The sequence below is a fragment of the Carettochelys insculpta genome, chromosome 2 (genome assembly GCF_033958435.1).
Source record: "Carettochelys insculpta isolate YL-2023 chromosome 2, ASM3395843v1, whole genome shotgun sequence".
Lineage (NCBI taxonomy): Eukaryota > Metazoa > Chordata > Testudines > Carettochelyidae > Carettochelys > Carettochelys insculpta.
Genome location: NC_134138.1, coordinates 85,765,113 through 86,053,470, shown reverse-complemented (window position 1 = coordinate 86,053,470; position 288,358 = coordinate 85,765,113). Strand labels below are relative to the sequence as shown.

General features: G+C 43.3%; 1 protein-coding gene across 2 annotated transcripts; it reads right to left on the bottom strand.

The window, feature by feature from the left end:
• Window positions 1-82,286: 82,286 nt before the first annotated feature.
• CDH2 (cadherin 2) lies at window positions 82,287-278,976 on the bottom strand. 2 transcript variants are annotated; one of them, XM_074987251.1, is made up of 16 exons: window positions 278,309-278,976; window positions 264,661-264,772; window positions 138,339-138,565; window positions 135,461-135,607; window positions 132,655-132,810; window positions 130,529-130,673; window positions 128,182-128,354; window positions 121,756-121,893; window positions 121,025-121,210; window positions 118,042-118,298; window positions 115,453-115,595; window positions 113,988-114,221; window positions 113,441-113,674; window positions 109,111-109,250; window positions 99,009-99,173; window positions 82,287-83,677 (listed from the first exon to the last, which is right to left on the bottom strand). In XM_074987251.1, exons 1-16 carry the CDS (start codon window positions 278,378-278,380, stop codon window positions 83,471-83,473), a joined length of 2,736 nt encoding a protein of 911 aa, XP_074843352.1. In that variant the 5' UTR covers window positions 278,381-278,976; the 3' UTR covers window positions 82,287-83,470. The 2 variants fall into 2 exon arrangements, with proteins under 2 accessions (XP_074843352.1, XP_074843353.1); XM_074987252.1 differs by lacking the exons at window positions 264,661-264,772; window positions 278,309-278,976 and adding an exon at window positions 258,270-258,836.
• Window positions 278,977-288,358: the final 9,382 nt, after the last annotated feature.

Here is a 288,358-nt window from a genome sequence, read left to right as displayed (position 1 = left end):
CTGGAGTAGAGAGACTGGACCCTGGGTCCCACACTGTATGCCCTCTCCAGTGGCCCACAGGCAGCCACTGGTGTATGCTGTCCCTCATTATTTATACAATGTGGAACAGCTTCAGTAGGTAACACTGAGGGAGCCTCACTGGAATATCCCAGAGCAAAGAGGCTGGAGCGCTTTCCTGAAAAGTGGGAGACCTAATCTCTTTTAATCTCTCCCCCCAGGTAAGGAGGTAGAATTTGGACCTGGGTTCTACACGTTTCAGATGGCTGCTTATATTTCTGGGCTAAGAGTTGAAAGATGAACATCACAGTTCCCCATGTTTCAGTGCTCTTGAGGGAACCCATTGCAGTGTGTTAACCCACTTTTGAACCACACTGTCTAACTGAGGTAAGCCCCTTGACCTCTCTGCCTCCTGGGAATAAACTTCAGGGCATTCAGTACTTCCGGTTCACACCATGAGCTCCCTTCAGCAAGTCCACCCAAACTGGACACTTGAAGGAGGCTTACATGCCCAAAGGGAGCAATGCAGCCCTGACAATCTGGAGTGACTCTCAGACAGTGTGGAAAAACAAAAAAGCTTTATGATTTGTCTGGACACAGTGTAGCAAGGCCTGAAGTCAGGGTAGAGAATAGAAAAATTACAGCAAAGTACATCTGGAGGCCCTCTCCTCTGGCACAGCCCCAATCCCAATCCAGCAGTGTGTGTCCTGCTTCCAGCAACCCACACTGTACTACTCTCCTGGCCCACCTCAGTCTTTGGCCTTCTTCCCTTGTGACAGGTGTCTTCTGGTCATTCCCCATAGTGATTTGTTCTCCCACTGGTCAACATTTTCTGGCTTCCTGGAGAGGCTGGGCCCCAGAGTCATCAGTTGCTGGGTTACAAAATGTCTGGGCCACTGTCTGGACCCCAGCAGCTAAGTATCAATCACACCTGGATCACCACAAACATTAAACAACTTTTTCCCCACCACCTAGTTAAACATGCAGTACTTAGGGCAGTGATGGGCAACCTACACTAGTGAGTGGGCTGCAAGAGTGGCCATTCTTCAGCTCATGGGGCTGAAAGCTTACTGTAGCCAAGACAGTCTCCTAGGACAGTAGTTTTGCAAACTGTGCTTGTGTACCTAGAGTTTGCAGGGGGCCCTGATTGAATGGGTGAAGCACTTGGGTCAGATGCAGAGGGAGCAAATGGCTTGTACACTCCCTGAGTGCAATCAGCATGCACCTCACTTCATGTGCCCTTGCCTTACATTTGTGCCACTTCCGTAACACTGGTAAAAAAAAACCTACGCAGACAGAAACCAGAGGAATCAGTGCATGGTCAACTGTAAATAAAACATCTTGTGACCCACACACAGAACACCGATGGGTTGCAAGCGGCCTGTGGGCCAAAGGCTGCCCACCAAGGGACAGGGAAAATGGGTTCACTCAGTACTCATATCAAATATTATGAACAAATTCCATCGTGTCTCAATGAGTACCTGCTTCTCAATTTTTAATGGGGTTAATCATGGTAGGTGAGGCACCACTATGCATGCCCACAAACAGAAACTTAAATGCCTAGGGAATATTTACTCTGAAAAATTTCAACATCAAGTGAGTTTAGGAGCATACAGGGCTCAGTGAATGTTTGGGGGCTTTTGGCATCTAAATCTGGGTTTGAGCACTTAAGTAGCCTTGTGAATCTCACCCTGTATACTGCATGATAGTCCCATCCTGTTCAAACTGCATATTTACACATGCAGCAGTGAAATAGTGGACAATTGCCTAACACAGTCATCTTGAGATCCAACTGCTCTACATAAGCAAAGCCTTTTGCACTAGCTAGGTTTATTTCACATCAGTTCACACGATTCCTGATTCCCATTTCTAAGCAGGAAGATTAAGTCATGTCTAAATATCTTGGGTCAAACTGCGTCTCAGATCGTATCACGTCATGCTGTCGACTTCCCTGGAATGGTACGAGGGTGAAGAAGATCTGACTCTGCCTCCTCTCCCTGACTCCCAGAGATTTTAATTGAGGAACTAATGAGGCTGAATTAAAGTTCCCTAATAAGAAACATGCCATTGAGGCAACATGCAGGTTTCACATAAAAGTAAAATGTATGTTTTGCTGTATGTGCAAATGAGAAACATTAAAGGTAGGGGCCCATTTATAAATGCAAGAGTAGATGCTGATATATCTGTATAGAATATGGTAGTTATTGGCAACAGATAACATGTGCTGTGTGGTGACACTATAATTAAGATTTTCTTAGCATTTGTGTTTCACGTGAGTCATAAAAACTTTCTCTGAACTGCGCTTGGCGGCCAGATCTCAGCATAGCACTCATTTTTGTTTGTTTGTTTTGTTTTCAATTTCAAAAGACTCCGCTCAGCCATTTTATAGCAGGGAAAAAAAAATCCAAGTTAGAATTTTCCAGACCCTTAGTTTCACTCTTATACAACTCATCTGAAGGCAACGTTGGTGCGCACAGATATGACAGATTGATAGCATTCACTTGGCATGAGGTGGCGTAGATCCACTCCATGCAGATGACAGGCAGTGAGCAAGTTTCCTTAGCCTGGCACTGCCAAAGCAGCTGCCTCAGGATCTGCAGCACTCCTCCCTTTCCATTTTGATCGTCTTCTGGGCTAGGTTTAGATTATTTTTCCCCACGCTCGAAACAGCAGCATTATTTTGAGTGCAGTATTCCACTTCTGCTACCCCTTGTCATAAGAGGGGTAATGGAACCTTCGAAACAGGCCCTGATTTTGAAATAATTTAAGCAATTGTGCAAATTGCATAAAATTATTTCGAGATACAAATGCAGTTTAAACATAGCCCTAAAGAGAGATCCCCTGCCAAACTGTGTAGCAGTTTTGTGACCTATAGATGTCCTCCAGGGATTAAGTTGAGGCCGACACATTTATATCCATTTGTTACCTGAATAGAACCGTGGTAATCACAGGTGAAAGACTAGTACCCCTCTAGGCCCGCAGCCTGCAAGCTAATCTATCAGAGTATATCTTAGAATATGTGTGCACCGCAAAGTTATTTTGAAATAACAGCCCTTATTTCAAAATAACTATCCCAGCATCTATACAACTCAACTGCTATTTTGAAATAATTTTGAAATAGTGGTTGGCTTATTTCAAAACAGGTAAAACTCATTCCATGCGGAATAGCTCCTATTTTGAAATAGTGGCTGTTAAGACAGGAAATAGAGCCGATTTCAAAATAAGCCACCATGCAGCTAATGGCTGTATTTTGAAATAGGCTCTATTGCATGTAGATGCTGTATTTCTAAACAGCTAAATGCCATTTCAAAATGCATTTAGGCCATGTCTACACTACTGCATAATTTCGAGGGAGCTTATTTCCAAGTCCAACTTTGAAGTAATGGACTTGGAAATTGCGCTTCCACAAATACACCATCACCACCTGCTATTTTGAAGTAGCGGCCCGCCACTTCAGAAGGAAGCATCTACACACCCATGGCCCCTATGTCAAAATAAGAGGCCAGGAAATGCTGTGAATGGAAGTCACATGGCTGACAAGTCCTTCTTGGTCCTGCAGCCGTGCTATCCTTTAAAGGGCACTTCTCAACACATACACACCCTGCACGTGCTCAGGGCTGCCAGGCTGCACACAACTCAGCACACCCTTTGCACAAAGCAGAGCCATTGCGGACACCCTTATGGATCCTCAGCAGCTCCCTGAGTGGGATTTCCTCCACACTGTGGCCCTCCTGCTGGCAGTGCTGGTGGTGGCCATCCTCCAGTAGCACCACAGTGCCATCCGCATAGGTCCCCCCAGGCAGGTCCTCTACCAGGGGCAGTGGTTGTGACCTACCCCGGTGATCTGGTGATGCTGGGGCTTTCCCTCCAGCACTGACTGGTGGGACCACCTCATGCTGAGGGACTGGGATGATGACCGGTGGCTGCGCAACTTCTGGATGACCAGGCAGACCTTCAAGGATCTCTGCCACTGGCTCACCCCAGCCCTCCAGCACCGGGACACTAGGATGTGGCCCACACTCCCCCTGCACAAGAGGATGGCTATGACCCTATGGAAGCTGGCCACCCCAGACAGCCACCACTCTGTCAGACATCAGTTTGGGGTGTGCAAATCCACCATTGGGGCAGTCCTGACCAAAGTAAGCCAGGCCAGGGCCGCACAATCACCGGGAGGGGCACATGGCAAGGGATGACCCTGCATGGAAACGGGGGGGGGGGCCCTGCACAGAGATGGGGAGGAAGATCCTGCATGGGAATGGGTACCACCCAGCCACGCACTCATGGATGCATCTGTCTTGCACCCCATGCAGGTCGTCCGGGCAATCAACAACCTTCTCCTCCACTGAGTGGTCGCCATCAGGGACCAGGACATTGCCCTCAACAGCTTCGCAGACCTGGGCTTCCCCAACTGTTTTGGCATGCTGGACGACATGCATATCACCATCCAGGCCCCAGAACAGAGCACCAGCACCTTTATAAACAGAAAGGCGTAACACTCTGCATTCTTCCAGGCCTTTTCGGCACCCAGGGCTGGTTCATGGACGTACGCGTGGGATGGTTGGGGAAGGCCCACGATGCCTGGGTGTTTCAGAACTTGTGGCTTGGCCTCTGAATGCAGGAGGGGACCTATCTCCCCCCACAGGAGCTCCCGGTAAGAGACATCACCGTTGTCTCCTGCACCATGGCCAATGCCGCATATCCCTTGCACCTGTGGATGCACCGACCTGTCCCAGGATGTTTTTAACACATGACTGAGCCACACCAGGAACACTGTCTCGCGGGCATTTGGGTGGCTTAAGGGGAGATTAAGAGTCTATATAGACACAAAGATCCATTTGGTATGAGTGAATCTTAGTGAGAGATTCTGCAAAAGTACTTAACTCTTCTCCCCAAACTGGAAATCCCAACCTGAAGATCCACTGCTTTCCACACACATCAGAAGAGTATGGAGCAAAATCTTCCCTCTGACCCTTCTTCTACAGTGCGCTATGCAACAGTTATCCCCACACCTGTCCCGCTAACCCAAGGGGTGGCTTCATTTCAGTTGCAGCGAACAGATCTGGATCTTGTGTACGTCAGGCCTTTGAATAAATGGCAGTGTTTCTTATTAGCTGCAGTAGCATAACCATAATCATTATGTTTCCAAAATTAGGTTCCACATTAATGTTTTCCTGTGGTGTCCTTTATATTAAATCAAAAAGGTTTAATCTGCAACTATAATTTTTCTTGCTTCTATGGGCTTCTTTTATAGCCTTAATGTTCTTTTAATAGGTGATATTTTAGGTATGCAAAACTGTGAGCGTATATTGTAAACCTTTAAAAAATGCATTCTGATTGGCAATGGGAAAAGATCGTTAAGTTCCAATGGCTGCTTGGGTTCCTTGGTCAGGTGCTGTTTCTGCATTCAGATTCCATGCTGCTTACCAAGCCTGCTAAGCCAAAGCCATAATTTTTATTTTTAGATTGCATTGGCTTCCGTGCAAACACTTTTTGCTGTGCCATAGAAATAATTACCATCCTATGCACCATTGTGCACACCTTCCATTCAAATCAAAGGTGATGTTTATTCAGGAATTCTTTCTAAAAAAGCACGATGCAAAGAGATTCATGCTTTCTGCCTAATCGTATCCCATGGAAACCTTCATTTTAATTACTCCTGCCATATTTTGAAGAGTTAATTTCCATTTCTGTGGTGCCTTATTAATAAGTTACTGGCTACTTACAAACACTCCAATGCTTTTAAGAACACAATTTGAGAAAATGCTTAATTATGCAGTGTTATGTATTGCAGGGCCCCTCTCTTTCATAGCTTGTAAAATGCTTGCTCGCTATCATGTAGCTTCACCAGTTTGCAAAGAATGTTTTCTCCCTTCTTGTTATTTAGGTCACATTGCAGGATTCAGATTTGCCCCTTACACAGTTACACTGTCTCGCTGCTCAGAAGCTACATGATTATTCAATGAAGTGTTGAATACTCAACACTGATTTTTTTTTGAGGTTAGTTTAGTATTTTTGCAAAGTGCCAGATTATCATTCCCAGAGACTAATAGATTTCAAGACTAGAAGGACCCACTATGACCAGCTGTTTTACCAGTAGTATAGGCCATAGAACTTCAACTTCCTTTAATGGAGAGAATTATTCTTCCGTATTGTGTAAGGATCAAGAAGTGACAAGGAACTGTCTTCCATGCCATTCTACTGATGAATCTCAAGGCTTTTTCAAAGAGGCAACATCTAGGTTATTTCCATATGGAAACAGTCCATGAAATCTATGCTGATCATGCCAAGTGAATACTGCAAGAAGAGTCTGGGAATAGCTATTTGGAGTTTTAATGAGTTTAGTTAGGACCACTTTTATGTAATCTTTCTGTGAGTATTGAAGTGAATGACTTGACTGGGAATGTGTGTATTGTACAACAACAGCAGAAAAGTCACAGAAGAGGAGTTTGATTTCATCACTGCAAACATTTGCAGTGTAAACCTGGTTCTAATCAGTATGATTCAGCTGGCTAGACCTTCATGGAATATACATATCCGAGCACAACAGGACACACACTTATGCTGTATAAACAACAGCAATAGTATCTGCTGGAATTGTTCTGCAATGTTTTGACTATCATACAAGTTCCACTGCATTGTGATTTGTTTACAGACAATTCACAAACAAGAAAAGATGCAATGATCTTAGACAAAAAACACAAATATCTTAATGAGTTAGCCTATGCACCCATTCAACGAAGCGAGGGGGAAAAAGACACTCCCTTACTACCAGATGTGGTTTACCTGCATCACGGGATCCAGAATAGCTGCCCAGAGGCCTGTCCCACACACATAGATGGGGAGTCAGTAGACAGACGCAGTTGGGAAGGGGCAGTTCTTAGAGTCCTGGCTCTGCCCTGCTCCCATAAATATGTCAGCAAGCACAACTAAGCTTTCAAAGCTGGACTAGTAAATGGCTGGCACAGTTTGTTTACATCTGCTTCACAGGGGAAATGAGGAAACTCTATGTTACAATTCAGTACTTCTGCTGCTCCTGCGGGTAGGACAATTACATGCTGCCCCTCATTAAAGTAGATGGGAAAGTCTAGTCTAGTGTAGCTCAGAGCAAGTAATCCAATATAAATTATTCACCCGACTCCATAACTGAAAAGTACCAGTTATTTCCCATTGTCCATTCTCTAAAAAGCTTTTGCATGCTGATTTGTAATTAGACTTTGTGCGGTGGCTTCCACTCCTGATTATCAGAGTGGTTTAAAAACATAAATGAGTTTAGCTTCACAACAAAAGGTGAGACAAGCAAAATCCCAATTTACAGGTGGGAAAATAGACGTACATGGATGTTAAGTGACTTGCCCAGTGACACATGGGAATTACACGTGATGACTGTATGTCTACTACTTACTTAAGTGTGAAGACAGATGAGAGGCTAGAGAAAGCGTAGTAGGGTTCAAGGCAGAAATACTACAATGCAGCAACCCTCTCCCTCTCACTCTCCTAATGAAAGAAAACTGTTGGTGATAATTTTTTTCAACACTAGAATAAAGTTCCTTTTTGAATAGCAGAAAAAGGCAACTTTTTGTGATTCTTAGCTATTGTCACAGGAGAGTGACAGAGCAGATTATGAAACATTACGCTGCTTATACCAGGTTTGTGACTTAACAAAAATACAATCCTTCCTCTCTCTATAGCTGTCAGGTGATGATAATTTCTGGCCATGACTGACAATGGTGGATTTGAACCAGTGGACTGTAGTGGGAAATGCTATGGTATATTCTAGTACTAAACCCTCTGAGTCATCCATTCCTCTCCAGGCTCACCTTTTTTGCATTTTTCCTTCATAACTGAATATTAGCTTAATTCCCCACAAAAGCTTCTTTTAGTAAAAGATCATAGTGAAAAATGACTAAATTCAAACCATCTTGGATAACCCATATAATTAGCCTCTGCCTCAATGTTTCACAAGTCCATCATTTTAACAATGAGTAACATCACAGTCAAAACAGAGGAGTTCAACTAGAAACCAAGTCAGCAAAAGAAAAAGGCTAATAAGAGGAGCTTTGAATGCACGTAGCCCATATGAATGCAAGATTATTTCAGAAACACAGCCGAGACCAGAAAAAAAAAAAACCTACAGAAATGGCTATGAAGAACAAGAGCCTAAGCTGGTAGCATAGCCATTTACAAAGAGCACCACCGCCAGGAATGATCAGTAGCCAACGTTGTTGGTTAAAATCAGGAGTGAGTAAGATAATAAATCCAAATCTGGATCACGTTAATATTTTAATAATGGGATGAATGAGCACAATTCACATCAGACCCCTCAAACGCTTCAAAAGTATGAGATGAGGAGGTCCTGGTCTAGTGGCTGAGGGACAATGCCATGACAGGACATGGTTTAAGTTGGGGAGATGACTTGACTGTTTGGTTAAAGAACTTGCTATTAGATGTAGCAGTTTTGAGCTAGGTGACTGTCTCAGCTGTGTTCTGGTGGAGGGGGGCGTCACATACAGTGTTCCCTGTAAGCTGAGCACTTGGGCAGCCTCTCAGAAGAGATTCACTTGTCACTCAGCTGATTAGCAGAGCACCGACAGCATCCACACCCAGCAGCACGTGTTTTGACTTGTGGAACACATCCCCATATGCCTTGGTGCACATACCAAATTTATTCCATGCATGACTGGTAAACATTAGAGGGACTCCGGTCACATACCATAGATGCCACCAAGTGGTCAGACAGTTCACTCTTCCTGGAACCTTCCAAGTGGCAGCTACTCTAGTCTCGTGGTGGTCTGCCCTTTCTGAGATTAATTTCTCCAGCCTGGTTCCATGTTTTAGATCCAGCCCTTTCTGGGTAAAGAGTACAGCAATGGGCAGCCTTCTGGGATAGGCAAGGGCCTTCAGGTCTTCCCTCAGGTTGGGTAAATGGGGGAAGCATACTTGTCGCCATAATACATGATATTGTACTTGAATTCAATTTTTTTTCCAAATGGAAAGGACCTGCTAGTCTGAGAGAGAGAGGGCTTGTACTCTAAATGGGGAAGTGTGAAGGGGTATACAAGTTCTTCACTGTCTGGAAGGGGTTAAACAGCAGCTCTGAAGTCAGGCTGCTGCACCTCCAAAACATGTCTGGCTTGGAGGAGCTGCTCAAAAGAGAGCAGCCTAGCTCAGGAGGAGAGCAGTGGAGGTGAACTGAGCTGTACTCTGAGAAGGAGCATTGCAGAAACTGCTGTGCCTTAGCTGTAGCAATTTTGCTAAACTAAAAGGAAAGAGGCCTGTGAGTCTCAGATGGTCTGAGATTTTGTCTTTGATTCCAAGTATTTTGTCTATTGGGAAAGAGGAGAATGGAATGCAGCAAAATAGCACTTTGGTGCTGCAGAACCTAGTGTCTTCCAATGGGCCATGGATTAAAATCCAGGAGAGAGAGTGGGCCAGGTTCCCCTACCAGGCCCTGTCATGGCATTGTCCCCCAGGCACCAGATTGAACCCGAGGACCTTCTCATCCCAACTACCAAAGACAGAAGCTGGCCCCCGATAGGGGAGGTGTCTAGGAGAAAGAAATTCTTGAGGACAGATAAGTCAAATGGCAATTTTATAGACTGGAATAATTGACTACTTTTCAACATAAAGCCTCCTCACTTTTAGAACAAAACACAGTTGAAGATCAAGCAGATTTTATTTACTCACTTGGGTTTCTTTGTTATGGGCTTTCCAAAGACAGCTCAGAACTCTATGGCCAACAGTCAGCGGGACACACTGCCTCGTGTATCTTAAAGATTTGTGCGAGGTCGCCTTTGATAACCAGAATTCACAACATTCAGCACACTCTAGCCACTGCAGTGAGAAGCTACTGTCTTTACAAAGAAAGAGAAGCTCTAGTTACTATTTCTTTTTCATGTCTTTTTCTTTCTTTATTTGTATCTCAAGGGTTACTTTTTCTTGGTCTTCCTGACACTTGCTCTTTCACCTGCTAGTTCCTCTCTCCTTGATTGTTCATCTTTTAAAGCAAAACATACAGCCCCGTTAGCACAAAAGCTATTTTTTGGAACTTTAGGGAAAGACTATTTTTCCCCTCAGGAGTTGCCCCATCTCCCAGTTTGAGGTTTTTCTGCACAGCCCTTGTCTGTTTTTTTCCCTTTCACCTCATCGAAGGCTTAGCTCTTCAAAGCAGAATTGGCTGTAAGCCCCTGCAGCAAGAAAGAAGAAGCATCGTACTATAGTTTTATTTTATTTACCTCTTACAGTTTTCATAGAGAATATTCCTTTACTATTACAGCAGATTTGTTGCCTGGACTTCAGACCAAACCTGTACATCACAAAAAATAATGGATTTTAACACATCAGATATCTTTGTAGTGAACTTTATGCCATCCTGTGTCTTTTCTCTTCTTTGTATGATCCTATATATTCTCTGTTACTGTTTCTGCAATGTTTTACAATGACAGGCATATAGATAGTATAGGTTCTTTGCAGCTGGAGCACCCATAGCAAGCTGTCTCACACAGGGAAGTCTGTTGCCTTTGTGGTATCTTAACATTATAGGATTCTCAGATGGGGAAAATTGAGATCACTCTGTTGATTTGTGAGTCAATGGCTCAATATCTGGATGGCGGTCTGTTTCAAGTGGAGTGCCACAAGGCTCGGTTCTGGGGCCGGTGTTATTCAACATCTTTATTAATGACCTGGATGAGGGACTGGACTGCACCCTCAGCAAGTCTGCGGATGACACAAAACTAGGAGGCGAGGTAGATTCGTTGGAGGGCAGAGAGAGAATCCAGAGGGACCTGGATAAATTGGAGGACTGGGCCAAAAGAAATCTGATGCAGTTCAAAAAGGAGAAGTGTAGAGTCCTGCACCTGGGGCAGAAGAATCCCAAACATTGTTACAGGCTGGGGACCAACTGGCTCAGCAGCAGTACGATGGAAAGGGACCTAGGGGTTATGGTGGATGAAAGGCTGGATATGAGTAAACAGTGTGCCCTTGTAGCCAAGAAGGCTAACGGCATACTAGGGTGCATTAAGAGGTGCATTTCGAGCAGATCTAGAGAAGTAGTTATTCCTCTTTATTCGGCACTGGTGAGGCCACATCTGGAATATTGTGTCCAGTTGTGGGCCCCCCAGGAAAAAAGGATGTGGATTTGCTGAAGCAGGTTCAGTGAAGGTCAACAAAAATGATTAAGGGTCTGGAGCACAAGACCTATGAGGATAGGCTGAGGGATTTGGGCTTGTTTAGTTTACAGAAGAGAAGACTTAGATGTGATTTAATAACAGCCTTCAACTTCCTGAAGGGGAGCTCTAAAAAGGAGGGAGAGAAACTGTTCTCAGTGGTGTCAGATGGCAGAACAAGGAGTAACGGTCAGAACTTGAAGAGGAAGAGGTGTAGGTTACATATTAGGAAACGCTACTTCACCAGGAGGGAATGCATTGCCTAGAGAGGTGGTGGATTCTCCATCCTTTGAGGTTTTTAAGTCCCGGCTGGACAAGGTCCTGGCTGGGATGACTTAGTGGGGGTTGATCCTGCTTGAAGCAGGAGGCTGGACTAGATGACCTGATGAGGTCCCTTCCAGCCCTGTGATTCTGTGAGGGGCCATTACTGGATGAGAGAGGTAACCTAGTGACAGATGATGTAAGTAAAGCTGAAGTACTCAATGTCTTTTTTGCCTCAGTCTTCACAGACAAGGACAGCTCCCATACTAAGGTGCTAGACAATGTCAAAAGTAATCAACATGGATTCACCAAGGTCAAGTCATGCCTGACCAACCTGATTAGCATCTATGATGAGGTAAAAGGCTCTGTGGACATGGGGAAGTCAGTGGATTTGATATACCTTGACTTCAGCAAAGCTTTTGATACAGTCTCTCACAATATTCTTGCCCTAAAGTTAAGGAAGTATGGATTGGATACATGGACTATAAGATGGATAGAAAGTTGGCTTGATGGTCAGGCCCAAAAGGTAGCAGTCAATTGCTCAATATGTGGATGATGGTTGGTTTCAAGTGGAGTGCCCCAAGGCTCGGTTCAGGGGCCAGTGTTTTTCAACGTCTTTATTAAAGACCTAGATGAGCAAAAGGATTGCACCCTCAATAAGTGTGCGGATAACACCAAAGTAGGGGCAGAGGCAGATATATTGGAGGGTAGAGATAGGATCCAGAGTGACCTGGAGAAATCGGAGGATTGGGCTGGATATGAGTAAACAGGGTGCCCTTGCAGCCAAGAAATCCAACAGCATATTGGGGTGCATTAGGAGGAGCATTTCAAGCAGATCTAGAGAGGTGGTTGTTCCGCTGTATTTTGCACTGGTGAGGCCACATCTGGAGTATTGCATCCAGTTTTGGGTCCCCCCATATAGAAAGGATGTGGATGTGCTGGAGCAGGTTCAGTGGAGGGCAACGAAAATGATTAGGGGGCTGGAGAACATGACCTATGAGGAGAGGCTGAGGGATTTCAGCTTATTTAGTTTGCAGAAGAAAAGACTGAGGGTGATGTAATAGCAGCTTTCAACTTCCTGGAGGGGAGCTCTAAAGAGGATGGAGAGAAACTGTTCTCAGTGGTGACAAATGGCAGAACAAGGATCAATGGTCTGAAGTTACAGAAGGAGAGAAGTAGGTTGGATATTACAGAAAACTACTTCACCAGGTGGGCTGAAGCCCTGGAATGCGTTGCTTAGGGAGGTGATGGAATCTCCATCTCTAGAGTTTTTTAAATCCTGGCTTGACAAGGTCCTGGCTGGGATGACTTAATTGGGGTTGATCCTGGTTGAAGCAGGGGACTGAACTTGATGACCTCTTGGTGTCCCTTCTAGCTCTGTGATTCTGTGATTCTATGATTTCAATGGAGCTAGGCTGCTTTACAGATTCTGTGACTCTGCCTTAGTGGCTTGGTCAATAGACAGGTGAAAAATATCACAACTGCCTTCCCTTCCCTAGAACTGAGCGTGCTAGCACTGAGGCTAGCACTGATGGAGTTCCACCCCATATGCTGCCTATCTGTTCTGTGTAGCCCACTGGTCATTACGTGCTGTGCAATCCCCTCTGTGTGTGATCCACAGAGCATATGATCTTCTGCAGTCCCCAGCTATGCTTAAATGGGTATGGGGTAACAAAGCTGTGCTTTCAATCCTGGGAGCAGTGCTATCATGTCTTGTCTAAGGCGCAATGGTGGGGTCACGTGAGGAAGGTTTCATTGTACTCACTTTGTCTATGGAGGTGACTTCAGTTCACAGGGATGTTGAGCTAATCCAAGCTTTAAATGTACCCTTCCAGTATGGAAAGGGCTAGCACATCACTTCCTCCCATTCCTCACATTTCCTGGCAGAGGAAATCCCCCAGATTTCTGGCTGCAGAGCCAGGACTTGTAGGATGTACGAGAATAAAGGAAGTCCTGCAATAGCTCAGTCCTGTGGTCACACAATTTTGAGGTACACTGCTGGAACTGAGCAGTTGCAGTGGGACTTAGCAAGTGGAGCTCTGACAACAGGACAAGCGTCCTTTCTGCTAGTTTCTTTCTCCACGTGAGGAAGGGACTCTTACGTGCAGATTACAGGGACTCTCAGAATGAGGAAGGGACACTGGCTGCAAGCTCCATGGCCCTCAAACCAAACCAAGATGGCCCAACATGATAATTCAATTCACTTTTAAATACAGGTGAATAATAATTGCTTCATGGTCCACAAGCATCGCATGAGGAGCAACTCTTAAGAAGGCAACGATTGACCTGCTGTGATGTGCACGGTGACCAGATGTCTTGATAAATTCAGGATCGCCCCAATGTTTAACCATTTGTCCTGCATCCTGACCAATGAATGACTAGGATGGGCAGAGGAAGCAAGTGGCAGGTAGGAGCATGAGAAGGTGATCCACAGGTTAGGGGGGAGAGAGGAGATGAGCCATAAGGGAGGAGGGGAAACACAGAGGGATGCCACAAGCCAGTGGCAGGTGGGAGATGAAGAAGGATTCAGTGTGGAGGCAGCTGAACTGGGAGGGAGCAAGGTCTGGGGCAGAGTGGGGCCTGGCCAGAGCAGGGTAGAGTATGGATGGGGCCAATGGCACCCCAAAGTGTCCCAATATTTCACTGTTATGATCAAGTCACCCTTTTAATGCATGATACTTGCTTAAGAATACGTTGAGGTCTGGTGTACAGTAGAGACCTGTATCAATATAACCACACCAGGTGGGGGATAGAGCATCTTTGTTAAAGTGCTAAAGCAGCATTTTAAAAAAGCCTTGAGTGGACCTGACCTGAGATACTGCTTGCGAAAGTGATGAAGTGAGAGTGAAGAGAGGGTCTGGCCTCCCGCCTTTTGTAACTAGTCACACCCATGGAAACTGAGTGCAAATCGGAATAGTAGCATTTTGTACTCGCTCTGCATTGGGAAAATGCCATGAGAACTGAATGAAGGGTTGTCATTCAATTTTCAGTGAAAAGTGCCAAATGTCTTAATTTTACAGAACATAGCGTATTGCCCCAGAGAAATGTAGTCATTTACAGAAAAATGCTTACATACACCTTGCTACCCTTCACACAAACCTATAAAGGACACTGAAAAAGCAAGTATGATTACACGACCACAGAATGCAGAAGGCCCTGACCCACCATCATATGAAAAGCTTTGACATTGTTAATACCTTGTGTATTAGGATCTTACCAGTAAAAGGTACATTAGGTATAAATTACTGCACAAAAGAAATTCCAGTCCATCTTTGGCAACATGACCTGTGACGTGTTTGGAAACAAGAAAAACAGTGTTGTTAATATTTTAAATCTTACCCCTACATCTTCTTTGATGCTCAGAACTTTTGTCTTAAACACTACATTCCAGCCACAATTTAAAGAGAATGCAAAACATTTCCAGGCTTTAAAATTTTACCATTAGTATTTAGAAGTCAGAAATAATGTATCAATCCTGCAACAGTAAAATATAATGGAAGGCCAGAAAGACGGATATTGAAATGCTATACCCCAAGTCTCTGAGCAACTTTTGGTACTTTCCTTCAGTAATCATAACCCATAACCTGACCTGAAAAAAAATGACTGACTGAAGTTGCAGCAAGATTTTTGTTTCTTCTGTCTTCAAACCAGTGTTACACCACGCCTGAGTAAATCCCAACAAAACATATGAAACAGAGAAGAGGCGAAATGAAAAAGGAGAGAGAAAGGAAAAGTCTTCTTAGTTTGTGCTCTTGACTTTTCCTTTTAGTTTCTTAGCAGTGTAATTTTGGCCATGATGATCCTGTTGGTCTCGAAGCTCTCTGCACTTCACAACAAGAGATGCAGCTGTTGTGCCATTTAGCATAAAGGCACCATTTGTATTATAGTCTGGATTTTTTTATACTGTGAGAATTCTAAAAGCCTATTCAACTGATGATTTATTAATGTTATTATTAAGATTTTTCTTAATCTTGTTAGGCATAGATTTTTTCTGGCCTGCATGGAAAGGCTAAGGTACCTGGAGCAATTGCTACTTTGTAGTCAATGCACAGATATTACCCATAAAACAAAGGTCATGATAGGAAGTTATTCATGCATAAGGGTGAAGTCCTGGGTTCACTGAATTGAAAACTGCCCCGACTTTATCTCAAGTTTCCAGTTATATAAATTGGAGTTAATTGCAGGTTTCAAAAGTAAGAACTGCAGTGTAATGGTGTGATTAGTGTACTTCTCTTATGAGGAGTGTCCATTTCAAATATTGTGGGTGCTGCTCCAGGAAGTAATTATTGACAGAGTTTTCATTTGATATGCAAAGTGTGGCTTGTATAAAGCCCATGTCCAGCTCCTGAATCTTCTGAAACTTTTCTGCACAAACAAGTGTGAGGGAAACATGGGAGGTGGTGGAAAAGCACCAAGGTTTAGCATAGGCAGCAAGGTCCTTTTTATAGTAGGGAGCAGTCAATAGGAACTTTGCCATGAACTTAATAAGGAGATGGGAATTGCTACATTTAGGCAGGGGAGGAGAAGAGGCTTTCCTATATGAGGGGGATTCCACCCAGTACCCTTCTGCTCCATTTGTCTGAACAGATTCCACTGTCTGGACCTTATATCTATTCTGCCACCCTGAGCTCCATGTTTCTGGAAGGGGTAGAGCCTTGAGCAGAAGGGGTGGCGCCAAAAGCTTATGAGAGCTGCGGAGAGGGGCCCAGTGCTGTGCTCCCAGGCAGCACTGGGCCCCTCCTCCAAGCCGTGAAAGCTGTGCAGAATGATGCTCTTGTGGAGTTTCAAAGGGACCTGGAGCCCCAGCTGCTGCTGGAGCTCTATGACCCTTTCAAATGCTGGGCTCCAGTGCAGTTGTCTTTCTAGGCTTCCCTGCATCAGCAGGCCTAGAGTACGGTGAAAGGTCTGAAGAGAGCGCTGTCATTTGAAACTCATCCAGCCCTGGCTCAAGGGGAATCTGATTTATGGCACAGCTTGAAGCACAGATGCAAAATGCAAACAATTACAATAGATTTTATACACTATCATTCTTACAGAACATCAGAGAACACTGCCCAGCAGGTTACAATCTATGCTCACAAACACAAACGTACTTGATTACTATGGGCCGTGCAGAAAACATCTGAACCTATGGTAGGGCAGGAGTGGAGAAGATGGGAAAACAGCCAAGTTTCAGGGACCTTGACTCCAATAGGGAAAACGGAGAAAGATCAAAGGAGCAAGAGTTAATTATTTTATTAGAAAAAGATGCATAGGCCAGGAAGAACAGATGTCTCTTGAGACGGGATATTGAAAGAGTCAATTAGTAACAGAAGACTGCTCCAGATGGTGGTGGGAATCTAGGAGAAGAACCTACCACCCCCTGTTGAGGGACAAGGTGGGTAAGGAGACAAAAGTCTGGTTAAAGGCAGAGAACACAGTCCTAGCCTAGACCTGAGGGTGAGGAGGTTGTTATCTACAGATTTAACTTGGTAAAATAAACAGTTTTGACTGACTCTAAGATTAAGTTTATGCGCTGAAATTCTCGAGCAGCCTTTTTCACACATCCCACAGATGCTTCTGTTTTCTCCTTCACTTTGCAATAAGGCCACAAGTGGATCCTGTGTCAGCACATTTGTGAAGCATGACCATAAGATAGTGCACTTTCAAGCAACCAATCAAATAATACATAGTTCCTCTTTGCCTTTTATTCTGTGGTACCTCCAACTAACCTCTATGAAAGAAGAATATATGGTTCTCTTTTTTGCATGTGTTAAACCATTGCAGTAGGAATGGGAGATGTAGCAGCTTGTGGAATCCCAGCAGTGAGTTCATGAATGATACATGAAATGAAATCTCCCCTGCCAGGTGCACAGAGGGAATATCAGACAGCGCTGTGAGATCACTACTGTGCTGGGTCATTTGATGTAATATTCACTTCAGATGCAGTCAGGAAAGACCACTGAGCCTAGATGTTTCAAAGTAAATGCATAAAAAGAAAAATGAAAAAAAAAATAAGTTGTTTTCATGGGGGGGAAGGGGTGGTTCCTCCTGCCTTACTGCAACCCCAGCTCCTCCTGTCTCTGGCTACAAAAGAGGCTGGGAGGAAAGAGCTCTTTCTCTGGCTCACAAGCCTCTCATTGCCCTTAAAAATGACTGTGTCTGTTATATCCTTTGAAAAGAAAATGATCAATTTTACAGCCTTTCCTCATCTAAAGTAGGGTTGAGGGTAAAGAGGAGGGAGTTAATGGGATAAGTATAATGGAAAGTGACCTTCTTACTAGGAAAATGGATACAATTATCTCTGAGAGTGCTGAGTGTTAGTAGAGGATCACAGGAACAGCAGAAGTGGTTTCCAAGGCGTGAGAAAGAAGCTGTCTTCTTCTCAATAACCTCCCTGGCCAGTTACTTCAGACCTAAAACTGAGGGCTTGTGGAGTAAGGGGTGCATAAGGATCACAGTAGTAACTCAGCCCACGTAATCCCACGTAGTACTTTCTTGGTGCCTGTACTTGCCGGTACTGAGTACCAGCACCTCGACATCCCTAGCCATGGGATTGGCAGAGTGGGACGGGCAGGGAGCCAGCTGAGTACCAGCTCCATTTTTTTATTTACAACCAAGGTACTGATCCCACATATCCCAACTAATAACCATCACTCATTGTTCTGAAGACAATAGGTGTCTTTCCGTTTATGTCATTGATTTCAATAGGCTTTGGATCAGATTCTCCCTGTAAAATGTCTTATTTTATGCTTGTTTGATACTAAAGACGTCCATATTCATGATCATCAAAAGCTTGTTTGCAAAAAACTCAGGTGTAGACTGGTAGTAGAATGCTGAACATTACACCGCTCCTGTATTCAAGCACAACCAACATCACTGGGCGTGAGGCTGGTAAGTTGGGTATAAATTGATACCTAACCATGGTGCAATATATTTTAGAAACGTGCATGTCTGTCTGTAAGGATTAGGTTGTGCCAGGATACAGGGACGTGCATGGAAAGGGATTGCGTCATATGAAACAGAAAGGGAGGGGTTTGATGGCAAGGGCAGTTATACTCAGTGTGACACCAGTGGGCAGCAAGCATGGGAACAGGAGAGGCAGCAAATACCCCAGTGAGAAGCTGCTAGCCAGCAGCACCTGCCATCCTAACTTGACTTGTGGAGAAGCTCCCAGCGGCCATCTGGCCCCAGTGCCCTGGGCTGCCCTCTGTTTCCTTCTGGGCTGGCCCCTGGGAGAAGCCAGCAGGCAGACTTTATGTCCTCCCATCCAAGAATGGAGCTGGCAGGCAGGGTGCATGGCTTCCTGCTGACCCTGGCTGGCCTTAGGGAGAAGCCAGCAGACAAGGTGTACATACTGCCTGGGGGGAGCCATTGACGAGGGTGAACACTCCTGTCCTCACCAGAGACAAACTGATGGGCAGGGTGCATGAACCTCACCACACCAGGCCACCCCCCAGGGAGAAGCTGACGGCCACCCATACCACCTGCCCTGAGCTCCCCACCCTTTCTCCTGTGCTCATTCTTCTCCCAGCCCCTACCCTGATTCTTGTGCCACCACCACCCTGCTCTGAGCCCCTCCCTACCCCAGCTCTGATCTCTGTACCCTCACACTCCATCCTGGGGGCCTCATCAACCCCCAACCCTGAATCCTGCACTTCTACACCCTGAGATGCCTGCCTCCCACACCCCCAACCCCCTGCCTGGAAGGACCCAAGCAATGCTATGTAAGTCTTGTAGTTGCCTGTAAGTTTTATATATGTCCTCTCTTAGTGCAGACTACCCTAATGTCCCATCACACTAACCAATAAACACCACACCCACAGGAGTCATTGACTAGCAATCTCCCTCTGTTCTGCTGTCTTCACCCAGCCTTGAGAGGCACGCCAGACTGCATCCCATCCAGCCCACTACACCATCAAACCAAATTTGCCACAGGTACTCTTTGTCCCCCCTGCACCACTTTCTGTGTGAGTTGCTTCAGCAATCTTCCTCTGCTCCTTGGGATTTGTATTTAGGAGTATGGGACCAGCAGGAGGTGGGGAAATGGAATGGTTGCTTAGTGGCCTGTAACTGAGCTATTTATCGCCCACCTCTGAGTGGAGGGAAGCATCTTGCCAGCACAACTGACTGACACACCTACTGGCAATCCCAAAGCACAGATGACTAAATGGGCACAGAGAATGAATCTCTTCTTACCCCGTGAAGGGTGAGAGTAGAATGGGGTGAAATCATTCAGTTTCTGACTTTGGATGAATCTGATGCTCAGATTAACCTCACCGGTGCTTTTTTGTATTGGTACTTGCCGGTACTGAGTACTGGCAGCTCGGCAGCCCCAGCACTGGGATTGGAGGTGATGAGGGCAGGGAGTGGACTGAGTACTGGCTCTATTTTTTAAAAAAATACAAAAAAGGCAGCGAACCTCACAATTTGTTAACGAAATCTGACATGCACAGATTCCCTGACATGCACAACTATTTCCAACCAGTCTATGCAAAATGTAGCTGTTTATGCCCCCTTGTTGTCTCTCATTGGCTACGTCTACACGTGCAGCCAACATCGAAATAGCTTATTTCGATGTTGCGACATCGAAATAGTCTATTTCGATGAATAACGTCTACACGTCCTCCAGGGCCGGCAACGTCGATGTTCAACTTCGACGTTGCTCAGCCCAACATCGAAATAGGCGCAGCGAGGGAACATCTACACGTCAAAGTAGCACACATCGAAATAGGGATGCCAGGCACAGCTGCAGACAGGGTCACAGGGCGGACTCAACAGCAAGCCGCTCCCTTAAAGGGCCCCTCCCAGACACAGTTGCACTAAACAACACAAGATACACAGAGCCAACAACTGGTTGCAGACCCTGTGCCTGCAGCATGGATCCCCAGCTGCCGCAGAAGCAGCCAGAAGCCCTGGGCTAAGGGCTGCTGCCCACGGTGACCATAGAGCCCCGCAGGGGCTGGAGAGAGAGCATCTCTCAACCCCCCAGCTGATGGCCACCATGGAGGACCCAGCAATTTCGACGTTGCGGGACGTGGATCGTCTACACGGTCCCTACTTCGACGTTGAACGTCGAAGTAGGGCGCTAGTCCTATCTCCTCATGAGGTTAGCAACTTCGACGTCTCGCCGCCTAACGTCGAAGTTAACTTCGAAATAGCGCCCGACGCGTGTAGACGCGACAGGCGCTATTTCGAAGTTGGTGCCGCTACTTCGAAGTAGCGTGCACGTGTAGACGCAGCTATTGTGTTATTACAGATGTGACCAGATCCCTCTCTCTCGAAGTCCCTCCACTGACTTCCCCAGCTCTACCAGTCCAGGTGCATACCTATTGTCCTCTAAGTATCTGCAAAACTGTATCTCCTCCTACCTATCTGCCCATGGACCACCACCCCCCAGTCCCCCACTATGTCTCCTACCTTCTTTTCTTCATTTTGCCAGCTTTGGGGCCCAATGTATTCAAGCCTTCTGCAACCTTGATGTATCCAGAGGATACTAGATCTGATCTTCAGGGTCTTTATTCCCTCTTTCCTCTCAGGACCCACTACTGCCACAATGCCTGTTAGAAATCAGCTGCTAAATAATTCCCAGGTGGAAGATAACAGGGAGTCCTGTGGCACCTTAGAGATTAAGAAATTAATTAGGTCATGAGTTTTTGTGGGGAAAACTTTTCAGCTGAAGAAGTGGTGTTACCCACAAAAGCTCAAGACCTAATAAATGTATTAGTCTCTTAGGTGCCAAGTGACTGCTTATTATTAGTGAAGCTACAGACTAACACAGCTACCCTGCTGAAACTTTTGAAGTAGAAGATCGTTGGGAGAGATAGTTGTATAGATAGATGAAAATGATAAACTATTGCTTGTATATGTTTTGTATCATATTCCCTTCCCCCACGTAGGCCTATTCTTCTATTTGCTCTTTAAATTGTAAGCTCTTTGGGGCAGGAGGCTGTTTCTTACTGTACCTCTGTAGAACATCCCAGACAATCTGGGCATTACAGCAAGGCAGATGCCCTTGATTTATAGCTGTGAGTGCCAGTCAAAATGGACTACATCAAGCACCAAGCCACGAGTGTCCCTCCATCCTGCCAGATGTACAGGACAAATCCTTCAGCTGCTGACAAAGGTGGTGTTACTTGCATCAGGGATGAAGAAAGGAAACAAGGCTGAGAACTTCACAAGGGAAAGACTAAAAGCACAGGAAAAGTCAACCCCAAGACAGCAAACAATGCATCCAAATGGAATGAGCCACATTATCATCAAATGTCTGTAGGTTCTGCCTGACAGTATCTAATACATCTGATATAAAGTAATAAACCACCAAGCTGTTTTCACCTGGAGTTGGCAGGAGTAATGGAGAAAGAAAAGGCTGAGCTCTGTATGGGGAAAAGACAAAGAGGGCAAGAGCAATTAACCTCTGACAGACAATATAATGTACTAGTCATCATCTGATTCATTAACTACAGGGCCTGGAGAAGGAATGTGCTCATACTTGTATGCAAATCTTTCAGGCTTCATTTACAAAATGTCACATGCTGTGCATTCCCTGGTAGCAATTGGCATTTCAGCTCTCGTGTTATTCTTGGACATGGTAACTGTAGCCTAAAGTTGACTGTGTAAAAAAGGTGACAAACAAAATGCTAAAAATGTTGAATAAAAAAAAAAACCCTAATGGTAGCCATACACAAGTATGGAAGAGCTCAATGGTTAAAAGGCTGGGTAACATGGCTGGAGTGCTCTTACGTGGTATACATTTGTGATCTTATAACTATTCACTAGCAAAAGTGACTGCATCTCTTCCCAGGACTAGTGGGACTCAGGGCTCTAGGAAACCTGGGTTCTGTTTCTGGCTCTGCCACTGGTCTGTTGGGTGACCTTGAGGAAATTTCTATACCTCTATTTACCCATCTTTGAAGTGAGATTAATGCTACTTACCTGCCTTGTAGAGCGCTTTGAGAATTATGGATGAAAAACACTGTTTAAAATGAAGGCATTTTTACTCCTCACATGAACATGAACTGTCATCAACTGCTATGCACAAATGTTTGTGTGATGTGGCTAAAGTCACACACTCCATGAATGTAATAAACGTACGAGGAGGAGGCTTTTGCTGCCATCAGTGCTCTAATGTATAGGCCTTGGTTTACTGGGATGCTTCCCAGGGTCCTCAGCTTTGTGAGGCATCTGGCAACCGCTTGCCTTTAAGGTGAGTAGACCTGATCTGTGCCTGCCGGGGTCACCTCCCCAGTTCCAGTGGCTACAGGCAACTCAAGAACTCCTCTCTAGGCTTAAGTAGGCCCTGCTCTCTTTCTGTCTCTGCAGGTTAGTGTTCTCAGATTCCAGTCCCAGTGACCTTTGAGTGGCACTTTGGAACATGCAGCCTCATACACACTGGATTCTCACAGATCCACTGCTTCCAATGAAGCAGCCCACCCCAGCTTACCAGTTTCTCCTCAGATCGCCGCTCCATGTGTAAAGTATCAGAGAAGCAGCCGTGTTAGTCTGTATCTTCGAGAACAACAAGAAGTCCTGTGGCACCTTATAGACTAACAGATATTTTGGAGCATAAGCTGTCGTGGGCAAAGACCTGCTTCATCAGTTGCATTGGGGGGGGTGTTCCAGAGGGGTATTTAAAGAGGGGGGTCCCAGTAAAAGGGAGGGCCAGAGCTGACAAGGTCTATTAAGCAAGGTGGAAATGGCCCATTATAGTAGCATGTATCAAAAGAGGAAAAAACAAGTCAGATCAGACAGGTGGATGTGTGCCCATTGTCAGAATCTAATGGGGAGATATTAACACCCGGGGCAGAGAAGCTGCTTTTGTAAGGGGTGAGCCACTTCCAGTCTCTGTTTAACTCTTGCTTGATGGAGTCAAATTTGCAAACAAATTGCAGTTCAGAGATTTCTCTCTCCATTTGATTTTTGAAATTTTTTTGTTTTCAGGCTGCTACTTTTAAATCTGTTACTGAGTGTCCAGGGAGATTGAAGTGCTCTCCCACAGGTTTCTGTACATTACTGTTCCTGATGTCTGATTTATGTCCATTTATTCTTTTACATACAGACTGTCCAGTATGGCCAATGTAAATTGTAGTGGGGCATTGCTGGCACATATTAAAAAAATAGAAAGATTATTGGAGATACACATCTCCTAGAACTGGAAGGGACCTTGGGAGGTCATCTAGTCCAGTTGCCTGCCCTCTTGGCAGGGCCAAGCACCATCCCTGATATCTATTTGCCCCAATCCCCCTAAATGGCTTCCTCAAGGATTGAGCTTGCAACCCTGGGTTTAAGCAATCTAATGGTCAAACCACTGAGCTATCCCCATCCCCATTTATATTAGTAGATGTGCCTGTAAAGGAGCCCCTGATGGTATGGTTGATATTAGGTCCTGTGATGATATCACTGGTGTAGCTCTGTGAGCAGAATTGGCAGTGAGGTTTGTTGCAGGGTTAAATAGACATGAATCAGACATCAGGAAGAGTGATGTACAGAGACCTGTGGGAGAGCACTTTAATTTCCTGGGACGCTCAGTAACAGATTTAAAAGTAGCAGTCCTAAAACAAAGAAATTTCATCAAATGGAGAGAGAAATCTCTGAGCTTCGCTTTATTTGCAAATTTGACGCCATCAAGCAAGGATTAAACAGAGACTGGGAGTGGCTCACCCCTTACAAAAGCAGCTTCTCTGCCCCGGGTGTTAATATCTCCCCATTAGACTCTGACAATGGGCTATATCCACCTGTCTGATCTGACTTATTTTTTTGTCTTTTGATACATACTCCTATAATGGGCCATTTCCACCTTGCTTAATAGACCTTGTCAGCTCTGGCCCTCCCGTTTACTGGGACCCTACTCTTTAACTACCCCTCTGGAACACCTCTCCCTCATGCATCTGATGAAGCGGGTCTTTGCCCACGACAGCTTATGCTCCAAAATATCTGTTAGTCTATAAGGTGCCACATGACTTTATGTTGTTCTCCCTGTGTAAGACACACCTCACTCAGATAGAATTATATTTAAAAACAGGTATAAGTTTATTTAAACAAGTATAGAGATCCAAGTGACAGCAAGTAGGTATATTTGGACAGAAATGGTTATATATAAAATAAAATTATAACATGCATTTTGGAATCTAAACTTAATTGGATACCTTCATGTCTTGTGGAGCAATGCTCACCCAATACCCTACCAGCGTTTTACAGCCAGACTCATCTGTGGCCCTCATAAGATCAATGTTCTGTTAACTTGCCTTCTCAGGATCTAGATGATACCACTACACCCTTAGATATACCGCAACAATGAACTGTTTTTACTCCTTATAAAAAATCCCTTCCTGCTGTTTATTTCTGCATGTCAATGTCCTCTCTCGAAGATTTTCCAATCTTTTGATTAGCATGTGGCTCAGAATGTGGATAAGCATCAAATGAGAGACATACAATGCCCACTACACACGACCAGCTCCAGGGATAAGCATCTTTTACTTTTTCATGGAAAGCAACCTGTCTCAGACTCTGACTGCTTATACTGACTGCTTGCCTTAAGAATATAATTTTCATTGCAGATTCTTAACACCTTAAATATTATCCTTACATACATACCACAGTGATTATGATGACTAGTCAGCTTCTGGCTCTCAGTCAAGATTTCACACTTTTCCAGTACTGGTGAATTATTTGGCATATATCTGATCTCTATAAAACTCTCTGTACCCACTGTGCCCTCTGTCCATTACCAACAAGGTGAGCTGCAATTACACACCTTATGATTTTTACAAGGCCTTTTTAAATCAAAGATCCAAACGATCTGCTTGTTGTGCTGCTAAAATGTTCCTGTTACTTTAACATTTTCCCAGTATGAGCATTTAGATGTCTGCTGTGAGTACAAGGCTGAAAATCAGGTGGATTGTAGAACGTGGCTAGAACCTGAACTATGGAGAGATTAACATCTGTTCACAATGATCCCAGTATAACTTCCTCATCCTAACTATTTACTGCGTGTTGATCATTTATTTAGCCTGCTGAACATTCTAGATAGGGGGTGTGTTTTTAAGAAAATGGCTGTGTCAATGAAGCACCCTGACAACAGCCTATTCATTTCTGCCAGCAGAAAGTGGCAGACTGAGTGAAGAGTAGCCTTGAGGTAAAGGTAACATCTTTCTAGTCAGTAGAAGGAGTAAGTTTCCAGCTGCTACTTAATTCTTCCCATTATCTCAGTCTATCCAGGTTTTTATCTTATTATATAATTGTTATTGTTGCTGTTGGCAACTGGATTATTAGATATTTGTTTTCCCAATGAAGCAACACAGCTTTTTCTTTTCTTTCTTGCACAATATATTTGTAGATATTTTATTCATACAAGGCTCAATCCTGCAAGGTGTTGAGCACTTTGGCTCTAATCCAGCAAAACACTTAAGTACAAAAAAGCAGTCCTGTAGCACTTTGAAGAATAACAAAACAATTTATTAGGTGATGAGCTTTTGTGGGACAGACCCACTTCTTCAGATCAGGAAATTCTGATAAAAGTAAACTGGCATAATGAGAATTTAACAGAAAGATAGAAAAACGTGAAATGAAAACTGATGAATCAGCTACATAGAACAGAAGGTGGGTGTAGAGGGGAAGAGGGGGAGAAAATTACACGCTGTAAGTATCTGTTAAGTTAAATGAGTTGCCTGAGGTCTCTATGAATATCAAAGATGGGGAAACTGTTTTTGTAATAGGATCAGAGGGGTAGGCATGTTAGTTTGGATCTGCAAAAGCAACGAGGGGTCCTGTGGCACCTTATAGACTAACAGAAATGTATGAGTTGGGGGCTGTAAGTGATGACAAGCGGTGTTCTATTATTAACTTTCTTGGGCCTATCTAGATGTATCCATATCCATCTGGATATCTGTGTGGCCTTGTCAGTCTGGTTTTTTCCTTACATGATACAGTGGTACTATGCAGTTAGAAAGTGCTGTTACAACCTACACTGGAACATGAGGCTACACACTCAGAGGCCCTGCATCACTGCCTCTGCAAAATCTTGATGATCAAATCTGAAGACAGATGCACCAAAATTAGTGTACTGGAAAAGGCAAAGACCACCAGTATTGAGGCAATGATCATCCATCAGCAACTCTGCTGGACTGGTCATGTTGCCTGGATGCCAGATCATCCCAAAACAAATCCTGTTCTCTCAGCTGAAAGAAGGGTACTGTAATGTAAGAGGCTAATGGAAATATTATAAGGACTTGCTGAAGGATAATGTAAAGTGCAATATTGACATTGACACCTGGGAGATATTCACCCAGCATAACTCAAAATGGAGAAGAGATGATGGTTCCCTGCATTCTGAACTTGCCCACCAACAGCTGAGGAGAGGAAGAGACACAGGAGGAAGGAGAGGCTGGCTTTCAGTCATGGTCAATGGCCTCCTGCTGTACCTGGGAACATCTGTCCTCACTGTAACAGAACTTGGAGTTCAAGGAAGGGCCTTATCAGCCACCTGAGGATCCACAGCTCCCTTGGAAGATGATCATAGTCAGCAATGAATGATCACCATCAAACCAACAGTTAATGTATGAGCAATCAGTGTGAAGGTGGTCCAGTATTTTCCCTTTAATTTGCATTATCTGTTTACACTGAATTTCCCATGCCAGTAATTTGCCTGCTGCCTAATTTTGTTTAGTACTCATGCTCAAAACTTTTCTGTTAGTTTATAAGGTGCCACAGGACCCTTAGTTGCTGTTACAGATCCAGACTAACACGGCTACCCCACCGGTACTAGAATACCTCCCTGTCTTCCCCATCCTAAGAGATGAAGTTATCAGAAGTCTGGAATGTACTTGTGGCCTTCTTGACAAAGTGCATTATGCTGAATGAATGTAGCAGGTACTAACAAGTTGTGTGGACTCTGCAGGCATGCACTAGAAATCCCCTATACTCATATTTACAGAGTCCCATTTCATACAGTGCTACAATAATGAGCATTAGGGAACTATTCATGCGTGCAAGCAAGGTCCACAATGGCCAGTTAGTGCACTACTTGCCAGTGCAGATTAGAATTTACACTGCACTAGTGCAGACTAACCAAGTGTATAGATAAGCTCTTTGTGGGACAGCTTCAAAAGAAGACCAGAAACAGCCTCAGCCACAATTCGGTCTATTGTTCCTCCCGCCCTTTTCCTGCTACAGTGGATAACCCACTCCGCTATGGTATCAAGAATTCCAAAAACTCCTGCAGAAGTTGGGAAAGAAGTAGCTTTTTGCTTTTTTTGTGCCCTGAAACATTAGCCAAAATGTTACCTCGACCGCAGCGTCCTGAGATGCAGCAACCAAACATATTTGTTTTTAAAAAAAAATGAAAATGCTGGTGCCCAAAAAATGTAGCAAGAGTAATTTGGTTTGAGCATGAAAGGAGTGTCTCCCAGGGACAGCCAGTAATCTCCAGACTGCCTCATGTACTGCCCTAATTTGTGACATCTGCATGCTGCTGAATACTTTGGCAAAGGATGTGAGATCCCACTTCCAGATTTAATTAACAAGAAGAGAATTTCCGGAACCATGAATGAAGATTGCAGAAAGCCTCATGATTGGAGTTAAATTATTCTTGCTAGATGTGAGATAAGTCAGAGCTGTTATTAAAGTGGGACATTCAAAGCCACTTCCAGAACTGTCAGTGATTGAGAAACAATCATGATGGGAACTGGAGCAATGTGACTACAGTTCACTATCTCCAAAACGATCCTCACAGTTACTTATCTCCAAAACTATCACAGAACAGCAACCATTGTTTGCCCCCAGCCATTCAGTGTCTTTTCAGACGGAAGATCATTCAAATATACAGGCTGGTGTACTTTGGGGATTTCATCAAATGTGTTAGAAGTACATGAGCACAGCCACTGCTCAATTTGCCATCTCGTTTACAAGTGGGTTTTGTTTTTATCAATTGCTAGTTTAGAAGCAAAATACTTGGGAGTCCAGCAGGGCACACCAGGTCAGAATCCGTTCCTTACTGTACACACAAAAGCTTTTTGTATCTGTGCCTTAGAATTATAGAACCATGGGGTTATAAGGGATCAGAAGGTACCTAGTCTAACCCCCTGCCAGGATGCAGAATTTCTTGTAATTTAAGCTATCCAAGACAGATGGTTATCCAGCCTCCTTTTGAAAAACTCCAGTCAAGGAACTTCCCCACCCTCCCTAAGCAATCTGTTCCATTGGACTCATGTTATGTAGTACGGTCTCAGAGTACTCGAACTCAGAGTATGTGACCCCGCTCTTACGCTGCTGACCCCAATTCTAACAGTAAACCCCGTACCATGATTTCTAGTTGCTCTTAGCTCGCTCCCCTGCCCTGATTCAACCCTCCTCAGCTCTTCACGGCCCCAGCTCAGCCTCCCCAGCTCCGCTCACCACCTGTTCATAGCTCCTGCTGACCCCCCAACCCTGCTTCTGGCTCTAGCTTACAACCCTAGGCATGACTCTGGCTCAACCTCCCAGTCTCCAGTTCAAACCCCCTGTCAGCTCACCACCCATGTGCAGCTCTGGCTCACCCTGCATGCCCACACCTGGCTCTGACTTACCACCACTCATGAATGGCTCCAGCTCACTCCCCACTCCAGTTTAAACCACCTGTGTGCAACTCTGGTTCAAGCCACCTGCACCACATGGCTCTGGTTCAACACCCCACCCCCAGTTCAACCCCCTGTGGCCTGGCTCACCACCTGATCAGGGCTCCGGCTCACCACCTGCACACAGCTCTGGCTCAACTCCACCCCTCACCCCTCTGCAGCCCTAACCCACCCCAGGCTTGGCACCACCCACAGCCCCAATACAACCCTCGGCTTAACCCTCCCCAACTGCCCCTCCCACCCCAGGACTTCCCTTTCTGCTGCTTCCCCGGCTGCAAAACAAGTGTTCTGCCAGGGAACAGGCCAGAGCTCCACTTACGCAAAATCTGGGTTTATGTGAGGGCACGGGGAACGGAGCCCTTGCATACCCTGAGACCTTACTGTATTTAAGACTGAAGGTAGCAGCCTAGAAGTAGATCTTGAGATGTGAATTGACAGAGAAGAAGGTAGCGTCTCAATAGATGAATTTGGAGAGGGCATTCAGTCCATAAAAGCTGGTGCAAAAGGAGTAGAGGCATTGATGGAATGGGTGGCTGGGGCTGGCAGGCACAGGCGGAGTTGTGAGAGAAGACAGCCATATAAGATTTATTTGAATTTAGCAGTAGGGGCAATGTGAGTTTCAAAGAGGCCAGTGAGGGAGATCTCGCAATATTCAAGAAAGGAGATAATAATGGGCTAGATGCGTGAATACTCAGTACTGAATCAATTAACATTGCTATTAGCCTAATAGTAGTCATGGTGTATTAAAGCTGCTGGATATAAAGCTGTCTCAGAGGGTAGCCATATTAGTCTGTAGTTTCAAGGAGAAAAAGCAGTCCTGTAGCACCTTAAAGACAAACAATTTTGTTAGGTCATGAGTTTCCTGGGTATGGGATGTGTTTTGGGAAAATGACAGTTGTGCCATGTTTTTATTCAGTTATGGGCTCACAGATTCAGATTTCTAATAAAACTCTTTCAACCCTCATGAGTTTGGAAGAAGAAAAAAATTGGAAACTTGTCCAGAAGAGTCTTCCATGAAATTGCCAGTTTCCTTGCTTCTGGGTGATCCATAAAGAAATACACCTTTTTGGTGTTTCCAATGCCAGAAGCACAACACATGTAATGAGGAGGCAAGCATCTTGTACTTTAGTATAACAATTTAAAATGGGTCCCTGCAAAAATGATCTATCTCAATGGAGCATTGTGTTTGAATTCTAATACACACTACTGCCTCTTCTGTTGAAGCCCTGAGTGATTAGCATTCTCATATTTTTTAAATCTATATGAACGGATTTCTATGTGGATGGGAATAATGTTATAGAAACAGACCAGAAACTGGAGGAGGAAAAAGAGACCTTAGTATATGAATGGAGAAAAATCACACATACTGAATATATGTAAGTTCCCCTTTTATTAGAGGTAGGATGCTGTTTAAGAAGTGGAAAACAAATGGTGGCAATGAATGGTGAGTTGTAAGCATGGAAATAGGTTGAATAGTGGGTATCCCACCCCTCACCCTCCATGTCTGTCTCTGAGTTGGAGGATTGGGTTGGGCCATGGCTCCCAGGCCTCCCACCTGTCCCCAGGAGGTGGGGCATGGCTCAATACCCAGTTCCTGGGCTCCAGACCCAGCCTGAGATCTAGGGGTGGAAGAAAGGATGCTGTGGCCAGGTTGCGATGCTGGTCCTGGGCCTGAGCCTGGGGATGGGGGTCAGGCCATGGCTCTTGTCTCTGGCCAAAGCAGTGAGTTGGGGAGAACCAAACAAGCAGCCGGTAGGGGGTGGTCAGGGCTGCAGCTTTTGTGCCTGGCTCTGGCCACGGTGGTAAGGGATGGTGAAGCACAGGACTCCAACTCTTTCTCCCTGCCTTGGCCTGAGAGGCGGGGGGGGCAGGGTCATGGCTAGGGCTCTTTCTCCTATCTGTGGCCAGAGTGGCAGGGGGGAGGGGAAGGCCGGGGCTCTTGTGACCAGTTCTGGAGAGACCAGTAGGTGTGGGGCCAAGACCAGGCTTCTTTTCCCAGTCCCAGTGCGACATGCCGGTGTGGCAGAGCTGGATTTCCTGGCTCCAGGATATCAGGGGAGTTCACTGTAGCAAATTTGCAGGGAGCAGCATGGGTCCCCTGTGGGGCGTGGGCTCTTACTCATCTGGAAACAGGAAGGGTCAAATGTCCTATTTCCATATAGCCACTGTGTTCCTGCACTGGCTGCTGCCAGGGATCATAGCTCTTTCCTAACAGGTGTAAGAGGAGTTCTTGAATAGATATAGCACTGACAGCCAGCCAGACACACTCTACAGTATACAGTAGGTGATAATCATAATTAGGAATGATAAAGGAATACAGCAGATACAAGGCAGCCAACTAAGGATGGTAGCGGATGGATGAAATTCATCTGCACAAGCAGTCAAGAGTTGATGGTAGGAAAATGCTGCAAAAGCCGGATAAAGCATTTCAATATATATCAGCACAGGAGACAAAAAGACTCCAGCCGAGAAAAGCTGCAAAGCTGCGCACATGCTGTGCAGGAGAACAGGATTAACATAATTTATTCCCTTCTGAAGTTAGAGGAGTGAACAAAATTAATGTGCCAATCAAAATATTAGAAGATTGTTGCACCCCTAAGTAAATACCCGTTTCAGCTCCGTGTGTTCAACACTTGCAAACAAAGAGCATATGAGATGCCTGATCATGCATTCACATAGCCCTCGTATTGGTGTGGGGCATCTTCTAGAGAAATAATTTGTAATAGCATTTAAAGTGGGTTTAAAAGCGACAAGGCAAGGCAGTGATAACATGGACAAGAGCAACTTTAATCTAGGAGAATGCATGGGTGCACCCAGGGCAAGAGATGCTGTGGGTACCGCACAATAACAAATGACAAACTGAGATAAAATCAAGCAGTAACTGTATGATATCAGATTAGAAAAGGGAACAAAACACAAATGCACATTTGTATCACAGACTGAAAATGTGCTTAGCTCAAAGTCCCAAACAGAGCTAGGAATTTGTGAGTTGCCAAGAAACCACGTAAGTGAAAATACTGAGGACGACTGGCTTCATATTTAAGGCAGTAGAGCGAGATACTAGAGATCAGTATTCAGTTCCTACTTCAGCCCCTGACTCCCCTGAGACCTATGACAAAATCAACGAGTTCTCATCTGCAAAACAGAGACAATTGTTCCTTTCCTCCACCCTTTGTCTGTAGTGTCTATTTGGACTACAAACTCTGCAGGCAGGACAGTGTCATTTACACTTTATTGGGGCCTCTGGGTGTTACTGAAATACAACTAACAAGTAGGGTTCTGGAGAAATGACAAAGGAGCTAAAATAGATACAAGGTAGCCAATTTGAAAACGTTATAGATTCAAAGTAGCATATTTGACTACCAGGGACAGCGAAATAGAGTCTCCCTTTTTATGTGATGGTAGTCAGAGTGAATTCACGATATTGTTAGCCTGACAGATGCTAATAACTGCCAACAGGTAAGCCTTAGATCCAAAGACAATCACAGGCATCATTAAAGGCAACAGATGTGCCAAACACTTTTAGGTTCAACAGGAGTAGAAGTCAAGCCTGTTCACGTCTTAAAGGCAGTTGCAGAAATGGTGTGAGCACCCTTGCCATTGCATGTCAGAACAAAGCTGTGAGGGCAAAAGAGGTGGTTTGGTGGCAGCTGCAGCATCAGAATGCTGTTTTACAGGCTATGTGCACTACAGGTGGGGAAGCTGGGAGATGGGATTGTGTGAGCATGATTCCGAAAGGGAACAGAGACACTGAATTACTTGAGCATAGAGTTTTGTAGACCGGCACACTTCAGCATTTCTGGTAACAGAGGGGTAGCCGTGTTAGTCTGTACTCCAACGAAACAAAGCAGCAGCAACGTAGCACTTTAAAGATGGAGTGGGTCTGTCCCACAAAAACTCATCACCAACTAAATCATTTTGTTAGTCTTTGAAGTGCTACGTTTCTGCTGCTTTGGCACTTCTAAACCAGGAAACTGCCTACTGTTTTTTTCTATTGTTTTCAGGGAAACAGGACTTTGTGAATTCTTTATGTAAATAAACAAGATTATACCTGGTCTTTATCATCAATTTCTTATCCTAGCCAAAAGGCCCTGCAAGGTCAGAAATCTTGGCTCACAGCTTGCAGCTGAGGGACAATATTATAGAGGAAAAATTTAAATGGACATAAGTGACTCATAAAACATAAGTCTAGAAAAACTGTACTCTGCCTCAAAGGAATAACACGCTGGTTTTGATCCTACAAATTATAGTGCGAGACACACTTAAGGCCAACCTGCAACCTTAGGGGCAAAAGCCTTGTATTCTACCGCATGAGCTAAAAGCCAGCTGGCTCTGTGCACAGCACAGTGTGCAAATTTTGGCACCTCAGTGCATCTGCAAGAAAAGCTATAGGCCGAGTGAGTGAGAATCCTCACTGTGAAATGGGGGAGAGGGTGGGAGGAGGACTTTTTGTGTCTTCCTCCTTATTCTCAGGGTGGCAGTAAAAAATCTGGTTGGAGTGGATGGAAAACGACCGTGTCAGAGAAGACCCCTGGAGGTTAAGTGAAGATCCTGCATGGCAGAGATGTGGAATACCAGATGAGTAAGTGCAAAATTGAAAGTGACGCTCAAGGTGGGATTGCAGAGGAATTTGATCCTACATTACAGGAAAGGCTTGCTGCATGGCCACTCAGGTACACCAGCTAAGTAGCAGAAATCAGACAGAAATCAAGCGTAGGTAGGTAATCATGTTGTTTGCAGGCTCACACTTGTGCTGTACAATAGGCAAGGCCTTACAGAATCAATGCCTCACTGAAAGCCTCTACAAACACAGACTTCTCTTAGGAATACACTTTCCTGTTTGTTGTACTCCAAAAAGGGTTAACAATGACATCCATAAAGCAGAGTCAATTCTCAATCAATCAGGTTAGGCTCCATTACCTTACTTTCTCTCTAGACTCACCTTGTGCAGCTCTCTACACCTGTGCAGTGTCACACCTGTGCTATGCAGTATCAAGTTCCCGGTCTAAAAGACTTTTTTTTAACTAAGGCTACAAGTGAACAAATAACCCTTTTCACATAGGTACATTACACACCTAGATAAAAGACCATGCAAATCTAGAATTAGCATAATTGTGAGTAGCAGCACAAAACAGTGACTAATGATGAACTTGATATACAAAATAATACCAAGTATTTCTTGGTGTGAACAACATTTGCAGGCAGTCAAACTAGTGACAAAGAGGAAATAGTTATTAAAAAGTGATTGCTACGCAGGTAAACAACCTTATTGTCACAGGAGAATCATGGAATGATAGGTATGAACTGTGCATGCTTCAAAATGTCAGTAATGAAAACAAAACATTACTTATTTCAAACTGGAAGAAACAGGAGATATTAAAAGAAAAGTTAGGCCTGAACCACGGTGTTTGCTTCCAAGTTTGAATGGCCCCACAGCTTGTGAGCGGTTGGAATGGAACTGAACTGGGACCCATCTGTATATTGAGGGCCATTGTCAAATCTAATATGGCCGTCCAAGTTCCCAAGTGCTGTACTCTCAACTTCTGGGACCGTTGTGGTTTCCTAGGCAGTGGCTGGACCCAACTGAACCTGGCCAGTTGAAAAGCAATCTTAGTGGGTTGCAGAAGGAACTGCGTTCAGTAACATGGAAAGGTCAGTTGTTACAACACAGCATTCTAAAGCAGAGGAAAGGAACCCTGAGTATGTCACTTGCTTGTTCCCACTGGCCAGCAAAGCCACACTTGATCCTTTGTAATAGAGATAGCCATGTTAGTTTGTATTCTATCAAAACAAAAAAGCAGTCATGTAGCACTTTAAAGACTAACAAAAGTGCTACATGACTGCTTTTTTGTTTTGATACACTTGATCCTGTACATCATCAAACTCAAGCTCATAGTGTTTGGACAGCAGGACTATGCGAGAAGTGTAACCTGGTCATTCACACGGCAGCCTGTATGTATCAAGGACAGGAGATACTTTTCCTGGTATGATCTGCCTCTTTCCTAGTGGGTCTCCATAAAAAAAAGCTTCAAGGCGTGTGAAGATTTAATCTCTGGATCTAAGTGGATAATACTTTGAGGATAGGAAACAGCTTTCAGAAGGGAAACAGGAGCCATTCCTCCCTGCCCCTCTACCCCCATACCAGCTCTAGCATAACCAGACCTTGTTCTACCTCAAGCAATTGTCTGTATCCCAACACAGCAGTGAATGAGTCCTGTCCACAAACCCCACTTGCAAACAGAAGGCAAATCCAGACAGTGCAAGTCACACTGCTGCTATGCGCATGCACTTGGCATACTGCGACTACATCAGTGTTGCTATAGTTTACTTTTTAAAAAATGTGCTTAGCTCATTTGCCTTATATATTATTTAGCCTCAAACTCCACGTCTTCCCTTCTCCCCACACAGCAGAAGAAGTGTATCACCTTGTGGGACACCACTTGCTGGTCTGAGAAAACCAATTACGGAGTTTCTTCTCAGATAACTATCTTTACATTGGTTGTTTAATTTCCTGGTTATTTCCCAGGGGACCCAGGCACCAGGTTCTAATGCCAAACAGCACAGTCCAGAATTATTTAGATATAACACATGACAGCTATGTCTACACGTGAACGCTACATCGAAGTAGCTTATTTCGATGTAGAGACATCGAAATAGGCTATTTCGATGAATAACATCTGCACATCCTTCAGGGCTGGCAACGTCGACGTTCAACATCGATGTTGTGCAGCACCACATCGAAATAGGCGCAGCGAGGGAATGTCTACACACCAAAGTAGCACACATCAAAATAAGGGTGCCAGGAACAGCTGCAGACAGGGTCACAGGGCAGATGAGCGCTTCCAGGGCAACAGCTAGCTGCTCCCTTAAAGGGCCCCTCCCAGACACACGCAGCCTGCACAGCACGCGGTCTGCAGAGCCATAGGCACACACACCTCGAGCAACGCAGTCATGGATCCCCAGCAGCAGCAGCCAGAGGTCCACACAGCCGCCCCTGTAGGAACAGTGCTTGCCCTGCTCAATGCCGTGCAGGAGGCAGCTGAGCACCTCCTTGCCACAGAGGAGGAGCTGCCTGCAGAGGAGGAGGATTCAGCCCCCAACCCAGCAGCACCCCGCTCCCACCCCCCGCCTCACACGCCGCCGGCTGTGGAGCTACCCCACCAGCACTGACTGGTGGGAGTGGCTGGTGCTCAGAGAGTGGGACAACGACCACTGGCTCCAGAACTTTCGGATGAGCCGGCAGACATTTCTGGAGCTATGCCAGTGGCTCACCCCCGCACTCAGGCACCAGGACACCACCATGCAGCGTGCCCTCAGCGTTGAGAAACAGGTCGGCATCGCTGTCTGGAAGCTGGCCACTCCAGACAGCTACCGATCCGTAGGGCAGCAGTTTGGCATGGTCAAGGCCACCTTTGGGGCTGTCCTCATGGAGGTAAGAGGACCCACGGGGTGAGGGGGAGGCAGCCCTGGCAGGGGAGGGGAGGGGAGGGGGGCCCTGGCGGGGGAGGGCCACACACACCCTGCACGCCCCTCATTGGTGCTCTCCCATGTGCTTCCCCTGCAGGTCGTCCGCGCCATCAACGCCCTGCTCCTCCACAGGCTCGTGAGGCTGGGGGACCTGGATGCCGCCATCGCGGACTTTGCCACCCTGGGCTTCCCCAGTTGCTTCAGGGCTCTGGATGGGACCCACATCCCCATCCGCACCCCGGAACACAGTGGAGGACGCTACATAAACAGGAAGGGCTACCACTCAGTGGTCCTCCAGGCCTTGGTGGACAGCCGGGGCCATTTCCAGGACATTTATGTGGGCTGGCCTGGCAGCACCCACGACGCCTGGGTATTCTGGAACTCAGGCCTGTGCCGCTGGCTGGAGGTGGGGACCTACATCCCCCAGTGGGAGATCCCTGTGGGGGACACCACCATGCCCCTCTGCGTCATCGCAGATGCGGCCTACCCCCTCCAGCCCTGGCTCATGCACCCGTACACGGGCCATCTGTCAGCCAGCCAGGAGCCCTTCAACCAGTGCCTGAACCACGTGCGCCAGGTGGTGGAGCGCACATTTGGCCGCCTCAAAGGGCGCTGGAGGTGTCTCCTCACCCGCCTTGATGCGGGCCCCACCAACATCCCCCAGATTGTGGGTGCGTGCAGCGCCCTACACAACCTGGTGGAGAGCAAGGGGGAGGCCTTCTTTCACGGCTGGGCTGTGGAGGCCAGCAGGGCCGATGTGCAGCCACCTGCTGCCCCCAGTCGCCAGGTGGACCCCGAAGGGACCCGGGTCCGGGAGGCCTGCAGGCCCAGTTCGATGAGGCCGCGGGGTGAACGCTGGCAGGCCCCCCACTGCACCCCCCCATCCTCCACAACACTCCCTGCCCCTACGCCCACACCACAGAGCACCCAAGAGCACCCCCCCACTTTTCTTGTAAAAATAAAAGCAGACAGTTGTTTGTCAACTCAAACATTTTCTTTACTACAACTCTTATACTATTATTATTATTATTATTATAAATATTCTGAACAAGACAAACTATGCACAGGGGAAATCAAACTGATAAATATATATACATTATAAAAATCGGGATAACATGAAAGGGGAAGACAAGGAAGGGGAGAACTATTTACATGGGGGGGTAAGGATCAGCAAAGTAATGGGTCACAAATACAAACTATTTACAAGAAAAGAACAATAAACTGGGGGGAATATATACAAAGGGCGAGGGGCGGGGGCAACATCCTGGGCCCCATGCCCCTACAGTCCAGCTCTGGGGCTGGGCGGCCGGGATCCCCGCCTCGGCCGCAGCCCTGGCCGGGGCTGGCTGGGGGCCAGGCAGACCGGAAGATACGGCCGGTGAGTGTCAGCTGGCCCCAGGTCCCCCTCGGCAGAATGGCCCTCGGTGGCGGGTGGCGGTGCGACGGTGGATGGCGCAGCGGCTGGAGCAGCGGGTGAAGCAGGCAGGGCGGGCGCTGCAGTGGCCGGCGCGGCCTGGGGGGCCAGGGAGTCCGCGATGCGGTTGAGGGTCTGCATGTAGGCCCCCCATGCCTCCTGGCGCCAGGCCAGCGCTCGCTCCTGGAGATGGAGGCGGCGTTCCTCCACCCGCAGCCGCTGCTAGGCGACCTCCAGCTGCCAACGGTGCAGTGCCAGCAGCTGGGCGTCCGTCGCCAGCGGCTGGTGGTGCTGTGTCTGCCGTCTTCCCCGCCATGGGGCCAGTCGTTGCTCTCCTGAGGGGCTGGCCTGGAGTGATGGCCCCAGAGGGCTTTCCGGGACCACTGACACCTCGCCGGTGCTCTCCAGTCCTTCCAATGGTGCAGCTGCGGAACACAGGAGGTGGGGAGGAAGAGTGGAGACAGCCGTTAGTGTGGGCCCCAAGCCGTGGCCCCTGTCCCCCCACCCCTCTGCTGCAGGTTCCCCATCCCCATTCCCGGGAGATGCTGCTGTGATGGGGTTCAGGGGTCCCCCTGCACTGCACCCCGTCCGCTGGCAGGAGTGACTCTCAACTCAGCAGGTACAACAGGAGGTTTATTAGGCAACAGATGCCCAGTTTCTCCCAGAAGCGACAGTACAGCAGTCAGAGACAGTCCTTCCAACCCGTCCTGGGGAGAAGACCCCGAGGGGTGCCCCTCTGGGGTGTAGCTTTCCCCCTCCTCAGGCTGGCTGCCTTCCAGCTCTCCCTTCCCCTAGCCTCTAACTGCCGCCCCCGATTCAAACCCAGCTGGGCTCTTCCCTCCTCTTTGTTCAGGGCAGAGGTGTAACCTGCCCAGTTGTAGCCCCAGGATCATCCTTAGCCACTGGGAGCTATTCAGCTTGTTTCTCATATCTAGCCTGAGTCTCGCATTTGCACTCCCCCCACTCCATCACATGCTGCTGCTGCTGCTGCTGGGTGTCCCACCCCCTCCCCCCAGGGGACCCTAGCGGTTCCGCTTCCCCCAGCCCTGGGGATGGGGCATGGCACTGTCGTGCTGGGTGGGTCAGGGGCTGATGCACTCCTGTGAGGGACATGCCACTGCTGTCCTTGGGGCCATGGTCATCTGGGCATGTGGAGGGCCCTGGCCATACATATTACCCCCGCCCCTCAACTCTGGCGGTGTGCACCGGGGGGGTACATACCTGACGGTCCACTCCCACGGTTGGGGGACACCCGGGGGGCGGACGCCCAGCTGGAGCTCCTCGAGGCCATGATGATGTGCAGCCCCCTGTCACTCGAGGAGGACTCCCCCTCCTCCTCCTCTGGTGCCCCGGGGGTGGGCTCCTGGGGGGGGCCCCGGGGTGCGGGGCTTGCCTCCGGGGCGGACTCCGCCTCCGGGGCCTGCTGGGGCTCCTCAGCCAAGGTATCAAGAGTGGCTGGAGGGGAGGAGGTGTGCTGGGGGCCCAGGATGTCCCTGAGCTCCCTGTAAAAGGGGCAAGTGATGGGAGTGGCCCCAGATCGGCCGGCCACATCCCAGGCCCGGGCATAACCCTGCTGCAGCTGCTTCACTTTACTCTGGACATGATCCGGAGTGTGGGCAGGGTGACCCCGGGCGGCCAGGCCCTCGGCCAGCCGAGTGAACGCATCCGTGTTCCGCCTCTTGCTCCCCGTTACCTGGAGCACCTCCTCCTCGCTCCAGAGCCCCAGCAGGTCCCGAAGCTCGGCCTCTGTCCAGGAGGGGCCCCGCTGCCACTTCCCCGCCTGGCTGCTGGGCTGTGAGCCCTGGCTGCCCTTGGGGGGGTCCCCTGGGGCGCTGGGGGGGCTGCTGGGCGGCCATCACATTGGGTGGGGGTGTGGGTGGCTGCGGAGGAGCGTGCAGGCTGGCCGCGTGTTACTGCTGCTGCCTGCACGCTCTCTCAGCTTCCTGCACAGGAAGGGAGGGGGCGGGGAGCTTTAAGGGGCCGCTCCATGCGGCCACCATTGAGCTCAGGGGCTGGAGAGAGCGTCTCTCAACCCCTCAGCTGATGGCCGCCATGGACGACCCCGCAATTTCGATGTTGCGGGATGCGCAACAACTACATGTTCCCTACTTCGACGTTAGCGGCTTCAACGTCTCACCGCCTAATGTCGATGTTAACTTTGAAATAGTGCCCAACACGTGTAGCCATGATGGGTGCTATTTCGAAGTTGGTGCTGCTACTTCGAAGTAGCGTGCACATGTAGACACGGCTTAGCTGAGGGGTAAGGTTTATTACACAGCTAAGGTATTTCTGCAACATAAACTTGGCATTCACTCTATCACCATGACTGGGCACTGATCGGAATTTGCAAAGTTCTTCCATCTTAACAGAGAGGTGGTCAGCACATGAAATCTCTTTTATTGTGTTTTGTTTTGTTTTTTTTAATGTGCATGAGAGACTACCCTAAACTAAAAAGGATGCTCAATCTAAATATACCGGTAGCAAATCTGCCAACCACTCCTCTGGAGAATCTGTATTAGCGTGCACACAAAATAGCATTTCAAACCATCATGTATTAAAGTTCTGACCATCTGTGCTACCAAATGGAAAAGATAAATTCAATGGGAATTAATATTTCTCACCTGCTAACCCTCAGTATGCTATTGCCGAAGCTAGTGCTGCCATGTGCTTTGCTGTAATTCTGAATAAATAGCAATCGGTAGCCCACTTGGTAATAAGAGCTGAAAAAAATGGTGTAAGGTAGACATACTCTATAGAAAAGAGTCCAGGATAATTTGCAGCAACCACTCAGGCATCAGTGCCAATCAAAATTGTCTGCCTGGTAGAAAAAAACACACAGCTGCTACCAATTGTATCAGGCCAAATTAGAAATAATGAGAGAGACAGAGACAGAATTCACATCCATTTTAAACTTCTCCCAGTCACTAATAGTGATGTCATTTTGTGTGTGCCTGGTCAGCACACTCCCCAATCAAGCATTCTTCAATTACATCTGGCTGCTCACTCACCCCTCTATTATAGAAACAAAAAAGCAGTCAAGTAGCACTTTAAAGACTAACAAAATAACTTATTAGGTGATGAGCTTTCATGGGGCAGACCCACTTTTTCAGATCCCAGATCTGTCCCACGAAAGCTCATTTCCTAATAAATTCTTTTGTTAATCTTTAAAGTGCCACTTGACTGCTTTTCTGTTTTGATAGAATACAGACTAACACGGCTATCTCTCTGTCTCTATTATAAAGTTACCACAAAAAAAACAGGTACAGGGTGCTTCCCTGACTCTAAACACATTCGGAATCTCTGGGAGAACTGGGCATTGGATAGATTCCTAAACCTAAGCATTCTCTTTAGGTGAGAAATCCAAGGGGTTGTCCTAGACAGATAAGTCAATAGAGAAAGTTTTGTAACAAATTGATAAATTAAACAGTTATAAGTCACCAGGAGCAGATGATATTCATCTGAGAGTTCTGAAGGAACTCAAATGTAAAAGTGTGGAACTACGGCAACTACCTGTTCCAAAGGTCCATCTGGCCCTGTCTTCCAACAATGACCAATGCCAGGCATCCCAGAGGGGATGAACAGAACAAGTAATCATCAAATGATCCATTCTCTGTTCATTTCCAGTTTCTGAAAAGGCTAGGGATACTTACTTCTGACGCTTAATTCTGCATCATATGGTGGTGAGACTTAGCTGGTATGAAGTGGAATGGGGCGGCAACATGGATTACACAGGGCTCTTTTCTGTGGAGAAACACAGCCATCAACAACTCAGTTTGGGTAGTCAATGGGAAACACTGCCTATTGGACAGGACAGACTGCGGGAAGAAATCAAAGGTAAATGATCGGTCATGATCTTGGAGGGGGCAGGGGATGAGACTGACGTGTATAAACAAGGAAGTCCTAAAGATGTGGGGAAGGAAGCAAGTGTTCAACCAAATATCAGATCATAAGATTGAACCATACATTTGATCCATTTATTAACTTTCCATCACAACTGTTCAAGTATTCCTGAGTGAGACAAATGGAAGACTTAATGTACTGGCTATTGTTCTCTATTATAGAGATCACAAGCATACCATGAATAAATGCGAGTATCTGACTTCTCCATGCACAGTGGTTCTATTTTTTACTTAAATATCATGTTGTAATTTTGCTTTTCCTCACTTTCATGGTTTAATATTTTCATCCACCTTGGAGAGAATGAATTAAAATCTGAAAAGCACTTTGAAAGTCTAAAATACCAAATATTAAGCACATAATTTTATTGTTGCCACTTTCCTCTTCCCTTGTATGTTTTGCTTCTTCCTTTTCCTAGATCCCAGGCACCATTTTGTCTAGGCTGTTGTGCCAATAAAGAATTACTGAAACAAAATGTCTGAAGAGCCATACGTTCAATCTACATAATAAATAAGAGCTATTTGCCAGGACGACAATTACCTGGCCCATTATAAGGACTCTTTTACATACTTTGCTTTATGTAACTCTTGACTCCCCCACTCCCCTCCTACCACCCCTCTGCTCTCTGATTTGCCCACCTTGATTACAATTTTTCTTATTTGTCAACCTTGATAACTATTTTTGGTTCTCTGTGCCTTTAATATTGAATCTGTTCTGGTATGGCTCTGGTCTGAAGAAGTGGGCCTGTCCCACAAAAGCTCATCACCTAATAAATTATTTTGTTAGTCTTTAAAGAACTGTTAGTTTTACTGAATGACACCTCAGTGTTTCACCAAAAATAAGGAGGAGCTAGCTAGTTAACTCTTTAGGACAGAAACTGTCATTTCATTTTATACTTGCACAGTGTAACATTTTATGGTTTCCCAGCCCTGACTGGTGCCTCTATTCACTGCCACAATACAAACCGGTTATAAGTCAGCCTTCATGATAAGCAGATATTTGTGGTACACTATAACGATAAAGTTCTCTCTTTATGAAGTTGGAAGAAACTTCTGAACTTGAGGCCAAGAGACAAAAGAAACAAACCTTAAACATCCACTGCAGACATCTCTGAACGTTGGACTGTCTTTATTCAGGGCAAGGTTTGCACTTTGCTAATGATTATGATATGATTAGTGCTTCATGTCTGCCCCAGCTATTCTTCCCATTACACATTCAGAGAACACACTGTGTGCTTGGGGAAAATTCGGGAGACAGAGTTAAATGCTAAGTTTTATTTAGCAGATGAAGGAGTGCTTGATAAAAACAGCTTTATCTTGAAAGGAATTCCAGAGGTTTTTTTTGAGCTTATCATGCTTCTTTTGTATTCAGTCTAAATGTCACACATCACCATCTATAGGTTGGCTATTGTCAGTGACCTTTACATTACCTTGAAAAAGCACGGACAGCTTTTTTTTTCTTCCAGCTTCTCAAAGAAAGACAGTGGGGAGGGCGGGAGGAAAGACATTGAACTCTTTCTCTCCTAGCTAACCTAATACTTCGTGGTTTTGACTAGCACACCTGGTCACTAGTAAGTGACATTAGGTTTAGCCTCACTAAATACTAATAGCCATAGAATACAAATGAGGCCATAAGCTGCCTAGAATGTGCTATCAAAATGGAGTCATATCATAATGGGTGTAAACAGAAATATGCACAACAAATTATTCCTTTTACCTCTAGGGACTGTGGACCCCCAAAGGAGGACACAAACAGGAGAGCTAAAGTGTTTTACAAAATAAAAGACCAGTTTACATCCGATTGAAGATTAAACAAGAGAAAATGTTGGGTAATTAAATGCTAATGATTCAAGCTGGGTGCTTATGTTTTGGCTTACTTGCCTAATAGCGTTAGCATTTAAATGGTCAGCTTTGAAGTTAACAAGCAGCCTATTAAAATGCATGGGGGGACTGCTCAGCTCTTTGGGTGCCATTGTTGCAGGCTGTCTGGCGGCAGACTCAACAAAACATCAGTGATGGGATTTACATAGGGGCTTTGCAACTGGAAAGGTTAGAAACTCTATTTTTAATGAAAGCTTATATTATTGAGAACACAGTATGTGGGAAAGGCCTAAATCTGTTTCTTCCAAACCCTGAGTTTCTATTATCTCAGCTGATTGCTTAAATGAAAGTTGTTTGGTTCCCAACCAATTGCTATGTATAGTGATCGTCCTACTGTAACCAACTCAAAGTTCCACTGTCTTGCTAAACTCACTTTTATGCTCTCTTGGAAGGGTTAATAGCAAATCCACTCCTGTCAGAGAACATTATAAAGGAGGTACAGAGGCGAAAATTACATCTCAAAATGAAAATTTGTCAAGGTGCTGCCACTATTGAAAGGCCAGAAATAATTAAGAGATAATTGTCAAGGGACTAGCACATTCTCCCAGGATAAAGGTCTCCTGCTGCTACAAGAATGCCAAGGCAAAGCCAAGGCATTTATGGAAAATAAACATCATGGTGAGGGCAAGACATTTTCCCCTCAAAGCACTGAATGTTGATCCTGTGACAATGTCTTATTATTTGAAATCACCGATGTAGAGTTAATCATTTTATCTAAGGGATGTTGGTGCACTGTGCCATTGCAGACCTTTGCAATAGGACTGCCTTACAGAAAAAGAAAAAAGCAGTCCAGTAGCACTTTAAAGACTAACAAAATAATTTATTAGGCGAGCTTTCGTGGGATAGACCCACTTCTTCAGACCATAGCCATACCAGAACAGACTCAATAGTTAAGGCACGGAGAACTAAAAATAGTTACCAAGATTGACAAATCAGAAAAATGTAATCAAGGTGGGCAAAACAGAAGAGAAGAGGGATGGGAGTGGGGGAGGAGAGTCAAGAGTCAGATCAAACAAAGTATAGTAACAGAGAAGGAGCCGTGCTAGTCTATATACTATCAAAACAAAAAGCAGTCGTAAGAGTCCATATAATGACCCGGGCAACTGGCCTCCCAGTTCAAACCACATGTTGATGTGTCTAATTTGAATATAAGAGAGAGCTCAGCGCTCACTCTTTGCAGTCCATTCTTAAAGTTCCTTTTCAGTAAAACACAGACTTTCATTTTAACAAAATGGCCCACTCCATTAAAGTGCTGGCTGACGGGCTTATGAGTTGAGAGCTTTCTGAGGCCTGTTTTGTTTTCATTCACGTTTGTCGAAGCGTGTTTAATGTTTGTCCTATATACAAAGTATGTGGGCATTGTTGGCACATGATGGCATACGTGATGTTAGCAGAGGAACATGAGAATGTGCCCGTGATTCTGTGAATAACCTGGTTAGGTCCAGTGATGGTATCTCCAGAACAGATATTGTGGACAAAGGTGGCAATGGGACTTGTTGCAAGGAAAAGCTCCAGGATTGGTATTATTGTGATATAGTCTGTGGCTGCTGGTGAGAATCCTCATAAGGTTGGGGGGTTGTCTGTAGGAGCTTCATCTGGTGGGATTGATATAGTACTTAAACTATACTTACCACGCCTGCCACTCCCAACATTCACCATACAGTGATGTCAAATAGATCTGGTTATTACCTATTGTAAGAGGAAGTACTGTGGTACCTTGGGCTTTGCTGGGTGATAACGTAGTAAATATTTATATTGTAGTTGCCACAACCATAGAGGCTTGATGCAGCTCTCATCAAAGTGTGTGGAAAGTTTTCTGTTGACTTTAATGGGAGTTGTTTCAGGCCCTACATTGTGGTTTAGATGGGGACGTGTAAACAATTGTTTTTAAATTGGGCTCATATCATATCTTGCTTCTTTATGATGCACAAAAAAGGTCAGAAGGGTTTTGGGTTTTTTATCTTATATCTGTTAGGTGTTACAAAACCAAAAAGCAGTCACGTAGCACTTTAAAGAGTATCAGAATAATTTGTAAGGTGACGAGCTTTCGTGGGGCAGACCCACTTCTTCAGATCTGGAGATAGCACTGAAAGTGAACTGGCACGAGAAATATATAACAAAGATAGAAAACAAAAACAAACAAACAAAAAAGAAATGAAAACTGACAAACCACCTGGGACCAGGGAAGGGGGAGAAGTGGGGAGAGGAGGGGAAAAAAATTACTTTTTGCAAGTGTCTATTAAGCTAAGTGACTTGTGTGAGGAGATAATAGATACTTGGAGTAAGTAATTTTCTTTCCCCTCCTCCACTCCCTTCACCATGACTCCTTCTGCCCTATTTAGCTGATTTGTCAGTTTTCACTTCTTTTTTGTTTGTTTGTTTGGTTTTGTTTTCTATCTTTCTTTTATATATTTGTCGTGCCAGTTCACTTTCAGCGTTATTTCTAGATCTGAAGAAGTGGGTCTGCCCCATGAAAGCTCATCACTTCAGGACTGCTTTTTTGTTTGTGAAGATACAGACTAACACGGATCCCTCTCTGTGACTATTAGGCGTTAGAAAGACAAGGTTCATGAAGTTATATTTTTATTGATCTTCAGCCACTTTGTCTAACATCCTGGACACAACATGGCTATTAACAGCACTGCACACATCTGTTGTGTATGCCAGCTCTGGCTACTCCTTGTTCTGCAGAAGGAATTAGTGAAAGTGTCACAAAATGACACGGGTCTCAGACCTTAACTGAAGGGCTGGAGGCTCTGAATCTTTAACAACGATTTGTTTTTTTCCAAACAATCAAAATGCTAAATCATAACCTGACTAAAATGCCCTCATGTGCAATATTGTTCTAGCAATATCAGACACAGGAAATGAGAATGACAAGAAGAATGAGGTAGTAATCCTTCTTTTTAAAGAAATTACCTCACTGACCTTGTTTCTGTAAATGATACCCTTCTCCATTGCTGAGCTTTCCTTGCTCATTGTTATGATGTCATTCTACCAAAAGTAGCACCTTCTAGCATAAGTCAGAGACAGAAGCAGAACCTATCCATTTGTTTCTGTCTCCAAGCTGTCACAATTTGCCATTAATTCAGATTATTAACTCTTCAGGGAAGGGACTCTCTTTACCACAGCTCATTGCTTCTGCAGCAATGTTATCACCTGCCTGCTTCAGTGTGGGTGCTTGGTGACTATGCAATAGGACTTCATCCTTGGCTCTCAGTCTTTCAAACAAAATTTTAATGTGATAACTTGAAAAGGTAAATTTTAAAAAATCAGGCAGTTCCTTTTAAATAACGAATCCAAGATACTGTGATGACACGGTCAAAGAAAGATGCAAAATATGATAATTGCATCAGGATTACATGGACAATAAAATACTGACAAGCGTTCACGAATGAATGCCTTATGACTTTTAATATTGTATTTTCAACCAACTAGACCATCACGAAAGTAAAGAAACATGACTTTCACTGTGGTTTGCTGTCTATTAAGGTGACATCAGAAGCACTATGATCAGGTTTATGATCTGATGGCCACCTTTCATATTTTAAATTATGCATCAAAAGTGATGGCACTCAAATAATTCTCCCTGTAGTCAAAACCTTTTCCAGCTGTCTACTTCAAACAAATTCTCTCTTTTTTTTCCCCTTCATGTCCATTCCCATTTTTATTGTCCACATATTACAAATCATACAAGCTTTTCATGCTAAAACATGCTATTACGTTCCTTGGGCAAAATATGTGTTGTTTTTTTAAGGTGAAAAGAAAGTCTAGAAAGGTTATTTGACAGCTGTATGCAGATTTTTTGGTATTGATGCATCTTTGTGCATCTGACAATATACGTAATTACTGCAAGTGTAATTGAGCTATGGCCTTGTCTATAGGGTCTTCATGTAGTCTCTTTGCCTGTGTTTTATTCTGTCTTATTATACCGGGTTTTTTGACCTTTGTACACTTCAGCTCTAAACAACTTGCTGCAATCATGTCAGCCATGTTTCTCAAGTGGTGCTACACTTCAGAATTTACCATAAATGGTAGAGCATTTGGGAGGTAGGGCCGCAACACATGGGGTCCAAAAAAGCATGCTGCAATCCAGCTGTGTCTGCTTTTATCTTAAGATAATGTGGCCATTTATAGCCTAGAACCTGATGACAATTGCCTGCCATATTATTATTTATTTACCTAAATGTAGCACCTAGCAGCCCTAGTAATGGACTAGGACTCCGTTTCGCTAGGTGCTGTAAAAACACAAAACAAAATGGTCCATCACCTTCCCATTTGCATTACCCCAGAGCAGCAGCTCCTTGTTTAGTAACTCATTTCTGAGGTGCTCCAAGCTCATGACTGTAGTTGTATTTTGGGAATTCCTTCTAACAGACAGACCACCTCTTTGCCACCTTCATGTTCCATTACCTACAGCCTTCGTCCAATGAGTGACAGGCATGCAGTGATGTACTTCCTAGTATGCTTTGGCTCCTCTGTATTTCAAGAAGAAAAATAGGAATGGTTGAGCAGTAATACCTGGCTCATGGCCAGTGCTTGTCTTCTGAGGGTCAACGTGTGCTTTAGATTGAAGAGAATTAGTAGTGCCCTTTTGTACAGGGAGGAAATCAAGACGCTGATTGGGTGTCTGAAAGCCCAACGTTGTTCATGGGTTTTGTCTGTGTTGCCAGTGCAATTCATCAATCTTTTACTCCTTACTCAGTCAATACTCACGGAACTCTGCTCCAACCAGGAGTGTAGAATTGGGCTCTGAATTGCCAGGTGAGTTGTCCTCTGTATTGCCTCCACGGTACTCCTGTTGCACACTACATACAAGAGGGATATGTTATTCTGTTACGGTGGCGTTTTATATTCACTTTGCACAGGTGCACATGACTGCAGAGAGGGCAAGGCAATGGACAATTAAGTATAGATCATATCTGTACAGACAAAGTGTCAGTATAAACATATAAAAACAGACCCAAATCCTAACCCAGATAGTCAAGCAGCACACTAGGGAGCACCTCACAGGAAAACAAAAAATCCTTTCTCCAGGACCAGAACAGCACAGAAGATGCCACCCAGGAAGTTAATCAAGTCCTCTGAGTAGTTAAAAGTCTGATTTTTAGGACAGCAGACAAGTATTTGCATGTGATTTTTACAAGCTGGATTACTCAAAGAAAACCCCACATTTCACAGGTTGCTTACAAAAGCCATGGAGAGAACAAAACAAGAGAACACTGACCACAAAAGAGAAAAGTGCAGTAGATTTTGATATATTTAAAGAAAAAAGTTAAAAAGAGAACTGTATCATGTAAGGCAGGCAAAGATATAAAGAGAACTGAATCTAGGTTGGAGCTGAGTCACATAAGTGACCAATCACAATGAGTTGCTCTGTTGGTTGTCTTTAAATAAAGGTCAGACAAAATTGTACTGAAAGCCACATGGGGATAATTTAAAGTGGTTATATAAGGCAGCAGGTTGCCTGGTAGAGGTGGTGTTTAGGGCAGATATCACAGTATTTTTAATAACATTTAATTTGTTCGTCAGTGTTTCGAGTGATCCTTCTTTGAAACATATACAAAGCTTTTTGCTGCTGTTCCTATTTTCTTTCATCTTTCAAGTACTGCTTACTCTGTTTCAATGGAACAGAAATCTTGTGCCTTGTGATTGTTTGCTTCCTTAGCGCTGCACCATGTGATTTCACAGGGGAGTATCCTGAGTTGTTGTGCGCTAGCTGCAGGGGCAATGACACAGAGCACAGCCAAAAGTGGGGATGGCTAGGCCACACTCTCAAAAAACCATCATCCAGCATGGTCCATCAAGTTCTAACATGGAACCTGCAAGGAAAACGCAAAAGAGGAAGACCTTGGACAACATGGAGAAGATCTATTGAGACTGAAGGACAACAACAGGGGTAGTCCTGGAGTCACCTGAAAGTTTTGTCCCAAGACAGAGTGAAGTGGAAGAGACTTGTAGATGACCTATTCTCCATCTGGAGTACAAGGGTTTAAAGAAAAGAAGAAAGCATATAGGGTCCATACCCTTAGCTCCAACTCTTCTGGGACAGGGAGCACAGAGGCTCCAGGCACCCACCAAGTCTAACTTCTTTAATTATCAATCAATCAATTAAAATATTTAAGGGCCTCTGATTCTGATATTGTGCTGATTTTGTAGATTGGTTTATTGGTAAGGATTCTTAAGTGTCTGGATATACAGTTTTCACAGGTGGCTGCTGATTTGGATATGAAAATACAGGTTTTGCATATGGTGGGCATGTAATGCAAGTCATGTCAGTGATGGTAAGTAGGCTTGGAAGGATTAGATTTTTATAGGTAAATGTTGATAAACATTGATTTCACTGCACACACACAAACCAGTTTTTTCCACTCATAGTTTACAGATAGAAAAAGTAAGAAAAATGTTGCTTAACAATTGAAGTTTGATTTAAGGATATTGAATTTTTAAATTTTGACATGTGGTGTTAGTATGTGTTTTAACAAAGTTTAAACATACTGAATCTCAGCATTTACTGTCACTAAAAATATTTCTGGCCTTCCTCATTGTTTGACTTCCCCATAATTTCTCTCAAATACGAAAATTTAAAAGAGATAAAATCTGTTTAACTTTTTACATTAGTCATCAAAATGATAAACAAAATGAATACTGTCAAGCCTATTTGTAAGATTTTTAGGTGGGGGGGGCTGATTTTGTGCAGCCTCCTGGGGGCCCATTGGGTTATTGATCCATTACTGGTGCTACCCAATAAACATTCAGAAATTTGTTATAGAGAACATATTCCATTGGGAGGTGATGGGTGAATGAGGAAGGAAGTTGAAGTTTGAAATTAGTGATGGAGTACTTTATGGATAAATCAAGTCCAACCTTAAGCACGTATGCAGATACTGCATCACAATATGGTGCAAACAAACATAAAAATAGCTTTAAGAAAGTAATTAATTTAGACCCTGCATCAAACCTATGCCTAGAGATGTTTGCCTCCATTATGATCTGCACATGGACTGCCTTTTCATGTGGACCTTCCAGAGACCAGCACAGAAAGATGCTGTACGTCCCATTGAAGTAGGAGAGCTATCATGTTTTGGGGACCAGCTTCTGATAAGATTCGAGTTTGCGTACAGCTTGGCTTCAGGTTTGGAAAAAGGAGCTCAGTATCGCAGCTAAAGATAAGGTGAACAGAGTGCATGTTGCAAGAAGTCATTCAGAGTGAAATGGGCAATAAACTCCTCTGCAACTATAGCATGAGCGAGAGTTAGGCTTTGGCTACACTATACAGCTTTTAGCAACATGGCTATGCCAATTTAGCAATTTCACTAAAAGGTGGACAATGTAAATGCTATTTGTCAGCACTTTTGTCAACATAATCCCACACACAAACACCCACACACGCACACCAGGGGCATCTGAGAACATTGCTGCTGACAAAGCACTGTTTACACTAGCAATTACCCCTGCAAAGCTTTTGTTGTGCAGGGTGCTCTGTGTGTGTGTGTGTGTGTGTGTGTGTGTGACAGAGAGACAGAGAGAAACACCTGTGAAAAACAAAAGCTTTGCTGCTCAGTTTCTAGTGCAAACAAAGCTTTAGCAGGTTTCAGATTGTTGTATGCATAACCCCTCTGCATGTATGGAAGCCATGATTTTTAGTGTTTAGCAGAGTTGTGCGTTTAAGCTCCCATTCTCATCTCTTCAACGTGTTATGCAAATTTCCTCTGAGGAGCAGATGCAGAGTGATCGCTTTGTGATAAGGGTTTGCTCACAGGTGGTAGGGTGCTTTTATCCTATTTTTCTGTATGAATTAATTCAAGACCATTGTGATTGTCCTAATTCACCTGCAGTTATTATTGGGGCACGGATGCACTGGATATGGTGCACCGCGACTGTAATAGGTATTAGGATCTATGGATCCGGAAAGGTGTGTTGTGGGATTTGGATCATTGTAGGAGTGGTGGTATGGTTGCAGGTTTTGCATCTGTTATTATGGCAGGGGCTGTTGTTGCTCTGAGTTATTATGCCCTTGTTTTATGAAGATTGTTTTCAGGCTGTATCCCACGTTTTCTTAACAAAATGTGTTCTGTGGTATCTGAAAATCTTGCTGTGGATAACAGATTTCTTGGTGCCTCCTGTATCTTTGTCATTTAGCGCAGGGCTCTATGGGCTTGTTATATCCTCGGTGTTTTTTTTTTTTTTTTTTGTTGGATTCCATTGCTGAGGCTGATTGTGCTGTCCAGAAAATCGTTGTTATTATGGAAGAATTCTAGAGAGTGTTTGATGGATGGGCAGTGATAGTTGAAGTTGCGATAGAAATTTATGAAGGAGTTTAGGTCATCTATACAGAGGATAAATATGTCATCGGGTATCTCAGGTAGAACATTGGTTTCATGGTGTGTTTATCTAGAATTTTTCCTTGAGGTGGCCTATGAAGAGTTTGGCATGTTGGGAAACCATCCTGGTATCCTTGACTGTTCCCCTGCTTGGGATGAAGTGATGGTGGTTGAATGTAAATTTGTTAAGGGTGAGGATGAACCTGATGGTTTTGGTGATGTTTATTTGAATGTCATCCATTCTTCCATATATATTTGAGACCAGCAAGAAAAAGAAGTCATGGGAGGGATCTTGGTTCAGAGGGAGGTGATATCCATGGTGACAATCAGGGCCATCCCGGGGGGACGGGGCCAGGGGCAACTCCCTCCCACCCCCTGCCCCAAACACAGGGCCCAGGAAACCCTGCTGTCCTTCAGACCCTACCCCTTTCCTGCTCCACCCCGACCCTGACTCCTGGCTTGGGATCACCTGGGGCAGGGTACAGGTGGCAGGACAGGTAGCCTGCCTCCCTGCCATCCCCCTACAGCCTTCCAGCTGTCCATGGTGTACTGGGGTTCAGTGGGCTTGGACGGTGGTGTGGAGCAGGCTTCCTCTTACACCACATGTGAGTGCAAGCGAGAGGGAGGGAAGCAACATCCTGCTGCTGTCACCACCTGCACCCTACTCCAGCTATTCCTCCCCACACTCCTGTCCATAGGATGGCTGGAGTGGCTGCCATGGGGCTCTGGTGGCAAGCATGAATTTCTGATAGAGTTTGCTGATGTTACAGAGTTTATGGAAGAAGCCAATTGTCTCTTGGAGAAAATTGGCTATTTTTGTGTGCATGGTGAGTGGTGTGAGGATGGTTTCTGTGACTGCTGGTCACCTTCAGCCCATGTGCTATAACCACCTGGTTTCCCTGTGGAAAAAGTCCCTAGTGTGGGTTTGTGGGGGAATGAGAGTCTGTGGAACTTAAATGCTTCTCTCTTTCACCAACTGCAGCTAGTCCAGTAAAAAAATTACCCAAACCCAGGGAACAGTCTGGCTACAGCAAAACTGCCACACCACAGAAGACCTACTGGGTTCCAATAACATAGTGCTAGGAAGGGTATCCAACCTTTTTTGCATCAGGAGCCACATCACAATTTTTTAGATAGTCCAGGGTCCAAAGACAAAATAGGCATGGGAAAGTAGAGCTGTAGTTCAGGATCAAAACTACTTTTTTAAGAAAAAGTTTAAAATTTATTTATTAGGTAATGAACTTTAGTGGGCAAGACTCACTTCTTCAGATTTTCAGACTGAAAATAAATGAATATATGTGTTATTCTTTAAGGTGCTACAGGACTGCTTGTTTTTTTGTGAAGATACACAGTAACATGGCTACCCCTGTGAACCTTGCTTAAGAAATGTCCCTTTCACAGAAAAAGGGCTTTAGTACTTAGTATATAAACCCTTCAGGGAACACTCTGCTCTTTGCTTCTACAGAGAAAGCAAAAGTTGTTCTTTGCCACTCACAAGCCGTGTCTACACGTGCACGCTACTTCGAAGTAGCGGCACTAACTTCGAAATAGCACCCGTCATGGCTACACGTGTTGGGCGCTATTTCGATGTTAACATCGACGTTAGGCGGCGAGACGTCGAAGCTGCTAACCCCATGAGGGGATGTGAATAGCGCCCTACTTCGAAGTTGAACATCGAAGTAGGGCACATGTAGCCAATCCGCGTCCTGCAACATCGAAATAGCGGGGTCCGCCATGACGGCCATCAGCTGAGGGGTTGAGAGACGCTCTCTCTCCAGCCCCCACGGGGCTCTATGGTCACCGTGTGCAGCAGCCCTTAGCCCAGGGCTTCTGGCTGCTGCTGCTGCAGCTGGGGATCCATGCTGCATGCACAGGGTCTGCAACCAGTTGTCGGCTCTGTGGATCTTGTGCTGTTTAGTGCAACTGTGTCTGGGAGGGGCCCTTTAAGGGAGCGGCTTGCTGTTGAGTCCACCCTGTGACCCTGTCTGCAGCTGTGCCTGGCACCCCTATTTCGATGTGTGCTACTGTGGCATGTAGACGTTCCCTCGCAGCGCCTATTTCGATGTGGTGCTGCGCAATGTCGATGTTGAATGTCGACGTTGCCAGCCCTGGAGGACGTGTAGACGTTATTCATCGAAATAACCTATTTCAATGTCGCTACATCAAAATAAGCTACTTCGATGTAGGCTTCACGTGTAGACGTAGCCACAGAGTGATATTTGATAGGTGCTCCTATTAACTGGAAAACATATTTTGCCTTCTGAAACCAGTTCTTTCTTTGCTTCTGGATTGTTTCTGTTCCCTAAGGAAGAGCACCAGTCAGCTGCAATTCAGTACCAGGCAATGGGTGATTTTGTTCCGCCTGACATGCATTTATCAGACCAACAATTATTTTTAAAATGAGGGTGGGAAATAGCAAGCCTGAAGAGGGGTCTTGATGAAATGGAAGATGTGTTTCCTCTTGTATTTGACACTCTTTGTGTCTGCCAGCAGGGTGCTTTACAGGCACAGACTGGAGTAAAAAGTACTTACATTGATATTTTATTCAGTGTAGATTATTTACTTCTTTTTTAGTATGCTTCATTATCCCTGTGCCTTTTCTGGTGTAATTTGCTTTTGGTCAGTGACTTTTAAAATAAGCAATCACTGTTTTTAAAATTTGCTCCAAAACATACTAATGTCATGTGTTGACTAGCTTTTAAATGGACCACAGACAGTGGCAAGAGAAGTTTGCTTCTGAACCAACGCTTGTTTTTTCCTGGTTAGGGCTTTGAAGTGCTCACTACTTTTTAAAGCTATTTGATCCTTTGGGTCCATTTAATCATTTTTACTGTTTCTTCTTACGCTATCGTCTTCTAGATTTTTGGTTTCTATGATCACTGGTCTCCTATTACACCTCCTGTACTGGCCCTCAACTTACAACTACATACAAAAGAAAACTGAGAGATGTATGTGCTATTAAAACTGGGCAAACAAGAAAAAAATTGAGATTCAGACGATCTTTGCATTCAGAAGTCATCTAATTTGGGTGATAAACAGATTGCAAAAATGTGCTATGGATTCAGATGCCAAGAATTTAGAAGCACATGAAGCACACCTTTAGAAATCTAATTTCACATGGTTAGAACTGCCCATATTGCTGGCGCCAAGTCAGAGCAGACCAAATCTGCAGTGTATAATCGCACACTAAACTCATTGGCCAGATGGTGCAACTCCTATGGGCTCAAATAATAGTGGTTTTACTGGTAATTCACACACAAGTAAGTGATCCCCAGGTGAGGCATGGATCCACAATCCAGCCCTAAGAGTTTAAATTCCCAACTTAAAACTACTTACACTAGAGTAATGCTGATTTCCGGCTGATTGTCCGTGTGGGAAGCAGGTGCCACACAGAAGACGAATGGCTCATATCCTTCCTGTGGCTGGGGAAGGGACAAGCTTTATAGGCTGTCTAGACCACAACTCTGTAGGGGCCCTCATTCATAACATGGATGCCCCTTGTGGGGTTGTTGGCAGCAAGGATTAAACATGGGATATTTAGATCTAAACTCATGACTAATGCTGGAGCTAAAAGACCCACTTCTCTAGCTAAGGCTGTGGCAGGCTCATCAATTGTTGGTTAGCCAAGCCCTACCTGCCCAGAAGGGGACAGAGCAGCACATCAAGCTGGGATGACCAAAAGCTACACGTTCAGCCAAAGCCAGCCTCTGAGCACAGAGAGCAAAGTAACCTGCAATGAGCAGTGAGAGCAGAAACATCCCAAGAGCAAGTAGTGAGGAGAAGAGACCGGAGATTTCTCACTCCCTTTTTGTTTTTTAGGGCACCTTTAACCTCAGTGAGGGGATCCTGGCAGCACTACCGGAGAAATGCTGAGAAATTATTCATGAACAAATGTTGCTGAGTTAACCTGAGATGTTATAACAGAAGTTCACAACACACGCATTGTGTGTTTCTCTCTTATTAAGGTTGTTTGGTTAAACACTTTGGGCTAGTCTCAGAGGCTATGTCTACACTAGCCCCAAACTTCGAAATGGCCATGCATTTCATATTCAGCACCTCATTAGCATGCGGGCAGCCACGGCACTTCGAAATTGACACAGCTTGTCCCAATGGGGCTCCTTTTCGAAAGGACCCCAGCTACTTCGAAGTCCCCTTATTCCTATGAGCAGATGGGAATAAGGAGACTTTGAAGTAGGTGGGGTCCTTTCGAAAAGGAGCCCCGTCGGAACGAGCCACGTGGCGGTGAGCTGCATCAATTTCGAAGTGCCGCGGCCGCCCGCATGCTAAAGAGGTGCTGAATATGCATTTCAGCGCTTCATTAGTAAACTTCGAAATGGCCATTTGCATGGCCATTTCGAAGTTTGGGGCTAGTGTAGACACAGCCAGAGAGTGTTAGTCCGTATCATCACAAAACAAAGAAAGGGCTCCTGCAGCATATTAAAGGCTAACAACATTATTTTGATTATTATATAAAATATTTATATTATATTTTATAATATGAAATATTTATATTTATATGTATATTCAGGCTAAATCCACAATTGGACCCTGACTCAGCAATATCTATTTTAATCATTTGTTACAACTCTAGATGATCCCTCTACCAAAAACTGGTGTTTTGTAACCAGGAGGGGGGCAACTGGTCCCAGTTCTCTCACCAGTTATATTAACCTACAGCCACACTACCATGGAAGATTGACCCACTCTGGGTCACTTTTCCACAATTTTGTTTCATGCAGGTATGAAATAGCGCTTTCCAGGGTCAAGGTGAACCCCAGAACTCCTCATGAGCAAGGAAGATTAATGAGATTGACAGGAGAAATCCTCCTGTCGACCTTCTTCCTTGTAGACAGCCATATCTGTCGACTATGTATACGTCGATTTTAGTTAAGCACTTGGCATAGCTAAAATTGCATATCAGTGGTCGACTGCTGTGTCTAGTATAGACATAGCCCTAGAGTAAAATAATACGTAAAGCCTCAGAAGTTATGGTTGTAGAAAAATAGCAAAGCCAGAATCTTAGTGTATGTCTACACTCGGAGTAGTGGGATAGTCCCCAGGTCAAGGACACACACACACACACACATATTCCTTAAGCCTGCGCTACTACAGATAGATGAAGACAAGGTAGCGTGAGTGGCAGAGGCCGAGTGGTCCCAAACACGTGTTTAGGATCTCAGATGGGGCTGTACTTGGAGGAGATGGTCTCTCCCAGAGCTCATGGTGCCACAGCTACCCTATTTTTAGGCTGTTTGCTGGATGAGAGCTAGTGCAAGTGTCTCCTCCAGCTGGGGCTCACACACCTCAGCTTGAAGCATAGACATACACAGAATCAGTCCTGCTGCACCTGCAGATATTGAGTGAATTGTGCAACAAATAAGGTGTGCTGGAGCTGCTGACATTAGATAGTTTGTGCAGTACACTTTAGTCATAACATCTTCTAACACTGGTATTTCCTGATCCTCCAATGATATTTTAGAATACAGCCACAAAATATTTCAAGCTGCCCTGCAATCCAAAAGTCCTCTGGCAGAGGAAGGACTTGAGTATTTTGTGAACCTTACCAAAAGTGTTATACCACATATGCATATGTTTTACAATGTATTTCAGCAAGATAAAAGAAAATTAATTCTAATTCATACCTGATAAGAAGGTGTCCTATTTTGTAGGTATCTGCAGAGGACTCTCTACAGCAGATAACATCTGTCTGGTTTCAACCCTTTTAATAAATACTGTCAAGATTTTACTTGGGCTTATAAGGGAAAATGTACTTGAGGGTTTGTTCAACCACACATAAACCATCCCCTTCAGTCACAACTCTTTAACAAACGAATTTCTTTCAGAGTTTCTGCAGGCCAGTGCTAAAATGAACGATAAATGGGGTGGCTTGTTCAGTCCAGCCCCATTGTGTAACCCATCCCAAATATCTCCTAGCAAGGGCCATCATATCTAGAGTACATTTCCTGAGAAGGGCTTTTCCCTTCTACTGTTATATTTATAGTTGAGCTGTAATTGGCCCTAGATGGTTCTCCTCTTGCCTCTTCTCTCCTCACCAAAAGATGTAGGGTCCATTATTATCACCACACTTTAGACTTTGTCTTCTTGTGCAAAATGCATGAAATACAAGGTTCTGAAAGAAGTATATGATGGACATGGCAGAGTTTCTATCTGTAAATTCTGTTTCTCTGGCATTTTGTGGCCTTCCTAAGGCATCAAAAGAACGACAAAATATCAGGTTATGGTAAAAGATTGCTGGTCCACTGCACTTAGTTTCCCCAGCTGAAGTTTCAGACAGAGTCAGAAATAAGTATTTCATGAGAATATTTTATAGGGATTATGTAAGACAGCAGACAAAAGCTCTCACTACTGCAGCGATAATGGAAGTATCCACCAAATTAGTATTATCGGCATTTTCAGGGACTGTTATTCTCAGTTGGGAAACCAGAACAGACATCAGGAAAATGATATTTTCTGCAACCTGCTAACGCTAGTCTGGAACTCAGCAAGAGAGAAGTGTGTGAGTGAGACTATAACTGAACAGAGGGTGTATCCAGCACTCCCTGGCCAAAAACCTTGAGCACTGAGGTGAAGACACTAGAGATATTTGTTGCTTTCCATGATCCTTGGAGAAGCTCCTGTGTAGTACACGGCTCTGACTGGATATGGGAAAGGTGAAAAGAGCAGCCACTGCTCATTCCTCTTCTCTACAAGCTTTCAGGAAGTAAAGGAGCAACCAGAAATCATCTGTGGACGAAGTAGATGTGCAGTGAAATTACAGCCTCTGGGAGTCTGTGCCACCACACTGACTGAAGAACAACAAAAAGTCCTGTGGCACCTTATAGACTAACAGATAAGGTGCCACAGGACTTTTTGTTGTTCTCGAAGCTGCAGACTAACACGGCTGCCTTTCTCACACTGATTGAGGTACTTTTGTCCTCTGGCTTCCTGGGTGTGTAGTTCCACTGAACCTGTGTAGGCAGGGACATCTTTAGCTCCCACTGCCTCTTCCTACTGTAGAGAGGACACCACAGGAAAGTTAGAACTGACACAAGCACATTTTCTTTCCTGATGAATCTACACAGCATAGGTGGGTGTTGGCAGAGGGGCAGTGGGAGGAGAGCATGAGGGTCTATGAGTGTCCACCCTGATACAAATACTAGCCAGTCCCACCCCTCCCTCTCTATTCAGGATTACTAACTGCTGGAGGGGTAAAAGGAGATGAAGGAAGAGCGTTGGTATCAAAAACATAAAAAAGAGAGATCATCTTTGAATGCTACATTTTTCCTAAAAGGTTCAGCTATTGTTTAACAATAAGAAAATCAGGCACAAAGAGCTATTTATCTATCTGTACATGTGCATACTCACGCAAGCACACCCAAGAGCAAATCCTCAGCTAGTGTAAATCTGTGTGGCTTCAGTGGAGTTGCACAGATTTACAGCAGGTGAATACACGTACATAACATTTTGAAATGTAATGTCCCAATTAAATGGAAACCAAATTGATTCACTCTCATCTCCAAAGCAGACCAAACCTACATTCATTATGTGATTCTATACATAGGCAGTAACGTGTACTAGTTAGGGCAAGAATTTACTGTGGCTACAGTGTAGAACTGGACTGGAACATATCTGAGGTTGGAGAACATGACTGTCATGCCTTTGGCCAGATGACCCACTTCAGGGTTGGGCCATTAGCAGTGAGACAGGATTCTCTGACAAGTATTTTGGAACCAAAAGGAACAAAAGATAAAGGTTTATCTGGAACTTGTTTTCCATTCTCTCCTTCCCACACTTTCTCTCAGCTACTGAATTATTCCCTCTTGTAAAACCTTCCTTTTCCTTTAACTTATGATGATTGACTCTCCCTGTAAACTGTTTCGTGACATACTCTGTATGAAAGATGCCATATAAAAATAAATTGCATTGTATTCCATCCAAGCATCATTTGACTTAAAATTACATTCAAGACTTTTTTTTTCCCTTTGCCATTTTTAGGACTCACTGGCAAGCCAAATCAGTTTGATTTGCTATCATAAAGGCTAAATAAAAGGGCAGGGAACTCATTGCCATTTCAATAAAATTCATGTCATTTAAAGATGCAGTTTTCTTTCTTACCCACATGTTTGCATGGGCTGCCATTCGGACTGCTTGTTTGTTTGCATAATATGCTGTCTGCAGAAAGTGTTTCATTTCTAGTTGTGGGATCAATTTATTCTTCTTTTTGATAGACTCGATTGCTGGGAAAAGAAGCCTTTCGTTACATTATTGAAGACAGTGAACAAATGCACTCTTTTGCTGGTATAGAGAGACTATTTCCATCCTTGTAGTAAATCTCAGGACACCCAATTAAAGCAAACATACAGCATGCATATAGTCAGCCTGTTAAATTTGCCAAAGACAAGCTGTCATATCGTAAGTCAATGTACTTTATAGTAACAGTGTAAGACAGTGACAAAACCTCTGATTATCTGATTAGGTTGCAAAAAATAGAGTTCTTTACTCAAACTGAATTTTTCATTGCATGCATTATGTACATCATTGGCTGGCATGTACTGTTCACTAATTATAATAAAGAAAAAAGGAAAAAACATCACACTGTTGAATATTGGTTTTCGACTGTTAATTTTCCCCCAATTAACAGGAACATTTTTGTTATGTACTTCAGAACACTAAAACAGTACAGAACGATTTTCAGGGACAGACACATAAGCTGTGTCTACACTGAGCCCTAGTTTGATGCAAGTAAGCAATCTGGAAAATGCAAAATGACAGCTCATATTCAAGTCACTAATGTGTATATTCATAAGGCTGGTTTGCATTTCACAGAAGAACTCACGCAGTGTACATGTGGTTCTGCTGGCCACATCTACAAGGCTTAGGTTCTGCCACAAAATGCAAATTAGTCTCATGAATATGCACATTAGTTGTGCAAGTATGCAAATGGTCCACCACTTGTATTTTCCAGACTGCTTACTTGCATCAAACTGTCGGCACTAGGGCTCAGTGTAGACACAGCCATAAAGGATAGGTCTTTCATCTGTCTTGGTCTGATCTTGCACTGACTGAAAGAAAAATTAAGTATGTATATGGATAACAAGGATAGCTAGAACAACAAGAAGTCCTGTGGTACCTTATAGACTAACAGATATTTTGGAGCATAAGCTTTCATGGGCAAAGACCCACTTTGTCAGATACATAACTCATGCATCTGACAAAGTGGGTCTTTACCCATGAAAGCTTATGCTCCAAAATATCTGTTAGTTTATAAGGTACCACAGGACTTCTTGTTGTTCTCGAAGATACAGACTAACACGGCTACCTCTCTGATACTTGTCACTATGCGAGGATAGCTAGATTGACAGTAGTAAAACTCAACCATGAAGGGCTTTGGAAGTGATTAGGCTGCAGGTCATAAGCCAACTTCACAATAAACTTTATTCCACACTGCCTGCTATTGGGGTTACTTGCACCTTCCTTTCAAGTGGCATAGGTCAATATTACAGACATCATAAAGGACTATGGACATCTGCTCTGATTCAGTATGACAATTCTATGTTCCAGGCTTCCAAATGAGATGAGAAATGGCAAACCATTAAAAAGCAGGCTTTAACAAAAACTTAGAGAACTGGTGAGAAAGCTTCCCTGGGAAGAAATTCGAGGGTAGAAAGGAGTTCAGGAGAGTTAGCAGTTTCTCACTGCGACAATACTAAACACACAAGTGCAAACTCTCCTGATATATAGAACAGATGGGAAGAATGCTAAAGGGCCAATATAACTCCATCAAGAGCTTTTCAAAAGACCTGAAAGTCAGAAAAGGGTCCCACTAAAAGTGGAATCATGGGCAAAATGTGAAGGAAGAGTACAAAGGAATAGCACAGTCAAGTAGAGATATAATCAGAAAGGCAAAGGCACAAAATGAGTCGTACCTAGCCAGAGACATAAAAGGCATGAAGAACAGGCTCCTCAGGAATTGAAAAAGATGAAGGAAATTGTAGGTCATTGAAACATGGCAGTTTAGGTCCTGGATTTTTGCATCACAGAAACCAACTCAGACCTGTATCTAGAAGCCCTTTATTTGAGTTCCTGTCATCAACACCTACATGGAGCAATGCACAGTGCTATTTATAATCTCTCCTGACTTTTCAGCCCTCTCCTCAGGGCCTGAAGGGAGCATTGGTCTCCTTTCTGGGATACCATCCTGTCAGCCCCATTGCTTCTCCAGGAATTGAACCTGGGGGTGGGGATTGATCTTGTGGGAGGATATCAGAGCTACTGAGGGGTAAGACTAAGAGTGAAGGTGGGCTGCATGATAAATGTAAATTAGTGCACACTGGAAAACACAATCTCAATGATACATACAAAATGTTGGGATCTAAATTAGCTATTACCACACAAGAAAGCAATGTTGGAATCATTATGGATGATTCTCTGAAAATATCCACTCGGTGTGCAGCAGCCAATGCTAATCACACAAAGTGCAAACTCTCCTGATATAAAGAACAGAGAGGAAGAATGCTAAAGGGCCAATATGACTCCATCAAGAGCTTTTTTCAAGACTTGAAAGTCAAAAAGGGGTCCCATAAAACGTCATAAAGCTGCTGTACAAATCCATGGCATGCTCACATCTTGAATATTGTTTATAGTCAGCTCACCCCCATCCCCCGCCAAATATACTAGAATTGGGAAAGGTGCAGAGAAGGGCTACTAAACTGATTAGGGGTTATGAACAGGAGAAGAGATTAAAATGAACAGTATTTTTCATCTTAGAAAAGAGACAAGTAAATGGGATATGATAGAACTCTACAAAATTTTGATTGATGTGAAGAAAGTGAATTAGGTAATGTTATTTTATCCTTCACATAAGAGAAGAACCAGGGGTCACACAATGAAATAAATAAGCAGCAAGTTTAAAAAAAAATCAGAAGAAAGCATTTCTTCATACAACATGTGGTCAACCTGTGGAACTCTTTGCTGGGGATGCCATGATGGACAACACTAAACAGGGTTAAAAAAATGAACTAGATAATTGCCTGGAAAATAGGTATTTGCCAGGATGAGCAGGGATGCGACACCATGCTCAGAATGTCCCTAGCCTCTGTCAGAAGCTGAGCCTGGAAGACAGGGGAAGGCTCACTCGACCATTGCCTGTTCTGTTATTTCCCTCTGGGACACCTGGTATTGGCCACCGTCGGAAGACAGGATATTGTGGTAGCTGGATCTTTGGTATGACCCAGTACAACCATTCTTATGAAAAAATTAATTATAAAAATGTTTATTACAGAAACTCCCCAAGATAATGAACTCTCAAGATAGCAGTGATATAACAGCCTTGCAAATAATGCATTTTAAATATCTTGGACTACTAGGAAACATGCATTTATATATAATTTTCCCAGTCACAAAGCTAGCATTCTGAAACAAAGTCACAAAAACACAGGCCAACAAAGCAATGTTCCTTTTACATGTTCCTCACTTGTCCCTCCACCACACTCCACGCACAGTAGTGCTTTGGTTAGTGGAAACTCAAAGGAGCTTTCATGTGAATCAACTTCCCAGAAGAGGGTGGAAGGGAGGCACCTTGCTGTTTCTCTAGCTGCTTACCACTCGTGCTGTCCACTCTTGCTTGTTGTACCACCATTCGCTCTGGCACTCTGCTGCCATTGGCCCTGCACCATCACCTGCTGCTGCCACTGCGACCTCTGAGAGGTTCCAGCTCTCAGTGAGGGAATCTCCGTGCTAGTGCAGGTGGGGTTGTCTGTTCCACAGAAACACCGTCACTCAGCAGGTCTCAGCACTTACCTGATTATCGGTGATTTCGGCTCTGGTGGTTGCTTAGCAAAAGATTTTCTCCGGATCCTAGGCAGCTTTGACTTTACACTGCAAAGAAGGGCAGGTCCAGTAGTACTTGTGATTCTTAGACAGACCAGCAAGCACAACCCCTGTCCCCCTCACTCTCTCCCCAAGGACCTGGCATCAGAACCCTCTGCTTAGCCAGTCGATTTCAATTTAATCAGAGACAGCTGCAATCAGAACAGGCTAATTACCGTTCAACTGCTCTTTATTCATACAATACAGATAACATTTCATGACCCAATATTCAGTACTAAAATGAATAAAATAACCCAATACCAACTAAAATTGACCATGTGGGCAAACAGTGCGCTAGATTCTAGGTAGGGTAGGTGACTTCAGGTAAATGCAGTCAGCCTCATCCCCTGGCTCATCGCAAGCTGTTAAGGGACAGCTCATTCAGCTCCTACTTACAAATCATCATTTGAAATTATAAGGTTGGCCAACATCCCCGAAACACATGTGCTAACCTTGTCAGAAAAACAAACCAGGACAAACTGAGCTGTGTGAGAAAGTTAGTCTTCATTCATGCTTTTCAAACCTCTTATACGCTTTCAGGCAGAAGTATTTCATCATACACTGTGTATATGCTTTTAGGGTGTGTATTAATGTTTCAGTGTCAATTCAAACTTCCAACCAATGACTAAACTGGCATGTAATTAGTTGACCTGTTGGGGGAACTAGGCGGGGTTTTCACCCCCATTGCAGGGGTGTGAGGAAAAGCCTGATCAGCCCTGTACCTCTTCCCTTCGACACTGCTTCCCTGTGTCTCTTTAACAGTGTTGAGTTGATGCGCTAAATTGGCTCAGTATGGCACCCCACCCACCAGCCCAATTAGCTACTTCCCTTTAATTACGCCAATCACCTTTGGAGGAGGAGAACTAGTGGGAGTCAGCAAGATCAGCAAGCTCACCTGTTCTCCCTACTCCATCTCACAGGCCCGTCCTGTCCTTTTGAGATTCTATTACTATTGCTCCCCTGACTTATCACTGAGCAGTTATTGAAGGCCTGGATTTGCACTCCCAGTTCTTCATGAGGTAGGGGAAAATTGAGCTCTTGAACATCACTTAAACACAAAAGTAAGCAAGCATATAGGAAAAGAAAAATGCAAAATTCTGACAATATAATTTTCTTTCCTGTTTATTGGAGTTAGCATGGGCTGTATGCCAGCCAATAATGCACACAATGCTTCTGGTATTATGTATGCAAAATTCAATAGCAGTAAAGCACTTTAGTTTCTTTTATTACATTTTGTGGCAGGAAAGAGAGATTTTGCTGAGTATCCTGCAACAGCAGCAATTTTTATGGGAGCTGTTCTTGACTGTGTGACTACAGTATTGTATGTATCATCATCATATCAGCTATAGCTGTAGTCAGATTTCATTGCAAGCTTCCTCTGTGTCACAACTGCTCCACTACAAAACAATAATCTTGACCACAAGGGACCATCTTTTCCAGAAGGGAGAGGCGATTTAGCCTCCATAGCATATCTCTCTCCAGCTCATCTTCAAGAAACTGTCAGTTGTTATGAATAATATATAATGTCGATCTGAGATGCTATCCACCAGGGAATGGGTTGACATTAATAATCTCATATCATTGAGAGCCTCAGATTTCGTATCTTCATGGTCAGAGAAGAAACACTAGTTCTTTGCCCACTTATCTCTTTCCAAAATTATGCCAAAATTATGCCCCTCCATAATATGTTTCTAAAATTTGATAGTGTGTAACCAAATCGAGGAAGCATCCCTTTACCAGACTCACTGCATACAAAACTGTGAACAAATGAAAATACTTGAGAAGTAGGGCATCATTAGAAAGCTTGAACATTTTCAACTATTTTCAATAAATGCTTAGCTAAATGTACGTTTGCAAATGCTTTTTGTTGAAGCCACCCATACAGGATTGTTGTAATAGATACAATAATGTAAACAACAAAAAGCTAGCTCTCTCTCAATTCAGTTCCAATACCAGGAAGTAAAAGAGGATATTCATAAATATGAAGTAAACACTAACGTGAGTTATTCTTACGAACTCGGGAGATAACACACCTTTAAGGAATTCTTTATGAAGCACAATGCTTGATTTTACCAGGAACTATTAATCCTACTTATGTAGTGCCATAATCACTATGCATTAATAATATGTGTATATGTGCTAAAAGACAGTTACTTACCTCCATAACTGGTGTTCTTTGAGATGTGTTGTTCATGTCCATTCCAATGTAGATGCATGTATATGCACGTGCTCAGTAGCCGGAAAAATTTTCCCCTAGCCAGTAGCCATGGGGTCGGCGCAGCACCCCTGGAGTGGTGTCAAGATGGCACCAAATATAGGCACCGCCTGCCCTGTCCTCTGCTCAGTTCCTTCTTGCTGATTACTCTGACAGTAGGGAAAGGCAAGAGGGTTTTGGAATGGACATGCGTAACACATCTCACAGAACACCAGTTATGGAGCAGGTCTTTTCTTCTTTGTGTGATTGTTTATGTGCTTTCCAATGTAGGTGAATATAAGCTGATGTTAGGAGGTGGGGTTGGAGGCCTGGAATGACCGTAGTACGGCCATACCCACTGCAGTGTCCTCCCTAGCATGCTGCATAATTGTGTAATGGGTGGAAAATGTAGGTATGGAAGCCCAGGTGGCAGCCCTACAGATTTCCTGAATAGGGACATAGGCAAGGAATGCTGCTGAAGAGAACTGCGCCCTCATAGAGTGAGCCCTGATCAGAGGAGGGGGAACCCCTGCTAGCTTGTAGCATTCCTTAATAAAAGGCACCATCCAGGTGGAAATCCTCTGGGATGAAACTGGGAGGTCCTTCCTCCTGTCCACCACAGCCACAAAGAGCTGTTGTGCTTTCCTAAATGGTTTGATACTGCCCAGTTAGAAAGCTAAGGCTCTATGGCCATCTGGGGTATATAAGCTCTGCTCCCTTGGGGTAGCATGAGGTTTGGTGTAAAATAACAGGCAAAAAGATGTCCTAGTAGACATGGAAAGAGGCAGAGAGGCCTGATGGGGTCTCAATCTAACTTTCTCCATCTGGAACACTGTATAAGGTGGGTCCACTGTAAGGGCCCTCAGTTCTGAGACCCTCCTGGCTGATGCGGCCACCAAAAAGTCTGTTTTGTAATTTAGAAACAGCAGGGAGCAGGAAGCAAGGGGTTTGAAAAGGGGGCCCATACGCTTGGCCAAAACCAAATTGAGGTCCCAGGAATGTAAGGAGTACCACACCAGAAGCCTAACCCTCTCCAAGCCCTTCATGAATGTCTTGCCCACAGGGTCCAAGAACACTGATGAAAAGCCTGGACTGGGATGAAAGGCAGAAATAGCCACCAGATGTACTTTAATGGAGAATAAGGACAGCTCTGAATGACTTAGGTGCCACAGATAACCCAGAATGGAGGGGATCGTGGGCTGCAAAGGAGATAATCTGTTCTGGGACGCTCAGGTTGTGAACCTTTTCCACTTTGCCAAGTAAGTGGCCATCATAGAAGGGTTTCTACTATTTAAAAGCACTTCCCTTACCAGGTCTGAACAGGAAAATTCCATGGTACTCAGCCATGAAGCTTCCATGCTGTGACATGAAGAAACAGGAGGTTGGTGTCCTGAAGTCACCTCTCCTCCTACGTCAACAGGTCTGGGTGTAATGGGAGTGTTATCAGATTGCTCATAGGCAGGTCCAACAGAACTGAGTACCAATGCTGCCTGACCCATGCTGAAGACACCAAGATTACCAAGGCCTGGTCCACTCAGATTTTGAGGAAGACCTTGTGGATGAGGGGAACCAGAGGGAATGCATACAGCAGAGGGCCTGTCCAGGACATGTTGAATGCATCCGTCCAGAACCCAGGACTCCCATTCCGGCAAGAATAAAATGTTTGGTTCTTTGAATTGAAGTGCGTGGCTAACAGGTCCACCTAAAGATAGCGACAGATTCAGAAAATTGATTGCAGCACGTCCAGCTGAATGGAGCACTTGTGGTGCATGAAGAAACTGTTGAGGTGGTCCACTATAGTGGACCGCTTGTGGACCCTGGGTAAGTAATGGGTCTGCAGGAGAATTTTGTGATGGATGCAGAACATCCATAGCGCGAGGGCCTGGTGATAGGGGAGAGGAGCATGCACCCTCCCTTCTGTTGATATAACACATTGCTGTTGTGTTGTCTGTACTCACTGACACACAATACCCTGCTAGGTTGTCGCAAAAGCCAACCTGATTGCCCTGAGCACTCTTACACTGATGTGAAGCTTGAGATCTGAAGCACACTAGACAGCCTGAGACACTCCCCTCATATTCGTCCCCCAGCCTAAAAATCTGACACATTAGTTACCAGGGACAGGTAAGGTTGGGGAGGCCTGAAAGGTATCCCCGCATGTGCTGTCCCACCAATGCCTGGGCTATAGCACCTGCTGCAGCAACATCACTAATTTTTCTATATTGTCCCCCACAGGACAGTACATCAAAGTGAGCCACAACTGGCGGGGACATAGTTGAAGTCTGGTGTGTTGCACCACAAACATACAAGCTGCCATGTGTCCCAGGAGCCTCCTGCAACACCTGGCCATTGTAGAGAGGCCCTGGTGAATCTTGAGTCCAGAAGAGACCCCCGTGAACTCTATCCTTTGAGTGGGGATGAATGTCAACTTTGCCTCATTTACTAGGAGACAAAGGCTACGTTTACACGTGCCCCAAACTTCGAAATGGCCATGCAAATGGCCATTTCGAAGTTTACTAATGAAGCGCTGAAATGCATATTCAGCGCTTCATCAGCATGCGGGCGGCAGCGACGCTTCGAAATTGATGAGCCTTGCCGCCGCACGGCGCGTCCAGATGGGGCTCCTTTTCGAAAGGACGCCACCTTCTTCGAAGTCCCCTTATTCCCATGAGCTCACGGGAATAAGGGGACTTCGAAGTAGGTGGCGTGCTTTCGAAAAGGAGCCCCGTCTGGACACGCCGCGCGGCGGCAAGGCTCATCAATTTCGAAGCGTCGCTGCCGCCCGCATGCTGATGAAGCGGTGAATATGCATTTCAGTGCTTCATTAGTAAACTTCGAAATGGCCATTTGCATGGCCATTTCGAAGTTTGGGGCACGTGTAGACACAGCCAAGGACTGTCAAAGGTTTGGTGAATGAACCTTATGTGTTGATGAACCAATTGTCCAGGTACAGGAATAACTGGATACCGTGCCTGTGGAGGAAGGTTGCTACCATCACCATGCACTTGGTGAAAGCCCTTGGAGCCATTGACAGACCCAACAGAAGGACTATGAACTGATAGCGTTTCCCACAAACCTGAGGAACCTCCTGTGGGGAGGATAGATAGTGATGTGAAACTACACATCCTTGAAGTTGAGAGCAGCAAACCAGTCCCCCAGATTCAGCAACAGGATAATGATCTCCAGAGAGACCATGAAGAACCTGATCCTTTTTATAAGCTTTATTCAGGCCTCACAAGTCCATGATGGGCCTCATTCCCCCATCTGATTTTGGGATTAGGAAATAATGGGAATAAAATCCCTTGCCCCTGAATTGTGGGAAAACCTCGTCTATCACCCCTTGATCGAGGAGTGACTGAATCCCCCGACTGAGCAGACCCTTGTGAGAGGGATCCCTGAAGAAGGGTGGGGAAACACCGTTGAAAGGGGACAAAGAACAGATCTGGATAGTATATCCCCTTTCCACCATGCAAAGGACCCACCGGTACAATGTTATACAGTACCAGTCATGGTAGAATGGGAATAGGTGAAATGAAAAAAATTGGATGTGCTAGATCTATAATGGGGAATGGTGTGGCACTGTCAACCGCAACCTCAAAAGCTGAACTTAGGCCCTGATGGGGGCTTCTGCTGCCCTCGGCATTGGCCAGGCTGATGGGAGTGTCTCCTGCTGTTCTGAGCTCTCCACTTATTCTGATCCCCAGGCTGCTGGGGGAATTGCCTAGTGGGAGGGTGGGGAGTAAAATTCCTGCCTTGTGTTGCAAGGTTATGAAGGCCCAGCAACCTCAGGTTAGCCCTGGAGTCCTTAAGGTTATGGATCCTTTTACCAATTTTCTCCAAGAAGAGGGTTGGCCCCTTGAAGGCCAAGTCCTGAATGGTCTGCTGTACTGCGTATGGAAGGCCAGGGTCCTGAAGCCATGCACTCCTTCCCATGGCCACACCTGACGCTATGACCTCTGTTGCCATGTCAGCAGCATCCAGGGTGGCCTGCAAAGCCACACATGAAATAAACTTGTTCTCCTTAATCAAGTCTGTAAATTCAGGCTTGGCATCTGGGGAGATCAGGTCTGTGAACTTAAGGAGGGAGGAGCTGTTTTAAAGGTGTAGCTGCTCATGAGGGCTTTTAAATTTGATATGTTCAACTGTAGCCCCCCACCCCAGTTGAATAAACTTTCTACCATAAAGGTCCAAGCGTTTTGCCTATTTTTGGGTGAAGGTTCCTGGAATTCCTTTCTCTCCTTATGGCTGACTGTGTCCACAACCAGGGAGTTGGGCAGGGAGGCAGGTAAAGAAGTGTTCAAGCCCTATAGAGGGGAGAAAATATCTCCTCTCGTGGGTTGGGCTGACGTTGGGGTCTGCCACACCACCTTGGCCATCCTGGCATGATAGTGGGGATATGTCACAAGTCCTTGGTGCCACAAAGGCTTGGTGTCATGAGAGTTTTAATGAGAGGCAATGCCACCCTAGTGCGCCCCAAGGAGGACAAGATATCCATCACTGGGTCGGCTTCACCTTTCTCCTCCTCTGTCTGCACCCCTAGGCCCTGGGCCACCTGGCAGAGCTAATGCTGGAGGGCCTTACTATCCTCCAGTGATGAAAAGACAGAAGCCACCCCTCCCCACAGGCTTTGTCCAGGGAAGATGAGGAGGATGCACCCATCTGCACAGGGTAACCCACATCCATGGCACCTGCAAGGTCCGATGCATCTGCCCTCTGACCCGAGGGGAATGACTCTGATACCAGCCTAACTGACATCAAGCCCACACAGAACAGTGTCAACCTCCACACTGCAAGAGATGGAGCCATTGCCAAAGATGTCAACAGGAACCAACCAGACCCCACCACTGCCGTTACGAGTAACGCCATAGCGGATGACACCAAGTGAAAACCACTGGAGCTGATGATGATGATGGCACCAAGGTGGGGTCGGTACTGACAGTGTTCCAGTGAACCATCCCATGGAGGATCTCCCAGTGAGGCTGATGGTGCTAAGTGGAGGGCCTCCCAATGCTGAAACCAACGGTGCTGCCTGGGACAGACGATGAATGAATTGCTGCCCCTGGCTCTTGTGGTAAGCCACACAGTCCAGAACAGCCGCTGTGGAGCCAGCTGCCAGTTTGATGGCCACTGACCTGGAGCAGAGCATCAACTCCTTCTGGACAAGGAGCAAGCGCTCCTACTCCTACCAGAGCCGGAGAAATAGGAGTCAGACTCTGACCCTGAGGCTTCCAAAGCCAAAGACCAAGGCAGTGTTGGCCTGGGGGTGCCTGTGTGAACACTGGATGGGACAGTGCTGACACTGGTGCCATGGTCACTGGTGGAGCTGTAGGCATGGGCAGATGTTCCACATGGAGGGCTTGTCCCACGATGGGGGATAACTAGGCACCTGCCTTGGGGATGTGTTCTTCCTCAGGGGAGAGAAAGGGGCCGTGATATGAAGGAGGCTCTGCACTGCTCAGAACACTTCTGGTATTGAAGGCAATTTTGGAGAGCAAGAGCCTGACCTGCCGTGGGTGTACCTCTCCTGACACTGCCTGGGAGTTCTCCCTGCACTTAGAAACCACAGGAGGATGACTCCTTTGTGCCTTTTCCTTTCATGAGGCACCAGGGACTGAGACTTGTGTCTCCGAGAAGGTTGAGCTGACAGCCCCTGACCATGGTGCTGGATTCCCATCTCCTTCATCAACTCCATGGCTGAGCTTGGTGCTGGTGCACTCTGCACAGAGGAAGATGTACTCAGAGGAAGGTGTACTCAGCCCCACAGGTGGGGATTTCTTGGGTTGGAGAGCTGCCTCCATCAACAGCACTTTGAGGTGTTGAGCTCTGCCCTTCAAGCTCCTCAGCTTGCAGGTCTTACAGAATGAGCAGTTGATGACTCTCACCCAGACCCTTCAGCCAGGCTGATGGGGATCACTTTTTGGCATATGCTTCCCAAAGTCGATGCAGACTTTGAAGCCAGGTGACCTTGGCATGCCCTGGTGTCGAGGCCTCGAGGAAGGGGAATGACCTCCCTACTTGGGGGGATGATCAACACTAATTAATAACAATGGAACTATTAACACCTAATTAGAACTATTTATAGATAAGACCTAAAAGCTACCAGCTAACCAAGAAGATTGCTTGCACGAGCGTGGGGAGTTCCAGCAACTGACACTGCTCCAAGAAGGAACTGAGCAGTGGGGCAGGGCAGGCAGGGCCTATATGGGGTGCCACGTTGCCATCACTCTGGCAGGCACTGCTTCAACCCAACGACTACTAACTCAGGGAAAAATCTTCCTGCAACCGAACATGGGTGTGCGTGCACACCCACATTGGAATGCACATGGACGTGAAGAAGAATCATATTTATATGATTGCTATGGGATGCTGCACACAATCCCATAATACAGAGCAGCAGTGTGCATTTTATCATGTGTTAGTTCAGTGTGTATTTGAGTGAGACAGTGCTGAGATGTCATTTTCCTGGAGTAAACTTTGCCTCCTCCAGCAGAATGGTTACAAACTGGATATTTTTGTGACAGCTACTAAAGGTCATAACATCTAGTATTCTTTCAGACTGTGATGCAGCCATTCAGCAAAGTTGTGCTTTGAATTCTTATCCATATATCCTGTCCAGAAATGGAATTCTGCAAAAGTTCAATAGACACATTGTCATCTAGAATTACAGTTTGTGTCAAAGGAGCACAAAGAAGGTGCTCTCCTGGATAAATGAGTTTGCTAAAATGATAAGTCTTTTTTCTTCTTTACTGGTAGTTACATAGCCATTTTTAAAAAGAAAATAAGTCTTGTTTCAAAACAACTTAGCCCTGGCACAGTGATATATCTGTTGCTTCCCATGTATACATGCCTAAGAATTTAAGAACATAAGAATGGCCATTACTGAGTCAGATCAAAGGTCCATGTAGCCCACTGTTGACAGTGGCCAGTGCCAGGTGGCCCAGAAGGGGTGAACTAAAGACAGTGATAAAGCAACTTGTCTCCTGCCATCTGTCTCCAGACACTGATGAAAAGAGGCCAGGGACACCATTCCTAATAGCCTTCAATGGACCTAATCTCTATGAATTTATCTAGCTCTTCTTTGAACTCTCATATATTCCTAGCCTTCACAGCCTCCTCTGGCATGGAGTTCCACAGGTTGACTATGCACTGTGTGAAAAAGAACTTTGTTTTATTAGTTTTAAACCTGTTACCCATACCTATTCAATGGCACGAAGAAAAAATTATCAGCCTGTACTGCACACCTTAAGAATGAAAAAATTTTATAACAAGAAATATGTTCTTTGGCATGAATGGGGGAATCCAAATCACTGAAAATGATGGGAGCTTTTCCTTTGACTTCAAGAGGATATGGATCAGGTCTGGATTCTGCCACCCTTCCTTTCATTAACCAGCGCCTGTCTCCTGGGGTAGCTGCATTGATTTGAATGTGAATAAGCCTGGAAGAGTTGGGCTACTAGTTTTCACACATGTAAGTTAGTGGCCTATTATTCACTTCAGAATTAACTGGCAGTCAATAATCTACCTTAAACACTGGCCACAAGTGCTCATGCTTGGTCCATTAGTGAGAGCATGAGCACTGTGCACTCCTAAAATGAAAGTCCACTTTTACATTAGCTGCAGCATTGGATGATGATCACCAAATACTACTTCTTGCAACTTGCTGTGGCAGAACATGAACGGAAATGGCCTGAAATGCCACAGGTTCTCCCTTGCTGACCAAATGCAGAGAGTCAGGGTGAGGTACTGTATCACCACCTCCAAAACCCTCACTGGTATAGTCTCACAGGCCACCCAAGTAGTCCCACAGGCCACCCAGGTAGTCTCCAAGGGACTTCATCATTTAAAAGACAGATTTATGTGTCACTGCAATCCACAAAACCTCCACTTACTTGGATGCTGACTAATCCCGAAGGAGCCTAAATTTTCATTGTAAAACTCCTATAGAAGCCCGCATTTCTGCCACCATGCATATGTACTACTGCCTCAGGCAGGGTTTCAGCTGTCTGCTTCCTGTCTTATCCCCAGCATGACCCTGAAGATGGACGAAGATACACATTGCTGTGCCTATGTAGTTTGCAGGGCCCAACCCAGTGGACGCGGTCTGAGAATACCTAACTGAACACATACTGGCTGGGGGATGAACATTTCCCTACAAGCTTTAGTTCATTGGCTAGTATACTCATCCAGGATGAAGAAATTACTTATTTAGTGCGGTGACAAAGGTTCTTTGAGATGTGTGCCCCTACAAATGCTCCATTCTAGAGATGTTCCTGCACTGCTGAGTGGAGAACTTTGCTAGTAGTGTCCACTGCGTCCATACATGATCCTTCTCTCCTTTTGCTGACCCATGAGGCTAGCCAGTACACATGGGACAATTCCCTTCAGTTCCTTCTCCACCTCAGAGTCATAATGAGTGGAGGGAAGTAGAATCGACTGTGGACCGCCTATACAGGTGAAAATCTTGAAGAATCAGAAATGTAGCACTTCAAAGACTAATAAAATGATTTATTTGGTGATGAGCGTAAGTCGGACAGACCCACTTCTTCAGATGATGTGGCATCACTCCATAGCAGATGAAGAAGTGGGTCTGTCCCACAAAAGCTCATCACCAAATAAATCATTTTGTTAGTCTTTAAAATGCTACATTTCTGCTGCTTTGTTTTGTTGGAGTACACACTAACACAGCTACCCCTCTGTTATTACTCATCTTGAATCATCATTAATGCACAAGGTGAGTAACACTTCCTTTTTCAAGATTTGGCTTGTGGGTGTTCTACTGTAAGAGATTCCAAAGCCGCCTTTTGAATGGCGGGGACTTTAAAGTTGGCTCCGTTACAGATGATTGTGCTCTGGGGCCGAATGTGGCATTGGAAGCAGACTCCTCAGTGATCACATAGTAGTCCGCAAAGGTACAGAGTGATGCCATGTCACTGCCGATGTCTGTAATTCAGAAATACTTGAAGAAGATTACAAATGAGGAGAATGATCTTATAGAATGCGGACTGATTGAGTGTGGGGTGGGTGTGTCACGTTATCAAGTTTGTAGCATTGCTCTGATGCAATTCTAGATTCACTTAGAGTTGCTAGAACTGGGGTAGGCAAGATATGGCCCATGGGCTGGATCTGACCCTCCAAGCCTTTTAATCTGGCTCATGGCAGGGGGGAGAGCTTTGGGCATCATGCCAACAAAATCTCTTTGCTCCTATTAGCTGGAAACCAAGATGATGGTGGTACCATCTGCAGGCATGTGCCCAGCCCCTGTTGATGCTTGCTTCCATAGCAATTTTGGGAGGAGTACTGAGAAATCTCTTCAGACTTGCTGGCTGACCCCCTTGTTTGAAAAAGGAGGGCCTGGCATGATTGTGGGGATACGTTACAAGTCCAGCAAAGGCTTGGTGTCATGACATTGGCACTGACTTGTGGAGAGTTGGGTGCTTCTGTCATGCCCAGGCCACCAACCTAGTGGAATTCTTTCAGTACCAATCATTCCAGTGGTGAGGTGATGGTGACCTTGTCATTACCAGCCTCTCCGGTGCCAGACAGGCTATTGTCAATAGCAATGCCGATCTTGACTGGCAAACTGGGAGTTGTCTTCCTAAGGTGTTTGCCTTCATGTGCTACTGAAGATTTGATGCCAATGCCCAAAGAGCCTGTGGGCCTGCCAGCAGTACTGGATACCAATGGTCACCACGAGCTGTGGGTGCAGAATTGTGGTCTTGGCCAGAAGTGCTGACGATATCAAGTGGGATGGTAACTGCTTTCAGCTGTCCCTACGTTTGCTGAGGGATTTTCCAGCTCCCTTTTTTTAATTTGTGAGAGGGGCCACAAAGTCAGTAATTTTAACCCATAGCTAAAACCACTGAACTACCTGGGGAGTAACATGGTCTGAAAAGAGAGTAAGAGACACACACGCCTACATATTCTTCACATCAGTTGTAAACATCACTATCCTCCAGCTTTCTTGATGTCATTTAGATGTAACCAGACAGAGTATTGTTCTGTTTGTTCCTCTTGGAATTTGCTTGAGAAACATCAGGTCTTCAACACCTTTCTTTTTTGCTGGAGGACATTGGCAAGATCCTTGGGAGTATCTGCATGGTAACATGAAAGGAGAGTGACATCTGCACTGCAGCTTGTGTCCTAGTCTCGAAGGTTCGAGTTCCCTTGAGTAGGTGTATAACTTTCAGCTCATGCCCATGTGCAGAAGTGCTCCGCTAGACTGGAATCCAACTGGTAGCCCACGAGACAGCCTGTGAGCTGAGCCTGATAGATCTGACAAGATCTTGCAGAATTCTTCCAGTCATAAAGAGAGAAATGAACACCCCAAAAAGGCAAATTAATTGCTTCACGAAAAAATCTGGCACTGTTTTATGTCATATAGCTGTGTTAAAAGGCTTCTTTTTGGTTGGATGCTTCACAATTCACCTTCAAAATCATCTGTTACACAAACAGCATCCTATCACTGTTGTATCCAAAACACACCATGTAAGGTATATATGTTGTTAGAGTAATTACTTGTAGATAATAATCCTAACAGAAAAACTTTGCTTTGTTTCAGACTTCCTTTACATAATACCATCAATAATGAATGCTCTAGAATTGGAACATAATTGTGATTATCTGACCATTACTTTGATTTCTAGAGCTCAGAGACAGCTGGATTTTTATACACTGGATTTTTATACACTCTTCTTACTGTATTGAAGATAACACATGTAATACAATAATCAAATTTCTGTAACATGGACTACAGAAGGAGTGTGCCCATAGATCTATTCTCACACACATATACACATCCACACCCACACACCCACCACCAAGGAATTTCATCTTCAGAGGGAGCAATATAAAAATAATTTGCATAATGCATTATTCATACCTAGAGAAAAACATTTTTCTTTCAGTATCAATATTTAGACTATGCATTTGGGAGTGAATGACTTGAAGGTAATTTCATTAAATTATATAAACTTATACCACCATGGGGCTCACTAAGGCCTGAGTTAAAAAAAATCAAAGCATTACAAGAATATTACATTTTAAAAAGTTAAAAAATAACACAGTGAAGATGGTTGAATAAGAAAAAAATGCTAAACTGAAATAAAAATCATACTAAATCCTAGAAGAAACATAATTTGATCCACCACGTTAAAAGGTTACAAGACACAGACAACTTCGTTTATTTACAAAAGACCTGAGAATAAAAAATAAAAGAACCTGTAATCAAGGGAAGGAAGAAAATAAAAATAAAAAGTCAGGCTTGCAGGAAAGAAAAGGAAAGAAAAAAAGCAGAAAGAGTTAATGAAAACCAAAAGGGCTTTGCAAATAGATAGGCAGAAATGTGTTACTAAGGGAGAAGAGAAAAAAAATCAGCTATTATCCTAAAATACTCTTTAAAAAATCAACATTTAACATGGAAAATATAACTCAAGGATACAGGTGATGAGAAAATAATTGACTTTATTCATGTAGGTATTGATTAAAAAGCCACTATGGGAATATTAGGAAGTATGGAATATGTCAAAGTGTCAGCAAATCTGAATGATATGCATCCTGGTGGTAAGATATAAGAGGCCTGTGTGTACTTAGGAAAAGTAGGGATTAAAGAAGTGCAGCAGTTGTACACAACTCGGGGTTTCCCCCGGCCCCAAGAGTTCACCTGTTTCATGTCCTCCACAAATGGAGCTATGTATGGGGCACTTCCAGTCTACACACATCTACAGACTCAGAAGTGCTTCTCCACCATCACCCATCTGTATATAAGCCGGAACAAGAGGCATTGCCACTTTTCATACCTGTGTTCCCATTCTTTTGTGTTCAGCTGTAGCTGAATAAGCATCAAACCCAGAGCCATCTACACCAGCAAGCTTCTTCCATAGCCCCTAATGTAGGGCCGCATTTCTCTGCAAAGGTGGATTAGCCATGTGTTTTAACTCCCTTGCTGAATCAAAAGTCGGAATCCTGTGTTTGTTTTTATATTACACTGAAGACCAAAGACAGATGGTAATTGCTGGATGGTGGACACTCCCTTTTTTTGAAGTTTAGCACCACAAATTACTTTTCTTCCTATACTTGGGTACCTCTGTAGATCTCTCTACCTGATAAGTACTGCAGAGCAATTGCAAATAATTCAGTAAACTAACTGCTAGATTCTCTTCAAGCATTTAGATGTTATTTTGATTTTTTGTCACAAAAAGGCATACACAGATGTGGCAAAAACAGCATTAATATGAGCCCTTATGTTTATCTATTGACTCCCTCTAAGAGACATGTGGTAGGTACAACCTGGATGAAACACTAAACACGTACTGCCCACATACTGTGGAAGGTATATTCTGCTTTTCCCTCCTGCCCTCACCTCCCCATTGGCTCTTTCTGTGCAAAAAAGTAAATGCCACCCCATTATAACTGTTTATTTTATAGCAAACCCAGTTAGGTTAAAAGCCTAATTGTCCTAGGCCTCATACAAAGGCATGGTTTTGCCTGAAAGCATTTGTAAACTTAGGGCTGGCCTCCACTAGAAAGAAAATTTGACTTAAGCTACACAACTCTACCTACAAAAACTGCTTAGCTGGAGTTGACCTACCTTAAGTCAAATTTCTGGCACAGCCCCACCATGGGAGGTTGACAGGATAAAGTTCCCCGTTGACTTCCCTGATTCCTCACAACAGCAAAGAGTACTGGGGTCCGTGGTGTGCCTTCAAGGTTTGATTCAGTGCATTCCTACTAGGCACTCTAAATTGAACCCAGGAAGATTGACTGTGGTAGTGTCGATCTTCCTCTTAGTGTAGACTTGCCCTAAGAAGTCATGGCAAGTGGACAGAACAAACAAAGGGCAAGGGTGAATGGGTAAGTGATGACAAGGGTAGTGATATGGGTAGATGTGTGGACCATATGCAACAGTATGTACAACTAGACAGTTTGGAGAAACTAAAAACTGTATAAATATATGAATATATATTAAATAAATATTGGCACAAACCCAGATCCTTTACTATGTAGCATCACCAGGAGCAGTAAATTGTCCAATTCAAGCAGATGACATCAGACCAATCCGAGCAAGTTTGAGAGAAATACCATGCATTTCAGAGGGGTGCTAAATTGTGCTTGTCAAATTCATTCTATTTGGCTTTAATTCTATGGGTGAGATCAATGCTGGACAACAGAACTGCCAATGAAATGCCTTAATTTTCCATTCTGTCAATTGAGGCCAGCCTGGTACTTTTGAAGTAAGGTTCCATCCACCCACTCAGACTAGGACCTATCTTTGGTTCAGGCACATGAGTGCTTCACCTAAATCTCCTGAATAAAGCAAAGAGGTTTGAGAATCTGAAGGGAATATGCATCCAAATACCAGAAGACTGCTTCTCAGGGCCAATGATGTGGATGTGATCAAGAGGGTGCAAACGCAGGTATTCTTTAGGCTGGGTGAGGAATTCTGGGGTCCCAGAACAGAACAAATAAATGACACAAGAAAACAAACCAGCCAACCTCCTGAGCATTACCAGTTTTAAATGGCTTCAATACCAAAGCAATCGTGCTGCCCTTGAACTGAAAAAAGTGTAGTTGAGAAAATAAGCAGCTGTCTAAATTGTTTTAATTTAAAACAAATACCAAAGCATGACCACCACTCAACAAAGGCAATTCAAGCACTAAGTTAAACACTGTCTGGCTTAAAATGTACTTGTAAACTAAACTTTTTATAAAGACAATGCCAGACAAAGGAATTAGGGGGTGCGTTGGAAATGGTTCAGAGCACTAAGCGTTTACCACCTTGCCAGTACAGACATATAGGGTACTTGTAATTCAGAAGGATCTCAAAGTACATTATAGCCACTGCACTGGCATGAGCTGGATCAGCATCTGCTCTGGCAAAACCTGCAGGAGGCATCTAAGGAATCCTTTTTGGTAGATGTTGCCATGCCCTTCTGTTGGTATGTGACAAGTGTGTACTTTTCTCCTTTGTGGAACATGTAGCAGATGTCATTTCTGAGCTGGAAGGACTCAAGAGGATCCAAAGGAAACCACATCCATTCATACACGGGCACTATGTATCAGTGGTGGCTCTGTATCCCCAGTGGTCACCCTTGCTCCTTATCACTCACTGGCAATGTGCTGTTACTCAGGAGAAAAGCCACGGTAGAGGGGCTGACATGGGGAAGGTCACATATTCCTGGCAAAATGTAAGACTTCTTCAAAATATATGGTGTGTGTGCATGTGTATGTGCAGAGAAGAAAATACGTTGTTCAGCTGGACACCCACCACCAATAATTTGAATGCTTCCTCTCATCTTCCCAGGTCCCAGCCTCCTGCCCCTTCTACAGGTAAGTCAGAGATCACAGTGATCCCTGCATTAATTGTGGGAACACAGGCACCACATTCTTAGGGAGGAAGGTATAAACTTGAAATTCAGGGGGAAATTTAAGCAGACAAAATAAATTCAATATACTTTGTGAAAATACGTTATGAAATCTTCACTGGCCATAAGTGCCAGGACTTCTCTTCTGTCAAGTAGACACAATAATGCATTTTATAGCCATTACAGCTAGAATTCCAGAGTAACTCTAGAGTGAATTGTGAGATTACTCTGATAAAGGCAAATGGATCTCTATCTACTCAATGGATGGATGTAACTCCCATGGCTGTTCTGCACAATAAGAAGGTGCCCAGCACATTCTAAAAGGAAAAGGTGGTGCACAATAAGGGTAGTGTAGAAAGGTGGGCAATCTTCACAATTTTTTCCCTTTTCTGGTATTTAATGTCAATAGGCTGAGCATCTTCAACTGACCTTTCTTAGCTACTTGGAAAAGTGGCAAAAAAATTGGCTACCAAAATTAACTATGTTTCTGAGTAATTACAGTTGCTGGGAAAGCAAAGACTGGTGCATGTTATCAGGGGCCTTTTGCCTGCCTGTATCACTTGCACATATAAATGTAGCTTCCTACATCATGACATCTTTGCTCACTTACGCACATGTAATCATATCTTTATTTGCCCATAGTCAAATGTCAGTACATCTTTCCTCTTCTCTAAGAAAACACAGGCACACATTTTTAATAAAGGAAACAGCTTGTTGCTAACTTTCATACTTTATTTAACAATTAGGCATTTGGCGTTAACTATGATTAATTACACATATACAAAACAACTAAATAAAATACCTTGGAGTGTGGAGACACCAAAAGGATCCCAATGCACATCTATGCCAAGGTTTCGTCAGATTTCTAAGTGAGGAAGATTGACCATGAAATGAACAGGTTGGTGAGGAGCCCATTTAAGAAAATACCTAATCTGTCTGGTGCTCTCAGTGATATAAAGGCTGTGTTATTTAGACTGCAGGCTACACCACTAGAACTCATGTCCAGAACCCATAAACAGCCTATGAAAGCATGGAAATGTATAGAGAAGACAATGGGGCTGAAGTATGGCATCCTTGGCCTTAACATGTAGAGGTGCGGGAACTATGTGCTCCACTGAGCTGCAGAAGAGCAGTCAGCAGCTACACTAACAAGCTGGCCTCCCAATGCTTGACTCCATCAGCACACACAGAAAGTGTCATGGTTCTACTGAGTTTTGAGTCTTATGTGCTTTTCAGAATTTAGCCGTAAGGTCAGTAAAAATCAGGATTAAAAATTTCTGCGCCTACCACATTCATTTGGCTTGTAAATAAACATATGTTAAGTTATACCTTTACCTAATAATTACCGTCACCGAACAGTACTTTTTAAAAATATCACCTTTCTGCTGATACAAATGTATTATTTTATGGACCAGTTTGAAAAACTTGAGCTCACTCGTATGAGAGGTATAGCCACTGACACCAATGTGAACAAGGTTAGGCACTGGTTGAGTTGCCAGAAAATGCAAAGCCCTTCCAACACATAATATTTATACGATCTAAATCATGCTCATCCCATTATTAAAACAGAAAATATTCAGAAAGCACGTTAATACTGAAAACCAGCCGTCCATTTGAAACAAGAATTCTGAAGGTCTTCCCTGGACAGTAACACCGGGGGCTTTTCCTATTTCACTTTGGCATGTTGCTTCCATTAACAAAAATTCACTTTCGTCTAGCCTACATAGAATTTATTCACAGCTCATATGTACTGAATGATGAAAAACTGTGCACCCCTTTTCACTATTAATTAATTAAGCTACCATATTTTGTATTTTTTTTCTTTTTTGCTACCATCACAGTTGCTCAAGAAGAAGTTCAAACCAGCCACCAGATCCAAAATTAGCATTTTATTCAGAACATTGGGGGTCAGAGGTGTATCATTTATATTCTGGTACACAATACAGAGGCAAAGCTGTTGTCAGAAGTCTCTCTGGTTCAAAACTGCCTTTTCCCACCATACTATATATTTTCTGGTACCACCAGCATCAGGCCACCCCTGTCTTCTTTTTGGTACAAATTATGTAAAACGTTTGTGCTAAGAACTTTTTTCTCCCTCCCCAAATAAAAAAAAAATTAAAATAAAAAATAAAAAATAAAATCGAGTACTCTAACTACAGTTCAACAACTGAATCAATGTCACTTGTTTGCAACCTGTTTTGTAAATACTTTATCCATAACGAAAGATATAAACATGCAAAAACCTGAATCCATAGTCCAAATAATACATACACATGTTTTGAAGTTTCTGCACTTCCCAATAGACTATGCCAATAAAACATTATGTACACATACCATTTTTACAGTGAAGTGGGAAAAAAACCAGTACCAGAATTTTTTTAAAAAAAGTATACATGGATTAAGACCAAAATGTGTCTAACATTCTACCATAAGAAAAAAAAAATCAATTCCGCTACAAACTGGTGATATGAAAACTCCCTTTATTTGCAACCAGCTGCATAAGTTTTAGAATTTTAGTGAAAAAACCCTAACATCTAAAACTAGAAGTAATGTACATTTTTCAGTCTCATGGTCTTCTCTCCCAGATAATAAAATGGCTCCATGAGTTGGTTTTTCTTTGTTTTTTTTTTAAATTTCATTATTTTAATAAAAGCAATGCAATGTAACAAAAGCATGTTGAAGCATACTGTGATTTAACTTACTCCTCCCCACCCCAACATATTTTTTCTCTTTAATGCATCATTTCAGAAATCAGTACCATTAAAGCCTTAAACATAAAACTAATTCCGATCTGTAAAAGGTACAAAAAGGCACATAAAATCCCAGTGCTTCTGTACTGTAAAATTCAAGTGTAACTGAGCTCAATATTTTTCTTTCCAAACAGCATTGGATTACTGATATTCCCACTGAGCCCAAACTGGTTTGCAGCCTATGCCAAAGCCTTCAGCAAGCACTTGTGCTAGTAGACTACAAAGTTAAAGCCTAGCTTCTGTATGCTTTTGGGGAATATCAGTTGAAATGTTTGTACTTGTCCAAAAAACAAAGTTCCTGTTGAAGTTCAGTCATCACCTCCACCGTACATATCAGCAAGTTTCTTGAAACGTGGACCCCAGTCATTTAGGTAGTCATAGTCTTGCTCACCACCACTACTTGAGGAGTTAAGAGAGCTCAAAGATCCAGCAGTGGAGCCACTACCTTCATAGTCAAAGACCAGGAGGGAGTCATATGGTGGGGCCGTAGGGTCGTTGTCAGCTGCTTTAAGTCCCTGAAATAAGGGGAGAGGAAAAAAAGAGAAAATTCTATATGTGATACATGGAGTCATAGTGTAGCATGGATATCTTAATTCTATTGCATCTAATGCTGGCTGAGAAAACCAGATTCTTGCTCTTACGCTTTTTCTCACATTTAAACCAGTGAAACTTCAAAAATATAAATGATGATTCTTCTGCTCTTATGGTCAAGTTTCCAGCATTAGCTGATTTTGTATTTAACTGGCTATATGTTTATACATCTTTAGAGAACATTATTATTACAATGATTTCTATTACAGTGGTAATCGAATGAGGGTTAGATGATACACAAATACGAAAACGCCTTGAGCCAGAGAGCTCACAATCTTAAGATACACAATAGGGACCATGACTCAAAGAAGAACTAAGATATGGACAGTTTATGATACATGAAGAAAACCACAAACTATTGCAGTCAGGAATTAGGAGGGGTAAAGAATGGAAAGGTTATAGGACAGGTAGGTGTGTTTGTATAGATTACAACACATAAGCCGTGTCTACACGTGCACGGTACTTCGAAGTAGCGGCACTAACATCGAAATAGCGCCCGTTGCGGCTACACGCGTCGGGCGTTATTTCGAAGTTAACTTCGACGTTAGGCGACGAGACGTCGAAGTCGCTAACCTCATGAGGGGATCGGAATAGCGCCCTACTTCGACGTTGAACGTCGAAGTAGGGACCGTGTAGATGATCCGCGTCCCGCAACGTCGAAATTGTGGGGTCCTCCATGGCAGCCATCAGCTGGGGGGTTGAGAGATGCTGTCTCTCCAGCCCGTGCGGGGCTCTATGGTCACCATGTGCAGCAGCCCTTAGCCCAGGGCTTCTGGCTGCTGCTGCTGCAGCGGGGGATTCATGCTGCATGCACAGGGTCTGCAACTCGTTGTCGGCTCTGTGTATCTTGTGCTGTTTAGTGCAAGTGTGTCTGGGAGGGGCCCTTTAAGGGAGCGGCTGGCTGTTGAGTCCGCCCTGTGACCCTGTCTGCAGCTGTGCCTGGCACCCTTATTTCGATGTGTGCTACTGTGGCGTGTAGACGTTCCCTCGCTGCGCCTATTTCGACGTGGTGCTGCGCAATGTCGATGTTGAACATCGACGTTGCCAGCCCTGGAGGACGTGTAGACGTTATTCATCGAAATAGCCTATTTCGATGTCGCCACATCGAAATAGGCTACTTCGATGTAGGCTTCACGTGTAGACGTAGCCATAGGGTATCAATAGAGCTGGAAGGTTTGGTGGAGAAGTAGTAATTACATATGTATAGCAAATACAGTCGCCTGGGTTTGCTTTGTTGGTGGGAGGGTCTATTCTGTTATCAAGTCTCATTTTGATTTGCTTAGAAATCAGTACAAATCCAGACAGGATTTCTGTCCTCTTTTGTTAATGAAGGACTTCAGTTATATACACCCTGAAGACAAATCAGAAGATCTGTGAAAAGCTTGTCCTGAGGAAGTGAGTGACTTGGCTTCCATTGTTAGGGGAAGGTCCTGAGGCACCTGGAACAAAACCCAGGGTTTCGCTTTTAATGAGGGATGGTATTTTGGTGAAACTATCTGATGGCATTAAAGGACAGATGTTCAGGCCATCCATATCTACCACCCAAGGAAAGAGTCAGAACTGCAACTTTTACAGCAGGGTTTCTCAGCCCTTCAAATAAGCTGCACAGGGACACTTACTGGATCACACTGACTGGTTAAAGCACAAAAGCCCTACAGGAAACAAAAAGCAACACACCCCAAACCCTTGCCAAATTCCACTGCAGCTCAGAATCAATGGAGCCTGACGATGGAGGTGAGGAGCAGCCTGCCACTGTCCTTTCCTATAGCCACTGATTCGGCTCCTTCCCCTTCCATTCCCCTGCCACTTCTCGTGTAACTCTCACCCTGCCTTTTGCCCCAGAAGTGCTGAGCTCTGGACCAGAATGCGATGCATCAGGAGCCAGCGGAGCAGTACCACAGGCTCTTGAAGGAATCACTGTTACTGAACATTGCAGCGTGGCTTGCAAACAGAAAAGGGGGGGAAAGAAGATGTCTCCTGCCAGCAGTTTCCATGCCAGTCTGTCCCTCAAAACACCCACACTTAGCCTCCCAAAGCATCTGTGATTTCTGGCCATGAATGCTGTACAGTCAAAAAGCTTGTGATTCAGACCAGGGGCTGCCAACCTTTTTCATCAGGGGCCACATGCATGGGGCAATTTTTTATATGTTCTGAAGACCAAACACAAAATAGCTCCAAACTGCCCCCACCCCCCAAGGCTTAACCCCTTGCAGCCCCAAACCACCTCCCAGGCTTCACCCCTCACACACCCAAATTACCCCTCATCCCAGGCTTATCCTCTCTCAGCCCCAAACCCACCCTGGGCTTAACCTCTCGCGCCCAAACCACCCCCCACACCCCAGGCTTAACCCCTCACAGACCCAAACCCAGGATTAACTTACCTCACACAAGGGCTCCGTGTGCTGCTGCCCCCCCGCTGCACCTTTGTGTGGCTGCCGTCTTCTTCTCACCGCAGCGGTGCATCTTCCCCCCAACCCTCTATTCCCTTCCCCCACATACAGCATGTGGGTCTCTGCACTGCTACACTGAAATAATGGAACTCAATTTAATTGGTTTAACAGCCGGATGTTAAACCAATTAAAGTGAATTCTACTCTTCTGGTGTAGAACCGAACTGGCAGGTTGGCGGCAGCTGCAAATGGCTCTTTAAAGATCCTCATGAGCTGTGGTGCCACCTAGCCAGCTTTCAAAATGGAGCTGCTGCTGGCTCCATGGGCCGGATGAAAAGGCTCCACGGGCCAGATTCTGGCCAGTGGGCCATGCATTGGCCACCCCTGATTTAGACAGTCACATTAAGAAATGGCAGGAGTTTATATCACACTGGTGGGACAAGAGTACAATTGCTTTATTGGTTTAACAGGCTGACTGCAAACTCACAGTTCACCTGTGGCCCAGTATCACGCATCCACAGAGAAGTAAAGACTCCTCACCTTGTCGTGTGGCTGCACTGGACTGCCTCGCACTGTGGCTCAGGGATAACCCGGCTATGTGCCTGGCAGTTCTCCCTGTAGCAGATTAACAGCCATTGCCGAAAAGCACTACACAGAGGGTACTTCCTCCTTGAAGCATGAGCAGAGTGAGGAAAGAAACTTCTTTCTACTGTGCTCTCTTGCTCCAAAACAATATTTTTTCTGGGTCTCCCTATATAAACCTCTCATCGAGGTTTCAGCCTAAAAGCTCAGTCCAGCTCTAAAGATTGTAGAAGAATAAATGAACTCTCTTTGCTAGAAGCTCAGAGCTACTGAAAGGAATGGCTACAAAAAGCTCAACAAAGAGGGCTAAAGCCTGGAAGACAATAGAGAGTTATAACATCTTCAGGGGGTTTCAACCCTGCCATTTCTTCCACTGGACGTGAACAGATACTTATTAAGCTAGTATCCCAGAATCAGACTCACAAGCTACCCATCTTGTGAGTGGCACAACTGTGAAAACTGTAGGAACGTCTCCAGAATTTCCACTCCTGGTCAGCACTGTGAATGGCTTTTATAAAAGACCACTGATACTCTTCCACACAACCTTCCCAGATGACACAACACTTCTCTTCCTTCCCTGTCACCTGCATCTGAACGGCTAGGAGGCTGTGGCTCCAAGAAAGCTTAAGGGATTGTCTGACAGGAAGAATATTCAGCAATGTGGACCTAGCTATTTATAAGCAATTTTTCTTTTCTGCTTCATGAGCCAAAATGAACAAAAAAGACTGGAGCTTTGAAGTCAGACCAGGTTAGATATTGCACTCTGGCTACAGACATTTAGAACCAAGGACACATTTGTCCTTACTGTAACTCTCAGGATGGAAAGCTCAGAAAAGAAATATAACAAAGGCTACCAATTATCCTGGTTAGATAATTCAAAAAAGTGACTGTAGTACTAGCTACTAATTACCAGTTCAGTGACATTGTAATTCCCGAAGCATTTATTTAAATCCAAGAAATGTTCTTGGTTGAGGATATTAGTATCATAATGCTCCAAAGACCAACTAACTCAGGCTAGGTGCTCTGCTGCCTCGTATAGTCACGTACACCCATGCAAACTGGACGTAACATGCCATTAGGTCACACTGGTCATATTTTACTCTCATTTTGAATATTTGTGAATGGTTACCCAAGACAGTAGAGAATGAAGAGCATCATTTTAGCTACACCAGGGTGTTTTCTAGAAAAATCTGTGCCCATACTATAGGCAGTTACATTACATGGTTACATCTACAATATGCCACGTCAAACCATAATGAATGAATTTTGCTGAAAAGGAATAATCGCCAAAGAAAGACTCAATCTTGCGGATAATTTGTTTTGTCAGGAAGCTGTTTTCAGAGAAATTTATGAATGCTAATTTAAGGATGAGAGTCTTGACAGGGTCCTCACTCTTCTCTTCACTAAGCCGCCCAGTGTTTTGGCTGACAATTTATCTGTGGACTATGGCTGACAAAGGAGATCATTCAGCTGAAGGTCTTGAAAAAATACTTCTCTCATAAAACTGCAGGAATTCTGCCAGGCACCAGCCATTAACAGCATGAAGCTAGGCGTATGGATGTCTTATTACTTTCAAGTTGATAGTTGGATTCTCCTGGTTCAGCATTCATTGCTGGCAGTGGATGAAATCAAATTATGGCTGTACCACTAAGTTTAGAGGATAGAATGTCAATGAAAAATTAATTTTTCCAGAGGAATACTTAATGTGCAAACTATCTCATTGAGAAAAGTCTCCATGGGACAGCCTTATGGGGAGATCAATGTGGATAAACTTAAATTGACACTTGCCCTTAAAGCAAGGTTAAAAATCTCTCTATTTCATCTTCTAATGCTCCAAATTTAAACACAGTAACTCTTGGGAGCACAAGTGAATTTTCCACTATAAATACTTGTCAAAATATTTACTAAATGTTGGAGAGGAAATTTAAAATGAGACAATTTCACCTGCCTGTTGCTGAAGACAGTCATCACACTAACCCAATCTCCCATCTACTTCTGTTGTCTGTTGCTATTTCTATGACTAGCTAGGTCTCCTTGACATCCTCAGATGTGTTCATTACCAGAGGCGTTCCCGTCTAACAGATCCAGTAATCATTAGCGCCATACTGTCCCATCTGAAGAGCCACAGATGCTTTGCCAGATGGACACATTCCTTCACAGTGGAGATGTAAACTTTACTCAGATTTGGCTGCAACTTTTCACTGGTCAGTTTCCTGGCTCTCCTCAGTTACGTGAAATATGACTTACGCGGAGTTGTGTAAAAATGCAACCTCCGTGTAAGTTGGGGATCTACTGTGTAAAATCTGTGACAGACAATAATGCTACTGATTTGCAGCAGCAATCATCACAGCTGGCAGAATGGCAACTGATTGCCACTGCCCAGTAAGCAATAATGTGTTGTGATCTTTGATGGGTAGATAAGTGACCAAGATTATTTCGACCAAATAGTCCCATATCCATCGGAAATAGTGAAAGGGGACGGGACAGAATACAATGTCCTTCAGCTATGGACAAAGTTGTTTGACTATCTGAACAAACTATACATGCAAAATGATGGGGTCCATTTTAGCTGTTACCACTCAAGAAACAGGTCTCTGAAAACATCCATTCTTTTTGCAGCAGCAGCAGCAGTCAAAAAGCTAACAGAATGTTAGGAACCTTTAAGACATTGATAGATAATAAAAGAGAAAATATCATAACGACACTATATAACACCAACCAAACCTTAAGAACTAAAAAGCAGTCATGTGGCACTTTAAAGACTAACAGTGCCCACGCACCATGTATATAGGACAGACTGCAAACACTCTTCGACAAAGAATGAATGGACATAGAACAGACATCAAAAAACTCCAAATGCACAAACTCATCAGCCAGCACTTTAAAAGAGTGGGCCATTCTGTTAAAGACCTGAAAGTTTGTGTTCTACTGAAAAGGGACTTTAATAACTGTCTATAGAGGGAATGCTCGGAACTAACATTCACATTCAAATTCGACACTTTAACAAGTGGTTTGAACAGGAACAGCAATCACCTGCCCATTATAAGGACTCTTTTGTATACGTGGATGTTTTATGTAACTCTTAACTCCCCCTCCCGCCACCGTCCTTCTGCTCTTCTGATTTGCCAACCTTGATAACAAGTTTTGGGCCTCTGTGCTTTATATATTGAGTCTGCTCTGGTAAGGCTATGATCTGAAGAAGCTGGGTCTTGTCCCATGAAAGCTCATCACCTAATAAATTATTATTTTAGTCTTCAAAGTGCTACATGACTGCTGTTTTGTTTTGATTAAAAAAAAGACTAACACGGCTTGCTCTCTGTCACCCTAAGAACTCTATCAAAACAAAAAGCAGTCAAGTAGCACTTTAAAGACGAGCAAAATAGCCATGGCTATGGTCTGAAGAAGTGGGTCTGTCCCACGAAAGCTCACCTAATAAACCATTTTGCTAGTCTTTAAAGTGCTACTTGACTGCTTTTTGTTTTGATAGTGTATAGACTAGCACAGCTTCCTCTTTGTTCCTAAGAACCCTGTGCAGTTCTGGTCTCCTGTCTCAATAAAGATACAAAGTGAAAAACTTACAGAGAAGGTCAGCAAATATTCTAGAAAACCCAAAAGAGCCATGAACAGACTACTGGGACTTTGTTTACAAATTCAAATATTCACAAGAGCATTTTTGCAAAATTTTCCTTGCTCCAGTCTTGAGTCACTTTAAACTGTTTATCCAGGTAACAAAGATTTAAGAAATCAAAGATGATAATGCTGTGTTTACACTTGCATTCCTCTTTTGAAAGAGGCATGCAAATGAATGACATTTAAAATGCAAAAGAGGTACAGATTTACATATCTGGCACCTAATTTGCATATTCATCTTTGGAAAGAAGAAAAGCAGTGTAGACACAGCTCTTTCTTAAGTAAACCCCACCTTCAAAAGTACCCTTCTTCCCAAAACAAAATAGGAAGAAGGGCTCTTTTGAAAATGGGGTTTACTTTTGAAAGAGCCACGCCTACACTGCTTTTCTTCTCTCAAAAGAAGAATATGCAAATGAGGTGATGGTGTAGCCAGACAAAATCTCCCCACTACAGACCAGCTTTTGCCTCCCCTCTAAGGTGCCTCAGAGCACACAGGGCACTGAACAGCTGCTAACAGTACAGTCTTTGATGCCTTCCTAAAGGGGCCCAGATGTGCTGGCTCATCGTGACCCTGAGGAACTGAAAACACAGATAAAGGGCTAGCAGGCTAACTGTTGACGAGGGGGCCTCAGGAAATTACCCCAGCTGGCATTGATGGATTTGATGCGCCCACACAGCCATCCCAGAAGAGAAATCTCTGCCCTTGTAAAAGAATGTCCTGTACTCCCAAAATTGCTTATCTCCTGTCTTACAAGTGCAAATTAAGTAAGAATTGCCCTTGTAAAAACTGGTGTCACAAAAGACAGACCAGTACAATCTGACACCATAGATAAGACAGAGAATATGTGACCCAAGGGGTATAAAGATGGCCCCGGCAGCACTCTGACTCTGAGTGCATTCCCACCAACTACCTGCTGGTGGGGTCAGGTGATTGCCTCCCAAGGTCGACAACTAGGGACGCCCAACCTCGTATTCGTCTTTCCACGGAATTGAGTGATCGATCCTGGCTGGGCTACACTGGTATTGAGAGACGCAAGGAGGGTAAGATATACCCATATTAAGGAGGGTAAGATGTACCCATATGAAGGTCTCCCTTTGGTGCGCACAGTTAAAGAATTAGAGCTCTATAGATAGATGCTGTTGCATTAAGATGTCGTGGTACTGAATTGTAATGTAACCTGTTAACACCTGTACTCTGCTAGCATATAAGAAAGAAAGGTTACTCACCGTAGTAACGGTGGTTCTTCGAGATGTGTCCCCGTGGGTGCTCCACATTAGGTGTCGGGCTCGCCCGGCGCCGCAGATCGGATCTTCCAAGCAGTTTCTGCCGGACCGCGCATGCGCCGGTGCGCGCCGCTCCCCCGCGCGCTCCCGGCCATGTGCGCGATCCGGTCCCCGCCAGTTCCTTGACCAACCGCCTCGGATGCTCCTGCAAAACACTAAACAGAGATCCGGAGCGGGGAGGATGGGCGGGTAGTGGAGCACCCACGGGGACACATCTCGAAGAACCACCGTTACTACGGTGAGTAACCTTTCTTTCTTCTTCGAGTGTCCCCGTGGGTGCTCCACATTAGGTGACTACCCAGCAGTAACCCAAGATAGGAGGTGGGTAATCGGATTATGTGCAGCTTGTCCCCGAGAGGACCGCTGCCAAGAGACGGGTATCCTCTTGGAATACCCTGTGAAGGGCGTAATGTTTGGCGAAGGTGTCACAGGATGACCAGGTCGCCACTCTGCAAATGTCTTTTAGCGCAACGCCCTTGAAAAAAGACTGTTGATGCTGCCACCGCCCTAGTGGAATGAGCCCTGGGCGTGGCCAGTAAAGGAGTCTTTTTGAGTTTGTAGCACATTTTTATGCAAGATACGATGTGCTTAGAGATTCTCTGCGAAGAGAGACATTCTCCTTTTGATTTGGGAGCGATAGAGACTAGGAGCCTATCCGTTCTCCGGAAGGACTTGGTCCTGTCCATATAGAAAGCTAGCGCCTGCTCACGTCCAGGAGGTGTAGGCGCACCTCTTTGTTAGAGTTATGAGGCTTTGGATAAACAAGGGTAAACAATAGGTTCGTTAGTATGAAACTCAGAAAGAAACTTTAGGAACAAAGGCTGGATGCAGCCGTATGGTTACCGCCTCCTTGGAAAAACAGCGCAGGGCGGCGTTGCCATAACTGCCTCAAGCTCGCTCACCCTGCGAGCTGACGTGATTGCGAGAAGAAAGGTCGTCTTCATCATAAGGAGGCGGAGGGAAACCGTGGCCAAAGGCTCAAACGGTGGTCCCCTTTTCGCATTAAGCACCAGGTCCGAGTTCCACAGAGGTGGAAGCGGTTTCTGAGGGGGGTATAGGCTTACCAGCCCTTTGAAGAACCTGGTAACCATGGGATGGGCGAACACCGTGTGCCCTTCCTCTTCGTGTCTGAACACCAAAATGGCGGCCAGGTGGACCTGAAACGAGGATAGCGAGAGTCCTCCTCTCTTGAGGTCCAGTAAATACTCTAATATCACAGCCATAGGCACCGAAAGGGGGCTAGCTGTTTGGTAGAACACCATGCCGTAAAGCGAGTCCATTTCTGCTTGAAGGTCTTCCTGGTGGAAGTCCTCCTGCTACTTTCTAGGACTTGCTGCACTTCCTCCGTACATGTGCTCTCTAGGGAGCTAAGCCATGGATTAACCACGTTTGTAGTCGCAGGCTTTGGGGGTGCGGATGCACTATGGACCCCTGGGCTTGCGTGAGCAGATCCCGCGCCACCGGAGGGGACCTCAGTGGCCGGTCCGACATGCGCAGGAATAGGGGGAACCATTGCTGTCGATCCCACGTTGGGACTATCGGGATCATTCAGGTTCCTTCCCTCCTGGCTTTCTGCAACACTTTGTGGATGAGCACTGTGGGAGGGAAAGCGTAAAGCAGGGGGCCCCTCCATGAGATCGCGAAGGCATCCCTCAGGGACCCCCGTCCCAGTCCTGCCCTGGAGCAGAATTGTGGGCACTTCTTGTTGTGCTGAGTAGCAAACAGGGTCTATCTGGGGAAAAACCCCATGCGTGGAAAAATCGGTTGCAGCAGATCGGGACGGATCTGCCACTCGTGCGTGAGTGCGAAACGCCTGCTCAGCTGGTCTGCCTTCACATTGCGAGCGCCTGGTAAGTACGAGGCTTTCAAGGTTACATTGTTGGCGATGCAGCAGTTCCACAACCGGACTGTTTCTACACATAAGGCACGGGACCGAGCTCCTCCTTGCCGATTTATATAAAACATGGTGGAGGTATCGTCTGTACTGATCCCGACTACCTTGCCTTTCAGTTGGTCTCGAAAGTGTCTGCAGGCGTTGAACACTGCTTTGAGCTCCAGTATATTTGTGTGCAGTGACTGCTCCATAGAGGACCACAGCCCTTGCGTCACCTCTTCGCCCATGTGTGCTCCCCACCCTATGAGGGGGGCATCTGTAGTAAGAAAAACCAATACGTGTGGTTGGTGGAAGGGTACCCTTGTTAGCAGGTTCTCTGGGTTTACCCACCATTGCAGGGATTTGCGCACCTCCGTTGTGGGCGACGCCATCCTGTGAACAGTGTGTGCTGCCGGTTTGTATACGCTCGCCAGCCAATGCTGCATGCTGCGCATGTGTAACCTGGCGTTCTGTTGTACGAAACGTTGCTGCTGCCATGTGGCCCAGCGGCTGTAAGCACGTCAGAACCGGCACCATAGGGCTGAAGGTGAAGCCTTGCGCGAGGGAGCCGATGGCCCGAAAGCGAGTCTCTGGTAGATACGCCCTCGCTGTAATAGAATTTATGCGTGCCCCTACGAACTCTATGTCCTGTGTGGGGTCTGTCTTTGGTTTTGTCAGATTGATAAGCAGGCCGAGCGAAGAGAACGTGCCTGCTGTGACACATATTATGCGTAGTACCTCCTCCTTTGAGGCCCCTTTGAGTAGGCAGTCATTCAGATACTGGAATATAAATACCCCCTGTCTGTGCAGGTAGGCTGACACCACTGCCAAGGTCTTGGTGAAGACTCTGGGGGCTGAGGAGAGCCCAAACGGTAGGACCTTGTAAGTCGAGGGCTGCGAACCAATCTCCATCGTCTAGTGCCGTAAGGATGGAGGCGTTTGTGATCATCCGAAAACGTTGCTTGCGCAGGTACCGGTGAGGCCTCGAAAATCTAAGATGGACCTCCCCGTGAGGAAGTACCTCGAGTAGAACCCTCTCCCTTGCAGTTGCTCCGGCACTCTTTCCACTGCCCCTACGAGCATGAGATGGTCTACCTCCTGCTTGAGCCTCGCTACATGGGAGGTCTCCTGGAGGTGGGGCCCCGGGTGGAGGTCATGGCGGTGGGAGCAACTGGGAGGGGATGGCGTACCCCGTGGCTATGATCTCCAGCACCCATGTGTCTGTGGTGATCCTTTGCCACTGGTTATAAAATGGTCGGATGATGGCCTTGAGCACTGGTTTCGTGCCCTCTGGAAGCGAGTCCATGAGGGAGGTCAACCTAATGTGGTTGTTGAAATTATGGTTCGCTAGATGCGCTGCGTAATTTGCCATTGGCAACAGTAGCGTGGAGGAGGAGTAGACCTTTCTGCCCAACAGCTCTAGCTTTTTGGCATGTTTGTTTATTCCCCCACGTTGCGACGACTCCGCCACCAAAGAATTTGGTTGTGGGTGGCTGAACAGGAACTCCATGCCCTTCGTGGGCACGAAGTATTTTTTTTTTTTTTTTTTTTTTTTTTTTTTTTTTCGCTCTTTTGTGGACAGGCGGAATAGTCGCGGGAGTCTGCCATATCATAGTGGCAGGCTCCAAGATTGCGTCATCAGCGGTATTGCTATTTTGGAGGAGGCCGGAGGTCTCAGATTTTTGAGGAGCTTATGGTGTTGCTCTTGCACCTTTGCTGTCTGGAAGCCTTGCGTGAAGGCCACCCTCGTAAAACAGCTCTTGGAACTGTTTGAGATCGTCCGGAGGATGGACGCCCCCCGGGGCCGTAGCCTCATCCGGGGAGGAAAGCGAGGAACCGCTGGGGTACGTCTTTCTGGACCCTTCCGGTTCCTGCTGATGATGGTACACCCTCTCACTAGAGGTGTGCGAGGAAAAATCTCGGGGTTCCATAACCAGTCCCCCCTGAGATGCTTAAGTCTCTGTCCCCGGTCACAATTGCCCTTGGGGGTACGAGATCGTTCGTAGGGATCTTTCCCTAGGAGATTGCCGATGGTGTCTATGCCCTGCGTGGTAGGGGCGACCACGGCAGTATAAGCACTGGTCTTGGGAAGGTGACCTAGACCACTCCCTTGGTGCATACCCTTTGCGTCTGGGGGAGGGAGACCGTCGAGACCCTGGAGAGAGCGACTTTGCCTAATAGTCCAGCGGTTCAAATCCCAGGAAGGGTGGAGGTGGTCCCAGCCAGGGTGAGGCTGGTTGCAGAAATGGAGAAGGGGGCTCTGGGTAGGCCAAGGAGGGGGGGGACCCCTGCCTTCTAGTTGGAGTCTGCAACATAGCGGAGGGCTGTGAGAAAGCAACTACACAGCCCTGTGCGGAGAGGGGCTGCAATGCCTCCTCTTGTGTGCAGTCTTCCCCCTCCCTTGAGGAGGTAACTCCGCCCCTGACATACAGGGGATCCCGGCCACGTCCGCACCGAGCTCGGCACACTCGAAGTCGGTGCCGCATGTGCGGTGTCCTTCGGTGCCGGCAGGCTGCGTGCCTGCGCGCTCTGCACCGCCGGTTTTCCGGGGGTAGGTGGTACCGGCGCTTGTTTAGCCGCCGCCCTGCCTGCGGTGCGGGGCGGCTGGCTGATTATCGAAGGGTGAGCCGCTTGCACGTGGCTCTCCGTGCCGCCGCCGATCAGCTGTTGCTGCGGCTGGGGGCTGCTCGCTCCTCCCGTCCCGCTCGTTGTTGCTGCCGGCAGGGATCGGGCTGGGGGGCATACAGGGCATTCCGGCGTCCGCACCGAGCTCGGCACGCTCAAGGGCGGTGCCGCACGTGCGGTGTCCTCCAGTGCCGGCAGGCTACGTGCCTGCGCGCTCTGCACCGCCGGTTCCCCAGGGGTCGGTGCCGCTGCCTGCGGCGCCGCTGGTACCAGCGCTTGTTTAGCCGCCGCCCTGCCTGCGGTGCGGGGCGGCTGGCTGATTATCGGAGGCTGAGCTGCTTCCACGTGGCTCTCCGTGCCGCCGCCGATCAGCTGTTGCTGCGGCTGGGGGCTGCTCGCTCCTCCCGTCCCGCTCGCTGTTGCTGCCGGCAGGGATCGGGCTGGGGAGCATACAGGGGATTCCGGCCCCGTCTGCACCGAGCTCGGCACGCTCGAGGGCGATGCCGCATGTGCGGTGTCCTCCGGTGCCGGCAGGCTGCGTGCCTGCGCGCTCTGCACCGCCGGTTCCCCGGGGGTCGGTGCCGCTGCCTGCGGTGCCGCCAGTACCGGCGTTTGCTTAGCCGCCGCCCTGCCTGCGGTGCGGGGCGGCTGGCTGAGTATTGGAGGCTGAGCCGCTTCCACGTGGCTCTCCGTGCCGCCGCCGATCAGCTGTTGCTGCGGCTGGGGGCTGCTTGCTCCTCCCGTCCCGCTCGCTGTTGCTGCCGGCAGGGATCGGGCTGGAGATACTTTCCTCCGTTTCTGCGCTGATGGGGTGAGGGAGGCAGCTTTCCTTTTAAGGGCCCCGGAGGGTCCCTCCTGCTGCGGCCGCTCCGGCACTTCTGGCTGGAGGGCCTTGTCAAGAAGCAGCATTTTTTTTTTTTTTTTTTTTTTTTTTTTTTTAAAGCCTGAAGAGGACATTGTTGGTGAGTCTTTGTGTTTTTAAGTGGGTACTTAGCACCTTCTTTGTGCCGTTTTCCCCGTCCGATGGTCTGCCTTAGCCGGAGGGCTGATAGCCCTAGCTCCTGGCCTCCGGCGCTTGTTACTGGGACTGGCTGAGCTGTCCCTCTCCTAGCTTGTTCGTTGTTGTTTTTTTTTTTTTTTTTACAAAATAGCAAACGGCTAGCTTATAGTAGCCTAAGTGCCTGAAAAAACTTTAAGAAAAAACAGATAAAGCCATTGAATACACTACTTGGCCTTAGCCTAGTTGGATTCCGTCTGCAGCCGACGGCGGTTAAGAGGAACTGGCGGGGACCGGATCGCGCACATGGCCGGGAGCGCGCGGGGGAGCGGCGCGCACCGGCGCATGCGCGGTCCGGCAGAAACTGCTTGGAAGATCCGATCTGCGGCGCCGGGCGAGCCCGACACCTAATGTGGAGCACCCACGGGGACACTCGAAGAAGAAGTAGACAATAGCCTTTTGTAACCGCACGCTTATAACTGTAGCTTAGTAAACTTGCAACTAGTTAAGATCTAAGCCTGACTGCTGTTACTCTCTGTCACTGCAACGCAGCCAGCACAATAAAAGAACTTCAACCATTTGGTTACCACAGCCTGGCTGTAGGTGAGAGTGCTAAGAGCCGAGCGTAGAGTCGCGCCGCCTCCACGGTGTAGACTCCTGGGGCGCCCGTCGGCCAACCCTGGTTGCCCGCTGCGACGGGACAGTGCGTCCTGGCAGTTTAAGTCTCGGGTGTGGAAAGGCTCTTAGTGCTACCATGGGGGCACCCGTCAGCCAATCTTGGTTGCCTGCTGCGACGGAGCTTCCTGCTGTAGCAGTAAAAGACTCGGGTGTTTAGGACCCTGGGGCATCCATCAGCCTGGCCCAGGCTGCCCGCTGTGAAGGAGCCCTGCGCTCTAGCAGTTAAAGACTAGGATGGTAATAAGGGCATAGTTGGCACCTGACCACACATTACCCGGCCACTGGCTAACAGATGGATATGTGAATCTGCACCTCATTTGCATTTTCAATTACCCTCATTTGCATGCCTCTTTCAAAAGAGGAATGTTAGTGTAGACACAGCCTAAGTGTCGAGTTGTTCTTTCAATATGTCTTTTGCCCAAAGCATGAAGACGACCCTGAAATAGCAATCATTTTAAGTTCCAACAAACAAGTAACTTAAACATATCCGAACATTTGGACAACAGCAAAAATAATTTTAAGAAGTTTTGTAGGGAAATATTTCTTTCATAACTGAAAATATCTTCTAAAATAAATCCTGAACCTTCATTCAGTGAGAGTTACATTTGCATTAGTTTGCAAGAATCAAAGAGGCACAGAACCTCCTAAAACCTCTTTGACGAGAAAAGTACTTACAGCACTTACATAACATTTAATTTAGCTGCCCTACTCACTAATCTTGTTTGCTGGAACTCCTTTGGTCTTTTTGAAGATATTGAATTTCCACAATTATCCGGATTCAAAGGGTAATGTGTGAGGAAAATCACAATGAACTTTTTCCATTATTAAATTAATCTGCATTAATAAATGAATTTAGTCTAAATTATGATTTTGTTAGTCTATTTATTACTTGGAACCCGTGGTATAATCCCTCTTGGAGATATTGTGGTTAAGGCTGATAACATAGTATGAATGCAATTAATACAAATGCACAAAAGTTAATTGACATATCTTCCCTTTCTATTTGAATGAGTTAATTAAATTTGTCTGTACTTAAAAAGACCATATTTATTTCTATCTACCAAGGTCATTTAATTGTATAAGCAAGTTTTTAAAAAGTTATTATGTTCCAAATATAACAGCTATTCATGCAGACTGCAATTAGCAACAGAGAAAAGCCTATCCAATCCTGCAAGGAAAGTATTTTTTCTCCTTTACCTCATTAATGAAGTCCCCAATATCCCCAGGATGAGGAGCAGCTGATCTGACTGGGTACTGAGGTTCTGCATGGATTGGTCTTTCGTCAAGTCGTCTGATTCCCACAGGTTTGATGGCATCTGGTTCTATAGTATCAGGCTGCTGAAGCTGGCTTAAATCATAGTCCTGTAAAGAAGGAAACAAAAACAAAAACAAAAAAATGGACCCAAAGATTTTTCAACAATTTCATAGAAAAATAAAACAAAGAGCACACGTTCAGCAAAAGACACACCTTGCTAATCACAGCATTTATTGAGAATGATTCTGTAAGTATCCTTATAGAAATTTACCATTCATGTTCATGAATAATGAATAAAAGCATTATTTATTTCATATTCCCTGTGTCTACGTTTGCAATACATGCCAAATGTCTACATTCTACCAGCTTTGCTGTGCACCTCATCAATTTTTCATTGAGAAGAAACTATCTGGAGTAGCACTGTTAAGTGACTAAACAATTTGCCTAGTAAACACTGATTTACAACCTGTAGCACAGATGCCAAATCAGACTGGGATTTTTCAAACCAAATAAATGCCAGATACCGTCTGCTGAGACCTACTCAAGTGCAGAGTGCTGCACTTTTATAATACCTTCAAAGACTTGAGTTTAAGACTACTTGCTGATTTCATGTGGCTTCCATAACAGGAAAGCTAAAGGGCAAAAATGTCATGCAAAGTACAAAGCTTCTCAGATATGGCCTTAAGTCTAAGCACTTTCTGGAGATTACTCTTGGATCTGATCATTAAGCACTTGATTCTGCAGATTCAGAACTCTGGCTGACTGATGCCACTAGCACAACATTATGAATTCCATGTCAACAGAAAAGAAAAGAACAAAAATCTGTCATTTGGTGAATATCTATAGATTTAAGATATAAAACCCCATGCTGCACCTGAATAGTGCCCAGCCATTGGATGCCAGTCCACTCTTTGATATACCAGCAGTGCAATCTCAAGACTGGTCTAAATTATGCCAGCTGGCCCTTACCCATGGGCCATTTCAGCACCCAGGCCACCCGCACCCACATTTTCTGAGACTGCCTTCTACACTGGGCTTTGGGCTATAGGGTATGTCAGAGCTGGTACTGTGGTCCTCTGCCATTAGAGAGAGTCCACTTCCTAGACAAACGCCTCATGGAATTGGATCTCCTCACTTTCTGGATGCTTTGCCCCACTGATGTGGGGATTAAAAATTTGACCCATGAAACCTTAGATGAGGACTACACCATGTATAGCTATCATTTAAATTAAACAAATAGAGTTCTTCCAAACCATGGCCCAGCAGGTGCTTTCAGAGAAAGATGTAAGGCATTATGATGTGCCAACTGTACTTATTGGAATTGCTGAAAAATCCTGTATCATTTAACATTTCATCATAGAATTGGCCAAGTAAAGATTTTTACTGTTTTTCAGTTTTAGGAATGAGACTTTTTGGTGGCTATAAATATGTAATTAAAGAGGCAGGTCTGCCGATGTGGGGCGGGAACGCCCCAGAGCCCAATGATTCTAAAGAAGCGATGGCAACGGTGCCTGGAGCCTCTGGCCCTTTAAATTGCTGCTGGAGCACCACAAGTCAAACTTCAGACAGCTATAAGGGCCCAGGGAGGAGATGGGGGGTGCGGGTTGTGTGCTCTGGGTTGCTCTGAGGGCTTGCTGCCCCCCCAGCCCTGCCCCTTCTGCCTGAGTCCTCACACCTTCTGGGAACACACAGCCAGTGCCCCCTTGCACCTTGCCCAGGGGCGTGGTGTGCCTGTTAGGTTACTTGTAAAAAGGTGGAACAGCACCAATGACCTCTCTGAATGGAACCGCATAGATTTAATATTTATTGCCATTTTTTAGTTAGCTGGTAAACTTCTGGGGGCAGGGGCCATGATTTCCTTTCTTCAGTGCTCGATACACAAAACAGAATAATAAGACAACCTCTACGAAGCAATAGGCGAGTCAATATAATGTAAGAACTGCTGGAGGACCCTGTGAAGCTGGGCTGCTTTGGAAGTACCACCGTTCATGGCCTGAGTGGAGGCCCCTCACAGACCACTAGTTGACTTATCCTGGCCTAGGAATTGGGAAGCTATCATGGGGAGCTATCTGTAAGCTTGCTTCTGATCCAAGCCTTTCTTTGCAATGCACCCTAGACTCTGGCTTCTGATCCTAGTTTGTCCCCAACTCCATGATTTGCTTGATGTCGTTAAAGCTGGTGCCTGACACACAATCCCCTGATATCCTAACCTACCTCCTCCTCAATGTCACTACTCATCTGCCGACCACAGTTTAGTAGCTGATGTGTGCACACAGGCTGCCAATCCTTCCCAGCAGTCTTCAAGGCCAGGCTCATGGCAGTACCTCTTGGGAAGGAGCTACGCCAGTATTGTGCGAACTAAATTACCAAGCCATGTCTCCAAAACAGAACCCTAATGAGTTAAACTGTATGATCGACTTGAAAAAAAAATTACATTTTACTTAGGGCATACTTTACCCATTACTGCTGCTAAATACTGAAATATATTCCCTAAATATATAATTTTTCACTATTTTTCAGTCTGTTCTTTTGGTACATTTGGTGAGACTTTGTTTTCTCTCATGGCCTTGCATGGGACAAGAAGCTCATGCCCTTGGGTACTATTTTTCAGCCTTGCTTAAAAGACCCTTTTAAATATCAGCACCGAAGCATAAAAAAACAGCTACCTACCTACCTTTATTTTTGAAGAAGATTAAAAAAATCTAAGATTTATTTCAAGGGTGCTCTGGCAGGGACTTGAGAATTTTTAATTCATCTTTTAAAAAGAAATAAAGTTGACAATATCAATTTAAATCATAGATGGTGGTGACTTGTAGTTGACAGCTCTGAGGTGAGATCTGAATCACTGTTAGATCCTGCCTTGAATTCCTGAACCAAGACACCAGCTGAGATGGGTAACAAAATGCCACCTCACTGGCCAAGCCCTAAACATGAACCGCTTCCTAATTAGGGGGTTCAAAACTCCAAATCTGATTCCTTCCTGGACCTCAAGTTCCATAGCATCTGGAAGCACATACTGAGAGTTCTCAATTACAAGAGTAAGATAAAAATGCCACTTGATTTTCCACACAAATCACTCATTCAAGAGTAAACCCCAGTCCAAACAGAGAGGTTCATCCAATATCCCCTTGAAGTGCCTAAACACATATCCTCCTGAAACTACGTGGCAGTTGTACACCAAATAATTCTCATTTCAAAATTTAAAATCTCTCAATTTTCAGGGTATAGGATAGCTGTAATCCAGTCTCAGCCTTTCCAAAGACCTAGCTCAATGAGTACCAGAATCAGACTGTAGGAAACAGGGAAAAGCACCCTGGATATGCTCACTTGTCTCCAAAGGGATAAGCACAGGTATATAATTTTAAAAAAGTTTCAACTTCTCCCACAGCCAACAAAACGGTCTCCCTCAGCCATTCATTTACACAAAGACAGTAGTCTTTGCAGCAGTCTAATAAAGTACAGGTTGAACCTCTCTCTTCCAACACCCTTGAGACCTGACTGGTATTGGACAAGAGAATTTGCCGGACCATGGGAGGTCAATATTGTCTAAAGCATTACCAAAACTTTCACTGCTTACTGGGCTCTTCGAAAATATAGAGGGGTAAATTACGACTAAATAACAGCAAGGAACACGGAAAGCCAGGACTGATGGCTGTAAACAAAGTTTATGGGACCCAGGGAAACTTGGCCACATACATAATACGTGGTCATCCGGCTAACTATTATGGATGTTGCTGGAGGAGAGAGTTCTGGATTTCAAAGGTTCAACCTGTCGTGTCACTGTAATTTCCTTCTAGCTAACATCTTCCTAACAAATATCATTGAGGGACAGAACACTGGATTGGGGGAGGGGGGCAGGGCATCCAACTGAAGGATCTTTCGCCTCATGGCAATGAATGGAAGAGAAAGGAGTAACTCAATACTGAGTAGATGAAACTTCCCTTATTACAAAAGCATTGTGGGATGAGGACTTATTCACTAATTGGGGACATAAAAGGTGGTTATAAAAAGCAACTGCCTCTTCCACCATTGGATCTTTGCAGAATCTCAGCAGGAAATGAGGAGGCTGACCAGGAATTAGTACCAGTGATGCTCAGTGGCCACTAGACATATGCTTTGAGCACCTTCAATATATTTTGCTTTGGACAGCGCAGACCTTTCCCTGGAACAGATTAATCTATCCCATGTTCTGCATTCAATCACAATTGCACGCTCGCAAAGGCCAACCTGTATATGATCTTAATAGGTCCTTAAATCAGGAAAGCACAGTGAACTAAAGACATGTATATATAAATACTCTTTTGATGGTTACTAGAGTCTGTCCTGCTATTATTATGAAGAGGAAAAAAAAAGAGAAAAGAATTTACAACACATGCACAGTTTCTGTGTTTTACAGCTGTCTGACAACTATCTATGAAAACTGAATGAAAAAGGTTTGAGAGGGGTTCAGTTTAACAAATGGTGCAGTCTGTGGTGAATATTATCAAGAACAATCTCTTATGTAATTTCAAGGACCAACAACTGACCTTCTAATGAGCATGTGACACTGCTGCAAGTGAGAAAAAAAATATGTCAAAGAATATACAACTGGAAACTGGGTTGCAGAAAGCGCACCATGAATATAATACAAGTACTTTTATGCAACTGCCTTTATATCAAGCACCTCAAAACATAGATGTATTTGAAGGGAATCCAATCACAATGTATCCATTCTCCTGAGTAAAATGTAAGGGTTTGGACTGCTGTCATGCATATTTCAATTTTGGGAATAGGCACATATTATATAGATTATACACAATACTAAGCAAAATATAAGGTTTTATGCCCAGGTATGCAGGTGCATCCCAAATTTAATTTGTGAAACCTGCCACAGCTGCAATGATTGCAGCAAAGCAAGTATTTGATACAACTGTGTAATCCTAATTGGAAAAAACTAAACAATAGAAAATATTTTGATATGCTGAGTACTGGAATTCTGTTAAGAGTTGGAAAGTTGAGAGTTCTGAAATGGGCAAAATTATGCCTTATCCTCCTGCATGTTTTGTATGGAAAGAGGGGAACGAGCCTAGCAGCTGATGGTGAAGTTGTACAATTGGATGACGCCATCACCCTCTTTCCACCCCCAGCAGACTCCTACAGGAAATGTTTGGGTGGGGGCAGGTCACACCTTTGCAACAAGTGAAGCAAGAGGCACTGTGCAGTGACCCCTGGAAGTACTCTCACTGCACATGAGAACATAAGAACAACCATGCTAGGTTAGACCTAAGGTTCATCTAGTTCAGTATCCTGTCTTCCAACAGCAGCCAATCCCACCATTAACATGCCACAGTTAATGGGCATCCTTCCACAGAGGAAAATGTGCCTCCCCATGCCACAAAGTTCCACCAGGCATACAGTTATAATTTCATTCATTTCAGCTACAATTTCTAATTAGAGAAATGCACAGCAGAACCCTGACACCATTCTGAGCTTTCAAGATTAAGTTTCTTGAAAGAGGACTTGTACGTACACTGTTTTTCCTTACTGTGGAAACAATGCAAGACCTCTGAAAATAGCAGAAGGTTATTTTAAAAAAATGCTAAAAGGCAATGCCTGCTGTGTTTGATTGTGGCTAGAAACATGTAAAAAGGAGTAGGTAAATCTGACAGAGTGTTACTGGTCTCTTCAGACTGGGTATTGTCCTTTCTGTGTGAATTGCAGGTTTGTGCAGGCTACCAATGAACAGAGCACCTATATCCTATTTCTGCTCTGGTCACGCTGCACTGGCTGCATTTAAATTTTAAGATATTTACTGAAATCATTATCAAGAGTTTAACAATTTTTTGTTCTGATACAGTGAATTATATTGAGAGTAGTTAGAAAACTGGATCTGGTACATGAATATGAATGGTAATTGCGCAAGCCAATATATTAATTAAGTGAAGTGCATATCAAGTTCTGTAAAATTACAAAACACTGGGCCAAACAGGGACTATTTTTCAAAAGGTAACGCTCAGATCCATGGGCAAGAATAAATTCACAAGTTGACTTTTGGTAAGTCCTGTGACTGTGTGTGAGTTGCATACATAAATGTCTAATTACCCATCTGGATAGCTATTTTCCACGTAGTTACCTGATCAGCGTGCACAGCCAAAAACTGCATGTGGATTCACAGATGCCTTTTACTTTAAATGCAGGACTTTTAGAAAACATACTTGGACATTCCATATTGCAATTTGACTTGACCCATCTCTTAAGGTTCAGACCCGTTCAATGAAAGAACTATGCATTTCAGCAGAATATGTCAGCTGTTGCACCAGCTTAGTTCAAGTCACCTCTTAAACAATAACATTAAAAGACAACTAAACTGTTTGGACAACATTTACTATGAAAAAATTGGCCCCGAAACTACAAGGTGTACTATGCAGTCTGAATCCTACATTCACTCAAGTTAACAGGCTTTAGGGAGTGCAGTGTTCTATGTCTGTAATGCTGTTTTGCATGGATGCTAGCATTTATGAAAACCTGCATCTGTACCGATAGTTGATGGTTTTTTAAAATTTGCCATTCACTTTACTGTTACTTTCTGCTGCCCTGGGTTTTGCCCATTTGTTTTTATCATCAATCTATCTGGAGCACTGCAACTTCATGATTTCCTAAGATACCAAGGTATCTGCTATTTTTGTAAATAAGCGAAAGTTAAAGCTAAGTTGCCGGTAAAGCTGTACAGAAGGGCCGCAGAATCTAAAGCAGACAATAGTACAATGATTTTCGTAATGGAATTAAGAAAACATTACCTTTTCTATAATGGGGAAATGAAAATAATTCCCGTACGTGAGCAATGTATGTAATCATTTAGAAAACAAAATTAAATTTTTTAATAGACAAATCTGATCTCAGGAACAGTTTCCTTTTTATGATAATAATGAGAATGCTTATTGCCTTGTAACAGTTAGCTTATTCATTATCATTAAGAACTTGTTATAAATGAGTGGCAATCTTATAAAACAAACAAAAGTTTAATGACGAGGGAAAATGATCTGATAAGCCCTTTTATGTCACTTATCTGACAGGATGGGGAAAATAAAATATGACAGTAGCAGTTGACAGTTTAATAGGGGAAATGAGAACCATCTGAATACAAATAAGAAAAATACCAATAGGGTATACAGCACAAAACTGACCAGATTTTAAGATCTAGGCACCTAAGAAGAAATTACTTAAAATTCCTCAAGTACATTTTCTTTCAGTTCATTAGAGGGGAGAGCAGGAAGAGCCAAAGACCAGCTGGATAAACTCGGAGGGCTACTTAAATACCAAGCATGTTTCACTACTTCAGTGCTGGTACAAGTTTATTCTAATTATAAGGCATTATAAATAACATGTAACATGCCAAACACTTCAGCTGTTTTAATAAATGGCCCAAAATATGCTAATGAGGCATGGATGCAAATTCCCCGCACCTCATTAGCATAAGGTCACATGATTTGGAGTCCGGAAGACGTTCGGAAACTTCTGGACTCCAAAACGCCATTTAAGAGTGTGGTCCCGGGGGGTCTTCCGGAAGGAAGTCCTTCGTCCAGACGCCCCTTCTTCCTGAAAATTTTTGGGAAGAAGAGGCCTCCAGAAGAAGGACTTCCTTCCGGGGGCCGGGCTTCTAAACGGTGCTTTGGAGTCCGGAAGAATGTCTTCCAGACTCCAAATCACGTGACCTTATGCTAATGAGGCATGGGGAATTTGCATGTTTTGGGCCATTTATTAAAACGGCCAAAGTGTTTGGCATGTTACATGTTATTTATAATGCCTTATAATTGGAATAAACTTTGAAAGTGGCATGTGTAGAAACAGTCTTTATGTGTAGTTCAGAAATTAGACATACTCCTGCACAAGCCCATTTTGGTTTTATTTTTCATGTTCTAATTATCACCTCTGAAAGAAATATTACTAAGCAGAGCCTTTTTTTTTTTGTTAAAAAAAGAGGAGCCAGTACTCAGCTGGCTCCCTGCCCCCCACCCTCAGCCAATCCCATGGCTGGGGCCGCCACAACGCCAGTACTCAGTACCGGCAAGTAGGGGCACAAAAAAAAGCACTGATACTTAGTATAATAATGGTAGTAAATGATTTAATTCTGAGCCACATTCACAAAATAATTCTTATTAAAATGATAACAAAAATCAGGGCTGTAGGCTTGTTGATTTTTGTTTTTTTGAGTAAGCGTGTCTCATGTAGTATGATCAATAATCTTAACATTGATTTAAAAGTTCTTTGGAATGAAGAAGGTCATGAGAAAGATAAAAATATATGACTAAAACTACAGCTCCAAAACTTGCCACACATATACAAGTAGCACTTAAAAGTCACTGTGTATGTCTACTGAGTTCGATGGGATCTATAGAATAAACACTATTCAAGAGGCGTAAGGATTGCAGAACTGGTCCCAGAGTTAACGGGGCTGAGTAACAACTTCTGTAATTTACTGAAGAAAAACACAATACAATTCAATGTTATTTGGTAAACATTTACCAAATGACATTCAAGTCAAACTTCCCAGTAACCCCATATAAATCACTTTGGAGTCCTGATTTATGTTTTAAAAAGAATTACTGGTGTTCATGTATTGTGAAAACAATACATATCAAGTGTATTACATGTGTTAAGTGTATTAACACTGAGTCAACATAAGGTTTTTATATTAAGAGCTGAATGTAGTGGTTACAAATTGAGTGCTTATCATCTTGAGGCAGAACATTAGCATCAGCCTATTACAGCTATCACATTTACTAACAATGGCAACCTCAAAGTCATGTAATCTGCTGATAATCAGTACTGTTATAGGTGATAACAGAAATTTACCAAGCCTTAAACTAGATATGTAAATTTCAGGAGATAAGTATGAGATAAGTACCAGATGTGCAATGATCTTGTTTCCCTATAAAAATGTTGGGCTAAAGTCTCAGCTCTTGAAGTCAACAGAGCTATGTCAATTTACATCAGCGGACAAACGCTCCTGTCTTCTACTCAACTAACCATATTAACAAACAATGGAAAATAAACAACCCATTCCAGGCTCCCTCCAATATTCTCCATCTGTGTGTGAATTTTTTCCCATCCAATGTGCAGAATAATTTTTATGTGCAGCTGAAATCTGGTGAAACCCTAATCCTTGAGGTTAGATCAGGCTGCAACCCAAGGGTCTAAGAATGCCCTGGAGAAAATTACCCTTCCCTGTGAACACTATTGACTTCTGAAGTTCTCTTCCTGCTCTTACCAGGTCCCCAGCAGATGGGGAGAAGGGGACGTGGAGTGCAGTGAATTCCACTTAAGCATCCTCCAAATCAGGAAGGAAGGAACGACACTCTGGTATGTCTACCCATCCCAGCACCCTGGTGTTGTGATGATGGTACTTTCAGAGGTGGAGGGAAGGGTGGGTGCATACAGTGCCAACTTGTAAACATATCACAGGGTAGCATTCTCTCTCACCCTCTTCTTTAATACTCAATTGAAATCTAAAGGGTTGCTAATGTGCTGTTCCAATGCTGGCCAGTCTCGGGATTGCTATTATTTACAAAGGACTTTTCATCCACAAGAAATCCACAAAGTTTTACTGACTTCAGAACACAGGGAACTTTCACCTAACACTGAAACACAGTGATGCTCAGAGTGGAATCTATCAGCCATTCTGTACCAATGACTCTATACAGCAGTATTTTAGAGAGGTTGTGAAGAATAACATTTAAAAATGGAAACAACTGGGTACTGTAATTTTCTTTTAAATGTAATTACTCAAGTTGGAATTTAGCCAGAATGTGAAGGGACATGTAAATACCCGTAAGTGGACGAGATACCAGTTTTACATTTCAGGTAAAAGGCGGGAGTTGGACTCCTGTAAAACTGACAAGACCTCATTGGAAAACATCACTTGCTTTCAGGGTTTTATCTATTAGTCACCATGTGTATAACTCATTGTGAGAACTGGATGTGTTATATTATGTGGTAATGGAAAAGAAGATTTATTGCACCTTTTGTGTAAATCTACACATTAGAAGCACTAACCACATTTCTCACCTGATCTTCTTCTCCACCACCTTCTTCATCATATTTCAGAATATTGTCTCTCACATCATCTTCTGGATCAATCAACAGCTGTTTGGCCTGACGCTCCTTATCACGACGTTTCATCCATACTACAAACATCAAAACTAGAACTAGATTGGAAAGGGAGAGATCATAAACAAAAACATTACTATTCTCTATGTTATACATTAATTTACACCTTATGAAAAGACATATGAAATAGCCACCCTGAATAATAAGGCAGAATTCCTCTCCAGGGCATGGTATAGAGTAAGAGATTTAACTGGATCAGTGTTTCTTAAACTTTTTGAAACAATGAAACACCAAATGATAATATTTTTTATGTGGAACACCTATGAAAATTTTCTTAAATTTTGATGAAGTAACATTGTATCTTGTTTTAATAACAGAAAATATATACCACCAATGTATAACATCAAAAAAGTGCCAGATGTTTGTCACACACCAGTGAGTTGTTCACAAAACACTGTGCCTCATAATCCATATACTACTTAACTGTGAGGCACATACAATGACCTGATTCTGAGACACACCATTCTGGAAGTAGAACCAAGAAAAATGGGGCAAAAGTGGTAGCTTTAAACCTAGGGACTATTGTAAATTATGGTGGTTTTGAATGTCCACAAATGGGTCACTTCAACAGCCCAGATTTCACCTACCTTCAACCTGTCTCCTTCTCTCTTCCTGTACACCTCTCGTTCTCAGCAGTATGGATAGAAGAAGTGTGTAAGTGTTCAACTAGCCTACATGACCTGGTGAAGGCTTCTATACATGCGGTATTTGCAGGAAGATAAATTAAGCTACCTTTGTGGGCCCCTCTTTGCCAGCGAGATTAGCACACCAAAGGGGCTGCAGCAGAGCCCAGAAGTACGATTTTCATATTAAATACATTATTGTACAAAGAAACTATGTTAAAAGACTACTGGCAAGGCTGCAAACTTTGACCTTTCTAATCTTATTTGTAAGGGCTGTTTCCACAGTTTTGTTTTCTGAAGTTGAGAACTGTTCTCTCAAAATCTTAAGAAGTGTAAACGCATGTGACAAACATGGCTGCACCCTGCCAACAGCTTGTGGACTCACATTCTAGATGCTAGGTGTCCTCATAAACGTTGGACTGTCTCTGATCTCTCTCCAATAGGAGGAGGACAGTGGAAATGTTATGTTATGTTATACATAAAAGCATTCTAAGAACTAAATTCTTCTCTCAGTGATACCAATCCATCTCCAGATTATTTCCTTAGACTTCAGTGGAGTTACACTGACATAAGACAGTTCAGAATTTAGTACCCAATAGTATGCCTTCTTTCTGGGCCCCCGTAGTTTTGTGGATTCTGGGTTCAATAGTGCCTTTACGGCACAGCTTTGCACAGGGGTTTTACAGAGTTGCATCACTTCCGGAAAAGTGCTGAGAATTATTTTGTCTGAGTGAGGCAGGCCTCCCAGAGCCTCTGCATATGCAGCTACTGCAACCACTGTCCTGTGCAAGATGGAGCTTACTACACACTACACAGCTGTCCCACTTTACTGATATTAGTTGGACTTCATGTAGTGCTTCTTATGCATAGATTTCGAACACCTCTTACAGAAAGGGGGAAACGAACAAACAGGTTATGTGATTTTCTTGCAATCAGTGTGCTCGAGCCAGTGAGAGAACCTATGTCACCTACCTCCTAATCCTGTACCCTGGTCACTAGATAAAGCTGTTTCCCTATGACTGGGAAATTAATAATTCAGTGTTGTACAACCTTTTAGATTTCTTCTGGTGACATTCATGTTTCAGTTCAGAAGTGCTTAATGAACATTAGTATCTCGTTAGGATGATATCTTCTGTAATATCTCCATTTATCATGAAAATAAAACACCTTAAACTCAAAAATGCATAGAACTGGCTCCAGAAAAGCAATGACTGGAACACAATCACTCGTTTAAATAATAGAGGGTCATAAAGCTGACTCACAGCCAAGTCTGCAAGTAGGATGCACGCCGCAGGCAAAAGTGATTTAGACTGAGCTTCACAATGAGATGATTCACCAGTGAATTTCTTTCAGAGTAAAACTGAGCTCTGAAGTTGTATATTATTTATGTATACAGTGCCAACCCATCACATGCTCTGGAGACCTATAGTCTCTGGCTTTCATCCAGAAGCCTAAACCATGTGAACGAATGCTGCAGGATACACCTGAACAAACCAATCTGCATGAACAAGGCCCAAGTTTAGACTAAGATTTGGCGGAAAAAAAGAAGAGTTACGACAAAGACAAGTGAGGTTATAGTTATAAACAATTTATGGTTGTTTTGATTTCTTTTTATTTGAGTCTTGACAATTCTCAAACATTAGTTATTTTGTTAGTTTAAAAGCTAAAGTTTTTAAAAATATAGTATGAAAAGATAATTCTTGTAGGAGAAAGTGAGTGACTTCATTCCTAATACGTTATGTATGTTTCAAATGAGAACTAGCATAGCATCCTGGTAACAGGAAATCTCATTCATCTGTTATGTAACTGTTTGAAGAACATTTGTAATTGATTTGGTATTTATGATAGCACTTCACTAAATCAATGGCTAACATTTTAAGACTGCCTCAGTAACATGGAAACATATTTAATGTAACATGTCTGGGCACAACCTTCTTTTCCTAGATAAACTGTTACTATGAATTCTTTGCCAGGCATATAAAGTTTATTCTTCTTTATGATTCCGTTCTATTATTTTATACATTCTGGATTGGTGCACTCTTAACATGTGAACCCTTTCTTATGTTCCCCTTGTAATGAGCAATCAGTTAACCAAATATGTTAAGTGCTACAGTGTCTAATTTTACTACCCTGTACAGACATGGCATTTAGTAATTTCCCCTTATCAAATGCAAAATAGAATATCACTCTTCAGCTTTATGCAGTACTTAGATAAACACATACCTCTGCTCCTGCTTGAGTAGCTGCTTGACATGGCTTATAGCAGTGACTGTGATGTCCCACCTTCCCATATTATACATTACTTTACTTAATTTCATTGTGTTTCAGATGACAGAAAGCAAATTGTGTCATACACCTCTGCTGTGGCCTGGGCAGAGATTGGACCTCTGAGGGTTCTGTTCTCTGCTCTCAATTCACTAGGCTAATTTGTGACCCCAAATGTGACTGGAAGGAGGAATCTCAGCACTCTTATGAGCACAGAGTGTGGTAAACACAAAACGAGAGCTCCTTAAATCCGAGCCCTGAAGTGCCAAAAAAAAAGGCCAGTTGCCACCTGGCTTACAGATTCCTAAGATTCTATTAGTAATTATCACCAGAAAATCTGAACACTGCATCAAAGCAATTAAGCTGAATAAGAGAAATACTTTAGGGTGCAAGATCCTTGTCTGGCCTTGCTCATGGCAGAGACTTTCCTGTTCTAGGAATTACTCTGGGGAAGTGTTATGGCCTGCTTTATATAGGAGGTCAGACTAGATCAGGCGTCTGCAACGTGCAACTCTGGAACCTGCACGAGACTCTTTAAGACTTCTTTGTGGCTCCCAGTCTATAATTGCAAAGTAAAAAGAGCCCCCTTCTGATTATTTGATAAACGGTGAATGTCTAAAAGTCCAACAACAAACAACTCATATCTAAATAGCAAATGATATGTGATCTAGAAACATTAGATAAGTCCCTCTTTAATATGGGCAGCGCACTGTGGGATATGATACTGTATCTGTTTAGATTGTGTTGCTAATATACTCTTTATTTTGAAAAGGAAAAGGAAGCGTGCTGCATTCCTGCAGTGAACAGCAACACACTTTTTAAGGAAAGAAAACTGAAATTAAATGTGAAGTAAAATTGGTACAATTAAAATAGGTTCAGGAGTGAAAGTCAGGAAGACAGTGCTACAAACACACACATGTGAAGTGTGAGAAAATAGAATATTTTAAAAGTTTGTGAGCACCCTGCAGTAAACATGTATCACTTTACAAAATATCGTGATGTGTTCTTAAAGTAGGGGTTACGAAAGGGTGGTTTGACAGTATTTATTAAGGACCATCTCATATTCACATGCACTGTGGCTCATGAATTACTGAGTTTTTTTTATTGAATTTGAAAAAAGATGGCTCTTCTTGCTATTCTGGTTGCTGACCCCTTGACTAGATGATCACAATGGCCTTGGAATCTATGTATCAGCACATGGATAGTAGAGAGGTAAACTATTACCATAGGCACAAAATCTTTTGGGGAAATAAAACCTCATGTTACTTGTTTAAGCTGGCTCTTGTGAAATACTATGAGAAGAGCTGAAGAATCAATTTTCGAAAGGCCCATGTACTTACTGAGCAAGATGATGATACAGAGCAGAATTGCAATGATGGCACCTGTGCCCAGTCCTGCACCAACAATCCGATCGACATCAGTACAGTCTCCATTTATATCACATTGGCAAACCTTCACCTTCAGAACAGATGTGCTGGACTTGGGGGGATTTCCAGAATCTGTGATTATTATAGGAACATCATAGATACCAGCCTCAAGGAATCTGATCCTTAATGAAAGTTGGGCATGATCACCTAGGAGGAAAATATGGTTGGTGTAAAAAATAAAATGTATGATTTACATTAACTTTTTTTGGTGCTGAACATATTGGATGCCACATAAAGATGCCGCAGACAACTTACTGCTGTGAACATCATTTGCTTTGAAATTTAACTTTTAAACTATCTGTCCCTCATTCTCAAGGGAGATCACACCAATGGTAACATTTCATTTACATTACTCTAAAAATATCTGAGCATCTAGGGAAATCACCACCACCACACAAAAAAAAATGTAACCAGTAATTCATTTAAAACAATGACTTTCTGTTTAATCAATTAATTTTACCACTAATACGAATGATGGTCCAATTCCTCTTAATACTAGGAGGAGTTTCTGGAAGTTCAAAGGCAAATGGTCCTGCATTTGGGTCAATATCACGGTCTGTTGCAGTGATGTTAGTTGCATTGGGCTGTAGCGTTTCACAAGTTGTAGCCTCTTGAGGATGCACCTGGGGTGCATTATCATTAATGTCAAGCAAATATATCTGAAGAGTGCCAGTCCCACTCATAGGAGGAATACCTTAAAGAAACAAAAATTGTTATTCTGGTTGTGCTTTGTATGAGAAAACCTATTTACAATATTTTATATATACATATTTAGCTACCAATGGGCATATATTCAATTAGAATGCAAACTTAAATTTGATTGGAAAGAATAATTAAAACTCTAAAAACAACAAAGAAGCCTACTCACATTATTCAAGATAGATCAAATTGTTTTAAAATGGTTTTTGTGTGTCATACGACAACCACGGGAAAGAGTTCTAGTACCCATTAGGACCAGTTAGGATAAGAAGCAATTGGCTGAACTTGAAGCAAGAGAGATTAAAGGTGGCCATTCAGAATTACTGCCTGTCAGAGTGGTGAAGCACTGGAATAAAGTGCCTACAGAGATTGTGAAATCTCTATCATTGGAGATTTCTAAGAGAAGGTTAGATAACCTTCTGCCATGCATGGTCTAGATGGTACTGGGTCCTGCCATGAGTGCAGGGTACTAGATTAGATGATCTCTTGAGGTCCCTTCCAAGTCTCATGATTGTACAACTGAATGAAACTTGCCAATTTCAATAAATGACCCTCTGTGCTTGTAATAAAATGAGGAGAATAGAAGTTTCTCATGTACCTTCCCTATATTATTTACTATTTTAAATATTTTTATGTCACCTCTTAAGTAATCTCTTTTAAATTTTCTCTGCTTATGTGATTTTAAATCCCATTCTGAATGTATACTGCTATGTATGCAAACCCCTGTTTTGGAGGGGAGGTGACTAGTAAGTAACACAGTATCGCAGATGAGGATAAATCATCTATTAATGGAACTGTAGTATTTCCTACATTATCTCAATCTTATTCCTTAAATTTCGTTTGCTTTTTTTAACAGCTGCTTAACACAGAGGAGAGGCCTTCACTGAGGAATCCACAATGATGGCTTGGCCTTTATCCCCAGGTGTTGCAGTCAGCTTAAAACCAGAAAGATACAGTTCACTTTTTAGCACTCAATTCCATATAGTATTGTGTTGCCCATTTATCAAGCTTGAGTGGGGTCTCCTGCAGTTCCTCACAACCCTCACTTGACTGTTTAACTCATTAGGTTTAGCATTTTCCAAATATTTGATCAGTAAATTAACTTCAACATTTGTACCTTCTGCCATTGTGAAAGCTGACCATTTATTTCTACCTTTTTGGTTTTTGCCAATACAATGTCATTCAAATATACAGAGTTATTATTTTCTCTAAATGTAAATACATACCATTGTCAGATGCAAGGAAAGTCACATTATACATGTTGTTTTCCACATACTGTGACTCTCTGTCTAAAACAGCAATTGTAGTTATCTGTCCACTAATTGGGTCAATTTTTAGCCAGTTTGCAGGATCTGAAAGCTTTGAGTACCTGCATATTTGACAATAAGACATGTTACTGATCTTTGAGTAAACTTTTCTAAAAATGAAACATAAAAAATATATTTTAACTCATATTCTGATGATGTAGATATCTGGTAGCATAATAATATTTGAAGAGTTTCAGTTTATTAGCTTTGAATTCTTGAAGTTTTTTTCAATACATACTGTTTTAATAAAGAAAGTTTTAAAAGCCATGCTGTGTAAGTAAGCTGTTACATAACTCTCTTTTACATAAGTTATATATAACTGTCTGAAAAATGAACATACATGTAATAAATTAGTAAAATGAACAATTTTCTTAAGCTGCATGTGACTTATTCATCATAAAAACACAGATTTCACATTCACCATGATTGCAGTATTTTAATGGGAACTTCTACTTGATTTACACCATAAGACTCCTTTATTCAGCCTTTTCAATTCTATCAACCATATATACATACATGTGCAAGTACAGGGAGGAAATAATACACATATATTGATTTGAGGAACAGACTCCCTTATTTTAGCCCTTTCAGTATCAGCTGATGACAGTATATCATAGAGCCATTCAAAAACACCCTTCCCTATATGAAGTTGTCAAATATCAATTGTTAGTTTAAATAAATTAGAAAATATCCTAACTCAAGTGATATTTAAAATAAAAACAGCAGTATTAGGCTACAAAATTGCAGACCCATATACACACTCATCCCTCACTCTACGAGCACAATTGGTTCTCAGCTTTGTGCTCGTAGGTGAAAACTCCTAAGAGAGACACCAAATTCTTATGAAAATACATGTAAAAGTCTCTGATTGGTTCCTAAAGCTGGAGGGAGGAGTGGCAGTAGGTGGTGCTGCTTTTGGAACGTAAGTGAACCTTGGGTTTGGGGGTCGGAAAAAGTTAAAGGCTGGGGGCAGTTTAGGGTCATGTGTGGGACAGAGGGTTAAAACCTGGTGGCTGGTTGGGTCCGTGGGGTGGGTGCGGGGGTTCAGGCTGCTGAAGTTTGGATGTGTGGTTTGGGGCAGGGGAGGGTCAGGCTGCGGTAGGTTAGGTCTACCAGGCTGGTGGGGAGTGGAGGTGGGGGTCAGGCTGCCGAGGGGCCAGTCTGTGGGTCTGAAGGGGGGGGCACTGTGGGGCAGGTGGGGGGTCAGGGCTGCCGTGGGGACAGCCGGGGGGAGGGGGAGTGCTAGTCAAGCAGCTACACGTAGGCACTGCAGACCCGGTGGGGGTTCAGGGTGCTGTGGGGCTGGCAGGGGGTGGGGGTCAGACTAGGGCAGGTTGGAGCCACAGGGAGGGGCTTATCCTTGTATTAGCAGGGAGAGTTCACTCATAGAGTGAACAAAGGTAAGTAAATGTGTCCCTCGTTTAAGCGAGTGCTTGTAAGTGAAGTACTAGTTTAATGAGGAATGAGTGTATATATGAACTTTATGTCCAAAAATGAGAAACGTTGCCAATAATAACTTAATGTTAGAGTGGGACAGGGGCTTACTTCACCCATCACTCTAGTAAATCCACCTGCCAATAAGGCAGTAGTGAGCTGATAGTACCCTTGCGTTGATCTAGCTCTGTCTACACAGGTCTTAAGATGGCTTAACTACATCACTTAGGCTATGTCTACACTACACATAGCAGTTGATGGCTGGTACACGATGGTAGCTACACCAACTGCGTGGCTAAAATTGACTTTTCAGCTGTCCACTTCCATGCCTGTCTTCACGGAAGAAGGTCAACAGCAACACTTCTCTCGTTGACCTTCCTTAATTCTTGCATCTTGTGAGGAGTTACAGGGTTGACACTGACCCCGGAAAGCGTTGTTTTGCTAATGTATGACATGGTGCCCTGAAGATTGACCCTGAGCAGCCGATATTCCATGGTAATGTAGACGTAGCCTTAGAGGTGGATTTTTTACATTCTGAGCAATATTTTTTTGGATGTAGACCAGCCCTAAATAATACAGAAAAAGTAAAATTTTGAAGCCTCATTTTAGAAGGCAAGCACAAGGGAAAGATTCTTCTGCTTGCATGAATTTCACGATGGTTGGATCTTGGATAATGAATTCTGATCTGATGGAGGACAGCCATAAAGGTGAGCCACAGTGATCACAGCCATGACACCAATCAGCAAGTTACGTCAGCATGAGTTATATATACTTAGGCCCCACTCAATTCACTGGAACTGCCCAGCTGCTTGAAGTTCTGTGTGTATTTAGGTACCTGGATGAATTCGCATCCTATGAGCAGAAGATATTGCCATCTGCACTGGATTCAGACTCTTTTGCTTATGCTATTCCCATAGTCCACCCGTAATTCCCACTCTGAGGGGCTGGGAAATCCTACATAGGCTAACCCAAAGGAAAACGAAGCATTTCTGCTGTATTCCAAGTCTCCAAAGCCTGTGCAGAAAGTTGAGATTAGCAGTATGGGATAAAACAGGGATGTGCTTCACACGATACCTCAGTGCAGTTTGCTGCATGTAACGATCTGGGTCCTGAGCGGTGAAAGTAGTTAACACATTACCAGCGAGAAGCCCTTCCTCCTGCCGGATAAGCTTAGGGTTTGGGACAAAATATGGGCTCTCATTCACATCAATGACGGAAATGGATACAGTTGCTGTTGACTGAGGAGGATGCTGAATTCCTTTGGCCAAAGGCACTTGATTTTCTGCTGCTACAGTAAGTACAAACATCCTATTTGTCTCAAAGTCAATTGGCTGGCAAAAACAAAATGGGGAGGAATATTAGCAACTGTTCATAGTTGTAACTGGCATGCAAACAAAAACAAAACTTTTAAAGTTCTATGTTTAGAATACTTATATTGAGTTAGATGAATGCAATGCCTAAACAAAAGAGAACCGCTCCCTGCAGCACCAATACATATAAGTTCACAGAGAGTAAGCCGTGCTAGTCTATACACTATCAAAACAAAAAGCAGTCAAGTAGCACTTTAAAGACTAGCTAAATAGTTTATTAGGTGAGCTTTCATGGGACAGACCCACTTCTTCAGACCATAGCCAGACCAGAACAGACTCAATATTTAAGACACAGAGAACCAAAAACAGTAAGCAAGGAGGACAAATCAGAAAAAGATAATCAAGGTGAGCAAATCAGAGAGTTGAGGGGTGGGGGGCAAGATCAAGAATTAGATTGAGTCAAGTATGCAGACGAGCCCCTATAGTGACTCAGAAAGTTCCCATCACGATTGAAACCATGTGTTAATGTGCCGACTTTGAATATAAATGTCAGTTTGTCCACTTCTCTTTCTAAAACAGAGCGATAATTTCTCTTCAGTAACACACATACGTTTAGGTCATTGACAGAATGCCCCATTCCATTAAAATGTTGACTAACTGGTTTGTGGATCTGGAGTGTTTTGATGTCTGTTTTGGGCCCGTTGACCCTTTGTCTAAGGGAGTTAGAAGTCTGTCCAATATACAAAGCATCTTGGACAGACTTCTAACTCCCTTAGACAAAGGGTGAACGGGCACAAAACAGACATCAAAACACTCCAGATCCACAAACCAGTTCGTCAACATTTTAATGGAATGGGGCATTCTGTCAATGACCTAAACGTATGTGTGTTACTGAAGAGAAATTATCGCTCTGTTTTAGAAAGAGAAGTGGACAAACTGACATTTATATTCAAAGTTGGCACATTAACACATGGTTTCAATCGTGATGGGAACTTTCTGAGTCACTATAGGGGCTCGTCTGCATACTTGACTCAATCTAATTCTTGATATTCCCCCCGACCCTTCCACTCTCTGATTTGCTCACCTTGATTATCTTTTTCTGATTTGTCCTCCTTGCTTACTGTTTTTGGTTCTCTGTGTCTTAAATATTGAGTCTGTTCTGGTCTGGCTATGGTCTGAAGAAGTGGGTCTGTCCCATGAAAGCTCACCTAATAAACTATTTAGCTAGTCTTTAAAGTGCTACTTGACTGCTTTTTGTTTTGATATCAAGTTCACATGTGTTTTCTGGAATACAGAATTCTGCAGCATTTAAGGACAATTTCTGCAGCAGCTCTTCTGGTGTCCAGGAGAGCTGGGAACATCCATAGGCAAAGAGATTCAGGGAGCAATGACGGCACGTGTCTGGTGAAGTATCTCCTGCCAAATTCTGCTCCTCCAGAGTCTTTAAGACAACTGAGACCTAATGTGAGCCCAGAGCTTCTCTGGAGGGTTTCCTCAGTATGTCATTTATTTATCTAGATTTACTTTTTTTGCTTCTATTCTGACAGTTTAAAAAAAGATTTTCATATGAAATATTTCAAGCAGATTATGCCCTGGGGAATTTACTGTGATTCTCTTTATACTGTTTTGATTTGAATATCAATTTGTTTGCTCTTTCAAAGGTTTCAAGTTTCCAATTGTCAGTAGATCCGAAATGGACTTATACGTGTCTAAATACAAGGCACACAGACAGTCAACTATGTGTTGTCAGCAGAAATAAACATAACTGTTCTTTTTTGGAAAATGCCAATTATGCAAGTTGGGGTGGGGGGCGGGCATGCCAGTATAGGGATTTACGGGGGAAAAAACCTAGTGTGATATGTAGCCTAGATTGGTGTATACAGCCAGAGATTTTTCCCCCCAAAGGTACTGAAAGGATAGATAAATAATCATTCAACCATACCCCAGACTGTAACAGAGTCATTTCAAGGCTGAGTGCTGAAACTTATATCATGTCACCCACTTGAGCGGATGGTCCAAAAATGAACCAGACAAACCAAGAGTCTAGACTCCTATCAGACAGATGAGAGGCGAGGGGATGACTTGACAGACATAAAACTGTAGTACTGAGTTTTTATCACCATTTAAAAAAACAAGTCACCCCTTCAGCGTAGGATTTTTTTTGGCTGGTGAATAAAGATGAAGAACCTGTTCCATACAAGGCTTTCAAATGAGGTTTTAAAAGCAGCACCATGTTAAAAGCCTGTTGAAGAGTAGCTTCCTATCATCACTAACCCCACTGGTCTTCCCCTCTGATATCACCCTGATTGGCTGTTTTGTGTCAGATGCCTCATGGGAACGTATTGGCTTATTTGTGGGGAGAGGTTTGTCAAGGAAGACCAATGCTGAGCAAAAGGCAGAGAGCAGTGTGTTTGCTACTCCAAAAGATGCTAGTTCTGAGGCCACCACTAAACAAGTGGCTTTTTCACAGATTAATTTTTATTTCTGGAAAATAAAGTTTTTATAATATGCCATTTAAAAACAAGCTAACCTGGTTTTCAGAACTGGTAGTTTAGATTGTTCATGATAACGTAAGTAGAAAGACCACCCAAAAGATAAACATGTTACTTTCAGAAGTATGGTGTACATTCATTTTAATTTCAAATCTTGACCTGGCCTCAGGATTAAACCGCAGGGAAATATTTATTCTCATTACTTCCTCACTTATCTGTTGCTGCTTAATTCAATGAGTTGTGGGTATCACTTACCTTCACAACAGTTACCAGGCCATCATTACTATTTGGATCAGTCAGAATTGTAAATCGACCTGTAGGATCCCCACCAGTCATTCGGTACATGGCGTTCCAGGCAGGAGTGTGTGGTTGATCCTTATCAGTTATGGTTAGATTAGCTACTATGACATCCACTCTATTTTCAGGTACCTCACCATAGAACTAGAACAAAGAAAAACATATGTTTTTACTCATGAAATACCCATCAGAGCACAGAAACTGGCAGTCATCTTAGTCTCACTGTATATCAAAAGACAGCTCCTTAGCTAGTGTTAATTGTCTTCAGTGGAGATAAGACCATTTATACCACCTGAGGATTTGCCTCTGTGGCTAAAGACCTATGAGGATTCCTGATGCCTTACTTTAAGCAATCTAATTAAAATTCCCTGTGATTCACGTATCTGAAAAAAAAAATCTGACAAATACTTTAATAAAGGAGAACACCAGCTGTCAGTCTACCATTATCAAACAGCAATGTGAGCTAGCAAACTAAAAAACTATCCGAAACCACGTAGATTAAGTTTGATTCCTTAGCTAACTTCTGGGTTTTGGATTAACCATGGTAAGTGCTAAGGGCCACATTCCCCTCACAGTTAAATCTTTGCAATACAGCATGATATTGGATAAGTAACATATATTTTCAATTCTTTTAGCTAATGTGAAAATTTCCTTAATCATGGCCACAAACACTTTTGTACTGTACTTACAGTCATAGCAGTGAACTCTGGAGGATTGTCATTGACATCTGTCACTGTGATGACAGCAGTTGCTGTGTTTGAAAGACCGTATGTTGGGTTTCCTTCCATGTCCGTAGCTTGAATTATTAATGTATACTGCTGTACTTTCTAAAACACAAAATGACACCAACATAAGCTACAGACAAAAACGACATTCCAGCAGGACAGCAGGTGTTCCATAAATTGTGCTTTATTACGCAAAGAACGGATCACACTGTTTATTCTAGTTAACATCACTTGAAATGACTGACACAAAGTTTACATCACCAGAAGTACAGCAGTATTTTGCATACGAATGTATGAGACTGGCTGCATTTTTCATGCACCACTTTTGATTGGGGAGGGTTGCGTGATATACTTTAAGTATGAATGATTAAAGAACTTTATACAAATTACTGTTATTACCACAGAGGTAGAACTTGATTAAGCTTTTTGTTTAGCTGTTTGTCTGAAATGGAAAAAAAGTACAGTAGTTCGACCTAAAAAAGGAATAAGTCCCAAAGGATTTTTATGAGATCTGAGCTAGGGAATATTTTTGGCCAAATGACAACTGCCAAGGCTTTATTGCAGGAAAGCCTAAGTATTAGAATGTAGCTGCAACTTCTTGATATCACTATGGAAACTGGAGCTGTCATAGCTAACAGAAACTAGTAAAGTAACAAGAATGTCCCCACCCCTCTGTCCTTGATTACTTCCATAAATGTTAAACATTCAAAGCAAGATATTCTCTGCTTTCTCCCAACTTGCCAGTGCCAGTTTCTTTATACATTGTTAAAGACAGCATGCAGCACAAAGAATCTTAAATCATTGCTGGAATTATGCCAGGTGTTACTGAGACTCAGTGTGAGCTCCACAAAACATGAAGAATTGACTCACAGATTAGATCTCAAAACCAGCTAGGGCTATGCTCGTAAATTTATAAGATTTTTATTAAACAATTAAGATTTTCTGCACATTTCTACTGCGAAATGCAAATGAAGTGTTTTTTAACTTCTTTTACCAGTTCAATCTTATCTTCAGTACTCCCTAACTTGGTGGAATGATACAATTTCATGAAACTCAGTTCTTCCTCCAGTAGAAAACTGGCAATGATGTGAGCATATATTACTCTGAAATATTACTTTCATTAATAATGATTTATTAGGATAGTTAAAGAAAAACCTTCTATCAAAATAAGGGTACTTAAAGGAAAGCCTTTTTTAAAAAGTATCCTACAAAAATCACATCCATTCCCACATGCAGTCTGATTGCTTGTAAATTGGAGGCATGCAACTGATCACTTCACAAGGTAAGTTACAAGACAGAAATCTTTGATTTAACCCCCCTCAAAACACAATTATTTTTAAGAAAACTAGTAAAGGTCTGTTTATTTAAAATATGTCAGTTGCTTTCAAAGTTTGGACTGATATTATCCTGTACAAACTGGCCTGAGTTTTTAAAAGCATGCAGATTTATAAATGTATGCACACTTGTATCTGGCTCTTACACGCAAAGTGTGTAGGATCCAATTTTAAAAAATCTCTGTTCATGGAAGCACTTTAGTAAGGGGTGGGCAAGCAATGGCCTGTGGATAGGGCCTGGCCCACCAAACATTTGGATCCATCACACCATGACCTTTGGGATCACTGATGTCCTCCAGCCCAGCGAGGCACTTGGATAACTGTAGTCCCATAGGCCACTCAAAGCAACCAGCATGTCTCTGCATGTGCACCCCTTGTTAGCAGGGGGCAACGACTCTCTGTGCACTGCCCCTGCCACCCAGCACCATCCTCCTCACCATTCATACTGGCTGGAAATTGGCCAGTGGGAGCTGCTGGGGCAGTGATTGTGGGAGCGGGCAGGGCATAGAAACGTGCGGACCCCTCCCTCCAAAGGGTGCAGAGACAGGCTTGCCCCAGCAGCTGGCCCTCTTTGAGTCTCCTGTGTGGCGAGAGCAGGCAGGCAGCCTGTTTAAGTGCCTTCTGCCAAGGCTGCCTTTGATAAGTGCCTTCTGCAATTGACACCCCTTCTCACACGCCAACATACCAGCCTAGGTCACAATCTCCTAGTCTCCCTCCTGCACTCAGAACTTCTCCCTGATCCTGCACCTTCTCTCAAACCCCAAGAGCATGCATCAGATCACAACCCCTTCCTGCACCCTAACTCCCTCCAAGAACCACGCTGCCCCTTGCATCCCAATCCCCAGCCCCAAGCTCTTTTCTGTCCCAACCTCAACCTCCCTGCCTCCTGTCCCAACCGCCTCCTGCACCCCAATCCCCCACCCCAATCTCTATCCCTGGCCCCACACCTCCTCCATTAAGAATAGATAAGTGTGGCCCATGACCACTTCCCAACTTCATTGAGTGGCCTGCCTGGGAAAGTTATTGCCCTACCCCTGACTTTAAGTGCAAGTTTAAGTCCCTTAAGCATATGTGTCCATTCTTTTCGGTACTGGAATGTGGACAGTGGAGTAGGTCATTCTTTATAAAACAACATATGTATTTTATATATAAACAATATAAAAGTTTAAATATAAAACTGATTCTGCTCCAAGAAAATACTTGTATAAAAACCCTCTTAAGGGTTTCTGCATGACACATGAAAAAGACATATAGCAATGAAAGAATCAAAGGAATACATTTGTTACATTTATGCAATGAAACAACTATGTTTTGCCTACTGAAAAATAAACCTACCTCACCACCCATAAAATGATTAGGCCAAATCCTGAATGCAAACTCTTCTCTGGCAGAAAGCTAGCAAGAGCTGTACACAGTCGGCCTTGGCTCTAAGGCAGAGGTGGGCAATAATTTTTGATGTGATGCCACTCTAAGATTTTGGTAAGCGATCAAGGCTGTGGGGTCTGGGACAGAATTGGATGCAGAATGGAACTTGGAGTAGGGGCCTGGGGTGCAGGAGACAGTGGGAGGACTGAGAAGCAGTTTGGAGGAAGGATGGTGTTCTGACCTGGGGCTGGGTATTGGGGTCTGGGAGGGAGTATAGGTGAAGAGGATTCTGGTCTGGGGGAGGGATGCAGGAAGGGCGCAGGGATGTGGTGCCAGAAGCAGACTCTTGCCGGAAGGTGCTTACCGAAGCAGCTCCTGGCCAGCAGCACACTCAGGCAGGCTTCCCTGACTGCCAGCAGCCCCAGCTCAAAGACTGTTCTGTGTGTCTCTCTGCGCTGGGGGACGGCGAGGAGGAAGGGGAAAGTGCACGTTTTCTGCTCCCTCCCACTGCAAATTGTGCTGCACCGTCCCCACCCTCAGCAAAACTCTCAGGTGCCATTGGTCAGTTTTGTGCTTTGCCCCCAACCCCAGTAATACCTCATCCTCTTATTTTTGTCTGATTATTTCTCAGGCACTACTACACAACACTGTTCAAAAAAAGGGGTCAAAACCAATTATTTTTTCCAGTTCCTTTTACACACAGTTATTCACTGGGACTTTAGTAAAGTGATGAGTGAGTAAAATTTATGGCAAACTAAGGGGTGGACGGCCTCTTAGATTGTTAGTTTGAGGATTTACACTGGGAAGTCCTGATACGGCAGCTGATTTCCTCTACGGTAAATCAGGTATTGCTATTTGCTATGTAGTATTAGACAGAAATATCATTTAAACAGACTGTAAGTCCTTCTAAAATTACACACGTTCAAGAAGATCCCAGCATTCTAAATGTGGAGGTAGATGTAAACACAAACCCTGTTTCTAAAGGAACAATATAAAGTGAATTTAAGTGACTTTTCTGAGGTTACAAGAAGCATTTATTTTTAGAGTCAGAAATAGTTCTCGAATATCTGTCCTAAGCTCAGAACAACTAACTAAGAACACCTTTTTAATTATTAACTCTAATATACTCATTTTAATTATGCTTTCAAACTGAAACATTATTAATATTTTGTCTGTTTATCTTGCTCAAAAAGCTCAGACTACAAAATGTGATAGTTTTACTGCATAATGCATCGACAAATCGTCCATTAATCTGATGGCCAGAAGATTTATCCTTCTAGCGTGGCCTAGGAACTGAAGGAAGGTTAGATACTTCCTCTTCATGTAGAACTCCCAATTGCCGCCAGACAGAAGCCCTCCTGAGGTGCCGTTCAGGAGGAGGATGAAGCCTCTCTCCTGAAGTATTACTGCTATTCCTGAGTCCAGCGGCACTGACAGCCACTGCAGAGCCTGGGGCAAGTTGAGAGGGGAGGCTGAGCTCTGCATTCCAGAAGGGGCAGGGCCAAAGGGTGGAAGAGGTGCGGCCTAAGGCAGTCAGCCCTTAGCACTGCCCAGAGCGCGGTGCTGCCCTCACTCTGGCTGTGTCTACATTACGAGATAAAATCGATTTTATTACAATCGATTTCTTAATGCTGGGTTTTATCCATTCCATTTAGAGCATATTCACCTTCTCTCATGCTCCCCACAAAACTGACTTACCTCAGCCACACGCAAGTAGATTAAATTGAGCTTAAATCGAGTGCTGCTGCAGTGTACTGTGGGAACTTATCCCACAGTTCCCTGAGCCCCGTCGCATTCTGGCCCGACAAGTAGATGTGGGTATATGACTATATCTTCCCACATTTCATTCCCCTCTTTCCCCTGCCATGTAAAGTATATGTAAGTAGACATGGTTGTTACACTGTAATCCAAATGGTTCATCAGTAGTAAGACGGGGTAGCTAGAAAACGGTACACTGGCGACAGCCATGCAAATCATGACCTCCCATGAGTCTCTCTCTCGCAGGCTTGAATCTGGATTTAGGCAGCCTGCAAAAGAAGACTCTTACGTTCAAGTAGACATGGTTGTTACACTGAAACTCAAATTATTAATCAGGCTAAAAGACCCCAGACTACAGCCAGTTTGCACCTGGACAAAAAGAAGACCCTTGGGAAAAGAATATTCCCCACTGCAAGCCTTACTTTGACAACTATACTAATTGTATATCTAGTACACTGAAACATATATGGCTTGGGGTTGCTAAAAATCCCTCAGCTACAGATAGCCCCTGAAAATTGTGACCGCTGACAGAGATGTCCCCCGGGCAGCTAAAAGAACCACCTGTTATGGCCAGCCCCTGAAAATTGTGACCGCTGAGGGAAGACGTCTCCCAGGTGGTTAAAAGGGGCCCAGCTACAGCCAGCCACCAAAAATTGTGACCCTCACCACATGCAAGCTGCCTGGCACCTTGCTCAGCATGACTTTTTATTGGTTCGGAGTCAAGCCACACGATGTAGCTGGGTGCGGAAATGTTCCAGACTGTATGGTGCCTCTGGTGGGAGGGAAGGGAGGGAATGTGGGGGTCAGGACAAAATGTAAGTGACTGAAAAGAAGTTTATCATACTACCAGACAAGCTGTTGTAAAAAAAAAATCATGAATACATAAAAAGCATTCGGTTAAAAATAAGTAAGAAAAAAGGTATGAATTAAGATTTGTAGCAAAATTAATTAAAATGTATTAGAAAATATATTTAGAATAGAATGTTTATAAATGAGATCATTTAAATCATTTGAACTTGTGCACTATTACAAGGCAAAGTATAAAATGTGTTTTTAACAAAAGAAAGATGTATGTGTGTGTGTAGCAACACAGGGCATACACCTGACTGGACTACCAAGGATTTAATAAAGTCAGAAACAGCTTACCTGTGCCCCAGATTTGGTAACTCATTACTACATTATCCTGCTCATTTTCACTTATGTTTTATAACTACTTAAGATGGTAAAATATTGTCCTAAAATTTTCTTAAAACTAATTATGCTTTGTAAACAGCATGGATGGTGCTTTTTATCAAACGTATGGTAAGGATGTCTGCTAGAAAACTCTGGATGATTCTGTTTCTAGACTGAAGTAAGCTCACCTCCAGGCTATCTCATCTCTACACAATCATACCCACTTGCAAGACCCTCCACCTTCTGTACTCCTCTCTAAAACACCTTCCATTTTCTCAGCCAATTCCACTTAATGTGAGTGAGACCAGATGCTTTACATTCTATACAAACAACACTCTAGCAATATCCTTTACCCCTATGATAACTGTCACATTCTAGTATCAGAGGGGTAGCCGTGTTAGTCTGGATCTGTAGCAGCAACGAAGGGTCCTGTGGCACCTTATAGACTAACAGAAAAGTTTAGAGCATGAGCTTTCGTGAGTTAACTCACTTCTTCAGATGCTAGCATCTGAAGAAGTGAGTTAACTCACGAAAGCTCATGCTCTAAACTTTTCTGTTAGTCTATAAGGTGTCATATTCTAGATTTTCAAATCATAGGACTGGCCAGCTATAAGGGATTATTGGTTGCACAGTGCTGTTCTAGTAAAAAAAAAAAAAAAGAAAAAAGAAAGGCATGTATTACTTACAAAGCATGTTACATATGCACAAAAACGGACAGCATTCAAAATGGCACAACCTGCAATTTTCTGGCCTGCATTACCTCTCTATCAAGTCCAGCGGCTACTGTGATGATGTCACCAGTCTCATTGTTGATTGTAAACATATTCGGTGAAGGGGTGCTTGGGGCCTGTGACAAGATTCTGTATCTCAGCATCCCATTCAGCGCATTGGGATCATCGGCATCAATAGCAGTAACAGTCATCACATAGGTTCCTAACCGCACAATAAATAATTAATGTTAAATAAACAGTTTATCTGGTTTACACAAGGTCACTTACAAGCACAAACAATGGTCAAAATATTTACTTCATTTGATAAACATTATGCATTCTTTCCCCAACCCAAAGGAAACTGAATAGGCCCAAGTTCCAGGATTAATGAAGCAACTGAGATACATAACGGAAGATAACAACACTGGTGTTTATAAAGAATCAGATTTGCTTATTACTGAAAAAGCTCCACAGGCAATCAAATGCTACAATTCTGCCATAAACATATTTAATTAACAGTGAAGGCTCTAAAGTTTAAATAGCAAGCTCAATTGCTGGGCAAAATGAAACATTAGATAATCAAAACATGTTTAATTTTAAAATGTGATGCACATGTTAACTGTGCATGAAAATCAAAGCAAGCCAATGAAAAATCAGCACAAGAGCTTTTCTAGCTATAATTTTTTTGCCTCTGCAATCCTGATGGTTTAAAATCATGCTAGTTCTTGGCTCTTGAATTTAGCATAGTATGTCTTGCAAGAAACAGAAGGGATATGTCCTAAAAATTCCTTATTGCTCAGCTGGAGTGGTAAGAAAAAGGCTTGTGTCACAAAATTTGCACCTTGATGTACATCTAAATTTATTCCAATGTTGATGGTATTCAGATGCATAATTTTGGTTCTTCAGGAAAGTTTTAAGCTGTATTGTTTGGTTCCAAATCCAGAATTTCCCATAATTACTGAGATTTACATCCAGGTCTATTATATGCCCCAAGCCTGCAATTAACGGCATGGACTTTTCTGTTGCACTTGTGCTCTGTCAACTGCATCCATATCTAGATACAGACACTGATTTTAGGCTCTCATTTTTGTCAGTCTTGGCCTAAATAAATTGTGTCACACAGATCACAATGTATTATGCAATACATACTATATATTGTATGGCTACTTTATATATAAAATAGAGAATGGGCTCAAAAGATATATGCAAATATATAGACTCTCCACAAATATTAACATGGCATTTCTTTTCTATCAAGAAAGCTGTTGTAAAACTTTTGTTTTTAAAATGTTGACAGTGTCTTTTCTAGATATTTGATCACCGGTTTCTTGCTTCCTTTGAAAAGTACTGCTAAAGTACAACAGAAAAAGTACTGTTAAAGTACAACACAAAAATCTCCAGGATGTACAAATACTCGAAGCTGCATGGAATAAACAGAGAAAAATTTGTTCCACAACCAAGTAAACTACCATTACTGTAAACCTGTTCATCTTTTAGTTTTTATTTTAATCTCCTAGGCTGGGTCTACACTTGCCCCCAACTTTAAAGGGGGCGTGTTAATCAGCTACAATGAGAGATTACTAATGAAGTGCTATGGTGAATACTCAGCACTTCGATAGGCTAATTCTCCCTTGTGGCAACTCTGAAGTGTCAAACTTTGAAGTGCCAGCATGCGTATAGCCACAGGCATTTCTAAGTGCCCGTGCTACTTCGAAGTGCCTTTACACCTCAAAATTTTGAGGTGTAAAGGCACTTCGAAGTAGTGAGGGCACTTCAAAGTGCTCATAACTATATGCACGCTGGCACGTCAAAGTTTTACACTTTGAAGTTGCCACAGTGGAGAATTAGCCTATAGCAGTGCTGAGTATTCACTGCAGCAGTTCATTAATAATCTCCCATCGCCCCGATTAACATGCCCCCTTTGAAGTTGGGGGCAAGCGTAGACAAGCCCCTAGTGTTCTTTCTGTTTAGGGGACAGAAGACATTTCCAGGAAAGGACATATTAAAAGATCACTGATCAGTTGTCTAACAACAAGCTAATCTTCAACAATAAGTTACAAAATAGCTGTCAGACCTCCCTTATTTTCAGGCAACTCCAATCTTGAATGGATATAACTGTAATATAAATATTTGGGTGCTATCCAAATACAATAATCTTTCCCCATTTTCCTTCTCTGTATTCTCTCTCACTCATCTCCTACTGAGGATGCTGCTTTTCTCTTAAACTAATTTTTATCATGAAAAAATGTAAACTGAAAATGAAGGGTAATGGCAATATAGCATCCTGACTTTTTTGTTGATTGAATCATCTAAACACCGTTATGACTTCAAAATATATTTTTCTCCAAAATTAATATATATATATATATTTCACACAGATAATCAGCTGTCTCTTACCTGGCTTTGATCCTTCAGGGACTGTCCCATTCCAGACCTGGTGTAAGAACTCAGGCCTATTATCATTCATATCAATAACATTAATGACAATGTCAATAGGATTTTCCACCTGGTTTCCATTGACATCCACTGCATGTGCTCGCAGCTGCAAAAGCCATTGGTAACTATGTGAGTTTACAAAATATATTAGCAGTGGCACAGAGGACAGGAAATTTTACATTAACCAATTCAGGTTGATATATTTCAGTATCTTTTATTGGTCTCTTATCTTGATGACTCAACTTTCAGTTTATTTAGGAAGTCTTTGGAGATGGAGTTAAATAGGCACATGTAACTGAGGGCAGAAATGAGCCCCTTCAGTTAAGGAAGGATAGCAATTTTCTTTTTATCTTTTATTTTGGATAATCAGTTTTCCTTCTGGAAAACAAAAAGAAAAAGGAAATGGAATAGTTTACCCAGAAGGGAAAGATTTTTGTGGGGGGCATGTTTCAGACTGCCCACAGCTTAACCTACAGACTACAAATTTCTTTTGGAATAAACATACTATCTAATGTTTTACATGCTTTTGTACTTCTTAACCCTGACTGCCAGAGAAAAGTGTCCAGGAGCACCCAATCCTGCACCACCTATGTGGAAGTCTTCTGTCCTTCATCAGAAAAATTTTGTTGGTCATTCCGTGGGAAAAAAAAAAAAGTATTGCTTCATTTTTGTAAATGCTGTGATGGTATTATGGAAACTATATTGTAAAACTATTTCAAAGGACATGTAAGACTTGAGACAATATTTTAATTTACAGCCTAAAAAAAAGAAAAAAAAAGTTGACTCTCTAGTTTGTTCTGTGAGCATGGATGGCAAAATGTTCTCAATAAACAACTGAAAATTCAAGAGTCCAAAGTTCATGCCTAAATTTTCCCAAGTGATATTTGGGAGCTCTACTCAAGATACCTTAAAGAAGCTGAGGTAGACAAAGTTATGCGGGCAGGAAAGTGTCTCCTGCCAACACCGCTACCTTCTTTCACAGAGGCAGGAGTTATTAAGCCAAAGGGAGAGCTCTCTCCTGTTGGTTTAAGTGTGTCTCCACCATAAATACTAAGTACTATAGCTGCATTGGTGTAGCTGTGCTGCTGTAAATGCTGTTGTGCAGATTTATCCTAAATTGGAGATGTGGGAGGTAAAACCTGTAAATGCAGCTCAGAAGTAGCTTTGGCACTGAGTTATAGGGAATGAGATTAATCCAGCATTGTTCTGAAGGTTGTCAGAAAATCCCTTTGTCCCTATTCCTGAAAGGGAAGGGAGTAAAATAATTTATACTGGTTCATCCAAATTCTTGGTAAAATTTGATGAATTCTAGAGCTGCTTCGGCCTAACATAGTTAAACTCCATCTATGAATGACAAATGCTAACTCCTCTGTACAGAAAGTAGGATTACTCTTGTACCTCTGATAGGCCAACGAACTGTTCACTAAAGCTATTCTACTCTGGAAATTTTCTCCATAACTGTGTCTTTCTGCTACCATTTCAAAAGGATGGATGGGAGGCACACATTTTAGTGCTAACCTTGGTTTCCTGCTTTGCAATCAAACATTTTTTTTCTATTAGTGTTGCAAAAATAATCCAGTCTACTTTGCAATTTCTCTAGAACAAAGAATATAGCTTCCATAAACAGAGAGATCTAATTTACAATTATAATGCCATTAAAATGCTCAGATTTGCCCTGAAAATGAAAACTGGTAGCTTTTCTTCACATTCATTTCTCAGATCTTAGCAGCTGCAATTCCAGTGTAATTACACCCAAGTTAGGGTGTTATATTAAAAATAAACTTCTGTCAAACAAACAATATGGTGGGATTTTTAACCAATGGCATAAATCACAAAAACAAACTACAACATTAACATTTCAGCCTTCCTTAATTGTCTAAATACAGTAAATCACATTTGTTAAGCTGTTTAAACATGCTAGGAGTTCCTTGTATTACGTATAAAAAGTAGAATAAATATAAATTCCAATCCGTATAAACTCTTTAAATCACATCTTGTAGAAAACTGTGCCAGATGCACAAATCAAATTTGCAACAGATGTTAATCCCTGATTTAATAATCTGGTTTACAGTAAATCAAAATCTTACATGAAATGAAGCTATTAGCTCCCGATCTAATGGTTTTGTCACTGACAGTTGACCCGAGATGGGATTGATGATGAAGATCCCCGTTGGAGGTTGGTCAGCTCCTGGTCCGGTAACACTGTACCTCAGTGAAAGACTTTTATCACGATCAGACCTAATCTAAATGTGAAGAATACAAGGTTTATATTAGTTAAGCAGAACAAGAAACTAGAACAGAGCGTGAAGAATGGTAAATTGGCATTCGTCTTTAATGTAAGATTACGTTGAAACTATATTTACAAGAAAACAACGTCAGAGGCATGAACACTAATATGCTTGGCCTTATCAATGTTATAATAGAGGTTGAACCTCTCTAGTCTGGCACATTAGGGACCTGACTGGTGCTGGATGAGAAAATTTGCCAAGCCACAGGAGGTCAATACTGTCTAGCAGCATAACCAACACTTCCACTGCTTACAGGGCCCTTACGAGACATTTTGGGGTAAATTGCAGCTAAATAACAGCACAGAACACTGAGCGCCAGAACTGGAGGATGTAAACAAACTTTACGGACTGCAGGAAACTTGGGATAGGTGGACATCCGGCTAACTAAAATCATGCCAGACCATGGATGTGGCCAGACTAGAGAGGTTCAACCTGTACAGACTCAGAAAATCCATCACTAAATTTTTGGAAGTATGAAGTGACTCTTCTTATAATTATGTACATTTTTTTCCCACCAGGAAGTGAGTTATATAGGAAATTCCCAATAAATGTGTTGTGATCCAAAAATGTGGTTGAAAACTGGATGCTTGGAACTTGTACAGGATTTTCCCATAGAAACAATATACGGTAGTTAGGTTCCCAGATGAGCCCACAAAAGCCTATTTAACCCATAATGTAGCTGAAGTATTGTTTATCTACAATGAAAAATAGGAGATAATTGTTTTTTATTTAACCTTGAATGCTGGTGCTTGAGGAAAGCAGGGTTTAATTAGAGGAGGATGAGGAGGTAGGTGGAGATACTGAAGGGGACTTAGGTGAGCACTTGCACTGCTTGCCACTACCCGTGCGCCTTTCACCTGCTCCCTTGAGGCCAGGGCCATCCTTACCCATACGCAGAATATGCAGTTGCGGAGGGCATCCGAAAATTTAGGGTACCACTGGGTTTCAGTGTCCACTCACCAGCTCCTGTCCCTGTTCTATAGTTCTGCCTTCTCCAGAGACGATATGGATAACTTAGAAGTGAAAAAGTTTGCCAGACCCATTAGCAGAATAGTGAGTCTGTGAAAGAGCTGTTCAGGTGGTAATGAACCCATTGAACAGGCATTTGACAACCCGAGGTATATATGGCCAGTTTCTGAATTTACTGTGTTAGTTGACAGCATCTTAGTTTGAAATTTGCTTTGCTGAAGATTGTAAAATCACTTCTCTAAAAATTATCACTCCCCCCAAGCTGCCATCGGGCATAGGGGCACCAATTTAACAGTACTGCGTAGGCCCCATAAATCCTAAGTACATCCCTGTCTGAGGCTTCAGGAGACCTTTTGCTTTTTAAGTGCAAATGTGCACAGATTGGATGTTTGTAACTTTAGGAGCACCTGTATTTCTAAGCAACAATTAGATGCTCTTATTCTTAAACCTGTTGTTTAGCTCCTAAAAGAGCACACAAGATTTGCGGGCACTAAAATATGCTTCAAGGCTATCTCTTTCATTTACCTTTTAAGACCTGTGTTCAGCTTTCTTCATTTCTTTAACAATACCTGAAAGCATTGCAACCATTTATACTTGTGGCCACATGTTTACTGCAGAAGTATTGAACTCTGAACCGAGTTCCTGGCTAACAAATAAAGCAGAAATTGATTTTACAGCACATTCACTGATAGCCTTTTCTACACCTTTAAGAAAGTAACTTGCAAGTGCATAAACAGGGAGGAGCCATGTTCACATCTGTTACCCTGTCCACACAACCACACACATGCCTTTTGGTAAACTGGCTGTGTGGGGTACACTAATGAAACACATATCAGAGGGGTACCCGTTAGTTTGTATCTGTAAAAACAATGGGAAGTCCTGTGGCACCTCATAGGGGAAAGGATTTATTGGAGCATAAGCTTTCGTGGGCAAAGACCCACTTCGTCAGAGCAGGCTGAGGCTACGCTGCCTCCCTTGCAGGAATACACAGGAAACAGATGTCCATCACCAGGCATTCCTACATCTGACAAAGTGGGTCTTTGTCCTCAAAAGCGTATGCTCCAATAAATCTGTTCATCTATAAGGTGCCACAGGACTTCTTTTTGTTTTTAGTAGAACACCTCTTCGCTACTCCACCTATCTCCTGTGCAGGAATGCCTGGTGATGGACACTTATTTCCTGTGCCTTACTGCATGGGAGACAGCGTAGCCTCAATCAGCCATGTCCCTTCCCTTGATCCCCCTCCACTGCTCCCCCTCACCCAACATGCCTCAGTCAGCCATGTCCCTTCCCTTGATCCCCCTCCACCACTCCCCCTCACCCAACATGCAAGTAGGGAGAGTCTAGCGCAGGAAGCAGAACTGACTGAGTCACAACTGCCATCTTTTGTACCACCAGAGGTTCCCTGTACTTCAGAGCAACTGCTGTCTGATTTAAAATCACTTAGGGTTATGTAAGAAGAAGAAAGGGAGTTTGACAGCTCACATAATTTGGTCCAATGGCTTATGTACAGATGTAACAATGGAATTTGGTTCTTTAATGTTTGATTAACGGAATGACGATCAATGACATGGGAAGTTCACTTCCAAGGAATTCTGAAATGGCCCGTCTGCCTTCTTGGTTGTTCATTGCTTACCCTAACTAATTCCTGAGGAAAAGGCCCTCTTGAGTTCTCTGGTAGGTTGATTGGAGGAATGACCCAGTCTCTCTTCTGTCTCTGCAGATGGCTGCTGTGCTTATATTGTTGCCGAGGAAATACTATTTCTTCAATTTGCTTCTGGTCCTTACAACAGACATTAGAATGAGAACTGGTAAAAATGTGTATAGTGAATAATGGTTTTCATAACTTCTGAGGGGCACTCTTCATGCCATGCTCATGAAGCTATTTATTGGATGCATAGTACGGTATGGAAATAAGTCATATTAATTTTTCCTTGGAAATGGTAGTAATTCCCTTTTTTTTTTTTTTTTTATTTTTCAGCATGCCACTTGGAGGTGAAATGGAATTATAAGCAATTTGTTACCTGTGTAAATGACATTAGACTTTCTATATTCCAGCTGGATAGTAGTTAATACTGTGCAGAATTTTAATAGGATGTGTATATCTATATATATCATTAATTGGAAATACAGTATAGGTAACGTGCTACTGTACATTAAATTTAGATCTAGGTTTGCTAAAATATAATTTGAGTTCTAAGAGAGGTTTAATACATACTGGTAAGGAATGTCTGAAATATTTATGACCTTATTAAATCCCATAGAATTAATGCTGTAATTATTTTAAACCTATGTCACCCGTGATGGATGTTGTAGATGACCCACTTTGCACAGTGGGCATTAATCTCTGCTGGGTGTCAACACTGCCTTTATGTTCCTCTCTGCATCTGCAGTTATTTCAGCTTTTAGTATCATGCTAGTCTGATTGTGGGGGGGGCGACCCAAAATACACTCCTTGGTGACTTTGCAGGGTGGAGTTTATTTTTAATCATAGAAATGTGTTGGAAGCTAAAAATGGCAGATGCAAATAGAGGGCCAGTTTCTGCTTTTACCAATCTCTCTGAACAGTGCCTTACAAGTGAATAGCTCCAGACTAGTCTATGTCTACACTGAAAAGAAAAAAACATGGTGCTGAGTCTCAGAGCCAAAGTCGACTAGCTTGTTTTTGCAGGGCTTGGCCTGTGGGACTAAAAATAATAGTGTAGACATTCATGCTTGGGTTGGAGCCCTGGGTCAGAAACCCAGCCGCTACGTCTACACTAGAGAGTTTTGTCAACAAATTGCACTTTGTTGACAGAAACTGTCGATAAAAAAAAGCCGTGTAGATGCTTCAAGGGGCCCTTTTTTTGACAGAGCGAGTATAAAGATCGATCCACTTTTATGTGCAGATGCAATCTGTCAACAGAAGGTTTGTTGGAACATCTATTCTGATAGTAATTTCTGTAGACAGATGCTTCAAGTGTAGACGTAGCCAGCAAAGGCACAGGCTCTCAGCACCCAGCATCGAAGCCAAGCCTCAATGTCTACACTGCTGTTTTTAGCCCAGTTACCCAACCAAGCCCAAGTCAAGTAATCTGAACTCAGATATAGTGCAGTGGGCTTCTCTTTGCAGCGGAGGAATACCCTCACATATAAGGCACTACCTGAGTGTGACTGAAGGTGTCAGAACTGGGCAAAAAGCGTTTGTCTACACTGCAAACATGTGACCTCTTAATCAGGTTAGGTAATCTGGGTTAAAACGGAAGAGTGATTATAAGGCAATACTTGTAACTCTGCTTAACAGCTGGAATTCAACACCTTTCTTTAAGGCTTTAACACTGAGTTAATCTAAATGATCTTCACTATTATTTTAACCTGAGTTTCTTAATTTGTGTTAACAAATCCAACTTAAAAACACGACTTTTTGTGCAGATAAGACACGTCCTCTGAAAGGAATAGTTTTGTTAGGTACTTATGTAATGTCAACTGCCATGTGCTTCTTTATTAAAACTTGTCCTGAAAAGTCTCTAAGAACCCAGAACAATTGCTTATTCTTGAAAAAAAAAAATCTGGCATAATGAAATGCAACCAATTTTGAAATATATGCGTCAATCTTTGATCTCTTAGTTGAGTGTGACTATATCAATTTATGAAGAATGTTCAATTTTTTAAAAAGATACTTTGCCATAGGAAGCAAAAAAACAACAACAAAAAAAAGTAGGGGAAGGGCTGAGTGTAGCATAGCCTAACTGTCACAGAATATGTTACTAGAGTGAGTAGTGGTTAATTGTATATTGGCGTGTCCAGTTTTGTTTTACTTTGGCTTGGCTCAGAGTTCCCTCTAATTTTTAACATCCATGAGAGGAATAAATTTTGTTATGTGCACTGCCAATATAAACACCTGCTGCCCACTGTGTGTGGTCCTGGGTGCTCTCCTAATCAGCTGGGCAGCATCTGAATTTCTTGTGGGTGGTCTCCCAAGTGTTCAGCTTACAGCTAACACTGGCTTGGCTTACGTTGGTTTCTATCCAAGGGAGACGATCATCCCTAAAACTAGCGCTGGAATGATAAATAACTGACAATCTCCAATTTGATTACCGAGGGACAATATAAACCCAATGTTCTGTGTCAGGACTGCATTCTGCTATTGTAGTAAATCTACTGTTCCCAACTAATGCTGAGTGATGGAGTCTAGTGCAAAATTATTTCTTTTGTGTTTAAATTAAACTCCTTGAATAAATGCTTTTAAGCAATTATTAAAAAAAATGCTTCCAATTTAAACTGAGGTACAAATCTCAAACTGTACCAAAACAAGGTTCAAATCCAAATGATTTCTGGATCTTTAAACACATATGGGTTTCCATGACCTTAGCAGGGCTACAAATAATAGACTATGGAACATGATTTTTAAAGACTACATGTCTACAATTATTTATGCACTAGTTACACACAAGCAGGGAGCCAGATGTGGAGGAGTGTGACAGATGTAGTCTAAAATCTACTGTCAGAGACCTTTCTAAAGGCAATTGTTTTACCTTCATTGAATGCTCTGTAAATTCTGTCTCAGTGCTGAGCTTCACTATCACTTGCCACTGTTGCTGGGTTTCCTTGTCTTGGGCGTATATGATGAATTCTGTAGGATTTGTAGGAAGCTGAAAGCTTCTTGCTGCGTACACCACACCATCTTCACCTACTGTAAAGTCTGCTGGCTTGCTGCTTTCAAACTGTATTCTTCTCTTTTCATCACATCTTCTAAACCCCACTGTAAAACACAAAAACCATCAAGAAGGTAAGAATTGCAAGAGACAGAGCTGGGTTAAACTCAATTATCAGCTGGTTTTAGGTTCAGAACAATAAACCTGTGTCTTAAAAGCCCATTTGTCCCAATCACAATAAACTCACTGCCCTTGTATCATGTTAGGTCAGCCCAGACAATAGCGGCATCATCCACAGAGGGAAAACCAAGTTCTATTTCCCAATCAGACTGCCTGTCTTCCACTACAGAGACCTTGTGCTCCACAATAACCATAGGGGAAAAACTGATAGGTTCTAAATTCAGCCCCAGCCTCTTTGACTGGAATTATTATTAGTAATAAGTATATAGGGTATCTGACCTAAGAAATATCAAGAACAAGTGGGGATTAAAATGAAGAAAACTTGAAGCACTTCTTCCCGACAGAAAGGAACTACAGGCTCAGGCTCTCTAGTCTGGCACCCTTGGGACCTGACCAGGGCTGAAAAAGGGAATTTGCCAGACCACAGGAGGTCAGTATTGCCAACACTTCCACTGCTTATTGGGATCTCTGAAGACATTTAAGGGTACATTACAGCTAAATAATAGCACAGAACACTGAGAGACAGGACAGGTGTTCGGAAACTAACTTTATGGGACCATGGGAAACTTGTTCACACCCATGATAACTGGTTGTCTGGCTAACTAAAATCATGGCGGATTGAAGATGTTGTCAGATGAGAGAGTGCTGGACTAGAGAGGTTCAGCCTGTAGTGTCAAAGGGACATTTTTACAGTCACAATTTTTTTAAGTGGTACCCCCTTTTCATATCCACAGTTAGATTTCACTGTGACCCCACTAAACATTCTACAGAGAACGACAAAATAACTGCACAAAAGAACTTGCATTTTGAAGATTAAAACTGTATTGTACTTCTTACGAACACCTAAAATTAGCTAAAAGGATTCAGTTGGAAAAAAGAACTGCAAAAAAGCAGCAGCAGAGGTCCGTGGACAACACTGGAAATTAGACCTACTTTCGAATCCTGTGTCTGCCTCTGACGTGCTGTATTACTGTGAACGATCACATAACAGTTCCAATCATCAGTTTCCCCATTTGTAAAAGGGGAATAAAAAATACATGCTTATCTCATAGGAGTGCTATCAGTCTTAAAGGGTTGTAATTCACTCGAAATCCAATTAATTTCAAAAAGTGGATTAAAAGCAGTTGCAGTACTATCCCTGCCCACAAGCTCCCTTTAACAATCACGTTTTCTTGTTTAAAAATATTTTCCTATTTATGAATGTTTTATTCTCCTCTTTTGTTATGTGAATGATCCACTGTGAAAGAGTTATAAAAACAGAATACATACACAGTACTGTAAAATGTACAAAGTACAACCGAAACCAGATATTTTTCTGGTACCCTTCATTTCTAATGATCTTCAGTGTCACTTGAAACAAATGATAGATGGAAACGTGGCTGTAAAATTGATGATCTTTCTTTAATGTTTTCCGAGCATTTTGAGACCTTTAGATTGTATGAGCAACTGAAGCGCAAAGCATTATTTATTATTAATGAAGATGAATCATGTCCTTGTACCTCAGTTCAGTTACTGGACTTTTACAATGAAATGAATGGTGCACAAACTAAAAATCTACAAAAATCAAAAGGTCCCTCCCCCTTGAGGGAAATCTCTGCTAAATCCTGCACATCATATACTCTGTAAATGCTATAGTTATAGGATGGTAGTGAGAAGAGAAATTATAATTTTGGTACATGAACTCTGGGACTGATGCTGCAATGACAGATAAAATTTAATTTCCTCGCTAATCCTTTCGTGTTATCTAGGGTCTCCCACATGCTTCTCTCTCTCTCTCTCTCTCTCTCTCTCTCACACACACACACACACACACACACACACACATACAGAGATGATGATGATGCAAAAATTATAAAAGGTTATTTTTTCAAAAAAAATACAGCAAATTCAAGATAAATGTTAAAATGTCCACTTTCTGAAGGAGAATTATAAAGAACAGGCAACTGCTGCAGTGGAATACAGGCCTCGACCATCTTAATGGCAGTAAACCTTCTTGAGTTGTTCAGGGAGAGGGGAGAATATCCTTGAGGGACATTTCATAAAGTTCCCCCATCATTCAGTTGGGAGCTGGATTCATTTTTTCCAAGCAAAGAGGCACATGAATGGCCATGAAACCTGGCAGCTCTCACAGAACCTGAGGAAGTCTGCCCATTGAGAGAGAGCAGCCCCACATCCCCAGCTGCTCTTTTGAAAGAACAAAGCAGGAAATGCCACAGATGGGTTGCGTGGCCACCAAGCCCTTCAGGGCAGCTGCTCCTTTAAAGGGCCCCTCTCAAACACCCCCTCCCTGCACACACTGCCAAGGCCTGCCAAGCTGTTCACAGCAGAGCTGAGCCACTGCAGGGACCAGATGGCCATTCCACACCCATTGGGTCCTCAGCAGCATCAAGGTCTGGGCATCACGAATGCCATGGTTGGCCTGCTGGCCACAGTGTTTGTGGCTGACCTCTACCTCCTCTGATGGGCGAGCTCCCCTGCAGGGGCCATGCAGCCATTCTCCACAGGACCCTACTGGTGCCCCCCCAGCCATGTACCCTGGCACCGCTGGAGCCACTGTACGAGTGGGAACGGTTTACGAGGAGTGATTGAGATGATACCAGATGGCTGCAGAACTTCAGAATGAGCAAGCAGTCCTTCCTGGAGCTCTGCAACTGGCTGACCCATGCCCTCAGACATCAGATCACCTGGATGCGGCCTGCTCTCCACCTCAATAAGTGGGTCACCATTGTGGTCTGAAAGGTGGCCATCCTGTCCATGGGGCACCTATTTGGGGTTGTCAAGGTCATTGTCGGGTCCGTCTTCATTAAGGTCAGACAGGCCATCTTCATTAAGGCGGGTGCGAGGGGGTGAGGCAGGGGGCATTGGGGGTGAGGGCTGGGAGAGGGCATGGGGGTGGGGTTGGGGAGGAGGCATGGGAGATGGGGTCGGGGAGGGGGTATGGGGAGTGAGGGAAGGGGATGGGGGCTGGATGCACCCCGTCACACACTCATGGGTGTGCATACCCCCCCATCCCATGCAGGTCCTCTAGTCTATGAACTCCATGCTGCTCCAGAGGGTAGCCCATGTAGGAAATCTGGATGCAACTGTTGCGGGATTTGCCATGGTCAGCTTCCCAAACTGCTTCTGTGCCCTGGACGGGCCCCATATCCCCATCCGTGCACTGGAACACAGAGCAGGCCTTTATGTAAACTGAAAAGGTTACCACTGATAGCGCTCAAGGCCTTCGTGGATGCCAAAGAACTGTTCATGGACATATACGTGGGCTGGTCGCATTGGACACACAATACTTGTGTGTTCTGGAATTCTGGCCTCTGCCAGTGCATGGGGACGGGGACTTTCATTCCCCAGTGGGAGCTCCCAGTCGGGGACATCACCATGCCTCTGTGCACGGTGGTGGTGCCACCTACTCCCTGCAGCCCTCACAATTGTGGCCCTACACCGGCCATCCAGACCCCACCCAGGAGCTGTTTAACACCAGGCTCAACTAGGTCCGCTATGCAGTGGAGCACCTGAAAGACCATTTTAGGCACCTTCTAACACACCTGGAGATTGGCCTGTAGAATGCCCCCTAGGTGGTACACTCTGTGCCGGCTCACTGCCCCAAGGGCTGTACTCCCTACCTCTGTGAGCAGAGCCTTTTGTGCCCTCCACAACATCATGGAGAGCAAGGGTGAGATGCTTTGCCCCCTGCAGGCCCCCACACACATACACCCCTCACCACCCTCCCAACATAAACATGGGAAACAAGGATGGTGGCACAATAATTAGTGTAACTCAATGAAAGAATGTTGCGAGAAATACAATGTGTGTAACTAACTATGCACTTTGGGGTACAAAGGTGAACTATACACATTGGGAGGCTGGGGAAGGGGAGGCACCTCAACCTGGCGGGGCTAGGGGGAGAGGGCTGTGAACCCCATCAGCCCTGGGATCCCCTCCCACTCTGGGTTCGGGTCCCTGGTGGGGCTGGGATGGGGCAGGACGAACAGGGAGGTAGGGCCATGGAAGGGCTTCCGCAGGGGGAGAAAGAGCAGCAGAGGGGTTGGTGCGGGAAGGAAGCAGGGTCAGGTGCTCCTGCAGGACAGTGGTAATGTCCCACAGGTTCCCCATTCGTTCTGCCCAGGCCTCCTGCCAGCAGGCCAGGTCTGCTTCCTTGACCTGGAGCCTCCGCTCGGCCACCTCCATCTGGCAGTGGATGGTGGCAGTGTAGACAACATCATCCACCACATGCCTCTGGGTCCTCTAGATGTGGGTCTGCCATGGTGCTGGTGGGGTGGAGGTGCCCTGGACTGCTTCTCTACCTCCAGTGCGGTACTGGCGCCAAGCATGGAATGGGTCTTGCCTGGCTCTCTCATGGCGCAGCTTATGGATGGTAGAGAAGAATCAGTCCTGCACCACTGCCCTGAGGGCTGTGCCCCCCGACCCCCATGAGCAGAGGCCCTCAAACCCCATCCAACAGCACAGCAGGCCCTGAGGGGGTCCTCGCCCCTGTGGTACATGGCCTGGGCACAGTCTGGCCCCGTCCACCCACTCCCTGCGGTACATGGCCTGGGCACAGTCTGGCCCTGTCCACCCACTTTCTGAGTGCGCATCTCGAGATTCTGTCCGTGGGAGTGGGTGCTGAGTGTCGCCAGTGGCCGTTACGGAGTGCCAGGTGCGGTGGCCTTATGGGGTGCATCTGGGTTGGGGCCGATGGCCATGTGGCTGGCCCATTGCCAGCTGTGGTGGAGGTGGGCATCACCACCTCATGCCCTAGGATGTGCTCCACGCTGGGTACATACCAGGAGGTCCCTTGCTGAGGTCTGGTGACCCCCTGCTGGCTGTCACCCAGCTGGATGACCATGATGGTATGTCAATCACTTGGTCCTTTTCACTGGTTTCCTTGAAGGGTGGCTCTGGCTCAGTGCCTAGTAGGGTGGTGAGGCCCTGGGGTCCTGGCTCTGCCTCCGTCTCCAGGTGCGTCTCATCAGCTGAGGTATTCAGTGGTGTGGCTGGTGAGGTGGTGTCCCAGGGCCTGAGGAGGCTCCTTTACTTTTGACTGCACTTGGTTCCATGTGTGGGTAGGGTGTCCCCGGGTGGCCAGGCCAGCAGCAAGACGAGGAAGGCACCCGCATTCCGCTGCTTCCCAGCCATCTCCCAGAGGACCTCTTCATCCTGCCACAGGCTGAGGAGTTCTCTAAGCACTGGCTCCGTCCATGAGGGGTCCATTTTTTTGGCACCTGGGTGGGCTCCTGTGAGCCCTGTGAGGGCTCTGGGCGGGGGGCCCTAGGGCTCATGTGGGGGCTGGCTGGTGGCTGTGGCAGTTGTCTCTGGTGGAGGGGGTGGCCATGAGGGTGTGCAGCAGGAGTCTTGTGCCTTTGCTGCCAGCACGCTCTCAGCTTCGTGCCATGGGGTTTCTGGATTCCTGTGGCTTTAAACACAGCCGGCTGCAGGAAGCATAGAGTTCCACTGGCACTGGCCAGGGCATCTCTGTGTGTCAGCTGGCCAGTGGCATGGAGGACTGTTCTTTTTAAATAATGGCCCCCACAGTGTCTACACGTTTTCTTTCAAAGATTCTTTTGGAAGAGGGCGCTCTACCTGATCCAACACCAGAAGTGTGCTTCTGAAATAAGAGCTGTGTTCTTTCGATTTACTTTTGAAAGAACGCATTTTGTGTGTAGACACTCCACCGGCTCTTTTGAAAGACCCCTGGCTTTCAAGTTTTCTTGTGAAAGACCTTTCTCGTGCAGACGTATTTAGAAGGAGGTGAGCAACCAGAACAGAATGCGATAGAAGTTAGGGTACCTAGGAGCCCATCTCTGTGCTGTTTTTGCTCCAACAGAGATGCAGAACTCTCAGTATGCAGGGAGCCCTACAAGACTCTTTGTTAAAACCAGTTCTGTTTGAAAGGATCAACAAAGAGTCAGAACTATGCACATGACCCAAGGGCCTCTGTCAGGCTTCCCCACACCAGCTGAGGCTATTCCGCATGGACTCCTACTTCAGAGAAGATTCTTGTTGCAGGGGAAGAAACTATTCACCTGCAGATCTTGCGGGGCATGATCTAACTCCTGACAAATGTGCACATGGAGGAGGGGGTAATAAATGTAAATTGTAACCTGTTGATTTCTTTTTCTCTTTTTCTTTTTTAAAGGTAAGACTTAAAATGAACACTGCAATGAGCATGGTTCAAAAGAACTATTAAGATATAATGATATGAAAAAATTAAAAGGTATTATTCAGTAATTTTATGCATCCAATTTTATATGTGGAAATTCATGAGAAATTTAAAGACTTCCTCCTCTACCTTCTCTCACATAGGTTCTAATAACTCAAAAAAAAAATAAAAATTAAGCTGCTACCTGCTTCATTGGTATTCTACCTCCAGGCAACTATACGCTATAAGATTCAATGAAAACTGCTGTCTTTTGACAGCACTCTGCTAAAAATTTATAAAATTGTCAGTGCCCTGGCAGAATTATTCTCCTTCTGCGAGGAGCACATATTACCAAATTACAGAGAAGTATAACTGTTGATAATTAAATTACCCTGTCAGAGCACAGGTCTCGCAGCAGATACCTCTCCCCCAAATGCATGGCTACTAGTCTCCCGATTCAGTTTAGTTGGCTTCATTTTTTAGTGCTCAAATGGTATCAACAAAGATGAAATCCCAGCTAGTTGCTTTCAATAATATTTAGTAGTGAGATTTTGTAGAAGTAGTAAGGCAACATTTTCACTGAGAATAGTCATTACTGCTATTAATTATGTTCCAAACACCTTCAAAGGGATGCATATTTCTAAAACAATGTTACATACTTTTAAAAAATTAATCATAATCAACACTCTTCATTTTAAAAAAGATTTATCAGTTATATTTTCATAGCACATTGTTATTTCAGTGTCAACAAAAAAAACAGATGTTCAAATAATCTTTTATTGCTCTTCATTAGTGGTATTCCCATAAATAATCAAATATATTTGCTTTTATTATATGCCAACCAACCCCCCACCCCTCTCTGTCTCTAAATATATAGAGAGGTTTATTTAAAAATATACATATTTGTTGCCTAAAATGGGGGAAAAATGAAACCTCTGCAACCATGAAAAGATAAGTTAAATTCCTTCATCTCTGTGATACCAAATAAAGCTCTCAAATTAAATTTTCTGGTATACAATTAACAAAAACGCATCTCAGTCTGTAGCGTACAAAACCTGAAGTACTACTAAAGGTGCAGCTTCATTTAGAGTACACTAGAGAACTAAACCATTCACGCATTCATGTCTAATGAAATGAATGATTCATAATATCTGTAAAATACATTTCTACTCATGTACCTTACTAGTAACCTTCAATTAACTAACATAATTTCTTGTACAATTGAAACATATTTTCAGCTGCTCCTTGCTGGTTTGCAATTTAACAGTCTGTTCCTATAATCCACTCCTAGGTGAAACTCCCACTGAAATCAATGGGAGTTTTAACTAAGGACTGAGAAAAGGCTGTAGAGAAAGGGATATATTAGTATAATCAATAAAGATACTGTCATAGCAACTATCAAGATAGGACTTCATTTGTGCACATCCCATGACAGTCAGGGCAGTAGCTTGCCATTTGGATTATTGTAGCTGTAGAGTGTGAGAACCCCCATGCCCGCTGGTTAAAGATGTAAACAGGGTTCGACACTTGTTTTCATTTACGGAAAAAAAAATATTACTTATCTTAGTCTAATATTGTCCTCAAATCTAATGTCCGCTTAGTGGATATTTTGAGAATTCTAATTTCCAACTGCAGTGAACATGTTTCCTAAAAGAGGCCAGCAAAATATGGGCTACACAGCTATATTTGTAGCAGCAACGAAGGGTCCTGTGGCACCTTATAGACTAACAGAAAAGTTTAGAGCATGAGCTTTCGTGAGTTAACTCACTTCTTCAGATGCATCTGAAGAAGTGAGTTAACTCACGAAAGCTCATGCTCTAAACTTTTCTGTTAGTCTATAAGGTGCCACAGGACCCTTCGTTGCTGCTACAGATCCAGACTAACACGGCTACCCCTCTGATACTTGACAGCTATATTTATCCATCCTGGATAACTTCTTAGTAAAGCAAAGAGCAACAAAAAGTAACTGTGATACAACTACACATCAATTACCCAGTTTGCATGCTTCTAGTCATTTTTCTTCTGACAGTAAAAGAAAGCATTCAGGGACACTTTGGCAGTCTAAAGATTTTTAACATCTGACCACTGTACTGTCTCCAAAACAAAAGGGCTATTTAGAAGACCTTCCTTAAATTTGTGGATAAGGAAACTGACAATATTTTTTTAAATAAACTACAGTGCGTTATATTATACTGTATTTTATACCCCCTTCTTTGTAAGGGAATCTGTTACTCCCAGTTTAACCATCTGAATGGAACCACTCCTATTTCAACTGGTGGTATTCCAGATTGACACAGGAAATGCCTGTGAGACATACTTCAGTACATAGTTAGTTAATCTATTTAGGTAATCTTCAAGTAATACATAAAGTGGGATTTTTTGTACTATTAGCAGTGTAGCATTATTATGTCAGTGAGGAAGTATTTTCTAGCTTGCCTTATGCATCCTCTGATTTCAGAATCATTATCTCAGTACATAGCTGGGAAAATAGATTTGGTTTCTGGACAACTGGGTGAACTGCAGTAATTGCATTAAAAAATCATCTTCACTTGTAACATGAACAAATCTGATAGGGAAATTATTAATTGGAGAATAAATTTCAAATATTAAATGATTTTGAATAGTCACTTTTCTGATTATAACCATGCTTACATGTTATTCCTAAGATTTTCATTGTATCTTGCACAGATGCTTCAATAACGGTACTCTTTTTAACATGTTCTGTAATTCTTTTTTGCAGCACACAGTATGTAATTACACACATTTTGTAATTATTCCATGTTCCACAGAAAAGATGTCTTTAAAAGTCAGACCGCTGTCATCAACGAGGAACTGACGAGGCTCAGAGTTGATATCACTGCACTGCAAGAGACACGACTTGCAGATTCGGGATCTCTAAAGGAAAAGGACTACACCTTTTTCTGGCAGGGTAAAGCCCAAGAAGAACCCAGAGAGCATGGTGTTGGCTTTGCTGTCAGAAACACCCTTCTACAAATGGTGGATTTAGTCATGGGCAGATCAGAAAGACTTCTTTGGATCACGTTTCAAACTTGCGCCGGTCCTGTTCACCTGATCAGCGCTTATGCTCCAACCCTGTACGCTACACCAGAAGTAAAAGACAAGTTCTATGACGTGCTTAGTGCTGCAGTAGCGCAAATACCTGCTCGTGAACAACTGTACATCTTAGGTGACTTCAATGCAAGAGTTGGAGCTGATTGGGCCTCATGGCCTTCCTGCTTAGGACACTACGGTGTGGGAAAAATGAATGACAATGGACAGCGTCTCCTTGAACTGTGCACGTACCACAATCTGTGCATCACAAACACATTCTTCCGAATGAAGCCACAGCACAGAGTGTCGTGGAGACACCCACGCTTGAAGCACTGGCATCAACTAGATGTGGTCATCACTAGGCGTAATAACCTCAAAAACGTCCTTCTGACACGCAGCTATCATAGTGCTGACTGTGATACAGATCACTCGCTAGTTTGCTCCAAGCTCAAGCTGAGACCCAAGAAGCTGTACCGCTCTAAACCTGCTGGAAGGCCCCGCATTGACGCCAGAAAGACAGCAAACTCGGAGAAAGCTGAAGAGTTCAGAGAGACCCTCCAGGAAAATCTGTGCAGCAGCCCTGGGGGCGCCGATGCGACATCCAAATGGCAACATCTGAGGGATACAGTCTACAACACGGCCTTGTCGGTGTTTGGAAGAAGAGCTAGAAACACAAACGACTGGTTCGAAGCTAACTCCGATGATATGATTCCAGTCATTGAAAAGAAGCGCGCTGCACTCCTGGGCTACGTCTACACGTGCCCCAAACTTCAAAATAGCCATGCAAATGGCCATTTTGAAGTTTACTAATGAAGCGCTGAAATGCATATTCAGTGCTTCATTAGCATGCGGGCGGCAGCGGCGCTTCGAAATTGACGCGCCTTGCCGCCGCGCGGCGCGTCCAGACGGGGCTCCTTTTCGAAAGGATGCCACCTTCTTCGAAGTCCCCTTATTCCCATGAGCTCATGGGAATAAGGGGACTTCGAAGTAGGCGGGGCCCTTTCGAAAAGGAGCCCCGTCTGGACGCGACGCGCGGCGGCAAGGCGCGTCAATTTCGAAGCGCCGCTACCGCCGGCATGCTAATGAAGCTCTGAATATGCATTTCAGCGCTTCATTAGTAAACTTCGAAATGGCCATTTGCATGGCCATTTCGAAGTTTGGGGCACGTGTAGACACGGCCCTGGAGTACAAACACTCACCGAGCCAGAGTACCCAGCAAGCACTTAGAGGCTACGTCTACACGTGCCCGCTACATCGAAATAGCTTATTTGTTATTCATCGAAAGTCGCTACATCGAAATAGCTTATTTCGATGTAGCGACTTTTGATGAATAACGTCTACACGTCCTTCAGGGCTGGCAACGTCGACGTTCAACTTCAACATTGGGCAGCACCACATCGAAATAGGCGCTGCGAGGGAACGTCTACACGCCAAAGTAGCACACATCGAAATAAGGGTGCCGGGAACAGCTGCAGACAGGGTCACAGGGCGGACTCAACAGCAAGCCTCTCCCTTAAAGGGCCCCTCCCAGACACAGTTGCACTAAACAACACAAGATCCACAGAGCCGACAACTGGTTGCAGACCCTGTGCCTGCAGCATGGATCCCCAGCTGCAGCAGCAGCAGCCAGAAGCCCTGGGCTAAGGGCTGCTGCACACGGTGACCATAGAGCCCCGTGGGGGCTGGAGAGAGAGCGTCTCTCAACCCCTCAGCTGATGGCTGCCATGGCGGACCCCGCTATTTCGATGTTGCGGGACGCAGATCGTCTACATGTGCCCTACTTTGACGTTCAACTTCGAAGTAGGGCGCTATTCCCATCCCCTTATGGGGTTAGCAACTTCGACGTCTCGCCGCCTAACGTCGATTTCAACTTCAAAATAGCGCCCAACACGTGTAGCCGTGACGGGCGCTATTTTGAAGTTGGCGCCGCTACTTCGAAGTAGCATGCACGTGTAGACACGGCCAGAGAGGCCAGAAGAACAGTACAGCAGACAGCCAGGCACTGTGCCAACAACCACTGGCTCCAGCTATGCAGCAGCATCCAGACCTGTGCTGACTTTGGTAATCTCAGAGGAATGTACAAGGGTATGAAGAAGGCATAACAAGATGGCACCTCTGAAATCCAAATCTGGTGAAGTCATTGCTGACACAGGCAAACAGATGGAGCGCTGGGTTGAGCACTACTCCGAGCTGTACTCACACGAGAACGTTGTGGTTGACGCAGCCCTCAATGCTGTCGAGCTCCTACCAGTAATGGACGATCTGGATCAAGGACTGACTGTGGATGAACTGAAGAGAGCCATCGACAGCATTGCAGCAGGAAAGGCCCCTGGCCAGGATGGTACACCAGAGGTAATCAAGTGTGCTGCGGACACACTCCTGGAACCCCTACATGAGCTACTGTGCCTGTGCTGGAAAGAGGGTGAGGTTCCACAGGATATGTGCGACGCTAACATTGTAACGTTGCATAAGAACAAAGGAGACAGAAGCGACTGCAACAACTACCGTGGAATCTCCCTCCTAAGCGTCACTGGTAAACTGTTCGCTCGCGTCACCCTTGGCAGACTCCAGAAGATTGCTGAGAGGGTGTACCCCGAATCGCAGTACGGATTCCGCGCAGAGAGGTCTGCCATTGACACGGTCTTCTCTCTAAGGCAGCTGCAGGAGGAGTGCAGGGAGCAGAGAAAGCCACTCTACATAGCCTTCATCGACCTGACCAAGGCCTTTGACTTGGTCAGCAGGGACGGTCTGTTCAAACTGCTCCACAAGATAGGCTGTCCTCCACGGTTACTCAAGATGATCCAGTCGTTCCACAAAGACATGAGAGGAACCATCCAATATGACAGTGCATTATGGGATGCTTTCAGAATCAGGAGTGGCGTCAAACAAGGATGCGTGCTTGCTCCAACATTGTTCAGGATCTTCTTCGCACTCCTCCTGAAGCATGCCTTTGGATCTTCAACAGAGGGCATCTTGCTGCACACAAGATCTGTTGGGAAACTGTTTAACCTTGCAAGGCTGAAAGCTAAGTCTAAGGTGCGAGAAGTCCTCATTAGAGACATGCTGTTCACAGACGATGCTCCTGTAGTGTCTCACACAGAAGACCAGCTTCAAAAACTGCTGGATCAGTTCTCCAAAGCGTGCAAGGACTTTGGGCTTACCATCAGCCTAAAGAAGACAAACGTACTCAGTCAGGATGTTGCTGAATCCCCATCAATCAGCACTGACAACTATACATTAGAGGTCATCCACGAGTTCGTTTACCGGGGGTCCACCATCACTGACACCCTGTCGTTGGACACTGAGCTAAATAGGAGGATCGGAAAAGCGGCCACAACTCTGTCCAGACTCAGCAAGAGAGTGTGGAATAACAACAAGCTGTACACTCACACCAAAATGCAAGTCTACAGAGCCTGCATCCTCAGCACCCTCCTTTATGGCAGCGAGACTTGGACCCTGTATGCCCGCCAGGAAAAGAGGCTGAACGTCTTCCACTTGCGCTGCCTCAGGCGCATCCTTGGAATATCATGGAAGGACAGAGTGACCAACACTGCCATCCTCGAGCAAGCTGGAATCCCAACCATGCACACCCTCCTCAGGCAGCGTCGGCTCCGCTGGCTTGGCCACATCCACAGGATGAATGATGGAAGGATTCCAAAAGACATCCTGTATGGTGAGCTAGCCTCTGGCTAAAGACCTCCTGGACGCCCCCAGTTGCGCTCCAAAGATGTCTGCAAGAGAGACCTCAGAGAGGTAGACATCGAGCTGGACAACTGGGAAGAACTAGCAGACGACCGCAGCAGGTGGAGGCAGGGGTTACACAAGGGCCTTCAGAAGGGCGAGATGAAGATCAGACAGCTAGCAGAGGAGAAGCGAGCACACAGAAAGCACAATAAGGACTTGCCAGACACCCACTACATCTGCAAGAGATGCAACAAGGACTGTCACTCTCGTGTGGGTCTTCGTAGTCACAATAAACGCTGTAAATGAAGTCCTCAATTGAAACTTTAAAGGGCGTGATCCATAGTCTATGCAGACTGAAGGATGCCTACTACTACTACTACTACTAAAAGTCTAATTACTTTGCGGTGTTTCTTTTTTCAGGGTGCCTAATTTGAAACTCCTTTAAGTGGACTTCCATAGTGAAGTTCCTTTATGCTTTCATAAAATCAGGCATAATAAGCCACTAGTCTCTTTTAAAAATCTTGATCTATATCCTTATGGTATCTCTATGTGGCAAAGAAAAACCTACAACTAGATCACTGCCTACCTGGGCTCATGGAGCGAGAACTATGAGGCTGTTTCATTGCTGTGTAGACAGACTTAAGGGATAAAACTAGCACTAGCGTTGGAACCCTCCCATTGCTGATGATCTAGCCCAAGCCTGGAAATCTACATGGCAGTAAACACAGCTCCACAACACCAAGCTGGCTAGCACAGGTCAGCTGCGGACATCTAGTGGCTGTGTAGACATACTGTGTGCGCTACGTTCTGACATCCTTACTCATGTTGAGTAAGGATGCAATACACTGTCACATGTATAGCTCTTTGATTGCAAATCCTCTGTTCTCACATAACGCTCTATGAATTTCTGCAAACTCAGAGAAAGACTGTGACACCATGATGCACAATGATGTGGAGTTAATCATACAAGCAACACAATCAAAATCAGTGGGACTATTAATCTAAAGGTACAGCTATATTACAGGGCAGATCAACCCTGCCACAGCTGATCTTCCGGAGTTTGATTTAGCATGCCTAGTGGGGACGCAATAAAACAAACGTACAGGGTACTCTTGTTGACCCTGGTACTCCTTCTTCCCCCATTAGGAGTAAAAGAAGTCATGGGGAGAACAGGCTTTCATTGACCTCACTTAGTAGAGACAGCATGGAAGCCCAAATGAAGGTACATCAATTTTAGCTATATAATTAACTTAGCTGAAATTGTGTGCCTTAACTTGACCTTCCCCTGTAGTGTAGATTTGACCTCAGTTATTGCAATACTATGGGTTTCACAATCTGGTCCTTAGTAGGTCAGCTTCCCACATCTCCATGTAGTAAGGCTCCTTTACTCAGTTCCTTAATCCTTTAGTAATTTTTTTTAAACAAAGCTTAAGGGAAAAAATATTTGCAGCATTGAGAACTAAGTCACAAAGGTTTGTTTAATCTCATCAGCTGAAAATACTTCTAATATAATGGTATGAAAACAAGTTGTGGCATATATCAGTTTAAGACTACCACGAAAATGAAAGTGTCAGTCTGTGAAACTTAAGTACTTTTACACTGTGGATGAACTACAAGGGAAAAATTCTGGCAAAAATACTTTGTGCCAGTTTCTGCAGTTTTTTTTTTTTTTTTTTAGCATTCATTACAGGAGCTAATTTGTTTTCTAGTAGCAATAAAAGTACATGCATCATTATCATCATTTTCATCATCAAACACACATCCTGTGTCTACACATGCCCTTCCTTTCGAAAGGGGCATGTTAATGAGTGGGTTCAAAAGATGCTAATGAGGCACTGCAATTAATATGCAGCGCCTCATTAGCATAATGGCGGCTGTGGAGATTCGGAAGAGTGGCTTTTCGAATCGCGTGCCGCCCGTGGAGATGGGACCTTCTGTAGGGAGCCCCCCAGTTTTCGAAAGCCCTTCTTCCGATCACCAGATCGGAAGAAGGGCTTTCGAAAACTGGGAGGGTCCTTTCGGAAGGTTCCATCTCCATGGGTGGCGCAAGATTTGAAAAGCTGCACTTTCGAATTGCCTTTATGCTAATGAAGCACTGCATAGTCATTGCAGCGCCTCATTAGCATCTTTCGAAACCGCTCATTAACATGTCCCTTTCGAAAGGAAGGGGCATGTGTAGACCCAGCCACAGAGTATACTAAGCACTGTTGTGTCACCCAGGGTTCCCATGGGTATGGAGTGTGCATTATCCTAAAATAATGCTTTTGTAAAGTAATCTAGGTTTTGCCTTATTTTTCTTGTTCTCTGCGTCTTTTTATAGTATTTAAGTTTTAAAAAGTACACTTTCAACTGTACTGAATATTTTTGTTGCAAAACATACATGAGACATATTGAAGCCAAACATAGCTTACAGTAACTTTTCAAAAACAAATTATCACATTCAGTACTACTTGGTTTCCTCTTAAGTTAACTAAAACAATGTAAGCATCCTATATTTTTAAAGTTACCTCTGAAAGAAAATACCAGACCAAGACAGTTCAATCTTTAAATTCACAGCGAAAGACTTGCACAGTTCTTTAATAAAACATATCACCTACTTTCCATTTCCCATAATCCTCTTTGCTTGTTGAACAAAGTCATAATAGGCATGCCAGAGTGAAAATAGGGATCAAGTTCTTTCTGTTTGGTAGAAGTGCCTATGCAGCTTTTCAAAACAGGAATACTGGCCGTCAGCAAAACACAGATTTGGTATCTCAAACAGAGCCCAAATTACATCTGATTCACTGATCCTTTTCAGTTCTTTTCCCTACCGCTCACTAACACAAAATCTTTCTGAGCTCTGACATCCCTTTTGTTTCATTCTGGGGGCTTATTTTAGGAAAAAAACAATATAACAGAAAAGAGTAAACATCTTAGACTGAAGAGATAAAATGTTTATATTTAGACAACTATTTTAGTTTTAAAATATATGCATATTAAGAGGTTGCAGACCTCCTTCTGTCACTTCCCATTATTTAGCAAATTGTTGGTAAATATAAGCCTATAGTCTTCAGAGTTCTGTTGCAATTTTTTCTAACTGCTGCCAGCTGGGGAAAAAAGAACTCAGTAATAAGTATCAATTCTGTACTCCAGAGCATGCAATGCACCTGAAATACTTTAAATACTTATTACAGACAATAATAAAAAAAAGGATTAAACACTACTCGCATGTGCCCACAATGCACCAACTCACTACAAACACTAAAATCTAATTTGGTAATTAAAGAATATCTGTTCAACAGGCAGACCAGGAGATTGAAGGGGAAACGCAGTCTTACACACAGCCAGCAAAAAATAGAGCAGCTTCACAGTTTGGCTCCAAGCACTCCCAAGCAGAGACATTTCGTTTTCTTCAATATATTTTAAAATAATAGCCTTCTTTTCTAAGGCATTTTTTGTGGCTTCAGAAACTGACATGTTACTATTTGTCAGCACATTGTAGAATTTAAAAAGCCATTTATGTGCAATAAAATCATTAAATATTGAGTTGTAAATGGAAAGAAACCAATGTTTTTGTTTGTTTTTTGTTGTATGTAGGAAAATGCAAGACATCTCTTCCCTTGCAAATGCAAAAAGAGAAGTTACTCATCGTAGTAACAGTGGTTCTTCGAGATGTGTCCCTGTGGGTGCTCCACGTTAGGTGTCGGGCTCGCCCCGGCGCCGCAGGTCGGATCTTTCCAGCAGTTTCTGCCGGACCGCACATGCACCGGCGCGCGCTGCTCCCTTGCGCACTCCCAGCCACGTGCGCGATCCGGTCCCCGCCAGTTCCTTGACCAACAGCCTCGGATGCTCCTGCAAAACACTAAACAGAGATCCGAAGCAGGGAGGATGGGCGGGTGGTGGAGCACCCACGGGGACACATCTCGAAGAACCATCGTTACTATGGTGAGTAACTTCTCTTTCTTCTACGAGTGTCCCCGTGGGTGCTCCACATTAGGTGACGACCCAGCAGTAACCCAAGATAGGAGGTGGGTAATCGGATTATGTGCAGCTTGTCCCCAAGAGGACCGCTATCGAGAGATGGGTATCCTCTTGGAATACCCTGTGAAGGGCGTAATGTTTGGCGAAGGTGTCATAGGATGACCAGGTCTCCGCTCTGCAAATGTCTTTTAGCGCAACGCCCTTGAAGAAGGCTGTTGATGCCGCCATCGCCCTAATGGAGTGAGCCCTGGGCGGGGCCAGTAAAGGAGTCTTTTTGAGTTCGTAGCACATTTTTATGCAGGATACGATGTGCTTCGAGATTCTCTGCGAAGAGAGACCTTCTCCTTTTGATTTGGGAAAGAGAGAGACTGGGAATCTATCCGTTTTCTGGAAGGACTTAGTCCTGTCTATATAGAAAGCCAGTGCCCTCCTCACATCCAGGAGATGTAGGCGCACCTCTTTGTTAGAGTTATGAGGCTTTGGATAAAACGAGGATAAAACTATAGGTTCGTTAATATGAAACTCTGAACAAACTTTGGGAACAAAGGCTGGATGCAGCCGTAAGGTTACCGCCTCCTTGGAAAATACTGTGCAGGGTGGCGTTGCCATAACTGCTGCAAGCTCACTCACCCTGCGAGCTGACGTGATTGCGAGAAGAAAGGTAGTCTTTATCGTAAGGATATAGAGGGAAACCGTGGCTAAAGGTTCAAACGGTGGTCCCGTTAGCACACTAAGCACCAGGTCCAAGCTCCACGAAGGTGGAAGTGGTTTCCGAGGGGGGTATAGGTTTACCAGCCCTTTGAGGAACCTGGTAACCATGGGATGGGCAAACACCGTGTGCCCTTCCTCTTCATGTCTGAAAGCCGAAATAGTGGCAAGGTGGACCTTTAACGAGGATAGGGAGAGTCCTCCTGTCTTGAGGTCCAGTAAACACTCTAATATTACAGGTATAGGCACAGCAAGGGGGGCTAACTGTTTGGTAGAACACCATGCAGTGAAGCGAGTCCATTTCTGCTTGTAGGTCTTCCTGGTGGAAGTCCTCCTGCTACTTTCTAGGACTTGTTGCACTTCCTCCATACATGTGCTCTCTAGGGAGCTGAGCCATGGATTAACCATGCTTGTAGTCATAGGCCTCGGGGGTGTGGATGCACTATGGACCCCTGAGCTTGCGTGAGCAGATCCGGCGCCACCGGGAGGGGCATCGGTGGACGGTCCGACATGCGCAGGAGTAAGGGGAACCATTGCTGTCGATCCCACGTTGGGACTACTAGAATCATTCGGGCTCCCTCTCTCCTGGCTTTCTGCAAGACTTTGTGGATAAGCACTGTGGGAGGAAATGCGTAAAGCAGGGGGCCCCTCCACAAGATCACGAATGTGTCCCCAATGGACCCCCGTCCCAGTCCTTCCCTGGAGCAGTATCGTGGGCACTTCTTGTTGTGTTGAGTGGCAAACAGGTCTATCTGGGGAAAACCCCATGCGTGAAAGATCGGTCGTAGCAGATCGGAACGGATCTGCCACTCGTGCGTGAGTGCGAAGTGCCTGCTCAGCTGGTCGGCCTTCACATTGTGAGCGCCTGGTAAGTACGAGGCTTTCAAGGTTATATTCTTGGCGATGCACCAGTTCCACAATCGGACTGCTTCCGCACATAAGGCACGGGACCGAGCTCCTCCTTGCCGATTTATATAAAACATGGTGGAGGTATTTTCTGTACTGATCCTGACTACTTTGCCTTGTATATAGTCTCAAAAGTGTCTGCAGGCGTTGAACACTGCTCTGAGCTCCAGTATATTTATGTGCAGTGACTGTTCCGTGAAGGACCACGGTCCTTGCGTCACCTCTTCGCCCATGTGTGCTCCCCTCCCTATGTGGGAGGCGTCTGTAGTGAGGAAAACCGATATTTGTGGTTGGTGAAAGGGCACCCCTGTTAGCATGTTCTTGGGGTTCACCCACCATTGTAGGGATCTGCGCACCTCTGTCGTGGGCGACACCACCCTGTGAACGGTGTGTGCTGCCGTTTTGTAGACGCTCGCCAGCCAGTGCTGCATGCTGCGCATGTGTAACCTGGCATTTTGTACTACAAACGTCGCTGCTGCCATGTGGCCCAACAGCTGTAAGCACGTCAGAACCGGCACCATAGGGCTGAAGGGGATGACCTGCATGAGGGAACCGATGGCTCGAAAGCATGTCTTTGGTAGATAAACCCTTGCTGTGATAGAATTTATACGTGCCCCTATGAACTCTATGTCCTGTGAGGGGTCTATCTTTGATTTTGCCAGATTGATGACCAGGCCCAGCGAAGAGAACGTGCCTGCTGTGACGCGTATCATGCGAAGTACCTCCTCCTTCGAGGCCCCTTTCAGTAGGCAGTCGTCCAGATATGGGAATATAAACACCCCTTGTCTGTGCAGGTAGGCTGACACCACTGACAAGGTCTTGGTGAAGACTCTGGGGGCCGAGGAGAGGCCGAACGGCAGAACCTTGTATTGAAAATGTTCTTTGCCTACCATAAACCGGAGAAAGCGTCTGTGAGCCGGGTGGATAGTTATGTGGAAATACGCGTCCTGTAAGTTGAGGGCTGCGAACCAATCTCCATCGTCCAGTGCCGTAAGTATAGAGGCGACTGTAATTATCCGAAAGCGTTGCTTGTGCAGGTACCAGTTGAGGCCCCAAAGATCTAGGATGGGCCTCCAGCCTCCTGTCTTTTTCTCCGTGAGGAAATATCTGGAGTAGAACCCTTTCCCTCGAAGTTGCTCCGGCACTCTTTCCACTGCCCCTATGAGTATGAGATGGTCTACCTCCTGCTTGAGTCTCGCTTCGTGGGAGGCATCCTTTAGGTGGGGCCTGGGTAGAGGTAGTGGGAGCGACTGGAAGGGGATCGTGTACCCCGTGGCTATGATCTCCAGTACCCATTTGTCTGTGGTGATCCTTTGCCACTGGTCGTAGAATGGTCGGAGGCGATGGTGGAATAGCAGCTTCGGATGACATTGCGCAATGGTAGTGATGGTGCAGCCCTGGATCTGTGTGTCAAACTTGTGGCCTTTGGCCCTGCCCCGAGGACGCACAGCTCTGTTGGGAACGTCGCCTGGGAGTTCTGTATTGCTGGTGCTGTTGATGTCGCCCTTGCTCGTAACCCCTGTGGTACTGGGGACGCTGTGGTTGATACTGGTACCGTCTTTGCTGAGGGTAATACTTTTTCTTCCTGTATGGAGGGGTGTAAATCCCCAAGGTCCTAAGAGTAGCTCTTGAATCTTTACTGGAATGAAGGACCGAGACGGTTGATTCAGCAAACAGCTTCTGCGTGTCAAAGGGGATATCGACGATCTTCGCCTGCAAATCTCTTGGGATACCCGATGTTTGGAGTCAGGACTCCCTGCGCATGACCACTGCCATAGCTGTTGAGCGTGCTGCCATGTCCGCTACGTCTAGGGCGATCTGAACTCCCGTCCTCGAGGCTGCGTAGCCTTCCTGCACGATGGCCTTGAGCACCGGCTTCTTGTCCTCTGGAAGCGAGTCCATGAGGGAAGTCAGCCTGGAGTAGTTGTCAAAATTATGGTTCGCTAGATGCGCTGCGTAATTCGCCATTCTCAACAGTAGGGTAGAGGAGTAGACCTTTCTGCCGAACAACTCTAGTTTCTTGGCGTCTTTGTCCGTTCCCCCTGTCTTGAACTGAGAAGTTCTCGACCTCTGTTGAGACGATTCCACCTCCAGAGAATTTGGTTGCGGGTGGCTCAACAAGAACTCCATGCCCTTCACCGGGACGAAGTATTTCTTGTCCACTCTCTTTTATAGGCAGAATGGACGCAGGGGTCTGCCATATCGTGGTGGCGGACTCCATGATTGCTTCATCGAGCGGAATAGCTATTTTGGAGGAGCCAGGAGGTCTCAGGTTTTTAAGGAGCTTATGGTGTTTTTCCTGCACCTCTGCTGTTTGGATGCCTTGCGTGAAGGCCACCCTTTTAAACAGCTCTTGGAACTGTTTGAGATCGTCTGGAGGATGGACGTCCCCTGGGGCCGTGGCCTCGTCAGGGGAAGATAGTGAGGAACCGCTAGGGTAAGCCTCTCTGGACCCCTCTGGGTCCTGTTGACGGTGATACATCCGCTCGCTGGAAGCTTGCGAGGGAAAATCTCGGGGTTCCAGAATCACCTCCCCTTGAGATGTCTGTGTCTCTGTCCCCGTTTGCGATTGCCCTCGGGGATATGGAACCATCTGGGGGGATCTGTCCCTGGGAGTATGCCTATGGTGTCTATGCCCCGCGTGATAGGGGCGACCACGGCAACATGGGCACTGCTCCTGAGATGGGGACCTGGACCACTCTCGAGACGCATACCCCCTGCGCCTGGGGGAGCGAGATCATCTGGATAATTGAGATACTGGAGAAACTGACTTTTGGTAGTACTCCAAGGGTTCAAAGCCCAAAAAGGGCAAAGGTGGTCCGAGCCATGGTGAGGCTGGCTGTAGGAACGGGGATGCGGGCTCAGGATAGGCTGGGGGTGACCCCTGCCTTCTTGTTGGGGTCCGCAGCATGAGCGGAGGGCTCAGAGCGAGCAGCCCTGCAGCCCTGTCTGGAGAAGGGCTGCGGTGCCGGGTTTTCTGTGGTGCCTTTCCCCTCCCCTGCGGGGCTGGTTCTGCCCCCTTTCGCGTCGGGGATCTCGGCCCCGTTGTATGCGCCGCGCTCGGCACGCTCCGCTGTGGTGCTGCGCGGGTGGTCTCCCCCGGTGCATGCAGGCCGCGTGCTTGTGTGCTCTGCACCACCGGTTCCCCGGGCATCGGTGCCGCTGCCTGCAGTGCCGCCAGTTCCGGCGCTTGCCTGGCCACCGCCCTGCCAGTGGTGTGGGGCGGCTGTTTGATTATCGGAGGCTCAGCCTCTGCCACGTACGTCTCCGCGCCGCCACCGCTCAGCTGTAACTGCGGCTGGGGGCTATGCGCTCCACCTGTCCTACTCGCTGTGGCTGCTGGCAGGGATCGGGTTGGTGAGAGCTTCCTCCGTTTTTGCGCTGACGGGGTGAGGGAGGCAGCTTTCCTTTTATGGGCCCCTGCAGGTCCCTCCTGCTGCGGCCGCTCTGGCACGTCTGGCTGGAGGGCCTTGTCAAAGAGCAGCATTTTGAGCCGCATCTCCCTGTCCTTCCTTGCTCTGGCTGTGAGCTTAGCGCAGAAGGAACATTTCTGGGTGACATGAGATTCCCCAAGGCACCTTATACACTGATTGTGCCCGTCGGAGGCCAGCATTACTTCGCGACAGGCCTCACACTTTTTGAATCCTGAAGAGGACATTATGGTGAGTCTTTGAGATGTTAATAGGGTACTTAGCACCTTCTCTGTGCCTGTTCCCCTCTCTGACTCAGCCAGCTGCGGCAGGAGGCCTAATGGCCTTACGTCCCCAGGCCTCTGGTGCTCCGCTTGTTACTAAGACTGGAAGCTTTACTCCTTCGTCTTTTTTTTTTTTTTTTTTGAAAACAATAACAAGCTAACAATCTAAAAAACTGAAAAAGAAACTCTAAAACACTTTAAGAACGTTAAATACGCTGACTCTGGCCGTAGCCTGAGCGGATTCCATCTGCAGCCAATGGCGGTTAAAGAGGAACTGGCGGGGACCGGATCGCGCACGTGGCTGGGAGCGCGCAGGGGAGCGGCGCACGCCGGCGCATGCGCGGTCCGGCAGAAACTGCTGGAAAGATCTGACCTGCGGCGCCGGGGCGAGCCCGACACCTAACGTGGAGCACCCATGGGGACACTCGTAGAAGCAGCCTAGGTTGCTGAAGAGAATGTTTATGTTCCCTTTGCTATTGTCTCCCAGTCTCAGTTCCTTCACTGTACTTTCTACTATTTCTCTATATTCAGGCTACAAGTTCTACTTTATCTTTTGCTCTTTTCCTCCTTTTGTCTCCCACTCTTGCCTTCAGCCTGAGTTTCCTGTTTTCATATTTTTTATGGGTTTCTTACTTAGATTCTCTTTGTCCCACCTTTCAAACTACACAATCTCTAGTCACCACTCTAAATGGAGGTATGGTTGGCAACTTTCAATCAAGCTCAGTCAGAGTGAGTCCATCACTTCACGTGATCTGACCCATTAAGTGTAGGGTCAAGAGGGCTTGAAAAGTGGGGCTTTGCAGGCATAGTAACATGAGATCAGGCCTGGCGTGTTGATTCTTAGTTGGTACACATGCTTTCTGTCAACCTGCTGATCACAAGCGGATGAGACAATGGTGTGTGGAGGACACATTTAAGTCTGGTAGGAACTGTGAAACATTTTGGGAAAGGGGGAGCAAATACAGGAATATAAAATTAAAAAAGTCATAGAGAAGAGTTTTAAAACTAATGATTGGGGAAAGCCAACAAGTCCAGAGGACCACATGATCTAAACAGACACATCTCTTAGAGGAGGATTTATGAAAGGGAATACTCTGTGTCCTAGTACAGAAGACAGGACAGACACTGATATGATACAAGTAGGAGCTGAAGAGAAACACTAAAATTAAAGAGAGTCCCATTAAGTTACATCATATCAAAGCAGACAACTACATATTGACAAATTTTGTAAGAATTTGTATACAAATACAAGAAGTTTAAACACTAAGATGGGTGAAGCAGAATGCCTGGTGTTAAATGAGGATACTTGTATAGGAAACACCACAGAAACTTGGTGGAATGACAATAATCAATGGGACATGGTAACACCAGGTTACAAGATATATGGGACTGGCAGAGTACATCATGCTGGTATAGGACTCAGACTGTATGTGCGAGAAAGCCCAGAGTCAAATACAGTAAAAATCTTAAAATGATTCAACTGGACGTATAAGAATATAGCAATAGGAATATACCACTGACCACCTGATCAAGATGATGGCCATGATTATGAAACGCTCATGGAAGCAACAAACATAGAAACCAAGATATAATGGGGGATTTCAACGCTTACCATACTGATGGGGAACTTGTCACCTAAGGATGGGGTGCAGCAATAAAATTCTTGTGCCACAATTACTTACTTTGCTTAAGAGCCTTAAAACCCAACAGGGACCTTGTCAAAGGTTTTCTGAAAGACCAAGTGCACTCTATCTACTGAATCACCATTGTCTACATGGTTTTGACCCCGTCAAAGAATTCTGATAAATTGATGGAACATGATTTTTCTTTATACAAGGCATGTTGACTCTTCCTCAGAAAATCTTGTTCATATATGTGTTTGACAATTCTCTGCTTTATTGTAGTTTCAACTACCTGGAAATGGAGTTTCAGCTTTACCAGCCTGTAATTGCTAGCATCACCTCTGGAGCCTTTTTACAATCTGGCATTGCATTAATTGGCCTCCAGTCACTGGTAAAGGGATGACATAAGCCATAAGTTGCACACCGCATTTAGTAGTTCTGTAATTTCAGATCTGAGCTTTTTCAGAACTCTTGGATGCATACCATTTGATGCTGGTGATTTATTACCGTTTAATTTATCATTTGTTCCAAAATCCTCTCCAAAACCCTCTCTGTTCACACCTCAGTCTGAGACTGTTCTTCACATTGTCACTGGCCAGCCTGCCCAATCATATTGTCACATTTGATTTGCCAAAGTTTCTGCTTCTATCTTCCTCAGTAAGATTTTACTTGCAATTTGTAAAGGATATACTTTTGTCCCCAAGCTCCTCCTCTTTGACTCTACTATTTAGGCACAGTCGCATTTTATTAATCCCTTGACTGTTTATTATTTTTACTGGGAGGGAAAGGTAATGGTGTTTATGGTGTTTTTAAAAAATTCCCATGTAGTTTGCAGGCATTTCGTTTTAGTCACAATTCTTTTAATTTCCATTTAACTAGCCTCTTCATTTTTGTGTCATTCCCCTAATTCTAATAAAATGTATCTGTGGTGGGTTTCTTTAGTGTTCTTCCCGCTGCTGTTCAACATATTCATAAATGACTTAGAAAAAAGGATAAACAGTGAAGTGGCAAAGTCTGCAGACAATACAGACTGCAAAAAGTAAATAGACCTCACATGACTGGTTAACAAAATAGCACATGAAACTGAATGTTGATAAATACAAAGTAATGCACACTAAAAAAAACACAATAGCTACAAAATGATGGGGTCTAAATTAGATGTTATCACTTAAGAAAGAGATCTTGGACTCATCACCAACAGTTCCCTGAACATATCTGCTCAATGTGCAGTAGCAGTCAAAAATCTAAGAAACAGACGTAAGATAAGATGGAAAATACCATAATGATGGTATAGAAATCCATGGTACATTCCCACTTGGTCACCACATCTCATGAAACTTACACAGGTTGAAGCTCTCTGGTCTAGCACTCTCAGGACCTGACTGGTGCCAAGAGAATTTGCCAGACCACGGGAGGTCAATATTGTCTAGCAGCACTACCAGCCCTTCCTCTGCTTACTGGGCTCTAAGAAGACATTTTGGGGTAAATTACAGCTAAATAACAGCACAGAACACTGAGAGCCAGGACTGGTGGCTCTAAACAAACATTATAGGACCACTGGAAACTTGGCCATACCTATGATAAGTGATTGTGCAGGCAACTAAAATCATGCTGGATTATGAATGTTGCCAGACAAGAGAGATTCAGCTTGTATTAGAATTGAAAAATGTCCAGAAAAAGGAAACAAAACAATTAGGAGTATGGAACAGCTACTATAGAAAGAAAGGTTAAAATGATGGACTGCTCAGCTTGGAAAATAGATGCTTAAGACGGTACATAAGAGAGGTCTATAAAATCATGAATGCTGATGAAAAAGTGAACGAGGTGGTGTATTTATACCTTCACATAACCACAGGATCCAGGGGTCATCCAATGAAACTAATAAGCAGGAAGTTTAAAACAAAGAAGCACTTCTTCACACAATGCACACTGTGACTGTTCAACTCATTGCTAGTGATATTGTAAAGGCCAAAAGTGTGAGTGGGTTCAAAAAAATAAAGTACGCATATTCATGGAGAATAGGTCCTTCAGTGACTACTACCTAAGATGGGACCCCATGCTCTTAGTGTCCCAAAGACTCTGACTGCGAAAAACTAGGACTGGATGAAAGGGGTTGGACCACTTATAAAAACTGCCATGTTCTGATCATCCCCCTTCCCCGCCTTTGAAGCACCTGGTACTGTCCACTGTCACAAGATACTTGACTAGAAGGACTACTGCAGTATGGCTGTTCTTACGGTTCTCAGTCTCACCAGCACAGTTGGCTGGCAGCTGGCACTCATATGGCCAGTCTGCAGGGGTTTAAAATGCCAGAAAAGAACAGTGCTGCTATATAACACTGAACAGGATGCTGGAACAGGCCCTGCATATGGACAGTCTCAATTTCTCTCGGTAATTTCTGGACTGCTTGACAGTTAGGATACAATAAACCCTCGATTTTATGGTCCCCGATTTGGTAGATTTCAGAAACAATGGACAACAACCCCATTGTTCCTGAAATCTACTGAGGTCTGTAAAAGCCTAGCTCCCCCACTCCTCCCCCCAAAAAGTTAAGGGACTACTACTGCTGCCTGGAGGAGCTGCAACTGGAGCTGCCCATGGCTGGAGAAGCCTCACTGCGTGCAGCTGAAAAAGCCACCATTGATGCCAGAGTCGCCAGGTGCTCCTCCCACCAGAGGTGGGGCATGTACCTGAGTGCCATCTGTCTGTGTATGTGCCCCACACCTGGTGAGAGCATGTGGCAGCTCCAGCGTCAATGGCAGCTCCTCCAGCCATGTGTGGCAGGGTGCTTCCAGGCATGCATAATGGCATGCGGTGAAGTCCCAGCTGTAGTCCGGCAGTTCAAGCTGTGTGGCAGGCTCTGGCAGTTCCAGCTGCAGCCTGGTGAGTCTCCCGCATTTTTTGGCAGGGAAGGGGGACTTGGGCTGGTGGAGCCTAGCAAAGGTGGGTGAGTAGTAAACCCTCAGATTTAATAGACTTTCAGGATCAATGGACAACTCTTCCCCCCCCATCAGTCAGTTAAATCAAGGGTTTACTGTATTTGTGTACTATGGACATAAGGTCTCCTGTGTAGGCACACTTTGATGGCAGGAGAGAGCACTCAGATTGGCATAATTAAACCACTCCCCACAAGCAGTGGTCGCTATGCTGGCTGGAGACGCTTTCGTCGATCAAACCTGACTGACAGAAGTTCTAATGTAGATAAAGTCTTAACCATTATCATCATACTTAGCACTGTTCCGCTCATAGATCTTCAAAACCACTCACAAAGGAAGGTGGGTACCACCAGTGCTTTTTTTGTTGAAAAAAATAATAAAATAGGAGCTAATACTCAGCCAGCTCTCTGCCCCTGCCCCTCAGCCAATCCTGTGGCTGAGGCTTCTGAGGTGCCAGTATTCAGTACTGGCAAGTACCAGCACAAAACGCAATGGGCACCACCATCTTCAAAAAGGAGCATGAGGGATAGAAATTTGAAATTTGTCCAAAATGAAGCAGCATCTTTCACCACCATTTAAATTAAATTATGAAGATACACATTTCCTAGAACTGGAAGGGACCTTGGGAGGCCATCTACCCATCCCTAACAGCTATTTGCCCCAAACCATAAGGGGCCTCCTCAAGGATCAAGCTCACAAGCTGGGATTTAGCAGGCCAATGTGCAAACCCCTGAGCTATCCCTCCCCTCAAAAACTATTTGCCTCAACCCTCTACTACTCTCCTAGAGGACTGAGCCCACAACCCAGGGTTTACAAAACTAATGATCAAACCACTGAGCTATCCCTCCTTATCCTTCAGTGGTTTTTCCCCCTGAAACGTGTATCACATGTTGGAATACATGGTGATACACAAAAGAGCACACGATACACACTGCCACTGGAGTAGATTGCCTGTATGTCTGAGGCCACACCAACTTGTAGAGCTAAATACTATACTGCAGCAACATGGATAGTTCTAGGTAGGTCTACACTTCAGGCTGGGAGTGCCTGATTGCCAGCTAGTGGTGAGACTTTTGTACAGTAGTCCCTGGAGTTATGTGAGGGTTCCATTCCCACACACCCTCGCATAACTCAAATTTTGCTAAAGTTCGGGGACGCCTTTTTTCCCCGTTGGAACTCAAGTTCTGCAGCCAAGGAAGCTGCAGGAGCTCCTTTTGAAAGGTAACTCCTGGGGTTGGGGTGGGGAGTTAGGGAGGGTTAATCCTGGCAGCGGGTTGGGCCAGGGAAGTGGGGCAGAAGGGTTAAGCCTGGGACGGGTTAGAGCTGCCGGGGGCGTGGATTGAGCCAGGGCCATGTGCGAGGCTGGTGAGCTAGAGCCAGGCACAGGCGGTGGGTGAGCCTGAGCTGCAGCCAGATGTGTGCGGGGTGGGCAGGAGCCAGGAATGGGGTGTAGTGAGCTAGGGCCGCATGGCGTGGGGGTAAACTGGAGCCATGGGGGTTTGAACCGAGGCCGTGTGGGAGGGGTTTGAACTGTGGTTGTGGGGGGTTTGAACCAGGGCGGGGGGTGCTGAACCGGGGCTGCGCAGGGTGGGGGTGAACCAGGACTGCACGGGCAGGTTTGAACCAGTGCAGGGAGTGTTGAGCCAGGGATCAGTGTTGAACAGGCAGCGGGATCTTGAGTTGCACTTAACTTGAGTTAATGCGAGTTAAGTGCAGCTCAAAATCACGCATTTCGAGGGATTACTGTACTAGTTCTCATCAAACTAGTATGATGAAAATAGTGTGCTGTGATGGTGCGAGGGATGCAATGGGGTGGACACCCTGCATCAGTACCTAGGATTTTGCTGGGCTCTGTCAACAGAGCAAGATGACTGTCTGGCTGCTCTCTCGACAAAACAGGCACTTGGAAGCACAGAAGATGGGGCCACCCATTGTCCTGAAAGCCCTGTCTGTCAAGAGAAGGCACCACAGAACAGCCACACAGCTTACTTTGTTGACAGCAGAGTTTTGCCTCACGGCTGACAGGCACAACACTACTGGTGAAAGTGCTGAGTTTTGTCAACAAACTGTCGACAAAATGCATTTTGTGTGGATGTTCCACCAGTTTTGTCCAAAACTGGGGTTTTGTTTGCAAAACTCGCTAGTGTAACTGTAGCCCCAGTGTGCAGAAGACATTTGTTTCTACGAGGTCCTGTTTAGCCTGTATCCTCATATATCAGCATTACTCCCTCAGAGGGCAGCTAAACATCTTTTCAGCAGTTGCCAAATTCTTTAATCTTCGAAATAGGAGCATATTTGTGATGAAGGAAGGCAACGAATCAGAGCTTGGGATGTGCTTTCCACCTGACTTCTGCTTCTCTGTTGTTTGTCCTTATCCCACCTGGCCTAATCTGGCACAACCAAAAAGATGTGCCCATGACATTCAAACAACAGTGGTCAAAATTTTAGAAACAGTAAATAAAATGACAATGCAGTGGCCTCTATTAATCTTTAATACAAAGCTACAGTGTGGGGCTAATAGATATTCTGGTGAAGCTTTTAATGTCCAGAAGATAAGTCTTATTGTTAAATAGCAAACTAGTTCTTTAGAGAGTCTGCTGAAGCTCCTGTACAGTTTAAATAATGGAAAACATTAAATACAACATATTTTGTATTTTGCATTAGTGTTACCAGTCAGACAGTGAATTTGATGGAATTTAAGTAAAACAGAAATCCATATCTACAAATTCAATTTTTGTCTATATTTTACATTTTACCTCAGGGGGAAAAAAACTTTAAACCCCTCAAAATATCCTACCTGTTTTAACACGGTGATTTTATATTCAAAAGGCAAGGACTTTGCACATACTGCAGTGTGAAAGAAAACAAGCAACAACCTAGCAATATTTACACTGATATCAATTCTTAAAAACTGTCCAGTAAGTTGGTAAATTAGTGCAGTGCATTTCACATACATAGAATGCCCTAGAACTGTTGTGAAATTTCAAACACATTTGTCCTCTGGCATGCCACAGGACACTTGAAGATAAGAAAACTAGCAGTACTCAGACGAACAGTGTACTGTTGGTATCTGAAGAGTATCTATTACCTTTTCACAATTATTTTAATGCCTTTTGAATATACTTTACGCATATAGATGACTGAATGGAAACAGTACTAGAGCCATTTATTACAACAGGCATCGACGAGATAATGTGTAGCTCTCATTGGTGTCTAGATTTTTCACCATTTTCATGGCTCACAGAACCTCATTCTTGCCCCTCTACACAGGTTACATAGCCACGGCGAGTTTCAGTCTTAGAAATAAACAAAGAAGGTTAATATTAGGCTTCACATTCATTACAAACGAATAACAGTGACTGACTCTTCTGATGTTACAACCCATGAAAACTCCCCTATATTTACAAGACAGAGCAGACGCTCATTGATGCATACAGCTTTGAGTCAGGCAATACTAAATATGTAGTTTTTAATTCTGACCTTAGCTCTGCTGAACTAGAACACTAAAGAAAATTATAATCACTGGAAGAAATCTACTGACTAACCACTCTGCAGTGACTGGCACTCTATGAATACCATGGATGACTGATTATCTGTGAGAGAAAGGGTATCACATTCTCATTGACATCAAGGGCAACACTCCCTTTTCTTGCTGGTCCAGTAAGCAGGAATGAAGAGAAAGAAAAAAATTGGTCACACAAAGAGATACCACTAGGTTACTAGACCAGCTTTGTTGCTAATGTTAATTAGAGCTCTTTGAAGGCCTTATTTTTGAGAGAGTCCCATGGTAGTGTTACTTCTACCTCAGAGTCAGGTTTCTTTACAAAATATGTTAAATTACTGAATTCTTTTACAAAAGCTTCACCTAGCAGTAAAGAAGATAAAAATACTGATTGTAGAAAGCAATTATATCTTTCTTTTCTTCTCCATGCCTAACTACAATGTAAAGTTCAAGCCCTTGAAAGTGCAAAGAGCACATAATTGTGCTTTTGTATGAGAAAAGTCCAATTGCAAGTAATAATTTTCTTTCAAAGACAACAACTATCCCTTATACTCTCAGTTTAGGAGACAACAAAATTGCAAGGCTCAAAAATAAGCCACTTGAATTAGCATAAACAGAGCATAACCAAAACTAGAACAAAAAGTACACTGTTAATAAAAGTAACTGATAGAATTGTTTTCTTGTTGAAATGCAGATGAGCGCAATAGCTACACAACTTGAATACATATGGTAATAAAGGATGGGGAGGAGATCCCTGGATATGCAATGCAGACAAACAAGAGGGGTTGTGAATTTGATAACATTTCATCTAAGAAGAATCTTATGTTATTATACAGTCAATACAAATTAAGACATATTTTAAAAGACAGTACCAAGACAACGCTGCGCAAATGTATGCAATATATTCTAGGTAAAATCTTCTTAGAGAACAGACTGCCACAGACCTGGCTGAATATGCTTTAATTTAACCATCATGATTCCTTCAAACTACTGAAGCAATAAAGGGGAAATGAACAGACCTTTTGATGTATTTGAAGATGTGCTTCCTGGACTTTCTGGTGGTCTTGCTTAAGTGCAAAATGCAAGATAGTGCTCTTGAGATTCAACTTGTGTTGGATTGACATATTGGGTAAAAATGGCAGTAAGGGTTGAGTGATTAAAGTAAAACTAAAATTCTACTTTTAGGACTGTAGAAGCAGGAGTAGAATATTACTTTTCTGAAATCTATTGCCGGGTGAACAGAATTACAGTGCCTTGGCGATCACTGATTACATGTAGCACAATGGAAATCTTACTGAAATTTTATTCCAAAAGTCTTAGTCTCTTATTGCCTGCAGCCAGGAATTTTCTTCGATAAGCAGCAATACATTTTGGCCTGTAAAATCCTTATTCATTAGGTTTTCAGGTTATGATACTGCAAAGTTTCACATTTCTTAGTAAAGACTTCTATGTAACATCTCTCTTCACATGCAGTAGAAACTTGTTTCCCTCCCACTATCTCAAATGAAAACTCTGGGACTGACTTCTTTGCTCTGCAGTTACTAACACAATGGGTTCTGATGTTTGATGGGGTTTCTCAGATGCTACTGAAATATAAATAACATTACCTTCTAAAAGAAAAGATATGTTGCTCGCAAGCATGTACCACTATTTGGGAGATGAAAATGCAATTTTTGATAATTTGCAAAGAAAATAAGATGTTTGTTCTTTCCTAAATGCTTCTACCTATTCCACCTTTCCCAGCTATCTGGTCAGATTTCAGGATTAGTTTTGTCCGGGTCTGTTGCTTCACTGCCTGCTTCTTATGCACTTCATCCTCCTGTACACTATCGAGCCACAGTTTTCTAGGCAATTCTCTTGTCTGCCTGCTAACTCTAAATGCCTCCCTAACAGGATTCCCTTAATTTGTGCCTATACTATCCCAGCCTCCATGCCTGCAGCTTCTCTCTTACACCACAGATTTTAGCCTCACTTGTGATAACATTATTCTACTTGTGGTCCAGCAATGCCATCCTCCCCACAAACCTTCAATCTTCTCATTTCAATTACTTCAAGTCAGCTCAGGTGCCTCTCTTTGGTCACCCTTGTCTCTGATCTGCACAGAAGAGCTGGCCTTACCCATAGTTTTGTTCCATAAGTAGTCTAGGCCTCCATTTATCTTAAATAACGCCACTTACCATGAGCCAGACATCCTCCATACTCAACTGCAAGCAGGGCTGCTATCTGTCTGTTCCTTCATTTGTCACTAACCAGCTCCTAATGTACTTAACCACAGAAACCCGGCTTAGGTACTGGCCTTCAATGTTACTATTCATCTTTCTTGATTACGCATGGGTCACCCATATGACTTTAGTCTTCTTCTTCATTCATTTTGTAGCCATAGTTTGTTGGTTCCCCTTTCCAGCCATCAAACTGCCTCAATCAAATATTGCTCACTACTGGCCGTTGACACAATGTTATCTTCCAAGATCATCTTCGTACCACCTTCCATGTTACACACCCCATTACCACCTGGCCAAGATCCTCCAATACTTCTATCATAGCAGAGGCACTGGCAGTTGCCTGCATATTTTGTTGAAGGCTTTCTCCAAATCAAGGAAAGATCAACTATGTGCAGCATTTCCTTCCAGCTTCTTTTCCAGCAGCTGTCTAGCAATAAACAAACATCTGTCATGTCTTTCTCTTTTCTGAAATCAAAGTGATCTTTTCCTACAACGGGCTCCATTATTCAACAAATGTGGCGATCTTTGATTCTCTCTAACAGTTTATTGTGGTAAGACAACAGCTTCATTCTTCAGCACTTTGAACAGTCAGGCATGACACCACTTTTCTGCATATTAGTAGTAATACAGACTTTCTCCCTGCTCTTGAGATGTAATTCTCTTTCCAAAATGTGTGCAGAACTTGCATGAGCCAGCAAACACCAACCTCTATTAAGGCTTTGATCATTTCCACCCTGACATTGTGCAGACTAATGCTTTTCCAGGGGCTGTGTTCAGCAGTGTAGTCTTGATGTCTCCTGCTGACATCCAAAATTATTGATTGGCATGATGGTAAAATAGTATATAAAAGGTTCTCTTTAGGCAGACCGCATAGTATTCATGATATTAACGGCCATCGGGTATGTACTGTGTCCTCTGCCACAAGCAGTCTACTCCTATGGGAATTCTATGTTGAAAAATTAAAAGTTCTCCCCTTGTATTTTGAACTTCTGCAAATTTTATTTTTGTAAATTCAGTAAAACCTTGATTTAATGGACTAATATGGAGGAAGAAGTGCCCACTAAGCTTGAACATCCGTTAAATCAGTACCCCCCGCCACCAAAAAAAAATGCCTTTTACTCAACCCCTGCTGAAGGAACCGGAGCCTGGTGCCGCTCATGGGTGGAGCTGCCTTCAGGCTGCGCGGCTGCAGGGAGCACCGAGCCACATGGCTGGAGCTGCACCCGTCACATGGCTGCTGGGGGTCCCCAGTTGTGTGACTGGAGCCATCCCCATGCAGCACGGCTGGAGATGTCCCCGAGCCATATGGCTTGCAGGGGGCCCCGAGCTGCACGGCTGGAGTTGGCCCCACACCGCATGGCTGCAGGGAGCCCAGCACTGTGCAGCTGCAGGGAGCAGCAACATGTGGCTATAGGAGCTGCTGCCGCCAAGGAACTGCCGTCATACTCATCCCACCAGGAGATCTTTAATGACCTGAATATCAACACAAAATCCTACAAAAATTGGAAGTACAGACGAACTGTTATGGAAAAGTACAAAAAGAACAACACAAGCATGTATCTAATCAGTGCTCTCTGCTTGCTTACATGCCCCACCCTGGTGACAGGAGCATGTGGCAGCTCCAGCAGCAGTGACTGTCTAGGCAGCAGTGACTCAGGGGGCTGGTAAGTCCTTTCCTTTTTCTGGGCGCGGGGGGCAGATTTAGGGTTTTACGGACAATAATTAAGTGAACTTTGGGACAATGAGGATCTGATGCATGTCCATTGTTCCCAAAGTCTGCTAAATCGGGGTCCATAAAATCGAGGGCATACTGTAATACAATACGGTCATGTCAGTTTCAATAGTTTTGGTAATTTATTTCAAAATACCAATCAGCAAGTATGTCTGTAACAAGGCAGACAATAAAAGATTCAGGATGCTTTTGATGAATAGATTCCTCACTAGGAACATTAATACAGAACTCTTGAGTAATAATTCATTTCAAATACAATATAGAAATGTATTTCTCATCTCCCTTGGAAACGGAGCAAAGGCTTGGGGCAGTCAGAGTAATAGAGAACCTCAGGGAGAAGGAAACAGTTGCCAGGAAGGAGCCTAGGTATGACCTTGGGAGGACGTGGGTGGGGGAAATACAGAAGTTTTTTTTGCAGGGTGGAAGTGGCATCCTATGCTGACTTTCACTGACCCCCTATCCTCTCTCTTTTAGTCAGACACATCTGCAAAGAAAACAGGAAGACAAGTAAGACGCCAATTTGACTCCATCAGGGGTTCTTAATGACCTGAAAATCAACATGAAATCCTACAAAAAGTGACGTATGGACAAATTCCTATGGAAAAGTTCAAAAAGAATAATACAAGCATGTATCTAGCAAACAAAACAGAAGACAATAAGAAGTTCTTTGAATAGATCAGGAACAGAGTAAGATGGAAAAAAGTATAGGTCATCTACTTATGAAGGAAGTAGAATAACTGATGACAACAGGAAGGAAGAGGCACTAACTTCTATTTTACTTCTGTCTTCACTATAGAGGTAAATAGTGACCAGATACTGAACAGATTTAATATAAAAAGAAAGGAGGTAAGAATGCAAGCAAAATAGATGAACAACTTTTAAAAAAGTCAGATATATTCAAATCGGTAGGCCTGATGAAATTCATCGTAGGGCACTTAAGGAATTTACTGAAGCAATCTTAGAACAGCTGGCAATTATCTTTAAGAACTCATGAGGAAAGGTGAGTTTCCACAGGACTAAAGGATGGCAAACATAATACTTATCTTGAAGAGGGCCTAAGGGTTTAGAGATCAGCAGACTGACTTCATTAGATGTAAAGACACTGGAACAATCCATCAGCATCTAATGTAACAAAGATTTCTCAAGAACAAGTTATGACAAACCACCCTAATTTTCTTTTTTGACAGGGTTACCAGTTTAGCAGATGTGGGGTAGGTAAACATAAGACTCGTGATACAGTCCCATGTGGTATTCTCATGAGCAAACCAGGGAAATGTAGTCTAGATGAAATTGCTAAAAGGTGGATGCATAACTGATTGAATGACAATTCTCTAATATTAGTTATTAGTGGTTTGCCATCAAACTAGGAGACTGTATCTCCCCAGTAGGGTCCTGCAGAGGTCTTGCAGGTTATGTACTATTCAATATTTTCATTAATGACTTGGATAATTCAGTGAAGAGCTTGCTTATAAAATTTGCAAATGACACCAGGCACTCTGCAAGACAGGATTATCATTCAAAATGATCTCAACAAATTGGAGAATGGGTCTGTATTCAACAAGATGAAATTCAATAAAGATAAATGCACTTGGGAAGGGAAAAAAACATATATACAAAAGAGGGAATAATTGGCTAGATTGTAGTACTGCTGTAAGGGATCTGGAGATTATAGAGGACCACATACTGAACGAGTTGACAAAATGATATAGTTGTGAAAAGGCTGATATCACTGTCAGGTGTATTAACAGGAGTGTTATATGGGATACATAGGGAAGGGGAGAGGGATTAAAGGCAACTGTCCCACTCCACTCAGCACTGGTGAGGCCTGGGCAGGGGTACTGTGATTTGGAATGAGTCCCATATGAGGAGAGGCTAGAGAGACTGGGACTTTTCAGTCTAGAAAACAGGAGACTGAGGGGCGATATGATAGAGGTATATAAAATCATGAATGATGTGGAGAAAGTGAATACAGAAAAGTTATTTACTTGTTCCCATAATAAAAGAACTAGAGGACACCAAATGAAATTAATGGGTAGCAGGTTCAAAACTAATAAAAGAAAGGTTTTCTTCACACAGAGCACAGTCAACCTGCGGAACTCCTTACCAGAGGATGTTGTGAAGGCCAGGACTCTAACGGAGTTTAAAAAAGAGCTCGATAAATATTTGGAGGTTAGGTCCATAGATGGCTATTAGCAAGGGGTAAGGTATGGTGACTAGCTTTTTGTCGAAGGCGGGAGATGGATGGCAGGAGACAAATCGCTTGATCATTGTCTTTGGTTCACCTCCTCTGGGGCACCCGGCATTGGCTACTGTTGGCAGAGAGGATACTGGGACACTGGGCTAGATGGACCTTTGGTCTGACCCAGTATGGCCATTCTCATATTCTTATGAATTCCAGGCCCCAGACTTAATGAAAAATGTGGAACAATTGGATAAAATCCAGAGGAGAGCAACAAAAATGATAAAAGGTTTAGAAAACCTGACCTTAGATGAAAGGTTAATAAACTGAACATGTTTAGTTTTGAGAAAGACGACTGAAGGGGGATCTCAGAACAGTTTTCAAATATCTTACGGTTTGATCTGCAGCAAGGGAAATTTAGACTAGATACCAGGGAAAACATTCCCACTATAAGAATAGTTAAGCACTGGACAAGGCTTCCAAAGGAGGCTCTTGAACATCATTGCTGGAGTTTTTAAGAATAGCTTGGATGACACCCATCAGGTTCATTTGGTCCTGTTTTGGGAGAGGGGTCCAAATTTTCTGACTTCTCAAGGTCACTTTCATAATTTGTTTTCTAGGTCTCTTGGCTCCTTTGCTTCAAGAGAAGATTGCCAGTTTTCAAATGGAATTTATGGTTGACACCTTGCCTGCACTTGAGAAAATACTTGTTAAGTGTATCCTACTAGCATTTAGGGGTGTTAATGGTTAACTGTTAACCAGCAGGGCCTGCTCAGCATGGGTAGAAGTTTGCTGGAACCCCAGTCTCCAGTTAGCCTACCATTTACCCAGTTAAAGAGGATTTTACATCCCTGGCATGACCCCTTAATGGGCATGGGGTGTTTTTTTCCCCAGACACAGGACATCACATTGAACATCTTGTAGAAAATCACCTAAATGAGATATCTTGAAAGCTAATAAAAACAGATTCACGATCTAAATGGTTGTTAAAGTTATTTGTGACAGACTTATTTTTTCTCCCAGTGCATGAAGTGCAGTTCACTTCTAATAAATCTTAGACAATAAAACCGTGATGTATTTTTATATGCATGTAAGCATACTTCTGGTCCACAACTGCATCTGTTTCTGCTACCTAGACTACAGACAGTAAAACAACATACTGAAATTTCTATTGAAACAAAACTGTAAAGTGTGAAAAAGCAACCTGTCATTAGACATTGGGAGCTTGCTGTTCAGCAATGGCAGCTAACACAACCCTCCTCTCCCATCTATGGCTGAGCAAACTGACAAATACCATCTGTATGTGAGCGCAAGTACAAGTCTTGCCAAACTACTTACTGCAAACCAAGAGTCTGTTCCAGCTCTGGATTGCTGTTTGGGCTCTGTTTCAGTCACCGAAGAGGACTGCTCCTCCAGGTCATGTGGTTTAGGGGACAGGCCGTGTCTACACTAGCCAAAAACTTTGAAATGGCCATGCAAATGGCCATTTAGAAGTTTACTAATGAAACACTGAAATACATATTCAGTGCCTCATTAGCATGCGGGTGGCCATGGCACTTCAAAATTGACGCAGCTCATCCAGATGGGGCTCCTTTTCAAAAGGATCCCGGCTACTTCGAAGTCCCCTTATTCCTGTCTGCTCCTACGAATAAGGGGACTTTGAAGTAGCCGGGGTCCTTTCGAATAGGAGCCCCGTCTGGATGAGCCACGTGGCGGCGAGCCATGTCAATTTCGAAGAGCCGTGGCCGCCCGCATGCTAATGAGGCGCTGAATATGTATTTCAGCGCTTCATTAGGAAACTTTGAAACGGACATTTGCATGGCCATTTCGAAGTTTTGAGCTAGTGTAGACATAGCCAGGGAGAGATTAAAACAACTCAAACCACATTTTCTTCTGCCTATTATTTAATGCAGAGGTTCTCCACATTGTTGTGATTGCTTTACTTCAGGACATAAAAAGGAAAAAAAAAAGTTTGGAAATTAAGGTTCCAATTCAGCAAGGCTTTTAGGGTCATAACTTTACTGATGTGAACAATCCCATTAAAGTTACCCAGATGCTTAAGTACCTTGTTGAATTAGGGCTTACTCATACTTAAATCTCATCCTAAATAGGGATGGAATTGGATGAATCAGGGCCTTAGAGAGCTGAGAAGTGAATTTCACCAAGCCAGTCAATTGCATTGTATTACAATGTGTTTTACTGCATGTTCAGATAGTAAACGTGGCAATGACATGGGGGTAGGCACAGAGATCAGATGGCTGCAGAGATAAAATTATCTGTGTGAACAGTGGCCGCATTAGATAATGGTAGAAAAGTTACAAGTTTAGCATACGGTTGATACCATAGCTGGGAGTGACTGATATTCTATTCAGATTATCTCTTTATGATTTGAAATAAAGTCTTTAAAACTCACCTTCTATGTGAGATGAATCTCTTTAAATCAAAAGCAGTCTTACTGTCAGTCAGAGACAGAAAGAGCCCTAAAACATGAAACTAGGCAGCTATGACCCTACATTAGGCATTTGAGTTAGATTTTAAAATACTGGCAACAAAAAACTTTGATATGCTTTGATATGTTATCAAAGGCAGCTTGAATCCATTGAAAATGTTATGCAAAGTTAAGTATCTGTTATTAAGTAATCCTTGCATAATGCCAACAGAAGTGGGTTGCCGGCCCCAGGAACAGAACCTCTGAGCATAGGATCTGAAGCCCAGCACTCTACCACATGAGCTAAAGGTCAGCTGGCTCTTGGCCAAGGCGTCACTCGTGCCAGATGAGATCTCAGTGCCTCTGGGTATTACATGCTTCCTGAGGCTGAGAAAGCACATCCTGAGCTTCTAAGACCCTCCAGGAGGTCTTCCCAGTCAATGCACCTGTTGTAAGCCAATAGATCCACGTGGCCAGCCCTAGGCATAGAACCTGCAAGTACAGGGTCTAAAGCCCTGCACTCTACCACAAGCTAAAGGCCACCTGGTGATCAGCTGAGGCTGTAGAGCACAGACCTCACCTACCCCAGATGAGAGCTCAGTGCCTCTGGGTACTACACTTGTAAACCTTAAATGTAAGTTGATAATTTTACCAGACAACAGTCTGAAATCACAAAGACATAATATTAATGAGAACCCCCTGACTGATCTGTTGTCTCTCATCAGGAAACCTACTAAGGTACCAGAGACTTAGTGAAAGACAGCTGGATCACCAGCTAGCTAGTCAAATTAACAATACAGTAATGCTCTTTCATTTTTCGTACGGTGAACAAGCCACTCAGTTTCACCAGGAGTCTCCCAGAATCAAATTCAATCTCTTGGAGGCTAATGAAGTCAAAGTGGGATATTTTAGGGCACTAGACGTCTGCTGGTACAGCAGGGCTAGGGCAGGGTCCCAGTCTGCTCTGGCCCTGTGATACTCCAGGAAGTGGTGGCATGTCCCTGTAGTCCCTGGAGGGAGGCGAGAACATCTCTGCATACTGAGCACCAACTCTGCAGATCCCACTGGTCTGGAAATGCAGCCAGGGTGAGCTCTTGGGACCTTGCCTGCAGAGATGTGCTGGTCCCCACTCCCCTGCCCCCACCTGCAGGGCCCACAGGGACTTCCAGGAGTGTATCAGCCTGGGGCCAGGGCAGGCAGAGACACTGCCTCAGCCCTGCTGTGCTGCCGAAGGGAAGCTGACTGAGGTAAGTGCTGCCCATCTGGAGCCTACACCGCTGAACTGATCCCACATGCAATCTCCTGCCCCAGCCCTGAGCCCCTCCCGAAACCAAACTCCCTCCCAGAGCCTGCCCTACCCATTCCCACACCCTACAACTCCTGTTGCAGCTCTGACCTCTCCCCCAACATCCAAATTCTTTCCATGAGCCCACACCTCTCCCATGCCTCAGCCTCAGCCCTGAGCTCTCTCTTGTGTCCAAAGGGCATCTCAGAGCCCACACCTCTTGCCTGCAATGCGACCCCTTGCCCCCTGTGAAATCAATGTGGGGGACAGAAAGCGACTGAGGGAAGGGGAACAGCGTGAGTCTGGTGGGCCTCAGAGAAGAGGCCAGCAGGAGTAAAGAAAGGTGATTGTGTTTGTAGGATTAGACAGTTGGCAATCTTATATACCAAAGAAGCAGAGTAAGTAAACTAAGAAATCAATCTATAAACCATACTTTTGTGAAGTATTTGTAGTACCCACTAAACCCACCAGTGAATGTATGCACTGGCTATCTATTTGTTTCCAAACAACACTCACACTCCTCATCTTCAAGCTTCTATACAGTTCCGCTCCTGCTACATCTCCAATTCATTTTCTCTACATTCCTTTGCTCTCGCGCTGTACTCTGCTGAATCAGCTTTCTTTCGCACTTCACAAATGACTCTGTCCTTCCTTGTGCTGCCCCACTGCACGATACCATGTTACTCTTCACCTTTGTTTTACAGTAAAAAAATAAAACACCTCAAATATTTAATTCACTTGAAAAATAGTACTGCCCTTACAATGAAATCCAATATGACTATGTGAAGAGAGGCAATGCTGGTGCTACATCGGCTGGCACCCGTTAGGAACCAACCAACAGTTTTTCTCACCCACTGACATTTACAACTCTCTCCCTCAATTAGAGTGCCAGTTTCCCATCTATCTTCCATCGGTTACAACTCTCTAGGCAGTGACGAGAGGCATGAAAGGGCCAGTAGGTTTTCCCAAAGCCTCACTACAGGAGAAAGGACAGCTCTGCTTAGGAAAACAGTCATGTCTTCCTTGTGAAAGCTGTAGAGGCTTAATATGGAACATGAGAAAACACTCAAACACTATTCCCATTGAACATGGAATGGTGAGTGACTAACTCATCCTATGTACCTAAAGGATTCCTACTGCAATTTCTTGATTATTTCTCTGCACTAGACCAAATGGGAGAGAACTGAATCCAAAATTCTTTTATAAAGGAATCAAAAATACTTTTAAACTGGACACGATTCCTTAGAAATAACTGTTCTTGTGGCAGCCTCTGATCCTTATCCTACCAGCCAGGAAACACTGACATTTTGAGGATTTCCCAACAGAAAACAGAGTAAGTTTTAGCTGCCATCCAAATAACTCCTATTTCTAGTATTTGAACTTACCAGGAGTCTTTGTCCACACACAGAAGTGGTACCACTTCAACTGTACAGGTCAAGCACTACACAGCCTCACTTTTCAATAATCTCAGTTCTACCAGTATAAAAATATTCGTGTCCATTTATATATTCCCATAGAGGATGGGCAATAAGCTGTACTTCATTTATGTTAATATACTATTTTTGTTTTCAATTTCACCCATAAGTGAAATAATTGCACTGGTACAAAATCTGTGTGTAAACCAACCCTAGGATCTTCCTAGTTCTCTCTATTATACCGAGTACCCTATTTTACATTAAACACCATATTGCATTCTTTTTCTTTTTTTTTTTTTAGTAGATTACTACTGTAGTTCAAATAAAAGAGTCTTCACCTGGTAGGAAAAAATATCAAATGTATTTAGAGTTTAAAACTAGTCAAGGGCTATATACAAAAAGAAGGAAACCTGAACCAGAACGAAGAAGCAAGGACATTAATTAATAAAATAGCCTTCAGGAAATGAAGACATTTCAGCTGCTAGTTACTGTATATTACTATGTCCTTATCTAAAAAAATAAGTTAGTTTAACAGGTTGAAAATTTGAAATCTAACATTCTCTCATTTGGCAACATCTGTTGTCCAGCAGGACCATGGATCTTGCAGGACCAGAGAGTTCTGGAGCTAGGAGAAGAAGGGGCCAACCAGACCAGCAGCAGTATCCCAAGGCAGGGCAGCCACAGCTGGTCTCGCAGCAAGGGGTGGGGGAAGCAGCAGCAGTCAGGGAGTCTGGGCTGGTAAGCTAGCAGCCCAGGCACATAGTGGCTCATCCCCACATCCAGGTGTGAAGGCGCAGCTGGGGCTGCTTGCAAAGCCACTGGCTGGAGTAGAATTTCATGGCAGTGCAGCCCCGAGAAGCCTGGCCAGGGCTGCATGCAAAGCCCCTGCCCAGGGAGCATTGGCTATTGGTGGCTCATCCCTAGGGCTGGGCAGGAAGCTGTGGCCTAGGGAAGCTGAGGCTGGGCAGAGGTGGCTGGGGGATCGGAGTCGACGGCCGGGAAGCCGGGAAGCTGTAGGGAACATCAGAAGAAAGCCCAGGAGAAGGGGCTGAGGCCAGCTGGGGGTGGTGGGAGGGTAGAACTGACCCCCCACCCTGTCTGGCAAAATCCCTTATCTGAGACTGCTTAGGTCCAGAAGGTGCCAGACAAGAGAGGCTGAACCTGTACCCATATGCTATTTCCTGACCAATAGAGATAATTCTTCATGCTAAACTCAGCAGATCAAAACAGGACCCGAGAGTCATTCAAGAGAAATTCCTCAACTCAGCTCCTAGTAGTCTTCTCAATGGTGGAGTATGGGATTTTGACTTGTCTCCAAATGATTTTCCAGTCAGACAGTATGTTCAGCACTTATGGTCTGTTTACACACACATGCACTTATGGTCTGTTTACCCCCTCCCCCGGCATTTTTTTTCATTCTTATAATTATATTCATGAATTAAGAAATGTTGAGACACGTGGCCAGCTCCATCTGATTGTACCTGGGAAGACTGTGTGCAGGTTTAAAAAACTATTTGGAAGGTCTTGGAAAGAAAGCCTTAGACTTCAAAGTACAGGACTGACAAAATTAAGTGCACTTTTGATTGCCGTTTAGTACTAGGTCTGAAAGGTACATCAATGCTTCTTGCAACTACTTGACTTCGCTCCAGAGGCCCACAAGCTAAGTCTACATCAGCCACTGAATTATATTTCATTTGTATATATATAAAAATTAATCTAAATTTGCCTATTGTTCCTGTCCTATTAGCTTTCATCTACTTGGAAAGCAAATGCCATCCTTTGTGAGTGTTTTAGAAACCCTCCAGAACAAAGTATATGCTGCTGTAAAAAAAATTCTCCAGTGGATAAGACTCCGAATGGGATACACATTCTACTCCTGCCTCTCTCAATGATTCAGTACGTGACCTTGAATGAGATACTCAGCCTCACTGAGCCAGTTTAAGTAACTCAAGTAACATATTTTTTCACATTTATACAAATTGGAAATAAATAATTAGAAAACCTTTAGAACGTGCTTAGAGATGAGAAGACGAAAAATGTCATGAAATTGCTAAGTATTTATTATTATTATAATTACTGTAGAAGAGGATTATTAATGTTATAGAACCCACTAAAAAGCATGGTCTGATCTGGGCAGAGAAGATTGTTAGCTCAAAGGTACACATTGCCTTAAATATTTATCTGATCTTAACAGTACACTACTTCTGTTCCTCCTTCGAACATCAAGAACTCCTTTCTCCTTTCCAAACACAGAACAAGCTTCCAGTTTCTCTGGAATGGAATTCATACTTGGCCATATAAACACTGGTAGCTAACAATTTAAGTGGAAAATTTAGATGCCCCAGAAACATTTCAGCTGGTGAATTTTACAAGTCTCAGCTGCTGCAAGGGCAACTCTACCATATAGGCAGAGAGGTCACCTAGAGCAACAAAATATCAGGGGCAGCAAAATATTTTGTGACTATTTTGTTTACTGTGCAAGTAACTTTTGACTAGGAAAGGAAATAATCTTTCTGGTTTGGCCTTGGGCAGACAGTACTATAAAAGAATTTGCACTTGACTGGTGTCTGGGGAAATCAGAGATGGAGAGTTCTAGGTTTGCTTCTTTATCAAATCTGCCAAGTCTTCTGCACGTGAAAGGCTTTTATGAAATTTTTTATTTCACTCTCACTTTATTTCAAGTCATATCACCAGGACTATTATGAGAGGTCTAAATAAATAAGTACATATTTGAGAAGTTTCTCTTTCCAAATGTTTGCAATTGAAACAAGGATTTGCCTTGTCTTTTAAAGAAAAGCATCACATGAAAGAAAAATCAGTACTGATAAGTACAACGTACAAAATAATGCACACTGCAAAAAATACTAACTAGAGATACAGAACAATGGTATGTAAATTACCTGTTGCATTTCAAGACAATCTTAAAGCTGTCATGGATTGGTCTCCCAAAAGATCCACTCACCATGTCACTATATAAATCTACGGTATGCCCACTCCATAAATATGGTTTGCACTACTGGTTATGCTATCTCAAAAAAAGATGTATTAGAATTGTCAATGGTATGGAGAAATGGAACCAAAAGATTAGGCAGTCAGGTTAAAGACTGGGTCAGTATGTTTTAAAAAAAGGACAAGCATGCGGGAGTGGGGTGTAATAACAGAAATCTATAATGCCTTGAATGAGGTGGGGAAAGTGTATGAAGTGGTGTCATTTACTGATTCACATATCTTGGGGTCATCGAATGAAAATAATGGGCAACAGGTTTAAAAAATTTAAGAGAAGTACTTTTCCATATAATGCACATTTAACTTGTTGAGCCCCTTTGCCAAGGGATTCTGTGTAGGGCAAAAGTGTAAGTGGGTTCGGAAAAAAAAAAAAAGAAAGATAGATGTTCATGGATCAAAACAGCAGTCATATAGCACTTTAAAGACTAACAAAATAATTTCTTAGGTGATGAGCTTTTGTGGGATGGACCCACTGTTCATGGATGATACATCCATCAATAGCTATTAGCTAAGGTGATCAGGAATGCAACTCCATGCTCGAGGTGCTCCTAACCCTCCAACTGACAGAAGATGGGCCTGGACAACAGGAGATAAATCACTTGAAATTGCTTGGTTATGTTCATTCCTTCCGAAGCCATCAGGCTTCATGGATCTGAGACAAGGTGCAATTCTCAAGGTTCTTAGCTTCCTAGGCCGAGAATTTGTATGGCAAGTTAAAAAGAAATTATGAAATTGCTGAAAAACTATTTATTTGTAAACTGACAGAACTTGATAGCTGTGCTAGCAGGCGCTGATTTCATAACAATAATAATAAAGATTGATTTCTTTTTTATTTACTGGTAATTTATTTTAAATTACATTGCTTTCATATTTAAATATGGAAGACTATAACATAGCTGATGGCAAAGAGGACCTTTAATAATAACCTTGAATATCAGTTTCTCCCTTTTGCAAATCTTATCTAGGCAAGGGAGCTATTTTTACCAAACCTACTAAAATTACTGTATGAAATGAGACAAACGTAAAACATTCAATTTCTTGAAGACTGAGAAGGTGACTTTGGGAAACACTGATCTACTGTCCATTTACTGAAAGGAACAATCAACTTTTCCAAATGAAAATGTTTAACATGAAACACAGAAATGACTAATCACAATTCATAATCTCTCAAATCACTGAACTCAGTACCAACAGTATCTCTGAGAAAAAGCCTTAGGTTTGTTTTTATTATTATTTTGGTACTGCAAAGTGCATGCAAAGTAATTATTGTTTCAAGCTCTATATAATTACGTAAACTCTATACTTACAACATCAGCTGATTTACTAAAAACAGCAGACACACATGAAACAAAATGATTTATTGTGCAATTGAATGGCTTATGAGGGCAGCCACATTATTAGAGTGAAATCATACAAAGGCTAAAAACCTTATTCTAAACAGAACCAACTAGCAATGTCCTGTTAACACATGAAAGGGAAGCAGATTGGAGTTTAATCAAATCAAACTTATGTTCTCAAAAGTATGCACATAATTTGGAAAATAGTTAAAAACTTCATAAAACTTTTAAATTGAGAAAGCCAGGCTCCAAAATACCATTTCACTGCTTCATTAAAAAACTGTCTGACAATGTACTTTCAGTATCTTCTTTTAGCTATTTAATGTAACCATCCCATGAAAATCAAATTCTGCAACTGTGAGAAGTGTTCTTTGAATTCTGCTTGCTAAACACTTCAGAGAATACTGACACAATAATTAAATTAATACTAATTTTCATTGGTGATTTCACTTGGAAAGTCTTTGGACTACAAACCATAAAGCACAATGTTGTGTTTCAAATCTGAATAAATAAATGTCATCCATAAAGTCATCTGAAGAAATATATAGTCACTGCTGTAGAATAAAGTCAAGAAGAGGCTAAAGCAGGGGTCACTACCCCCAGCATGGGTACCAAGGGTGGCACGTGAAACAATTTTCTTTGGCATGCGAGTTGAGAGCTCAGTCATGCCCTTCCGCCCCAATGTAGGCAGGAGCTAGCTCAAAGCCATGCCTCCTATACTACCAACCACCACCTAAAAGATAAAGCTCTGCATCTTCATTTATTTATTAACAAAGCTGGTGTAAGTAGGACTATAAGTGACTTTAAAAAGTATCAATACTACTTAACCTTTATGTAGAGGTCAAAAGGTCAAATTTCATCACTCTGCCTCAGAAAGGTTGCTGACCCCCATGATAAAAGGAAGCAAGAGAACATAGCAACTACTCCAGTTTGACTTCCAACAGAGTTTTGCATGAATGAGTTCCACTAAAATCGGCCTTTATTCATCTATATTGAGGAGAAAGTCCTCAGCTGAAGTTGACGGAGATATGTCAATTTACACAAGCTGAGGATCTGCCCCTACGATTTCTCTCTAAAATTTCTTGCCATTGTTACCCCAGTGGTGGGAAAAGTGGGAGCATTTGTGCCCACGGGGCATCAAGTTTGAACATACTGGTGTTTTGAAAACTTTACCATATAATTTTGCTCAGTGCAAGTGTAAATGGCGGTTCTTAAACCTCCAGCTACCAAGGATGTTTTATCTATGCTAGGACATCTACCTTTGTTAACACTGGTACAAAATTTTAGAAAAATCCTCACGTGGACAATGTTTAGGGAGTACAAGAGATGAAAGGAGATTTCTTCCAAATCATTTATAGTAATGTTCACATCCACATATGTTTTACTCTCATCAGTGGCCCAGAGCACAATGATGAGCACTCCCATCAACGGCCCAGGCTTCACTGACACATACTAACAAATGTTTTTTAGGTCTTCTATCTACATGCAGAAGTGAAAGTCAGTGGGAGCCAATTTGTCTGGAAGATGCCAGTGAATTTTTAACATTTTAATCGTCTATAATAGGGTTTAGACCAATTTAGTAATCTGAAACAGACATGGAAGTATATAGTGTAAGAACATCTGACAGCATCATATTTAATGTTTTCTAAATCTTTCTTTCATAAGACGACTCTCCCTTTTTAATAGCTTATGATAATTCTGCTAAACTTCAGGCATGCTGGCTGAAATTTCCATGCTGGGCATTTGCTCTGGACTGCACATTTTTTTCAAAAGTTTCCGCAAATAGGTTCAGCTACTTGTGAGAATTAAGTTAGGGAAAACTGTTAAACAATTTCTTACAACTGTTGAGCTAAAAGGTTCCTCTAGGCTTAGGCCCCATTATGCATGGAAGAGGGACTTGAAATCTAGCAGATTTCAACCCTGGTGTTGAAGTAAAATCCTTAGTTTTCCTGAGAAATTTGGTTGAATTTCATATTTCAGAACATATCCACTTGCACAAGCTCAGTAGAGGCTGGCCACAAAATTCTGTGAACAGTACATCTCCACTGAGAATGCTCCACTCCTGTTGAGTTCCACCCTAATGAGCGCTTCAGTGTGCTTCAGCGTGCTTCAGCCTGGCACTGTGATCCTGGCACATGCTGCACTAAGAACTAAAAGAAGCGAAAAAAATCTGTACTGTGCTCTCGATTCTCTTCTCACTGGATCCACAGAGTGAGGAAGAGAAGGAAGAAGCATCCGTGTTTGAATGGAGATAGATGAGGATCTGGAGAAGAGGAAAGAAAAGATAACAGAAGAAGGAAACGTGAACCAAAGCAAAGGAGGAATTGCAGAGAACCGGGGCTTGACAGCAGCAAATGGGGAAAAATGCAGCCAAGACAGAAGGGAAATAGTATGTGATATGAAATGAAGGCCACAGGCTAGTGGGAAGAGGAATAAAAGTGTCTAAGCACTACAGAACACTCCCCTCCAGAATATAGATTAGAATCCATAAGGTTTGAGTCCCAAAAGCTTTCTGGCAAGTGTTTAACTCATCTCTTCCAGTAGACAGCTAACACAGAGGGAAACAGCCTACTATTACAACCAGTTACTTTCTTAGGCTCAAGTGACAGAACACTCGATGATTAGCAATTACCATATTTATGGATGCTCATGCAGCCTTAATCCAGTCCTCCCTTACATATGCATTATATTTTAATATTTAATTATGTGATCACATACTACTTTGCCACATCAGCTCTTCCTCAAGATAGATAACGCTACCATCTCAATTCAGAGGTGTACGAAAATTGTTTCACAAGCACTGATGAATGTCTCAGATACAACAGCTATAAAAAGTCCATAACTAAATACGCTGCTACACTGAGTTAACTCTTCACGATAAATATTTTAGCATCTCTTTGTATGTGATCTCTACAAAAGACAACATTCTCAAACATTTTCAATACAATTTGTGAACATACTTGATCTTTTTAACGGACATAAACAGTAATGTAATCATCATATGACATATTGCTACTGTTACTAAACAGAGATTTACACCTATCTGTAACTGTTGTTCCCTATCACTAAAACAGAGCTGGCTCCTGACAGAAGAATAACCGTAAAATACAGAACTTAAAAGTTTCAAAACCACTTACTTCACAAGGGACAGTGCACTGAAGAAGAGCCACAGAAACACTGAGCCCTCTCACTGTAAGCTGTGTGCCTGTGCGACACAAATGCTGCCTGGCTGGTTAGCAGACTGCCCCACCTAGGTTTTGGGTTTTTAGTGGTGTGGCACATTCATACATGCCTCAGTGCACATAAAATATTTATTCAGTGTAAGATTGGGGGAAACAATCAGCACACAGGTGAAAAAAGATTAAAGGGAATGTTGATCCCAACAGTTTGCTCTTTCTGAACTAAATGTGGTACAATTTAACCATTAGGAAAGTTCTGAGGGCAGGTGAGGGTGGATGTGCAAAGTGCATATGTTTTCAAACTTCAGGCTCAAATTTGCAAGGTGCAATGATATAAGAAAGATACAAAGACATATTACACGCAGCAAAGAGCAAGCAGAATACACAGTAAAATGTGCCTTCCATCAACTGAAGAAGAGCTCTGGATAAAGTTCAAAAGCTTGTCTCCTGCCCACAGACATTGGTCCAATAAAAGACTTTCCCTCACCCATCTTGTCTCTCCATTCAGTGGCAGCAGAACATTCAATTTGAAATTCAAAATGGACCACAATGTTATATTGCTATAACAAACAGTTGATAGTCCAGCCCTAAAATAATTAGGAGGCAGAAGAGTTGGGATACCCAAAAATAATTCTTTAATGCCTATAAACCAAACATTTTAAATCTGATGTTAAGCCTGATTCTAAGCAACACTACTCGTGCAAGAGTATACAGGTACGCTATATGCTCCCTGTGGCTCCCCTAGTATTCTCCTGGATAAAAACTGACTGGAGGTTGGCTGCAGAAGCAGACCAACCAGCAAGCCTATTACAGAGCAGCAATGAAAACGATGCAGTCTGACAGCGTGTTAGACATGGCTGTCTTGGAGATAACAGAACCTACTGTATTGATTACAAAAGAAACAAAAATCTGGGTTCACTTTCTAAGGCTTTCTGTCTGCTCCCTTTTATGTTGATTTTGTGGAGTAGGGCCTCCCTAAGGTGGGTATGCAAAGAATGTTGGCAGGATGACTGAAGCTTGATTAATGCTGAATTCTAGCACTAGCTTTGGATGGCATTTAGGATGAGTTCACAGCACCACTTTATCCTCAGAGAACATAGTATTTGGTGAGTCAATTGACAGAGATTGAACACAGCTCACTTGGAGGGTTTAGCACTGCAGAAGCATTAAACCTCCCATATAACAAATTAAAGCTCACATATAGATTGAAAAATAAGTCCCATTAGCTTTGTAATGTACCTTCACTATTCCATGACACAAGAGGTTTTCAGAATGGGGGATTTTTTAATTGCAATCAGATTCTCATGGATCTCGCAATTAATGATGGCACATAAATGGATCCATCTTTAAGCAAGATTATGAAAAGCTCAAGTAACTGCAGAGCATACTGTTGGGGAAAAGGTCTGTGACCCAGACTGACAAACAACAAGAGGCAGGTCTAGCAGCTTGTCTAAAGGGATTCACGCAGCCTTTTCAGAAGGAAACTGTGAGCTATTTCCTCTCAGTTGGAATGCTCTCCTGACAGACTTCTTCAAGCAATTCAGTTATCTAACCACTGGTCGTATCTGTGTGTGATTCAGTTGCCACCATTACAAGCTAACTTTGCCAACAGGTCAAGCACACTGCATCTAATACATCCTTTTTCCTCTATGCACAGAATAAGAAAAAACTGTGGTATTTGTGTAATAACAATTACTGGCAAATGGCAACCATCTTGCTTCGTTTCCTATTTCCAAAATTTCTGTTTCACCATGGCTATGTCTACATTAGACCCCGCCTTTCAAAAGGGGGATGCTAATGAGACACTTTGGCAGATGCTAATGAGGCACAGACATGAATATTCAGCACTTCATTAGCATAATGCCAGCCACGGCGATTTGAAAGTGATGCTTTCAAATTGCATGCCGCCCGTAGAGACGGAAGCTTTCAAAAGGACCCCCTGGACTTCGAAAGCCCTTTACTCCTAAATCCAAATAGGAATAAGGGGCTTTCGAAGACTAGGGGGTCCTTTTGAAAGGCCTCCGTCTACATGGGTGGCACACAATTCAAAAGCATCACTTTCAAATCGCCGCAGCTGGCATTATGCTAATAAGATGCTGCTTCTCAGAGGTACACGAAGTATGTTTCAGTATTGTAGTTTACATTAATTATATTTTTCAAAGTTCTGTAAGAATATGCCCGATAAGGAATGTATTTGTTAAAAAACATCCTGAATATTTTTGTGTTGGTGATGTTGTTATAGATATGTTTTCTGATGGGTATTTTGAAACAAATTATCAAAACAACTGAAAATAATGTGATTATATTATGTTATTTTGACACAAAAATATGCAGAATTTTTCAGAGTTTCAAAATACTGTGTGTGGAATTTTTAATTTTTTGATGCACAGTAACTTTAGAGTTCATCAGATACTGATATTGGGACCAAACTTATTTAGCATTTCATTGATAACCTTGGCACAAAACGTGGGAGTATGCTAATAAAATTTATACATGACATGAAGTTGGGAGATATTGACAATATGAAGGAGGACCAGAACGTCAAACAAGGAGATCTGATTGTGCACTCTTTTTTCATATATCAACACCAACAATAAAGGCTCTGAAGTCAAAAAATAGATGACAATTTTCTTGATGATCTTGAGGAAGAACAAAATATAAGATACTGATCCTCAGTTCTAGTGAATCTGCAGAAATACAGGGAAGTTTAGTCAATAAACTAAGCATCTGAAATACATCTGGACAGTAATAATATGCATATTACAATGATATTTTATAACCCCTAACAGCAGCTGTAATAGTAAAAACGTGCACACTCTTTTGGGTGAAAATTCTTCATTTAAAGTCTGTTTGCCATGCACAGTGTACTCCTCTTTTGGAGAGGAAATTCAAACAATTGTTCAAAATTAGCCCATGTGACACTGCAACATAATATAAATTTGATCCATGAAAACTTGGTTAAACAACTAGAGAGTTTGCTTTTGCTTATTACATTATTTCAATATTTCAATGCAAACTCTCTTCAAGAAGATCTGATCTTAAAACAGTCTTCTTTGGGTGTTCCTTATACCCATGCCAAAACAATTTTTGAAAACATCTGATCCTTCCCTCATGCTCCCAGAAAAGCTAAAATTTTAATTCTGATTTTTCATACAGTCCTTCAAGGACATTAATGGTAATTAGAGCAGGGGTTAGCAACCTCCGGCATGGGTGTGTAGAGTGGCACAAGAACCAATTTTCATCGGCACGCAAGGCAGGAACTCAATCTACTTCTCACCCCCATGCAGCTGGGAGCTTGCCACCTGTGGATTAACAAAAAACCAGCTAATGCTACCAACCAGCACCTAAATGGTAAAGCTCTTCATCTCAATTTATTTATTAATGAAGCTGTTGTAAGTGGAACTATTAGTGACTTTTAAAAATATCACTAGCACTCAGACCATACATAGAGGTCAGAAGGTCAATTTTCTAATTCCCCCCTCCACTCTTGAATTAGAATTTCTTCTACATCTATTTAAGTCAGATAACACAAAGTTTTTGGTATTCATCTAGTGGTTGCTGACCTGTTGCAACATACTTATTTCATAACGGAAAGTCTATACAAACTAATTTCACCATAGTAAGCAGATATTCAGTGATCTTCAAGTTATCTACATTTTTATCATTTTTCTTCAGAGTTTGTTATTTTTTAAAGAATTTATAGGAAAGTTCAATTTCCAAAGGCCTTTACATATAGAATTCTTTGCTGCAGGTGGCAGAGCTACACAGAATGCCTAATTTTAAAGTTATTTACCCACGTAATCAGGTTCCAATAAAACCAAAACAAGCTCATGTAAGAAAAACAAAAGCAAAATGGGACATAATTACAACAACTAGAAACAAGAAGGTTCCCCCTGCCACCTTAAATTGGCTTTTCATAGATCAGAATGAAATATTACAAATGGATTAACATTCATATTAGCAAACTGTGTGCTTTCTGTATCAACAGTAATTGGTTAGCCATTTTACAGAATCTTATCAAAACTAGTGTTATATTTTCAAACTTGTACTTGAGTCTTTTTTTACACTAAATGGCACAGGTATTCTGCTTTCTTTTTCTTTTTAACTGAAGCCACTACTTTCTATTAAAATGTTTTATGGGAATTCCAATCCTTAGTCAGTTTGCAGTATTAGGCTTTATATAATCTATGGATAAAATTCCAAAGCCAGCTAGCATTTTATGCTGCATAAATTCTCTTGGGGAATTTGAGCTTCAAAGTTCAGCTCTAAGACCCCCTGACATGCTTTTCATAACATCTGAAATTTCCAAAATAAAACCAAACCTCCCAAATGTTTCTGAAATCAAGAGATACCTAACGGGTCAAGCTGAAATTTCTGGAACAAAGGGAGAGGGAAGAGGATAAAGACAAGAAATGGCTTGTAATAATGTAGGCAAAAAAAAAAAAAGGTCCTGATGCTTCACTTATTCACACACATGATTGGGTTGGGGTCTTGTTTGAGCAACATCTAGTCAGGCTTTGAGTTAGCAAGCTGCTTAAGTATGTCCTCATTTCAATTTGGGAGTAATCCCAAGTGAAGCCAATGGAACTACTCATATGCTACAAGTTAGGCATATGCTTAAGCCATCTCTGCAGCCTGATGTTAACTGAAGCAGCCAAATTCTACTCCACTCAATTTCTACAATGTAAGAATACATTGTTGACTGTGTTTTGCTGCCAGCAGAGAAATCAGAACACAGCAGGTGAAGAGTTGATGGGAGATAAAAGAATTTTCATTAACTGATCTTAGTCCGTGCACCCATATCTTGATATTAAATAGAAGATGAAACGTTGCAAAAAGCATCTCGTTTTTACCTCATGCTTATTATAGCTCCGTTGCACATAGCCTTTCCTTATTTTTCTCCCTATATTATGTCCTCCTTCCCCCAGCTTCAGACAATTATTCCACTGTGCAGAAGCAGAGAAAGGCCAGAAAGTGCAAAGGAGCCTGTGTCCCAGCTCTGGCATTCTGTTTCAGCAAAAGCAGAGGGAAGCTAACTAGGCTCATAACGTGTCAGTTTCACTCTATTTCAACTCACACCACTGGAAAGGCTTCATTGTGGAGAACAATAGACACTATAATGCTGCAAGGAGATTTTTTTCAAAGTTCTTGTCAGTGAGTATGGCACAGTGTGTAGGGAGGAGGGGATGCCAGGCAACTGGCATTCCTGGGATTCAATCATTTAAAATGTAAACCAGCTTCAGACATTTGTTTTTAAGCTGCTGTATAAAACAACATCAGAACAGCACTTTAAATTGTACATGGTCAGGGGTCTGAAACCTGCAGCTCTTTAAGGAATTCTTTGTGGCTCCCAGCACTATAATTGCAAAGTAGAAAAACTGTTATCTCTATACGCTTACTGTCTTTGACAGGTAGAAACAAATGATATCTAGAGTCCTTCAGAGAAAGAGAGAGAGAAATTTCAGGAGTGAAAGTTAGGATGATAATAGTACAAACACAAATGTAAAGTGTAAGAAAACAAAATACAGTCATACCCCGAGATACGCCCATTTGAGTTATGAGAATTCGACTTTACAAGGAGTTTCATTTAATACCCCTACTTCAGCTTACGAGGCATTTCTTTGCATTTATGAGGACCGATTTGGAGGCTGGCGGCTCTGGTAGGCAAGCACTGAAGGGATGGAGTCGGCCACATTGGTCTTGACAAAGAAGCCGTGCAGGGGGGTGGCGGCACCTCGTGAGAGGGTGGCAGTCTGGCGCGGGGAGGTAGACTTGTCTGAGTCCCAGCAGTAGATCATGCTGCTCTGCGAGACGTGGATGCTGGGCGCACAGACCATCCCAGCCCCGCTGCTGCCGCTCATCCCCTGGGTGGCTAGGGGGCCGCCACTGCCCGCCTGCGCAACTGTGCCTCGGGCGCCACTCGCCATCTGCGGCACTCCCTCCCATTTAGTGCCTGGCTCACGCGCCACCAGCGGGGCCTCTCCGCCGCGCAGCCCCACAAGAGCGAGGCATTGCCCCTCGCCAGCCGGGGGGGCCCCCTGTGCCTGCCTAGCTCCCTGCGCAGCCTGCCCCTGGCAGCGCCCCCTCCCCGCTTAACCTAAGCTGCGCTCAGACCGGGCTGCCTCCCCATGCCCTGCTCTGCCTTGCCCGCCCCCTTGCACCGGATTTAATGGGATTTGGTGTTGTTTTAGCCTAAATGGGTGTAAATTTTGGGGCTCAGGAACACACAAAACTTTTTCCCATTGAAATTAATGGTAATTACATTTTTGACTTACAAGAATTCGCCCTAAGAGGGGTTTTTCAAGAAAGAATTACTCTCGTAAGGCGGGGGAAGACGGTATGTAAAAAGTTTGTGAATATCCTGCAGTAAACATGTATCACATTACAAATCTTTGTGTGTGTGCTGTTCTTAAACTAGTGGTGACAAATACATGGTTTGACTTTATTTATTAAGGACCATCTTGCATGCACATGCACTGAGGCTTTTGAATTATTGAATTTTTTACCTAACTAAAGAAAAATGGCCCTTCTTGCTATTTTGGTTGCCGACCTCTGTACATGGCTGTTGTCAGTTGTCACCTCATTACATTTTCTGGAGTATAATAATTACAAACCGCACTGTCCGCATGCAAAATTATCATTAGTTAAATCACATTCACATGAACAAAAGCATGAGGATTGTGACTTCTGTAACCAACAGTCACATATTTTACAAACCTGTAATTTTTCCTACTCATATTATTAGTCACTGTTCAAACCTAATAAATTCAAATATAACAACATATTTATGAGGAAATATTTGTTTCCATAACACAGTATTCACACATCAATTTTGGTAACAGCTTCTGTTCATCTAGAGACAAAGATAAGTACACTTCACCTGAAAGAGATCAGGTTGTAATAGTGTTTATTAAATAGACTCATAATCATCTTAGTTTGCACAGAAGAACCACTTAAAAGATTCTGACAGAGATGAATCCTTCCTTCCGAAATCCATTTTCAGATCTTTAAAATGCATACTCTCCCATTAAGCTAATACTTATTCCAAAATAGGTAAAATTTCTACACAAAATAAAAGTCAAGAATATACATGCTCCTGAAGAATGATTACAGAAGATTGCAACTGCAATTGAAACTGCATATATTTAACTTTCCCTTTGGAGGGTGCAGTAGGAGACTTCCAGATTGATTTTTTCACACAAATCCCACCTCTCAGCATGAGTGTTTTCTTTGGCTCTGGTCCCGCACATGTGTAATTTTACAAGCACTGAGCTGACTCAATATGCATAAAATATTTTCAGGATTGGGACCTTAGATTGTATACTCTCTGGGATACGGAACAGAGAGCTCTTGTCACTGCCCAAGTTAGCTGAAATTAGCTACATTTTGCTACAGCTGTTCAGGTGTTGTCTATACTTGAAACACTATTCCAGCTTATCTGTACTGCTTCAGTGTAGACAATCCACCTCCCCCAAAAAGCAGTGGTCAGCCGGAACCAGAGTCTCCACAAGGATTTAGCTCATCTTAACAAGGCCACTCAGGGATATATATTTTTCACACTCCGGAGTGATGCAGTTAAGCCTACTTAATTTTCTATAGTAGAAAGATCCCAGTGTGGCAACAATCTAGTAACAACATTCTGGCTGCTCAGAGTGGTTTGATGAGAAAACTGATTGGTTTCACAGAGAAGAAATGGTTGTAATTTGGGTTTCTGTCTCTTCACAGCATTACTAAATATCAGAGCTTCAGCAGCACTCCAGTTTCAGACCTTTCCTTCTGAGGGGCACCTAGCTTCAGCCAAAGGGGGCACTTAACCACAGCTAGAAATTTTTGTGTGTAGGTGGGAACTGGGGTAGGGGCCAAACTTGAGCTATAACTTGAGCTAACAATGCAGGGATGACTAGTCTTAAGTCTGACCATAGGTACAGTGAATAGGACACTAATATTGAATGAGGGTTCTAAGCACTTCTTCAGCATACATATTCAATAGCAATGAAGTAATTATTAACATATAAAATGACGGGTAATATTTTACAATTTACTCCTGTTAATTTGTACCTGTATACCTACATAGTGCAACTAGATGGGGAAACATAAGCAAAAACATAATCAACTAGATATACACATGCAACATAAAATAAAATATATAATCAACCACATAAACAACAAAATGTTCAATTTATCTTATCTCCATATTTTAACTGATGGCTCTCACCTAAAATAAAGCAAATATGATCACATTTAATTCAACAAATACACACATCAGAGATTAGATGTAGTTTACTTAGAGAAATATTAAGATAGACAGGATGAGTAAGGTAAAATCTATTATCGCACCAACTTCTACTGGTGAGTGAGAGAAGCATTCCAGCTGCTACCTCACCCACAAAGTCTTGCTAATATTTTGGGACCAATATGGCTATACCACAATGGCAGCCAAAAACACATGACATGCCTCTTCTGCATAAAGTGACACGTGCAAGGAAGAGCAAGCAAATTATACAACTTGTATGTTCACATTAGAAAGGACATCTTAGAGTTGTTTTTCCTTCCTCTTGTGAAGACAAAGCCATTTAGAAATTCTCTAGAAATCTTTTAGAATTCTCAAAGATCACCAACAAAAAAATCCTCACTTTTTCAATAAAAATTAAATAAAAAAGAATATCTGAAGTATCTATTTCATATGCTTTTTCCTGATTACCTAAACACAGTATTAGGTTTTGTTGTCATACTTTAGGCCTTTGTGGGAGATCACACAATTTTTCACAAAACAGACTCCAAAACATATCAGTCATTCTACAAACGAACATCTGTAATATTTTCAAAGCAGATATGCAAATACATATGGGTAATAAATTATTTTCTTTTCAAAGTGCACACACATAGGGTTTTTTTTACCTTGCAATATATTTTAGTTTCATGATAAAACAAAACTATACAGCAAAGAGATAAGGCAGTGGCTATTTAAATAACTTAATTTACATCTGTTTATTTATTGAAGAAGATTATGCATTTAAGTACATCGAATACTCTCCTCCTTGCTTTTTTCCAGGCCTCATTTTTGAGGGTTGAAAACTGGGGTATATTACATCTCTCTGGCTATGTCTACATAGGGTGCTGCCACCGGCAGGGTCATGCAAATGAAGGCATGTGACAATGCAAATGGCCACTCCCTTGCATAGTCCTGTGCCTCATTTGCATATTCATGTGAGATCACTGTCCCTGAAGAAGCTTCTGTCATCACAAAACACGCTGTGTACATGGGGCTATATCAACCAAACCCCTCCCCCCGAAACTTGTTGACAACCCCTGGAATAAGGGGCTGTTGATATGAGGGGATGGGAGGGGGTTTGGTCGCCACAAGCCCATCTACGCAGCTTGTTTTGTGACAACAGAAGCCTTTGCCGGGACAGCAATCTCATGTGACAATGCAAAACAGGCACACACCTATGCAAATGAGCAGCCATTTGCATTGTCGAGTGCCCTCATTTGCATGATCCTGCAACAGCAGCACACTGTGTAGTTGTAGCCTGCAACTTAGCCAGATAAACACTAGCCATAATGTGGAGTATTGCAACATTGTTTTGTGTCTCCAAATCAACCAGTTGAAATACAGTTGTAAGGGTCAATCAGAATTAAGCAAAGAGTAAGAGTATGAGATATCCATTGTTAAACGGTTGCATAAGACCTGGGTTTCTCCTTTGTGATTAATAAGGAGTATATACAAGATCCACAGATTCAGCAAGGTGCTCCATGGATGCAGAATTCAAGAGGAAACACCACCACCACCAACAAAAAGGATATTGGTCATTTCTAAAAACCTCTATCCCAAAGGGGGCTATCAGAATGATTTACATACTAACATTCTTGAATCTCCCAAGCAGCACAAGAATCACTGGCAAAAAGTTCAAAAAGGGAATAATTTCTCTCCAGCCTCCAAATCAGAAAGCATCTTTGGCTGTCATTGTATAGCAATCCTCCCATCAAGTAAGTGCAGGAACAAGGCTAGAGGAGCACTTGCTGTGTGTGGCATGAGGCAAGACATTTAACCTTTGTGTCTCTGTTCTCCATCCATACAATGGGAATATTTAGTTATTTCAAAGTTCCATTGTGGAGGTTGTATGATACTCTAGGGATGTAGAATGCTACCAAAACCTTATTGAACTATCTTAGTTGGCCAATAACAAGCACCACCTATTTATCAGGCAAAAGTACTAAACACTGTGCAGCTGCACATTTCCATATTCACTGATATCCTTTTTCAGTTCCTTCTTGGCTCTGTTTCTAGAGAGAGAAGGAGAATGAAGTAATATCTTTTATTGGACCAATTTCTCTTTCTAGCTACTATTCTAGAACTGGACTTCCAGGCAACAGCTACACTAGCATTTCTCTTTTGAAAGAGGTATGCAAATGAGGAAAATCAAAAATGCAAAAGAGGCACAGATTTACATATCTGGCACCATGTTTGCATATTCTTCTTCCGAAAGAAGCAAGCAGCGTAGACGCTGCTCTTTTGAAAGTAATTCCCATATCTGAAAGCACCCTTCTTCCTATTTCTTTTTTAAGAAGTGTTCTTTCAAAGACAGGGGTTACTTTTGAAAGAACCACGTCTACACTGCTTTTCTTCTTTCAAAAGAAGCTCATTTGCCTCATTTGCATTTTTGATTTCCCTCATTTGCATGCCTCTTTCTAAAGAGGAATGCTAGTGTACATGTAGCTCCAGAGTTTATTGGCTAAGCCCATGTTTTTGCTCACAAACTACTGCCGCCATTACACTATTACAATAGATCTTCACATTAGTAAGAACATCTTTTAATATTGAAAAAGACAGCTCTGACTACAGATAGCATTCTACATCCCTAGAGTATCATACAACCTCCACAATGGAATTTTGAAATAACTAAATATTCCCATTGTATAGATGGAGAACGGAGACACAAAGGTTAAATGTCTTGCCTCATGCCACAAATAGCAAGCTGATGGCAAAGCAGACCTTAGTGCTCAGGAGTTCTTGATATATATTTCTGTGCTTATTCCTCCAAACCATAGTGCCTCCCCACTTCACTAGTGCTCTAATCGATGCTGTGCTTGCATGTGTAAGAACACAGACTATGAAACTAGGTTTGCCTAAATTAATGTCTCTGCCCATCATTTTGGCACTAGTCATACCCAGTTTCTACATGCATGGTAAGTATGCTCTTTTGCAGCTCAAATTTTAAGTCACCAGTTGAAGGACTGGTATGATCCGCAACACAAATAGGTAGGCGTATCAAGTCACATTGACAAAAGTCACAAAAAACACGAAAAGCTGCACTAATGTATTCAAATGTGTTGGTAGATGTTTAAAGGTATTTAAAGTTCAGTGGACAGCCTTCTGCAAGAGAGAATTATTATTATTATTATTATTAGTAGTAGTAGTAGTAGTATTATTAGCGACCACTACTGACTGTGTATTGTTCTTACTAGGGAACATGGGAGAAAAAAAGTGTTTGCAGCCAGAGACTGGTAAAGCCAGCACAGAGTACAAAAAGTTTATTCACAATACCAATCAGATAGGAAATAAAATTACAGATTCATTTGTTTACAGTTAAGAGGTTAAGGACTGCCTGAAGTTAGAATGAACTTTTAAGGGAACTGGATTTCCCCATATCTCTGCTCTGATACTGAACCTCCCATGAGCTGTAGCTGGATTTTAAAAACAGAACATCTTTGCAGTTGTCCTTAGAGAGTCATGGGCTAACCTGACCTTGGATGGATAGAGGCTGACCTGGCAAAGGCTGCTAGCAAGGGATCCAACACAGTCTTTACAATATGGCCAATTTGGGTTGCAACTAGCAATGCTGCTTGGGAAGAAGCAATACCCTCATCTGGCTCAAAATGGCACCGACGGGCACAAACAAAAAGCCTCCCATAAATTGCTGAACTGTGCCCAACAGAGCAGGACGAACCCCAGAGGAAGCTTTAATACAGCCATTGAAGAAAAACAGGATGAGCTAAGTTTAACTGATAGACTACAGAGGCGGTGAGATGTAAGCCAATTGTATCCAATGGTGCAAAACCTAATCCAGATGGAATGATAATACTAGTGTCAGAAGCAGGCAGGAGTTATTGCAGGGGAAGGGCAGAAATGAGAGCCCACAAAGCAACTGCTAGAGCGGTAAGTCACTTCAGAACTCGCATGCCTGGATTACTGGTGCATGCCTAAAATGTATTTGGCCTCCTTGCCTAATGCTTTATTATCAGCCATTAATGCTTAATGGTTTATTGTTATTAAATCATGGCTTTTAAAATAAAATGGTAGGGTTTTTTCCTATTCATTTCCTGTCTCAGCTAAAGCCTACGTGGAAGTGCCCAGTGCACCACAAATCGCTGCTTGATAGGGCAGCATAATTCAGGTACAGGCAGTTTAAGTGTCAAGTTCTCCCATTTCCCCACTTTGTAAACTTTGCAGCTGAAGAAGCTGATTTGTAACCCACAAGCCAACTCCCTGTTCAGCCTCTCAACAGCATTCTTTAAACGTGAAACCTGTCACATCACTGAGCATGGCAGCCAGGCTGAGAAGCATCCATTTTTCTTTGAAGGAAAGAACACTAACAGTGTGTTTCCAAGGGAATCTGCTTCACTCTCAGCACAGGCTTGTGGTGCACACCAGTGGCACCTAGGCTCTAGGAATGCTTCAAGATAAAACTGTATTGAACAATCAAGCTGAATTAGAAAGCTCCCAATTCAGTCTCCTAAGATGCAAAGTTGAGCAGATGTTGGACAAGAAAGGGACTTGTGAGTACAGAGAAAAAAAACATTGGTTTAATGATTAAAAAACAAACAAACAAACAAACCTCTCTTTAACCTAATGGATATCTGAAGTTTCCTTACCTTGTGTTAGTTAAGGAGGTGCTAGCTTTATGCTTGAGGTCACCCCAGGGTATATCTACACTACAGAGTTATTCCAGAATAGTTTATTCTAGAGTTATTATTTTAAAATAAGCTATTCCAGAATAATGTGTGCACACTACAGGGAAGCCCCAAAATAAGGAAAACTTACTCCAAAATAGTGTGTCCACACATAACAGAGCCTATTTTGGATTAGAGTGTTTCCAGGGGGGCTTTAATCCAAAATCCAAATGACCAACCAGAACACAGCTGTGGCAATCAGCATCCACTGTCAGTCTCCAACACTCATTTATTTATTAATTATTATCATTATTCTTTTAAGAGATCTATTTGAGGAAAACCAGGACCTTGGGTCAACCGAAAGATACAGTTGGGTGTACTTAAAAACCCCAAACCTAGGTCTAACTCTGGGGAAGCCAATGAATTTATGTGGATAATAATGAAGATAGTTTTATTTCCTCTTGGTCTCTCTAAGATTTTGAGACAGGGTACAAACAGAAGGAATAATCGCTCAGCAACTTTCACAGAAGTCCACATAAGTAGAAAAAAACTGCACACACACTTTCACTCATCAAGGACTCAACTGTAAATGAGGAGCTTCTAAATTATGCATTTCAAAATTAGTGCCATTTCTATTCTCGCTAAATAGTAAAAAAAATTAAAAATAGTTACTAATAATATTCTCATTTCTCTAACTTATTTGGTAGTGAATGGCTTTCCAACACTCCTCAGTTGACTAATAGATGAGAAAGAAATACATGAACACCAGGACGCCAAGGGAAGCAATGTACCGGTCTAACCACTAGGCTAGACTCCCACACACTCCAGGGTTGGCGTTAAACCCCAAGACTCATGACTCCCAGCCTCCCTCTACTAAACTCCCACACACCTCCCTGGGAGGCAATAGATCTGGTGGCACAAATCTGATGGCTATTTAGGTTCTTGTATTTTGTCTGCAGGATGTAATTGCCAGGTATTGATAGGAAGAGTAAAATACTATGACTTGCTACAGCAGGGCTCCTAGATGCGCTTCAGGACCCAGTTCCTACGTGACTTACAATTTATAAGCACTTCACTCGTACTGAACATTTTGTGACAAGGAAGAATCTTTGGGTTGAATTTTGCTTTGAAATATCTGTCTAAAGCTGGAGTAACTTTACCTACACACATGAAGTTACTCCAGATTTGCATCCCTTGTAATGAAGTAAATGTGCAGAATTCAACACTTGTGTCTGTACAGCATATATTGTTATAAACTGGATGCATATGACATCAAAATATTGTTAATAAAATGAATGTTTACTAATTCACTTTGCCTTCTGATGTGATTTTGGGTTATATTACTTGAATCCTTTACCTATATGAGCAACGCAATCTTTTCCATCAACTGCCGGTAGATTAAATTAAACCCTAGCAGTAATGATTTACAGAATCTACTTTTAACAAAAGGGGCATACAATAAAAATTGATGGTTTCTCATCACCTCTTCAAAGTGATGATTAACACAAGCTCCACGCACCAAATGTTTCATGTATGAGGACAAATGAAATGAACTGGAGATTTTTTTTTTTAAAAGGCACATGCAGACAATTTAAAAGTCCCTTCTTCAATACATTAAAGCAGAGCACTCACTTTAAGATGCTAGATTAGTATTGCAGTGACAAGTATCAGAGGAGTAGCTGTGTTAGTCTATATCTACAAAAACAACAAAAATAAGTCCTGTGGTACCTTATAAACTAACACATATTTAACCACAAAAGCTTATGTTCCAAAATATCTGTTAGTCTACACAGTGCCACAGCACTTCTTATTGCATTTGCAGTGACAAATTCTGCCTAAAGTTAGCTGTAGCAAAATTTAGTTCTTGGAGTATAAGAGTTTGAGATATTTTTATTTTGTACTTGTACAGGTTGTTATTTAGGAAAGTAATTTCAATAAAACAGTTTCTAAATTAGTGATGATTAATTAAACATTCAAAATTACTAAACATTCTAATTTCACATATATGTTATCTGAAGAGGAAAAAAAGCTTGCTTAAGTTTCATCGAGCTTTCGAAAACAATAGCAGTTCTGGTTCTTGGCTGCTAAACTGTAGTACTATCCCAGGAACCACATCCTCCTCATCTATAATCCTGCTGAGGTGTCAGTAGTCTGAATTTTTAAAACGACTCATTTATAGGGTTTATGTTATTTTAGTTTATAAGAAACTCTAAGTTTTCATTTTATTCATATGTACTTGGACGTTTTTATTGGTTTTAAAAAATTTTAGTGCTTTATATTGTTTGCTATACACAAGTGGCATGATTCTCAAAGTGGTTGACACTCCTGTTCCTTTTTTCAGACTTTCTTTAGATCTGTCTCATATTTCCTACTACAGTAAAATCTCCACTATCTGGCACTGCCGAGGGGAATTGGGGGTGATGGATAATCAAATGTGCTCTACCAGATAGTGGAACCGGGGCTGGTGGCCCTGCTCCACTGGCCCCACTGCCACCAGCTAGTCAGCCACTCTGCAGTAGCCAACCCTAGCTGGGTAACCAGCTCTGCATGCCCGTTAACACAATATGCGGGTTATCCAGATGCCGGATAACCAAATTTTAACTATGTTTCCTGGACTGGAATAACAAAAATAACCACTACCACCAACCCTCCAACCTCCCAAGTCAACGACCTAGACCAGGAATCAGCAACCTTTCTGAGGTGGAGTGCTGAAATTGGACCTTTTGACCTCTATGCTTTGAGTGCCAGTGATACTTTTTAAAGTCACTAATAGTCCTACTTACAACAGCTTCATTAATAAATAAATTAATGAGCTTTACCATTTAGGTGGTGGTTGGTAGCGTTAGCTGGTCTTTCATTAATCCACAGGTGGCATGGCTTTCAGCAAGCTCCCGGCTGCATGGGGAAGGGGAGGTGGGGCTGAGCTCCTGCCTCATGTGCCAATTGAAAATCGGCTTGCATGCCACTCTTGGCACCATGCCAGGGATTGCTGACCCCCTGACCAGACCCCCCTGACTCACTCTCCAGTCTCTTCTCAAGACACAAAGGGGATGGAGAACCAAGCTAATGGAGCAGCTGAGATTCCTTTGGCATGGGGGAGGAGACCTAAGGTGTCTATAGCACTGAGGGTGTCCTCCCTTTCTTCCACTCTTGCAACTCAGATGCACATCTCTGACTAAGCTACACAATCAACTGTAACAATCCCTAAGGCACCTGTTCATGTTGTAGTAATTGCCCTCTCTTTGGATTCAGTGAATCCAAAGTAACTGAGTCTGTAAATACAGGTGGCAAAGGGATATGTGGTGAAGGACAAATTGACAAATGGGAAAACATACCTTAAAAGAATAATGGAAAACTGAGCTACAAACTGGCATAATTTTTGCAAATAAAATATTTATTAATTGAATAGAGACTAATGACTACATAATAATGTAGAAAGTAACATCCACTTGCCCTTTAGTACTATAACACAAAGGAATAGAACACAATCAAATTTTTAAAAATAATCTGTCCCCATCTCATTCCTACATAACTAAGTTATTCCTTATTAGATGTCTACATTTAAAAAAAGCCAAAAAAACCTAAGTTAATTTGAAATGCTTTAATTTCTTTTAGTACCCCAGCAAGCATTATTCCATTGTTTGCCTATGATTATTTAAACACTCCTGCACATTAATTTTCTGCTTCTGAATTTAATTTTGGAGACAAGTCAGTGAAAGATTATTTAGCACAAATCTGAGATTTAGTAGAAGCTACTGCTTCATAATGTCCCAAGAGAGGAAGATGAAAATGATGTGTATGAATGTAATTGATCCAGTTTTATGAAGACTCCAATCTGCGCAAATTAGCTTAATGTACATTTATTTTCCTATTAATTTTGCAAAAAAATAAAAAATGTACAGTGCAAAAAGTAGGATATTTATATTACCATAATACTACAATTATAATATTACCAATATTAACATATCAAGTTGCCTACATGTACATATTTAATCCTTTATGCTTTTTGTTTTTTAGATTTTGTCTAAAGACACACAGGGGTCCTAAGATCAGTACATGTTAGATGCAAAACAATCTGCATTCTGTTGGTTTCTAGGCTCAGAACCATACAGTTAATAGGGACAAATAGTCATTCCAATGTAATCCCAAAACTAGGAAAAGCTAAGAAAGTTTTTTCCTGAAACCTATTTATGCCTCCTATTCTAAAAGAATGAACTCTCACTTTAGTCTGATCATAATTGTTCCATGCCATGATGTAGTTAGTGTACACTATCCCTACAGCTATCAGGAAGAATTGTTATCTGTTCACACTATTTACAGTCAATTCAATCTTGAGAATCATGAACAAGGCAAAAAAGTTTAACAAGTAATTTTTTTTTAAATACCGTACTTACACACATACACACACTTATTTGTGATGAGGGTTTTGCTCAAGTTCAATGGGACCTTGTATTCCGTTAGAGTTTCCTAGCCTATGCTCTCATCTGATTAGAATTTCTGTATCCTCTAGTCTTGCAGAATTCCTGTTACCTTCTTTTGTGTTAAGGCACTAAAGATGGCAATTTATGTTTAATTAACGGAACTGAGTCATAATGACCTCTTTCTTCCAGACATGATTTGAATGTTAAATGTCCAAAATAGCCCCGAAGATTGAGCTTTCAGTCCTGCTTCATCTTAAGTATTTACAACACAATGCTCTCATTCAGGCTTCCTGCTTTGCATACAGTCATAGGTCTGAAGGTTATCCACACTGAGAAATTCTTAAGATGGTAGGCACAAAGGGATTTAACAGCGTGCCACCAACTCTAATATTTTAGCTATGCAGCCATGTTGAAGCAGGCTAGCTCACTGTCTTATCCTTCAGAATCTGTTGATTTCCAGTCCACCTTTGTAATGGTATCCTTCTACCAGTGCCTGAATTTGATAGCATTCTTTATGAGGGATCAATTTCCATGCAAAAGAGACAAAAGGCAGGATGAAAGACAAGTTAGAAGCAGAGCACACAAAGAGCTGTGCATCTGAATAAAGGACAGCATGATAAAGCAGTTCCACCGCTGATCCGTGATGATAAACAAAGATGTAATGACAAAAATACAAGACTGCCAAGAAAGCAAAAGCTAAAGTTGGAGCAAGCAAAAAACAACTATATCTTAAGTGAAACAGTAGCAGGACTTCAGTCTCTAATAGGAGAAAAATATTACTGAGTCAGCAAATCTTGATTTTGCTGATTTAGAATGAATAACAAATATAACCCCTCCATTAGATAATAAACAGAATTCATACCAAAATACAACCTGAGATTATGTTTTGCACTGCTATATTTTTGCCACCACTAGTAGCAGGCAGAGAAATAATAAAAAAGCTCACGCATAGGGCCACATATCCAGGCAAGCCAACAAACCTCCCTGGATGTTTTTGCACACACAATGACCAATGGATGGATGGAAATATTCATTGAAAAGATATACTGGCAAATTTAAATCCAGCAGCTCAAAAATATGACAGCTGCTTGCATTTACACCTATCCCTACATCAACAACAACTACTGTGATACTGCAATCACATCTTTTTTTAAAAAGAAAAAAAATGAATGTTTCTCTCTCTTCAACTGTGGGGAAAAAAAACGTAAGAACTGAAGAAGGCTCTGATATTGCAAATAGTTTACAAGGCCAGACCCTTACTGGTGCACAGATTCTTGATGACTTTATATGTGTTTGGATGGGCATAGCAGAGCTCAAATACACAGGTTACTTTGCAGGACTGTGGCCCTATATATACTCTACAGGGAGACTATATAAACAAACCAAAAAAAGAAAGAAAATATTTTTCAGTCTCATCATTTTTGGTTTTCTCAATTGTACTTGTAGTAATAACAAGTTAAAAAGAGTTTCTACATAAGTGTGATTGTAAATTAACAGAATTTTTTATGGCTAACTAGATTATTTCATTGAAAAAGACATACATAATTATACATCAATTTGCAAAGATTTCTGTCTGCATTTCACTGCATGTGCAACGTTGTTATACATGTAAAGTTTAAAGTATCAGAGGGGTAGCCATGTTACTCTGGATCTGTAACAGCAACGAGGGGTCCTGTGCCACCTTATAGACTAACAGAAAAGTTTTGAGCATGAGCTTTCGTGAGCAAAGATTCACCAGCATCTGATGAAGTGAGTCTTTGCTCATGAAAGCTCATGCTCAAAACTTTTCTGTTAGTCTATAAGGTGTCACAGGACCCTTCGCTGCATGTAAAGTTTAAAGTATCACCAGGGCTGCAGCTATACTACATTCCCTTTTTGGAAAGGAAATGCAAATGTGGCTGATCAGAAATGCAAACGAGGCACTGATTTACATGTTGCACACCTCATTTGCATAATGGCAGCCACTCGCTGTTCTGGAAGTGCTGTTTATGGGAAAAAAACAAGCAGTGTAGGCAGGGCTCATTTGAAAGGAAACCCCGTTTTTGAAAGAACCCTTCTTCCTGAAAAATAAGAGGAAGAAGGGTGCTTTCAAAAGCAGGGTTTCCTTTTGAATGAACCCCATCTATACTGCTTGTTTTTTTTCCCAAAAACCACACTTCAGGAACAGCAAGCGGCTGTTATTATGCAAATAACATGCACAATATGTAAACCAGCACCTCATTTGCATTTCTGATCAGGCACATTTGCATTCTCCTTCAAGAAGGTGAATGTAGTGTCGCCGCAGCCTATCAGGATTAAGATTATAAAAATAACTTTTTGTACTCAGTTTCTGAATAACTAAATAGTGTAACTAGTCCAATAAGAAGGATCACATTATTCACAATCCAAGTATGTCTAGACTGTAGTCTTTAATACTAAAAGCCAAATACACTCAGGCTATGGCCACACTTGGCCAAAATTTCAAAATGACCATGCCAATGGCAAAATTGGAGGATACTAATGAGGTGCTGAAATGAATATTCAGCACCTCATTAGCATGCTGCTAGCTGCAGCACTTCAAAAGTGCTGCATTTTGATCATGCACAACTCAGCTACATGGGTGTCCTTTTCGAAAGGACCCCGCAGACTTCGAAAGCCTCTTATTCCTATTGGCCATTTCGAAATTTTGGCCAAGTGTAGCCACAGCCACAGAGTAACAACACAGGCATACAACAGTTATGCTGTTTAATTCACATTTGCCTTCTGTATTTTTTTCCTCACACAATCACTATATGAATGCCGAACTTTGGTTGTAAACGCACTGGAAAATTGGAATGCCAGTTTTGATGGTGTGAGTTGAACACAGGAGGAGGTTATCAAAACAAAAAGCAGTCAAGTAGCACTTTAAAGACTAGCAAAATAATTTATTAGGTGAGCTTTCATGGGACAGATGTCCCACAAAAGCTCACCTAATAAATTATTTTTCTAGTCTTTAAAGTGCTACTTGACTGCTTTTTGTTTTGATAGTGTATAGACTGGCACGGCTTCCTCTCTGTTACTATTCAACAGGAGGAGCTTGTGTACAAAGCTGAGTTTTTCTTTTGGATGGACAGATTGTATAAATTCCTTCTGAAAAAGAAAACTCACTAGTGCTGGTATTCTCGATATGTCAAAAGAATTGATGCCTTATTACCTAAAATATTGAAACTGACAGCATCTCAGAAAAAACACGGATTAGTCTGAACTGATTAAAAACACCATTTGAAAACAAAAAAGGCGTAGATATGCAAAGCTGAAGCCATAGTAAGGATTCTTTTGACACATTCACTACTCCATTTCCTACCTCTCTTTGGCCACATCTACCCTAACAAGTGCTTTCAGAAAATCAGGCTGTTTTTTGAAAGAACACATGGAATGTCAACACACAAAATGCGCTCTTTTGATCCAAAATTGAAAGAATGCGGTGATTCTTCCGGAAGCCCTCTTCTGCTCTGGATCAGGAAGAGAGATTCCTTTCAAAAGCTTCTTTTGAAAAAAAAAGCATGTGTAGATGTTCAGCGAACCCTTTTTTTTTTTTGAAAGATCAGTCCTCATGGTGCCAGATTTTTCGATCCCTGTCCTGTTCCTTCAAAAGAGCAGGGGCTGTGTGGATGCTCTCTATCAAAAGAGCAGATTCATCTTTTGACCCACTTGTTTGTGTGTAGTGAGAGCTCACTCAAAAGACCTTCTGTAAGAGATCAACTGGAAGATCATCTTTCAAAAGATCGTCATAGTGTAGATGCAGCCTTTGATAGTACAGTAATGGTTTACCATAATGTTTCCATTAAAATATACCCCCCCCCAAAATAAATAAAAAAAGCAACCACAAACTATAGCAAACAAACTGTTTCTTATTTTGTAAACACAATCAAAATGCTTAATTTCTCAATTCAAGGCTTATGAACCAGATAAATAAACACTGATCAGAAAAGTTTGTCTGCACACATTATATATACATAGAATCACAGAACTAGGACTAGGACTGTAAGGGACCTTGAGAGTTCATCAAGTTCAGCCCCCTACCGTCATGGCAGGACCAAGTACTGTCTAAACCATCCCTGACAGACATCTATCTAACCTGTTGTTAAATATCTCCAGAGAAGGAGATTCTACAACCTTCCTAGGCAATTCATTCCAGTGCTTGACCACCTGAATAGCTAGGAACTTTTTCCTAATATCCAACCTAAACCTCCCTTGCTGCAGTGTAAGTCCATTCTTCTTGTCTTATCCTCAGAGGCCAAGAACAACAAGTTTTCTCCCTCCTCCTTATGACTCCCTTTTAGACACCTGAAAACCGCTATCTTGTTCCCCCTCAACCTTCCTTTTTCCAAGCTAAACAATCCCAGTTCTTTCAGCCTTTCTTCATAGGTCATGTTCTCTAAACCTTTGATCATTCTTGTTCTTTTCTGGACCCTTTCCAATCTCTCCACATCCTTCTTAAAATGCAGTGCCCAGAACTGGACACAATACTACAACTGAGGCCTAACCAGCGCAGAGTAGAGTGGAAGAATGACTCCTCATGTTTTGCGCACATCACACCTGTTAATGCATCCCAGAATCATGCTTTTTTTTTTGCAACAGCATCACACTGTTGATTCATATTTAGCTTGTGGTCCACTATAACCCCTAGATCCCTTTCTGCCATACTCCTTCATAGAGAGTCGCTTTCCATTCTGTATGTGTGAAACTGATTGTTCCTTCCTAAGTGGAGCACTTTGCGTTTGTCTTTATTAAACTTTACCATGGTTACCTCAGACCATTTCTCCAATTTGTCCAGATCATTTTGAATTTTGACCCTATCCTCCAAAACAGTTGCAACCCCTCTCAGCTTGGTATCATCTGCAAACTTAATAAGCATACTTTCTATGCCAATATATAAATCGACGAAGATATTAAACAGAGCCGGTCCCAAAACAGACCCCTGTCGAACCCCACTTGTTATATCTTTCCAGCAGGATTGAGAACCATTAATAACTACTCTCTGATTATGGTTATCCAGCTAGTTTTGCACCCATCTTATAGTAGCCCCATTTAAGTTGTGTTTGCCTAGTTTATTGGTAACAATGTCATACGAGACTGTATCAAATGCCTTACTAAAGTCCAGGTACGCCACATCCACCGCTTCTCCCTTATCCACAGCTCAATATTCTATCAAAGAAAGCTATCAGCAAACAAATAGTTGAATGAAACACTGCCCTGATTAATGCTAACCATAAATATCCATTTTAAGGTACTAAGCTTTAGGTTCTTAACTAAGGACATGGTGAAGAAAACTGATTTATCCATTAATGACTTCTGCTCGCACTCCAAATATGTTTTCTTCTTTAACTGAATTGTTGAAGTACAATAATATAGAGAAGAATTTGAAAGCATGATTTTAACACTTTCTGACTTGAACAGCAGATCGCTTGCACTTCCTTTTCACTTTTCACCTTGGAAAAAAATCAGAGACAGATTAAGATTCATAGCTGACAAGGCCAGCAAAGACCACTGATATGTTCTTACCTCCTGCATAACACAAACCATATTTAACATGAATTCATTATGTGAGAAAATCAATTCAGTTCACTAATTGTATGACTTCTTTAGAAAGGAAAGATTAGTACCAGAACTCGCTGTGACACTTTTCTCAGTATTCTAGATAAGGGCATATGAATCAGCTCAGGGCACAAAGAAAAATGTTTGTCAGTCTCATCCCTGTTCGTAGTAGAGAAAAAACAACACATGACCATGTGTAGTATGGCACAAAGTTGGTATCTTCACAAGAGAGGCCTAGGACAGGAATATCACACACCTTATGAATAAGGCAGAGCTATAGGGGAAAGATTACAAATCACCTCTGCACAATGCTTGGAACAAACAAAATCACCACAAAAATATCCACAAATCTGTGAGAAGAAACAAGTTTAACTTTCAATACCCGAGACAGACAAGTTACTCACCGTAGTAACGGTGGTTCTTTGAGATGTGTCCCCGTGGGTGCTCCACAATAGGTGACGGGCTTGCCCGGCGCCGCAGATCGGATCTTCCAAGCAGTTTCTGCCGGACCGTGCATGCGCCGGCGCGCGCCGCTCCCTTGAGCGCTCCTAGCCATGTGCGCGATCCGGTCCCCGCCAGTTCCTCGACCAACCGCCTCGGGTGCCCCTGCAAAACACTAACAGAGATCCGAAGCGGGGAGGATGGGCGGGTAGTGGAGCACCCACGGGGACACATCTCGAAGAACCACCGTTACTACGGTGAGTAACTTGTCTTTCTTCTTCGAGTGTCCCCGTGGGTGCTCCACAATAGGTGACTACCCAGCAGTAACCCAAGATAGGAGGTGGGTAATCGGATTATGTGCAGCTTGCCCCCGAGAGGACCGCTGCAGAGAGACGGGTATCCTCTTGGAATACCCTGTGAAGGGCGTAATGTTTGGCGAAGGTGTCGTAGGATGACCAGGTCACCGCTCTGCAAATGTCTTTTAACGCAACGCCCTTGAAAAAGGCTGTTGATGCCGCCACCGCCCTGGTGGAATGAGCCTTGGGAGTGGCCGATAAAGGAGTCTTTTTGAGCTCGTAGCACATTTTTATGCAGGATACAATGTGCTTCGAGATTCTCTGCGAGGAGAGACCCTCTCCTTTCGATTTGGGAGCGAGGGAGACTAGGAGTCTATCCATTTTCCGGAAGGACTTGGTCCTGTCTACGTAGAAGGCTAGCGCCCTCCTCACGTCCAGGAGGTGTAGGCGCGCCTCTTCGTTGGAGTTATGAGGCTTTGGATAAAACGAGGGTAGAACAATAGGTTCGTTGATGTGAAACTCGGAAGAAACTTTGGGAACAAAGGCTGGTTGTAGCCGTACGGTTACCGCCTCCTTGGAAAAAACAGTGGAGGGTGGCGTTGCCATGACTGCTGCGAGCTCGCTCACCCTACGAGCTGACGTAATTGCAAGAAGAAAGGTCGTCTTTATTGTAAGGAGGCGGAGGGGAACCGTGGCCAAGGGCTCGAACGGTGGTCCCATCAGTGTGGTAAGCACCAGGTCCAAGTTCCACGAAGGTGGAATCGGTTTCCAAGGGGGGTAGAGGTTTACCAACCCTTTGAGAAACCTGGTAACCATAGGGTGGGCGAACACCGTGTGCCCTTCCTCCTCATGTCTAAACGCCGAGATGGCGGCAAGGTGGACCTTTAACGAGGATAGCGAGAGTCCTCCTCTCTTGAGGTCCAGTAAGTACTCTAGAATTGTAGGTATAGGCACCGAAGGGGGGCCAGCTGTTTGGTAGAACACCAAGCCGTGAAGCGAGTCCATTTTTGTTTGTAGGTCTTCCTAGTGGAAGTCCTCCTGCTACTTTCTAGGACTTGCTGTACTCCCACTGTGCATGTGCTCTCTAGGGAGCTGAGCCATGGATTAACCATGCTTGCAGTTGCAGGCTTTGGGGGTGCGGATGCACTATGGACCCCTGGGCTTGCGTGAGCACATCTGGCGCCACCGGAAGAGGCATCAGTGGACGGTCCGACATGCGCAGGAGTAGGGGGAACCACAGTTGGCGATCCCACATTGGGACTATCAGGATCATCCGGGCCCTTTCCCTCCTGGCTTTTTGCAAAACTTTGTGGATCAACACTGTGGGAGGAAACGCATAAAGCAGGGGGCCTCCCCACGGGATCGCGAACGCGTCCCCCAGGGACCCCCATCCCAGTCCTGCCCTGGAGCAGAATCGTGGGCACTGCTTGTTGTGCTGAGTGGCAAACAGATCTATTTGGGGAAAACCCCATGCGTGGAAAATCGGCCGTAGCAGGTCGGGACGGATCTGCCACTCGTGTGTGAGCGCAAAACGCCTGCTCAGCTGGTCTGCCTTCACGTTGTGCGCACCCGGCAAGTATGAGGCTTTCAAGATTATATCGTGGGCGATGCACCAGTCCCATAAGCGGATTGCTTCCGCGCATAAGGCACGGGATCGAGCTCCTCCTTGCCTGTTTATATAAAACATGGTGGAGGTATTGTCTGTACTGATCCCGACGACTTTGCCTTGTATGTGGTCTCGAAAGTGTTTGCAGGCGTTGAACACCGCTCTGAGCTCCAGTACATTGATGTGTAGTGACTGTTCCGTGGGTGACCACAGTCCTTGAGTCACCTCTTCGCCCATGTGCGCTCCCCACCCTATGAGGGAGGCATCTGTAGTGAGAAAAACCGATATTTGCGGCTGGTGGAAGGGTACCCCTGTTAGCAAGTTCCTGGGGTTTACCCACCATTGCAGGGATTTGCGCACCCCGGCTGTGGGCGACACCACCCTGTGAACGGTGTGTACTGCCGGTTTGTATACACTCGCCAGCCAGTGCTGCATGCTGCGCATGTGTAACCTGGCGTTCTGCACTACAAACGTCGCCGCTGCCATGTGGCCCAGCAGCTGCAAGCACGTCAAGACCGGCACCGTAGGGCTGAAGGTGATGACTTGCACGAGGGAACCGATGGCTCGAAAGCGAGCCTCTGGTAGGTATACTCTCGCTGTAAGCGAGTTTATGCGAGCCCCTATGAACTCTATGTCCTGTGTGGGGTCTATTTGTGATTTTGCCAGATTGATAACCAGGCCAAGTGAGGAGAACGTGTTTGCTGTGACGCATATCATGCGCAGAACCTCCCCTTTCGAGGCCCCTTTGAGCAGGCAGTCGTCCAGATACGGGAAAATAAATACCCCCTGTCTGTGCAGGTAGGCTGACACCACTGCCAAGGTCTTGGTGAAGACTGTGGGGGCCGAGGAGAGGCCAAACGGTAGGACCTTGTATTGGAAGCGTTCGTTGCCTACCATGAACCGGAGGAATCGCCGGTGAGCCGGATGGATGGTTATGTGGAAGTACGCGTCTTGTAAATCGAGGGCTGCGAACCAGTCTCCATCGTCCAGTGCTGTAAGGATGGAGGTGATCGTGGTCATCTGAAAACGTTGCTTGCGCAGGTACCTGTTGAGGCCGCGAAGGTCTAAGATGGGCCTCCAGCCTCCTGTCTTTTTCTCCGTGAGGAAATACCTGGAGTAGAACCCTTTCCCGTGCAGTTGCTCCGGCACTCTTTCCACCGCCCCTATGAGCATGAGATGGTCCACCTCCTGCCTGAGCCTCGCTACCTGGAAGGCCTCCTGGAGGTGGGGCTTGGGTGGAGGTTGTGACGGTGGGAGCGACTGGAAGGGGATGGCGTACCCCGTGGCTATGATCTCCAGCACCCATTTGTCTGTGGTGATCCTTTGCCACTGGTCATAGAATGGTCGGAGGCGATGGTGGAATAGCCGCTTCGGATGACCTTGTGTGATGGTAGTGATGGCGCAGCCCTCGATCTGTACGTCAAACTTGTGGCCTTTGGCCCCGCCCCGAGGACGCACGGCTCTGTTGTGAGCATCGCCTGGGAGTTCTGTACTGCTGGTGCTGTTGATGTCGCCCTTGCTCGTAACCCCTGTGATACTGGGGGCGCTGTTGCTGGTACTGGTACCGCCTTTGCTGAGGGTAGTACCTTTTCTTTGTGTATGGAGGGGTGTAAATCCCCAGGGTCCTGAGTGTGGCTCTTGAATCTTTACTGGAATGAAGGACCGAGTCAGTTGATTCAGCAAACAGCTTCTGCGAGTCGAAGGGAAGGTCAACTATCTTCGCCTGCAGATCCCTCGGTATACCCGAGGTCTGGAGCCAGGACTCCCTTCTCATCACCACTGCGGTTGCTGTGGAACGTGCTGCTGTGTCCGCAACGTCCAAAGCAAACTGAACTCCCGTCCTCGCAGCCGCGTAGCCTTCTTGCACTATGGCCTTGAGGACCGGCTTTTTGTCCTCTGGAAGCGAGTCCATGAGGGAGGTTAACCTGGAATAGTTGTCAAAATTATGGTTCGCTAAGTGTGCTGCGTAATTTGCCATTCGCAACGTTAAAGTGGAGGAGGAGTAGACCTTTCTGCCGAACAGCTCTAGCTTCTTGGCATCTTTGTCCGCTCCTCCTGTTTTAAATTGAGATGTTTTTAATCTTTGCTGCGAGGACTCCACCACCAAGGAGTTTGGCTGGGGGTGGCTAAACAAGAACTCCATGCCCTTCGCCGGCACGAAGTATTTCTTATCCGCTCTCTTTTGGACAGGCGGAATAGTTGCAGGGGTCTGCCATATCGTAGTGGCGGACTCTAAGATCGCTTCATCAAGCGGTATTGCCACTCTGGAGGAGGCCAGAGGTCTTAAATTTTTGAGGAGCTTATGGTGTTTCTCTTGCACCTCTGCTGTCTGGATGCCTTGCGTGAAGGCCACCCTCTTAAACAGCTCCTGAAACTGTTTGAGATCGTCCGTAGGATGGACGTCCCCCAGGGCCGTAGCCTCGTCCGGGGAGGAGAGCGAGGAACCGCTGGGGTACGTCTCTCTGGACCCTTCCGGTTCCTGCTGGTGATGGTACACCCTCTCGCTGGAGGTTTGCGAGGGAAAATCTCGGGGTTCCATGACCAGTCCCCCCTGAGATGCTTGAGTCTCTGTCCCCGGTCGCAATTGCCCTCGGGGGTACGAGATAGTTTGTGGGGATCTTTCCCTAGTAGATTGCCGATGGTGTGTATGCCCCGCGTGGTAGGGGCGACCATGGCAGTATAGGCACTGTTCTTGGGAAGGTGACCTAGACCACTCCCTTGGTGCGTACCCTCTGCGTCTGGGGGAGGGAGATCGTCGAGACACTGGAGAGAGCGATTTCGCATAATAGTCCAGCGGTTCGAACCCCAGGAAGGGTGAAGGTGGTGCCAGCCATGGCGAGGCTGGTTGTAAAAATGGAGAAGGGGGCTCCGGGTAGGCTAGGGGGGACCCCTGCCTTCTGGTTGGAGTCTGCAACATGAGCGGAGGGCTGTGAGAAAGCAGCTCCACAGCCCTGTCCGGAGAGGGGCTGCAATGCCTCCTCTTGTGTGCAGCCTTCCCCCTCCCTGGAGGAGGTAACTCCGCCCCCTGACGCACGGGGGATCCCGGCCCCGTCGGCACCGTGCTAGGCACGCTCGAAGGCGGTGCCACACATGCGGTGTCCTTCTGCGCCTGCAGGCTACGTGCCTGCGCGCTCTGCACCGTCGGTTCCCTGGGGGTTGGTGCCGCTGCCTGCGGTGCTGCCGGTACCGGCGCTTGTTTAGCCGCCGCCCTGCCTGCGGTGCGGGGCAGCTGGCTGATTATCGGAGGCTGAGCCGCTTCCATGTGGCTCTCCGTGCCGCCGCCGATGAGCTGTTGCTGCGGCTGGGGGCTGCTTGCTCCTCCCATCCCGCTCACTGTTGCTGCCGGCAGGGATCGGGCTGGAGAGACTTTCCTCCGTTTTTGCGCTGATGGAGTGAGGGAGGCAGCTTTCCTTTTAAGGGCCCCAGAGGGTCCCTCCTGCTGCGGCCGCTCCGGCACGTCTGGCTGGAGGGCCTTATCAAGAAGCAGCATTTTAATCCGCATCTCCCTGTCTCTCCGTGCTCTGGTTGTTAATTTAGCACAGAAGGCGCATTTCTGTGCCACATGGGACTCCCCCAGGCACCTTATGCATAGACTGTGCCCATCGGACGCTGGCATCGCGTCTCTGCAGGACTCACATTTTTTAAAGCCTGAAGAGGACATTGTTGGTGAGTCTTTGAGTTTTTAAGCGGGTACTTAGCACCTTCTTTGTGCTGTTTTCCCCCGTCCGATGGCCTGCCTCAGCAGGAGGGCTGATGGCCGTAGCTCCTGGCCTCCGGCGCTTGTTACTGGGACTGGACTGAAGCTGTCCCGCTCGTAGTTTGTTTGTTGTTGTTTGTTTTTTTTTTTTTTTTTTTGCAAAATAACAACCGGCTAACTCGTAGTAGCCTAAGTACCTGAAAAACTTTTAAAGAAAACAGATAAAGTCGTTGAATACGCTATTTGGCCTTAGCCTAGTCGGATTCCGTTTGCAGCCGACGGCGGTTAAGAGAAACTGGCGGGGACCAGATCGCGCACATGGCCAGGAGTGCGCAAGGGAGCGGCGCGTGCCGGTGCATGCGCGGTCCGGCAGAAACTGTTTGGAAGATCCGATCTGCGGCGCCGGGCAAGCCCGTCACCTATTGTGGAGCACCCACGGGGACACTCGAAGAAGAATACATGTGACTTCTATTCTTGTCAAAATAGTAACACACTGCAATCCAGTATTTGACATAGAATTGTCTCACTATTGCAGTTGCTTTGACAAGACTCCAGAAACCTCTGTCCTAGCTTGGTCCAGTTCAAAGTCTTTGAAGATCTCAGAGGGAAGCACCATTCCTATTGGGTAAGTTTGATGTTTAAGAAGTTTGCCTTTCTAACTGGTTGACCATATGAGTGCACTGAAGTTGGGCCTTCAAAGCAGAGAGAATAGTCTGTAGGTATCTGTTGTAAGATTTCTGCTCTTAATGCTTCCTCAATTCCCTGTGTGGGATACCATGTCAGTACTGTCAGACCTGATTAAGACTGATATGCCCTTATGGTTGTATGTTCAAACCTTAAGCAGGAGAGAACACACAACTATGGTCTCAAAAAGTATTACTCAGAAGCTGAGTTCTTCTGCTTGACCACAAGCCTCCAAACAGACAATAACCTGGGAGAAACTTTAGCCATCCATGCAGAGCAGGATCTCTCAGAATGTCTGTCAACAATTTCTGCTCTAATTCATAGATTTTTCCACCTGACTTTTGAGGGCCATTGCATGTGAACTTCAAAAGTTTTACAGTAGCCAAACATTGTTGCACAATGACTTGGTAACAAGCAAGCACGCCCACAATAAGTAATCCTATGAGATTTGACACCATACTATATCCAGAAGTCACAAAATTAGGGAACAATTAGGAAAAAGAAGGAATTTTTCCATCCCAATTTCCATCAAAAAGTACTTTCTATATGAACAATATATGGGAACTTGGAAATATTTCCATGTGGATTTAAATATTCTTCATAAGGCATGAAGTTAATTAACAATAAATAAATAATCAGCATTTTCAAGAAGCTACCAAACAACATCTGCTTATCACAATTTTTGCCAGTACTTAAACCAGGTAATAGCTGACATAAATGGGTGATCTCTGCTAGCAAGGACTTTCTAGTGGTGCACGGTGTACCTATTCTTGAACCACTGGCTGGAATATAAGAAACTGGTTGTACTGGTCCCTTGAAGTTGCCAACATATTCATCACTACAACCCTACAAGAACAGTTACTGGATGGATTTCGAGAAGAAATACTAATTGTCAGGAAGGATGTTGATAGTTTGCAAAGTAAACCCAAGATACTATCTGTTTTCAGAGCCCAAGGCTGAACCTTCATGTGCAGGTTAGACAGAGCTTCCCTTCAGTAAATAATGGCTACTGATAACTGTAGCTCCAGAGTTGTTGGCACTATACATTAGAGACTGACAAGGTGTTTTGGAAAAGAAAGAGAGTATTTAAACACCGCTCTTTCCACTGAACAATGGTGAGACCTAGAAGAAACTGGATGCTCTCTCTCTCTCTTTTTCTCCCCTCAGAAACAGTGAAGAGAAAGGCATTTAGGTGTGTTTTGGATCCTAAGAAATTTGCATCAGACTTTGCCAGAAGACTCTGAGTAGAATCTGCAGTGCCAGAAAGGCTGTGTCTACATTTGAATTCCTTTTTTGAGAGAGACATGCAAATAACAGAAATTGAAAACACAAATGAGTTGCAGATTTATATAGCCAGTGCCTCATCTGCATATTCTTCTTTTGAAAAAGCTTTTTTCGAAAGGAGAAGAGCAGTGTAGATGCAGCTCTTTTGAAAGTAAACCCCGTCTTCAAAAGAATCCTTCTTCCTAAACAAAAACAGAAACAAGGGTTCTTTCAAAGATGGGGTTTAGTTTCAAAATAGCCTCATCTACACTGCTTTTCTCCTTTCTAAAGAAGCTCTCAAAAGAATATGCAAATGAGGCACCAGATATGTAAATCTGCACCTCATTTGCACTCTCACTTTCCCTTATTTGCATGACTCTTTTGAAAGAGAAATGCAAGTGTAGACACAGCCAAAAACTCTGACAAAAGAAAACCAAATAGGAAACTGAGTTTCTTGGAACAGAACTCCAAGGCCATTTCTACACACAATAAACGGCCCAAAATATGCTAATGAGGCACAGATGTAAATTCCCCATGCCTCATTAGCATAAGGTCACAATTTGGAGTCCAGAAGATGGTCTTTCAGACTCCAAAACAGCATGTAGAAGCGCGGCCCCCCAGCGGTCTTCCGGAAGGAAGTCCTCCTTCCGCAGGCCCCCTCTTCCTGAAAATTTTTGGGAATTAAGTCTTCCGGACTCCAAATCATGTGACCTTATGTCAATGAGGCATGGGGAACTTACGTCCATGCCTCATTAGCATATTTTGGGCTGTTTATTAGCATGCCACTTTTGGAGAAAGTGACATGTGTAGAAATGGCCCAAAACTGTGAATATTTCATCAGCTTCAGCCAGCAACACGGACTGTGATCGCTCTGCCTGTCCCTGTTATGGCTGCTCTCATCCCAGGGACAAGGTATCTTATACATATTAAGTTCTGGACAACATTTCTGACAAAGGACGCTGCTTCTCCGTCCACAAATGATCACACTGCCCATGAAGACCTTTTGAGGACAACGGCCAGAGGGAAATAATTTTACAGTTCCTTCTGAATGTGTCACTCTGAGATACCTCTTCCTCTTTGCCTTCACCTGGTCCCATCAGTAAGGGTCTTGTTCTTTGTCTCAATGTGTTGTTTGTTCAGTATGTCTTCCAAGATAAAACCAACCTTCTTCATATACCCCACCAACACCTGAAATCACCTTTTTCTAGGTCTTTTCTTCCTTGTGGTCCTTGTCCCATGAAATATTCACTCTTGTACTGTCTGACCAACATACTCCATATCTTTTTGTCCCATGTGACCCAGCCATTCCAGTCAACATTCCCTCCAGCTTTTGTGCGATAAGGGTGATGATTCATACCCATTTCACAGCATAGTCTGTCAGCTCCCATCTTACTCAGCACCAGCTTGAATATTCCCATTTTAGTAGTGTGCAGATTAGCACCATTTCTTTTCTCTTCCCCATTGGCCAACATTCCAGTAAATACATACTGGCCAGCCTAATCATGCTCTTGCATACTTCACTCTTTAGTTTATGCAGGATATACATATTATGGACAATTCCCAACAACTCCCTCCATTTACACCAAGTGCTCTTCACCCGCCTTCTAACTTTCACAGCTATATTCCCCAGACGTGAACTGAGGTATTTATTACTGCACAGACTTTCATCTAGTTTTACTGGCTTATGGCTGTTTCTCTCAACAAAGTATTACTTATTTTCTATCTCTAACAGTATATATTGGTATGGAGTGGCTCCCAGACATATGCTCAGAGCCCAGGTTACCCTGGCTGCAGTATTTCCTGGGCAGATTCCCCAAGTTTGGACAGCACCACCTGGAGCAGCAGGGGGACAGACACCCCAAGCCTGGGCCACCCTGGCTGCAGCTGCCTGGGGTGGAAGGGCCTGGGTGAGAAATCCCTGGGCTTCAGTAGGAGAGGAAGGAGTCAGAGTCCAGGTTGCCGCAGAAGGAAGACATGGACTTGGTGCCTGAACCAGGAACTATGCCAGGAGTTAGGGGCTAAGAGGACAGAGATCCAGAGCTCTATTCCAAGGCTGCTGTAGTGCACAAGTGATGGGGTATCACCGTCATTTCTCCGCTGCTCCTATGAAGGTGGGTCTGTTCTAATCACCATGGTGGCCATGCAAGGGAAGGACAACTCCGTCCTTCCCCAGAAGTTCCAGAATAGCAGGTAGGAGCCACAAGAAAGAGTGGATTTCAGGCAGGAGGGCTAATTTCACTGTCCATGACAGGTTGTTCATGGCCTTAAAATTGGTAGGGTCCCAAGTATGTCCACGGAAGTCTGAACATCTGTCTCCAGAAGAGAGCACAACTGCACGCCAATCCTTGGCAAGTTCTCTAGGAACTCTGTTATAACCCTGCTCTAACTCTGCAAACATTATGGACAGGTCCTTGTGTTTCTTGCTGTACATCCTCAATATGTGAGTTGAAAACACTCTAGAAAGACTGGCCTGCTACACAACCACGAGTGAAGAGTTTCAACTGTCTGCATTAAAATGTCTGGAGGTAAAAGAGATCTCTTCTTTTACAGTGCTAAGAAAAAAGCTTCCAACAGAACGGTAAGCCTTTGAGCAGCTTGACGTTTAAATGCACCACCATGTTCGATGCTCATGATTAATTACTCCTTTGTCACTCACATGTCTGCAGACACAGGGATCACCACTTCTAAACCAAATGACTTCGTGACCAGATCAAGAAAACAAAGCTAGGCAGCTATCTGAAGTCACAATCTGTCACATACTGATAGCATCCTAAGCTGGTGCAATTCATTCACTCTGAACAAGAAAATCCTCATTTTAAGTATTATTTCCTATTAAAATCAGCTGTCTATCAATCCTTCTCAGATGTCAACGAAATTTCAGGGGTGATCTGCATCCCTTTTCTTCTTATCCTTAAAATAAAGGGTAAGAAACATAGCACAAGAGGAACAAAGAGCTTACCTAACATGGCAAAATGGAGAGTGACTCTGTGGGGACAACCCAGGTAGGCATACAGCCAGCACAGTTGGAGCTATGCCACCTGTTTTCAGTCCCCCTCACATAAGGAATGGTCCATGGCCACAGCACCTTCCATTTTGGCAATTTTCAGATATTTAACAGTCCCAAGGGGGCCCTTATCAGATGGCATAAAATAAAGCAGATGTGGGGATACTCTGATCTTCATCAGATTCTAATGCAGACTCCAGCTGTCCTGAAAGCACACTATTGGCTAATCCTCTTGTTCTATATTCTCTGGCATGGCAGTTTAGGTAGGGCCTAAGATACTCTCAGGAACTCAGCTGCCTTTAGGCTTGGTCCCTAGCCCAGTGAGCTCAGCTGGGCCCAATAAGCCCCCACTGAAGAACTATGCTCCTTCAGTGATCAGAAAAGCCAAGCGATCACTACAGGTTGCACCTCCCTGTCCAGCATGGCCAGAATCTGATCAGTCCCAAACAAAAGAATTTGTAGGATGAGGTGAGGCCCCCTGCACGGGCCCCCCAAGCCTATAACAGGCACTCTACCTTGCCCTGTCCCCACATCTGGGCTGCTTGCCCAGCTGCTGTGGGGGCCAGATGGACTTTGGCCCAAGCCAGCACAGCTGCAGGGTGCTCTGGCCCAGCCCCATGCTGCCCCCCCTCCCCCCAGTGGCGTTGCCAGGGGACACTGACCCTGCACAGCTGCCAGGAGATGCTGTCCCCAGCCTTGTGAAGCTACAGAAGGATGCTGGATCCTCCAGCCCTGGCCCTGCACAACTACTGGGGGATGCCAACTCCCCCTGCCCCAGCCCTAGTCTCAGCCCCACAGAGCTGCAAGGAGATGACAGCTCCAGCTTGCCCTCCTGCTGGGCTCTCTGGTCCAGAAGCATTCTCAGCTTGAAGCTGCTGGATCAGCACTGGTTTTAAGAGTTGTAAACGGTACTTAAACAATGTATGTTAACAATTAACCAGTTAACTGGTACGGGCTGGAGCAGCCCCCCCTGCCCAGAGCAGGCAGGGAGTTGCTCCAGCCCCGTGGGGCAGTCGCAGGTGAGTGGTGCTCCCACCCAGCCAGAGCAGCTCCCATCTGTGGCAGCCAGGAGGCTGGAGCGTCCTAGTTGCGGTGTATCTGGGCCACCCCACTGTGAATGGGGACAGCTGCAGCTGTGCTGAAGCACCCCTCACACACCCACAGCAGCACCTCAGGCAGGGATGCTCCAGCCTAGCTACAGCAGCCCTGGTCCCTCACATGCCATAGGTGAGGGCAACCCAGCCAGCCAGAGCACCCTCTCTGTGGCAGGGGCGCCACTCCAGCACCTGGGCAGCCTCCCCAGCCCTCCTCCCCACAAATGTTAATGGTTAACGGGTTAAACCTAGCATTTAACCAGTTAACTCATTAAATGGGATTTTACACTGCTCATTTCAACTCTGTAACAATAGTTGCACAGTGGGTACTCAGTGTGCCTGCAGCTGTGCCAGACCTCCTTTCTGCCCAGCCTTTGCACTAACCCTTGCCTGTTCCACTCCAGAGCTCTGACCTGGGCTCATCTCTCTGAACTCCTGACTTCAGGCTCTGAACAACATGATCAGTACTCTCCTGGCCATGACTCTGGTTCTCTTTTGGTCCTGGCTATGATCACTGGCTTGTTTTCTGACCTTGAGTGAACTTTTGCCCTCTGATTCCACTCCAGTCACTAGGCTGCACTGCCTGGGCCTTCACGTGTGTTAGATATAGCCTTATTAATCCTATCCTCTTCTTCCAGTGTTTAGTGTCTTGATCCCTGGAGGCACAGAGAGCATGCCTCAGCCAGGGGAGTGTACAAGGGGGGAAGCAGGGGCATCCCTGCTCCCCAGTAATTGATGGGAGCATAGAACTCCTCCAGTCTCAGGGTCGCAGCAGAGAACTGACAGCTCCCCTGGTTCCAGAGCTGTGGTCATTTTTCATTCCTGCATATACCCCAGACCTCAGTTAACATGCACTACACTCATTTCCTTTCCTAAGTCCCTAGACTTTACTCTTTGTAGGTTTAAGAAAGAGAAATTGGAGGAGGTTCAGTTGGAGCAACTGATTTATGAGAGAGAATTAAAAGAGAGAACTATGTTGTATGTATCTTGGCTAAGTAACAAATAGGGGTCCACAATAATTATCTGCAAAGTATTTCAAGAATATAAAAATCAAGACAGACAAGCACTGGTATAAGGTAGTGTAGTCTGAGAAGGTATAGCTAGGACAGAAGTTCATTTAAAATATTTAAACAACAAACAGGCACACACTCAGGAAAAACACACTTGAAAGTGAGATTCACTTGACTGTGCAATTGTGTTCAAAGAGAAGGGAAAAAAGTTCCATTTAATGGAAACTTTTAAAACTGAAGTACAAATGTAAATGACAAGAAAAATCCTAAACTAGCTACACAGACTCTCTAGTTACGCAGTGGTTGTGTTCCTCGCAACCCCCGCATAACTCAATTTTTGCGCAAGTCAGGGGGGCAGGAACCAGATAGCAAGAGTTAGGAAACTGACCAGCCCACTAGGGCTGGCCAGTTTCTTGGCTCCCAGAGTGCTGGGGAGCTGGGAACCAAGCACATGGTTGGTCAGTTTCCCAAGTCCTGCCAGGGCAAGGGAGCCGGGAACCAAGCAGCAGACTCATCTGGGGATGCCACTGGAGGCTGGGCTGGGAGCCCAGGCACTTCTCAGCCGTGGGGCGATGGGGGATCGCTGACCCAGTCAGCTGCAGTTCCTGCGGCTGGGTCTGCCAGCTGGCTCAGCACCCCAGCTGCAGGGCTGTAGGATCCATCTTGCTCCCCCAGCCAGAGATCCTGCAGTTGGAGCTGCTGGCTGGGCTCAGCATCCAGCCGCAGGGGGCAGGATCCACCCTGGCCAGGGATCCTGTGGCTGGGGATGCAGGCTGGGCTCTGCTACCCAGCCAGCTCCCAGCACAGTGCTGAGGGGGTCCCCCCACTCCCCAGCCAGGGATCCCACAGCTGACAGCCAGACTCTGTACCCACCTGGCTTCCAGCCGTGGTCCCCTGGGCCCCCCACCCATGGCAGCGGCTGGGGCTGTGTTGGCAGACCTTTGATCCACCAGCAGCAGCCCTTTAACAGGGGATCCCCTGCTCCCTGCCCCATGATGGCTGATGGGGCTGAGCTGGTGGAGACAAGTGCTCCACCAACTCTCTTCCCCCTTCACGGGGGGTGTCACCTGCCTCAATCATGCAAATATGAGACACACGCATATCAAATGTGCATACCTAGGGGAATTACTGTATGAAAGGGGAATGGACTGGAAAATTGTAATAAACCTCTTCTCCCTTCCACATTGCACAGTTTCCACAATCCTATACCACCCACAGATAGAGAGCAGAGCTCAACTGTAGTAGAGTTTCTTCTTATTGTCCTTTAGAACACCTATAATGGTGGCATTCACCTTTCCATCCACTCATAATGATCGCTCATGTATATGGATCCCAGGCAAAATTAGTTTTCTTACCTTAATTTTGGTATCAGGCAGTATGGCTCCACTGCTCTGGACAGAAGTCATACTTCATGGGAAGTGGAAGCCAATGACCATCATCCACTAACCACATACAGAAGGTAATAAAGTAGTGAACAAATGTAAAAGTACTCACTACAAATAAGGAAAAAAAGAGGTGACTGCGCATCAAACAATAAAGCCCATGAAGAAACCATCTGGTAAATAAGAAATAGCCTTTGAATTAAAAAAAAAATACAACTCAGAATATTTTTTCTGTCTCTTTTAATATAAGCACACACATACACATACACACAAACTCTACATGCAACAGCCTAAGACTTCAAAAGTGACTAGCAATTTGTGAGCATCCACAGTGTTTGATTGCCCAATTCAAGGCATTTTAAAAAGGCAGATTTTCACAGGTCAGATGATCAGACATCTTTAATGTGTCCCAGGTTGGGCTCCCCAGAACTGAGGCACCTAAAATTAATCAACAATTTTGAAAATGTAGGCCTCTATACATACATATTACCGGACAGAACCTCTACCTCGATTCAGTCCTAAGAGGGCTGCTAGGGGATTCATCTTGTCACCCATTCCTGATGCATTCTTCCCTACACAGTAAGCTTTCCAGGACATGCATCAATGACATAAGGGGCAGTCTGAAAATCCTGGGATAGGAGAAAGAGGGACTATGAGGGCTGCTTCAAGTTCTAGATTGGCCATGTGTCCCATTTGGTCAGGGTAGTACATTCTTTAAGGACCAGAGCAAAAATGGACAAAAGCCCATTTCTTTAAACAAAGAAGTGAGGAGCGTAGAATGTGGGATGCAAGGCGGACAGGGCCTGTCAGCCCTAAATAGGGAGGGAACTCAGAAAAGAGCCTCAGGCCAGCCCCTGACAGGGGAAGAGAAGGGAAGGCTCAGTCTAGCCCCATGTGGTATCCCGTTTCCTGTTTGGGAAATAGGGTCACCCTATGCAAGTCAGACCAGAAGTCTGGCTTTGCATCTCCCAATTTTATCCTCCCCTCCTTTCGCAAGTGCACCTGAACACCCTAGCTTTAATTTTTTTTTTTTTTATTTTTTAGGAATAGCCTCATTCTAAAAAGCAGTCAGAAAGATTTAAAGGACCGATGCCTGAAGACTACATGCACTGATGATAGCAACTTAGTTCTGTATTGTTAGACAAAGAAAAGAGAATTTTTCACATAGGAGGAAATCTGCCAGGCTGCTCCTTCATCTAATGATGTTACAAAAACTCCAGCCAAAAGCACACCTAAAAATGTCAAAGACGGTTCCCTAATGGCCGATTTATCTGCCAAGAAAAGGAGATTATTCGTTGCACCTGGCAAAGGCCAACTTTGAGAAGAATATAGCCCCTTATCTCTAGAAGAAAGTTTAAAGTTTTTCTCCACAGATTAGAGTGCCTTAGACAGAAACGGCTATTGCCTAGGCCAGGGGTATCCAGACTTTCTCCATCAGGGGCAACACAGCAATTTTTTACATGTTCCAGGGGCCAAACACAAAATAGCCCCAAACCCGGCACCCCACCCCCAGATTTAACCCCTCACAGACCCAAACCGCCGCACCCCCCACCCCCAGGCTTCACCTCATAGCTCCACGTTTCCCCCAGATCTAGCTCTCCCCCGTAGTCCCAAGCCACTCCCAGACTTACATCCACCCCCACCCATCAGCAGCCAGGCGCCCTACACCCCACCCCTGGTGACTCACTGGAGCCACCATCCAGCCCCGAGAGCTGAGCCATGCCCCAAGAGCCATGCTAAGATGCACCAAGTTCTGAGAACTACGTGGTCACCTTTTAAAAATGGTGCCACTGCCAGCTACATGGGCCAGATTAAAAGGATCTGCGGGCTGGACATGGGCCCACAGGCCACATGTTGGACATCCCTGGCCTAGGCCATCTTCCAAAGCTGAAAATGTTTTTCTAAGTGATCAAACAGATTATCCTTGGAAAGGGGTGAAGCAGCTCATTGCTTCAAGTGGAGCTCACCATCATAATTTTGGCAGATCCTAGGGCTGGTGTTTAAGCTTACCTTAACTAGCTCGAGAGTTGAAAATATGGGTCCTAGCAAAAGAATACTAATTATCCTACCTGATTAAACTTCTTGTCTAAAGGCCAAAGGAAAGAAGATTTAGAGAAACTCAACATTTGAATATTTTATAATAATTTTAATAAGGGCTTCCACTGGAACATCTTTTGTTCCCAGGTGATCCTGTCCGTGGGCGATCCTTAGCCATAAAACACGAAAGTGAGTTCAGCCAAGAGACTGAAGCTGAGCACCACATCTTACGCTGAGAATTAAACTAAGATAAATCTGTGATCCTAATAGCATCCCAATACAAAAAGACAAGGGCCTCACTGGTATCCAGAAGTGCATTTCTGTTGGCCTGAGAATTTCAGTGTTACCCAGTTCATTCACTTCATAAACTGTATCTGATGTGTGCCACTAGAAAACCAATTACTTGCATAATGCATGTATGGTAAATATCCAAGAGTACGCACAAGTACAAAGGAAATACAGAACTAAAATATGTTACCCAAACTAGACTGGGAAGTGGGTAAAAAGGTTTCTCCCAGAAAAAAGGACAACCCAACACCCCAAGACAGGTGTGATCTGACTTATTGGCAGGCACATAGCAAGTGGCCATTCATTTATATCACAAAGGGCAGAAGTAGATTAACTTGCATTTTAGCAAACACCAGGAAGGAAAGAAACCAGCATGGAATTTCCTGGACCTCCATGCTTCTTTCTTCACCCCTGCATGAAGCTTTTCCAGGCATAGCCTTTTGAAGAATTTATTTCAAAGTTTTGCTAACTGTAAATGAGAGGTGCAAAGAACCCCAAGTTATTTTTTACCCACAAAGACAAACAAACTGAGCACTTTGGTCTTTGTGATAGATCCTGATCAACGGGTTGGCCAGCCAACTTGCTGGAAGGTAGAGTAAGAATCTTGTTTTAAACCAAAACAAAAAAGCAGTTCAGTAGCACTTTAAAGACTAACAAAATAATTTATTAGGTGATGAGCTTTCTTGGGACAGACCCACTTCTTCAAATCATAGCCTTACTCAATAGTAAAGGCACAGAAAACCAAAAAATAATTATCAAGGTTGACAAATCAGAAAAATTGTAATCAAGGTGGGCAAATCAGAGAGCAGAGAGGCGGTAGGAAGGGGGGAAAGTCAAGAGTTAGATATGTTAAGTCTTAGTCTCTAGAATTTTTTTCACTTTTATTTCTGTGCAACCTTTTCTAACTCTATCCTTCATACTTGCACTCACTTATAAAACCTCCATTAATAAAACAGTACAGCAGTCATGTACCACTTTAAAGACTAAATAAATAATTTATGAGGTGATGAACTTTTGTGGGACAGACCCACTTCAGATCTGGAGATAGTGCTGTACTGGAAATAGTTACGCAGGTTTGCAAAATCAAATAGCTATATAAAGGGTTAAATGAGCTTGGCTAAATAATGTGTATGCACTTCAGTTTGTATAGAGTACTTAGCAGTTGTTGCAAGGCCTTGAGGGATGGCATGTTTAATTGGAAATACTGAATCTGGAATTTGGCTGTATTCAAAATACTGGATCTGGAATGTGGCTGATAAGCGGAAAAGAAAGTTTCAGTTATCACGAATGCTTTTAACCTATTTTAGTGAGGAAAAAATGGAAGAAGCAGGGATTAGAGTCATGTAGGTTCCGATGGTGAAGGTACACAAAAGATGAAATCTTAAGAATCATCATGGGTTTGAGCATCTCTGGGCTAGTCCTCTTTTACAGAGCCACAGGATGGCTCACCGGGATGCCCCCCAGCAAGGCCCAGAACAATTGGCACCCACAGCAAGGGTTGGGCCCACACTCACCGGTACAGCAGGAAGTGGAGTGACCAAGACCCAGCCTGATACACAACTTCAGCTCCCAGCTAAATTGTTTGAGGGAGGGCATGAGAGAAGGGATGGGAATCTTTAATCTGACACCCTATAAGAGTCTGACTTTCAGAAAGTATTCCTTCAAGATGTGTCAGGCGGGGCAGTCAAAGCTTACATTATCCCAAAATATTACTCACTTCCAAAAATATTGATCGAGAAGTTCAAATAAACAAAAGTTAATTTTATATAATTTTAAATTAATTAAAAAAGAAGATATTTAAGAATCTGCAGAGAAATGAAGATCTAAGAACTACTGTATACTAGCTGTGCTTATCTTTCTGCTTTTAAATGCTCATCCTCTATGCAATACATATGAGAACGAACCAGGGCAGGGTATTTTTACAATGGGCTTATGTTAAATTTTGGAATGATCATGGAGAAGTCATAAAAAATTGCCAAAGAGACTTGATGGCTATGTGTTTGCTTTGAAGAATTAAAATGGTGTTTTAATTTTTTTTTTCCAAAATAGTTGATTAGTCATTGATCTTCTATTAAATCGATCCCTATTTATTGTAGTATCAGAGTGCCTCTGCCCTTTCCGAAGAACTTTTCCCAGATCTACCCCACTTCTTCTATTCTCTCAGATACAGCTCTTTTCAAGGAACTCAGTAATTAAACCTTCATTCTCCTTCCCTGTCTCCTCCCATTCCTTCTCACTGCCCCAGGGACAGACAATTTAGATTATCAAATGATATGTCTTAACGTTACTACAGTAGGAAAGAAGTGTTCCTACTGTGTGTGCTGTGTGGCCATTCTGGAGAGATACATATGCTGTCCAGCAGATTAGTCAAGCACCCACAACTAGGTTTTGTGTTTATAGTGGTGGTGCACATTCACCCATATCTCTGGGCACTGAAAATTATTCTGCACATGGATGGAAAAAATCAGCACATGGATGGAAGAGATTAGAGGGAACAGAAGCCTTGAGCTTCTAACCACTGCAACCAGAATGAGACTAATTGGCTAGTACTTTTTTCAGAAAGCTGCTCTTTTGAACAGGGTGGCTGCCACTCAACAGCAATCTTGTGTTGCTGGCAGCACGCACACACTGGCCAATGGAATCAAATTCCCACACTTAACTGGTTTAAAAGCTCTGTTGTAATCATCTGAAGATGAAGGAAAGCAAGAGTGACAGCTGCCTGATTGATACCGGTCACCTCCCACTCCTGGGAAGCATTGTCTAGTCCCCTGTGACCTCCAACATTTCTCAGTAGCAGCTGCCCACAACCCCCCGGGGTCCCAGCAATTGTGGCCAACCATTCACTTTCAGTCTGGTTTGTTTTATAAAGGATTCATCTAGGGTTTTGGTTTTTTTTTTTAAATATCTCATTGGAGAAGTTTGTGTTTAATTTAAAAAAAGAACTAATATACTAATTTGTAAACAGCTGTATCATTTACTACATTTAGAACTATAAAAACTGGCACAGGGAGGATGAAAGAAAAAGAAATTTAGACAGCAAATATCTTCTTGGCTACTCATCATAGAAGTAGGGAAAAGAAATCAAGATCTCAAACTTCTAGATACATGTTAAATAAATACTTTGGATATATATTTTTCAGGCTACTTGCCTTACACATTCTTTCTGACAATTTATTTTTCACTCACTGTTACTTCCAAGGTTAAAACACAGAAGGAGGCCATGGCAAAAACAAAACATAATATCAAAGTATTTTTCACTAAGTGAAAAAATTGAATATAGTGTTTAAAATAAATCAGAAAAAACAAAATTTATCTTGCATTTAGACTTGCATGTCAAGATATTTATGGTGAAAGCCTGGAAGTAACAAACATAAAGGTATGATCCACCCTCGCCTTTCATAATTCAATCTCATTTTCATTGGCTATTACCTTAAAAAATTTAAAAAAGGGACAACTGATCTATTGTGTTTTTGTTCATGTGCATGTCATGTACATATTCAAAGAAGTTCCATTTCTGAGACATAATTGTTCTTTTAGGGTGTTAGGAAGCAGGTTTCATATAAAATTCTAGTTCTTAGGTGCATATAAGGCTTAAGCAACTACAGCAAATGTACTATAAATATGCACGTGCACACTGATTATTATAGGGTTCCATAATTGCACACCATCCCACAACAAATATGTACATTTCCACCCGACACCACAAAAGTGAAGCAAGTAGAATATACTTTTTCCTTGAAAATGATAAGTGAAATGTTCCTTGTGTATTTTAATAAGTCATCTTGTAAAAAGGGAAGCAGGTAAGGACTTCCAATTAACACCTTCCAAAGCTAGCACTTTGTTGTCTACAAACAAAAAAAGAAAAGCCCTCCCACTCCTGGCCATAAAAGACTATGCTTCCTTTAGCATCCTTCTGGAAGCTATGAGATTTATCTTAAAAAGAACTGATTGTTTACCACACAAATATTCTTTTGTTACAAATTAAACTAAATTCTCTCTCTCTCTCCCGCCACCACACATTTGAGGCAAACACAGCAGAAACCTATCGCTTTTTTTTCTACATCCGAAAGCTGCAGATTTTGTGAACTGGAACTCATTTATGTGTTAAAAATGAGGTGTTCAGAGAGCATAAACTGTAAAAAATAAAAACAGACTCATTTCCTAGTATTTTCCTCTTGGCATTTGACCAAAGTGCCCTACAATGAAATAAAGTACTGCAAACTTCCGGTTACAGAACACATCTAGAAATATAAAATTCTTTAGAACATTTACTCCTTATAACCATATGCCCTCATTTACTTGTTTCTTTTACATACAATGTAAGTCACTGGAATTTTCAGCTCACTCACTACAGAAGGGCAGACCACAAGTATCTAGCTAAACAAGTCCAGCTGTCATGATACCAAACAGATAAAATGCAATCACACACACTTGGGACCCTGCCAATTCTAACACATCCTGATAGGCTGGTGCTCAGTTTTTAATCACACAGCTGCCGCAGGACTCTTTTGAGTCCTTTGTAAGAGTCAACTTCAACAGTAAGACCAAATGCAGGGTTATCAGAATCAATTTTATTTTAAACATTAAAGAGCTCTTGCAAGTCAGAAAACTCGTGTATGCTCTGCACAGCTACATCCCAACTAAAACTGGCATAATATGACATCTCTATGCAGGACAAAAAAAATTGATAAAACTCCCCTTCTCCCATACCTCTTCCAAATTGCTGGTTGACATTTCACAAAAGACCAAATTCCTGTGGTAAACTTTTGAAAATCCAAATTAAAGTGACATGACTCATATCTAGCAAGCCTTCTTTTTCTTCTATATTTCTTTTCCTCTTGATGCAACACATATGCAAAGTGTTAATCCAAGTTGAACCTCTCTAGTCTAGCACCCTAGGGACTAGAACAGTGCCAAACGAGAGAATTTGCCAGACTATGGGAGGTCAATATTGTCTAACATGTGACTAACACTTCACTGCTTACTGGGCTCTTAGAAGATACTTAGGTGTAAATCAGAGCTAAGTAACAGCACAGGACACTGTGAGCCAGGCTTGAGGGCTGTAAACAAACTTTATAGAACCACAGGAAACCTGGCCAAACCCATGATAAATTGTCATACAGATAACTAAAATCATGCCAGATTACGGATTTTGCCACACAAGAGAGTGCCATATTAGAGAGGTTCAACCTGTAATTTGGTAGATCAGGCACCCTTCTCCTCCTGAAAGTATAACTTAAAATTACAAAAAAATTGAGGGGTGAGATGAGAATAAGACTTAATACAGTGGCTTGGGGAAGACAAGAGTTGTATTATGAACTAACTGGCTTGTAACAAGTGAATCCAGCATTTCAATGGAGGAAAGGATCGAGGGCAAACCATTTTCCTTATCCCAACTGAAGTTTGCACTGCAGCTTCTGACCATGATCAGCATCAACCACATAAGGGCACTGAAGGAGCAAACAATGCTTTCTATTTAGCATGCATAAAGATTAGGTGACTATCCCAATTCTGAAGACTAGCTTATGCTGTGTCTCTCCACTGCTACAGACAAAACACCCGATAGAGTCAGAACACTGGCAGAGTTGCAAAAATATATTTAGGCTTGATTAAAGTGTGCTCACTCAATCTTATAATCTCCTGCACAGCTCCTACAGGCTACATAAATACAAGTCATGTTGTCCTCTCTCAACTTCCTCTGAGACAAGATTTCTGAATGTTAAATGCGGGCCAACATGAAGACACAATCTAATTTTAACATCACCACAAAGAAAATCAAAGAGGATATAAACAGCTGACACGATCTCCCTCCACCCTGCAATCTTACTCTGAAAATGAATATAACTGTGTGTTATGTGTCTTTTAGAAGAGCTACAGAATTATACCCATAATCATCTGAGCAACAAACTCTGGGGTTTATAGGACAAAGTAAGTAAATTTGAACTCTGAACTAGACCTTTAGTCAGCAAATGATGTCTGCAAAAGAACTTTTTTTTTTTCCCCCAGAGCTCCTTTAGAACCATTTCTGACTCATGTAATTTCAGAATTTCTCTTGCCTTATATTATCACCTAGGAAGTTTACATGAAGTGATTCAACTACTTTCTTTTTAAGCAGTAATTTATTTCAATAATCATCTCACTAAATACATAAGCTACGTAACACCTAAATATACACAACAGTACACAGAACAGCATAAGACAGTCCCTGCTGCAAAACAGAGGAAGGCAGTCCTTGTTCCAGCATCACAAAGTCTTAGTTTCTAACATCTCAGGGCTAGGATTTGATGCAACTGTGTAAAAGAGTAAAGATCCCCTCTAACTCCCCATATAGGTCTGTCATCATAAGGCTAGGGTTTGATGCAACTCTGCAAAAAAGAGTAAAGGCCCCTGGCAATCTTACACATGGCTATGTTTGAGCTCTTCCACACTAGGGCTTGGGAGTCCCTGAGGGGACAGGAGGAGAACTCTGCATCCATGATCACCTTTGGAGTATAGACCTAGAGAAGATGCAAGCACTTTGAGAGAAGCCAAGGATTTAACCACTAACCGAAGTACTTGCCCAGGTACTAGAGGGGAAGCAAGCTGCACTCTGAAAATGCTTAAAGTAATATTTCTCCCTCTTACCAATCCCTGCAGAAGATGAACTGCAACTGAGTCTTAATTTTTTTCATAATTATTTCCCAGAACTTGTCCACAACTAAGTGGTGCCCCACGTTCAGGACTGAGCATAAATGATTGATCTAGTTACAGTCCAAACAACTGAACCTTCAAGTGGAAAACAGACACCGGAGAGGGCATCAGATGCATTTTGAGAAACTTTTCTTCATCACAAGAAGTTGCATACAGAAGAAAGGAAGGGATTCAACAAAACAAAAACAAAGAACAAAAGAAAAGAGAAAAAGGGTGTGGGGAGCCAAACTCTATAGAAAATGCCTTCTGCAATTTTGTATGAAGCAACATCATCTCTTTAAAGAGAATCTAGCTACTGGTTGAATGAACATAACAAACATTTTGCAGAATTTCACCAGCATTTGGTGGCCAGATAACAGACATCACAGAATGTGAATACTGCACACCAGACAGACAGAAGGACAGAACTAAGAGTATTCAGCACTTCTATCCTGTTTTTCGTATTTTGTGTGCTTTACAAAAATCATCCTTGCAAAATCCGTTTCAGGTATTTTGACCAGAAATAATCAGTAAAACTCCTTTCACAGCTTCCCCCAACTATTCCCGCTCCTCCTCCCTGTGCAGTAGTGAGAGCTCAGTTTCTAAAGGGTAGTCGTGATAGTCTATATCTTCAAAAAAAAATACAAGCAGTCCTGTAGCACCTTAAAGACTAACAATTTTATGTATTACGTAATGAACTTTCCTGGGTAAGAACCACTTCATCTGATTCTCAGTTTCTGTTACCCTGAAGAACAGTCGTCACTCCAGTGCTATCTAAGGCTCTGTGTACACTGGTAATTGAGCGACAAAGCCTCTGTGGTTCACAGGTGCTTAAACCACCAATCCCCAGAAGACACAAAAGGTTTGCCCCAGCAAGAGTTAAGAGTAAACAAAACTAGTCCACAAAAACTAGAAGGAAATTTTTAGTTGACAGAAGTACTGACAAACAGCATTTACACTGCCTTACTTTAGGCCTGTGTGGACACTGCCCTGTGCTAAAAATCAGGCAGTGTGAAGGCTGTTTGGCAGTTGACAAAAAACTTATACCAACCTTCAGAGTTCCCTGTAAACTGAGTGCTTGAGCAGCTACCCAGGAGAGAGTCAGGTGTCACCCAGCTGATGATGAGTGTCCACACCCAGCCACAATGGGTACTTGCTTCTATTGGTGGTGCACATATGCACATGCCTTGGTACACATAACACAATTTATTCTGCCCATGGATGGAAAAGATTAAACCAAACACTGCCCCCATGAACAGTGATGAGCAGCAATTGCTTTGTCTGTTAGCAGGAGCCAAGAAAGCACTGTTTACTCTAGTACTTTCCAGACAAACCTTGGGAGGGGGATGGAGGTGGAAAATGTTAGGCACATATGAACAAGGAAAGCTTTGTAGATCAATTGTCAATGCAGACAAAGTCTTTGACTATGGGATTCTGTTTCAGGAAAAAGGAATGCTAGGAAGAGGTGGGATCTTGAAGAGAGGGAAGAGCATCTTTGCGGGCAGGCTTGCAAACCTAGTGAGGAGGGCTTTAAACAAGGTTCACTGGGGGACAGTGACACAAGCCCTGAGGTAAGTGAAGGAGCAGGTACAACAAAGTAGGTTTCCTGGGTGAAGAGGAGAAAGTGGGACAATCAGCCACTTCTCTAAGGTGCTTGTACACAAATCAAAGAAGCCTGGGAAACAAAGAGGAGGAATTAGAGGCCCTGGCACAGCCTAAGTAGTATGAAGTGGTTGGAATAATGGAGACATGGTGGGATGATTTGCATAACTGGAGCACAGTCATGGGAGGTTATAAACTGTTAGGAAGGACAGTCAGGGGAGAGGGGCTGCGCTCTGTGTGAGGGAGCAGTGTGATTGCTCAGAGCTCCAGTGTAAGGAGGGAGAAAAGCCAGTTGAGTGTCTTTGGGTTAAGCTTAGAGGTGGAAGTAACAGAGGTGATGTTGTAGTTGGTGTCTGCTATAGACTGCCAGATCAGGGAGATAAGGCAGATGAGGATTTCTTCAGACAGCTAAGAGAGGCTTCCAAATCACAGACCCTGGTTCTCATGGGAGACTTTAATCATCCAGACATTTGTTGGGAGACCAACACAGCAGCACACAGACAATCCAGGAAGTTTTTGGAGAACAATGGGGATAACTTCCTGGTACAAGTGCTGATGGAACCGACCAGTGGGTGGGCATAACTTGCCCTGCTGCTCAAAACAGGGAAGAACTAGTGGGAAAAATAGAAGTGGGTGGCAACCTGGGCTTCAGTGGTCACAAGACGGTAGATTTCAGGATCTTTACAAAAAAAAGAAAGGTGAGCAGTAATATACAGACCCTTGACTTCAAAAGAGCAGACTTTGACTCCCTGAGAGAGCTGATGGTCAGGATCCCCTGGGATATGAAGATGAAGGAGGAAAGAGTTCAGGAGAACTGGCAGTATTTTAAAGAAGTCTTGCTGAAGGCACAGGAACAAACAACCCCACTGCATAGTAAGAAACGTATATATGGTAGGCAACCAGCATGGCTTAACAGGGAAATCCTTAGTCAGCTTAAACTCAAAAAGGATGCATACAAGAAATGAAAACATGGTCAGTTTACTAAGGAGGAGTATAAACATACAGCTGGAGAATGCCAGGCAGTAATCAGGACAGCAAAGGCACAATTGGAACTGCAGCTGGCAAGGGAGGTGAAGGGCAACAAGAATGGTTTCTACAGGCATGTTAACAAGAGAGTTATCAGCGAAGGTGAGGGGCTGTGACAGATGATGTAAGAAAAGCTGAAGTACTCTATGCTTTTTTTGCCTCAGTCTTCATGGACGAGGACAGCTCCCACACTACAGTGCTAGACAATACAATATGGGAAGGTGGAGGACAGCCCTCAGCGGGGAAGGAACGAGGAACTTGATGTACACAAATCCATGGGTCTGGATTTAATGCACCCAAGGGTACTGTGGGAATTGGCAGACATAATTGCCGAGCCTTTGACCATTATTTTTGAAGACTCTTGGAGATGGGGAGAGATTCCGTATGATTGGAAAAAGGCAAATGTAGTACCCATCTTTAAAAGAGGAAAGGAGGACAATCCAGGGAACTATAAACTGGTTAGCCTTATCTCAGTACCTGGGAAAATAATGGAAGGGATCCTCAAGGAATCCATTTTGTGGCACCTGGAAGAGGGGAAAGTGATCAAAAGTAGTCAACACAGATTCACCAAGGGCAAGTCATGCCTGATCAATCTTATTAGCTTCTATGATGACGTAACAGGCCCTGTGGACTTAAGAAAGTCAGAGGATGTGATATACCTTGACTTCAGCAAAGCTTTTGATACAGTCTCCCACAACATTCTTGCCCATAAGTTAAGGAAGCATGGGCTGGACACGTGGATTATAAGATGGATAGAAAGATGGCTTGTTGGTCGAGCCCAGTGGGTAGCGGTCAATGGTTCAATATCTGGATGGTAGTCAGTTTCAAGCAGAGTGCCAAAAGGCTCAATTCTGGGGCTGGTGTTGTTCAACATCTGTCTTAACAACCTAGATGAGGGACTGGATTGCACCCTCAGTAAATTGCAGATGACACCAAATTAGGAGGAGAGGCAGATACATTGGAAGGTAGAGACAGGATCCAGAGTGACCTGGATAAATTGGAGGGTTGGGCCAAAAGAAATCTGATGTGGTTTAACAAGGAGAAGTGTAGAGTCCTGCACTTGGGACAGAAGAGTCCCAGCATTGTTATAGGCTGAGGACCAACTGGCTAAGCAGCAGTACAGGATGGAAAGGGACCTAGGGAATATGGTGGATGACAGGCTGGATATGAGTAAAGAGTGTGCCCTTGTAGCCAAGAAGGCCAACAGCATATTGGGCTGCATTACAAGGAGCATTTTGAGCAGACCTAGAGAAGTTGTTGTTTCCCTCTATTCAGCACTGGTGAGGCCATATCTGGAGCATTATGTCCAGTTTTGGGCCTCCCAATATAGAAAGGATGTGGATGTTCTGGAGCAGGTTCAGTGGAGGGGAACAAAAATAATTAAGGGACTGGAGCACATGACCTATGAGGAGAGACTTATTTAGTTTGCAGAAGAGAAGACTGAGGGGTGATTTGATAGCAGCCTTCAACTTCCTGAAGGGGAGCTCTAAAGAGGATGGAGCGAAACTGTTCTCCGTGGTGAAAGACAGAAGAACAAGGAGTAATGGTCTGAAGTTACAGAAGGAAAGGAGTAGGTGGGATGTTAGAAGGAACTACTTCAGTGGGCAAGTGGGGAAGCACTGGAATATGCTGCCTAGAGAGGTGGTGGAAACTCCATCCCTAGAGCTTTTTAAGTCCCGTCTTGCCATAGTCATGGCTGAGATGACTTAGTTGAAGTTGATCCTGATTGAAGAAGGGTCCGGACTCAATGACCTCTTGAGGTCCCTTCCAGCCCTATGATTCAATGATTCTAACTGGCTCAAATGAAGCTTCTGAAATGCCATCCTTACTCTCAAAAAGTATAAATCCAGACTGACACTTAGCAACATAATATATAACTCTTTATAAGGCCAGGGTTTCAAAATGAGTGGTAAATAGGAAATTGAGGACTTGATTCTCCATTCACTTAAACCACAATAAATCAGGAGGACCACATGGCATCTAACCAGTCTAAAAGGTAAACTGTGCCTGAATTCTTCCCCTCCAAGTCATTAGTTCAGCGCCAATCTGTGTCAGTAGTGATGTAAAGTTAACATTTGATTAAAGGCCTGTCTGAAGTGGATGTGCAGTCTCAGTCTAGCTATTAGTGAATATCCACATTGCAAAAACATCCTCCCTTTTCGGAACCCTATTATCCAACCTCAGCAGAGAGATCAAAGGCAGAAAGGGCAGAAAGAATGACCTGCTATCTTGCACTTTTAAATGGTTTTGCCAAAGCAGGTTTGAGGCAAAACAAGCATGGGGAAGTACACAATACCACCGTTCATAAAGTATTTGATGCGTCATGTGGAGAACAACTTCCATTATGCCTAAACACACAGAAGACATGAAGACTACGTTCATTTAAAAAAAAAACCCATCACCTAATCCAGAGCCTCACACAGAGCCCCACTCCCTGCCTCTGCTTTGCATAGCTAGCAGGAGAATCCTCGAAGCAGCTTTGTGTCTGTAAGCGTACATGTTCCACTAATTAGCTGGGCAGACCAGAGAGGAAGGCTTATGGGGATAGATCCAGCCCCTGGATGTGGTTTTGCCCACCCTTGTAGTGGTTTTCGCTGTATGCTATGTCATTTCCTTTAACTGTGTTTTATTCTTAGGCCTTATTTTGTCACCCTTACTCACAGCGGCTATGTTTACACTAGCATTCCTCTTTCAAAAGAGGCATCCAAATGAGAGAAATTGAAAATGCAAATGAGGCACAGATTTACACATCTGGCACATTGTTTGAACATCCTCCTTTCAAAAGAAAAGAAGAAAGCCATGTATATGAGGCTCTTTTACAGTAATGCCCATCTTCAAAAGAACCCTTCTTTCTATTTTGTTTTTCTTAAGGAAGAAGTATTCTTTCAACAATGGGGTGTACTTTTGAAAGAGCCAAGTCTACACTACTTTTCTTCTTTCAAAAGAAGAATATGCAAATGAAGTGCCAGATATGTAAATCTGCACCTCATTTGCATCTTCGATTTCCCTCACTTGCGTGCCTCTTTGAAAAGAGGAATGTTAGTGTAGACACAGCCGGTGAAGAGCAGGCAGCTCCACAGATACTCACATAAACCTCTAAGGAACTAGTGGCTGTGTAAGAACTGAAGTAAGGGTAGGTCTGCACAGCAAAGTTATTTTGAAATAACAGCTGTAACTTTGAAATAACTCTCTCAGTGCATACAAGATGCAGCCGCTATTTTGAAGTAAATTCGAAATAGTGGTTGGCCTATTCCGAAATTGGTAAACTTCACTGCACCAGAAATAGGACTTGTTTCGAAATAACTATTTTGAAATAGGTGCTGTTGAACAGGGAATAGAGCCTATTTTGAAATAAGCCACAGTGAGTCCAGTGGCTCTATTTCAAAACAGGCTCTATGTGTCTGGGGCTGTGTCTCCACTTGCATTCCTCTTTCAAAAGAGGCATGCAAATGAAGGAAATAAAAATGCAAATGAGGTACAGATTTACATATCTGCCACCTTATTTGTGTAGTCTCCTTTCGAAAGAGCTTCTTTTGAAAGAAAAAAGCAGTGTAGACCTGTCTCTTTCAAAAGTAAACCCCATCTTCGAAAGAAGCCTTCTTCCTGAAACAAAATAGGAAGAAGAGTTCTTTCAAAGATGGGCTTTACTTTTGAAAGAGCCCTGTCTACACAGCTGTTTTTCTTTTTAAAGGAGAATATGCAAATGAAGTGCCAGATATGAAATTGCACCTCATCTGCATTTTTGATTTCCCTCATTTGCATGCCTCTTTCGAAAGAGGAATGCAAGGTAGACACAGCCTAGGTGATGTATTTCAAACTAGCTATTTTGGAACAGTTACAGAATGGTTTATTTCGGAATAAGGCTGCTGTGCAGACATGCCCTCAGTGTGGCAGAGTCTGGGCTTGATTCTTCATCTTTGAGTTCCACACCTGTGATGTTCACAAAAACAAATCAACTTTTAAAGTACATTTTTCTAATTTTCATTAATACTCCCACAAATTTTTTGAAAGTCTTTTTGGCTACGTCTACAAGTGCCCCAAACTTCGAAATGACCATGCAAATGGCCATTTTGAAGTTTACTAATGAAGTGCTGAAATGCATATTCCCATGAGCTCATGGGAATAAGGGGACTTCGAAGAAGGTGGCGTCCTTTCGAAAAGGAGCCCCGTCTGGACGCGCCGCGCGGCGGCAAGGCGCGTCAATTTCGAAGAGCCGCTGCTGCCCGCATGCTAATGAAGCGCTGAATATGCATTTCAGCGCTTCATTAGTAAACTTCAAAATGGCCATTTGCATGGCCATTTCGAAGTTTGGGGCACGTGTAGACACGGCCTTTGAGTTTAATATGGGTTTGCTTCAGGGTCATACATGAGTTTGGAAGTTTTTCACCTCTTTACCACTTATCTCCAACTGATGTTTATAGCATACTTGTGAAACTATTAGCTGCTAGCAGCTAGCAACAGGTTTAACAGAAATGACATTCAGTATCTACACCCTGACGTATTTGGAAAGCCTTGTCACTTGCAGATAACTTCCTAGATCACACCCACTACAGGTTCCTTGAGGTATGCAGGCCTGCTTATTTCATATTTCTGCTATGTGACTGCAGACAGGCTCATTGAACCAAAATAAACCAGAGTTATTTTTTGCCTTTATAGTCCTACAAGCTAGTGATATTTGAAGAATTCCACATGGTGAGCTAATGACCTTAGCATAACTGAAGCAAAACGACCATTAGGCATGCCATGGATATGTACAATCTCGGCTCCCACCCCAGACTGATACCAAGGTGATGCCTAGAGCACTCGGTTTATAATTTATTACTGTTCCTTTCAGATCATTTGTTTTACACAGTATTAACATCTGATATATTCAAAGTGCAATTTTATATCTTCTCTCTTTTTACTCGTTCTCAAACATAGTTTATTACAGATCTGCAATTCAGCAACCAAAGTATAAATATTATATTTAAAAATAAATCAAAAACTATGACAGCTAGGGATCTGATTTAAGCCTACAAAAGCCAGAAAACTCCAGCTAAAGATTGAAATGTTATCATAAACTTTTTGCCTAACAACTGGCATAAATCAAGATCACCAATGGTTTGGTTATAAATGTAAAAGCTAGCAGTTATATGCTGAACCTGTTGTTTTTCATATTTTCTTCTTTTCACCCCGATGCTTCACTTGAATTTGGGTTTTGTTCTGTTTTTTGTTTGTTTGTTTGTTTGTTTGTTTTTGCTGGGACTTTGTGTTGTGGTTGTCTATTCTTTTATGAGAGGAAAGTTTTTTCAAAGAGGTGCCCTAAAAATATTTATCATACAAGTCAATCCTGTTCCTCCAAGAGCTACATCCACAACTGCACTGCTTTGATAACAACACTAACTTCAATAGCTTTTGTGAACTGCACTGTCCCAAAAGGGCACAGACTATGGTAGTCTAAGGAGGAAGGTGTGGTTACAATTATAACTTGGCCCTAATCCACTGCTGGTTTTGAAGAGCAGAATCAAGGTCTTGAACTGAAACCAGAAGCAAAGTAGGAACCAGGGCAGGAAATGGAGGATGGGAGGGAAAGGTTCACGGCAACCTGCCTCCTTTGCATTAATGGGAGTCTTCACATTGCTCCCAGGATCAGCCCCAATTACACTGAATTACAGTAGTGCAATCAGGACAGGAAAGACCTGTGGATTGATGTGGCCAAATCCTCATCATGGTGAAAGAGGCCATTTATTAGCAAGGTGAAACCTCTATTTACCGCCAACACTACACCTATTTGCTTACACTGAATGGTGATTTGATGCTGAACCTTTGTACAATCCTGATGAATAGAGCATAAGATGCAAAATGACTTCCATGTAAGAAGAAAACTGTCTCATTATTAGTTTCTCTGCTTTCCTCTTCCAACCAGCATTATGCCATTCTTGTACATGGGGAGTTTCAGCCACTTGCCTTTCATCCACATGTGTATTGTGTCATCTTTTTAATGAATAGTATCAGTTCTATTAATGGAAAATGAGATGTACAACTGTGTGTCAAAGAAAGAAACAGCTTCACCCTGCTTTATGGGGAATGAGGGGTTACCATAGAACACTGCGCCAAAACAAAACACAATGAACACTCTTTGGAGTTACTGCATATATGCAACATTTATCACTTTAAAATACAAGTGGGTTACTCAAAAATATTAAAAAATGAAGTACTTTAAATAAATGATTATACTGCCCCACAAAGAGTGGCTAAAAGGACAACAACTTCAAAAGGGGCCACTAATTTTAGCTGCCTAAAGTTTTGAGTACTCAACCTGAAACACTCTGAGCCTGGTTTTCAGAAATTTTGAGCACCCACAAATACCATTCAAATCAAACAGGGCTATAGGCTCTCAGTCCTTTTGCAACATCCCTAAAAATCAAACGTTATGTAAGTTGAGTCAGGACCCAAAAATAGACAAAACGAAAATGAGCAGCTACTTGAAAATTTGCCTGTGAATCTGTAAGCCTTTTCTAAGAACTAAAGATCACCGTATTTTTAAAAAGAGAATGATTATTGGTATACCTTCCCAAAAGTCATACTTCCCCATTCTTTTAAAATACAAACAAGGTGTAATTTAAACCCACATGAAAACTGAAAGATATCGATATTAATAACCATGTTAGAGATGAGGAGTGGAGGGAAAAATGTCTGTTTTTGCTAATTTGATTTTTTCCTATTATGCAATTATGAATGACAAATTTGATGGTAAAGTGATCTCTCAAAAGAGAGGCAGCATCAGACTTGCCCACATTATATGCAGCCTTCAACATTCTCCTCATCACTTAGTTTTGCATAAAGGGACACAAAGACCATAAAACTGCAGAGTCCATTCATTCCCTCGCATTTACACGAGAGTTCCCATTCATTCCAGCAGATTATGCTCAGATGCTACGAGTGAAGAGAAGCCATATTATTTCAGGATGAAGCAGCCCTTGGGAAACTCCCCTTGAGAAGGACAAAGTGGATGAAGAAGGAAAAGTTCTGTCGGACTGCTGGGAAGGTGGAAGAGCGAAATTTGCTCACCAGCCAACATCCTCAACCAACCCCGGTGAAGCAAAACATAAGAAGGATTCTGATCCTCCCTCCAAGTGAAAAGCAAACCCTTGAGACTCTGCAGACACAAAAAGGCCTAAGGACTTTGTTGCTGTGATGTAGAATACCAGCCATTTCTTCCAGGGAGGTAAAGGGGGACTGGCTGCTAATAGGTGTTGCTCTCTGTGAAGGAGGATCCTAGAGGGGGATCTGGCAACCCCTAACCCTCTACATCTACTCTGCCCACCATGGGCACGTTCTGCTCAGAGGCAAGCACAACTGTAAATTAGAAGGAGTGGTGAAGCCTAAGCAGAACAGACTTAGGTCAGGTCTACACTAGGCCTGAAAGTCGATCTCAGATACACAATTCCAGCTACAACAAATGCATAGCTGGAATCAACGTATTTAGGATAGATTTATGAGGCTGCCCACACAGATGGAGGTCAACAGGAGCAATTCTCCGATCAACTTCCCTTACTGCTTGTCAAAATGAAGAGTATCAAGGTCAACTGCTGAGCCGTGATGGTTCAATTTAGTGCATCCACATTAGGTGCATTAAATCGAAACCTGGAATATTGACTTTGAATGAATCAAACTTCCAGTAAATATAGAGCTACCCCTAGTTGTAGCCCTCAGGCTTCGAGCAACTTGCCAAATGTGGCAACTGGCACCACAAGTTTCCTCATAATTTCTTTATTGTGGCTGGATGAAGGAAAGAACTTAAGAACCAGAGGGCTGGACAAAGAGCAAGGCAAGGGATGTGCACCACTACTCCAATCCCCAGGTGAAGGGATACAATGTTGTGTACGGAACAAACCTGCAGTGCTGTGTGATTTTCTACAAAAATAACAATGCATTTTAACCTCAATGACTGTTTTTTTGTGCTGACAGCAGGTTCAGTCAGTAATGATCTGTTACCATTTTCTGCTATGTCAATGATTTAAGGAAGAAAAACCCAAATCCTAGTAAAAGTAAAGCCAATGTCATCTAATTGTTATTGACATATTGATGATGTAACAGAATCAGTCTTATTTTAACTCAAAATTATTGCAGCTTAGAAGATCACAAAAACATTACTGACCTGTAACAATCAAACTCCTAAAAATCAATAATAAAAGGGAACTGTGGAATAAATAAACTTTTACATTTGATCTTTTAGAAAAACATATTTTATATTTTATGACTACATTTAAAAAGATACCCATGGTAAATAAAGATGACCACATAAGATTTTCTCACAGCAATCACAAGAACTACTGTCGTTTCTTCTTCATGGTACCCTCTTTCAGCTCCCAAAAGAAGGATACACAGTTTCTTTACACAACACCTTTTATTAAAGGCTCTCAAAGTTCTACACAAATACCAATCCCTGTAAATCACGAGGGAGGTAAACTAGGCTCTTTTTACAGATGCGAAAATTAAGGCAGAGAACTAGGTTAAAGGCTAAGTTTTAAAGGTGGCCTCTAGTTTGGACTATCGCAATTTCTGAGTGCCCAAATTTAATTTCAAGGGGTCCTGAAAACCAACAACTTCTGTAGACTGCTAATTAAGCCCAGTATGCTCAAAGTTGAACACCCAAAATAGGATATCCCCTACTAACTTCTCCAAGGGCCTGACACTCAATTCACATGAGAAACCATTCTTTAATACATGTGAAAAGATGATTGATTTATGTTCTCATTGCAATGTTAAAGGTATATAGTTGTAGATTATAAACACATTACAAAACCAGATCACTGTAAATAAAAAGGCAATAGGAGTTAAAAGAAATGTTGCTCTCATTAATTTTTGTTCCCATCAATGAAAACCAATTAAAAAAATCTGTTCAGGAAATTAAAATTATTGGCAACAGCCACAGTGTATTTCACAAGGAAGGCCCCTCCGGTCACAGCTGTCAGCTTTTACTTTTGGAATCAGGATCTGCCCACTGGCATTGAGATAGCTTGTAGATAATAGGCTCATTACAAATCAAGGACAAATAAAAAAATCCATGGAAACCACTAGGAAACCCTAACATTACTTATCGTGCTCACATTATGCAGTTGCACATCAGTGCTCCAATGCTAACAATGCTATTTCATTACATAGCTAGCTTTCAATTCACTGAAAAGCCACATAAAAAGATGTTTAGTCTTTCACAGATTAAAAAAGAAAAAGAAAGAAGTAATTCCCCTGGCCATATAAGTAATGATCCAGAGTCAAATGAAACAAAGAGAGATATCACAAAAAACTGTTTATTAGGAGAAAAATAGGTATAATATTGTATCATAGTATTATTTTCTAAATTCTAATGCACACACAAGTGCACTAATTGCCAGTTGTAATTCATCCTTGAGCAAACTTAAACAGCATCTGTACTCTTCACACAATACAATATGGACACACACTGTCTTCTCTATCCAAGATATTTTGTTACCTTTTTCTGCAGTTTTCTTAAGAAATAAAAACTAAGTACAAGGAAGCCCAGTACATTAGTCTAATGTTTTGGTCCAATGCTCAGGTTTGCTTTGAGTTATAAGACTGCTCTTAAACATGAAGGCCTAATTCTTTTCTCACGTAAGTTTTAAATTTCAAGAGTTATCTCTCATAAAGACTACTGATATGAAAGAAGAATCAGGCCTAGCTGTACAAAGATATGTACATCAGTAAAAATTAAGAAAAGGGGGGTGTCCAGGGGTGGGTGTGTTGCATTTATGTTTTAAAATAGTACTAGGAATTTCCAAGTATTTTTAAAACTTAACTATAACTTAACCCTCTATGAAAAAGAAAAACAGAAGCATTCTAGCCGTTGCTCTCAACTTTAGACAAACTCACAAACTGATTATGAACCTTATCACCCCTAAAATAATTATTTTTCTCAGTTAGCTGAGGCACTCATCTCCTCTGAATTGCCATACACTAGGCTACGGTTGCCAAGCTATTCCAGGAGACTTTTTTTCCCCAACATGATGTAATGCCATTTTCGTCAAGTGTCCAATTAAAATCTTCTGGATTGCTTTCAGTAGTCACCAGGAGATAAGATGCCAATTCCAGGAGACTCCAGGGCAATCCTGGAGGGTTGGTAACAATAGCAGCAGCATGTTTGCCTCTTAAATACTATTTCCTCAGAACAGAACAGTAGAAGATAGTTGCAGGTGCCTCCAAGGACTAACTTCAAAAGCCCTGGTGCAGGAGTGATGAGGAAGGGCTGTCGGACTGCAGCCCATGCAGCAACCCAGAAAGCAGTCATACATTAGAAAGGCTCTCAGAGCTCCCTAAATTATGCTGAGGACCTCTCCAGCCTCTAGACCAGCCCAAGACTAGGAGGGCACAAAGGTGGCTTAAAGCCCTCACAGCTTCCTACTGACTCCCCAACGGGCTGCAGGTTCTGTGTTTCACCTTTTAGAGGGACATCACAGAATCTCACCCTTTGAACAGATGGCACATTTGTCTGCAGTGCAAATCCAGGCAATTTCACACTTAGGTTAAAAAAAGAAACATCACGAGCTTAAAATGGAACACTTGGTTCTCATATTTCATATGAGGGTGTTCACTAATTGTCAAATAACTGTGATTTATATATTCATTAAAATGGAATGGTAGCAGAAAAGTCTGTTTGCAAATGAGGTACTGAGTCATTCACCAGCTTTGCGTATCTACAGCACCTAAAATGACAACAAATCAACACTCTTCCCCAATAAGGGACACATATGCCAGTATCTTATATAAGTCTTTGTATCTTAGGCAGACAATCGGTGCTGTTGATTTTCCAAGCGTTCTGAAGCACTCTATCCTTGTCATCACACAGTGCACTGAGCAGCTACATCTGAGCTTTGGGACCTATACATTTAGTATTTGCACAGTCATGACACTGCTGAACAACTGTATTAAGGAAGCTAAACTTCCTTTAAGTCACATTTGTATTCCTTCTTGCAGGAAAGAAAACTTCCCAAATATGGAGAGTAAACCAATTCAGTGATGAATTCCCTATTCTGCAAACAGCTTGAAACAACAGCTCAAAGGTGTGAACTATCACACACCTGGAAGTGTATTAACAGCGAGTACTAATGATGACACATTAAATATGAACACAGTTGACAAGCCAACTTCTCATCATTTTAGGAAAACTAGTCAGCTACTAATTATCCAAGAATGCACAATTATCTCTCATGCCAGGTCTCGTGCTAAAAGTCCCAACAATCCCATACCCACCTATAAATACCTCCTGCTTCTTCCAAAAACTTGTACACTTCAATTGTTTTGTCGCTACAAACCATCCATTGTACACTGAAAACCATAAGAAATATAAACCGAGTTTGACATAAAATATAAACACTACAAAGAATACTTTGCTGACTGTGCTGTTCATTCTATATTTGCTTCAATTCATTTATTTTCCCAAAGTGGAGCACCACTGAATTTAAATTTAGCTTGCCATGAAGTACACAGGGTTTTAGCTAATCAAACTGTCACTAAAGGAAATTTTAAAATGAAAGATTTCTACAGTCTTGTAAGATGTCTTTAGATATTAACCTTTTATTTTGAATTTACACTGTAAAAAACCAATACATGCTAAACCCAATGACATAATTTTCACCCTTCATGTAACTTCAACATTGCAACTTACATGCTATTCTCCACTTCCAAATGAATACAAATGGCTAATGATGCACATTTTTGAGAGGGTTGCATAACAGCTACCAGAACTTCACCATTGTCGCCTATCTGTTAACAAGACAGTGCTTGTACATAAGGCATGCCACAAACGCCAGTGCAGAATGATATTCTGCTCTGCCCACAACCATGCATTTAAATTTAGAAAAAAAAAGTTATTGTGTTAAATGTGTTTCACTCTGGTCCAAGAAAAACAATGTAGACAAAGAGAAAGAATCCCATGGAATCAGGATTCCATTGAGTTGGGGGTTAATTTTGTTTTTTAATAAAACTACTTTGGTGATCAATTTAGCTCACAGCATGATCATTTTAAACAAAAACAAAACAATATCATGGAAAAACTCTGAAGTTCATTTTCAGGAAATAAAAGATTACAAAGAAGGTATTTTCAGAATTCGTGTGGAAGAATATAGTAAGTCAAACCTTATATAACAGGAAAAAATTCAAGCACAATTTTCATTTTGCTTTATAACATAAATACAGAAACCTTCATATCCCCCCCCTTCAGTGATCCTTAGCAGGGAACTGGAGCAGAGACTTCTTTACAGAATATTGATCTTATTAAACAATGGATCTGAATTTATTGATCAATTCCAACTAAACCCCATACTATTTGCTAGGCCATGCATGATGTGCAATTTTGGATGAATAAACAAAAGAAAAAAGCAGCTGTTTCCCCCTTCGGACAAACAGGTTTTTGTTTTTACTATACATAACAGATGTTACATTACTGACCTACTAACAAACATCACAGTGGTAACCATGTTAGCCCCATGTCAAAAGCTTGTCTCTCAAAAAGGTAAGTTGGGCCAATAAAAGACACTACCCTCACCCATTCTCTCTTTCTGCTACAAGCTGAGCATCTCTGGGCCAGCAACATCCATTGTCTGTCTGGACATCATTCGGTCCATTTTCATTTTTACTGAAGGGAAACAAGAATTTATATCTTGATACCCAATACTCTCGGCTTTAATTTAAAAATAAACTGGAACATGCAGATTCACATTACTGTGCAAGACCTTTATCTTGCAAAGTAAGGCCCAGATAACGCATTGGCAGCTGTGTGGGTCCACCATTATACCACACGGACCCTGCAAAGATGCTTTTGCAATACTTGGTTCTGAAATTATACCCATTGTTTGTACAGATTGAACCTCTCTAGTTCGGCACCTTCAAGACCTGACTGGTGCCAAACGCGAGAATTTGCCAGACCACAGGAAGTCAATATTGTCTAGCTGCAGCATTATGAACACTTCCACTGCTTACCGGCCTCTTAGATGACATTTGGGGTAAGTTACAGCTAAAAACAGCACAGAACACAGAGCTAGAACTGGTGGCTGGAAACAAACTATAAGAAGTGGTAGTCCAGCTAACTAAAGTTATGATGGATTATGGATGTTGCCAGAAAAAGAGTGCAGGACTAGAAAGGTTCAACTTGTAGTTTAACTTTTGGTGTTTCTTCTTAATATGAACGCCAGGCTCATGAAAAAGTGCTGAACTAGCAGTTCCAGAGAATATTTTGGAAATACTTTGACCTAGCTACCCCATATAGTTCAACTCTAACTTGGGTGGAGTTCTTCCAGTAGAGAACAGTTACCTGCCACTGCCTTTCACTTATTTCTACACCGCTTTAGCAAGTTCAACAATTAGCAATGCAGCTTTTAATCTATCCCGAAACTCTTAGTCCTGTGAATGAGCTTTACTCGCATGTGTAATCCCACTTCCCACTGAACTCAATACTAGTACTACATTTAAAGACTACTCATCTAATTAATGCATGGTGGCTTTTGTGACACAGCCACGTATCTTCTAGAAACTGGACTGAGACCAAATACATTTTTTTCACAATAGACTACTGAAGAGTCATCAGTTAGTAAGTCCTTTCATACACAACTGACAGATTGAATTTGAACTAGTGACCTAGAAGGGAAAGGCTGTATTCACCATTACCAATCTCTTGAGAACTGAATTAATCAATTTTATAAAAGCAACTGTGTGCACTACAGCACCGTATTATTAAGAAAGGAAGGAAAGGTTGTTCTTTTGAGTGTAAGGGCATACGATTAGTAAGAGAACTACAGATTTTGGGTGGCATTATTATTTCTATGGTCCCAAAAAGCATGCTTGCTGCTTTACAGTCTACAGACACAGTACCTCCTGTTGAAGAAATGTAACATTGCATGTGACTTCTAATAGTATTAAGAAAATAATATTAAATGGGTTTGACAATGACATTTTTATAAACAGCTCTCATAAAATATCTTCAAAATACTACTATGAAAGCCATATTGAATGACAAATGCTACAGACTACAAATTAAAGGAGAAGTGGGGATATGGTTAGTGGTAAGAGGCTATCCTCATGTACTCACACTTTTATCTAATCAATGACCTTAACGTGTACATGAACAAGGTTACGCTGAAGATAGTACACATGCCAAAAACTCTGTTAAAGCAGAGTAGGACTGAACAGGGATTTTTAAAATTGAAATCCACATTTTAATTGCAATAGCTTTTTATTTTTTTTTTTTTTACCATTTTTCACAATGATTTTACCTCACTATATTTATTGAGGTGTTGTTTCATGGCAAGTTACATTTGCAAACTACCCTAACAAATATACATTAAACTGTAAAACTAAAAAACAAGTGTTCCTTTTGCAATGCAATGTAAACTGGATGGTGATCTGGGAATGAAGCAGCTCAACTATATTTATCTTTTTATTTTCATGGTATACTAGGGCTCTGTTTGTCTACCCAGCAGGAGCTATTTTGGGATACAATAGGGTCTCAGCATTCCCAAGGGTCTGTGTTGAGAACCCTTGTGAATGTTAAACTTCACAAATACTGTAGGGCAGCCACTCCCACCTGGAGTCCAGCTGCCTGGGCTCCTGCTTGGAGTCCCGGTGGAAGTAGTGGCTGCCAGAGCTCCTGCTTGGAGCCCCAGGGAATCCACAGCTACCGGAGTGCCCGGAGCTCCGGGGAAGCCACGGCTACCGGCACTCCTGCCCAGAGCCCCGGGGAAAGCAGCAGCTGCCAGTGCTTCTGCCTGGATCCCTGGGAAGCGGCAGCCACTGACATTCTCTAGCCCAGAGAACCAGGAAGAGGCAGCTGCCAGCACTCAGTGCCCTGGATAAGCAACGGCTCGCAGAAACTTGTGACGAATGTTGAGACCCTACTGTACTCTGGTATCCCAAAACAGCTGCCTCATGTCTATGCAATGTGCTCACCATTTCAAAATATTTTTCGAAAAAACAAGCATGCAATTGCAACATCCTTGTATACCTCATTGCAGGAGGAGTAAGGGATGCTTCAAGACAGCACTTTATTTTGACATGTGATGCCATTTAGACAGTACCACGACAAAATAGCCTATTTTGAAATTGACTCAAAATTTAAGTTACACAATTTGCAAACTGTGCAGCTTATTTCAAATTCAGGTTCTCCTATAGAAATAAGACATAGCCTGAGTAGCCTCCTGGACTCATTAATTACACGAGGTCTATTCAATATAAGTGAAAAGATCTAGCCACTAGATTTATTCCATATTTACATTTTGGAATCCACAATCACAACTTGGTACAAAATCAGTAAATGATCTCCTGTACAATTTAGTATGTATTATCTGTATATTGACATCCTGATCCCTAGTCAACTCGGCTACGAAGCCTCTAGGGGTTCCATGCCAGTCCCAAGCTTGGATAAAGGAGGAGGGTTGATCAGATGAGGGGACGATGCGTTGATCATAAAAAAACAATACAAATGAAATCTGGCGTCAGTGTGATTAACTGAAAATTGCTTCGTCGAATTTCAGAAGGCATTTGGAGTCAGCATTGGAGTCATACAGAGTGGATAGCAGACTGATATGGTTTTTGAAGGGTATCAATGACAATGTAGAGGCAGCAGTGAGAATGAGCAGAGAATTGGAAAGTTGGTTTAGAATGAGTAGAGGTAAGAGACAACGAGACCCAATATCACTGAGCATCTTCACTGTGTACCTAGACAGAGTGATGGACAAGATCAAGGAAGAGGCAAAAGGGATATCAGTGCACGGGATGAACATTAATAACTTGAGGTTCACGGATGATATAGGTATCGTTGAGGAAAATGAAGAGAAGCTAGCGAGAACGGTGAAAGTGCTAAACGAGGAAGGGAAGCAGTACGGACTGATTATGAACATCGACAAAACAAAAACAATGGCATCTGGAGATAAGGAAATAGGAAGGAAGATCAGTGTAGATGGGATCTAATGAGAGAAGACAGAGAAGTACATGTATCTGGGGAGCAACATGATGTAAGACTTAGACAGTAAGAAGGAAATAGCAATTACAATAGTGAAAGCAAGAATGAGTTTGAAGGCAATGGATCAGATCTGTAAAAGCAAAGCGATTAGCTTAGGAACGAAGCTGAAAATCTTGAAAATGTGCATAGTCAGCTGCACGTTGTAAGGATGTGAGATACGGGTGATAACAAAAGATTCAAAGAGAAGGATATTGGCGTTCAAGAGATATTGTTATAGAAAGATCTTGAGACTAGGATGGATGCAGAAGGTCCCCAACAAGGAATTATATTGGAAGAGTCAGCTGCAAGAGAACCTACTGCAGAAGGTTGTATAACAGAAGTTACAGCTATTCAGACACATCCACAGAATGAACAATGAATGGAAAGTCAAGACCCTGGTATTTGGCATAATGGATGGTTCAAATAGGAGAGGCAGACCCCACAGAGAATGGGTGGTGAAATATTAGATTGGTGGTGAACTACTCTACAGAAACTAAGCCACTCCACACTGGACAGAAAAAAGATGGAGGGAAATAGTGAGGGAGGCATCAGACACTAATGGGAGCTGAGCCCTTGATTGTTGATGATGATGATCGCTAGTCATGGTAGTAAATTAAGCACAAAAATAAATGTTTGCAGGTTCAGGCACTGACTGAGTAGGATCATGTGGTAACAGCTTGTGAGACTACAGCCCCAGGAAAATATGTGCAACAGTAATACTAACATTGCATTATCCTTTTCTCTTCAATCTTTCTTTCTTGCATTGTTCTTTGTATGGTGTTTCCTAGTTTTTTTACTTTTTAAGAACTTATAAAACAAAAATTCTACAATGTGAAACTGTAGGATAGACAGCAAAAGAATAATGTGGCCTGTACAACAGATGCACTTCTAGACAACCCTGTCCCTTACATCTCATCTGTGAGCTAGCCAAAATCAGATCTGATGAAGAGGGTGTGCCCCATGAAAGCTCATCACCGAACAAGTCATTTTGTTAGTCTTTGAAGTGCTACGTTCCTGCTGGTTTGTTTTGCTGGAGTACAGACTGACACGGCTACCTGTCTGTTACAATCAGACAGATTTATCTCTGGTATAACTCTACAAAAGTCACCAGAAGCGCATCAAGAGTGTACTTAGCTCAGTGAAATTGGTTGAAGTGAGAGTGCCTCAAAATAACTTTGTATGTGTTGACTGGTATCAAAAACTTTAACACGATATTACCTACCACTGGAATTCAGTTAAATGCTAACGTGTTTTGCAATATAGGTTATTCCCCTATAATATCCATTCAATAGGAAACTTTAGTAAGTTTGTCTCCTGGATTGTTAGAAGGATGACAAGGCAACAAAAGATGTCATTGTAGTTATAAATAATAGACCAGAATGTATAATTATACACACAATGTGAAAATGAACAGGATTTTACATAGGAATTATGTGAATACGTACTCATTGCATTTTCATTCTGAACTTTCTAACAAAAAGGACCTCTCTCATTTATTTTTTAAAACGTATTTTTAACACATGGAGGTTGTCATGACTAAATTCCCCTCTTTTAGGGTCAAATCGTCAGCCTTGTGTGTTCTGCCACTGTGTAAAACTATAAGATAGGCATAGCCTTCTCCAACACAGTGAAGATACATAAAAAAAATTCTGCACAACAGAGATCCTAAGAGGTATAATGGTACTTTGAAGATCCATTACCAGCTGGCTTAACTTAGAGTAGTCTTAAGGCTGCTCTAATTAAGATCACAGTCACAAACAACTCCTTTCCAGCTCCCTCTTGAGCTGTTCCAATGGCTTACTGGGCACAGATGAGGATTCAGCTCTTATACTTCATATTCTCTTATACACAAAGAACACTATATTTTAGAGCCTCATAAGTGCACGCAGTCAAAGAGCAAATGAAATACTACATATTAAGTATTTCTCCCCTCATAAAACTTCACCATAAGCAGAAGCTTACTCTTAAACCAGAGTAAGAATGTCCATATTCTAACACACTGCAACACTACAATGTACATTTATTTCTCTATAAATGGACTGTACTGTGCTGAGATTCAGGAACAGAAGTGGGGTTTTGTGTTAGAGCTTTTGGGGTCAGGCAGAGACTAATGGGGTTAAACAAATACCTCTTTCTTTAGCCTCACATATTCCACAAGAGAATGTAACAATTGTATAATTTATTTGAACATTGCATTTCATCTCTTGATATTCTTTTTTATTTTCAGTACTTTTTTTCTGTCAAGTAAATGTAACAAAATGAAACTAGAATATAGGATTTAGAAAAGCCAAATATTCAATATTTGAGCTTACATTGAAATGGCAAAAATATTTATTCACAACTCGAGCCAGTAAAGACATAACAGAGATGACTATTCCTTTGACAGTTTGGCTGTATACAGAGGATTAAATGTTAACTTTCAGTTACAACCAAAAGTCCCCAGGAAGATAACAGAATTTCAAGAATTTAAGTGAAGACTTAATTTTGACCCATGGTGTGTATCCAAAATGTATTTAATTTCTATTAAGTACTGCATTTTATTATTATTTTATCAGTTTTTAGGGGATACCAAACAGCTTAAGAGCACTATAAAGAAATTAATATTGGACAACTTATCTTAAACCAGAAGTAAAAATTTATAAAAACTAAAAAGCCCAAAAAAAGATGCAGAGTTAATTAACATATTTTACAGCTGTTCAATAAGGTGAAGAAATATTTAACACATACTCTAAGATAGAAGGTGGCAAACCACAGCACGCAGGCCACTTCTGGCCCAGCCATCATTTTAATCCAGCCTTTGAGTTCCCACTGGTGAACAGAGTCTGGAGCTTGCCCTGACCCACACAGTTCCAGAAGTAGTAGCATGTCCCACTTCTGGCACGTCCCCCTAAACACTGCTCCCCTAGTTCCTATTTCTTGGGAATCATGGGAGCTACAAGTGTGGCACCTGCACAAGGGAGAGGGAGGGGAGAAGCACACAGAGCTACCTGGCTACACTTCTGCAGCCAAAAGAAGGCAAAAGGAACATGCCACCACTTCCACAAGCTGTTGAGGAGGTAAGTGCAGCCTAGAGCCTGCATCTTTGAGGCCTTACTCCTGTGCTCAAACCCCTGATTCATCCCTCATCTTTCTCCTGCCCTCCAAGTCCCTTGATCCCAGGCCCCAGGGGCCTGCCTGCTGTTCCCAGCTGCCAGCATGGAAGGTGCATCAATATCTCTTCCACTCTGCAGGTGGCAAATGAAATTGACAAGCACCTACCAAGCAGGAAGGCTCCTTTGATTTTCCCAATGAAAAAATGATATACTTTGACAAAATAATTTTTTTCTTATAGATAATTTAGATTTTACGAAAATGGAATTCTCTGTTGAAAAATTATTCTGACAAAAAAGCTCCTGACCAGGTGTTAAGGTCTCATGGAATATAAAGAAAGAGCATATGATGCTGGCACTACAGAGTAATTGCTTACAGAAGAAAAGAGAAGTCTAAAGAGAAGGGTTATGGGCTCTAATTTTGAGCACAGTATGAGGCATTCTCTCTCCTAGAGTTACTGATGCGTAGTTTCATTCACAGCATAAAAGACAATGCATGTACACTTGCACCAAAAACAGTCAAGTAATCCCATTATCAAGGAAAGGGAAGATTACTATAATCTCTGGCCCCTCATGGGGAGCAGAGAAACAGCAAGTACTTCCAGGTGATGGGTGGCACTGGATACTAGATGACCAAGGTTCCAAGGATTAGACAAGGGATCTAGCACCCAGTGAATCCCAACATACCAGCAATCTCCAACTTCCACACTCCTTTTAAGGTAACCAGACACCATCATCCTGATGGATTGTTAAATATGACCGACTACCACAGATCCTTCCTCCTCTGGGCAGCCTACATCCCACCAATCACGAGCAGGAAGAGCACAAACAGATGCTCTATTAACAGCTTGTGACACAGTTTCTCCAGTGACCTCTGACTGTTCAACAAACAGATTTATCACACTGCATTGTTCTTAGATGGTAGGAAAGGTAAGCACATGGCTGTTTAATTGCATGCCAGATGAACTCTTCCTTTACCTGACTGGTTTACTCCCCGTCAATATTTTCCTCAGGTTCCTAAAGATAGTTCCTTAAAATAGCAAGAGGATCCTTTTCCAGCACCTTGGGAGAATGTGGATTCTCTTTCTCTGTCTGAGATGGCAAGGCAGAGGAAAAATAAAAAAAGTAGAAAAACACACCAGCTCCTTCAGACTGGAAAGGAATAAAATTTGGGCATTAAGGAGTTCATGTCAACCCCAGCCTGCAAGGGAATGCATGACTGGCTGCTGAAATTCCAGGGGATCCCCAATTGCTTCATCTCTCAAGTTGCTAGAAGTGAAGTAAGCAGAGCTTCAGACCAGCAACTGTCTTTTCATATTCATACCACATACCACCTTCTCCATTTTCATTTGCAGACTCCATAAGATGTACCTCATGCAGAATCAGAGATACTGAGAGAGATCAACATCAGAGAAGGCATGAGAAAGCCAACCAACAGGTCCGAATTAATAGGATTCTCCCACAAAGAAAACCGCTTTCATATTGCTGATCTACCATTCTCCAATCCATTTTTTTTAAATCAACACTGCTATTTTCAGACGTTAATTTCAACTAACCAAAAATCACAGAAAACAAAACAAAAAAAGATTCATTAGTAATAGTTAAGGCTGTGAAGTGTTTGGACAAATAGTATTTACCATTGCACACATTAATAAAAACAAAAAAACCAAAAACAAACCCTAAACTCTAGAGAAATCCTTAGCTATAGTTAACTATATAATTCAGCCGTACTTTAGAAGACTGTTAACTAACATATACCTGAATACAAACAAAACACTTCTGTGTAACACTGAACAAATATATAATTGGGTTAAAAAAAAAAGAATTAGCAAGTTAATGGAAGAAAGGCCTGTCAGTGGCTGTTAAGCAAAATAGGCAGGTATGCAACCCCAGCTTTCAGTGTCCCGAAACTTTTTAATGCCAGAAGCTGAGACTCGACAACACAAATGGATCTTGGATACGCAGCCTGTTCTACTTATTCTCTCTGAAACATCTGGCACCTGCCACTGTGAGAAGACAGGATACAGATCTGTCTACTACTCGTCTGACCATTCTTATAATCTTAAAACAATCTTAATTCTGCCTGGTAATGATGTCTTAAAGAAGAAGAAAGAAGAAACAGAAATAACCATATGTGTAACCAATGCTTTATCTCAGTGACCAATACTATACCATTTTCTTAATCATCCTATAACTGTGCCAGCTCTGAAAATTATTATAAGCACACAAACAACATTAAACAGATTACTTAGAAAAAACACCACAAAACTTTGAGTACATGTACAATAACTGGACAGACAAAAAATAAAATAGTTTCAAAATATCCTCAAAAGCAATGCCACAGACTAATAGATTAAGCATCAGTAAACATAAACCCAAGTAATTTTACTCAGATGACTTCAGTGAAACTGCAACTTTACTCACATGAGTAACTGTTTACAAAATAGTGTCTAAAAATTTTAGCTAAACAAGCCTGAAATTTATTTATAATAAACAAGAGCCTAATTCTTTTTTCCACAATAAACTTAAAAAAAAAATCGCATGACAAATCAGTACAAGCAAGGACATCAGCATTTAAAATCAAACTACCTCCTTAACTTACCCTTTTTTGCTCCAAGTAATCCAAGGCATACGTTCTGTCACCTACATCACCGATTATATTTCCTTGTAGAATGTAGGCACAAAGGGTGAAGATAGGGACAGATTTGACAGTAAATTAAAGGTAAGAGTTTTCTCTCTCTCTGGATTTTGCTTTCGTTTGTATATTTCAAACTTTTCAAACTATTTGAAACTTTAAATTTCAAACTGGAATGGCTTCTGAGTTGTTGTTCGGCTTCACTCTACCACCACGGTTTTGTCCACCAATGAAGAAGTCCTAGTAGCCAACTCAAAGGAATCAATTTTTGGTTTTAGCCTCTGTAAACCAGAAGTGACTTCAGGGAAGACCTAGGGATAACCTCACAATTTTGCCTTCAGCCAAATCATAACAGAGATTGGGAGAAGAGGTGCGGGGTAATCTGTTCCATTCTGTAGTCACAAAGATTTCTACAGTAAACCCTCGATTTAACAGACCCTGATTTAGCAGACTTCAGGAACAATGGACGTCCTGAAATCCTTGCCACCCACCAAAAAAGTAAAGGAACTTCCTCTGCCATGGCCTGGAGGAGCTACCACCTCCTCCGCCGTAGCCACCACACAGTCCGCCCACCACAAGTGGAGGAGCCGATGCAGGCAGACGGCACTCATGCCCCAGCCTTGTTGGGAGGAGCATATTGTAGCTCCAGCAGAAACTCCTCCAGGACACACGGTGACCCTGCCAGCCTCCGCCAGCTGCGAGTGATAGGGCTGTTCTAGCCGCATGCGGCAAGGTGCTTCCAGCTGTGCATGGCAGGGCTGCTACAGCCATGCTGGTGGTGTGCCTCTAGCAGCATGCAGAGAGGCGCTTCCAGCCACATGCAGCAAGGTGGTAGCCACACCAGCATCCAGCAGCTCCTCCAGCGGCAGCTTTTTTGGTGGAGGGGAGACTGCCGAGGGCAGTAAATGCTCACATATAATGGACCTTTGGGAACCCTGGACAACCCTCCCCCTGAACTGGTCCTTAAATTGAGTGTTTACTGTAATTTTCTGCAGACATAGTAAGTCTGATTCAGAGTTAATTTACAGTTATGTAAAGCAGAGTAACTCCACTGAAATGACTGGAATAATAATGATTTAAAACAAAATCAGCCTTCGATATCTTCTGTTTACATTTAGGAGTCATTATGAATTAGGACATAGTGGCATGACTGTACTGCATCCTGATGATAGGAATAACATACTTCTAAGTTAAAAAAAAAGAAAGCTAAGGTTCTTTAGCTCTGCTGTGAACTTTAACTTGCAAATAAAAGAATGTTTACCCCCACTCGCATGCACACACACCATGGAAGGCATGATCTCAGAGAGCTGACAGAAGTTAAATGGAAATAAATGAGATGCTTGAGCCCGTGGGCTGAGCTTATCAGAGCCTGCACCCTTAACCATAACAACAGTTTCTATTGCTACTGGCTGTAAGAGCTGCTATATAATGAGGGAGGGAAGAGAAGCAACATTCAAGAAACTATATACTCCTTTTCCCTTAGAAGGAAGAGAGTGCACTGTGAGGACAATCACAAAGAGGTATGCTTTAAGCACAATTAGAAAACTCCCTGGCCAGGAAGTTCCTATCTTTATTAAGCTCCCCACTGCAACACATCCTTTTGAGATTGTTTCTACTACTCTTTGTGAGCTACATGCTCTCTGTAAAAGTTCCATTGTGAAGCATTTGCTACATTCTGCCTCTTTTACAGGCAGGGTTGCCATCCCTGGCTTGGTGTCTTACCACAAAAAGCACATGCAATGAAAGCATGGAGTGAGGGCAGAGCTATGCAGCTATATCTGTCTTTACTGCTTTTCTCTTCTCCTCTGCCCAGGCTCCACATAGCCCATGCTAGTCTGACATTTGAGACAGCCCTGCAAGTTAGGAAACTCTGTATTAGAGACACTTCTAGTGGGAAATGTTCAGCTGTTAAGATGAAACAAAACTTCAATACTGCAAATACAGTAGAGTCTCACAATTCAAGAACTTAAGTTGCAAATTCAATTATTTGAGAGGGGCCAATCAGCCACTTCCCCCAGGTCTCCAGGCACCCCTCATCCCCCCATATTTGCAAAAAATCAACATGCACAAGGGTTCTAAACACAGAACCCTTGCGAATGTTGAGACCCTACTGCGTCTCCCAACCATCTCTTTAGAGAAGACTACCGGTGAAGACATCTAGAAATAGAAAAAAAAACATACAGAAAATAAAGGACTCAGTGAGATTTATGAGCTATGGAATCTCACCCAACATCCTGTACAGAAAATGTTCATTTATAATATTTTAAAAATGATTCCCTGTATCTGTTACATCTTACTGAGTGTAAAACGGAAATATCTCTCAGGCATGGATCTCTGTTCAACATTCACATTAGACTGACTTTAAGTATTGGGAGTGAGAGAAGGGAACATAATACTCTAAAATCAGAAATATTAAATATTGGAGCTGTCTAACCATTAAGACAAAAGCAAATTAGTAAAAAAATGTTAAAGTGCTGGATCATTTGCTGAGGCAATGTTTTTTTAAGAAAGAAAACAAAGTGCACAGCCATTGTCTATTTTACTTCTAAAGGAGAGAATAATAAAGTCTCTGTGACTATGATATCAAAGGGCATAGCCAAAAATATCTTTAAAGCTCTCATTTCTGCAACCCCACAGGAAACCTATAATTACAGAGTAAATCTGAAGTAACTCCACTGACTTCAATGGAGTTAGAGATATGAGACTCTTTACTTGGTAGAGCAGAATCAGATCCACAGTTTTTCTTTAGAAAGCAAATGTCATGCAACTATATTTAACTTCAACTGTCATCTGCATCTAACTTAATAATCAGAAAATGGGCTTTTCACAACAATCATATTTCAAAATGAAAGTATAATTACATTTAAGTCAAAGCCATGCAATGATGGACTGTATGTTTATGTGTAATGGCAAATTATATGCTTTTAAGCATGTCAAAATTTTCAAAAGAATTAACCATTATAATAATTCTGCTGAGGAAGTTGTGGTAGAAAGACAAAATGCCCTGGTCATTTTTCTACTAGTTCATGCTATCTCACATAATGGCTACGTCTGCACGTGAAGCCAACATCGAAATAGCTTATTTCGATGTAGCAACATCGAAATAGGGTATTTCGATGAGTAACGTCTACACATCCTCCAGGGCTGGCAACGTCGATGTTCAACTTCGACGTTGCGCAGCACCACATCGAAATAGGCGCTGCGAGGGAACGTCTACATGCCAAAGTAGCACACATCGAAATAAGGGTGCCAGGCACAGCTGCAGACGGGGTCACAGGGCGGACTCAACAGCAAGCCGCTCCCTTAAAGGGCCCCTCCCAGACACAGTTGCACTAAACAACACAAGATACACAGAGCCTACAACTGGTTGCAGACCCTGTGCCTGCAGCATGGATCCCCAGCTGCCGCAGCAGCAGCCAGAAGCCCTGGGCTAAGGGCTGCTGCCCACGGTGACCATAGAGCCCCGCAGGGGCTGGAGAGAGAGCATCTCTCAACCCCTCAGCTGATGGCCGCCATGGTGGACCCCACTATTTCGAAGTTGCGGGACGCGCAACGACTACACGGTCCCTACTTCGACATTGAACGTCGAAGTTGGGTGCTATTCCTACCCCCTCATGGGGTTAGCGACTTCGACGTCTCACCGCCTAACATCAAAGTTAACTTTGAAATAGCGCCCAGCACGTGTAGCCGTGCCGGGCGCTATTTCGAAGTTAGTGCCGCTACTTCGAAGTAGCGTGCACGTGTAGACACGGCTAATGTGATACGTATTGTATGCGTTGTGCATTTTTTCAATTCCTATTTCCCTAACATTTCATACATTTAATATTTTCAAGGGAAGTTTGGCTATATTGCCCCCCACACATAGAAAAAAAGTAAAAATCAGTAGTGTACTGAGTGCTTCCTGGAGCTGGCAATGAAGTATTTCAGTTGCACGGCACTGTCCCAAGTCACCCTTAGATCATAAGTGACAAAGTCTTTACCATCAGATGATTGATATGAAATGATGATATCTTAGTTCAATTTTTACTAGACAGGTATCAAACCATTAAAAAAGTCACAGGAAAAAGGTTGCCTTCAGAGGAAGGCAAAGACTGCATGGCCAACGAGACTGACCAGAGCAATGCAGGGAAGAGTTCACTGCCCATGTGATTTCTGTTTCATGATCAACTAGAAGCATTCTGCCTCCAGTGCTTCCAAACTGGAACCTTCCACAAGCACTTGTCTCCTTAAATTGTACAGTCTCCAGGGCAGGAACAATGCCATTGGTTCTTTGTACAGCACCTAGCGCAGTGAAAACCATAGGTGCTGCTATAAAATAAGCATTAATTAAGTAATAAATAAAAAATATTACACTATAAAAAGGGGGGATGAAAAAAATCTTCAACTTCCCTCAGAGCAGACTACTCCAATTTGGAACAATATTACCTCAATTTATTACATTAATTTCTAAGTTACCCTATAACCAAAAAACAGTGTTCAATGAAAAGGGTTTACTTGCTTGATATGAAGCAAATGAACACTTGACTAACTCAACTTTCTAATACATTAAAAATGAATCAATTATTTCTGCATTCAAATTTCCATTATAGTCACAAATACATCAAACAGGTCTATAAAACATAATTATGGGGAAATACTGCTGCATACAGTTTGGTAAATCAAGACTAATGTTTTTGTTTCAAGGATCCATTTGTGTTTTAGCTTCGTTTAAGAGACATCTTTTCACTTCTATGTCTTGATCTGTGTAACCATATTCATATGGGACAGAAACACTGAACTGAATTAAATTAGTCCTTATTTAAGATGTTTTTGAAACTGCTTGAAACTAATCCTGATCAGCTCTACAATTTCTAAATTAGATAGAAAGCAATTTCTTTGATCTTCTCAAATTACAAAACAGCAAAATTAATATGTATTTCTTGCATTTTAGACCACTTTCTAACTATTACGATTCCACTTAAATGTAACTCTTGAAGTACAATTTTATACACTAATAAAACTTAGGAAGCATTCTAGAAAGCGTAACAACAGCTACGTCTCCCCAAAAATAGGCACAGAGAACTGCATATTAAATCTGCAGTCCAGATCATTCCTAGGTCCATGGAGCGTCTCACTGACTTAGATTAAATTCCACACAGGCACAGGAGTCGGCACTTGTAGAGCTCATTGTGAGATTAGGGCTTTGTAAACTTCCATTCTGGGCTTTGTGCCATTTAGACCAAAATCTGCATGGGGCGCTGAAGAGCTGCAGTGCCCAACAAGTAGCAAGGGAACATTCTGCCCTTCTGGCAGAATTCCTCCCGAAGGCCAGAGCACACAGGGGTAGCTGGCACACTGCTACACTCCTTAAAGGAGTATATAGCACACCACATGACCAGTAAACTTCACCATCCAATGCATGGGAGAGTGAAGCTCTGCCATCTGCGTGCCCCTTACACCCTCTCTTTGGAGCAAGGAATCGTAAAGAAAACAGACTTGGGTGCTACCCTGAGCATTCAGACTGAAGGATGCAGGACCCCTTCATGAGTCATATTAAGTGGAAAGGGAAGGCTCTTTTTCCTCATTCTCCCACTGATCACTCATGTAAGGGTCATTAATAGTAATATGGAGCAGACATATGCTAACACAGCCATTACTATAAGGTAAGGTACAAAAAATACAGTCCAATGCGAAGTCTTTACTGAGGAGTATAAAAGGGGGACAGTCAAAGTAGAATTAGCCAAAATTCACATTATCTCCAAGTTATTGTCATGGGAAGTTCACAAGTTAACGTTAACGTCAACAAACTTTCTCTCAAGTCCCATTACAGTAAGTTGAGGAAAAAAAATCACGTAATATAGCTGAAATACAAAGGTCTTATTTAAGAAGTTTAAAAGAAGCCCTTGAGTTCACTTTAGTTCCGTCTACACTACAGTCCCCTTTCAAAAGGGGAATGCAAATAAGGCAAATAAGAAATGCAAATGAAGCACTGATTTACATATATCTCACTTCATTTGCATAATCGAATTTTCAAAAGAGTGTCCTTTGAAAGAAAAACAGCCATGTAGATGGGGTTCTTTTAAAATAAAACCCCGTTTTTGAAAACCCCCTGCTTCCTGAAAAAAATTAGGAAGGACGCTTTCGAAAACGGAGTTTTATTTTGAAAGAGCCCCATCCACAATGCTGTTTTTCTTTCAAAAGACTCTCTTTCAAAAATGCTATTATGCAAATTAAGCATGAGATACGTAAATTGGAGCTTCATTTGCATTTCCAACTTGCCCCATTTGCACTCCCCTTTCAAAAGAGGACTGTAATGTAGACATAGCCTTTAAGTTTAAGACTATAGATAATAAGAAAACAATGTCTCTGCTAACAATACCATTGAGAAGAGGCTGTCCTTCATCTAAACCCCTCGATATGACCGCTGTGTAAACATCTTCGGGAAATCCAGTCTTGCATAATATGCCTTCACAAGTTGCTTTTATTGGTGCCTGAAATATAAGACAAAATTTATGTAATACTTTCAATCCCATTCATCTGAGAAACATTCCACTTGGCTTAAACCCTGTTTTGTTACTATACCATTTTTGTTTCTAAAGAGCTGCAATTAGAACTCTGAGGGCAAAGGGTTAATCTTTTTGATAACTGGAATGGATGGAACAAATCCCACTTGTCTCACAAGATCTAAATAATAAACAATCTTGAATCCTCTAACAACTGAACATTTCAACTATTAATACAGTCATTGAGACTGAAGTGGAATCACAGAGGGGACAAAAGCATTCCTTCCACTGGAAATAACACTTGCACCAAAATAATCAACTTTTTCAGACATGGAGCTATAACTAAGCCAACATAACAGGGACATATGTTAACCACTGAAATGGAGTTTACAATCTCACTTTGAAAAAATAAAACCTTTTCCAAAACACCCATCATTTTCACAGATTGGGGAAAATAATGTCCACAAAAGATATTTAAATTGGTTATTTTCAGTTAAGACATTTCTCCTTTATTTCCAAGATGGTTTTAAAGATAAAGAATTAACCTATAAACTAGGCACAGGCATCACAGTAACCACATGCAATTTTCTGAAGCAAAGAACTAGGGTTTTTTACTTGGTTCATTTTTTTATATTAGTGGCACACACAGCAAAACTCTAGTTTATGTGTGTCCACATAACCTTGTGTCCTTAAAAAAACATTCACGCTGTTAAAGGCACAGCGGCCATCTTCCGTATAATCCTAGTCTTTAGCTTTTGAAAATATTTAAAGCTTGAGGAGAAGTGTTTGTGACCATAATGGAACAACATATTGGACTTCCTTTACACGGTCTTATAGAACTCAAAACACATTCATACATTTCAGGGCTCACAGGTTTCTTCACTCATTAGTAGGGATAAGTGTACTAAAGTCATTGGCACACATTGGTAATCAACATTCCAATTCCAATAACAAGAAGTTTATCACTTGAGAGAAATTCTTGAAATGTTCAGCTGAGCTGGTTCATCTCAAGAGTTGTACCAGAACAGAAAATCTGTCAGCATACTCCACTTTTGTTTTTAATTAGCCTACCATCCAGTTGTGAAGAAGTATATTTTATCAGGGAAAGCACCTGTAAGAGGGCTTCTAGTGGTCAAGTGTGTCTGTGTCCAATTAACTTTAAACCGTGACCAGGATTTAATTTTGACCTAAAGTGCACCACAGATTTCAAAGTTACAACTCTTAATTTATGAGGGACTTGTACTAAAAGTTCAGCTAAGTATCAGATTTATAAATGGCAAAGACGTGTAGAGTTTTCTTTCTTCAATATTGAAAATCAAGGAAATTAAAAACTGACTCTTCCAATCCTATAGCTTTATAACTCAAATAATTGTTTCATAGAGCATTCCTAATTTTAAAAAGGAGCTGTTTACGCTATTGTGCGAAGATGAACACACATGTGATAGGAGAAGGAGGGAAAAATAGTGTTTCAAGGTACACCTGAAAGGAATAAACACAAGCCAGGCATCTGAGTAGATAACAGGATTTTTAAAAGTCTGCACAGATGTGCCTGGGAATCCTTCAGCCTTTCCAACAAACTGTATGCACTAAATAACTCTTATAAACTGAAACAATGCCCGATGAAACAAGGACTTCAGGATTTGAATAAAGAGCCTCTTTATTCCTGTATTTGCAAGCCCTCAATTTTATTCAGAAACAAAAGATAGTATGCTGTTCCCAAAAACAGACCATTGTAAACATTCTTTGGGAATAAAACCCCCAAGGGAAGGCAGACTTCCAATGCTTAACAAAAACTGCATTAGGCATTTTCAATTAAATAAAGTCATAACTTGAGCCATGGCAAGATCTGGGTCATACCAAGTTTAGCGCAGCAGTTATTAAAAATCATTGCTGGATTTAAAAGATAGTATCTCCCAGGGAAAAAAAAAACTGAACTAAAAGTATGGAATGTTATCATTAAGAAAATATTGAAATTTGTTTTCCTCCCCTTATTGCCTGGGTCAAAAGCAAGAAGGAGATTATAAAGCATATTGTTGTAATATACAGGGCTTTTTTCTGTGACTAGCACAGCCCAGAAGACCACCTTGAGTAGAATATAATACAAATTGTATATTCATCCACAAGAGAAGACTACAGAAAAAAAATTACCTCTTAATACAAAAGGCAGTTAGTTGCACACAGTTACTAATACAAAGACTTCTGACTTCTAAAGGCTGTATCTCCACTGCACCTTTAACTCAGCCTTTTATCTTGCCTTTGGCCCAGCCCCTGCTCCTCTCTCCCCCACTAAAACCTTTTATCAGCCTTTGGAGATGCATTAAGACCAGGATAGCATCTTACCCAGATGTGGGTATAAATTCAGGTTTGCGTTACACTTTAACTCAGGCTGCACTGGTGATGCACACAAAGTCACTCAAATGCTCACAGTTCTCTAATTACTTTTCCTATTCCTGCCCCCAAAGATAGACCAATTCTCCTATAACTGAAAGCAGCATGGAATATCCCAAGACAAAGAACAATAGGATATACCTCTATTACTCCAGAGAGGTGAGTAAGGAAACAAAGGGACTCAGTAATTCGAACAGGGATTTACACGGAAGCCAGGGGTCAGCAACCTGCAGCTCCAGAGCCACATGCTGCTCTTTGAGGAGAAACTTGTGGCTCTGATAGCTGACTCCTCTGCGGCTCCGGACACTGTAATTAGGCTTACCGTATGTCCGGTTAACTCTCTGGCTGGCTGGGCTTTTACAAAATCAGAAAACGTCTGGGATTTTGTTCAGCTCCTGCAAACTCTCTCTGCAGCCCCAGAGCCTCAATTCAAGTTACAGCTGCTCCAGCTAGTCGGCAGGGAGCAAATTCAGAAAAGAGGAGGCAGGAGCACAGCTGTGCTAGGAAATAGGAGGAGGGCTCCCCCCACAACATCTTTTTGTTTAGGGCAATAAGATCTGTGCGGGCAGGTTCAGGCTGGGAGCTCAGCCCCTACAGCTGGCAGCACGTTTGCAGCCAGCTAGCCTAAGCATTGCCACTCACTGGCAAGGTAAGCTCTCTGCTTGTCGGGGCAGGAGCAGGTTAGCAGCACAGCCTAGCAGGCAGAGTGCTTGCAGCCAAGCTGTGAATGGAGCCAGCATAAGGTTGGGGAGACTTAGCTCCCAGGGAGGCTGCATTGCTGTAAGTTACCACAGAGCTGCCTTGGCCTTATTGCTCTACAGCTACTGTCAGGGTTTTGGACATTGTGCTCAAATTAATTAATACTGAGATATTCCCAAGCTATGGCCTCAGGGGAGCAGAAGGGGGGAAAAAAGTCTTCAGCTTGGATGGCAAAAGGGTGCTCACATTCACCCTGGGCTATTGGATTCTCTTCCTCCTACTTCCCTAGGTCAGTGATGGCCTAAGGCTCAGGGTCTGCCCACCACTGATGGGCTTGTAGCTCCCCTTCATGCCCTGGGCTGTAGGTCCCAGCAACTAGGATGCTTCAAGACCAAGTCTGCCATAGGCTGCGAGTGGAGATCAACCAGATAAGCTTTGGTTCATCCTCCCAATACCTCTGTGGGACAGGGATTATTATTAAACCTTTTTCACAGGTGGAACAACTAAGGCTGAGGGGGGAGAGAGAGAGAGAGAGAGAGAGAGGCCTCACAAGCACTGCAAACCTGTGTTTGGAAAGCAGGCCTCGGCTAACTCTGTTTTGCTGCCAGTGTGCTTTGAAAGCCATTCTCCATCTTGGTGTGCCATCTCTGGACTTCTGCTTAAGCTGAACCAGTGAAATGCTGGAAAAAGAATTCATCTCCAAACGCCTCCACTGCTGCTTTAAGCAGTAGGCAGAGGGCATGAAATTGAATAAAAGGGCACAGTGCAATCAGCCTCCCCTCACCCGGGGCCTCTGCTGATTCCTCTCTTCACCCCCGTTATTGCCTAAGGGAGCATGGCACGTAACTTAGGGGAGACTGGCATAATAAGTTTTCTAACCCCTGCTATACCAGATGCTCCTAAACTGACCCCCTTTGGATCACCAATTAATGTTTGGTACTCCTTGCCACTAGATAGCAACCTAGGATTCAGAAAAGGGTTAAATATTTACATGGGTCACATTACAAATAACTGTGTGCACTATTCTTAAAACAGGTTACAAAAACTACAGTTTGACATCATTTATTGAGGACTGTCTCATATTCACATGCATTGTGGATTTTGAAGCATTGCTTTTTAACCAAATTTGAAAAAACAGCTTTTTTCGCTATTTTGGTTGCAGACCCCTGACACAAGCTGAAGGAACCTTGGGTATAGTTAGTTGCCCTAACTATATGCAGCATTTGGACTTGGTCAGAAACTATTTTTCTGGTTTCCATGCATTATCGAAAGTTGCAATGAAAGATACAGCAAACAACTGGGTACTTCAGTTTAATAATTGCCAATCTGCAATTGTGGCCAGACAGCATTCTATATTTGGGCCCCAACCCTGATAGCCCTTATGTATGTGCTTAGTTGCAAACAAGTGGGCAGTCCCCTTCAAGTCAATGAATGAAATCCTGCCCCCACTGAAGTCCACAGATGGCACACCAAGATGGAGAGTGGCTTTCAAAGCACACTGACAGAAAAACAAAGTTAGCCGAGGCCTGCTTTTTAAACACAGGCTTACAGTAGTTGTGAGGTCTCTCTCTCTCTCTCTCTCTGCCTTAGTTGCTCCATCTGTGAAATATGCTTAACAATAATTCCTCTCTCAGAGATACTGGGATAATTTTGCCATTACCTGTAATGTGCTCCAAGATTTCATTCTGTAGGACTACTCATTATTTTGGACTACTCATTAATTTAAACCTAAATTCATGTGCATTGTTTTCCAGGGTTGGAAAGGAAAGGAACATTTCTTCCACCAAGTGTTTATTTTGTAAGCTGAAGGCTTCTGAATTCAGCTTCAGAGCAACCTCTTCATGGTCATTCAAAATGCTCCTAATTTGTTTTTTACTAAAAGGTCTTTAGATCTTATGATTCTTAAACAAACAGATAAACTTTCTGTAACATATTTACCCCACATCACAAAAATCTACTGCTTTTCCACCCTTTCCTGTTATAATATAAATTGCAAAGCAAAAAGGAAGTTGTAGTCATGGACTACTGCTTTACAGTTCACAAAAAAACTCCAAATACCATTTTCCTGCTTTTGACCTGGCCTTAGAAACACTAGGAATTAACTCTGTTTCCTATAGCACATGTGCATTGTTAGGATTAGGGTTGTTGGGAGATGATGAGATCTGAACTCTGCTCAGCTGCTGGTGCTGATTCTATATTATTGAGAAAAAGTGGAGTCCCCGGAAGAGTCTGTATAAATGTATTTTTAAATATGCCCAGTCACGCCTAGTGTAAAGGATAAGAATTGCTTTCATGAGTGTGTTTCCATATCAAATCCATAAATATTGACTGAAACAAAATAATAATTTAAGCGATATGTTCAAAAGACTTGGCAATGGTGGACCTGACATTCTGGAGGCTGCAAAACTTGTTCTCATAAATCATTTATGAAAATTGAAAGCCTAAATTTTCTCTCCTCATTCAGGCCAAATCAAACTCCCATGGATTTGAATAAGCAGTGCATGATCATACCCCATTGTTTATCACATAGATCAGGTGGTAGATGCACCTATTGCTTCTAGTGTTGTCTTGTGAACTGGTGAAAAAAATTCAAAGTGAAACTGAACACCAGAATAAAACTGATCCCTCTCTGGTAAGTAAAAAACTAAATACTCTTTTCCTAGCTCGTTTTGATACAATAAGGCTTCCTTGAACTGATCCATATTTAGGGACCTTTCTTCCTACAAATACTGCCTTAACACCAACTCTTTAATGAGGCCATTATTCAATCAATCAATTAACAAGGACTCGGCTGAAGCAGATAGGGATAGCTATAATTTGATAATCTACATTTCAGCTATCCCTAAATTTTAAAGCAAAGAGGGTAGCTCTTTCACACACACACCCATTCCTCTGTGACTTGCCTTCTTACACCCTACGCTTACACACAAATAAACTCATACTGAGTTGAATGGGACTACATGCATGTAAGTAAGGCTACTATCTTCTCCTTCTAAAATTAAGAAGTCAATGACATCTTGGAAGGAACGGGATCCCACAAGATGGAGAAAGGAACAATTTTTGAATATATTTCTTGGGAACGTATCCTCTAATCTAGTCTAATTGGGAGCCCTGCGCTCTCATGAAACTGTAATAATGGGTGTGTCTACACTAGCTGGCTACTTCGAAGTAGCTGACACAATGTTGAAATAGTACGCATCGCGTCTACATGACCGTGCGCTATTTCGACGTTGAAATTGATGTTAGATGGGACATCGAAATCACTATTTCTATCCAAAGATGGGAATAGCTCCCTACTTCGACATTCAACGTCAAAATGGGCGTGTGTAGACAATCCACGTGCTGCTACATCGAAATGGGGGGTCCTCCATGGCAGCCATCAGCTGAGAGGTTGAGAGACGCTCTGTCCAGCCCCTGCAGGGTTCTATGGTCACCACGTGCAGCAGCCCTTAGCCCAGGGCTTCTGGCTGCTGCTGCTGCTGCAGCTGGGGGTCCATGCTGCGTGCATGGGGTCTGCAACTGGTTGTCAGCTCTGTGGATCTCGTGCTGTGCAGGCTGAGTGTGTCTGGGAGGGGCTCTTTAAGGGAGCAGCTTGGGGCTTTGCTGGCCCCTTATTTCAACGGGGGGCACTTGTGGAGTGTCCACACACACATTTCCTTCCAAGGTGGCTCCTTTCGACGTTCTCCATCACTACTTCGATGTTGAACGTTGATGGTACCAGCCCTGGAGGACATGTAGACAATACGTGTCCACGTAGCCTATTTCAATGTTCTTACGTCGAAATAGGCTACTTCAACATAGTGTGCTAGTGTAGACGTAGCCAATGAGTCTTAAAATGGGTATAATGTTGCATTTTTTAGTTTGCGTCTGTGCGTAGTCCCAGTGGGACTGCTCATATGCATAAAGTTATATACATATTTAAGTCTTTATTGAATTCGCTCGTTTAACATTTTAATTTTTATTTATTTTTAAATAGACATTCTACTGCACTCCTTATTCTCTATATAAACTGTGAAAAAATACTGTACTCAAAAAGTATGCCACATATAGGGAAATATTTCATTTTCACAAATCAGGAGTCAGCACAAACAATCACAAGAGGAGAAAAGAAGCTGAGCATGAGTCACTTATGCATGATCATTTCTACTGAGTATAAATAACTTTACTCACAACTTCCTCAAGCTATTCTTACATCTCTACAGTATGTTTTTATAGTTTGCATACTTCTAAAATATTTGTCAAGTAATTAAAGAACTCTATAAATTTCACTTGCTCTAGAAAAACCATGTGTTTTAACTTGGGGCTTGATGTGGCTCCCAATGAAGCTGCTGGAAGTTTGCCACTGAATTGAGTAGAGCAGCCAGCTGAAGTCAATGAAGAGGAGAAGATAAACTTTTGGTATACATATCCTATGCCAATTTAATTGTAGTTTTAAAGTAAGGCCATTTCATTAGGTTGTAAAATGTATTTTATATTATCTATACTATTATGGAATCTTACGCTGAATGTATTTATAGGCTTGTATTTCAAAATAGCACCAGGACAAGTTGTGTGCACTGGCGGTGTGTGTGGGGGGAGGGGGGTGTAATAGCAACTAGAGGGAAAGAAGAGGGAGCCTTTATAAACAATATTAGGTATTTAGAAGGTAAAAAGAAAAGGTCTGGTTTACTTATACCAGCTTACTTTAACATCCTGTACATATATAATATAAATGAAATATAAAATGCTAAAGTAATTTAATCATCCAAAAAACAAAGCAGAATTAACTGTGTTCATAAGGTAGAATGTAATTTCATTATTTGTGTCAAACTCAATTATTTTATCTGAGAGAAGTCAGTTTCAGAGATAAAGATGAACTGATGTATTCTAAAATAAATTAAGAAAGCTGCTAAACATCACAAATCGTTTTCATCGCACAGCTTTTAATATACGTATTTATCTGCCAGTTCAGTAATCAGCGAAATAAAAGGTAAAAAGAACATTTCCTTTTACTTTTTTGCCAAAACAAAATTCTGCGTTTTTCCAGGGAAGCGTGGATTGCACCACTAACACCAAAAATGTATCATGATTTTGTAGTATCCCCTGATTATAGGTTTTAGTGATGTTATGAACAGCTGCAAATCTTGAAATAAGATCTTACCAGATTAAAAATTTCATACAGACACTTTAAAAGTAGATATACTTGGGAAGATATTAATAATTAGGATGCTTCTAATGTAATAGTACGTGATAATGATAATACAGAACCTTCCAACTGAAAATCTTGAAAGTCCACAATATGAAGTATTCTACTACTGATTTAAAATGTCATTAAGTTTTTGATTACTTTTAAAAATGCTTTTTGTTCAGTTTTAAAGGAATATGGTGATGAAGCCTACTCAGTTCTTAAAAAGAGTTAAAAATAGTTCCTGTTGTATCTCTCTCTAGCTGAGTATTCATGACTGTGTCTGTATGTATACAATCATATTTTTGACCATGCTCTTTTAATAGGTTTTGAGTGAAGTAATATTTTTAAAATATACCAGCTATAGTATTGGAGACTGAAGCCTTTCACAGAAAAAGACAACAAAAATGAAAAACAAAAACAAAACCACAACACGCACAGTATCAGTATACCACCCTACGAAAGGTCTTAAAGATGAACTAAGGAGCCCACTGATAGAAGTAAGAGGATAGTTCAGTCCACACAGGAATTCAGTCATTTCCTTCTCGCTGAAGCTTGTAGCAGGAACGTCAGTTTTGCCATAGGGATACTTCAGATTACGAAATGAAATAAAACCCACACCGTCTTCAAACAGTATTAACATTCATTCCAGGAGTCTAGGTTAAGTTCAAAACAGGAGCTTAGGTGTGAAAGGCTCCATTGCATATGATTACTTATCTAGTTTTTCCTAACATGTCCATGACCATAGTGTCTGAGCACCATCAATGCAGCTATCCAGTCACCTTTCATATATTAAAGGTTACAGCTCCTCTTCTGAGTACCTATCTGCTACCCCGCTTTCCAACTAATGTTTAAAGGTTAGATACATTCCTTTCAACAGTGCCACTCCCTCACAATTCTATGTGCAGCTTTCCTGCCTCTATTTCAATTTAGTCTTTATCTCCAATTTAAGTACCGTACCAATGGTAGCAGCACTGATGTTTTCACAGATTCCAAGGCCAGAAGGGACAATTATGACCAATTACTCTGATCTCCTGTATTACACAACATACAGAACCTCCCCAAAAGAAGAGCACATCTTTTCAAATAACAGACAAGCTTAACTGAAAAACTATCACCAATGGAAAGTCCACCAAACCTTGACAACGATTAATTACTCTCACTGTTACAAATGTACACCTTGTTACTGGTCTGAATGCCTCTTGCTTCAACTTCCATCCAGAGGCTCAGAGCTTTCTTTGATAGATATAAGAGCTCATTTTTAAATATTTGTTTTCCATGGTGGTCCTTAGACACTATGCAAGTCACCCTTAACCTTTTTGTTAAGCCAAATAGATTGAGCTTGTTGAATTTATCACTATAAGGCACGTTTTCTAATCCTTTAATAATTCTTGCGGATCTTCTGTGAACCCTCCTCAATTTATCAACATCCTTCATGAACCGTGGATACCAGTATTCCAGCAGCAGACACACACCAGCTATAAAAATACAGAGGTAAAATCACCTTTCTTCTCTTTCATGAGATTCCCTCTTTAAATGCACACAAGGATCCCATTAGCTCTTTTACGGTGGGAGCTCATGTTTTAATTATTGCCAAATCTCCCCCTTTTTTTGGCTTCCCAGAAAAGCATTCCTCATTGTGTAAGCATATTCAACATTCTTTGTTCCTAGAGGTATGTATTTACATTTCGCCATATTAAAACACCAATTGTTTGTACCCAGTTTACCTAGCCATTCAGATCACTTATCAGTGACCTGTCCTCTTCATTATCCACAACCCCAGTGATTATGATAGTAAAGCAAATCTCTCATTTTACCCTCCTTTTTCCCCTCTCTTTGATGTTAAGCTTTTGCATAGCAGCTACAAAATCCTGTTAAGATAGTTCACCAGAGACTACAGGCCAAATGCTAATCTCAAATGTTCTGGATATGTTTCTGAAAAACCCGCTCTTAAATCCCACCTTTCTCAAACATAAACTGAAGTGATAGACGTCTGACTTCTGATATTTTTCCAGTTCTAATGATCTTTCAAACAACTCACTCATGACTGCTTCATTATACCACAGACAAATTATGAAGTCATCAACAACTTCTAATTTAAAATGACAAATTAAACAAATTAACAGCAAATAGGAAGCTTGGACATTTCAGAATAATCTCTCACTAATTAACTTCTATTTATGAAAAGCAGTCAATATAGAATGAAATTATAATGTATCTCTGAATTGTGAAGTTTTTCTTAGCAATACAGAAGTAAAAATATATATTACAATTAAAGGCTGGTTTCTAGACACAGGTTTATAAAACTGATTTCATACCTAAATTCCAACTTTGTTATACCCTATTAAAAACAGCCCTAATCTGAATTAGTAGATACCCAAACAAGGAGGAAATTGGATTTCCCAACCGTAACAAGAGTGATACACAAAAGCAATTAGGCTAGTTCCTGTCTTTAATTCATAGTGTGTGGTTTAATTTAAAAATCAGCCCTGGGTGAAAAGATGGTTGAATAATAGCCTACTGCAGAATTCATGATTTAAAGATTTACTAAGTAATATGGTATATAAATAGAAGCAAAAAAGCACTTACAATAAAGGCCACACAACCAAAAAACAAACAAACAATTCCACCACTACAAACAAACCCAAAAAATCAAACCAAGCTTTTTAAATGACATATTAAAACCAGTTTTAGAAAAGGGCAGCAGTTTCATATAGAAGGAACCTTGGCGCCCTGTCAGACACTTTTCTGTCACGAGAGAAACTAACATCCTCTTAAGCAGAAAATCCCCCAGCTGTTCAGAATCAATGTTTCAGCACCTCCCATGCAGGGTGCAGCCATCAAACCCTGGCAAAGGGGGACAGAATGTAGAGGAGGAGGCAGAAAAAAGTGACTGGATGGGGGCTGAGAGAGTGAGGGGGGAACTATCTGCAAAACAAGGAGGGATTTTAGATCACTTTAGCGGGTGCAAAGCAGGAGAAGGAAGGTATAATACAGGCTCTGCACCATGGACAGTGACTCTGCTACTACTGCCTCCACCTCCTTCTATCCAGCCACCAGCCCCTGCAGGACCAGAGAGAAGCCAGACACAGCCTGTTCCACTCGAACATACATACCCTCATTGTCCTGCTAGTGACACCTCCTTCCCCTGGTACCTGCAGGCTGCATTCCCCTCCCCCAGAGAGCCAGAAATGCCCCAACCATAAATACCATTAAGGGGGATGATCTGTGCCATCTGTCCCTCAGACTTACAGCCCTTTCTGCCCCTTGCACCCAGCTTCAGGCTCATTCAACTCACAGAAGCATCAACAACCCAGATAATAACATTCATCCCAGCTCCCCCACCCAGGGGTACCCTCAATCACCTACTCTAGACAGGAAAAGTGCCTTGGGGAACCTCACCCCAAGAAGCCCCCATTCCGAGCTCCGGTGTGCATCCAGCCACTAGGAGCACAACTTCCCGTTACCCCCACCCAGCAGCACACAAACCTTTAAACAGTGGGGCCACCTATCGCCATCCCAGACTGTGGGGACCTACCCACCCACACTGGTCCCCCCAACTCCGGGTAGATCTCTACTCCCTCCCTCCAAAGGATACGATGCTCCAGCCACCCACCCAACAGACACTCGGGGATGGATGAGCCCAGTCCCAGAGCCATCGGCCACCCTAAGGAGACCCAGCTGAATGCCTGCTCCGGAGCCACGCCCCCTGCCATGAAGGACCCGTACCCTAGGGACACCCTGCTGGCGCCAGACGCTCCCCGGCCTGGCAGGCGCTGGCTGTCCCCACAGGAGAGGGCTGGGGGCTGCAAGGCGCCCTCCGACTGCGGAGCCCGGCCTGTCCCAGTGGAAATTCCCCGGGAGCAGCGGCGGGGGCAGGCGAGGCTGCGCGGCGGAGGAGGCAGCCGATTAAATTCTTCCTGGGAACGGATTAGCGGGCTCAAGGCTGGGGGAGGCGAAGGCGGCTCTGCCTGCTCCTCATTAGCGGAGTCCCAGGGGCGACCCCCCGGCAACTCCAGCAGACCCTTGCCGACAGCCCCCACCCCGGGGTGGCGCCCCAAGACGGGCGGGGTCCCAAATCGAGGTCCGCCCCCTGCCACCCAGCAAAGGTTCCACCGTCTCCTAACCGAGCACACTGGGACCCCCCGAGCCCGGTACTGCCCTGCCTCCAACGCACCCCCAACCCAGGGAGACCCCAAATTAGTGCCCTGCCTACAACGCAGCCCTATCGCCACCGGGCACCCCAGTCACTGTCCTCCCTCCCCTCAGCCCTACCGCCCCCCCGGGCACCCCAGTCACTGTCCTCCCTCCCCCCAGCCCTACTGCCCTCCGGGCACCCCAGTCACTGTCCTCCCTCCCCCCAGCCCTACCGCTCCCCCAGACACCCCAGTCACTGTCCCCCTCCCCCCAGCCCTACCGCCCCCCCGGGCACCCCAGTCACTGTCCTCCCTACCCCCAGCCCTACCTCCCCCCCGGGCACCCCAGTCACTGTCCCCTTCCCCCCAGCCCTACCGCCCCCCGGGCACCCCAGTCACTGTCCCCCTCCCCCCAGCCCTACCTCCCCCCCGGGCACCCCAGTCACTGTCCCCCTCCCCCCAGCCCTACCGCCCCCCGGGCACCCCAGTCACTGTCCCCCTCCCCCCAGCCCTACCGCCCCCCGGGCACCCCAGTCACTGTCCTCCCTACCCCTAGCCCTACCGCTCCCCCGGGGACCCCAGTCACTGTCCCCTCTCCCCCAGCCCTACCGCCCCCCCGGGGACCCCAGTCACTCTTCCCCCTCCCCCCAGCCCTTCCACCCCCCCGGGACCCCAGTCACTGTCCTCCCTTCCCTCAGCCCTATCACTCCCGGGCACCCCGCTATTGCCCTGCCTCCAAGAAAGACCTCCCAACCCCAGGGAACTCCAGCTATTGCCCTCCCTCCCCTCAGCCCCACCAGCCCCAAGTGACCCTGCTGTTGCCCCAACCCTACCAAGCACAATGGGAGCCCCGCTACTGGCCTCCCGCCCCCCGCTCCCAGGCAGAGCGGACCCTCGCCCCAGCGCTCGGCACCGGTTCTCGGCAGGACTCGCCACCCGCTCCCACCGCTTCCTCAGGGGTACCAGCCCCCACACCAGCCCCGCGTCCTCCCCAGCCCTCGGCTGCCCGGCCCCGGCTGCTCAAAGCAGGCACCTGCTCCCCGCAGCTCCCGCCCTCCCCCGCCCCGCTCCCCTTCTCCGGCATCGCCGCGAGCAGGGGAACAAAGAGCCACAACCCCGACCCCCCGGCGCCTTTACCTGCTGCAGGGCCGCCAGCAGCAGCAGCGGCGGCAGCAGGCTCCGCGGCGGCGCTCGCGCTATCCGGCACATGGAGGCGGAGTGCGTGGCTGGGGGTGGGGGGAAGCGGCGGCCACCAGCGGTCTCCGGCTGCGGAGCAAGTGCGGGGATCGGCGGCCGCGGGCGCTGTCTGCCCCCCTCGGGCTGGCGCCGAGCCCCTGGCGCTGCTGCGGGGGCTGCTCTCGCCGGCTCCCGGGCAGGGTGCAGTGGAGAGGCGACGGATGGGGGTTAAACTCAGCAGCGGGTCGGGCGGCTGCTCCTTCGCTCCCCCCTGTCCTTGGTGCAGGAGCGAAGGGGCTGGGCTGGGCTGGGCGGGTGGAGGAGGCTGGACGCACAAAAGGCAGGGGACGAATAGTGCCGCCGGGGGCCGGCTCCGCCGTGGCTCGAGCGCGTCCTCCTCTCGCCTCCTGGCCGCGGGCTCAGCTGAGTTCAGGGCAGGCGGATCTCCTGGCAGCGGGCAACCCCCTGCGCACCGGCAGCCCCGCCGCGGCTCCCGCTCTGCTGCATGCTCCGCTGCCGCCTCTCTCTCCGCCCGTCACTTTCTCCCGCCCCCGAGCAGCCCCGCGCACGAACCCCTCCGCTCGCACAATGCTAACAATGCCAGCCGGAGCCGCCGCTGCCTCCCTCGCGGCGGGCGGGAGGGCGGGTGTGTGGCTACGCCTTCCCTGCGCCTGGCAGCAGCTTCTCCTCCCTGGCTCGCCCTGCCGGCCGCGCGGCCAATGGGAGCCCAGCTCCCCGCAGCCGCTCGGCCCTGCCCCGCCAGGCATCCGCCGCCCCGGAGAAGGGGGTTTGCTGCAGCCGGGGGTGGGGGGGGGGTCTGCCAGTTGGGTGCCCATGTAGCTAGGAAGCGGGACGCGGGCGGGGGCTGGCTCGGGGGAGGGGGGAAATTCTCCGGCCGGCACGGTGCGGATCCCGCTGCAAACAGATAATGCAAATGGAGCGGGAACTTGGCGGGGGCAGTTGGTTTGCAATCCGGCCGGAGGAAAGGGCTGGCGGGGGGGGGGCGATCGGCCCCTCTCCCGCCCCGCCAGGGCGGCGAACGTGCCAAAGAAACAACCCAACTCGCGGCGCCGGTAGGAAGCGCCTGGCGTGGCCATTGTCTGCGCCGAGCCAGCCACCTGCTGGGGAGGGGAAGTGGGTGCGCGGCTCCTTGGGCTGCGCCCCTTTCCCGCCTGCCCCGAGCTGCGAACCCTGGCGGCTCCGTGCGTGGCGAGCTCGTTTGCAAACTCGCGGCCTAACTGATCGGCCCAAGGCTGGGGTGAGCAGTTAGCACGGGGCTTAGCGGCATCAGTACCAGACAAAGCCCCGCCGCTGATCACCCTAGGCGGGTCCAAAAGATCAGCGTGCACAAGGGGAAGGAGGAGGGCAGCGGAGTGACCAGTTGCAGCAGCAAGTCTCAGTGCTGGGTCGTTTGCTGCGCTGGCGGGTCACTGAGCAAAGTTGTTTTGTGTCCACGCAGCAGAGCTCCCGGCCTGGGACTGGTAAAGGGAGGATTTATGGGCGTTAGCTCTCTAGACGCTCCCACCATACAAAACCGGGTACCTCCTTTTACACTTGAACTTGCAGTTGAATAGCATCTTTGTTTTTGCTCCTTGTTTCGGTAATAATAATGCAAACTGCCATGCGGGCATGTTGACGGAGAGGGCTTGTGTGTATATTTAGATAGTGATGGTGGGGCATCTACAGGGTAGCCCACTGCTGATTTCATGAGCTTCAGCATCCAAATACCGATTATTAGGGAGTTAGAGGGCAGCTTTTTACCCAGTCCAGGGAGAGGAAGAAGCCCTCTCCTGTTTGCATCAAAGATAGGAGAGCACTACTCTCCTCACCTTACCCCTTGCTTGTAGGTGACTATCTTCTATATACTGTAAAATGTAGTGGATTATTTATGTCACCAGAGTAATATTAAGGGGTCTCAGAAGAAAGGTGAATAAGCCCCAACATTTTGCAAAGCAACTGGGTGGCTTTTTAAAAGACTTTGGTCCGTGGCCCATAACATTGCATGTAGTCCCAAAGAGAGGTCGATATTCCCTCTTATTTTTTTTCCATCAGGGCAGAATGAATTTTGTCATGTGCAACAAAGCAGGTGCAGATGGGCATCATCAACAGAAATACATGCTGCTGCTGTGAGAGCTCTGCTGATCATCCCTCCTGGGTTGCAGCCCAAGCATTCAGTTTGGAGGGAACACAGGCCATAGGAAGCCACACTTCTTTTTTCTCTTCCTCTCTTCATGCCACACCCTACACTCTCCTTTCAAAGGCTGGGTTGGGAGATAGCTCTCCCACTGACATCAAGAAACACCTCTATGAGTGGCATAAGCTATATTGGTAGGAGAAGCTCTCCCATTGATGTGCTGTGTATGTGAAGACTCACGTTGGTGTAACTCATGTCATTAAGGGAAGGAAATATTCACCCCCCTGAGCAACGTAAGTTTGATGGATATAAGCTATGATGTAGACAGTCTTTAGGCTACGAGCTTGTCTTTACTACCAAAAAGTACCTTTTACAGTGAGATATCAGGCATGAATTCACAGACTTGTAGATTTTTAAGGCCAAAAGGGACCGTTGCAATCTTCTAGTCCAGGGGTCTGCAACCTTTGGCTCTGGAGTTGCATGCAGCTCCTTAAGGACTTTTTTGTGGCTCCCAACACTGTGATTGCTCAGTTAAAAAAAAAACAAAAACAAAAACTCCTAATTATTTTCAATATATGGTGAATGTCTAAAAGCCCAAAAATGAACAACTCGTATCTAAATAGCAAACAATACATGATCTCAAAAGTTGGATAAATCCCCCTTTAATATGTGCTGTACATTCTGGGATATGATACCGTATTTGTGTGTAAGGCTTGATTTTGAAAAGGAAAAGGAAATTTGTGGCATTGCTGCTGTGAAGCGCAACATTCATTTTAAGAAAACTGAAATTAAATGTGAAATAAAATTGGCATAACTAAAGTGGGGTTGGAATGACTTCAAAAAAGCAGAAAATTGAAAATGAGAACTGAGAATTTCAAACTGAATGGACCCAATCCTTCACATTTATATTGAGTTTGTCTGGGGTCCCTTTGGCTACGTCTACCCTTGCCTCCTTCTTTGAAGGGGGCATAGTAAGCAGAGTGATGGGAGATTACTAATGAAGTTCTGCAGCGAATGCACAGCACTTCATTAGGCAAATTCTCCCCTGCGGCAACTTCAAAGTGTCAGGTTTTGAAGTGCCAGCATGCCATGTAGCTGTGGGCACGTCAAAGTGCCCACGCTACTTCAAATGCCTTTACACCTCATAATTTTGAGCAGCATGCTGGCTCTTCAAAGTTTGACTCTTCGAAGTTGGCGCAGGGGAGAATTTGCCTAATGAAGTGCTGTGTATTCATTGCAGCGCTTCGTTAGTAATCTCTCATCACCGATTACCATGCCCCCTTCAAAGAAAGTGTAAACGTAGCCTTTATGTCTCATTTGCAGTGAGAAATTCGACAGCAAAATGCAACCTCAAGAGAATATGTAAAATGTTTGTGAACATCCTGCGGTAAAAATGTGTTGTGTTATAAATCATTGTGTGTGTTGTTCTTAGAATAGGCATTACAAAAATTATTGCTTTAAAGACCATCTCGTATTCACATGAATTACAGCTCTTGAATTATTGACTTCTTCACTGAATTCAAAAAAATGGGTCTTTTTTTACTAATTTGGTTGCTATTCCCTGATCTAGTCTGACCTTCTGTACATCACAGGCCACAGAAACTCACCCACCAATTCCTGTAATTGACCCGTTGAATCCGTTAATCAGCTGTCTGCTGTACAATATAGCGGATTATTTATTGGAACTCTTAATGGCAGCAGAGTAGCATTAAGGGGACTTAGAAGAAAGGTGAATCAGCCCCAACATTTTGCAAAACAGCCGTGTGGCTTTTTAAAAGGCTTTGGTGATGGGCCCATAACGCTGTATGTGGTCACAAACAGTTAGGATTAATTTCTTTAAAGAACTATGAATAATAGAAATTGTAAAGCCCAAAAATGACGTTTTGCAGAGAAATTCAGTCAGTGACTCATTGAACATCACCCTGAGCTGCACTGCTGTTGTTTGGAGCATGGGATGGGGTAGAAAGTTGAGTTTACCAGCTTTGCATTTGAGCAAGCATGATGTTGGAGTCAGGTCGCAAACTCACTTTTTATCTTTACCCCAACCTTCCTTCATCTAAGGGTATTCCTGTTCTATTTAGATTTAATTTGTTAAATAGTGTAGTGTGGATAAAATGTTGAGTTTGTATGGGTAATGGATTTGTCTTTTTATTTTCTGTGTAAGTAGATGTGATAAGTAACATTTGCATAATTATTTTATTAAGAATTGTTTTCATTTATCTAAAGCTTTAGATATTTTAGAAAACACAAAGTGTACAATAAAAACTCTGTATGTATATAAAATAAACACAATGTCCAATAGGATAATAAAATAGTAATTACCTACCATCAAATCAGCTCTGCCCTTTATATCTCTCAACCCACACATTTCCAAAGTGTATGGAAAATATAACAGCAGTGTCTTGTAATTATCTGAGGCAGGACACTTAACATCCCCCCTCCACCCCCATCCTTCAGTCCTATGTACTTGATTTGTCAGTTTTTATTGCAATTTCTTCTGTAGGGTACCACATGCAGCAAATTATTGATACTTCCCATGGGACTCTTGCTGCCATTAAATTACTTGACAGAAAATGTCATACAGGTTGAACATCTCTAATCCAGCACCTTCAGGGCCTGATCAGTGCTGAACCAGAGAATTTGCCAGACCACAGGAGGTCAATATTGTCTAGCAGCATAACCAACTTCCACTGCTTACTGTGCTCTTCGGAGACATTTGGGGATAAATTAGAGCTAAATAACAGCACAGAACGCTGAGAGGCAGGACTACTAGCTGTAAACAAACTATATGGGACTCTGGGAAACTTGGTCACACTTTATGGGACCCACACGTGCAGTTATCTAAAATCATGCTGGATTACAGATGTTGCAGGATGAGAGATTGCCAGACTAGAGAGGTTCAACTTCTACTATGAAATAAAAATTGCTTTCATAAAACCTTTATGTTCAGGCCTTTGGCCTTTCAATACATTTCTGACAAAGGATCTGATTCTTCCCTCATTGACACCACTCCAACTAAGATCAGTCTCTGGCCCGTGGCATTTTCCCAGTGCTGGAGCTACTCCTACAGCAAAGCAGGACACACTTTTCCAAACCCACCTGCTCAAGAGCACATTTTAATCTAGCCATTTTAAGGTGAATGTAATTCCTATGCAAGTGTCAGGACCACCACGTCTTGTCCTTTACCCACTGAACATGCTGAGTTGGAGGAAATGCAATAAAGTTCAACTTTGACCTGAGGCAGCACGTGTATAATTAAAAAGGTCTTTCAGTCTTTGTTAGATGTACAACAAGGTGCTAGCCATGTGTGATACGAATGGCCATACTGGGTCAGACCAAAGGTCCAGCTAGCCCAATATCTTATCTTCTGACAGGGCCAGTTCCAGGTGCCCCAGAGGGAGTGAACAGGTAATAATCAACTGATCCATCCCTTGTTGCCTATTCTCAGCTCCTGCCAGAGACTAGGGACACCATCCCTGCCCATCCTGACTAATAGCCTGATGGATCTATTCTCCCTGAATTTATCTGACTCTTTTTTAAAATTCTGTTATAGTCTTGTCCTTCACAGCATCCTCTGGCAAGGAGTTTCATGTGTTGAGTGTGTGGTTTTTTTGAAGAAACACTTCCTTTTATTTTAAACTTAATGCCTGTTAATATATTTGGTGATCTGTTGTTATGAGGAATACATAGCACTTCCTTATTTGTTTTCTCCTCACCAGTCATATATGAGAGACCTCAATTATATCCTTACTTTAACCATGTCTTTTCCTTGCTAAAAGTCTTCTTAATCTCTCTTCACAATGGAAGCCATTCCATACCCCAATTATTTTTGTTACCCTTTTCTAAACCTTTTCTAATTGCAATATATATCTTTTTTTGGGATGAGGTGACCACATATACATACAGTATTCAGGAAGTGGACAAACCATGAATTTATATAGAGAGAATAGTTCTTTTGGATGTAATAGTGGAAATAAATTTGTACTGTTTTTATTTCTCAGACATGAAGTGCTAGAAACCTACAAAAGCCTCCAGGTCAAAAGACCAATGGCAGTGCAAATAAATTCTACTTTCTGGATGCTTTATAAACTCATAGACTTTTAGGCCAGAAGGGACCGTCATGCTCTTCTACTCCTGCACATCGAAGGCCTCTGAAACCTCATTCACCCACTCCTGCAATAGGCTGATAGCCTCTGGCTGACTTATTGAAGTCCTTCAAATCTTGATTTAAAGACTTCACATTATAGAGAATCTACTATTTACTCTAATTAAAACCAGTCAGTGACCTGTGCCCTAAAATGCCTTCCTTTGTAATGTTAATAACTGTGTTTTCTATAAAGAAAACTGGGAAATGAAGAGCACAAATCTGCCCAGCATCATGAAATAATTTGTATGCTGTTTATGTCCTCCTACATTTTAAAGAAAGGAATCACTGTTGCATGAGTTCTGTATCATAGGCTGTGTTCCCAAAATTGCAGATTTGAAAAAAGGAGGGGAGGTATAATGCAAGGGTTTGAGCCAGTGATACTAGAAGTTTAAAACATTTGAAATAGTAAAGAGATGGAGTCATAATACAAAGAAATCACTTTTTAATGACTGCTAAGGTTAATTACAGTGCTGCTCTTATTCAAAGCCTTACAATTTGGCTGTAAAAATTCATTCCAGGTTACAATTTGATACACAGTGGAAGATCCATTGCAGCAATAGACTCCATACTTTCAGAAAAATCTGTTTGATGAGTTTAAAAGGATATTTTTCTGGTGTAGATTGCTTTTTCTATTTGTAGGACTTCAAAACAGCTTTGTTCTTTGAAATGACATTTTAGAGACTTTTTTTGTTGTGTTGTGCAAACAAAGCAACTTTTAATGTATCCCTAAATGCTGTACATATTCACATGAGCAGGAAGCTGCATGGAAACTGTTTAAAGACACCATACTAGAGGCTCAACTTAAATGTATACCCCAAATAAAAAAACACAGTAAGAGACCTAACGAAGAACCACCATGGCTTAACAGCCATGTTAAAAAGGCAGTGAGAGAGAAAAGGGCAGCTTTTGAAAAGTGGAAGTCAAATCCTAGTGAGGAAAATAGGAAGGTACATAAACACTCCCAAATTAAGTGTCATAACGTAGTAAGAAAAGCCAAAAAAGATTTTGAGGAACAGCTAGCCAAAAATTCAAAAAATGATAGTAAAATGTTTTTTAAATACATTAGAAGCAGGAAGCCCGCTAAAGAAGCAGTGGGGCCCTTGGACGATAAAGATATAAAAGGAGCAATCAAGGAAGACAGTGCCATTGTGGAGCGATTAAATGATTTCTTTGCTTCAGTCTTCACGGCTGAGGATGTTACAGAGGTTCCTAAATCTGAGCCAACCTTTTTAGGTGACAAATCTGAGGAACTCTCCCAGATTGAAGTGACATTAGAGGAGGTTTTGGAGTTAATTGATAAGCTGAATAGTAACAAGTCTCCAGGACCAGACGGTATTCACCCAAGGGTTCTGAAAGAACTCAAATGTGAAATTGCGGAGTTATTAACAGCGGTTTGTAACCTATCCTTTAAATCCGCTTCGGTACCCAATGACTGGAAGACGGCCAATATAACGCCAATATTTAATAAAGGCTCCAGAGGAGACCCTGGCAATTATAGACCAATAAGTCTAACATCAGTATCAGGCAAATTAGTAGAAACAATAGTAAAGAATAAAATTGCAAGGCACGTAGAAGAGCACGAATTGTTGGGCAAAAGTCAGCATGGTTTCTGCAAAGGGAAGTCGTGTCTAACTAATCTATTAGAATTCTTTGAAGGGGTTAATAAACATGCGGACAAGGGGCACCCAGTGGACATAATATACCTAGATTTCCAGAAAGCTTTTGACACGGTCCCACACCAAAGGCTTTTATGTAAATTAGGCGGTCATGGGATAGGAGGAAAGATCCTTTCATGGATCGGGAATTGGTTAAAAGACAGAAAACAAAGGGTTGGAATAAATGGTGAATTTTCACAATGGAGGGGGGTAATTAGTGGTGTTCCCCAGGGGTCAGTCCTGGGACCGATCCTGTTCAACTTGTTCATCAATGATCTAGAAAATGCGGTAAGCAGTGAGATGGCAAAGTTTGCAGATGACACCAAGTTGTTCAGGACAGTCAAAAGCAAAAGGGATTGTGAAGAACTACAAAAAGATCTCAGCAAACTGAGTGATTGGGCAGCAAAATGGCAAATGAAATTTAATGTGGGTAAGTGTAAGGTAATGCACATTGGAAAAAATAACCCAAATTACACGTACAACATGATGGGGTCAAATTTAGCTACGACAGATCAGGAAAGGGATCTTGGAGTTATAGTGGATAGTTCTCTGAAGACATCCACGCAGCGTGCAGCGGCAGTTAGTAAAGCAAATAGGATATTAGGAATTATTAAATAAGGGATAGATAATAAGACAAAAGATATCATACTTCCCCTATATAAAACTATGGTACGCCCACATCTTGAGTACTGTGTGCAGATGTGGTCTCCTCACCTCAAAAAAGATATATTGGCATTAGAAAAGGTACAGAAAAGGGCGACTAAGATGATTAGGGGTTTGGAACGGATCCCATATGGGGAGAGGCTAGAGAGACTGGGACTTTTCAGTCTGGAAAAGAAGCGATTGAGGGGTGATATGATAGAGGTATATAAAATCATGAATGGTGTGGAGAAAGTGAACATAGAAAAATTATTTACCTTTTCCCATAATACAAGAACTAGGGGACACCAAATGAAATCGATGGGTAGTAGGTTCAAAACTAATAAAAGGAAATTTTTCTTCACACAGCGCACAGTCAACCTGTGGAACTCCTTGCTGGAGGAGGCTGTGAAGGCCAGGACTCTATTAGGGTTTAAAAAAGAGCTTGATAAATTTTTGCAGGTTGGGTCCATAAATGGCTATTAGGCAGGGGTAAAGTATGGTGCCCTAGCCTTCAGTACAAGGGCAGGAGATGGATGGCAGGAGATAAATCACTTGATCATTGTCTTCTGTTCTCCTTCTCTGGGGCACCTGGCATTGGCCACTGTCGGCAGACGGGATACTGGGCTGGATGGACCTTTGGTCTGACCCAGTATGGCCATTCTTATGTTCTTATGTCAGCAACCTGCATTTCATTAAGTCTCCAAAGCTTTATTGAGTTTGGAGGACTATTCCTGTATTTAAATAAGACAGTTGGGAGTCTGGGGATAAAGGTTTTCATCCTGGCTGTGCCATAGACTTCCTTAGGGATAACCAAACACTAGCCTATGCACCTATGCAGGGGAGTAACTTGGAATAAGGCACCTAACCTCCATCCCTTTCTCCCCATGTCTCTGTTTGGTCCCTCCAGTTGATAAGATCATTTAGGAATGTTACTGTGGATTTAAGCGCTTGATTTTAGTCTCTGATTTTTGAAAAACTTGACTCTGGATTTGCTTCTAGTTTGCCTTTTTTTAGCAGTGTGAACTCTAGCTTCACTAGCTTCTGAAATGGTCCTAGGGATTTTAATTCCTTAACATTTAAGTTTTTTTAGATCTAATTAGGGCCCATGTGCTAAAAAAAATCCATTTCTAAAGTGTCACATTGAAGTTTTTCATAGATTTTTAAACGATCCCAGAAGGGATCAGTATAATCATCTAATCTGACCTTCTGAAGAACACAGGCCATCAAACTGCACTCAGCAATTCCTATATTAAGCCCAATAACTTGTGGTTTAGCTAGAACATATTTTAAGAAAGATGTCCAAGCTCGATTTAAAGTGATGGACAGTCCACCACAACTCTTGTTTAGTTGTTCCAATGCTTTAGTTACCCTCAGGATTTTTTTAAAAAACGGTGCCTTTTTACTTGATTGCTTCCCATGCAGATATTGAATTT

Bases quoted from the DNA above. Each gene is read 5' to 3' on its own strand.
- CDH2 (XM_074987251.1), bottom strand. From the start codon at position 278,380: ATGTGCCGGATAGCGCGAGCGCCGCCGCGGAGCCTGCTGCCGCCGCTG. The intron at 115,596-118,041 runs GTATCGTGTGAA...TCAAATATGCAG, and splicing joins ATGCAGCAAACTGCACTGAG to GTACTCAAAGCTTTCAGATC. The intron at 114,222-115,452 runs GTATGTATTTAC...TGTTTCTTTAAG, and splicing joins TTTCCTTGCATCTGACAATG to GTATTCCTCCTATGAGTGGG.